At 42.7% G+C, this 288358-nt stretch overlaps 1 protein-coding gene across 1 annotated transcript; it reads left to right on the top strand.

Moving 5' to 3' along the window:
• The first annotated feature begins 80405 nt into the window (after positions 1–80405).
• On the top strand, positions 80406–264297 carry LOC120056279 (calsyntenin-2-like). Its single transcript, XM_039004526.1, has 17 exons — positions 80406–80418; positions 80519–80641; positions 173582–173777; positions 176363–176571; positions 188183–188332; positions 191866–192051; positions 193693–193950; positions 195393–195514; positions 246373–246535; positions 248750–248916; positions 251991–252139; positions 259178–259389; positions 259491–259664; positions 259871–260016; positions 260294–260414; positions 260973–261160; positions 261460–264297. The coding sequence occupies exons 1-17, from the start codon at positions 80406–80408 to the stop codon at positions 261655–261657; spliced, it is 2775 nt and encodes a 924-aa protein (XP_038860454.1). The 3' UTR covers positions 261658–264297.
• Positions 264298–288358: the final 24061 nt, after the last annotated feature.

The raw sequence follows: 288358 nt of genomic DNA, 5'->3' as shown, positions 1-288358 counted from the left end.
ACAGCGTGTTCATAGACGTCCAACAATCTGGTGTTAACGCCATTTTTGGGGTGTTTGAGAGCTCACATTTTGTACTCACAGAGCAATCATTGTACAATTTCTCCGTCAGGGGCGTCACAGTCTTTTGGCATGGCATCTTGTAGTCTGGTTCCAGATATGCCATTAGGGTATTGAAGCAGACATCCTCTACCGTTGACAATGGCTGCATATCAATGTACAATCATTTCTGTAATCAGCGCTGTGATTTTCTCACTCTGTTCCTCACCGTACTTCTTCCGTGCCACTGTAGCTCAATTCCACGTCGCCAAGTTTGCATTTTACCACCATCTCATTCAACTTCTCAAAGCATTGCCGTGCAGGACTTCGCTGCTGTCCCCTCCCTGTCTCACTTCCTGCCATTTTTTTCAACTGTTAACGATGACGACGTGCGGAGCGTTTTACATCTGTAGAAAATCATTTGAAATCATCTCCTCCTACTAACGATACAGCGTTGTTGCGTTAAGTATTCGTTTAATCTACATGTTTCTCTTTATGACGATGATCGGGACATGTTAGTGGTAGTTTTGTGATAACTGCACTGTGCTTTGAATTTTGTGAAGAAAAAACAAGAAAAAAACCCAACGTTTTTTCGTTAGGGATTTTTTGTAAATGTTAACGATCCAAATTATATTTAAACGTTCACACCCCTAGTGTGTGTGTGTGTGTGTGTGTGTGTGTGTGTGTGTGTGAGAGAGAGAGAAAGAGAGAACGTGTATGAATAGCCATTCGCCAATGGGCTCCCTCATCCCTCCCTCCTAACCCCCCTTCTCTCCCTTTATCCCTCAACCATCCCCTGCCAGTGTGGAAATCCAAATGAGGGGAGACAGAGAGGGTACAGGTGCAAGACTGGGCTCTCTTACCTTCTGTCTACTCTGCCAGCCTTTGGGCAGACTGACCAGGTGACTGACAGGCTCTTTGGCATTTGGTGTCCCTGGTCCCCCTTAATGCCTGTGGCCCTGACAGAGGCACCTCTTCCACAGCTTGTCACTTCCACTTCTCCAGAACTCCAGCCTGGGGCCAGAGGACGGCCCTGGAGGTTCCCCCGACTCAGAGGAGACCCAGGTTAAAAAGGGTTGTTTCAGGTGGGATGGTCGAAGACTTTTGTGAAAAGTTTTGATTACTATTCTATACTGTTCAACTGAAGCTTGCTATTTGCGGTATATTGACTTAGTCTTATGTTTGGATATACACTGAGTGTACAAAACATTAGGAACACCTTCCTAATATTGAGTTGCACCCCCCTTTGCCCTCAGAACAGCCTCAATTCTTCGGGGCATCGACTCTACAAGGTGTCGAAAACGTTCCACAGGGATGCTGGCCCATGTTGACTCCCATGCTTCCCACAGTTGTGTGAAGTTGGCTGGATGTCCTTTGGGTGGTGGACCATTCTTGATACACACAGGAAACTATTGAGCGTGAAAAACCCAGCAGCGTTGCAGTTCTTGACACACTCAAACCGTTGCACCTGGCACCTACTACCTCGTTCAAAGGCATTTGTGTCTTGTCCATTCACCCTATGAATGGCACACATACATAATCCATGTCTCAGTTGTCTCAAGGCTTAAAAATCCTTCTTTAACCTGTCTCCTCCTCTTTATCTACACTGATTTAAAGTGGATTTAACAAGAGACATCAATAAGGGACCATAGCTTTCACCTGGATTCACCTGGTCAGCCTATGTAGAAAGGGCAGTGTTTTGTAATGTTTTGTACACTCAGTGTATTTCAGGGATTCGTTGTCACTTGGCGGTGTATTGAATTTGAATGCACGTGTTAACTTCATTTGTGTCAAGTTCCTATTCAGTTTGCCGTTTAGTTAGTCCTCAGTGTTAGAAAAGCCTGTCTTTCTTTTTTTCCTCTTATTTGTTGTTTTGTTCTCATTTTCATATTTCCTGGTGGACTGCCCAAAATCACTGTTTTTATCAAATGAAGTATCGACGCTCAGGTGTGGTAAGAAGAGGTAAGACATTGACACTCTGATATATTTTTGGGATTTTATGGGGAGACATGATGGGGGTTTTGGGTGCCATTAAGACTATAGAACATATAAAAATAGGAATCTATGATTAGTAGAACATCTCTATGAACGTGGCCTTCTCTTCCAGTGCCCTGGGCCTCTGTCTTAGTCACTCTATAATGCATGTATGTTTGAGAGCTGTTTCGGGACTCGAGGATGGCAATTTGAAAGGGGGCGGGAGAGAGAATAGAGGGTATAGTTGCTTTTATAGTGAATCTATCTTGCAATCTGTGTGTGTGTGTGTGTGTGTGTGTGTGTGTGTGTGTGTGTGTGTGTGTGTGTGTGTGTGTGTGTGTGTTTGTGTTTGTGTTTGTGTGTGTGCGTTAGAGCTCGGCGATATGGACAAAAATCCAAATGACAATAAATTGGCTGAATTTATGTGACAACAATAAATATAATGTTACGTTGAGAACATTAATCAGCACCAATGTTTTTTTATGATCCTTTAACCCGTTAGATTCGTGGAAATTTGGATCGGACCAACTTGAAATGTTTCTAATTATGTTATGTTTGTGAAATTATGTTTAAAAATTATCAGACCAAAGTTGAGGACACAACAGTTCACCTGACACAAGACTGAATCCAAACTGTTGATTGTCTGTGCATTTGACATTTACTGTACTTTTCACAGCATGTGTCAACAAAGAAAGTCAGAAAATATGCTGGAGACATTCAGCAACATAATACGAATATCCGTTGAAATGATGCAGTAGGTGCACGATAAGAGAAAAAAAAACATGACGGGTTTGAGAGGTCTAGTGAGAGATCTAAACTGGAGTCTCCAAGGGGCCACACACCTCTCCAAACTGTTCCTAAGTAATTTCAATGCACTTAAGACTCAGGCTTCAACTATGCTTTTTGAGCTCTCCTAGCTTTGCCATTGAGGAACTGAATCAAGCACTCTTGTTTTTGTTTGGAACACAGTCCTCCATCAGACAGGTACTGTTCTTGTTTACGCAACTCAAAAACGTTCCATTATAAATTGCAATCTGGGTCAGGTGGGCATCGTTTGAAAGCTTATTATATTTCCATCATGGCTACCTCAGCTATAAAATACAATCTTACGGTGTTAGGCTTTCGAAAGGCACTTCAGACCAACCGATTTGTAATTTTGGTGCGCAAAGAATTGAGTCATGAGTGTGTTCAAGTGCGTGTTCTGCGGCAAATGTTCTTCACAATACGACAAACGGGCTCATTGTGTTCGGGACAAGCCAGGGTATAACGCATGTCATCTTTGGAACTCAAACATAGCGATCATAAACGTTGATATTGTAAATGACATGAGTTTTCAAATATGTAAATGTTAAGTGCACATTTGGACTCATGGGGGTGTAGTTTTTGTGTGTACGACATCAAAGTGGTGTTTATTATAATCTTCAATGACTCATCTTTCAGAACACATCGACTCCTTTCGATTCGCAGCATTTCCATCACTTGGACAACAACAAATGTGCAAAAGTAGCCCAATTAGCGGGAGTGATGGGGGGGGGTCTTCTTGTCGCGCACTGTGTTCAAGTTTATAACAGCTGTCAGTCAAAACCCATACAGCGCTCTGAAGCGGAGAACCTGAGATCTGACGTCATGTATATAACATGTTACTGTACAGCCACTGCGTTCCAATTTAGGCGCTTATCAATGACAAAATCTGCTGTTTTCAACACGTATAGGGGGCTCTGAGTGGGAAGGGCTACACTAGTACTGCTATTTTGGTGATTATAGCCACCAATTGTCCCATTAACAATCACCCATATTAGCAAACTTACTTCATTTCAAACTTCACATTTCTCTAGTGTAGGCTGCTTATCGTAATGAATAATAACAGCAAAATGCCTGGGATAAGTGATCGGTGTGGTCGGTGTAGATCATTTTAGGTTTATCATCCCAGCTCTAGTGTATGTGTGTGTGTGTGTGTGTGTGTGTGTGTGTGTGTGTGTGTGTGTGTGTGTGTGTGTGTGTGAAATGACAGCTCACAGCCCAGTGACTCCATCTCTCTAGTAATCCCTCCATATAAATTGGAGGCCTTCACAAATCCATGCTTTCTACTATGGCTGTTTTAGCCAGTCTCAGGGACAACAGGCAATCTGAACCGGTTTGCCCCCCTACTGTCATCCATCATGTATACATTATGCTGTTATTGCGCTCTCTCTCTCGCACCCTCGCACTCTCTCTCACAAACCCAAAAGTGAAATCCATCTTTGGTCGGCTGAGTGATTTTAGATTCGATTTTCTTATTGTGGATTGAGTTAGCAAAACAAAACAGCCGGTTAGAGAATAAATACGACGTCCCCGCGCTCCGAGGAGGAAGCTGCCAGATTAACGCTCCGACATCTTCCCGTTTGCTTCCTAGGTTTTAATACGTGGCGAGATGTTTTTTTCCCCTCCACTCAGGAAATAGTTTCCCCATTATCCTGTTAGGAGAAGATAACCACTGATTTTATCCCATTACAGAGAAAGAGTTCTGTCTGATGACGCCTCGTTTGGTGTGTGTGTGTGAGGGTTGTGTGAGGGTTGTGTGAGGGATGACGTGTGTGCGTGTTTGTGTGTTTGTGGGTCTGTGTCTCACCACCACCAGCCTGTATGGAGCTTCCAGGCTGACTGCACTTGTTGTTGTCGACTTGTGACAGTGAAATTGTGGGCTGTCAATCTCCTGTGAGGTTACCGTGACGATGAGAGAGACTTCTACTGTCACAAAACACATCACATGGGCATCAGTGGGATGCATCAGAGTTGAGGGATGTCGGACTCAAAGGCACAGGAAGTGTGTGTGTCTGTGTGTGTGTGAGAGAGAGAGGTGTGTATGCGATGTTATGTTAATCCATCTAATGGTCAATGGACCAATGCGTTCAGCGACTGATCTGTTTAACAATGCCTTCAATCTACCTCTCCCTCATCCCTCATCCCTCCATCAGTTACTCTACCTGACAGTCAGCCAATTGCTTTGTCAATATGTATTTGAATGAATGAATAAATCAGCCAACCAATCAATTAAAACACCAAGCATTTAACCGTAATCTCTCCTTCCCTGGTATTTCATCTATTGACTTTTCAAAAAGCATTACAGTTGCATTATTCATATTTCATGGTCACTATCAAATCTCTTCTTTGATCTCTATACCTGGGATATACTGGGTACTGCACAGGTTGAAGTTGTTGTGAATTAAATTGTCACAGATTAGATGAGAAATTAGCTTTCGAAATGAGTTTTCCATTAATGAGGGGCGATATGCGTGAAAGATGATGCAATGGGATTCAATGATTGGATCATCCTTTTCTTAGAAGGGCAAGAACATCTTCTCTGCTGACAAAAGGCTGTACAGTGCTGAATATTGTTCTATTATTCACATTAGATATGCTGTCTAGCTCAGCCAAAACACTTATTATTTGAGTATACTGTAAATATTGTCCTTCTGTTGAATAGCCAGTTTGACATTGGAAAACAGAATTGTTAACCCCGTGATGATTTTTGAGGAAGATGATTGGCCCCGGGCCATATTTTTACCAGGGATATCCCAACTCAATACAGAGTAAACAGAGTGAAATGAAAATGTCAGGCTGACACCCAGACTAATGGAAAATAAAGTCAAAACAAATAAATAGAATGTACTTCTCTGTGGAGAGACTGAGATTGTCTAGTGAAATTGATCTTCACGCTACTCGCTACTGATTGGACCCAACGAGACACTTCCTCGTTCCGCTCCGGTTTTATCATGGAGACACAGAATGTGAGAGAGAACTTGCTCATCCTTTCTTCGGGACAGTAAACATATCCCCACTGAGCCTCCGATAATGAATGTTTAAAATCCCAGGCTTGTTTAATTGAGATACTTTCTCAAAGTTGCGGGGAAAGAAAAGAAACAAAGAAAAGAAAGAAACATTAACAAGATTACGGGTAGGAGAGGAGGAGAGAGGAGAGGAGAGGGGAGGGAAGAGGGAGGAAGGAGGGAGGGAAGAGGGAAGAGGGAGGAGGGAGGAAGGAGGGAGGAAGGAGGGAGGAGAGAGGAGAGGAGGGAAGAGGGAGGAAGGAGACCATGGATCATTTCTGAGAGTTTCCATGAAATCAAGTGGCCCAGTGCATGAATAAATTATTCCTCGCTGGCAAATGAAAAATGCAACATTAACAGAGATAATCAAATTACTTGTCTTGAGATATATTTAGGGCTTCTCCCTGACTTGAATCGCCCACAGATTCTTTCTCTCCTCCCTCCCTCCCTCTCTCTTTCTTTTCTTTCACTCACTTTCTTTCTGCGTTGAGCAGAAAAGTCTCTTTCAGCACAAACATTTCATAATTATGCTGCGGAGGCATGCCAATTAAAGTTCCAAGGTTACCCTGGCTCTCTTAATAGGACTGTATTTCTCAATCCCCCATGATGCCTGGAGTGCTGACCTCCCAACTTCTTCCATTTTATTTGCCAAGGCACCAACCGAGGTGTGATATTTACTCTATGTAACCTATTATAGCCTCATCTGAAACTAACACCTCATCCCCATTCTATGCCCTTTTGCCTCTGAAGGACATAGATCATCCTTCAGAGTCAGAAGAAGAGGTGACTATTTCCCTGCGTAAAAGGTAGGAAGCCAAACAGCATGTCAAAAGTATACTCTGCTCACTGTGACGAGAACGTGTTTTATGCAGTACCCAGATGCTAGATCCTATCAAGTGGCCTATCAAATCCCCGTGAATACCGAAGAGTCCTCGCTTGACTTAAAGCGGCCTTATATACTTAGAAACCGGAATGGCTGTGGACCGTCCTCGAAGAAAACAATCTGACATGCGGAGTCGACGACATCAACATCCAACCTGAGTTGTGGCTGTCTTTGCTTTCTTTATTCCTTTCATCTCAAAGAACTAAAGGTCTATGATCTTATTTTTATATGCCTTGTTGTTGCCATATCCATATCCGGACATACTGGCCGATTCTGTTAGCCAGTGGCAATGACAAAACATCAGTTCATGCACAACAGAGGTGAGTCGATGATGACCCGGAAGCAATCGCGTCGTTTAAGTCCACTTGATAACCGAGGACGTTCTAAAATCAAGAGGAGTTAATTTAGTCTAGAGTGGATGCCACGACCCATGGTGCACATGTAAAAAACCCCAGAATGTAATCTCTTAGAAAATATGAAATGGCGCATGATCTCTTAGCAACGATAACGGCTCCACTCAAAATGACTGAATGGAAGAGAGAGGGAAGAAAATATCAAAGAAGAAGAAATGAAAGCACGGACCTCCTACTGCTCTAGTGATGATATTGTTCGGTGCAAATAGGGATAGATTTTTTATTTGATTATTTCTTCATCGTTCCACTCATCTTTTGGCTTGATTTCCTGCAGCCTATTAAGTATATTAGACCTTGGTTGGGGTCCCAGTCGCAGATTGCCTCATAACATGGCAGCCGGCTTGTAATCGCTGAAGTGGTGAACATACGTTCCCTTGTAGATGTTTATTATCTAGACCTACTGATGCCAAATGCTTGCCAATTTCATGGGTCACAGACTTGTGTGGGCTGGGCACGATTGGAAAAAGCAGAGCTGACATTTACATTAATTGCAAACAGGGCAAGCATTTGCATAATGTATGGTACATTGGGATTATTTGGTCCAAGAGGTTAGTTCATTAGAATAATTTTAGTCTCCCGGGATACATTAAAAAAATATATAATATCGCTCGCAAGAAGTGATATTCTGGTTTGATAACTTGGAGATATGAAGAATGTAACGGCTTTCGTTGGTGGAAGGAGAGGAGGACCAAAATGCAGCGTGGTACGTATCCATAATATCATTTAATCGAGAATGAATACAAAATAACAAGAGAACAAATGAAAACCGAAACAGTACCGTATGGTGCAAACACTAACACAGGAAACAATCACCCACAAAACACAATAGAAAACAGGCTACCTCAATATGGCTCCCAATCAGAGACAACGACTGACACCTGCATCTGATTGAGAACCATACTAGGCCAAACACATAGAAATATAAATACAGAACAAAACATAGAAAAAACAACATAGAATGCCCACCCCAACTCACGCCCTGACCAAACTAAAATAAAGACATACAAAAGGAACTAAGGTCAGAACGTGACAAAGAAATTCTTTACACAGTTGAATTGACAAGCTGTCTTTAGTGTGATTCTTCTTTTTAGTGTCTGTTAGAGTGTCATTATCTACACGTTTTTGCCAACATCAATGGCTTCTCCCAAAATCAACTGTTATCATACATTTTTCATTGAGCTGAACTCATTGTAAACACCTCAGCTATCTAGACCATTATTGTCTTCTGTACTGTAGAGACAGAACAGTACAAGCTTAGCACGCACAACCCAGAAACAATGTCACCATCACACACACACGTACTTGCACACCCGCACACACACGCATGCCCGCACACACACCAAAAACTGCAGTGTTAGTAGAAAATCTGCTCCCGGCTAGACACGGGTAACCCAGTCCGTCTGGCTCCCTGGCCAGGAATAGCTAGCCTCTATCTACTCTCACTGCTAAAGTACCTCTCCCCTCCGTTTCTTTACTCTCTGGTGCCCAAAGACTGCATCAACCTCCAGTCTCCAAGTCATCACTTGATTCAGTCTTAGTTTATATGTATTCATTCTGCAGCAGGAAAAATAGATGGTGTCCTGGTCTAGAATCAGAGGACAGAGAAGACCAGGTACTGGTCTACCCCAGGTCATTTACTAGCCTGGTCCCAGATCTGTTTGTGCTGGAAAGCCAACTCCTGTGATGGTTGCAATGAGTTGGCAAGAAACAGATCTGGGACCAGGTGCTTGAACTACTTGCTGTAGTATGGGATTATGCCTACTTTTATGCTATTATGCCTATTATGCCTATGCTATTTATGCTATTATGCCTATTATGCCTATTCAGGGCTCCAGACTAATGTTTTCTGCTGGTGACACTGGTGACACTAACTGTTTTATTTGGTGGCACCAGCCCATGATTTGGTCATACCCCCACAAACAGTTTTGCACCTGGATGCAATAGAACAATTGGTAATTATCTTATAAAGTCATTATAAAGTCATTCCCAATTATTTATAAACAAGTGCAATAGGCTACTGAAATGGTATTCAATGAATCAGTTATTATATTCTAACATGTCCAAACAGGAATGAATCATTCAAGATATTTTGATATGCAACCTAATCCAGTGATTGTCAACCCAAAACGTCATGACAATCAAGCTAGCATTGTTATATTTTACTGTTAAAATAGGGCTCCAGAATTTTCCGATGTATTTTGTCCAATAGAAATGAATTTGCTTTCATTTTTACGTGCACTAATATAACATAGGTCTAATTCAATTGGTGCTAATTCACCACAGAAATCTGAGACTCTCCTCTATTTAGCATGGACAACAGATTGATTGATATGATTTATTTGGATGTGGACGTACAAGACACTACAGAAACACTACATTTCTCCTTCTCCACCAGGCATTGTGAACAAACAGAGCAATTTCAAACACTCCTTGTCTGAAACAAAATTCAAGCCTCTGCTCGTCCCGTAACCCAGAGTCCTTCAGGGTTATCACCAACATGTCTCAGATGGTCACACAGAGGGCAAAAAAACACTAAATGGATTTCATTTTCGAATTTCCACAATATCACACAGTATGCAAATTCTTTCCTCTTCAGGCACTCTGTTAAAATCTACCTGTCTCTATAGCCAGAGGGAGGGTGCCGGATCTGAGTTATGCACAAACTGACTTTTGACTTTTTGTTGAGAGAGTGTATGTTCTAAGTTTAGGTTTAAACCAAATATCAGCTGCCCATTTTTCCTTGAGGATCAGAAAAAGCTTGTCCTTGATTTGGTTAACACCGTATGGTATTTTGGTTCTGATTATATACTGCAAATCCGTTTCACAAAAACAGATAACAATTCTCTAGCCCATGGGTAGTTAAAAAAAAAAAATTCTGTGTTGTGACGTATTTATCAGTCTGTTCCATAGACTGTTCCATACACCTTTTTGCCTAACCACACATGGTTCCCAACCAATGTTTGTGCACACCAAGAAAGCAGCGGATTACTCTGTTTTGAACATTGTTAAAATTAGTACCCAATTTGGATCCCCATACCCCAACAGCATAGTCCATCACTGGACACACACAAGATTTATACAGCTGAGAATATGCACAGTAACCAAGATCCTTAATATTTTCATTTTGTTTAACACTGACCCCCAAGGCTCTACCTGCAGAATATGCCAGTGATCTAATGCCATCTTCAAAGGTCATGTTTTCATCCAGAGGTAAACCAAGGTATTTATAGAGCCCAGTGTAGAATAATGGGGTTGTACCAAAACACAAGTTGTGTGCACTTCTCTGCACGCCCTTCTTTCTGAAATGAACAATCTGGGTCTTCTCTTGATTTATACCATTTAGTACACCATACATGAACAATATTCAGTCTCAGCAAGGAGAACTATGTCATCAGCATACAACAAGATGCCCAGGAATATATCCGCAACTTCCACACCAAGTTTAGAATGTTTGATTTGCAGGGCTAAATCAATAACATATAGTGCAAATCAAGTGGGCGAGAGTACGTCTCCCTGATTTACACCGTAAGGGGTTGGAAACCAGCCAGTCCTGAGGTCATTGACCTGAACACAGACAACTGGAGCCCAATAAAGAGCTTTGATGCGTCATGGAATCTTCTATCAATCCCCATTTTAATTAAGTCTAAAAGCAAGGAGATCTCTATGTACCCAAACGAAAGCCTTCTGAACATCAAAATCAGGCAAACGTTGGGTCTCTTTCTTGAATTCTAGCCCAGACCACTATGGAGACAGTGTGTATATATATATATATATATGTCTTTACATGCTCTGGCTTTCCAAAAAACATTCTGTTCATCAGCAAGGAGACCAGACACTTCTAGATAGTGGAAGAGCCTGTTATTTAAAATGCAGGAATACAATTCACATACAGTGCTAATGAGACTTATCCCTCTAAAGTTCAGTGTGATTTAGAGTCATTTTTTGCGGATTTGAAAATAGGTTTGATAATGGATTTGTACCATACAGATGGAGTAATGCCATTCTCAGAACAAGCCTGGAAGAGTTCAAATAGTATTTGGAACAATTTAGGTGACTTCAAAACTTCATTAGACAAATCATCAATTCCAGGAAATTTCTTTGGTTTAGCACGCTCAATCACCTTTCTGACCTCCTCTAGGGTAAGACTGGAATTCAGACACTGGTTTTATTTTTTATTTAATTGAACCTTTATTTAACTAGGCAAGTCAGTTAAGAACAAATTCTTATTTACAATGATGACCTACCTCGGCCAAACCCTAACCCGGACGACGCTGGGCCAATTGTGCGCCACCCTATAAGACGCCCAATCACAGCCGGTTGGGATACAGCCTGGAGTCGAACCAGGGTCTGTAATGACGCCTCTAGCACTGATATGCTGCGCCACTCTGGAGCCCTCAATGGTCATTTTAGGGTAGTATGACTCCCTCTGCATTCAGATACTGGTTAGGGGAGTATGACTCCCTCTGCATTCAGATACTGGTTAGGGGAGTATGACTCTCTCTGCATTCAGATACTGGTTAGGGGAGTATGACTCCCTCTGCATTCAGATACTGGTTAGGGGAGTATGACTCCCTCTGCATTCAGATACTGGTTAGGGGAGTATGACTCTCGCTGCATTCAGATACTGGTTAGGGGAGTATGACTCCCTCTGCATTCAGATACTGGTTAGGGGAGTATGACTCCCTCTGCATTCAGATACTGGTTAGGGGAGTATGACTCCCTCTGCATTCAGATACTGGTTAGGGGAGTATGACTCCCTCTGCATTCAGATACTGGTTAGGGGAGTATGACTCTCGCTGCATTCATATACTGGTTAGGGGAGTATGACTCCCTCTGCATACATAGAAGGGCTGTTAACGCCTGAAAATAAAAGTGCAAAATCTATTTTCCATTTCCCCAAAACAATATCAGTTTGATAGTGAAGTTCTCAATTTTCCAATGGAATTTTCATGTGAAATTTCTTAACCTTTTTGGGGCCCAACTTGTTTGTCTCACTCCAAAACTGTTGTGGGTTCTTGGTCTGTAGCTACTCCAGTTGTAATGCCTGCCCGCGACTAAACCTACGCTTTACAGACCTTAATCTTTTGACACGCGTTAAATGAATTTCTTAGCTCTTCCTTCAGCTTTTTATTTCCTTTACACTTTTATTTTTCAGGCAACCTCCTCTGTGACCTTAAGGCATCTAGTTCCTTATTCCAGAAGGGTTTACCCACTTTTGGGCCTTTATTTTTTTCTGGAAGCATTTACAGACTTACCCTTGACACGGTCATCCAATTCACTACATAGCACATCACAGAATCTGTCATACAAGGTGTCAATGCCATCTTGAGTTTTCTGTATTGCGTCCAAAGTATTTCCCCCAATTGCATTTTAAAATTTTATGTAAAAAGGAATGCATTTTTTGGGCCGCATGAGGGGAGAGAGAGATTGTGAAAGGCTCGCTCATTAGAGCGTTCAGCCCCAGCGAAACAGGCACAGCGGCAGGGTAGATACACTCCTTACAGGATATCATGAGCGTAATGCACTTTACTGTTTGACAAAATCATGGTTTTATCCACCTAAAAAAGAGGAAGGTTTGATTGAGGTGACCAGGTAGAAGGTGCAGCTCCAACCGATGTGACCACTTAAAAATAGACCTTGCAAGTCAAGGGGTCGCAAAATGCGATTCAATGGCCGCAGTCTGGAGTCCTGGTATTGCACATAGAAATAGAGGCCTAAATAATAGAATGGACTTACCCCCTTAGACCATGGGTTTGAATGTGCTTTCTAGGAGTTGTAGTTTGATGGTATTGGCATACTGACGTGTCGCATACCAAAATCTCCGATAACCAAGTACGTCTACAGCACGTAGTGTTTATCCTCAACAATTAATAGCTTTTTGAAGATTCTTAAAGGTCGAGATGGACTGTAATTTATCTATCTGCATTGCTCATTGGGAAACATTGCAGCCCAGCCATATTTTGACATCCTTTATTCAACTGTATCCTCTCTTCAAACAACCAAGGGCAACTGCCATGGACTTCCATGTACCGTACTGTCAGATCAGGCTGTTGAATTTATTGGGTGAAAATGAGCAGCCGATATGTATCCCCAACCGCATATATGCAACGCATATGCTAAAGCGCCGTTGTGTCCCCAAGTGCTATCTCTATCTGTACCCTCATCATTTGTTCAATATTGTCCTGATATTAGCTGGCGGAGCTGCTTGACAGGCCCGGCTGTGTATTGGTGGTGGTGCCTGTGGTGATAAGGGGGAAATGTCGGACGCCGAACAGTCAGGCTCGGAGAGATCAGACCTGTCAAGGGGTCTTTATATCGCGTTGTGTGCTTTTACATGCTGCACGTGGATGGCATGAGAACGGAGAGATCGAGAAAGAGGGAAATATCGGGTGTAGAGACGGGGCGGTGTGTGTCGAACACCATGCTCGTGCATAATCTGGGGAAAGCTTGCAAAAGCTGCAGGTTTTTGTCCAAAGGCAAGCCCTGTTAGTGTGTTGTTTTATTGTGTAGACAACACTTCATGTGTGGCTGTCTCCTTTCTCTTTTCATACGCTGTGCGGTACATTAAATATGAATACATGTTTTCAGATCTGCGAAAGTGTTTCCGGGTGAAACGATGCGTCTCGATGTACAGTGTCATCTGTTTTTTTTATGCGGTTTGGGATTTTCTAAGCCGCCCCGAGTACATTCTCATGCGGTTATGTCTCGATCAACTTATTTTTACCTCCACGGAGCATGTCTACTTCAATATTACGCCGGGAAAGGCATGTCTGCTTTAATATTAAGCCCGGCTCGTCATGGAAACAACAGATGGATGAAAGAAAACAGTCGAGAAGAAGAAGCGGAGGCCAGTACGGCCCTGAGGCAGTGATATACGAGAAGGAGCAATGGCATCTTTAAGATGGAGTCTCACAACATTAGCCTTTATTAGACATCACAGAGTCAGCCATCCCTACTGCTACTGGACCAGGCACTGTATCTGGGGGAGAGGGAGGGGAAAAAGAGAATAAGATGACTGGAGAGGGAGAGGGAAGGGAAAGAGAGAATAAGATGACTGGAGAGGGAGAGGGGAGGGAAAGAGAGAATCAGATGACTGGAGAGGGAGAGGGGAGGGAAAGAGAGAATAAGATGACTGGAGAGGGAGAGGGAAGGGAAAGAGAGAATAAGATGAATGGAGAGAGGGATGGCGAGTGAGAGAAAGAGAGAGGGAGAGGCAAGGGAAAGAGATCAAGACAAAGGTTAAATAGGGAGAGAGCACGATAGAAAGGGATGGATAAAGGGATGGTGGCGGAGGAGAAAAAGGGAGGGACGACGAGAGGGAAAGAACAGGGAGGAGTTGAGAAGAAGAAAGCCAGAGACAGAGAAAGATAAATGAAGTGAGAGAGAGCGAGAGACTCATCCTCAGCAATCACATCACTGCCTTTCCATAGGCAGACCAGCTGGCATTAAACGGCGTGTCTGTCTGACAACCCCAGGGTTTGTTTTAACTTCTCCATGGGAGAGAGCAGTGATGCACTGACAACAGTACACCAGTGTGGCCAACAGGGAATGAGTTACTGTGGCATCTTTGTTGACCCGTCATCATGTTGGACTTTGATCAACTGATCAGTCAATTGATGTGATTGAACAAATGCTTTTGTTAATGGGCATTTAATGGATCGAAAAAAATGAAAGTGGAGATTCATTTAACAGCATGCATATTACGCAAACAAGACACATTACTTCAATAGATTCAATAGAAGATATCAAATCAGAGAAGGCCAGGTGTTGATGTTTGGTGTAGGGATGAAGATATTGCATATAATCGTTATACAAAATAAACCGTAGGCTTAAGAATGTGCTTCAATGCTGTTACATTGTACTTGAGTAAGATAATGATAGAAAAGGGTGTAGGCTTTATGAATAACAATTTGTGTTCGCTTTCAATCCATGCTAAGCGCATACGGTTCCTACGATTTATTACACATAATAAGCCACTGTGGGCCCCGATTGTTCCTCTCAAGGTCTCTGTACTGCCGTTAGGTAATGATAGTGACTCAATGAAATATTTGTGAAATAACTACTTGTGTCCTCTTTCATTCCAGTGAACCTATGACTCGGTTAATAAGCGCCATAATTTGATAAGCACCATCATCAACTCGATTCGTGCCCAAAGCAGGAACTACGCCCTCTCTCTGACCCCGTTGAACGAAAACGCCAAACCATGAATGACTAGACGTTCTTATCGAAAGAGAAGTGTTTGAAGAAGAAAAAATCTCCACCTGTTCTTCTTTGCACCTTTCACTTTTTTTTTGTGTGCGTTGTGTCATAGTTGACGTTGAAAATGCGTCGCTCTCTCTTTTGGCAGCTGTTAGAGAGTGAAAGGGATGGAGTTTCTGTACCGTGTGATTCGGGTAGCCGAGTATTCCTTCAGTTCAAAAGGCTAGTTCAAATTAGCATAGCACCTGTGTGTTCGACATTATCTTAAGTGGAGGGTTTTAAAATAGCTTCTCCTTGGCTTACATAAAAGGAATATAATTTATATGTAAATGCATAGAAATTGAAAGATCATGTTCTTTCATGGAATTAGCTACCAGAAGTCAAAAGTCGACACAGACCTGGTTCTTGCCCTCCAGGTAAATCCAAATCATTACCATGTCATTATATTCTATTCATGGAGCATTCCTCTACAAAATATGCTTAGCTTGCCTTCAAGCAGTACAGTATAGTATATCATATAGTATAGTATATCAGCTTGCATTTCACAAGTGGTCTTTGTTTGAGATGAAACCCATTGCTTATTCATTGCCGAACTTAGTGAAGTTCTGTTATTTTCCTCCGTTTAGCTGGTTAGTTCAGCCCTTTTTAAATTTCCCCTCTTTTTGAGACAATATTTGTGAGTTTTGTGAGCTAACTCATCACACCAAAGAAGACTTCAGCGCACACAAGAAATATCTCACTTCACCTCATTGCAGAAGGTCAGGAGAGCATATACTGAGGAGAATTCTGGCCCTCTGCATTTTGAGCCAGCCCTCCATCCTTTGTCATTGCAATTGCATTCCTCTTTATTGCATTGCTGCTCCTTCGCAATCCTTCCCGAGACATCCCTGGGTTGACACGGCATTTTGAGACGGTTTCAATGTCCGCAATTATTCCGTCATTAGAGGGAGAGGCACTCTGTGTGGGCCTCGAACCCACCGTCCATCATTCCACCTGCTCCCCTGTCTCAGAGCTGAGGCAAAAATAGAACTCGCCAGAGATCTCAGCTTTTCCATGTTTTGCCAATGCCTCAAACGATTCCCATGAGAGCCCTTTTCAATATCCTTGTATCTATTTATTGTATCTGAACTCTTTTTGACCTCTGAGCCAACAGCTAAAATGGAATCTAATGTCCCTGGGTCCATGGTGACAGAGGCAGTACAGAGAAACAGTGCAGACTTTGAAATCACTGTCTTAGAGGTTATCCCTCGGCTTTTAAGAGAAAATGACAAATGTGTCAAGACAGGCAAATCTGGTTCAACGGCTGAAGCAAGAAAGTGGGAAGAGGAAGAGAGAGAATAAGTGAGTAATACAGGGAGAAAACGAGACATACGTGATAGAGGGGAGCAAAGAGAGAGAGAGAGAGAGAGAGAGAAGTGAGAAAAAGAGAGAGAGAGAGAGAGAGAGAGAGAGAGAGAGAGAGAGAGAGAGAGAGAGAGAGAGAGAGACAGACAGACAGAGACAGAGACAGAGACAGAGACAGAGACAGAGACAGAGAGAGACAGAGAGGTGGAGGATAATCTTGGCTGTGGCTCTTATTTGGATGGTAATGGGAAGGAGGTTTCAGCAGCAGCATCTGTTGACAACTGTGGGCCCTTGAGGGTTGGTTCTGTAATCTGACAGTGTTGCTGTTATGAAGTGGGAAGTAGAGCTGGGTACAGTGCTCCTATCTTAAAACATAATTCAGGCTTTATTTTACAGTCCTTTTTCGAATATTTACCCAAATATTCACCATCTGATCATACCAATGTATTTTTTCTGGTGCTTACAAATGTAACTACCTGGACCTACAAATAGTTGTGATTAGTTATTGTACAATTACCATGTTATAAGGCCAAGTAAATACAGTAGAGGGCAAAAATACTGTATTGCGTATTTTTGAAGTTCCTCCTCCGCTCGGTCTCACGAATCGACTGTGTCGATTTATGCTGGGAGAGACGCTCTCAGCTTCTTTCAGTGTAAATGAGATGTGTTGACGTGCGTTGGTCCCTGTAGGAGATGAGAACAAAGTACAGAAATTCTATTTAGGACACATTTCTTCAGCTACAGTCAACGCTCTTGTGTTCCTTCTCAACCTCGCTATTCTCTCAGCAGATCGCATGCTGACCACGAGATCTGGTTGTAGATACTGTACTGTAGAACTGTACGTAGAGCTATGCAAAACAGAGAGATACTTTGATATAGAATACATCGCTTGTTATGGAGACAGTGAATACAATAGAGGGGAAAGAGTAGCCAAATGTATGCATGGAAAAATGAAACAGGAGCAAAAAAGTATGTGTAGCATATACTCATTACACTAACAAGGTGAACGGTTAATAACAAAAAACTTCTTGATGAGTTTTGGACTTTTTCTCCCCATGTCCTTCTCAATAACAGTAGTTACATTCTCTCCGTTGATGTCCCAGGCCTCCTCACATCGCCTTCTGTCTACGTCCTCTTCTTCTAACTGTAAACAATCTTCACTCCACTCCGAACCAACGGAGTTTCCCAAGAAAGGCTTTGGCAGGTCTGCAGATGGCTGTAACACATGGTGGAGGATGCTAACAGCGGCATTAGCACCAGCCTGAGAAAGAGCACGACAACTCTCCCGCCTTCGATTGCGCTAACTCCTACTCTATTGCACTCCAAGTGTCTGTTATTCTAAAAGCATTTTTTTGTTCTTTGGAAATGTGCAACTGTTATTGGAGAGTCGTTGAACACTGCAAAACTACATTTGAACACAATTGTTTTACCCCAAAAACACGAGTCCGTTTTATTTGTAAAAGAACAACAAATTGTTGCGTCAGAGTAAAACCTGGCCAAAGTCTACGGACTTCATCCTCTTCCTACTGCTTTGACTCTGTCTCAAACCTCACGTCTCCTTCTCAGAGTTTCTCTTTTTCTCTCTCCGACAGTTCCCCTCCTGATCCCCCTGATCGGCTGGCCTCATCTTTATTCAGTTCATTAGAGTCAGCGCTCCCCCGAGGACGGCTCTGCTCAGTTTTCAGAGGCATATCCGATACTTAATTAACCAGATAATTAATGCGGAGCAAGGAGGGGGTGGATAGGAAGGGGTGGGGGGCACTGGTAGGAGCTGAGGGTTGTATTATTTGTATTTGTATTTATTAAGTATTTATTAAGGATCACCGTTAGTAACAGCAGCTACTCTTCCTGGGGTCCAGCAACATTAAGGCAGTTAGATACAATTGAAAATATTACATGACTTTACATTTCATAACACTTTTCACAACACATTACGTGTGTTCCCTCAGGCCACTACTCTACAGTGCCACATATCTACAGTATAAAAGAGTGTATATGTGTGTCTATGTCTGTGTGTGTGTGTCTCTTCACAGTCCCCGCTGTTCCATAAGGTGTATTTTTATTTGTTTTTTAAATCTGATTCTACTGCTTGCATCAGTTACCTGATGTGGAATAGAGTTCCATGTAGCCATGACTCTATGTATTACTGTGCACCTCCCATAGTCTGTTCTGGACTTGGGGACTGTGAAGAGACCTTTGGTGGTATTAGGGGGTTGAGAACTGCAGTGGAACTGGAAGGAATCTCAGGGAACACGGCCAAGACGGTGGGTGCTAATTGGCGCCCAGTCAGAGAGGCCCCTTTGTAGTGTTAGCGATAACGCTAACTGGATGTGATTGTGATGGTTGATTATCAGACTTCGTTTGCGCTAACTCCTACTCTATTGCACTCCAAGTGTCTGTTATTCTAAAAGCATTTTTTGTTCTTCGGAAATGTGCAACTGTTATTGGAGAGTCGTTGAACTGCAAAACTACTGTAGTCTACTCTGAAAGCTTCCTCCTTATGAAGTTAACAGCATATGGTGCTAGTAGTGTTATTAAAACCAGCAGAGAACGTACGTTTCTCATGATATTAAGCGATCTCCCAAACGGATGAGCTTTTAGATACAGTGGCATAGGAAACAAACTGTCACAGGAGGATTGTTATGTAAAGTTGTGTCTTAAAATGGCACCGTGGGTTTACTCTATTTAAGATAGAAATGTACATGAGGAGCTTCTATGACAGTTCTGAGCTGTAGTAGTTCTGCGCCGCTTTAGTTCAGATCGAGCACAGTGTTTTGTGGGTAAAATGCCATTTTCAGGATGTTGCTAGTAGATGCAACTCATATTGATGTAGTAGATGTAATAATATTATATAAAATGTGCTTAGTCGTGTAGAGACTAACATCTTGGTTGATGTTGTTTTCCAATGCCCTACACCTGTCTGTGTACCCTCCGTCCACCAGCCCTCAAACAGGTAATTGACACACACACACACACACACACACACACACACACACACACACACACACACTCCGGATATTAACATAGGCACACCACCGTGTTCCTGATAACAGATCCAGATTGTGATCTCGTGACCTTGCTGGGCTAACAGCTCGCCCGCTAGCCGCCTGCCTGCTGCTGTTTTTAGCTGCATGGAAAATGAGAAGAAGAGGGGGGGAAAGAGAAGACAAAAATGTCCTCTACCTGTTCCCCTGTTGTTCCCTGTTCTCCTAATGACCTAACCCAGCTCTGATAAGGATGAGAGCAATGGAGGAGAGGGGTATTTGAGGTTGTTATGCTAAATTATCCAGCTAGCCTTTATCGTATTGTCTCTGTTTTTCACAAGACTTCCATTCTCTAAGACCTGACACAGGGTATGGGATGTCTCATAGCATATACATAAAATGCACTCAATCACATGTGATTTTTCACCCCATATTAGTGAGTGCATTTTATATTTCACTCCAGATTAGACTGAAATAGTAATTAGTTCACTCCAGAGTAGAGTGAAATGCCTATTAGTTTACTTCAGTGTATTGTGAATTTCACACAGCCAATGTTAATTTTATACCTTGAATATTTCCCAGAGTGCCTTTCCTTTTTGAGTGAATTATAGCTACCACCCATGACTATATTTGTTAGTGACACAGTAATGGTTGTTGAATTATTTCCTTTAAAATGCCTGTGGCTTTCGTGAAGTGAGTTCCTAGGTGAATGTTATCATAAGGCCTTAAATTGATGGCCTAGTTTTATCCTAACTTAGTGGTGTTAGGAAACTCACATTAGGCCTGCAAGTCACATTACGCTGGCTTGCAAAGTGATGCGTTATTCCTATTGGAACCCAGACAGAGTTAGGATATCCAACAGTTGGAACTTTTATTCACCCACAACCTGCATTAAAATGACTGTCAGGATAATGGAAATTGATAAAGGAGATTACCTAAACCATTTAAACTGGAAGAACCATTTCATTAACGGGTGCAATAAATCTAACTAACTGATTGGATTAGTTTTGAAAAATGTATGCTATTTATCTCTGTGTAGCATAAGATCACTCAATCAATTGTCACGATCGTCTTTAGGTGAATGAGTGGACCAAGGCGCAGCGTGATACAAATACATCTTCTTTTATTAGAGAAGACAAAACACGAAACGAACACTTTTACAAATACTAAACAAAACAACCGTGAAGCTACAAACGAAAGTGCATACACAAGCTACAAACGTTTGTCACGTTCCTGACCGGTTTTCTGTTATTTTGTATGTGTTTGACGGTCAGGGCGTGAGTTTGGGTGGGTAGTCTATGTTATGTGTTTCTATGTTGGTTAAAGGGTGACCTGATATGGCTCTCAATTAGAGGCAGGTGGTTTTCATTTCCTCTAATTGAGAGCCATATTAAGGTAGGTGTTTTCACATTGATTGTTGTGGGTGGTTGTCTCCTGTGTCAGTGTCTGTGTATGTTACGCCACACGGGACTGTTTTCGGTTTTGTTTGTTCGTTCGTTTTATGTAGTCATTTTTCCTGTTCATGCGTTCTTCGTGTTTCATGTAAGTTCGTCGTCCAGGTCTGTCTACATCGTTTTGTAATTATTCAAGTGTTCGTCGTGTTTTCTGTTTTGTTTATTGAATATCATGTCTTATCACAACGCTGCGTCTTGGTTCAATCCATGCTCCTCCTCTTCGGATGAAGAGGAAGAGGAAAGCCGTTACAACGTTAGACATAGACAATTACCCACAATAGCCTACTGCCTATGGCTGCCTTAAATATGGCTCCCAATCAGAGACAATGAATGACAGCTGTCTCTGATTGAGAACCATTCAGGCAACCATAGACTTACCTAGACACCTACACTCAACACAAACCCATAACCTCTACCAAAACCCCCTATACCCTACCACCACCCAAGACGAGACAAATACACAAAAACATCCCCCCTGTCACACCCTGACCTAACCAAAATATTACAGAAAACAAAGATAACTAAGGCCAGGGCGTGACATCAATGTACATGCAACAACAGATATTACGTGTACACTGGGGGTTATTTTACACCACAGAGTTTTAATTTCACCCCTACAGAGTGAATTTAACTCCTGAATCAACACTAGAAATGTAACACTGAAAAATCAACACTGGACAGTTTTCTGTGTAGTATGTCATAGGACTACACTATGAGACTAGCGTACATGCATAGTTTAATAGAGAGAATGCATCTCTGAACCACCTTTCCATCTCCCTCACAGCAAGATCACCAGGAAGGACGGACAGACAACGTGACATAGGCTACAGCCAGAGAGGGTAATAAACACACAGTGAGACCAGTCAAACTGCACCATCACCTATATAATAGAAAACAGAATTGGTAGCATTTGGAGCTAGAGATGTCATTCAAAACCTTGCTCCTTTCCCTTCTCTCTCTCTTTCTCGTTTTCAGACTTTCTCTCTCATTGCCGTCATTTTCTGTCTCTCACTCCCTTTCGGAATCTCTGTCTGTTCTTTGTCTACATCTTTCCCGTCTTCTTCTGACTTACATTACTGGTCAGCCACCCCTTCCCTTCTCTTTCAGTCGCTCTTTCCAAAACCGGGAAAAACTAGAAAACAGGAACTAGAACAGACAGTAGGTTTCAAGAAACAAAATGAACTGGCATCAGACAAACAGAGAACACAAATACACTGGGCCAGTTTTGCTATTTAGTTAGTTTTTTTGTGTAACTTATTATTTTATTTATTATGTACATAATGTTGTTGCTACCGCCTCTTATGACCGAAAATAACTTCTGGACATAAGAACAGCGATTACTCATCTCGGACTGGAAGAAACGTTTTCCTTTAATGAGTCCGACGAGAAGGATATACTGCTTTCACTGGAACAGGCCCAGAATCCCGTCATTTGCTTGAAGAAAAGACGCAGGAAAAGGGGCCGCAGATTGGGCTGCCTTCTGAAAATCCGTAGGCGAGCGAGTAAACTCCCACTGCCATCTGTTCTTCTTGCTAACGTACAGTCATTGGAAAATAAAATTGATGACCTACGATTAAGATTATCCTACTAACGGGACATTAAAAACTGTAATATCTTATGTTTCACCGAGACGTGGCTGAACGATGATACGGATAATATAGAGCTGGCGGGATTTTCCATGCACCGGCAGGACAGAGAAGCTACATCTGGTAAGACGAGGGGTGGGGATGTGTGTCTATTTGTCAATAACAGCTGGTGCGCAATGTCTAATATTAAAGAAGTCCCGAGGTATTGCTCGCCTGAGGTAGAGTACCTTATGATAAGCTGTAGACCACACTATCTACCAAGAGAGTTCTCATCTATATTATTCGTAGCCGTCTATTTACCACCACAGAACGAAGCTGGCACTAAGACAGCTCTCAACCAACTCTATAAGGCCATAAGCAAAGAAGAAAAAGCTCACCCAGAAGCGGCGCTCCTAGTGGCCGTGGACTTTAATGCAGGCAAACTTTAATCAGTTTTACCAAATTTTTACCAGCATGTCACATGTGCAACCAGAGGAAAAAATATCCTAGACCACCTTTACTTCACACACAGAGATGCATACAAAGCTCTCCCCCACCCTCCATTTGGCATATCTGACCAAAGTTCTATCCTCCTGATTCCTGCTTACAAGCAAAAACTAAAGCAGGAAGTACCAATTATTCGCTCAATATGGAAGTGGTCAGATGACATGGATGCTACACTACAGGACTGTTTTGCTAGCACAGACTGAAATATGTTCCGGGATTCCTCCAACGGCATTGAGGAGTACACCACCTCAGTCATTGGCTTCATCAATAAGTGCAGTGACTGTACGTACATATCCCAACCATAAGCCATGGATTACAGGCAACATCCGCATCAAGCTAAAGGCTAAAGCTGCCGCTTTCAAGGAGCGGGACACTAATCCGGACACTAATAAGAAATCCCGCTATGCCCTCAGACGAACCATCAAACAAGCAAAGCGTCAATACAGGATTAAGATTGAATCCTACTACACCGGCTCTGACACTCGTCGGATGTGGCAGGGCTTGAAAACTATTACGGACTACAAAGGGAAACCCAGACGCGAGCTGCCCAGTGACGCAAGCCTACCAGACGAGCTAAATGCCTTTTATGCTCGCTTCGAGGCAAGCAACAGTGAAGCATGGACAAGAGCACCAGCTGTTCTGGATAACTGTGTGATAACGCTCTCGGTAGCCGATGTGAACAAAACCTTTAATCAGGTCAACATTCCCAAAGCCACTGGGCCAGACGGATTACCAGGACGTGTATTCAAAGCATGCACGGACCAGCTGTCAAGTGTCTTCACTGACATTTTCAACCTCTCCCTGACCGAGTCTGTAATACCTACATGTAATACACAATGCCAAGGACAATTCTTGGCATTGTGTTGCTCATACTCCATTTGGAGATGTTCTTATGCTCAACGCCTAGTTAAGGTGATGACTTGAATGAATTAGTAATACATGTTATATAAAATGTAAACCATTGGACATTGATTCCAATATCGTTTTCCCAGATAAGTTCGTTCTGTTATCTAGGTGGTCACTTCGACGAACCCAGTTTGTGCACAATACGATCTCTCTTGCCATAACCCCTGTGACATTTTCCTCTTGCGCTCCCACCTCACAGAGCCATGGTGTCATCACCTCCCTGATCAGTGCCTCTAAGGACCCTGGGTGGAGGACCGGCCCATTATATGTGATTATATGAGTGACTGCACAGGCCCTATATGTGTGATTTAGTAGTCTGGGCCTTTGCAGTTTAACACCCCTCACATAGAGAGCACATTAGGGAAACAGATGAGTAGCGAGTAGATGGGGAAGCCACCATGTCAAAGGGCAGCTCTAACGCTGTGGATAGAAATCTACCATAAGCACCGATCCAGGTCACCCTTCCTCAATTGTAACATTAGCCAGTTAAGGGGAATAACATGAAACTGGCCTTGAGTCAGTGTACAGGGCCGACGTCATGCTATTTCAACAAAGCATCCTATCAATGTGCTACCATGCTAGGTTGTCTCCACATGAGCAGTGCGAGTAATACTAGGAGAGAGGGATTTCTTCCAGAAGGGTTGAGACCTTACCGTGCCATTATTGCCTAACGAGCATAGAAAACAGGTTGGGGTGTTCCTGCATCCTGATTTGTTGAAACTTGATTAATGTCACGACTAGCAACCCCTTCACCCGTATGTTCGACCTTTAGATGAAAAGCATAGAAAAATGTCTGGTTAGGAATCATTCCAAGGTGTTAAAGTGCAGTACTTTGTTATAGGGCCAGTGTCCTGCAAGCCACTACCAGATTATGGAAGATCAACACCTGACCTCTTTAAATGCAGGTCAGCTATTGCCATGGGGAATTTACTCAAACTAGCATTCATTTGGTTCAGCCGGACTCACACTTCTCTAGTTAATAAACAAGTATAATGGCATGGTTTGAATATAATGTTAACAACCGTCATACAGTGATTTTCGTACAAAATTTCATCTAATCCCAAACCCAGCCTATACATTTCAGCATGGCCACCCACCTGGCCTTCCGACAGCGGCAGGTGTGACCTGCACCAAATTACAGTTGCCACGGCAATGCCATGTGTCAGAGCTCTGGGGGGAACGAATGTGAAAAAAAGAAGTTAGAAAACAGGAAGAAGGGAGCAATTATAGTGTCACCTCAGGGGGCACCTGTGTTTGTTTTCCACCTGGGGAAATTATTAGAGAGATTATTTTGTTGATATTTTCTCCAACTGTACCTATGCAAGTGTTCTGATGAACCACACATAAATTGCATATGTCAAGAGGGAGCAGAAAGTGTAATTTGTTTATGGTGTTCATCGTGAACTTACAGAATACAGACAGATTTAACTGATGTCCCGTAATATTGTGCTGAACGTGGCGAGGGAGGCGGCGTGACTGGGAGTCTGCAAGTGAACGTGGAAAAGCGTTCAGAGACCGTGGAGAGTAGGAAAACCAATTTGATGGTAATCTGATGTACACATTGGAGTGTTTGTGAGCGAAATTAGATTTCGATTTGTTTTCCTCCTCTTACAGTATGAGAGGAATAGGTTTTTGCGGAAAGATCTATGGTCAACTATGATAGAGGAATCATTCTGTGGGTGCAATAGAACAATGGTAATCTATTAGGATATTTTACATGTTTTGTGTGTGTCTTCTACCATATTTTTTCCTTATTATGAACAGATTAAAGCAATGCTTGTAAAGTGCTGGTGTTAAAGGGAAACAGCGAAGAATGTGACTTTTTTTAATGTATTTTTTTGTTGTTGAGCTCAACGTTGTGGAAAAATCATCAGCTTTTGACAGATACTTCCTCTGTGAGGTCAACGATCAATGCAGACAGCTTCACTTAGCCTTCCCTCTACTTTTATGCATCCTGACTCATTGTCTGTGTCCAAAATGGCATCCTATAGTGCACTACGGGCGCTGGTCAAAAGTAGCGTACTATATAAGGAATAGGGTGCCATTTTGGACGCGACCGTTCTCTTTCTCCTGTAAGAGAAAAGCAGTGGAGGAGAGAAGAGGAGAGCGAAAGAAGGTTGAGTAAATACGGCGATGATTGGAGACTAATAATTGTCCTCGCTGTTCCGTATTCTTCCCACTGACATCCTTGAGAATTTATTTTGTCCTGTGTTGTTCATTAACGCCGTTACTATGCGATAAATCTCATTTAGTTGTGCTGTTATGAGTGAGCTGTATTGAGCTGTATCCACTTTTAATATGATCTACATACTGTAAATTCCAATGCGTCTGCTGAGGCTGGGGAGATGAATGTTCAAATCTTGGCTTGGTCATATTATTATACATAGGATTGTTTTTCTCCATTAGACCCCCACCCTATACCGGTTGGGTGTTACATATCCACTGTTTCTAGTTCAGTGAGAAGTCACACACAACACACACAGAACTGTTTGCACAGCCTGGCCTTGTATACCCCTGTTTCATATCATTATTATGACTGCAGGGCTTAGCCAGGCCAGAAGCATGAATTCTTTACCCCTCGCTGGCTCCAAGGGTAGCTAGGACAAATCGCCCGCTGGAAACGCTCGCTGTTCCCCTCTCTGTACCTCCCTGTCTAAATTCAAATCAAGAGCCAGAGCAAGGTAAAATGGGTAAAGTGAGAATGGGATGGTATTTCATCAGGAAAAATGAAATATCTCTCTCGCTCTCTCTAGCTGTTTAGGACTTTCGCTTTTTTTCCTGATTGTTCTCTCGCTCCACTTCCCTGTTGTCAGCCTTATCAGACATGTCAGATGGTTTCATCACAGTATAACCGGATACTAAACCCTCAACGGTCTGGTGTTTTTATTTCAATGAGAACCTTGTATTTTGCACCATATCTGGTTTGAGGCTACACGGCTACAGCGATGCAGTATGAGTGAAGTGAAAGCTAGGGAAAAGTACTTCACTGGTACAGTATATGCTGTATGTATCTCAGCCTTTAATCACTTACTGAAGAAAGGAAATATAGCCCAATTAGTCAGTCGGTCAGTCAATTGATTTATAACAATAACTGCCGATCTTACAGACAGATCTGTCACACCCTGATCTGTTTCACCTGTCTTTGGGATTGCCTCCACCCCCCTCCAGGTGTTGCCCATCTTCCCCATTATCCCCAGTCAAATCAAATGATATTTGTCACATGCGCCGAGTACAACAGGTTACACCTTACAGTGAAATGCTTACTTACAAGCCCTTAACACGTATTTATCTACAAACTGCATTATTGGTTAAGTAATAAATAGATAAGTAAAAAAATAAATAAAAGTTACAAATAATTAAAGAGCAGCAGCTAAATAAGGGGGGGGGGAAATGTAAATAGTCTGGGTAGCCATTTGATTAGCTGTTCAGGATGTGGCTTGGGGGTAGAAGCTGTTGAGAAGCCTTTTGGTCCTAGACTTGGCGCTTCGGTACCGCTTGCCGTCCGGTAGCAGAGAGAAAAGTTTATGACTAGGGTGGCTGGAGTCTTTGACTATTTTTAGTGCCTTCCTCTGACACCGCCTGGTATAGAGGTCCTGGATGGCAAGAAGCTTGTTCCTAGTGATGTACTGGGCCGTTCGCACTTCCCTCTGTAGTGCCTTGCGGTCAGATGCCGAGCAGTTGCCATACCAGGGAGTGATGCAACCAGTCAGAATGCTGTCGATGGTGCAGCTGTAGAACCTTTTGAGGATCTGAGGACCCATGTCAAATATTTTCAGTCTCCTGATGGGGAATTGATTTTGTCATGCCCTCTTCACGACTGTCTTGGTGCGCTTGGACCACGATAGTTTGTTGGTAATGTGGACACCAAGGAACTTGAAGCTCTCAACCTGCTCCACCACAGCCCCGTCGATGAGAATGGGGGCATGCTCGGTCCTCCTTTTCCTGAGGCCCACAATCATCTCCTTTGTCTTGTTCACGTTGAGGGAGAAGTTGTTGTCCTGGCAACACACGGCCAGGCCTCGGACCTCCTCCCTGTAGGAGTCTTCAAACTAAACGAACGTAGAGGGCAGTATTTCTGTGTTCATATTTCAGAAGAAAATATGGATTCTTCAGACCTTTAGAATGGTGAAGAAAATGCCTGCTGAGGGCAATAGAGAGCCGCTCTACAAATGATCAATAACCTAAATAGGTCTATAATAAATATAAAGACCAGCAATTCAATGCAATTCTGACAAGCTCAACAAAGTTTGAGGATATTCATTTGAGTCCGCTGGTCTCGGGAAGAAATTACGAGTCCTCGTTGTCTGAGACCGAGTCAAGACCGAGTGAAAATGTATCCGACACCCTGAGACGAGACCAAAACACTCAATATGTGGTAGAAGTATCCAATTGTCATACTTGAGTAAAAGTAAAGATGCCTTAAAAGAAACACTCAATATGTGGGAAAAGTACCCAATTGTGATACTTGAGTAAAAGTAAAGATACCTTAATAGAAAATGACTTAAGTAAAAGTGAAAGTCACCCAGTAAAATGTTCCTTGAGTAAAGGTCTAAAAGTATCAAAAGTTAATGTAATTTAAAAATATACTTAAGTATCAAAAGTAAAAGTATAAATCATTTCAAATTCCTTATATTAGGCAAGCCAGAGGGCATATGAAGCATTTGTGTTTTGTGAGTCTGCCAAATCAGAGGCAGTAGGGATGAGCAGGGATGTTCTCTTCGTAAGTGTGTGAATTTGACCATTTTCCTGTCCTGCTAAGCATTCAAAATGTAATGAGTAATTTTGTGTGCCAGTGAAAATGTATGGAGTAAAAAGTACATTATTTTCTTTAGGAAGGTAGTGGAGTAAAAGTAAAAGTTGTCAAAAATATAAATAGTACAGATACCCCATAAAACGATTTAAGTAGTACTTTAAAGTATTTTTACTTAAGCACTTTACACCACTGGGTCTTGAGACCAGACTGGAGGTCTTGAGTACTACAACACTGGTTTTCCTCCATCCTCGCTTGGATGACTCCACAGAATTTGTATTTATTGCTCCACACACAGGAAAACGTGATTCTGCAATCACATAACTCAATGCATAATCAACCATTCATCATAATAATGTATCATATTGTTGCCTCAGGACCTGCATAGAGGAACACTGGACAAAGGGACTACCACAACGTGGCTAATGACTTACAGCAAAGAGTCGCTTGGTTCAGGAATGACTGAAAATGCATAACATTGATCTCAAATTGACACTAGAAATAGTACTGTTAGGAGAGCTGGAGAGATCTGGTCAGTCAATTACTAATATACTAATACTCTTAGTAAAAGTATTTATCTTCAACTCGCAATCTGTGGATTCTATTCGATGGATTGAAATTGGGTTGTGGGGGGGGGTCTTGGATGGTACTGTGGGAGGGGTCTTGGAGGGCTGGTGGCCTGGCGGTTGGGAGCTTGGGCCGATGGCTGGCGGATCGCTGGTTCGGGTCTGCACACCTGCCATTTAGCAGGGCGTTGTGGGTCGCTCTTGATGGGAGTCTGTTAAATTACTAATGTGATGTAGATGTTGAGCGGCTTCACTGCAAGTAGATTGTATGTTTTAAATATTCCATAATTTTTGATCGAGTCACTTGGTTAGGAATTCAGCACAAGGGTGTAACCAAAAAAGCTGCATAAACATCAGCACCAGTAAGTAGTAGTAAGTAAACCAAATTGGTGCTGAGACATTTTGTTTCCTCTCTCCTTAGGGTCTGCAATGCTTTGTGATGGTAATGACCGTTAGAGCAGTGAATATTTGTGATGGTAATGACTGTAAGAGCTGTGGATGGTCGTGGAGGTGATGACCGTTAGCGATATTTGGGACTGTGATGACTGTTATTTAATGGAGTAATCAGTTCTCCCGTCATTAGGCGACAGACCCTGATCTGGTGTAGCACTAGTGAGAGTCATCTTTAATGAGGCGCGTTCAGAATCGTCTCCCTGTTCTGTTCTGCTGCGGACTCATCTGCATCCTCAGGCCAGCAGGGTGGCTGGCTCAACTACATCACATGAGGTAATGAGGCAGCGTGTGTGTGTGTGTGTGTGTGTGTGGGGGCTATGTTGGTTAGCTAGTACCGCACAGTATGGCTATGTTGGTTAGCTAGTACCGCACAGTAGCTTACAGTGGTTGCTCCACTATAAGTTTTTGCGATTATGCTGCGTTAGAGGTAATTTGTGGTTTAGTAATGTACCCTGTGTCACTACTTCATTACTCCAGACCAGCGCAAGGGGGAGTTAGAGCCTTGATTACGCTTTTGGATCCCAAGGCGCTAATGTGTCTCTAACTGACAATGAACGGGCGACATAAACCTAAGTAGAAACTGATAATTGTGCACGACTTCAGTATTACTTACTAAAACTGTTGTTACTAAGGTTTTTATTCTAAGAGAAACTGAGACTACAATCATAGTGTGGAAATGTTAGGATTATTAGTAACAATGTCTCACCCCATGTTCAAGAATGGTCTTTTTCTCGCTCATTTTACGTTATTTGAAAACAAAATAATCTCCAAAATGTTGTTATTTTTTAAACAAAGGGATTATTATTATTGTTATTATTAATTTATAATGATATAAAAGCCCCTTGGATATTCTAACAGATATATTATTAACCCTGTTATTAGCAGGACGATATATAATGGTCATATCGGTCATGGCTCCCGAGTGGCGCACAATGGGATTGCCTTGCAGTTCTCCAGCTGTATCCACTGAAATTGCGGTGGGCGCTAATAATGGCGCTGACTAGGGAAACGTTTTCGCTGTTCTTAGTGCCAGTCTGCACGTTCAAACTAAAACGAAGTAACTAATAATGACGTGAAAATGCCCCTTAGATAGGAATTCGGAGGGCAGATATTATTAAATATGACTTTTTATTTACAGTAGTGATGGACAGCTGGTGGCATTTTGAAAACAGGTTTTCAACCACGTGTAGCCGATTAGCAGCATACTGTAATCAAAGTGAGGACAATCGGTGATCTGCTGTATATCTGCTGTATACCTTTTGTAACCTGAAAGTCACACCTTTCCAGTACTCCTCACCCCACCCCAATCTCCACCCTTAACACAGTTACCATTCAAAAACGAGCTGTTTATCTAAAAATGACATTGCGACCAAAGAGAACAGACGAAATGGACATCGTTTTCATCAAGCCAGCTTCTTTCTATAGTGCTACCCATTCCAGGGTTAGGACCGTAACCACGAGAGGACTTGAAAATGAGCCGGAGGCTGAGAGGATGACCAAAACGTAAGGTATTTTGATTTCAGTGCATTTTCTTAAAAAAAAAAATGTATGTAGCCTATCAATGTGTAGACATACTGTGTAATCGAATCGATAATTAAATAAAGGTTCAATAAAAAAATGGTTTTATTGTAAAAAGGTGAATGTGTTTTTGTACAGCATACAATCATGCCGACAACCATCCGTGGAGATCAGTGAACAAAGGCCTGGATAACGGGTCGCACCGAGAAAAAAAACACATGGTTGCCAAGAAATCGGCTAGTTCTGCTAGATTCTTAAAACGTGTTGTGTGTTGGAGTCACTTTTAATTATTAATTGATCTACCGTTTCTATCACAGGCCACTGTAATGGATGGGGGCTCAGGACGGTACCATTCTGCTCATCTGATGAAGGTGCACATGGATCAGATTCAAACTGTGAAGTCCGAGATCGAGACGTTGAAGGCAGACCAGCAGAAAGAGAAACATTATCTGAGGGCAGAGATACGGGCGACAGCTGATGCATTGGTCCAGAGCCAAGCGGCATTGGCGGAGAATGACGCGTTGAAGAGGGCGAGGAACGAGATGGAGTCACAATCCATGCCAGGCACACCTGTGAGTTCTGGAACTCCACCTCCGACATTCAGAGTCAACATACCTGGCGGGTTCGTCAGGGTGTCGGTTCACCCTGGCATTTCCATTCCTCTTCTGACAACAGAACTTGACCAAGGCAAATGTGGCTTACCAGTGAACCTTCGGATGTTCATCATTAATACTGTGTCTCAGAAGTTTCTGTCCATGACTGATGCAACCCGAAAAAGCATTTAAGACAGAGTTAATGAGTACTTGAAGTCATTGAGAAAGTCTGGACATGGCCTGCTCTACCTTATGTAAGGAATTAGGCACTTTCCATGTTTACTACAGTAAACAGCACAGTAGCCTAATGAACAAATGCAGGTGGCTTATATCTTCAAAATGCTTTAAATGCTTTATTATCCAAATGTAAACGCATATACTGTACAGTACTGTATTTCTTCATCAGCATCATTATTTGTATTTTTTTAATTTAATCTTTATTTAACCAGGTAGGCAAGTTGAAAACAAGTTCTCATTTACAATTGCGACCTGGCCAAGATAAAGCAAAGCAGTTCGACACATACAACAACACAGAGTTACACATGGAGTAAAACAAACATACAGGCAATAATAAGTCTATATACAATGTGAGCAAATGAGGTGAGATAAGGGAGGTAAAGGCAAAAAAAGGCCATGGTGGCGAAGTAAATACAATATAGCAAGTAAAACACTGGAATGGTAGATTTGTAGTGGAAGAATGTGCAAAGTAGAAATAGAAATAATGGGGTGCAAAGGAGCTAAATAAATACAGTAGGGGAAGAGGTAGTTGTTTGGGCTAAATTATAGATGGGCTATGTACAGGTGCAGTAATCTGTGAGCTGTTCTGACAGCTGGCGCTTAAAACTAGTGAGGGAGATAAGTGTTTCCAGTTTCAGAGATTATTGTAGTTTGTTCCAGTCATTGGCAGCAGAGAACTGGAAGGAGAGGCGGCCAAAGGAGGAATTGGCTTTGGGGGTGACCAGAGAGATATACCTGCTGGAGTGCGTGCTACAGGTGGATGCTGCTATGGTGACCAGCGAGCTAAGGGGGGACTTTACCTAGCAGGGTCTTGTAGATGACCTGGAGCCAGTGGGTTTGGCGACGAGTATGAAGCGAGGGCCAGCCAACGAGAGCGTACAGGTCGCAGTGGTGGGTAGTATATGGGGCTTTGGTGACAAAACGGATGGCACTGTGATAGACTGCATCAAATTTATTGAGTAGGGTATTGGAGGCTATTTTGTAAATTACATCGCCGAAGTCAGTTTTACGAGGGTATGTTTGGCAGCATGAGTGAAGGATGCTTTGTTGCGAAATAGGAATCCAATTCTAGATTTAACTTTGGATTGGAGATGTTTGATGTGAGTCTGGAAGGAGAGTTTAGTCTAACCAGACACCTAGCTATTTGTAGTTGTCCACATATTCTAAGTCAGAACCGTCCAGAGTAGTGATGCTGGACGGGCGGGCAGGTGCAGGCAGCGATCGGTTGAAGAGCATGCATTTAGTTTTACTTGTATTTAAGAGCAGTTGGAGGCCACGGAAGGAGAGTTGTATGGCATTGAAGCTCGTCTGGAGGGTTGTTAACACAGTGTCCAAAGAAGGGCCAGAAGTATACAGAAGTATTATGTGATTTCGTTAATAAAATAATGATAAAAATACTCTTTCAAAATGCAGATGTTTATTTAGATATGGATCCATAACGAATTACTATGGGAATAAATATCACTGAATTCCAGAAATATTGGAACAAAATTGTCTAATGAAGATAAACAAATTGTTGCTTACTGGAAAATACACTTTCAAACACACACGGTCACGTTGTACAGCGCCATTGTGGCTATTAGCAGGGCTATATTTTGACCTTTGTAAATATTATTTTGGCCTTTATTCAGATTACAATCGTTATATACAGTGGGGAGAACAAGTATTTGATACACTGCCGATTTTGCAGGTTTTCCTACTTACAAAGCATGTAGAGGTCAGTAATTTTTATCATAGGTACACTTCAACTGTGAGAGACGGAATCTAAAACAAAAATCCAGAAAATCACATTGTATGATTTTTAAGTAATTAATTTGCATTTTATTGCATGGCATAAGTATTTGATCACCTACCAACCAGTAAGAATTCCGGCTCTCACAGACCTGTTAGTTTTTCTTTAAGAAGCCCTCCTGTTCTCCACTCATTACCTGTATTAACTGCACCTGTTTGAACTCGTTACCTGTATAAAAGACACCTCTCCACACACTCAATCAAACAGACTCCAACCTCTCCACAATGGCCAAGACCAGAGAGCTGTGTAAGGACATCAGGGATAAAATTGTAGACCTGCACAAGGCTGGGATGGGCTACAGGACAATAGGCAAGCAGCTTGGTGAGAAGGCAACAACTGTTGGCGCAATTATTAGAAAATGGAAGAAGAGGGCCTCCCGGGTGGCGCAGTGGTCTAGGGCACTGCATCGCAGTGCTAGCTGTGCCACCAGAGTCTCTGGGTTCGCGCCCAGGCTCTGTCGCAGCCGGCCGCGACCGGGAGGTCCGTGGGGCGACGCACAATTGGGCTAGCGTCGTCCGGGTTAGGGAGGGTTTGGCCGGTAGGGATATCCTTGTCTCATCGCGCTCCAGCGACTCCTGTGGCGGGCCGGGCGCAGTGCGCGCTAACCAAGGGGGCCAGGTGCACGGTGTTTCCTCCGACACATTGGTGCGGCTGGCTTCCGGGTTGGAGGCGCGCTGTGTTAAGAAGCAGTTAAGAAGCAACCCAACCCTTGGTTGGGTTGTGCTTCGGAGGACGCGTGGCTTTCGACCTTCGTCTCTCCCGAGCCCGTACGGGAGTTGTAGCGATGAGACAAGATAGTAATTACTAGCGATTGGATACCACGAAAATTGGGGAGAAAAGGGGATAACATTTTTAAAAAGAAAAAAAAAAAGAAAAAAAATGGAAGTTCAAGATGACGGTCAATCACCCTCGGTCTGGGGCTCCATGCAAGATCTCACCTTGTGGGGCATCAATGATCATGAGGAAGGTGAGGGATCAGCCCAGAACTACACGGCAGGACCTGGTCAATGACCTGAAGAGAGCTGGGACAACAGTCTCAAAGAAAACCATTAGTAACACACTACGCCGTCATGGATTAAAATCCTGCAGCGCACGCAAGGTCCCCCTGCTCAAGCCAGCGCATGTCCAGGCCCATCTGAAGTTTGCCAATGACCATCTGGATGATCCAGAGGAGGAATGGGAGAAGGTCATGTGGTCTGATGAGACAAAAATTGAGCTTTTTGGTCTAAACTCCACTCGCCGTGTTTGGAGGAAGAAGAAGGATGAGTACAACCACAAGAACACCATCCCAACCGTGAAGCATGGAGGTGGAAACATCATTCTTTGGGGATGCTTTTCTGCAAAGGGGACAGGACGACTGCACCGTATTGAGGCGAGGATGGATGGGGCCATGTATCGCGAGATCTTGGCCAACAACCTCCTTCCCTCAGTAAGAGCATTGAAGATGGGTCGTGGCTGGGTCTTCCAGCATGACAACAACCCGAAACACACAGCCAGGGCAACTAAGAAGCATCTCAAGGTCCTGGAGTGGCCTAGCCAGTCTCCAGACCTGAACCCAATAGAAAATCTTTGGAGGGAGCTGAAAGTCCGTATTGCCCAGCGACAGCCCCGAAACCTGAAGGATCTGGAGGGTCTGTATGGAGGTCTGTATGGAGGAGTGGGCCAAAATCCCTGCTGCAGTGTGTGCAAACCTGGTCAAGAACTACAGGAAACGTATGATCTCTGTAATTGCAAACAAAGGTTTCTGTACCAAATATTAAGTTCTGCTTTTCTGATGTATCAAATACTTATGTCATGCAATAAAATGCAAATGAATTACTTAAAAATCATACATGTGATTTTCTGGATTTTTGTTTTAGATTCCGTCTCTCACAGTTGAAGTGTACCTATGATAAAAATTACAGACCTCTACATGCTTTGTAAGTTGGAAAACCTGCAAAATCGGCAGTGTATCAAATACTTGTTCTCCCCACTGTATAGCCTACCCGCTGTGTATAACTATTTCAGCACAGTTTCGCGCTGCTCTGAGACAAGCATGGAGAAACAAAAATGTTCAATTATATTCCATGATATTCTTAAGATATATGTGTTGACTGAATTTAACTTCTTATGGCTGCAATCCCGGTAACGGGATAATATAACACAACAGCCAGTGAAAGTGCAGGGCGCCAAATTCAAAACAACAGAAATCTCATAATTAAAATTCCTCAGACATACATGTTTCTTATACCATTTTAAAGGTAATCTTGTTGTTAATCCCACCAAAGTGTCCGATTTCAAATATGCTTTTCAGCGAAAGCACTACAAACGATTATGTTAGGTCACACCAAACCACAATAAGCACAGCCATTTTTCCAGCGAAAGATAGCAGTCACAAAAAGCAGAAATATAGCTAAAATTAATCACTAACCTTTGATGATCTCCATCAGATGACACATAGGACTTCATGTTAGACAAAACATGCATGTTTTGTTTGATAAAGTTCATATTTATATAAAAAAATCTGAGTTTACATTGGCGCGTTACAGTTCCAAAAACATCTAGTGATAGTGCATAGCCACATCGTTTCAACAGAAATACTCATCATAAATGTAGATGATAATACAAGTTATAAACATGGAATTATAGATATACCTCTCCTTAATGCAACCGCTGTGTCAGATTTCAAAACTTTACGGAAAAAGCAAACCATGCAATAATCTGAGACGGAGCTCAGAACAAGAGTCAAATTAGCCGCCATGTTGGAGTCAACAGAAACCAGAAATTACATGATAAATATTCCCTTACCTTTGATGATCTTTATCACAATGCACTCCCAGGAATCCCAGGTCCACAATAAATGCTTGATTTGTTCGATAATGTCCGTTATTTATGTCCAATTAGCTACTTTGGTTAGCGCGTTTGGTAAACAATTCCAAAGTCACAAAGCGCGTTCACTAAAACGTGACGAAATGCCCAAAAGTTCCGTAACAGTCAGTAGAAACATGTCAAACGATGTATTGAATCAATCTTTAGAATGTTGTTAACATACATCTTGAATAATGTTCCAACCGGAGAATTAGATTGACTTCAGTTGAGAGATGGAACGGAGCTGCCTCTCACGTGAACGTGCGTGGTCAAAGCGTGGTCACCTCATGGCAGTGGTTACTCATTCCTGTCTCCTTCGGCCCCCCTTCACAGTAGAGTCATCAGACAAAGTTCTATTGACTGTTGACATCTAGTGGAAGCCGTAGGAAGTGAAAACTCATCCATATCTCGCTGTAATTTCAATGGGAACTTGGTTGAAAATCTACCAGCCTCAGAAAAAATCCAAACAGGAAGTGGAACTTCTCAGGTTTTTGCCTGCCATATGAGTTCTGTTATAGTCACAGACATAATTCAAACAGTTTTAGAAACTTCAGAGTGTTTTCTATCCAATACTAATAATAATATGCATATATTAGCAACTATGACTGAGGAGCAGGCCATTTACTCTGGGCACCTCTGTGCACCTTTCATCCAAGCTACTCAATACTGCCCCTGCAGCCATAAGAAGATAAGCAAGTGATCTCTGCTAAATAATCAAGCTGATGGCGCAGTCATATAGCCTCGGCACCTACATAAAGCTGCGTGCGAGTGACCTCATGCAACCGCAAAATGTTGGATAAAGCAAATACTGTACAGTACTGTATTTCTTCGTCAGCATCTTTATGCTTTCATTAATAAAATAATGATAAAAATACTCTTTCAAAATGCAGATGTTTATTTAATTATGGGTCCATAATGAATTACTATGGGAATAAATATCACTGAATTACAGAAATATTGGAACAAAGTTTAATGAAGGTAAACAAATCGCTGCTTACTGGAAAACAAACACACACGGTCACGTTGTACAGCACCATTATGGTTATTAGCAGGTAGCTGGACAATAGATTTGCCTAGAAGGAGGGTAGGGGGAGAATTCTATTGTCAAATGTATTTCCTAGTTAGGTTGGCTGTATCACAACCGTCCGTGATTGGTTGCAATTTCAGTCTAATCCACCAGAAAAGACAAAACAAATAATAAAACAAAAAGTATTATTATTATTATGTATCACATCTGTGTGATTGGGAGTCCCATAGGGCGGTACACAACTGGCCCAGCGTTTCTCTCCCTCTAAAAACAGAAATAAATGTTTTGGCCTTTACAAATATTATTTTGGCCTTTATTCAGATGACAATCGCTCACTTAAAAAAATAAAAAATAATAACTTCCAAAATATCGTTATATATTATCAAGTTGATGGCACAGTCATATAGCCCGGCACCTACATAAATCTGAGTGACTCACTTATTCATGGCTTTGGATCAAAATAAATAAGTACCAACATTCTTTCTGATAGTCTTTAATAAAGAAATGTTTTGGTTATCCTGAGCTGGACATCATGTACAGTATTATAATAGCTTCCCGATTGGCACAGCGGTCTAAGACACTACACTGCGTTGCTACAGATACAGGTTCGATACCCATGCCGGCCACCACCGGGAGACCCATATGTAGTTATTGGCGGTCACGTCATATACTGTAGGTGACATGAGTCTCACTAGTGTTGAGTAATGAGGTGTAGGTCTTATTTATTGAAAAAGCATATTGAAGTTAGAAGCAATAGGATTTGAAGCATTAGCCTACCCGCTGTGGTCACTATTTTAGCACCGTTTCACGCTGCTCTGAAACAAGCATGGGGACTTGATAAATCAATGAGATTTTTATTTTCACTGAATCTCCGTTTGGGTATTGGTTAGACTACAATTAGGGTGTGGAAATGGTATGCTCTTTGTACTGTAGCCTACTCCCTCACTACCGTCACGTTTCCCTTCCATCCTAATGGAAACCCTGAGGGTGTTTTGATTTTCTTGGAATTGAAACACCATAATATTAATCAAATTAATTAAGCAACATTTCTTAAAATCAGTCCCATATACTATGTTCTTACAAAAAAAGGTTTTAAATTCTCTAGTACGGCCACTATTGAAGGCTATCAAATGATTCTCAAAGATGCCCTCTGGTGGTCCAACTAGCGTTAACTAGCTTTAATGGTTACAATGACTGACACTTAAGTAACGTGCCATTGAATTCTGCGACACCATGCAAGCTGTGCTGCAGTACGCTGCAACTAGTAAAGGACAAACTACTTTAGTTGTCCTTAACATGGATGCATCGAGGCATCTACCTTGAGTGTGTCTGTGTCGGTGTGTGTCTGTGTGTGCGTGCGTGTATCTTTGTCTCGCTCTGTGTGTGTGTGTGTGTGTGTGTGTGTGTATATGTGTAAGAGAGAGAGAGGGAGAGAGCGGGAGAGACAGAGAGAGAGAGAGAGAGAGTACACAAACGTGTGTAAAGTGAGAGACGGAGAGAGGGAAAGAGAGTGAATGAGTGAAAGAACGAGATATACGTGCATTCTTGAATACAGCTCTGGCATTGGACATGATGATGATGTATCTATGAAACCCGCCCACATTTTCAGCACAATAGAAATAGCAGTAGATGGTATTACACTACCTTGTTCTACACACTAGCTTCTTGATCAAGCTACATAGTGATAGAGAGAGTACGTTACACTCGTGGTTGCCTAGGTGAGCCCATCACCACAGAAATGATGATCGAGTCTCAGTTATTTTTGTGCTCCATAAACATACGGTACAACCCCACCTCTTTGTGACAAGCTCACTTGTCAATGTCTCATATCTGTCCCTGTGTTTATTGAGTTATTGTCTGCTGTAATTCATGTTGCCCTACAAAGGACTGGGCTCTGACGCGTGTGCTGACAGTCAAGCAGGCAGGCAGGGATGCAAGTAGACAAACAGACAGGCTGACAGACAGGGTAGACTGTTGACTGTGTCCCTGTAATGATGTAGTTTACAGTCCTACCTTTTTATACCACCCACGGATATAATGGCACCCTTGTTCCCCACCAGCAAATTTGTATGTAGACGCACACCCACACACACATGGATGCACACAGATATTCGCACAAAACTCAAAGAGCGACCCATTTAACCACGGCAAGGTGACTGGGAATATGGTTGAGGACAAACAGTCCAGTTATGCCCTTTGTAAGGCAATCAAACAGGCAAAATGACAGTACAGGATAACCCAGTGCCTCCGACGTGGGCCACCATTGCTCCCGTGGACTGTGAGCTCTCGTTCTCCGTAACCGACAGGAATAAGACATTTAAGCGTGTTAACCCTCGCAAGGCTACTGGCCTAGACGGTATACCTATCCGCGTCCGCAGAGCATACGCAGACAAGCTGGCTGGAGTGTTTATGGACACATTCAATATCTCCCTATCCTAGTCTGCTCTCCCCATTTGCTTCAAGATGTCCACCATTGTTCCTGTACCCAAGAAAGCGAAGGTAACTGAACTAAATGACTATTGCCCCATAGCACTCATTTCTGTCATCATGAAGTGCTTTGAAAGGCTAGTTAAGAATCATATCACCTCCACCTTACCCGACGCCCTAGACCCCACTGCAATTTGCATACCGCCCAAATAGATCCACGGATGACGCAATCGCCATCGCACTGCACACTGCCCTATCCCATCTGGAAAGAGGAATACCTATGTAAGAATGCTGTTAATTGAATACAGCTCAGCCTTCAACACCATAGTACCCTCCAATCTCATCATTAAGCTGGGCCCTGGGTCTGAACCAGGCCTGTGCAACAGATCCTGACTTCCTGAGGGGCTGCCCCCAGGTGTTGAAGGTAGGCAATAACACCTCCACTACACTGATCCTCAACACAGGAGCCCCACAAGGGTGTGTGCTCAGCCCCCTCCTGTACTCTCTGTTTACCCATGACTGCTGATTGTGCACTTCAGGAGACAGCAGAGGGAGCAAACCGCCATTCACATTGATGGTACTGCAGTGGAGAAGGTAAAGTGTCAGTGATGTGTAGGCCGTTCCTCGGCCTACACATCACTGACAATCTGAAATGGTCCACCCACACAGACATTGTGGTGAAGAAAGCGCAACAGTGCCTCTTCAACCTCAGGAGGCTGAATAAATTTGGCTTGGCCTTTAAGACCTTCACAAACATTTACAGATGCACCAGGACTCTCCAGAGGGTGGTGTGGTCTGCCCAATACATCACCAGGGGGCACCCTGCCTGCCCTCCAGGACATCTACAACACCCTGTGTTACAGGAAGACCAAGAAGATCATCAAGGACCTCAGCCACCTGAGCCACAGCCTGTTCACCCCACTACCATCCAGAAGGTGAGGTCAGTACAGGTGCATGAAAGCTTCTTTCTCAAGGCCATCAAAAAAAGAAAAACCCTTGAATGAGTAGGTGTTCTAAAACTTTTGACCGGTAGTGTAACTCACTAACTCCTACTAAATGTCACTAACTAACTCCTACTAACTCACTCCTACTAAATGTCACTAACTAACTCCTACTAACTCACTCCTACTAAATGTCACTAACTAACTCCTACTAACTCACTCCTACTAAATGTCACTAACTAACTCCTACTAACTCACTAACTCCTACTAAATCTTACGAACTAACTCCTACTAACTCTCACTAACTATCACTAACTGCTACTAACTAACATCCACTGAACCTCACCAACTAACTCCCACTAACAAGCTCAGTTTACAAGAACAAACCAGCATATCTAGGAAGGGTTGCTTTTGCCTGAGTTATAGAAAAACAGTCTGGTTGTTCTAGGAAAAGTGTTTTCTCTCTAAAGCTTTTGGAAATACATTTCCAGGGTCTTCGCTTTAGCTGTATTTGTACACAGATTGCTGTTCATGGAATGATTTCTCATTGGGCTTAGTATTTTGAGTTAGAAATACAAATACACACACACACATACACACGCAAGCGCGTCCACAGATACATACACAAACACAGATTGTTGCTCCTGGAATGGGTGTCTCTCTGAAGCCCTGCATGGATTAGCGTGGGAGTGTGTGTGCGTGTGTTTGTGAGTGAGTCTGATTAAGTGGAGTAGAAAATAACAAGTTTTATATCCGCCACCGCCGGCTTGTGGAGATTTAGCAGAGAGAAAAGACCCCCTAAATACAGGGCATCTGGGGGAAATGGGAAATAGAGCAAGCAAATCGCATCACTTATCTCTCTAGTGTGATAACACACTCACAGTAGCACTGAGAATGGGTCATCATGCTCCTCAGATCGATTGGGCAACAGGATGGGTGTTTCTGCAGTGGGGGGTTGATAGAATTCCAACCATGTAGATACATACTTTACTTTCCAGTCCACTATTTACCTTTTATCTACTTTCAGTAGCAAAGGTAAATAGACGTAATGCTTAAGTAAATGACTCTGATGCTCTGAAATAAATGGATTAATATCATATAATTTCTCAACAAATACCACTGAAATAGGACTGCAACTTAAATGTTACTATTTGATACCTGTTTCTACACCTTATTATTTAAATAACTAAAAGGGGCAGCAAGAGTAAAGTGGTACGGAGTTTCTTCTGCATGTAAGGGGCAGGTGTATCCCCAGGACTGCCACTTAGCAGCCTCCCTAAGGGTTGTATGTGGCTGGTTGAACAGCCAAACAGGCAGAGTGAGGTCAGACTGCTGCTCCCTCCTGGTTACTGTGTGTGTGTGTGTGTGTGTGTGTGTGTGTGTGTGTGTGTGTGTGTGTGTGTGTGTGTGTGTGTGTGTGTGTGTGTGTGTGTGTGTGTGTGTGTGTGTGTGTGTGTGTGTTGACTGGCATCTTACTCCCTGCAGGCCTGTTTTTGGCATAGTTTGGTTTGTGTAATACTGTAGTTCTGTGTGTGTGTGTGTGTGTGTGTGTGTGTGTGTGTGTGTGTGTGTGTGTGAGACGCGTCTCAATATGTGTGGGTGTGTCCATCTGTCTGTTTTGTTGTAGATGAGCTGAGCTAACAAGCCCAGTTGCCAGGTGTGTTTTAAGCATTGTGTGTGAATCCAGACGCATAATTAGACGATGGTGTTTATCCCCTGTACCAACAGCAGATCAAGCATACTGTTTTGTCGGTTTGTTTGCTTGTGTGTGATGGACCTTATTTATAACGACACACGGCGAGACCCAAATGCAGATGGTTTGAGCTCTGATATTTATTATAGTCCAAGGGGGTATGCAAAAGGCAGGTCGGGGACAGGCAAGAGTTCATAACCAGGTCAGAGTCCAAACGGTACAGGGCGGCAGGCAGGCTCGAGGTCAGGGACAGGCAGAATGGTCAGGCAGGCGGGCTCAGAGTCAGGCAAGGCAAGGGTCAGAACCAGGAGGACGAGAAAAACAGAGACTGGGGGGGGGGACCAGGCGCTAGGAGAAAACTGCTGGTTGACTTGGCAAACAAGACAAACTGGCACAAACAGAAAACACAGGTATAAATACACAGGGGATAATGGGGAAGATGGGCGACACCTAGAGGGGGGTGGAGACAATAACAAGGACAGGTGGAACAGATCAGGGTGTGACAGCATTTGTTTGTGTGTTTGTATGAGTGTTTGTGTGTGCGTCAGTTACTAAATATGTGAAATATAATTTTACAACTGTTTGAAGCTGTAGAAACAACATTTTTGTTATTGAAAAGATATTTCACAGCAATGTAGATGGTACAATGACTCCCTACACAGTGCAGGGTTTCTCACATAAACTGAAATTGAGCAAACAGTGTAGAATGTTACCAACAAAGCCAGAACAGCTTTCCCAGCTTGACAACAGATGCCACTCTGGCGGGAGAAATCATTAGGCGAATATCACAGACAATCACAACACTGGCGGTTAAGTACTACCGTGAAAGGCTATCATTCCGCCATTAGCACCAGATATATCACAGACTTTTTTCAGAAATGACAATGCAAAAATGTCATAAAAATCCTATGTGTAGCACCTTTAAGATGCCAGACCACACATAGTCAGTTTGTTAATTATGCCAACCATTTTTTAAACAATAGTAGCCTAACCATGAGCGTGGGGAAGGTTTTTTCTCTCTCTCGTTCCGCGCAACTGAGTCCAATAAGAGAGAACTCCTATTGGAATGCAGTCATTTATCTTTTCACCACGTGTCTGGCATTATGAGTAATGGTACTTTCACGCTTTTCAGCTCCCCTGATTACTTTTCTCCCCCTTTTCCCCGCCTTTTTAGTCCTATGACGTATTCCTTCAAATGGAATGCACCTTTCTAAAATGTAAAATGTAAACTTTCGAGTGATGAAGTCGTGGAAACGGCAATGACAAAGGGAAGGTTGTTTTGGGGATGGCTTGAATGGATGGATGGAGGAAATGAGCGACTTCCTGTGCTTGGATGTATGATTGTTCATATTGTTGCAGACAGGAGTTCAGACATTACAATGTCACCTGCAGTGCCTTCAGAAAGTATTCACGCCCCTTGACTTATTCCACATTTTGTGGTGTTACAGCCTGAATTCAAAATATTAAAACAATTCTTACCCATCTACACACATTACCCCATAATGACAAAGTGAAAACATGTTTTGTTAAGTACATAAATATTCATACCCCCGAGACAATACTTTGTAGAAGCAAAGCAGCTTTGGCAGAGATTACAGCTGTATTTTTGGGTAAGTCACTAAGAGCATTGCACACCTGGATTGTACAATATTTGCCCATTATTCTTTAAAAAATGATTCAATCTCTGTCAAGTTGATTGTTGATCATTGCTAAACAGCCATTTTCATTTCTTGCAATAGATTTTCAAGTTGATTTAAGTCAAAACTGTAAGACGGCCACTCAGGAACATTCAATGTCATCTTGGTAAGCAACTCAAGTGTAGATTTGGCCTTGTGTTTTAAGTTATTGCCCTGCTGAAAGGTGCATTTTGTCTCCCAGTATCTGTTGGAAAGCAGACTGAACCTGGTTTTCCCCTAGGATTTTGCCTGTGCTTATAGCGGTATTCTGTTTATTTTTATCCTCCCAAAAACTCCCTAGTCCTTGCCGATGACAAGCATACCCATAACATGATGCAGCCATCACAATACTTGAAAGTGGTACTCAGTGATATGTTGTGTTGGATTTGCCACAAACATAACACTTTGTATTCAGGACATTAAGTTAATGTCTTTGTGGCATATTTTACAGTTTTATTTTAGTGCCTTATTGCAAACAGGATGCATATTTTCACTCTGTCATTTAGGCTAGTATTGTGGAGTAACTTCAATGTTGTAGATCCATCCTCAGATTTCTATAATAATTTAAATTCCCTTCTCTCTGCATGCTGCGTGCTCCAAAGTGCCTCTCACTCACATGGCTCTCCGTCACGTGATTGGGTCTTTCTCACAGGCTACAAGTGAAGACAGACACATTGGGGATGCAACTGCGCAACTGCGCATATTGAAGATATTGGAAGATCTGTCCACGTTTACTTTTCGTCAGCCAACAAGAGGAGTAGGCCTAACGAACAGAAAAAGCACTAGCCTGTGTCAATCTACTATCCCCCATAGTACTAAAGTTTACCTATTTTAATCTGTGCGAGAAATAAATATTCCAAACGTAGTCTGGGCAGTTGTGGGATGCGATAAATCCCATATTAATGCAACCACTAGCATAAAAAAAACAGTTTTACGCAATGAGGCTGACGCAACAGATCAGAACGTTTAGCTTAAAATGTTGATAAACTATTAGGTTATTTCTTCACATTTTAAGCGCATCAGTGTGCATGTGGCAGTAGGCTTTAAGCACAAATGTTCCATTAGTGGAAAACACCATTCTCAAAAGTGACCGCAAATGCGATTATGCATGTAATGCTTTTATTATAAAGGCACATTTTTATGGTGAAAATTGTCTTCCCCAAACTTGAAACTCACGTTCTGTATATTTATGGCAGTTATTCTCTACACCCATTGTAAAGCAGATTAATGTGCTTAATTTTAAGAAGTTATTTGGCCCCTTTAGTTGTAATACAAACCTTATCAAAAGATATACGCCTATGGGCTAGACTACATGAGGTGTGGGACTATGATTTGAAGTGATAATATAAAATTCAGAAGTGATAGGCTAATATTGTCACCTACCATGTCTTTACATATACTAAATAATATGTGGGAATTTTTATTTGATTCAGAATGGACCATTATCATGCACCTGTCTCGACACAGGGGCAGATGAATAAAAATACATATTATCTATGCACTTAAATAGCAAATGGAGGGCGATTTTCCAGTGGTTAATTTTCATGCCAGCAAGGTAGGCTATACTCCTGTTGGAAAGACATGCAATGTGCTTAATATTAGGAAAGTTGAGATATAAATATAGTAGGCCTAGCCTATTGAATGCTGATGGGATCCTCCTCTTTTTAATAGAAGCCATCACTCTGTTTTCTCACACAACTGCATAACCTATAGAAATGTTGCGCAACATGAGCTCATGGGCTCTCATGAAGTGTTTGAATAGATTTTAGATTACATTATGTCAGAGTGATTAGAAGGACAATAGAGTGCTGAGTACCAGGCAGTTAACACATTTGTTAGGTTACTAATGACCATCAGCAGCATAAGATCTTGGAGAAGCCTAATTTGACTAAACGGTCATGTGGAATTTGACTACCTTCATGACTCGTGACCGCCGGTGTGGCGGTAATACGGTCACCATAACACCCCTAGTGTTCACATACTTTTGGTCATGTAGTGTACCTTAAAGAAGAAGGTAGGGGCGTGGATCAGAAAAAAACAATAAGTATCTGGTGTGACCATCATTTGCCTCATGCAGCACGACACAGCTCCTGCGCATAGAGTCAATCAGCCCGTTGGAGGCGGCTTATAGTAGAGAAATGCACATTCAATTATCTGGTAACAGCTCTGGTGGACATTCCTGCAATCAGCATGCCAATTACACGCTCCCTCAAAACTTGAGACATCTGTGGCATTGTTGTGTGTCAAAACTGCACATTTTAGTAGCCTTTTATTGTTCCCAGCACAAGGTGCACCTGTGTAATGACCATTCTGTTTAATCAGCTTCTTGGTATGCCACACCTGTCAGGTGGATGGATTGTCTTGGCAAATGAGAAATTCTCACTAAGAGGGATATAAACAAAATGTGAGAGAAATATGTTTTTTGTGCATATGGAACATTTCTGGGATCTTTTATTTCAGCTCATGAAACATGGGACACTTTACATGTTGTGTTTATATTTTTGTTTAGTGTATGTGTACCTGTATACCGTATGTAAATACTCTCCACATTTGTTTATATTTCTACTGTCTCAGCTCTCTCTTTTCTTCTTGCTCTACCCAGCACCTCCAGACTAGAGGTCGACCGATTATGATTTTTCAGCGCCAATACCGATTAATCTGTATTTTTATATATATATATATATATATATATATATATATATATATATATATATATATATATATATATCATACACACACACACATTTTTTTAATAATGACAATTGCAACTACTGAATGAACAATGAACACTTTTATTTTAACTTAATATAATACATAAATACACACACACACAGCTCTGAAGTGACAATGATACTGAAGAGTCTGCTTAGGAGACAAATACTCTCAACTGTTTGAATAGAAATAGAGTTTAAGTTACCTGTGATGAATGTTGAAAACAAAAACTTTAATTTCTATATGCAGGAAATCCTATTTTAATAATGGGCATGGTAAGAATTGACGACCAAAGTGCGAGTCATAATTCCCATGACACCTTCTAGCAAAATCTGAAAAGCGGTTCATTCATTTATTCCATAGGATATTTTTTAGAATCACTTAAAATAAGGTCTGTGTTTCGTGTAGGCTTACACCACCTTGCCAATTTTATAACTGTATAGATATCCATAGGACAAGATAACTCTGATCAATATTGGCTAAATATAAGCGAAGATACATTTTTTTGTAGAGTGGATTTATGAAAATATGCTGACAAACGTTACCTTATCCTAGTGAGATTTACACGGGTATCAAAACGTCGAGGCGGTTTAAGCCTGCACGAAACACAGACCTTATTTGAAGTAGATCAAGACATTCTCTATGGAAGACATGAACGGTAAAATAACGAAGGAACCCCTTTCAAGTTCAGCCGCAAGTTATTACAGGAATTATAACGCGTCGACTATTTCTCTCTAAACCATATACCTTTGACTAATCCGGAAACTATCACCTCGAAAACAAAACGTTTATTCCGTTCCGTATTTTATCTAACGGGTGGCATCCATGAGTCTAAATATTCCTGTTACATTGCACAACCTTCAATGTTATGTCATAATCACGTAAAATTCTGGCAAATTAGTTCGCAAAGAGCCAGGCGGCCCAAACTGTTGCATATACCCTGACTCTGCGTGCAATGAACGCAAGAGAAATGACACAATTTCACCTGGTTAACATTGCCTGCTAACCTGGATTTATTTTAGCTAAATATGCAGGTTTAAAAATACATACTTGTGTATTGATTTTAAGAAAGGCATTGATGTTAATGGTTAAGTACACATTGGAGCAATGACAGTCATTGATTGATTGTTTTTTATAAGATAAGTTTAATGCTAGCTAGCAATTTACCTTAGCTTACTGCATTCGCGTAACAGGCAGGCTCCTCGTGGAGTGCAATGTAATCAGGTGTTAGAGCATTGGACTAGTTAACTGTAAGGTTGCAAGATTGAATCCCCCGAGCTGACAAGGTTAAAAATCTGTCGTTCTGCCTCGTTCCTAGGCCGTCATTGAAAATAAGAATGTGTTCTTAACTGACTTGCCTAGTTAAATAAAGATTAAATAAAGGTGTAAAAAAAAAATAATAATAATAGGCAAATCGGCGCCCAAAAATACCGATTTCCGATTGTTATGAAAACTTGAAAATCGGCCCCGATTAATCGGTCGACCTCTACTCCAGACTGTAGTATAGTGTACCAGATCTGGGAAGGTACACTGTTATGGTATTGCATGTTGGGAGGAGCTATAGGAGGACGGGCTCATTAGAATTTAATCAATGTAACGGTATCAAACACATCAATCATATGGAAACCACGTTTGACTCCGTTCCATTTATTCCAGCCATTACAATGAGCCCGTCCTGCTATAGCTCCTCCCACCAGCCTCCACTGCAAAGTGACTCTATGGTTGTGTGGTTGCATCATGCTTGCAGAGTGGTTACAGTACCATGCAGTTTTACTGTGGTCGCCATGCGGTTGCCGTTGGTTAGCAATGCCCGCCCAACAGGCCCTTCCATGGTCCCGGTGCTGATCTGGTGATTAATGCCATGCTCGGGGACCCTGATAGTAACGGTGACAGCCCATGCATCTTAGCTGGCCAAGCCGAAGCCAAAGCCGCTTTCCTCTCCCCTCCCTCTGTCACACCCCTCGCTGTGCCCACCAGGGTACAATTTATAGTGCATCAGGATCGTCCTCTATCTCCTGTCCAACACTGCTTCTCCTGGGTGTGTGATTGTGTGTGTTGTGTTTGATTGTGTGTTTGATTGTGTGTGTACGTGTGAGTGAGTTATTACGTGTGTGTGTGTGTGAGTGAGTTATTACGTGTGTGTGTGTGTGTGCCATCACCCAGCACAGAGGTAAGGCTCTAATAGAGGTCTGTGCTTATCTAGGTTGGGCAAGATGGGAAGCAGGAACGGCGATGGGGGACCAGGGAAGAGTGGAATTGAGTGTTTGTGTGTTTATATGTCTGTGTGTGTTTATATGTGTGTGTGTGTGTGTGTGTGTGTGTGTGTGTGTGTGTGTGTGTGTGTGGTTAGGGGAGAGGTTCTGATGATGTAGCAGAACATGAGGGATACATTGAAAACCTCTCCTGATACTGCATGGTGATCCACACAGACACAGACGTCACAGACAGACACAGTGCTGGCTGTGTTTAGTCCCATGTCTCCTTGGCTACTGTTTTATCTTCACCTGTCAGGTTGGATCCCAGTCAGTCACAGAAGCTTATGGGGATTCCCTCAGCAAACAGCCAACATTCCCTCCCTATTTAGATACTGTAGTATGTCCAAGGCTACTGCTGCCTTTATAATGACTACCTACCGCCTGCGCTATATGGGCTGGGTTTTGGTACTGTCATTCAAAACAATGTGTATTACTACTGCACTCTGTAGTGGTCTGAGTATAGCCTGGGAGTGTGTGTGTGTGTGTGTGTGTGTGTGACTGATTGATGCAAATGAATTCCATGTGAATCATTATTGCTACAGACTTGTGGTCGGGGCAATAGTACGGCTTCTCAAATGTCTAAATGTGTTAGTAGTAGGGGAGAGGTTTAGAGGTAGGGAGTCCATCTGGATGTGGCAATAATGCTGTGCTCTGCCACAGAGAAGCACTGGGGTTGAGCTCCAATCTAGAAAGATCAAGGTGGTTGGTATACAGGGATGGGATGGTAAAGAAAAAGAGGTTTATAGTTCACAAGCAGTTTTATGGTTTTAGAACTGATATGATCTGATGAATGCTGTCTGTTTTTACGTCATCTTAAAGTGGAGGGAGTAATTGGGAGGGGAGGACGGTGAAAAAGGGTGGACTTTCACCATATTTCCCCCCTCTGATGGACTAGAGGAGGATGGGAGGAATGGAGGGAAAGAGGAAAGGATGGAGAGAGGAAAGGATGTCAATATACTTCTGGTCTTCCTTATTGGCTTTCTGCAAGAGTGATGGGCCTCTGAATGAGTGATGGGGTGTCTGTTAATACACTGATGATTGACATACACGAGCTGCCGAAAAGCTGTGTTTTAAGTGCTCTCTTTATGACTCAGAAAGCCTAAGTGACTGAGGAAATGGTGCTCACTACCGTGATTTACGGAGCAAAGATCCTCCCTGCTCAGAAAGGGAATTATCCCACTTTCAGTTTTTAAAGCAAAGTATGTTGGACTCACGGACGAATGCAGGCACGCGTACATGCTTGCGCCCAGGCTCTCACCCAAGCACGCCCACACGTACACACACATACACACTGTCTGCATCCTTGGTTTGATCCAATTTTCACCAGTCACATCTCCCCTAATCCCGTCACTCCATGCCGTGTGTGTGTGTGTGTGTGTCTGTGGGCCAATATGGAGAGAAAGGGAGGGATAAACCAGAACAGCTGTTTAGGGGATTAAAACAGGCGTTGGACTGACACTGATCTGCTACATGGCTACATATCTCCCAGAATTAACGTCAGCTCTGACATCTAAAGCCCCTTCAGCTCTCCTGTGGCGGTTATTGAAACGTCCTCTAGGCCAGAGCTGTACTACAGAGCGAACACGCAGTCAGATATATTTTGGGAGAGATGGACGTTTTTTTTCATTTTCTTTCTAGCTCAGCTTTTGTTTAGAATTTGTAGAGCCTCGAGGAAAGTCTTTTCCTTTTCGATTCCGTCCGACTGCAGTTAAGGAATGACGTTGTGATCCCATGACATTTGGTGTATGATTTGCCTCCCAGACGTCAAACTCTCTGCTGTGCACTCAGAATGTGTGTAAATGCGTGCGCGTGAGTGTTTGTGTGTAAAGCAGGAATGTCACAGTAGATCAAGCAGGTCAAAAGGATCACCATGGGCAGGATCTACTCTTTACCTCCACACTTATCCAGGGGCTTTGGGACTCCTCAACCATGACCAAGGCTACCTCTCGAAAATACCTTTGCATGCAAGTTAAGCTCCCGAGGGGTAATCTCTCAACTCTTCCTCTATCTCGGTACTACATACAGTATTGGTATGTAAGCCTAGCTAGAAGAAGTCCTATTTAGCCTGTGCCTATGGGGAAATATACTGTATATTCAAACAAAAATATAGTTCAGCTAAGGGCAGAGTATGTGGGTTTTCAGCGGTTTCGTCAAATGAAATGAAACACCCACAAACTGTATTCAGGTAGACCTTCATGGTTCAGTAATCAAAGTAGGAGTGGTGCGCAACAACAAAGACAGAAATCCACAAATAAGTCTTACCCAAGGAACACTTCCTTTGACAAGCAGACTCACTTCATTCTCACCTGCTGGGTGGCTTTTCTGGGAACTGTGAAAGGCACAGTGGAGATGTGCAAACTAAACCCCCTTCCACAGACCCCACTCCACCTGAGCCCTAAGACAGACAGGCGGACGGGCTCAGGTCTGAAGTGTGAACAGGGAGACGGAAGGGGGTGGGGTTATTGCTGAACGCATGACTGCAGGCATAGTGTCCCACTGGAGCGCAAGTGTTTCACAGAGTGTCAAAGCTGAATGACAACTCAGCAGCCACCTGGATTTCAGAGCGATTTTGACAAAAAGAACCGGAGATCACAAATGCGGAAAGCGTGTTCTTTTTGAAAATGTCATCTGGTCCGTAGAGATTGAGTGCATGGCGAGGTGGTGTTCACACTCCCTCGCGAGGGCTATAAAAGCCTCACTCTATCTGAACCGTAAGAAATCTTGCAGGTTCTTTTACAAGGTGAAAGAACTGATTATTGAATAAAGCAAGTCCCATTCAAAGCTGCCAGTTAAATGGTTTTGACCTCAATGACCGTTAAAAACGACACTACTGAAAGGTGACAGCCTTGGTCAGGTAAGGGTAGTGGATACTGTAACTCTTTCCCTGTACAATAAAATTCGTTTAAAGCCAATAAATTGGTAGCTGCTCAATTGGCTGCTGAGCTACTTGACTTTATGGACAACTCGCAGGAGAAGAGTCATATGTACTGTTAACAAATGGGCTCCCCCTTTCTTGAGTCTGTTCTTTCCCCTTGCCACTGTCTTCTATGCTTGCTCTTTGCTTGGTTTTTGCCCTTTAAGAACTGTTTGACAAATGTATTTGTAAAAATTGCTGTGCAAATAAAAAGGTGATTGGTTGATTAACTGAAAACAGTTGGTCTCGTCTGCATGGACACTGTCCATTCACTCTCAATATGTGTTGACATCCCATGGCTGGAGACATTGCCTTTCCCTCTACCTAGATTGGTTGGACGAGTGGATAATGGATTGAGACAGAAACTATTGGAAAGGGACATTACGGTCTCTCCACTGCTAAGGGAGAATGGGAGGAGGACCAAGTCCCAGCAACAATTTTAATTTGAAATGCCCAGAGATCCTGTGAGTTAGCAGACCAGCCCAGTGTCTCACAGATACAGAGGCCAGAGGATTCTCTGTGGCGAAACGCCTTTTAATTCAATTCAGCAGGCGACACACAGCAGGTCCTCGCTGACACTCAGAAGTGTCATGCCAATAGGGGCTCCTTCGGAAGGTATTCAGACTCCTTCACTTTTTCTTACGTTACAGCCTTATTCTAAAATTGATCAAATTGTTTTCCCTCATCAATCTACACACAATACCCCATAATGACAAAGCAAAAACAGGTTAGAAGTTTTTGCAAATGTATAAAAAAATAATAATAAATGGAATATCAAATTTACATAAGTATTCAGACCCTTTACTGAGTACTTTGTTGAAGCACCTTCTTGGAATGACGCTCCAAGCTTGGCACACCTGTATTTGGGTAGTTTCTCCCATTCTTCTCTGCAGATCCGCTCAAGCTCTGTCGGGTTGGATAGGGAGCGTCACTGCACAGATATTTTCAGGTCTCTCCAGTGTTGTTCGAACGGGTTCAAGTCCGGGCTCTGGCTGGGCCCCTCAAGGACATTCAGAGACTTGTCCCAAAGCCACTCATGCGTTGTCTTAGGTGTATTCTTAGGGTTGTTGTCATGTTGGAAGGTGAACCTTCGCCCCGGTCTGTGGTCCTGAGCGCTCTGGAGCAGGTTTTCATCAAGGATCTCTCTGTACTTTGCTCTGTTCATCTTTCCCTCAATCCTGACTAGTCTCCCAGTTCCTGCCTCTGAAAATCATTCTCACAGCATGATGCTGCCACCACCATGCTTCACCATAGGGATTGTGCCAGATTTCCTCCAGATGTAACTCTTGGCATATTGAGGCCAAAGATTTCAATCTGTTTTCATCAGACCAGAGAGTCTTGTTTCTCATGGTCTGAGAGTCTTTAGGTGCCTTTTGGCAAACTCCAAGCGGGCTGTCATGTGCCTTTTTAATGAGGAGTGTCTTCCGTCTGGCCACTCTACCATAGGCCTGATTGTTGGAGTGCTGCAGAGATGGTTGTCCTTCTGAAAGGTTCTCCCATCTCCACAGATGAACTCTGGCGCTCTGTCAGAGTGACCATCAGGTTCTTGGTCACCTCCCTGACCAAGGCCCTTCTCTCCCGATTGCTCAGTTTGGCCGGGCGGCCAGCTCTAGGAAGAGTCTTGTTGGTTCCAAGCTACTTCCATTTAAGAATGATGGAGGCCACTATGTTCTTGGGGACCTTCAATGCTGCAGAAATGTTTTGGTACCCTTCCCCAGATCTGTGCATCAACACAATCCTATCTCAGAACTCTATGGACAATTCCTTCGACCTCATGTCTTGGTTTTTGCTCTGACATGCACTGTCAACTGTGGGACCTTATATAGACTTATGTGTGCCTTTCCAAATCATGTCCAATCAATTGAATTTACCACATGTGGACTCCAATAAAGTTGTAGAAACATCTCAAGGATGATCGATGGAAACAGGATGCACCTCAGCTCAATTCCGAGTCTCATAGCAAAGGGTCTGAATACTTATGTAAATAAGGTACTTTTTAAAAAGTTTCTTTATACATTTGCAAAAATGTCTAAAACCTGTTTTTGCTTTGTCATTATGAGGTATTGTTTGTATATTGAGGGGAAAAAACAATTTAATCAATTTTAGAATAAAGCTGTAACGTAACAACATTTAGAAAAGTCAAGGGGTCTGAATACTTTCCGAATGCACTGTATTTATTTTTTTGGTTACATTTTTTGTTGTTGTTTCTTTGTAATACTACTTGCCACCTCCTGTAGCAATTTTATGAAATGGGCTTTAGCTAGACCAGATAGGTTCCCAATTTCCCAACCTCAAAACTAGCTACCAAGAAGCCATTTCAGGTTATCAATCAAGTTAGAGTAGCTAGCTTGTTTAACTATATATAGATTGAACAAAACACAACATGCAAAGTGTTGGTCCCATTTTCCATAAGCTGAAATAAAAGTTCCAATACATTTTCCATTGAAGCTTATTCCTCTCAAATTTGGTGAACAATTTTTTTTACACCCCTGTTAGTGAGCATTTCTCCTTTGCCAAGATAATCCATCCACCTGACAGGTGTGGCATATCAAAAAGCTGATTAAACAGCATGATCATTACACAGGTGCGCCTTGTGCTGGGGACAATAAAAGGCCACTCTAAAATGCCACAAATGTATCAAGTTATGCGGGCAAACAAATTTCTCTTTTAAGTAATTGCCTCTTAAATGTTTCTGGCACAGCTGGAATGAGTTGGTTATCTATCTTCGCTGGCAAGTAACAGCAAGCAATTACTAAATGTACTGAACTCACATTCTTTTCAATCTTTTACCCATTTGAGCAGAGAAGCATATTTAGTTTCTTTAAAGAAATAACCACCAGTCAGTAGGATACAGACAGCTCAAGTGTTATGCTTAGATATTCAGAAAAATAAACATATTGACATAGAATTAAGCATAATGATTATGGCTCAAGATTGCAGGAGAAAGCTGTTTCAGGTTGTTTAAAAAATTTGAAATTCTCCAACTTTCAGTTCGAAATATAGAGATATCACATTCTCCTTCCTCCCTTCTTCCCCTCCACGTTCCCCCTAGTTGTCATCTCTCTACTTTCATTCTACCCCTTCAAATCTCTCCATTCTCCCACTTGTCCCAAAGCCACTCATGCGTTGTCTTAGGTGTGTTCTTAGGGTTGTTGTCCTGTTGGAAAAACAACAAAGTCATAATTCGAGCTTGAGGACTTTTAATTATATATCAAGCCATGCTACATATCAGAACCGAGAACAATGCACTTATTATTGATCACAATTATGCAACATGGAGAGCCAATTTTTTTGGGATTCAATATCGCCCTCTCACATCAAATCAGAATGTGTGACCGTATGAGTTATGATGATCTAGTTATGATGATCTAGTTATGATCTTTTGACAACTTTATAAAGGGGAATGGTTACAGAGACAACTGACCAGCTATCTGCTTGTAAGTAAGCATTTCACGGTCAGGTTGTATTCGGCCATTGTGACAAATAACATTTGATTTGATACATTGTGTTTTATTAGCCTAAATTACACATCCTGATCTGTTCTTGCAATTTGTAGTCTATCATATCTAAATCTGAAATATATTAATGTAGATTTGATCACAGGAGGTTGGTGGCATCTTAATTGGGGAGAACGGGCTCATGGTAAAGACTTTAGTGGTATGGTATCAAATACATCAAACATGGTTTCCAGGTGTTTGCTGCCATTAGATTTTCTCCATTCCGGCCATTATTATGAGTAGTTCTCTCCTCAGCAGCCTCCACTGGATGGGATGTAGTGAACTACTTTTTCTAACTAACTTTAGTTAGGTAAACTATATTTTTCTTTAGGGTAGCTTTAGTGTAGTTTAACTTCTTCCAATGTGAAGTAATTGGTAGCTTGGTAAACTATATTTTCAGAGTAACTTCCACAATACTGACGAGGACCGGGTGTCTGGAATAGTGCATGAGAGTGAGTGACACCATCCAGTGCCAGGCTGGACTTTAAACAATCACTAACAGAAACCCCTAGGGAGAAGGAGTGAGGGAACAACACTCATACTGATTTACCACCTATCTCTTTGTGTATATTGCCTCAGCTCCACTCTAACCACCAGAGAGAGAGTGCATCAAGACCTGGCTGTTAACAGCTAGCTGAGCTCCATGCTGAGGACAATTGTTTGTTTGAGCTGGGATGTGTCAACAGTTTGGGATATCGTTGGGTGTGGTGGCAGAAGTGTCCCAAACAGGTTGCAGTTCCAATAATATTTTGGGGGAAAAAAACTTGCTGTCCATGTTAGGAACTCCCTCAGTGAACATCTACATGACACGTAATTTTTCCAACAATTGTTTACAGACAGATTATTTCACTCGATCACAATTCCATTGGGTCAGAAGTTATCATACACTAAGTTGACTGTGCTTGTAAACAGCTTGGAAAATTCCAGAAAATTATATTATGGCTTTAGAAGCTTCTGATCGGCTAATTGACATCATTTGAGTCAATTGGAGGTGTACCTGTGGATGTATTTCAAGGGCTACCTTCAAACTCAGTGCCTCTTTGCTTGACATCATGGGAAAATCTAAAGAAATCAGCCAAGACCGCAGAAAAAAAATTGTAGACCTCCACAAGTCTGGCTCATCCTTGGGAGCAATTTCTAAACGCCTGAAGGTACCACATTCATCTGTACAAACAATAGTACACAAGTATAAACACCATGGGACCACGCAGCCGTCATACCGCTCAGGAAGGAGACGCGTTCTGTCTCCTAGAGATGAATGTATTTTGGTGCGAAAAGTGCAAATCAATCCCAGAACAGCAAAGGACCTTGTGAAGATGCTGGAGGAAACAGGTACAAAAGTATCTATATCCACAGGAAAATGAGTCCTATATCGACATAACCTGAAAGGCTGCTCAGCAAGGAAGAAGCCACTGCTCCAAAACCGCCATAAAAAAGCCAGACTACAGCTTGCAACTTCACATGGGGACAAAGATCGTACTTTTTGGAGAAATGTCCTCTGGTCTGATGAAACAAAAATAGAACTGTTTGGCCATAATGACCATCATTATGTTTGGAGGAAAAAGGGGAAGGCTTGCAAGCCGAAGAACAACATCCCAACCGTGAAGCACGGGGGTGGCAGCATCATGTTGTGGGGGTGATTTGCTGCAGGAGGGGCTGGTGCACTTCACAAGTTAGATGACATCATGAGGGAGGACAATTATGTGGATATATTGAAGCAACATCAAGACATCAGTCAGGAAGTTTGGTCGCAATTGGGTCTTCCAAATGGACTATGACCCCAAGCATAACTCCAAAGTTGTGGCAAAATGGCTTAAGGACAACAAAGTCAAGGTATTGAAATGGCCATCACAAAGCCCTGACCTCAATCCTATAGAGAATTTGTGGGCAGAACTGAAAAGGCGTGTGCGAGCAAGGAGGCCTACAAACCTGACTCAGTTACACCAGCTCTGTCAGGAGGAATGGGCCGAAATTCACCCAACTTATTGTGGGAAGCTTGTGGAAGGCTACCCAAAACGTTTGACCCAAGTTAAACAATTTAAAGGCAATGCTACCAAATACTAATTGAGTACAGTATATGTAAACTTCTGACCCACTGGGAATGAGATGAAAGAAACAAAAGCTGAAATAAATCATTCTCTCTATTATTCTGACATTTCACACTCTTAAATAAAGTGGTGATCCTAACTGACCTAAGACAGGGCATTTTTACTAGGATTAAATGTCAGGAATTGGAAAAACGGAGTTTAAATATATTTGGCTAAGGTGTATGTAAACTTCCGACTTCAACTGTAGCTGCACATCTGCATGGCATTAAAGTACTTTATACTGAAAACACTACCAAGATTTGGCAAAATGTAGTTAAATTACTAGTTGAACTACATGTAGTTCATTACTCTCCACCGGTCCTCGTATACCAGTGTCCTCATATACCAGTGTCCTAGCCTGTGTCTCCAGTACAATATCTACTTGGTAGATATCAACTTATAACAATGTGATGGCTAAGGAAAGTCAATTAATTCAGAATCTCCTAGAGATAATTGTCTTCGCTGCGGGTTTTTATGACTCATATGATAAAAGACCAGAGTTTATGGCCTCTTTAATGAGTGTTTAAGAACACTGAGCACAGTTACAGTACATGCAAACAATAATACGATTGTGGATAGTCAGATTAATATTGTTTGTTTAAAAAGTTGACATGCTTGGCAAGAAGAACGATTTCCCTAATAACCCTGTTTACGTCGACACATCTGAAATCACACTACTGGTGGGACTTCTGATAAATGCAGATCAAAATAGAACGTCTATCACAGTTACCATGTTATTTTTGCAAAACATTTTTCATTCTGGGTTCGGACATATAAAGTACTCGAAGACATACTTTCAGTTTTGCAAAACTCACTTCACTCGTAGTAAGAGGGAGGCTCGCTTGGCTGGTGCTAGCGCAGATCAAATACACCGCCGGGACACCGATTTAAGCTGTTTACATTTCATAATTATTCCAAACATTGCTCAGAAAACCAGGTGTTTTAGTCGCTATGCTTACTTAGACGTTGACCTTATGCTGATTAAGATAAGCAGAGTAAGGTGTTTACATGTCTATTTCCACACTCGGCCTACTGCCATAATCAGCTTATTGAATTTTTTGTGTGCATGTTAACATACTCACTGGTGAATATTTTAAAACTGCATCAGACTATCATAGTTCATGTGGGATTCAATGACATTATGAAGGGCAGCTCAGTACAGCTGAAGATGGATTTTGAAGAACTGATTGGGTGTCCGCTTGACACCAACAAATGCCCCATAATATCTGTCCATGTGCCCTCCCTAAATTGTGGCATTGAACGTTTTAGCAGACTTTTAGCCCTCCATCCAGACGAGACTATTGCAGCTCTGATGGTGTAACATACACACTTGATACCTTCTGGAAACAAACCTGGTTTTATAAGGAGGATGGGATCCACCCAAATCATTTGGGTTCCTGGATCCTTTCACAGCATTATAAAAGGTACGTTGAGATAATGATTTATCAATGACCCAAGCCCAGCTAATGCCTACCATTGTGTCGCTGAGTTCTCAATGTTTCAGCAAATGCACATGATCAAATTTTATTAGTCACATGCACCGAACAGACCTTACAGTGAAATGCGAGCACCTAACCAAAAATGCAGTTTAAAAAAAATATGGATAAGAAATAAAAGTAACAAGTATTTACAGAGCAGCAGTAAACTAACAATAGCGAGACTATATACAGGGAGGTACTGAAACAGAGTCAATGTGCAGGGGCACCGGTTAGTTGAGGTAATATGTACATGTAGGTAGAGTTATTAAAGTGACTATGCATTGATAATAACAGAAAGTAGCATCGGTGTAAAAGAGGGGGGAGGCAATGCAAATAGAAACCTAGAGAGGAACCAGGCTATGAGGGGTGGCCAGTCCTCTTCTGGCTGTGCCGGGTGGAGATTATAACAGAACATAGCCAAGATGTTCAAATGTTCATAAATGACCAGCATGGTCAAATAATAATCACAGTAGTTGTCGAGGGTGCAACAGGTCAGCACCTCAGGAGTAAATGTCAGTTGGCTTTTCATAGCCGATCATTGAGAGTATCTCTACCGCTCCTGTTGTCTCTAGAGAGTTGAAAACAGCAGGTCTGAGACAGGTAGCACGTCCGGTGAATAGGTCAGGGTTCCATAGCCGCAGGCAGAACAGTTGAAACTGGAGCAGCAGCACGGCCAGGTGGACAACAAGGAGTCATCATGCCAGGTAGTCCCGAGGCATGGTCCTAGGGCTCAGGTCCTTCGAGAGAGAGAAAGGGAATTAGAGAGCATACTTAAATTCACAGGACACCGGATAAGACAGGAGAAATACTCCAGATATAACACTGACCATAGCCCCCCCCCGACACAAACTACTGCAGCATAAATACTGGAGGCTGAGACAGGAGGGGGTCAGGAAACACTGTGGCCCCAGCCGATGATACCCCCAGACAGGGCCAAACAGGCAGGATATAACCCCACCCACTTTGCCAAAGCACAGCCTCCACACCACTAGAGGGATATCTTCAACCACCAACTTACTATCCTGACACAAGGCCGAGTATAGCCCACAAAGAACTCCGCCACGGCACAACCCAAGGGGGGGCGCCAACCCAGACAGGAAGATCACGTCAGTGACTCAACCCACTCAAGTGACGCACCCCTCCTAGGGACGGCATGGAAGAGCACCAGTAAGCCAGTGACTCAACCCCTGTAACAGGATACCAGGCAGTGATGCAACCAGTCAGGATGCTCGCGACGGTGCAGCTGTAGAACTTTGAGGATCTGAGGACGCATGCCAAGTCTTTTCAGTCTCCTGCAGGGAAATGGGCTTTGTTGTGCCCTCTTCACAACTGTCTTGGTATGTTTGGACCATGATAGTTCGTTGGTGATGTGGACACCAAGGAACTTGAAACTCTCGACCTGCTCCACTACAGCCCTGTTGATGTTAATGGGGGCCTGTTCAGCCCTCCTTTTCCTGTAGTCCACGATCAGCTCCTTTGAGGGAGAGGGAGAGGTTGTTGTCCTGGCACCACACTGCCAGTTCTCTGACCTACTCCCTATAGGCCGTCTCATCGTTGTCGGTGATCAGGCCTACCACTGTTGTGTCGTCAGCAAACTTAATGGTGTTGGAGTTGTGCCTGGCCATGCAGTCGTGGGTGAACAGTCGTGGGTGTGTTTGGACCATGATAGTTTTTTGGGGATGTGGACACCAAGGACAAGAAGCTCGCAACCTGCGCCACTACAGCTCTCTCGATGAGGGGCGTGCTCGGTCATCCTTTTCCTGTTGTCCACAATCATCTCCTTTGTCTTGATCACATTGAGGGAGCTGTTGTCCTGACACCACGCTGCCACATCTGACCTCCTCCCTATAGTCGGTCTCATCGTTGTCGGTGATCAGGCCTACCACCGTTGTGTCATCGGCAAACTTAATGGTGTTGGAGTTGTGCCTGGCCATGCAGTCATGAGTGAACAGGGAGTACAGGAGGGGGATGAGCACGCACCCCTGAGGGGCCCCCGTGTTGAGGATCAGCGTGGCGGATGTGTTGTTACCTATCCTGCCCACCTGTGGGAAGGAAGTCCAGGATCCAGTTGCAGAGGGAGGTGTTTATTCCCAGGGTCCCTTGCTTAGTGATGAGCTTTGAGGGTACTATGGTGTTGAACACTGAGCTGTAGTCAATGAATAGCATTCTCGATAGGTGTTCATTTTGTCCAGGTGGGAACGGGCAGTGTGGAGTGCAATATAGATTGCATCATCTGTGGATCTGTTTCAAATTGGAGTGGGTCTAAGGCTTCTGGGATAATGGTGTTGATGTGAGCCATGACCAGCCTTTCAAAGCCCTTCATGTCTACAGATGCGAGTGCTATGGGTTGGTAGTCATTTAGGCAGGTTACCTTAGTGTTCTTGGGCACAGGGACTATGGTGGTCTGCTTGAAACATGTTGGTATTATGTTAATTTGTGCCTATTTGTATCTATGAACCGGAGTTAAACTTTTCATGGAGACAGTGTGCCCTAGTAGGAAGTCCACTGTGTGCAGCTCACCCTGCACTAACATAAATAACATGTCTACTTCTGCTAAGCACGAAAACAATCAAGCATCCCAGAAAAGTGCTAAAAATAGCCCACGTTAACATATGTAGCTTAAGAAACAAGATTCATGAAATCAATAATTTGCTAGTAACAGATGACATTCATATAAAAACGCTGCAACTCACTTCGATAATACAGTGGTAGCAATACATGGTTATAACATCTACAGAAAAGACAGAAATGCCAAAGGTGGAGGTTTTTCCGTTTATATCAGATCCACTTCTGTTGAGCTTAGAGGATTTCATGTTAAATACTGTTGAAGTTATGGCTACAGGTTCAGCTGCCTCACCTAAAGTCCATTCCGGTGGGAAGCTGCTATAGACCACCAAGTGCATCTGGATAACAATATGTGAAATGCTTGATAATGCATGTGATAAACAGAAATGTATATTTTCTGGGTGATTTCAATGTAACCCTCAACAGGCTTGAATTTGACTCTCACGATATTAACTTACGTAGAGTATCTCAACAGCATGGGATGTTAGGTGAGAAGGACATCGCCAATAAGAATCATTATTGTAAACTATCTAGGGTGATGACAAATAGGGTATTAACTTCAGATGGAATGAATATAGATTTGTTATTGTTTAAGGATATGCTTTCCTATGTATTAAATTGAAACAGTAAATGACTCCACCAAGGCAACATACATAAGGTTCAATGTGTATGATTACATTTTCAAAGCACCACATCAAAATAAATAAAAATAATAAACCCCAATGAGTCGTGCACAACCCATGTCCAAATGATTTCAAGCTTGCTTAATAACCCGTTGGCGCACGTTGGAGCTAAACAAATCCGACAAAGTCCAGAAGCACCTCACGTTGGGATTACTCACTACTTGTAGATATTCCCTCAGCGAAGTATGGCAGTTCCGTGCAGGTTTCCTCTCAAGATCCACAGCAAGCACAGCTATCAATGCAGGCAGTACTCTTTAGCAGTAACCGATATCCCATGGGAACATGAACTTTTTAGTCTTTCCCAAGCAATTCTCTCGGTGTCACACGATGCTAGGCTAACCTCAAGGCTGTCCAATACCTCCACGATGAGACGATAGCTTCAGTCTTTAATAACACAATTAGAACTTATAAAATAAAATATAAAATATAAAATAAATTTAAAAAAAATCGGTATTTCCCTTCAAAACTCAGTAGGTATGGGTTTTGCTCTTATTTTATCATTCTTCACCAACGGTCATAATGTAACATCATCCCTTTTCTCAACGTCTCTCTCCCTCTTTTTCCCCCCCAGGCCTCCCGTTAACCAGGTCAACTCTCCCATTGGCCACAGCTTAACAAGCGACCTTATTGGTCAAAACTTAAGTAAACCAACCTATTCACTTATACATTAAATAAATATTTATTCAAAAGAATTGCATTAACATTACAATTTGAGACAATTCAATCACCTTTTAAATCTAATACCATTTAATTATAACAAATAAACTCAATACTTGGTTCTAACAAGGGTACTACATAAATATGGACTGGCTTTCATCAAGCTGCATACTCAAGAAAAAACATCAAACTGTAACTAGTGCCTGCAACCTGGTTTAGGTTATCAGTCAACTTACCAGGGTAGTTACAAATATCACATGAATGAAATCAACATGTATTGATCACATCTTTACTAATGCTGCAGAAATGTGCTTTAAAGTAGTATCCAAATCCATATATAGGAAAACCAAAGGCTGTGCCTAATATAGTGGTGTATAAGAGGTCATACAATAAGTTCTGCAGGGATTCCTATGTTGTTAATGTAGATAATATTTGTTGGTCTATGGTGCCAAATGAGGAGCAATTAGACGCTACACTTGATACATTTATGAAATTGCTTATCCCAGTCACTAGTAAGCATACCCCCATTAAGGAAATGACTGTAAAAACTTAAATCCCTGTGGATTGATGAGGAATTGAAAAATAGTATGGTTTAGAGGGGTGAGGCAAAGGGAATGGCAAATAAGTCTGCTGCACAATCAATTTGCAAACTTCATGCAAATTGAGAAATCATGTGACTAAACTGAATATAAAGGGAAGAAACTATACAATGCAATTATATAAAGAATGATAGTCAAACGCTTTGGAGCACCTTCAATTACGTTTTGGGCAAAAAGACAAACTCAGCTCCATCATTCATTGAATCAGATTGATCATTCAGCACAAAACCCGCTGATATTGCCAATTACTTTAATGATTTTTTCATTAGCAAGGTTTGCAAACTTAGGCATGACATGCCAGCAACAAAATGCTGACACTAGACATTCAAGTATAACTGCTCAAATTCTGAAATACAAGCATTTTAATTCCGTAAAGTGAGTGTGGAAGAAGTGAACAAATTATTGTTGTATATCAACAATGACAAGCCAAGGGGGTCTGACAACTTGGATGGAAAATTACTGAGAATAATAGCGGACGATATTGCCACTCCTATTTGCCATATATTCAATCTAAGCCTACTAGAAAGTGTGTGCCCTCAGGCCTGGAGGGAATCAAAAGTAATTTCACTACCCCAGAATAGTAAACCCCCATTTACTGGCTCAAATAGCCAACCAATCAGCCTGTAATCTTTTGGAAAAAATTGTTTGACCAGATGTAATGCTATTTTATTCTTAACAAATTGACAGACTTTCAGCATGCTTATAGGGAAGGACATTCAACAAACATGGCACTTATACAGATGATTGGCTGAGAGAAATTGATGATTTAATGATTGTGTGAGCTGTACTGTTAAACTTCAGTGTGGCATTTGCTGATGAAAAAAGTGTGCGTTATGGCTTTACACCAGCTGCTATATTGCAGAAAAAGAGTTACCTGTCTAACAGAACAGAGGGTGTTCTTTAATGGAAGCCTCTCCAAAATAATCCAGGTAGAATCAGGAAGTCCCCAGGGTAACTGTCTAGGGCCCTTTTGTCAATCTTTACTGATGACATAACACTGGCCTTGAGTAAAGCCAGTGTGTCTATGTAGGATGAGGACTCAACACTATACACTTCAGCTACTACAGTGAGTGAAATCACTGCAACATTTAACAAAGACCTGCAGTTAGGTTCAGAACAGGTGGCAAGGAATAAGTTAGTCCTAAATATTTCAAAAATGAAAATGATTGTATTAGGGACAAATCATTCACTATTCCCTAAACCTCAACAAATCTTGTAATAAATCATGTGTAAATTGAGCAAGTTGAGGTGACTAAATTGCATTGTAAACTGTCATGGTCAAAACATGTTGATACAACTGCAGCTAAGATGGGGAGAAGTCTGTCCAAAATAAAGCGCTGCTCTGCTTTTATTAACAGCACTATCAACTATCAAGGCATGTCACAAAGAGCGACCTCGGGAAAAAATTACAATTGGCTCAGAACAGGGAAGCACGGCTGGCCCTTAAATGTACACGGAGAGCTGTATGCATGTACATCTCGCATGGCTCAAAGTGGAGGAGAGATTGACTTCATCACTACTTGTTTTTGTGAGAAGTGTTGACATGCTGAATGCACCGAGCTGTCTGTTTAAACTACTAGCACACAGCTCGGACACCCATGTACACCCTACAAGACATGCCACCCAAAGGTCTTCACAACCCACAAGTCAAGAACAGACTATGGGAAGCGCACGGTACTACATAGAGCCGTGGCTACATGGGACTCCATTCCACATCAGGTAACTTCTGCAAACAGTAGAATCATATTAAAAAACACACCTTATGGAACAGCCAGGACTGTGAAGACACAGGCACACATACACGGATGTTGTATTGTATGTATGTGATAGTGGAGTAGTGGCCTGAGGGAACACACTAAATGTATTGGGTGAAGTGTTATGAAATGTAATATTTTAAATTGTGTATATAACTTGCTTAATGTTGCTGGACCCCAGGAAGAGTAGTTGCTGTCTTGGCAGCAGATAATGGGGATCCTTAATAAATACAAATTGTAATGTGCCTGTAGATGTGCAGACACAGAGCACTGAAGTGCAGAGTGGGAAGCATCTTAACTACGTGCTCCTACCAACTCACTCAGTTCTGCTTAATGTGAAAGTATTGCTGCATCTCGAGTCAATATGCATAATTACTCTTTCTATTAGTCATTAGGTTTATTTTTTGCTTGACTGTATCTGAGTCGACATTCCCTCTGCTAAAGAACTGAGTAAGTGATTCGGTCCCTAATGATCCCCTTGGGAATAAGGTCAGACACCAGTCTGATTGGTTTATCTTAATGGCAGTTATAAGGAGCCATTGGACTAGAGGATAGTCGATTTGGTCAATGGGGATTTGCTTATCCTTACGTTCTGTGATTTACTTGTCAATCCTGCACTAGAGTTGGTATACTTGCGTATAGTTTGGGCTGGTACTTCCATCATTTACACTTTGTGTAGTACACTAAATATCTAGAAGGCCAGCATCCCGGAGTCGCCTTTTCACTGTTGACGTTGAGACTGGTGTTTTGCGGGTACTATTTAATGACTTCTACTTGGTCACAATCCCGGAGCACCCTCATCAGTAAAAAAGCTGACTAGCATAGCGCCACAAGTAAATACTAGCATCTAAATATCATGAAATCACAAGTCCAAGACACAAGATGAAAGATACACATCTTGTGAATCCAGCCATCATTTCTGATTTTTAAAATGTTTTACAGGGAAGACACAATATGTATTTCTATTAGCTAACCACGATAGCAAAAGACCCAACTTTTTTACTGCATAGGTAGCTATCACAAATTCGACCAAATAAAGATATAAATAGTCACTAACCAAGAAACAACTTCATCAGATGACAGTCTTATAACAGATTTATTGTATAGCATATGTTTTGTTGCAAAATGTGCATATTTCAGGTATAAATCATAGTTTTACATTGCAGCCACCATCACAACTCACCAAAGCAGCTAGAATAACTACAGAAACCAACATGAAATACCTAAATACTCATCATAAAACAATTATGATAAATACACGGTGTACAGCAAATTAAAGACAAACATCTTGTGAATCCAGACAATATTTCAGATTTTTTAAGTGTTTTACAGCGAAAACACAATATAGCATTATATTAGCTTACTACAATAGCCTACCACAGCCCCATTCATTCAACATAACGTTAGCGAAAGCGAATAAACCAGCAAAAGATATACATTTTTTCACTAACCTTCTCAAACTCCATCAGATGACAGTCCTCCTATAACATCATATTACACAATACATATATGGTTTGTTCGAAAATGTGCATATTTAGCGGCACAAATCGTGCTTTTACAATGTGAATAGTAGCCAAACTGCAAACAAAATGTCAGGAGAAATCTTGGAGGCACCTAATCTAATCAATAACTAATCATAAACTTGACTAAAAAACAGGTTGGACAGCAAATTAAAGATACACTAGTTCTTAATGCAACCGCTGTGTTAGATTTTTAAAATTAACGTTACTACGACATACAGCTTACGTTATAGCGAGCCCGCGCCAAAATTAATGGCGAAATATTAGTCTAAACAATTGACAGAAATACGAATTAACATAAATTGTTCCTACTATTTGATGAGCTTCCATCAGAATCTTTTACAAGTTGTCCTTTGTCCAGAATAATCGTTGTTTGGTTGTAGAAGGTTGTCTTCAACTGTGTAATTATCAGCAAACGTTAGCCATGTGGCGCAGATGTGTCCAACTCAGCATAACGCAGAACAAAGAAAATACCGAAAATCGCAATATACTGATATAACTCGGTTTAAAACTACATTATGATATTTTTAACACATATATCAAATTAAATCAGAGCCGGAGATATCTAACTTATAAAACGAAAGCTTTTCAGAGCGCAATGCAGACGTCCATCTTGCGTCAGGCCAGACGATGAAAAGACCAGTCCTTCCGTTCCAAGAAGTCTTGTTCGGCCTCAGATCTAGCTAGACACCCCATTCCAATTCTCACTGCTTACTGACATCTAGGGGAAGGTGTATGCAGTGCATGTAGACCCATAGATTCCATGCAAATGAATAAACTGACCCTGGAACAGAGCCCCCGATTTCAGATTTTTCAGTTCCTGACAGGAAGTTTGCTGCAAAATGAGTTCTGTTTTACTCACAGATATAATTCAAACGGTTTTAGAAACTAGAGAGTATTTTCTATCCAATAGTAATAATATGCATATTGTACGAGCAAGAATTGAGTACGAGGCAGTTTAAATTGGGGACGATTTTTTACAAAGTGGAAATAGCGCCCCCCTATTGAGAAAAGGTTTTAATGAAGCTGCCAGTTGAGGACTTGTGAGGTGTCTGCTTCTCAAACTAGACACTAGTGTACTTGTCCTCTTGCTCAGTAGTCCACTGGGGTCTCACTTCTCTTTCTATTCTGTTTATAGCCAGTTTACGCTTTCTGTGAAGGGAGTAATACACAGCGTTGTACGAGATCGTCAGTTTCTTGGTAATTTCTCGCACGGTATAGCATTCATTTCTCAGAACAAGAATAGACTGACGAGTTTCAGAAGAAAGTTCTTTGTTTCTGGACATTTTGAGCCTGTAATCGAAACCACAAATTCTGATGCTCCAGATACTCAACTAGTCTGAAGGCCAGTTTAATTGCTTCTTTAATCAGCACAATAGTTTTCAGCTGTGCTAATATAATTGCAAAAGGGTTTAAGGCTTTAGCCTTCTACAATGATAAACTTGGACTAGTTAACACAACATACCATTGGAACACAGGAGTGATGGTTGCTGATAAATGGGCCTCTATAGATATTCCATTTAAAATTAGCCATTTCCAGCTACAATCGTCATGTACAACATTAACAATGTCACTGTATTCCTGATCAATTTGATGTTATTTTAATTGACAAGTGTTTAAAAAACAGGGAAATTCTAAGTGACCCCAAACTTTGCAATGTTAGTTTATATTTGAGGGTGTAGTTCCCCTTTTTTCAATTGAGCAAAACAAATGCCCTCCCCATTGATAGAAATTATTCTGTCAGGTAGGCCTACTTTGCAGTCAACATTTAATCGGAGCGTTTTTTGGGGAAAGCCTTTAGAAATGTTCATGCAAACAGCACATGACTGGATGACACATCAAATAGCCTTCTTATCAAGACTAAGGACCAAACTCTTTCCAATAGCTGGTTTGCATACCCATTATTGCCTTATGATATCTACCAGTAAATCCTAAGTTGAAATGTCTTACCTACCGATGTCATTGTGTGAGCTGCACCATGCTACAACCATTTGAGATCTGCGTGCCCTTGTTGCCTGCAGATAATATTCCCGCAGGAACTAGGCGATGTATAATGATGCGGCGGTAAGTCGGAAGCAGGTGAAATGGTTTAATAAACCAACAAAACCAAGACCGCGCCAATAACATAAGACGGTACACCGATACACAAAAACAATATCAACTTGGGAGAGTGACATATAAAGGGGAGGAAATAATGAAGGTAATGGAGTCCAGGTGTGAATCATAATGATTCACAGGTGCACGTAATGATTAGTGCCAGGTGTGCGTAATGATGAATCCCAGGACCAGTGATTTAGTATTCTGGCGACGTCGTACGCTGGAGGGGAGGAGCAGGAGCAGACGTGACACTATGTGTGCTGAACGCATGTGAATATATTTCACATGCTTTGTGATTGTGTACACTACTTTGTGCATGATTTCTCTATTGTACTGCATAATTAATAAATTGTATAACTCCACTACACTACTTTGATACGCAACAAAAGGGATTAAGAAGTGAGTATATGCAATGCCCACTGAAAAAGTGGGTATAGCCTCCACTACACCATTGGCCCAGTGCGCTGGTACACTATATATACAAAAGTATGTGGACACCCCTTCAACTCGGGCTGACTCTTTTCTCTCTATATATATATATCAATGATGTTGCTCTTGCTGCGGGTGATTCTTTGATCCACCTCTACGCAGATGACACCATTCTGTATACATCTGGCCCTTCTTTGGACACTGTGTTAACAAACCTCCAAACTGCTCTTAAATACTAGTAAAACAAAATGCATGCTCTTCAGCCGATCGCTGCCTGCACCCGCCCGCCCGACTAGCATCACTACTCTGGACGGTTCTGACTTAGAATATGTGGACAACTATAAATACCTAGGTGTCTGGTTAGACTGTAAATTCTCCTTCCAGGCTCACATTAAGCATCTCCAATCCAAAATTAAATCTAGAATCGGCTTCCTATTTCGCAACAAAGCCTCCTTCACTCATGCTGCCAAACATACCCTCGTAAAACTGACTATCCTACCGATCCATGACTTTGGCGATGTCATTTACAAAATAGCCTCCAACACTCTACTCAGCAAATTGGATGCCGTCTATCACAGTGCCATCCGTTTTGTCACCAAAGCCCCATATACTACCCACCACTGCGACCTGTATGCTCTCGTTGGCTGGTCCTCGCTACATATTCGTCGACAAACCCATTGGCTCCAGGTCATTTATAAGTCCTTGCTAGGTAAAGCTCCGCCTTATCTCAGCTCACTGGTCACCATAGCAACACCCACCCGTAGCACGTACTCCAGCAGGTATATTTCACTGGTCATCCCCAAAGCCAACACCTACTTTGGCCGCCTTTCCTTCCACTTCTCTGCCGCCAATGACTGGAACGAATTTCAAAAGTCACTGAAGTTGGAGACATATCTCCCTCACTAACTTTAAGCGTTAGCTGTCAGAGCAGCTTACCGATCGCTGCAGCTGTACACAGCCCATCTGTAAATAACCCATCCAACCAACTACCTACCTCATCCCCATATTTGTTATTGTTTTTCTGCTCTTTTGCACACAAGTATTTCTACCTGCACATCCTCATCTGCACATATATCACTCCAGTGTAAATTGCTAAATTGTAATTACTTCGCCACTATTGGCCTATTTATTGCCTTACCTCCTTACTTCCTTTGCACACACTGTACACAGATTTTTCTATTGTGTTATTGACTGTACGATTGTTTATCCCATGTGTAACTCTGTGTTGTTTTTGTCGCACTGCTTTGCTTTATCTTGGCCAGGTCGCAGTTGTAAATGAGAACTTGTTCTCAACTGACCTACCTGGTTAAATAAAGGTGAAAATAAACAAATTAAAAGCTTAGTGGATTTGGCTATTTCAGCCACACCTGTTTCTGACAGTGCCTTCGGAAAGTATTCAAACCCCTTGACTTTTTCCACATTTTGTTAGGTTTCATCCTTATTCTAAGGATTTCCCTCATCAATCTATACACAATACCCCATAATGACAAAGCCAAAACTGTTTTTAGACATTTTTGCTAATTTATAAAAAATGTCAAACAGAAATATCACATTTAAATAAGTATCCAGACCCTTTACTCAGTACTTTGTTGAAGCACCTTTGGCAGCGATTACAGCCTCGAGTCTTCTTGGGTATGACGCTACAAGCTTGGCACACCTGTATTTGGGAAGTTTCTCCCATTCTTCTCTGCAGATCCTCTCAAACTCTGTCGGGTTGGATGGGGAGCGTCGCTGCACAGCTATTTTCAGGTCTCTCCAGATATGTTTGATCGGGTCCAAGTCCAGGCTTTGGCTGGGCCACTGAAGGACATTCAGAGACTTGTTCCAGAGCCACTCCTGCATTGTCTTGGCTGTGTGCTTAGGATCATTGTCCTGTTGGAAGGTGAACCTTCGCCCCAGTCTGAGGTCCTGAGCACTCTGGAGCAGGTTTTCATCAAGGATCTCTCTGTACTTTGCTCCGTTCATCTTTGCCTCGATCCTGACAAGTCTCCCAGTCCCTGCCGCTAAAAAACATCCCCACAGCATGATGGTGCCACCACCACGATTCACCACAGGGATGGTGCCAGGTTTCCTCCAGACATGACGCTTGGCCAGAAAATCTTATTTCTCATGGTCTGAGACTTAGGATATTTGAGGATATTTTTCAAAGAAAATACAGGACAGTAATTTTATGAGTAAAGTAGGAATCCCAGGATTCAATGGGCCATAAGATATTCATATTTTAAGAAAGGAGTGTATCTATTTGGCCTGGCTAAGAGCTTTTATGCACTGACTGAATGGAAGCTGGTAATTAGGAGTTAGGAGTAAATTAGGAGTAAATTTTTTAGTATTTTACCCCCTTTTTCTCCCCAATTTCGATCTCGTCTCATCGCTGCAACTCCTCAACTGGCTCGGGAGACAATGGTTGAGTCATGTGTTTTCCCGAAACATGACCCGCCAAACTGCGCTTCTTAACACCCGCCCTCATAACCTGGAAGCCAGTTGCACCAATGTGTAGGAGAAAACACCGTTCAACTGACAACCGGCGTCAGCCTGCAGGCACCCGGCCCACCAGAAGGCGTTGCTAGAGCGTGGGCTAATTGTGCGTTGCTCTATGGGACTCCCGATCACGGCCGGTTGGGATACAGACCAGGATGAAACCTGGGTCTGTGGTGACGCCTCTAGCACTGCGATGCAGTGCCTTAGACCGCTGCGCCATTCGGGAGGCCCCTAATTATGAGTTTTTTACTCCACTGGTCTCGGCTGGTCTCAGGAAGAAATTACAAGTCCTCACTGTCCCAGACCGAGTCAAGACCGAGTAAAAATGTATCTGACACTGACACCGAGACAAGACTGAGACACTCAATATGTGGTCTCGAGACCGGTCTCGAATACTACAACACTGGCATCTGACAAAAATCACACTTGGCAGTGGTTCTTTTAGGTGTTGTGAAAATGTTGAACATTTAAAAAGTGTTCCGACCCGAATCAAAGTTTTCTCATCATGAATTCTGCTTGAGTGACATTTCATAACTGTTCTAGTCCTGCAACGTAACACTCCAGGTTCTGACTAGGGCGTTACTGTATATGGGGGATTTTATGCCCTTAGGCGATCAGACTAAGTGTGTGATCTCACTCAGTGTAGCTAGCTAGGTAGCTCACATATACTAATGGGCACCCTGAGGCTAACAGCTTAATCGACAGTACCATAATCCGTGTTCCCTTATGCATATCACTGTGCAATGTGTTGCATTCAAGAGAAGATCCCCATTCCCAGTGGTTGGAGGTGAGATCAAGTGTGGAGTCATTTCGCTACAGCTCAGAATCATGCATCCCCAGAGTGAGATGAACCCATGGATACCATTTTTATGTATCTGACTGCAGTTTGAAGGAAGATGGTAGGTAGCGTTAGTGCAATTGCTAACTAGTGTTAACACAATGCTTGGAAATCTATGGGAACAGCTAGCATGCTAGCTGTTCCTGTAGACTTCCATTCATTGTGCTAACTCTAGTTAGCATTGTCTCACAAAACTACTTCTAACTTCCTTCATACTAGACACAGATACATAAAAATAGTATCAACAAGTTCATCTGACTCTGGGGAAGTAGATAATATGCTTCATTGCCAAAATCAGGAACTATTCCTTTAAACGTACCTGTAGCTGTGAGAGACCCAACGATTTAAATGGCATTGCCCATAGGCAATAATAAACACTGTTCCCTTCATAGCAGACTGCAATAAACCATTGATTTCTTTGTATTAAGTCTTAATTAGAGATTCATTGTTATACCCTGGAAAGGTTGCGTTTGTTGATCAGCATGATGCACAAAGTTTAAATAGTACGCAAAGGTGTAAGGGAAATGTAATTAGACAATGCAATTATCCCAAAACAAATCCTCTCTCCATCTTTCTGTTTCTCTCCATCTCTCTCGCTACTCCATCCATTTTCCCTCTTTCTCCATCCCTCTTCTCTCTGTCCTCACTGTCTTTCCCTCCATCCTTTCCCCCTGTCTCGTCCCCTCTCTCCTCCTTCTCTCTTATACTGCTGATACAGTATTTACATGTCCTGATCCCATGTTGCCAGGTTACAAAGCCCAACATTACAGCAGGGTGTCATCTGGTCACAGATTAATAGAGTGTTGCATCATTCCAGGGAAACACTGTAAAATTCTCCATCCATCCCGGCGATCTCGCGTTGTGTGTCTCCAGTTTTAATTACCGGTTGGAATGCTGACTGGAACTTTCATTATATGAGGGCACAGGGAGGTCGCAGCGCAGATTTGCACACGCTCTGTTCCCTTCCCCAATGCTTGACAGGGTTTTATTAGATACGCTTAAAACGTGGATATAATGACATTTTTTGGGTTGCTGGATAAATAATGAAGTCTACAAAAACAAGATACTGTTCCCAGCAGAATTCTGCGTGTCTATATTGCTCAGTCATTTTCTTCTCACTCTCTCTCTCTCTCTTTTCTTTCTCTGTTACTGGTAATGAGATTGTGAGGGAATTTTTGATGTTTTTGTGTGTTGTTTATGTTTTTATGCGGTTTAGTGGGGGGGGGGGGGGGGGGGGGGGGGGTTGAGGACGTTGAGTATTTTGTAACCATTAGTACTTATTGTTGGAGGAAAGAGCATCAAAAGTCTCTCTCACTACCTTCCCCCACACCTCTCTCTCTCTCTCTCTCTGGAGTGTTAGTGCGCTAAAATGCAATATGGGATATGATGAACATAAGAGGTTCAGCCACAAATTGAAATCGCCACCCATAGAACTTACTTTAGGACAGGCTGAAGATGCACTGCAGCGCTGTGTCAGTGCGGCTGTGGTGTGGATATGGTCTGCCAGAATAGGATGTTACTGTCTGAACCATGGTGGCTGTTGGGCATGCTCTTGACTGAAATATTTAAGCTTGCTACTTTTCACATCATACCCTTGAGTCATGCTGCAAGAATACTCCCATCAAAACCAGACACAAACCTTTTACTGTATATTTGGGAAACTTCACCCTTTTGTGGAACTAAATGACCCCAAACTTTCCACTGCCGTCCCAGTCTGAGATGAGCCATCCGCTCCGCTGCAGCACACTCTGACTATGTTGTGTCTGTCTGTACAGGACAAGTTCACGGTAACAGAGTGATCCCAGCTAACAACAAATGTTCCCACAACTTTAGAGAATGTTCCCTTAAGAGTCCCATTAGGTCATTACCTAACGTTTCCATAGGAATGTTCCAGTGACGTGGAAGGACTGTGTCTAAGAGAACATTCCCTTAATGTCAAACACAAACTATCCAGAAGGTGTTCTCAAAATATTCAACATTAACGGAGAATTCTGCCACTTTATAACCAGTTATTTTGATGATAGTATGTATGCACTACTGTAAGATTTGATACACATTTTGACATTTCATCTTTTTTGTTAGTAATACTGCACAATTCCTTTTTTTTCTCATTTTGAAGCTTCTGTATTGCCTTTGTCTACAGCAGCCTTTCTTAAAGTATGGGTCGCGACCCACTTCCCGTTAATGGTTGGTCGCGACGTATCAGAGTAAATGTATTATTATTTCATTAATATCTGGAATTGATTTGTCCAAGTGCAATTGCACTCTCTGTTTGATGCGCTGTCTGCTTAGTAGCAGTGTCTCCGATCAGTTTGACAGCTGCGCGAGTGGGTGGGAGATGCCCGTGTGCTTTGCAGTTTACCAGATCTATTTCTGCAGTTCTCTTAAAGAACCCTCCACGACCCACACACTGCAGTGCTGTTGTTCGGCAGCATATGATGTGCTGTCAGCCACTGACTTGTCATTCCCACTCGGCATTAATCCCTGCTGTCGTCGAATGGACTCAAGCTAGCCACAAGTTCTGACTGATTTCAATTAAAATGAAACGCAAATACAGCGACGGGTTTCTCTCACTTGGCTTAATACAAACTTTGAGAAATATTGAAGAGCGCCCACAATGTGTTTTGTGTGGGGAAGTGATTAGTAATGAGTCTCTCAAAGCGAACAAATTATAACGACACATCCGGACCAAACATCCACAGCATGACGGTAAACCCAGGGAGTTATTCAGAACAGGGCAGAATGCTTCAGGAAACAGTGCTTCGACGGTGGAAGTGGAAGTCAGCTAGCAAGGCATTGTTGTCATTTTAAGGAAAAGGGGAACGGGGATATGCATTCAACTGAAATGTGTCTTCCGCATTTAACCCAGGAACAGTAGGTTAACTGCCTTGCTGAGGGGCAGTACGACAGCTAACAGGTGATGATAAGCAGGAATAAGGGAGTACTGTCTCTCATAGTTGTCGATGTGAGTTTCTCTTTCAAACAATCCCCTTGTACACAGCTAATATGCTAGCTAACGTTAGCCAAAGCAAGCTAGCTAGCTACTGATAGTGCAACCCTAAGAACAGTAGAGATTAAGATTACAAATGATCAGGCCTACTGTACATCTTACTATAGAAATAGTTGACAACAAGTCTAGGTTGGAACTGTTGCTGTTAAAATACAAGTAATAATTTTTATTCTGAACTGGAATTAACTGATTGAAGCAAGATGCTTTTTGAGAGAAACACACTCACACAATTCTGTGTTGCTCATCTACAGCAGGAAGTGGTCTCCTGCCTGGCTGAGAAAGCAGTAGATGTTCTGATCCAGTTTGGCACCACATACCTATGCAAGTCAGGGGTCTCAACTCTGGCCTACTTAAAAAACAAGTACAGAAACAGACTCCATGCTGAGCATGACCTCAGTGTTGAACTGTCAAAACCTGAGCCCAGAATAGACCTGCTTGTTGAAAACTTCAACCAGTCACACACCTCTCATTAGGACTGTGTGTGTGTGTGTGTGTGTGTGTGTGTGTGTGTGTGTGTGTGTGTGTGTGTGTGTGTGTGTGTGTGTGTGTGTGTGTGTGTGTGTGTGTGTGTGTGTGTGTGTGTGTGTGTGTGTGTGTGTGTGTTCTGGTCTACATCGGTGCGATGTGATCAATCCGTTTGTTCCAGTTCAGAATATATATACAGCTCTGGAAAAAACTGCTAAATTATCAGTTTCTCTGGTTTTACTATTTATAGTTATGTGTTTGGGTAAAATGAAAATGTTAGTTTTATTCTATAAACTACTGACAAAATTTCTACCAAATTCCAAATAAAACTATTTGGCGGAAGTTTACATACACCTTAGCCAAATACATTAAAATTTTGTTTCTCACAATTCCTGACATTTAATCCTAGTAAAAATTCCCGGTTTTAGGTCAACTAGGATTACCACTTTCACCACCGCTGAGCGGCCTTTCAGGTTATGTCGATATAGGCCTCGTTTTACTGTGGATATAGATACTTTTGTTCCCATTTCCTCCAGCATCTTCACAAGGTCCTTTGCTGTTGTTCTGGGATTGATTTGCACTTTTCGCACCAAAGTACATTAATCTCTAGGAGACAGAACACGTCTCCTTCCTGAGCGGTATGACGGCTGCATGGTCCGATGGTGTTTATACTTGCGTACTATTGTTTGTACAGATGAACGTGGTACCTTCAGGCGTTTGGAAATGGCTCCCAAGGATGAACCAGACTTGTGGAGGTCTACACATTTTTTTCTGAAGTCTTGGCTGATTTTTTTAGATTTTCCCATGATGTCAAGCAAAGAGGCACTGAGTTTGAAGGTAGGCCTTGAAATACATCCACAGGTACATCTCCAATTGACTCAAATTATGTCAATTAGCCTATCAGAAGCTTCTAAAGCCATGACATAATTTTCTGGAATTTTCCAAGCTGTTTAAAGGCACAGTCAACTTAGTGTATGTAAACTTCTGACCCACTGGAATTGTGATACAGTGAATTACAAGTGAAATAATCTGTCTGTAAACAATTACAAAATGACTTGTATCATGCACAAAGTAGATGTCCTACCAACTTGCCAAACCTATAGTTTTTTAAAACCTCTTGGCGCACGGATCCCTTTAACGGGATTATTTACGTAAACAACCGCTGAATTGCAGAGCGCCAAATAAATAAAAAAATACTAAAAATATTTATTTTCATGAAATCACAAGTGAAATATACCAAAACACAGCTTAGCTTGTTGTTAATCCACCTATCGTGTCAGATTTTGAAAATATGCTTTACAGCGAAAGCAATCCAAGCGTTTGTGAGTTTATCGATCACTAGACAAAACATTACAAAGCAGCAATGTAGATTGGTCACAAAAGTCAGAAAAGCAATACAATTAATTGCTTACCTTTGATGATCTTCGGATGTTTGCACTCACGAGACTCCCAGTTACACAATAAATGTTCCTTTTGTTCGATAAATATTATTTTTATATCCAAAAACCTCCATTTGGTTGGTGCGTTATGTTCAGAAATCAACAGGCTTGAGCGGTCATGAAGGGCAGACGAAAATTCCAAATAGTATCCGTAAAGTTCGTAGAAACATGTCAAACGTTTTTTATAACCAATTCTCAGGTTGTTTTTAACATAAATAATCGCTAATATTTGTCGAGCTACAACTTTCGCGCGCATTAACTAATCGAAGGACATTCAGCTATCCACTGACGCGTTTTGATAAATCTCGCTAATTTTTCAGAATAAAAGCTTGAAACTATGTCTAAAGACTGTTCACACCCTGTGGAAGCCATTGCAAAAGGAATCTGGTTGATATCCCTTTAAATGGAGGAAAGGCAGGCAATGGAACAGGGTTTTTTCAAAATAAGAGGCACTTCCAGGTTGGATTTCCTCAGGTTTCGCCTGCAAAATCAGTTCTGTTATACTCACAGACAATATTTTGACAGTTTTGGAAACTTTAGAGTGTTTTCTATCCTAATCTGTCAATTATATGCATATTCTAGCATCTGGGCCTGAGAAATAGGCAGCTTACATTGGGAATGTTATTTTTTCCAAACATAGAAATTCTGCCCCCTAGCTTCAAGAGGTTTAACAAGAAATTTGTGGAGTGGTTGAAAAACAAGATTTAATGACTCCAATCTAAGTGTATGTAAACTTACGACTGTATTTATATGGGTATTTCATTGTTATTTGTCTATATTGCATTTGTTTTATGCATAAGGGCAATGACATTTACCAATGTTTTCATAAGCTTCGATCTCAAGAAAATACAGAATTTCTCATTTGGGTCCCAGGCTGAAAACGTTTAAGAACCCCTGGTCTACAGCATACTACGATTCACATTGTGCATTTCATATCCTATGATGCAGTGTCATCGAATTTCCATGCCACTATAGTGTCATTTCGACAAAACAGCCGTTAGCCCCCGTTCAGAATGACTGAGCAATAACCATCATTTGGACATCAATATGCTGTGGCATCTGTAGAACGTTGATAACAATTGCAATGACGCAACCAAGTGACAAGAGGTGCAACCCACGACTTAGGGGACTCCCCTCCCTATTGTTTAGCAACACATCAATTACCAACATGTTACTTGTGGCAAGTAGCCTAGTGGTTAGAGAAGCAGTTCAAATCCCAGCTCAGACTGGAAAATTTGGTGCGGAGTGAGCCGGCAACAGGAGGATTGCCGGCTCACTTGAACGCTGCACTGCGGCTGACCAATTGCTTCCAGCCCCTCGTGGTATGTATGTGTCTGTGTCTCGGTTGGGTTGGGTTGGGTTGTGAGCATAAAGACACATTTACAGAAACAGCAGGGGTTCAAATTGTAGACCCCAGTTCCTACATTTGAATATAACAATTTATTTTATCAAACAAACTATGCTACATTTTATCTCTGGGACCCTCCGGATGACACATCAGAACAAGATTACTGAATGTAAGTACATTATTTACCTTCAGAGGTGAATGTATCAAACCAGTTGCCGTGCTACGTTTTTTGTTGTTGTGCCCTCTCCTCAAACAATAGCATGGTATTTTTTCACTGTAATAGCTACTGTAAATTTGACAGTGCAGTTAGATGAACAAGAATTTAAGCTTGCTGCCCATATAAGATATGTCTATGCCCTGGGAAATGTTCTTGTTACTTACAACCTCATGCTAATCACATTAGTGCACATTAGCTCAACCATCCCAGTGTAGGGACACCAATCCCATAGAGGATAAGGCCACATCGAAATTGAGACCAGGATGTTTAGGAGTGGGGTGAAAAGTGCCAGCTGGACAGGGTGCTGGAGTACTGAAAACAGGGGTAATTTTCATCCCTATCTTTTTGAGATTGTTGTATTACTTGTTGAATTAAATCTCTTTCTCTGAGCAATTGTATTAGTATAAAATAATATTTTCAATTTTTTTGAGCATACAATACAGCTCAGTATTTGTATAATTTATTTTATACAGTCTTTTTTTCTCATCTTTATCAAGGATGACCTGACGGTATTTGCAAACTATATCGAAAGAGTCACCCCAAATGAGCTTTGCCTGTGGGCAATTTAAGTTGTACTTTAGTCTGTTTAGCTGTGAGCATTGATCAAGGGCTTGTAACAGCTTTTGTACCTGTGAGGCAAACAAAAGCAACGTCGCCAGGACCCAAAATCAGATAATTTAGTGTGTTTCTCATGAATACTGGTTGGGAGAGCGATATCATATGCCTCGGTATGTTAGAGAGAGAAATAGCGCTGTCTATGCATATTAGCTTCATGGTTATTGATAGTACTGTTTAGCTATTATTTTCATGGCCGGGCAAACCTCACAAAATCATCTGACAACGTCTTTCTCTTTATCTCCCCGTTCTCCTCTTTCTTCTCCACAGTGAACAAACACAAGCCGTGGATTGAGACGTCGTACCATGGGGTGATCACGGAGAACATGGACACCGTCCTGCTGGACCCTCCCTTGGTGGCCTTGGACAAGGACGCCCCTGTCCCTTACGCAGGTAGAGACACCACTTCCCTGTTTCCCCCTCCTAAACGTCCTTCAAGGAACCCGATGCTGTGGGCTCAGGGTCCTTCACTGACATGCTGCACAGTAATAGCTGTTCATGTGAGGCTGTGGTTGATTGGCATAACTGGGCTGACTTCTATGAGTGTCTCCCTACCCAGAATGCACTCATACTCTTTCCTCACTTTGAGAGGTACATCTCAACAGCCTGTTCTGTGCCTGAAAGGTAGTGTGTATTTATGAATACATTTCTTCATAAGGCACCGTTATCTACAACCATTCACACTTCCTTGATCTGACTGGCCAAAAAAGGGAAAAAAAGAAGAGTTATAACCTGAGCTGCTGGAGAGGAGAGAAACTTCTTGAGCTACCTTTAAATACTGATACCCCTTGAGCAACTATATTAGTCCCCTTTGACATGACATGGAAATAACCTGGACATCTTCCATGCTCCTTGAATGTCCATGATATGCTTGAGGCAGAAGTTGCCCTTATCCACTGATCTAGGATCAGCTTACCCTATCTCTTGTCCTAACCTTAACCTTTAGGGGGATGCAAAGTATCAGCAGAACAAGGGCATCCTACATTTGTGAGAAAGGGCAAATTTACTTTAAGTGTATTTCAGGGAATACAGTGTACAGTATTTACATGGCCTTTCCAGGTCATGTCATCTTAGATATGTGGTTATACAGTGCATTGGGAAAGTATTCAGACCCTTTGACTTTTTCCACATTTTGTTACATTACAGTCTTATTCTAAAAATGTATTTAAAAAATGTTCCTCATCAATCTACACACAATACCCCATAATGACATTTCTGCAAATGTATAAAAAATATAAAACTGAAATATTTCATTTACATAAGCATTTAGACTCTTTACTCAGTACTTTGTTGAAGCACCTTTGGCAGTGATTACAACCTCGACTCTTCTTGGGTATGACGATACAAGCTTGGCACACCTGTATTTGGAGATTCTCCCATTCTTCTCTACAGATCCTTTCAAGCTCTATCAGGTTGGATGGGGAGGGTTGCTGCACAACTGTTTCCATGTCTCTCCAGAGATGCTCGATCGGGTTCAAGCCCGGGCTCTGGCTGGGTCACTCTAGGACATTCAGAGACTTGTCCCGATGTCACGTTCGTCATAACGAGGAGACCAAGGCGCAGCGTGAGATGAATACATTCTTCTTTATTTAAACGAAGAACACTAAACAAACTAGCAAAATTAACAAAACGAACGTGACGCTATAAACACGAGTGCTGACATGCAACTACACATAGACAGAATAACCCACCAAACAAGGACCAAGCAGCGTGAAAAAGAGGAACAGCGCTTAATGGGGAAATGGACCTGGGAGGAGGTATTAGATGGAGCAGGACCCTGGACACAGCCAGGGGAGTATCGCCTTTCTGAAGAGGAGATAGAGGCAGCGAAAGCAGAACGCTGATACTACGAGGAGAAGTACCGGAGAATAGAGGAACGGCGACGCTATGAGGTAACACGGCTTGCACGGAAGCCCGAGAGGCAGCCCCAAGATTTTTTGGGGGGGGCACACGAGGAGATTGGCTGAGTCAGGTAGGAGACCTGAGCCAACTCCTCGTGCTTACCGTGGGGAGTGTTACTGGTCAGGCACCGTGTTATGCGGTGGAGCGCACGGTGTCTCCAGTGTACCTCCTTGGACCAGGAAATCCTGCGCCTGCTTTGCGTACTGTGTCTCCGGTGAGTCTGCACAGCCCAGTGCGTCCTGTGCCAGCGCCCTGCAATTGCAGGGCGAAAATAAACATCCAGCCAGGACGGGTTGTGTCAGCTCTACACTCCAGACCTCCAGTGCGCCTCCACAGTCCAGTACGTCCTGTGCCTGCTTCCCGCACTCGCCCTGAGGTGCGTGTCCCCAGCCCGGTACCACCAGCGACAGTACCCAGTCCAGAGCGTCTGGTGACAGTACCCAGTCCAGAGCGTCCGGCGACAGTACCCAGTCCGGAACCTCCAACGACGGGCCACAGTCCGGAACCTCCAACGACGGGCCACAGTCTGGAACCTCCAACGACGGGCCACAGTCCGGAACCTCCAACGGCGGGCCACAGTCCGGAACCTCCAACGGCGGGCCACAGTCCGGAGCCTCCAGCGACGATCTCCAGTCCGGAGTCTCCAGCGACGATCTCCAGTCCGGAGCCTCCAGCGACGATCTCCAGTCCGGAGCCTCCAGCGACGATCCCCAGTCCGGAGCCTCCAGCGACGATCCTCAGTCTGGAGCCTCCCGCGACGATCCACAGTCCGGAGCCTCCAGCGACGATCCACTGTCCGGAGCCACCAGCGTCGATCCACAGTCCGGGGCCTCCAGCGACGATCCACAGTCCGGGGCCTCCAGCGACGATCCACAGTCCGGGGCCTCCAGCGACGATCCACAGTCTGGGGTCTCCAGCGAAGGTCTCCAGTCCGGGGTCTCCAGCGAAGGTCCCCAGTCCGGGGTCTCCAGCGAAGGTCCCCAGTCCAGAACATCCGGCGATGATCCACGCAGCGAGGGTCCCCAGCCTGGGGACTACGGCGAGGATCCGCAGTCCAGAGCCTCCGACGATGATCCACGGGTCTGTGCTACAAGAGCGGACTCAGTGTAAAGAAGGGGGGCGGCGTCCAGAACCGGAGCCGCCACCGAGGTTAGATGCCCACCCAGACCCTCCCATATAGGTTTAGGTTTGCGGCCGGGAGTCCGCACCTTTGGGGGGGGGGGGGGGGGGGTACTGTCACGCCCTGGCCTTAGTTATCTTTGTTTTCTTTATTATTTTGGTTAGGTCAGGGTGTGACGAGGCTGGTATGGGTGTTTTTGTCTTGTCTAGGGTTTTTTGTATATCTATGGGGTTTTGGTATTGTCTAGGTAAATGTAGGTCTATGGTGGCCTGAATTGGTTCCCAATCAGAGACAGCTGTTTATCGTTGTCTCTGATTGGGGATCCTATTTAGGTTGCCATTTTTCCATTTTGGTTTTGTGGGTTCTTGTCTATGTGATGTTGCATGTCTGCACTCGTTATTATTAGCTTCACGTTCGTTTTGTTATTTTGTTAGTTTGTTTAGTGTTTATACGTTCATTAAAAGAAGAATGTATACATATCACGCTGCGCCTTGGTCTCATCGTTACGACAAACGTGACACCCGAAGCCACTCCTGCGTTATCTTGACTGTGTGCTTAGGGTCGTTGTCCTGTTGGAAGGTGAACCTTCGCACCAGTATGAGGACCTGAGCACTCTGGAGCAGGTTTTCATCAAGGATCTCTCTGTACTTTGCTCCATTCATCTTTCCCTCGATCCTCACTAGTGTCCCAGGCCCTGCCGCTGAAAAACATCCCCACAGCATGATGCTGCCACAACCATGCTTCACCGTAGGGATTATGCCAGGTTTCCCCCAGATGTTATACTTGGCATTCAGGCCAAAGAGTTCATTTTTTGTTTCATCATACCAGAGAATCTTGTTTCTCATGGTCTGAGAATCCTTTAGGGGCCTTTTGGCAAACTCCAAGTGGGCTGTCATGTACCTTTTAATGAGGAGTGGCTTCCATCTGGCCACTTTACCATAAAGGCCTGATTTATGGAGTGCTGCAGAGATGGTTGTCCTTCTGGAAGGTTCTCCCATCTCTACAGAGTAACTCTGGAACTCTGTCAGAGTGACCATTGGGTTCTTGATCACCTCCCTGACCAAGGCCCTTCTCCCCCGATTGCTCAGTTTGGCCGGGCGGCCAGCTCTAGGAAGAGACTTGGTAGTTCCCATCTTCTTTCATTTAAGAACAATGGAGGCCAGTGTTCTTGGGGACTTTCAATGCTGCAGACATTTTTTGGTACCCTTCCCTAGATCTGTGCCTTGACACAATCCTGTCTCAGAGCTCTACAGACAATTCCTTCGACCTCATGGCTTGGTTTTTGCTCTGACATGCACTGTCAGCTGTGGGACCTTATATAGACAGCTGTGTGCCTTTCCAAATCATGTCCAATCAATTAAATATACGACAGGTGGGTTACAATCAAGTTGTAGAAACATCTCAAGGATGATCAATGGAAACAGGATGCACCTGAGCTCAATTTTGACTTTCATAGCAAAGGGTCTGAATACTTATGTAAATAAGGTATTTCATTTTTTTTTTATTTTATACATTTGCAAAAAATTCTTTAAAACTGTTTTCGCTTTGTCATTATGGGGTATTTGGGGTAGATTGATGAGGGAAAAAAATAATTTAATACATTTTAGAATAACGATGTAAGCTAACAAAATGTGGAAAAAGTCAAGGGGTCTGAATACTTTCCAAATGCACTGTATGGGAAACATCTACCCACTCCCTAAATACATACACTAACAAATGATGATAGGCCTGCAGTTGAGTGCAGGGCTCTGGCTTGTGACTGAAGTTAAATCACAGTGTCACACAGGTAGGTGACAGTGACATGTGACTTATAATTAGACAATGTGTTTTTTTTTTCTCCCTGGAAAACGAGGAGGCTTTGTGATAGGTACTGCTTTACACGTTATTAAATTAAAATAGCTCTAATTAATTTTCACTCTTGACAGCTGTGGGGAACTGATGTTAGATGCCATTCTTTTTCTATTACAGTTTATTTTCAAAACATTGTAATGGTTTGAATCATAGAGTACAAGACTATACATTCGTAACTTTTTTTTAGAACACTTGTATGTACACTGAATTCGGAAGGTATTCAGACCCCTTGATTTTTCCCCTCACATTTTGTTACGTTACAGCCTTATTCTAAAATGAAATCAATTCATTTTCTCACTAACAGTATCTCCGCGTATTGGGCAGAGCTGGTTTAGGGACACATTTCAACACCCAGCAACCAACTCAGAGACCAAGCCAGTGAAATTCTAATGGTTAAGCAACAAAAGCGTCAACAAAAAACCCAATGGTTTGTGAATATTTCTCTCTGTGATTAACAATCTGCTCTGTGACTCCAGAAGGTCACCACTGGTAAAATATCAACGGGAGGGAAAGTGGTGTTGTGCTATTTTTTGGTGACTTGTGATATTTCTCCCTGGCTTTTCCGTGGCGCCTAGCTAATGAATGAAACCCATAAAATGGCTACGAAGGAGATTTTCGAAAAAACGCTTGCAGAAAAGACACTCTGTCCTAATCTATCTTTCTCGGGTTTTGTTCTCTCAATCTCCTCAATTCTCCATGTCTCACTCTTGCCCTTTCCAACTCTGTTTGTCTAGGGTTCTCCTTTGCATTTTTCTCATTCCATCTCTATTTCTCCACCCATCTCTCTCTCTCTCTCTCTCTCTCTCTCTCTCTCTCTCTCTCTCTCTCTCTCTCTCTCTCTCTCTCTCTCTCTCTCTCTCTCTCTCTCTCTCTCTCTCTCTCTCTCTCTCTCTTATTGCCGTTCTTCTTCACTCTCTATCATTGTCTTTCTCCTTTCCTCTCATTACCCCATTCCCTCTCTCCTCTTTTCTTCTCTCTTTCTCACATCCCCCCTGATTCTCTCTCTCCATCCCAGCCATTCTCTCTCTCCTTTCTTTCTCTTTCCCTCAATGCCCAGCCAGCCCATGCAGTCGCAGCAGGCAGTGACTTATGCAGCTTTGCTCTCCCTCATCCATCCTGGTTTTGTTTCTGTGGAGAAAGGAGTGGGCCGTCGTTCTGGCACCACATTAATTGCTCTGTGGGAACATGGACGGGGATTGTTAAGTGCTTTGCCTTCCCTCCATTCCTCCATCCCTCCCTCCTTCCTCCTCCCCCTATCCTCCCCCTATCCTCCTCTCACAGCAGCTCCGCTTTGATGTAAAAGAATGATGAGCCTAAAGTCGATGATATATGGTGAGACAGGAACGAGAGGAGATGAATGGTTATTTGGGTGAGCCGTGACCATGCCCCTGCGGAGAGGAGGAGCGTGGGTCTTGTGTATGCACAGAGCGTTCTCAATCAAATCAGTGTGAGGGATGTGACGGGGGACTAGGGGGGACCGCAGGAAAAGAGGCAGTGTCATTGGCTAATTATTTATTGGGGGATCGCAGTTACGCCAGTCCTCTCGTCCATTCATCTCTCCTACAGGATGACGCTCATTCTGTATTGTTCCCCCGGTAAAGCTAGTTCCCCCTCCACACACGCACACATGCAAGGTTACAGAACCAAAAAGAGTATAGGGAGCGGTTTAGAGAAAGAGGATGGTTTCATGTGTGTGTGTGTGTGTGTGTGTGTGTGTGTGTGTGTGTGTGTGTGTGTGTGTGTGTGTGTGTGTGTGTGTGTGTGTGTGTGTGTGTGTGTGTGTGTGTGTGTGTGTGTGTGTGTGAGTGAGAGAGAGAGAGAACAAGAGAGAGAATGAGAGGGAAATGAGCAAAAGAAAGAAATGGTAATTAGTGAGTGAAAGTGAACGTGAGGAATAGAGTGAGGAGAGAAACTCGTCTTGTTATCATGAAAGAACCGTGACAGTGGCTATGGATGACAAGTTGTGCATTTGTAAGGGGAATGCACACTGAAATGAAGTTTGTCAAATGCACACAGTTCCAGACTTTCTACCCTCCCAAAAAACGACTTATTTATAAACCATGAGGCAAAATGAATGGGGTGGAAATTAATTTGTTTGACATTTTTGGAGGCTACATTTTTACACTGCTCATAAGTGTCACTGTTTTCAAACCACACCATGCCACTTCAAATGTTCAGCTTGGCAGCTCAGGCTATTTGTGCCAAGTGTTTGTCATGCAACAGTTAATGTATCATATTCCCACATGGTTTGATTATGAAGACAGCATGATTAAACACCACCTTTCAATAAAATCCTTATCTGCGTGTTTGTCGGTTAATAGACTGTGTTGATGAGTCTTATGGGCTCCATCCAAAGTGGCACCGTATTCCCTATTTAGTGCACTACTTTTGTCCTGAGCCCTACGGGTGCACTACGTAGTCAATATAGCCATTTCAGACACAGCCATGATGTTTTTCATGTTTTAATGCCTGTGGCACATGGTCCCATGAGGCATATAATGTCAATCATTTAAGGTGGAGGATGTTAATGTCTGCGAATCACATTAGCACGTTTCACATGCATAAGTACGTGCGCACACACACACACACTTGTGGGTGCAAATGTATGTGCTTGCAAACACACACACACACACACAGACACACACACACACACACGCACATGCACACACAGACACACACACACACACACACAGACGCACACACTGTAACAGCTACGATAAATGTGCAGTGGGGAATCTATAGATTTCCAGACTTTACACATGTACACATATATCAAACACATGTACACATATATCAAACACATGTACACATATATCAAACACATGTACACATGTATCAAACAGATGTACACATGTATCAAACACATGTACACATGTATCAAACACATGTACACATGTATCAAACAGATGTACACATGTATCAAACACATGTACACATGCATCAAACACATGTACACATGTATCAAACAGATGTACACATGTATCAAAAACATGTACACATGTATCAAACACATGTGCACATGTATCAAACAGATGTATCAAACAGATGTACACATATATCAAACAGATGCTTAGACTGATACTTGTTATTGTTGACAAGATGTTCAAAGGATTTTTGAACGATCATATAATAATCCTGAGTAATGATCGGGATTATGTGGATTATGTGGGCAGTAACAGCAGTAAAATACACAAACTACACTATAGGATTTCATAACAACAGTTGAAGTATCTCTCTTATAAAATATAATAATTCTGTCAGCTGACATTTTATTATATATATTTTTGAGGAGATTTACTGTCTGCTGGCAGAATTATTCCCTTTCAATAATAATAAAGTAGTTTATTCAACATTGGATGTCTCGATTGGACGTCTGAACTTCCAATTAGATATTGGATATTGCTCAGCTCAGCATTCAACACCATAGTACCCTCAAAGCTCATCACTAAGCTAAGGAACCTGGGACTAAACACCTCCCTCTGCAACTGGATCCTGGACTTCCTGACGGGCCGCCCCCAGGTGGTGAGGGTAGGTAGCAACACATCTGCCACGCTGATCCTCAACACTGGAGCTCCCCAGGGGTGTGTGCTCAGTCTCCTCCTGTACTCCCTGTTCACCCATGACTGCATGGCCAGGCACGACTCCAACACCATCATTAAGTTTGCTGATGACACAACAGTGGTAGGCCTGATCACCGACAACGACGAGACAACCTATAGGGAGGAGGTCAGAGACCTGGCCGGGTGTGCCAGAATAACAACCTATCCCTCAACGTAACCAAGACTAAGGAGATGATTGTGGACTACAGGAAAAGGAGCACCGAGCACGTCCCCATTCTCATCGACGGGGCTGTAGTGGAGCAGGTTGAGAGCTTCAAATTCCTTGGGGTCCACATCACCAACAAACTAGAATGGTCCAAACACACCAAGACAGTCGTGAAGAGGGCACGACAAAGCCTATTCCTCCTCAGGAAACTAAAAAGATTTGGCATGGGTCCTGAGATCCTCAAAAGGTTCTCCAGCTGCAACATCGAGAGTATCCTGACTGGTTGCATCACTGCCTGGTACGGCAATTGCTCAGCCTCCGACCGCAAGGCACTTCAGAGGGTAGTGCGTACGGCCCAGTACATCACTGGGGCAAAGCTGCCTGCCATCCAGGACCTCTACACCAGGCGGTGTCAGAGGAAGGCAATGAAAATTGTCAAATACCCCAACCACCCCAGTTATAGACTGTTCTCTCTGCTACCGCATGGCAAGCGGTACCGGAATGCCAAGTCGAGGACAAAAGGCTTCTCAACAGTTTTTACCCCCAAGCCATAAGACTCCTGAACAGGTAACCAAATGGTTACCCGGACTATTTGCATTGTGTGCGCCACCCAACCCCTCTTTTACGCTGCTGCTACTCTCTGTTTGTCTTATATGCATAGTCACTTTAACTATACATTCATGTACATACTACCTCAATTGGACCGACCAACCAGTGCTCCCGCACATTGGCTAACCGGGCTATCTGCATTGTGTCCCACCACCCACCAACCCCTCTTTTACGCTACTGCTACTCTCTGTTCATCATATATGCATAGTCACTTTAACCTTTTGTCAATAGGGGGAGCAGTTAGCATTTTTTTTTTCTGGGTGTTGCCAAATTAAACTGCCTCGTACTCAATTCTTGCTCGTACAATATGCATATTATTAATTCTATTGGATAGAAAACACTCTCTAGTTTCATAAACCGTTGGAATTATGTCTGTGGGTGACCCAGAACTCTTTCTACAGCGAAATCCATGACAGGTACTGCGAAGGTCTGAGAGCGAAGCTCTGGTCTCAGATCAGTTTTAAAGGTCTGTGTGTATCCTATGGAACGACATGAACTGCACCCGCCTTCCCCTGGATGTCAGTAACCAATGAGAAGTGGAATGGGCTTTCTACGTAGCTCTCAGAGTTTATAAAAGGCCAAGGAGTGAGGTGCGCCTTCTTTTCGACGCTGACCATTACGCAGAGAAGGACCTCAGGATGCCATTTTCAAACGCTCAGTTATCAACCTTAGATGTATCCGTCTGTAATTTAATTCGATATAGGTGTTAGAAACATCATAACGAAGCTATTTTAAACCGAGTTATATCAGATTATGCGAGTATATTGCTATTTTTCGGAATTTCCTCAGTATTGCGTCTTGAGGATTTGGACACGTTGGGGCAAAATAGCTATTGTTAGCTATTGTTAGCTGCTATATCAGAAGTTGAATGCAACGTTTTACAACCAAGCAACGATTCTTTTGGACAAAGGACCACTTGGCCAAGATTCTGATGGAAGCTCGTCGAAAAGTAAGAGCTATTTATGATGTTATTCCGTTTTTATGTGGAAAAATGTAAACTCAATAATGGCGACTAGTGACGCCATTATTGCGGCACTAGTCTGGCTGTAACGCACACTGTATGTCTAGTAACGTTAATTTTAAAAATCTAACTCAGCGGTTGCATTAATAACTAATGCATCTTTCATTTCATGTCCAACCTGTATTTTTTTAGTCAAGTTTATGAATAGTTTTCGATAAAAATAGTTGTATTTTCAAGATGGCGCCGGGCAGATTGCTTGAGTAGTTGGACACTATTTCCATTGTGTAAGCACGATTTGTGCCGCTAAATATGCACATTTTCGATCAAACTCTATATGGATTGTGTAATATGATGTTACAGGAGTGTCATCGGAAGAATTCTGAGAAGGTTAGTGAAAAAATTAATGTATTTTGGTGATGATAACGCTATAGCTCATTTTGCCTTGAATCAATGCTCGGGTAACGTTTGCAAATGTGGTATGCTAATATAACGATTTATTGTGTTTTCGCTGTAAGACACTTTGAAAATCTGAAATATTGTCTGAATTCACAAGATCTGTGTCTTTCCATTGCTGTGAGCTGTGTATTTTTAAGAAATGTTTTATGATGAGTAAATTGGTAATACACGTTGCTCTCTGTAGTAATTCTAGTCGCTTTGGGGAGATTTGTGATGGTGGCTGCAATTGCAAACTATGATTTATACCTGAAATATGCACATTTTTCTAACAAAACCTATGCTATACAATAAATATGTTATCAGACTGTCATCTGATGAGGTTTTTTCTTGGTTAGTGGCTATTTATTTCTTTATTTGGTCGAATTGGTGATAGCTGGTGATGGAGTGGAAAAATAGTGGAGTAAAAAAAATGGTGTCTTTTGCTAACGTGGTTAGCTAATAGATTTACATATTGTGTCTTCCCTGTAAAACATTTTAAAAATCAGAAATGGTGGCTAGATTCACAAGAAGTGTATCTTTCATCTGGTGTCTTGGACTTGTGATTTAATGATATTTAGAAGCTACAATTTACTTGTGACGCTATGCTAGCTATGCTAGTCAGTGGGGGGGGGGGGGGGTGGGGGGTGCTCCCGGATCCGGGTTTCTGAGGCGGTAAAAGTTAACCATACCCACATGTACATACTACCTCAATAAGCCTGACTAACCGGTGTCTGTATATAGCCTTGCTACTGTTTTTTTTCCAAATGTCTTTCTACTGTTGTTTTATTTCTTTACTTACCTACACACACACACACACACACACACACACACACACACACACACACACACACACACACACGCACACGCACACGCACACGCACACACACACATTTTTGCACTATTGGTTAGAGCCTGTAAGTAAGCATTTCACTGTAAGGTCTACATCTGTTGTATTCGGCGCACGTGACAAATACACTTTGATTTGATTTGATTTGTTTAGCACGGAATAATCAATGATTTGCCCCCGAGGCAGCCTGGCTGGCTAATTACTCCAGTTTCTTAAGTAGACTGGTGTGATTGAAATTCTGGACACTTCAAATGCCTCTTTCGCTTTCCCATGGGTTACAGTGCATTCGGGAAGGATTCAGACCCTTTCACTTTTTCCACATTTTGTTATGTTACAGCGTTATTCTAAAATATATTAAATATTGTTTTTCCTCATCAATCTACACACAATACCCCATAATGACAAGGCAAAAACTTTTTCTTTTTTTTAACAAATACCTTATTTAAATAAGTAGTCAGACCTTTTGGCATTCCTCATGATGCCATCTATTTTGTGAAGTGCACCAGGCCCTCCTGCAGCAAATCACCCCCACAACATGATGCTGCCACCCCCGTGCTTCACGGTTGGGATGGTGTTCTTCGGCTTGCAAGCCTCCCCCTGTTTCCTTCAAACATAACAATGGTCGATATGGCCAAACAGTTCTATTGTTGTTTCATCAGACCAGAAGACATTTCTCCAAAAAGTATGATCTTTGTCCCCATGTGAAGTTGCAAACCGTAGTCTGGATTTTTTATGCCAGTTTTGGAGCAGTGACTTCTTCTTTGCTGAGCGGCCTTTCAGGCTATGTCGATATAGGACTCGTTTTACTGTGGACATAGATACTTTTGTACCTGTTTCCTCCAGCATCTTCACAAGGTCCTTTGCTGTTGTTCTAGGATGAATTTGCACTGCACCAAAGTACGTTCATCTCTAGGAGACAGAACGCGTCTCCTTCCTGAGCGGTATGACGGCTGCGTGGTCCCATGATGTTTATACTTGCGTACTATTGTTTGTACAGATGAACGTGGTTCCTTCAGGCATTTGGAAATTGCTCCCAAGGATGAACCAAACTTGTGGAAGTCTAGTTATTTTTCTGAGGTCTTGGCTGATTTCTTTAGATTTTCCCATGATGTCAAGCAAAGAGGCGCTGAGTTTGAAGGTAGGTCTTGAAATACATCCACAGGTACACCTCCAATTAACTCAAATGATGTCAATTAGCCTATCAGAAGCTTCTAAAGCCATAACATAATTTTCTGGAATTTCCCAAGCTGTTTAAAAGCACAGTTAACTTAGTGTATGTAAGCTTCTGGCCCACTGGAATTGTGATACAGTGAATTATAAGTGAAATAATCTGTCTGTAAACAATTGTTGGAAAAATTACTTGTGTCATGCACAAAGTAGATGTCCTAACCGACTTTCCAGAACTATAGTTTGTTAACAAGAAATTTGGAGTGGTTGAAAAACGAGTTTTAATGACTCAAACCTAAGTGTATGTAAACTTCTGACTTCAACTGTATGTTGTAACTTGTCACTCTGAACGTAAAGGATAGTGCAAGATTTCCTACTTACCCAGAGTCTGATGAACTCATGGATACAATTTGTATGTCTGCGTGCAGTTTGAAGGAATGACTGGCATGCTAGCTGTTTCTGTCACATTTCTGACCTGTTTTCCCTTGTTTTTGTATTTATTTAGTATGGTCAGGGCGTGAGTTGGGTGGGTTGTCGATGTGTGATTTTCATGTTGGGATTTTGTGTGTTCAGCCTGGTATGATTCTCAATCAGAGGCAGCTGTCAATCGTTGTCCCTGATTGAGAATCATACTTAGGCAGCCGGGGTTTCACGTGTGTTTTGTGGGGTGTTTGTCTTTCGTGTTAGTATTCGTGCCACACGGGACTTTTTTCGGTTGTATTCTATTTGTTATTTTGTTTCATGTTAGTGTTCAGTTTATCCATAATAAATCATGGACACTTTCCACTCTGCGTCTTGGTCCGATCCCTACACCTCCTCTTCAGGCGGAGAGGAGGAAATCAGCCATTACAGTTTCCATAGACTGCTAAATTACTGAGTGCAAAGTTGATTGCATGTGCCACTCTTTTTGAAGCCTCCCCCAGACTACAGCTTTTCAAACTCTATCGGAAAAGAGGAAATGGGTGAGAGGACAATCTCTATTTTTACGAATGCTCTCACCTGTAAGCACATTTCATTTGGCGACTTTGGGTCTTTAGAACATCATGCTATACTGTTTAAATGTCAGCCACCAGTCCTGGCTCTGTATAGGCCACCAAAGCAATGCCCCACTTTCTTTACAGATTTTTCGGAACTATTGTCTATTGTCCTTGAGAACTATGATAAAATCATTGTGTTGGGCGATTTTAATATTCATGTTGAATATTCATGTTGAAGAGACTGACTCCAAGGCGATTTTTACTGGGCTATCGTACCTCTGAAGTTGCTACAGATTTTATTTTGTGTATGAACAATACACCATCACCTATTCTGTCTTCCTCTTGTGATGATTTAGTTGATAACTTTAATAGCAAATTAATAGCTATGTTGAAAAGGCCACATCCAAACAGAGAGCCCCTTGGTTGAGTGAGGATTTTCTGAGAAAGCAACTTGGCATATACAGTACCAGTCAAAAGTTTGGACACACCTACAGTACTCATTCCAGGGTTTTTCTTTATTTTTACTATTTTCTACATTGTAGAATAATAGTGAAGACATCTAAACTATGAAATAACACACATGGAATCATGTAGTAACCAAGAAAATGTAACACAAAACAAAATATATTTTAGATTCTTCAAAGTAGCCACCCTTTGCCTTGATGACAGCTTTGAACACTCTTGGCATTCTCTCAACCAGCTTCATGAGGTAATCACCTGGAATGCATTTCAATTAACAGTTGTGCCTTGTTAAAAGTTAATTTGTGGAATTTCTTTCCTTCTTAATGCGTTTGAGCCAATCAGTTGTGTTGTGACAAGGTATGGGTGGTATACAGAAGATAGCCCTATTTGGTAAAAGACCCAAGTCCATATTATGGCAAGAACAGCTCAAATAAGAAAAGAGAAACGACAGTCCATCATTACTTTAAGACATGAAGGTCAGTCAAGAACTTTGAAAGTTTCTTCAAGTGCAGTCGCAAAAACCATCAAGCGCTATGATGAAACTGGCTCTCATGAGGACCGCCACAGGAAGGGAAGACCCTGAGAGGATAAGTTAGAGTTAACAGCACCTCAGATTGGAGCCCAAATAAATGCTTCACAGATTTCAAGTAACAGACACATCTCAGCATCAACTGTTCAGAGAGGACTGCATGAATCAGGCCTTCATTGTCGAATTGCTGCAAAGAAACCACTATTAAAGGACACCAATAAGAAAAATAGACTTTCTTGGGCCAAGAAACACGAGCAATGGACATTAGACCGGTGGAAATCTGTCCTTTGGTCTGATGAGTCCAAATGTGAGATTTTTGGTTCCAACCGCCGTGTCTTCATGAGACGCAGAGTAGGTGAACGGATGATTTACACATGTGTGGTTCCCACCGTGAAGCATGCTTTATCTTGGCCATGTCGCAGTTGTAAATGAGAACTTCTTCTCAACTGGCCTACCTGGTTAAATAAAGGTGAAATAAAAATGTTAAATAAAAAGAGGTGTGATGATGTGGGGGTGCTTTGCTGGTGACACTGTCTGTGATTTATTTAGAATTCAAGGCACGCTTAATGTGCATCCAATAAGTATTCTGTGCAATTATTGAAGAAGCACGTTAATGACAGTAGTCCTACAGTATATGCCTATAGATTTTGGTGTTATGAATCAAGTTAAGCTGACTCTTTCGATTAAATGATTTTTAATTAGAATGCTTTTTGACGGCGTAACATAGTGAGACACGAAATGTTATGTGGTTATAGTGCATTTCCGAGATCTCTGTAAAAAAAACTGTACAACTAGGGCTGTAATGATGATATTTTGGGTAACGATTAATTGTCATGTTTTTTTTGCGCTGTGTAATGTATCATAATGAATATTAAAAAAATTATACAAAATACTTAATGAATACAACACAGCTTTGGTGACACCCGCAATTCAAAAAAGAAGATTCTCCTCTTGACCATCATGCAGTTCTGCTCGTGAAATTATGACCAACTTTACCCTCCTCATGTAAAAATGAAAATCTGATATTGGGTGAACTAGCCTATATCTACACCCCCCCCCCCCCCCCCCCCGTCTCTCCCCTAAAATGAATGTTTTGTTCATGGTTTTTGTCGGTCATAGGATTATATACGATTATTGTGCCAGCCCTAATATTATTGTGCCAGTCCTAATATTATTGTGCCAGTCCTAATATTATTGTGCCAGTCCTAATATTATTGTGCCAGCCCTAATATTATTGTGCCAGTCCTAATATTATTGTGCCAGCCCTAATATTATTGTGCCAGTCCTAATATTATTGTGCCAGCCCTATGTACAATAGATACAGAATTATTAAAGTGTTCAAGTTCAACGTCTAATTTCATTGATATGTGCTTATTATATTGAGATAAAATGACAAACAACACAGCCATTAAGACAAGGAATGAAAAGTTGTGTTGTATGTCACACGATTTTGGACAAATCTTCACAGTAAGAACCATTACCTGACAGAGTTACTAAATTGTTATTAAAATGTATTAAAATGTTACATTCACATTTTGGCCTTCAGCCTTAATATCAGCCTTCATATAGTGAGTTTCCCCACTGAGCCAACAGTCGTTTCCCAGCCAATGTGTTTGCACACACAGTGGTGAGAGAGCGCCCACGTGAGCACTCGCGCAGGAGTAAGAGTGCACTGCAGTGGACTTCGGTCTCAAACATGTCAGTGGTTTTGACGTTCAAAAGAAAACCCACTGACACCAACACTTAGTCTCGACTCAAAAGGGTCGAGTACTGCACACCGTGGAAGTTATCAAAAAAGGCAATGAAAAGTCAAATTAATGTAAGTTAATGTCATCAAGTAGGGAGAAAATATCTTCATTTCTTCACCTGGCAAGCTGTAGCCCTCCCAGTGAAAACTATTTTCTTGTAAAAATGTTCCGTTTGAAAAGGGAATTGACCCATTCCAACGCTCGACGTCGCAGAGTGGCTGTAAGTATATGTTTGCCAGGTCTCTGACTTCATTTTGCTGAGCCCTGACTGATAGCGCCTGACGTCCTCATCCATTGCTCTGTCAGTCTGACATTGCCTTTCAAACGCACTTTGGCACATTTAGTCTTTGCTCTTTTCTGTTCGCCCGCCCCCTGAAAATAAGGGATGGTTGGTGAGGTGTGGCAAAGGGCTTTTAAAACATGCTTCAGAAATGGGCATAGATTTTCTTTGAAAGGATGTAGAATGTGAGTTTGTGGATTTTTAGCTTTTGTCCACGGAGTCATATAGTGTCATTAGTATTGCGTATAATACATTGACTGTAGGCAAGGGGTTGAATACAGTTAACTTGCCAAGTAAACATACTAAGCAATTCAATCTCTATACATAGCAGTTGTTCTGAGTCACTGGACATACAGTATTACTATTTACTGATTGGTCCTGATAGCCTACTTACCTTTTCAGACTCAAAGCACTTTGGGTAACCTAGTATTTAAACCCCAGTCCTAGACCACTCAGCCCTTGAAACCTTGTGGCAAGGGCACTACCATGAAGGTACTTATTCTACTCCTGCTGCCGCCTTGCTTTGACACAGTGATGTGACAGCACCTTCCTGGGCCAGAATTAATGAGAGAGACCTCTGTCTGCATCGTCGCGTCATTCATCACTATGATCCAATGATCATTGGCTCATCAAATTACTGAACGTTAAGCAGGACATAAAGAAGGGTAATGGCCCGGAAATTTGTCAATTAGAAGCATTACAGCGCCATAATTGACCCCAGGTCTTCTCTGTCCACAAGGGCTCCTCCCTTAAGGGTGTAGACTACTGTTACTGTACAGAACAAGAGAGAAGAGATAGTCCCTAAATGGTGTCCTTTGTGTGTGTGTGTGTGTGTGTGTGTGTGTGTGTGTGTGTGTGTGTGTGTGTGTGTGTGTGTGTGTGTGTGTGTGTGTGTGTGTGTGTGTGTGTGTGTGTGTGTGTGTGTGTGTGTGAATTCATTTTTTTGCTAAGGTTTTTTAATTGGCCATGGGTTGGCCCACAAGGAGGGAATCTAATCGTTTGACCATTTCTCAGTTTCCGCTCAGCGTAAATGGTCTCCAGAGAGAGAGAGAGAGCAAAAGAGTGTCGTCGTACGCCATGTACGCTTGCTGCATGACGACAAAACCTTAGTCCGAGTGTGAGCTGAACACTGCTTTACAGTTGTCACTAAGCAACATGGTTCAAAACGCTACAGAATATATATTTATAGGTTAAATAGGGTCAGGAAAAACACAAAGCCCTTACAATGAATCTTAGTTGAGCCGTGGTTGCTTCACATGTGGCTCCTTCTGCCCCGGTGTCTCTGTTGACACATGTTCATCTCAAAGTCTTCCAGGTTGAAGAAACTTTGAGTGAAAACGCGTTTTGCCTTTTCCACCTCGACGGGAGCCGCAACAGGAGGTTAAACATCCATTAAGCCAATTGGATCTCTCTCTTCCAGTCGTTAAAGCACCAGAAAGAGGTTGGTACAAAACCCCTAATAAATCTAATAAGCCACCAAAGAATGTTTCCTCAAGCACCCATAACGTGCAAACGAACGTCATACAAACGTTAGTCAAACGTCAGAGAAACTGCATGTCGTGTCTCAATATGCCAACCAAGTGATTCAAGGCCCACAACTCAGGACCAGATGTCTGGTCCAACTGCTGTGACTCTGCCTCCACTGGTGTGGTACATATTCCATCATTACCCATCCCATTCAGGACTTCAATCTCCTTCCTCTCTGTACCCTGACACCACCAGCAGCACCAGTTATTACCCAGAAATGTTATTACCATTCACTTCCACATGTCACACCCCAAAGACCTTCCTGGAAAAGCAATATGCTTTACGATAATACTAGAGCGAAATAAAATAAAAATGACATTTTCCCTCCAATTTGGGTTCAGTGTGGATTTGGTGGAGATGTGAGGTGACTTGGATGCAAGGATGATGAAGAGCTGAGGGAGGAGAGGAGGAGGAGGTGGTGGGATATCGGAGGATAAAGTTGTGCTGAACATAGGTCCTACAGCGTTATTAGCCCATTTTACACTCCTGTGAACAAGGAAAATGGGCCAAGGGAGATATGCAAATATGCATCTAATAGGCCTGTCAGAGAGGTGGAACAGGGGGAAGAGCACAGTCAAAACCATGACAGCGAGAGAGAGAGAGAGAGAGAGAGAGAGAGAGAGAGAGAGAGAGACAGACAGAGAGAGAGAGACAGACAGACAGAGAGAGACAGACACAGAGAGAGAGAGAGAGACAAACAGACAGACAGAGACAGACAGAGAGAGCGAGAGAGAGAGAGAGAGAGAGAGAGAGAGAGAGAGAGAGAGCGAGCACAGATTGGATTGGATTCGGCTGCCACCCTTGCACAGTTCATTAAGTCATTCGCCACACATTATGCCTATGGGTCACTGCACTATCCTTGAGCAGGTCTTTTCAACCTTCAATGGAAATTAAGTCTTCTGCACTTCCTTCTCCCAGTATCGTGTTACTGTCTCAATTCTGTTGTGTGACACTGATATAGAGAATGGCCCTCTTCCCCAGCCTTCCTTTACACATTTTCTGTAGAGTAGTACTGTGTTGCAGCCTTAGGCCTTCATCCATGTATGCATGCATGCACACGAACGCACGCACGCACGCACACACGCACACACACACACACACACACACACAGTGTCTTGATGTTAAAGCTGATTTCTGACGATTTCTCTATGATAGACAACACTATATCTCACTGCTTTGAAGCAAATAACTTCCCCAAAATCTAGCCGGTGGTTCAAAAATACGATGCATGGTGCCTTGTCTGTGCTACTGCATAGAATGAATATACAGTATATGTAGACCACATTTTTAAATGGCTAATGTGATCGGCTAGGGGAGAAAAGGTGCTTCATGTGCTGAAAATGGGAGCCGACCTCATCCTGGTGTTTCAGAGATGTTCATGAAGAACCTGCTAGAGGAGCAGACAACCTCATAAGAGACCAATCAGCAAGCACGCACTCGCATACACACACACACATTGTTATGCACGCTCATGCACACACACACACACACACACACCACTTATAGCTGGCCCCAACTTAACAGTGGTGGACAGGAAAATCGATGAAGAGCGAAAAATGATAACCTCTCTCAAATTGAAAATCATCAAAGGCAAAAAACTTGCAGAGAAAGGGTGGGTGGAGAAAGAGACGAAGCAGAGTCCCACCATAAAATCATTAGGAAACTCACAAGGTCTGTGACACTGTAAGCGACGTGATGCGGTTGTGATGACAGAACTGCAGCAAGCATTACTAGGATGGTAATTACCTTGGCCCTTCTTATAAATCTGAGTTGGACTCTCACTATCAATGGCACAGGCTAATGTTGATCAAATGTCATGGCAGTCATAAATCCAACTTTAGCCGTATTCACTGCTTATTGGACGGTATGCTGGTGTTACCGGGCCCACTTCTTGTCTAGCTAACTAACTAACTAACCAGAGATGGTACTGTAGGTCAAGTTGAACCAGAGAAACCTGGTACCCTCACAGTACTAAGGCTTAGGGGGGCTGCTCAAAACAACACAACTGTGCTAACGCACTAAAGCTAACTAAAGAAAACTCCTACCCCATGATTTCCCCATGGTATCCTACATGTTAGTCCTAGAGGGTTGCTACAGTCAGGGCTCTAAAGTGCGATGGATTTGCTCGCATATGCTATGAAATATTTTGCTGTGTGACCAGGAGTTTTATTTTGGGAGCACTGTGCGACTTTGAAAAAAATCTCCCAGATAATGATTGTTGTAATGATAAGGCTTCGCTGTACCGTTGTTTCAGAGTGCTCTAGGGAGATAAGCGATTGCAGATCTGTTAGCATCATGGTGTAATGAACACGAGGGAGACAGAGAGATGGTTTCAAGCGCAGAGTGCATCAGGTATTTAATGAAAGGGACCATAGGAGGAGGCAGGTAGCTGGGTCCAGGGGCAGGCAGAAGGTCATACACGGTAGGTTCAAAATGGCAACAGTACAGGCAGGGAATAGGCAAAAGGCACTGTGGGTGAGGCAGGCAAAAACTATCATCCACGGGTGGAGAAAAACAAACAATACCTCACAGTGATGGGGTGCAAGGAACTGAACGAAATAGTGCGGGATGATAACATGCAGGTGTGTGAAGAGATTATTAGAATTCCGGTGATTGGGATCTGGAGAGTGAGCTGGAAAGTGGGCTGCATTCCCGGGGATCTAAGTGTTTGGGAGTGAGAGATGTTACAGTACCCCCCCCCCCTCCACGGGCAGCTCTTGACAGCCTAGGAAGCTGAGCAGGGGGCCTCCCCCGGGGTGTGGAGCTGGGCGGTCAGGACGGTTATGGTGGAAAGCTAGGATCATGGCTGGGACGCAGACGTTGGACGCAGACGTCACACTTGGTTGCACCATTACTACAGGGAAAACATCTTACTTCTAGCTCAACCAGGTCAAAAGATCTGACCAATATTACCGGCGCAATATTTTTATCTTCCGGATCGACGGGACCGCAATTTACAAACAACAAACCATGTCTTGGGCTGTTCTAAAACTACTCGTGCGTTGACGTCATTAGCCATTTGTTTACACTTTCTTCAGTCATGTTACCTCATTGGCTAGCTAGCTAACAACCTGGTAACTTTACCAGTATATCCAAACATTTGGGGGCATAGAAAGAAAGAAAAAGGGATAGCTTTGTCAGGAGATTAATGATAATACTAACACAGAGTTCGTACTGTCTTTGGTAGAAATTAATTCAATGAATAAGTTGGGAGCACCACCTCAAACGCTAATCTAAAAAAGACCTTATAAAAATGCTTTCTATTACCTCAAAGAGGATGAGCTGGCCAATCAGCGGTCTACTCACATGAATATTTTTAACACTAGAACCGCCATAGGCCAACGTCCACTGACGTTTGATTTTGTAGATAAAATAAATTCCCCCCCCAAAAAAGCAACATTCTACTCCTTCCCTGACTTTTCCTAAATGTTTGTATTTTACATTGCTCTTTTGTCAGATGTTTTTATTCACAAACAGATAAGTATTTGGAGCCTTTTTTACCTGTTTTTTTTTCACAACTTTTCCCGACTTAACCCGTCAAGACAATGCGTTGTAAGACATTGGTACCCAGCCAGGCGCTAATGTGTCTCTCTCTCCTCACTGAATGAATGACAAATGGATGAATGGGCGTTTATTGTTGCACATTACTTCAGAATCAAATTTAAATTAGGCCTAACTGAATGATAAGGAAGGTGAAGAGGTTGATTTTAATTTAGAACAACAATTGTGTAGTAATGAGTTTGTGTTATGCCTATTTATCAACGTTGGTGCTCATGTTAATAATTTGACCGCACGCCTTGTGGGTTGATACCATTTGCTTTTACATTTTACTTTGTAAAAATAAGCTGTTACGGGACTGTTTATTTACTCTAACTCTAGTACTAATCAAATGTATTGTAAGGGAAACGACAACATGCTATGTGTTGCAGTAGGCCTTCAGAATAACGCTAAACATATCCTTGACTCCAAGTTGATGAGCAGGAAACAAACGATGCCAGACAGCCTGCACAGCCGGCCCATCTAAACTACACCTAAACTATACCTAAACTAATTTCACACATCATAAGAGTTAGCCTATAGACAAGATTAAATTGACAATAGCCTGATGAGTGACAATATTATCAGTTGGCAAATTGTACATAAAGAGATGGGAGCATAATTGACAGATGCAGGGAAAGGAGCATCCCTTTACCAAATCCTCCATCACAGTCACATGCAGGTAAAACATATTTATTTCTATATACTGTAGTATCAGAAATATCATATTCTGCAGTTTCTATGACACTTACCTTTGTCAAATAACTCTCAAAATTCAAGAGGTGCAGCTCTATTTCCACATTTCTATATCTGCGCTGTCCATGCATTCAGCACATGATCACTTGCGCTGCAGCATTGCTCTGGCTACTAAGCAAAGACAACATAATAAACTTAAAATATGCTGCTCTGTTTTCTTTTTTTTTCTCTTCATTTTACCCCCTTTTCTCCCCAATTTTCGTGGTATCCAATCGCTAGTAATTACTATCTTGTCTCATCGCTACAACTCCCGTACGGGCTCGGGAGAGACGAAGGTCGAAAGCCATGCGTCCTCCAAAGCACAACCCAACCAAGCCGCACTGCTTCTTAACACAGCGCGCCTCCAACCCGGAAGCCAGCCGCACCAATGTGTCGGAGGAAACACAGTGCACCTGGCCCCCTTGGTTAGCACGCACTGCGCCCGGCCCGCCACAGGAGTCGCTGGAGCGCGATGAGACAAGGATATCCCTACCGGCCAAACCCTCCCTAACCCGGACGACGCTAGGCCAATTGTGCGTCGCCCCACAGACCTCCCGGTCGCGGCCGGCTGCGACAGAGTCTGGGCGCGAACCCAGAGACTCTGGTGGCGCAGCTAGCGCTGCGATGCAGTGCCCTAGACCACTGTGCCACCCGGGAGGCCCTATTCTGTTTTCTTTTAAATACATTTTCTTAATTCCACAATGTTTCTTAAAAGGTTCTGCATGGTCAATCCAATATCTGCAGTGGCCGTACAGCATTTAAAGTGATAGGGCCTGCAGAAGGCTGGGCATTCATACTTCTTGCACTTTGTGTAGCAGAGCAGCGCAGTTGAGCAGAGCTGCTGTGAATGGAGTTGTCAAGGAAGTGAGTTTGTGTTTATACAGGACCTCCCTCACCAAACCTACTGTCAACCAATGTGGAGCAATACGAAGTTATACGGAGCCCTCCACATTATTACAACATTTGGGAGGCGATGCGGTATGGAGCTCAATTTAGCCTCTGCATACCTACAGAGGTGCCTCAATTGCATCACACCCTCCATATGGAGCCTCCGACTACATTTGTGGATCAAGCATAAATTGGCTTTTAGACCTGCCAAAACCAAATTATCATGGACTTCTTTGTGATGGACTTGAACTAGTGGTTTTTCATTTTTACTTGTAGCCTAGAGTAACATAAACAAATGAAAATGCTATTATGTTCTTTGAAATAACTGTTTTTGAGTATTCTAATGTTACCTAAGACCTTTATAAACACAACCAAATGATTATTCTTCAGATAGCATATGAAATGTATTTATTAGACTGTTGGAATGTTGGTGGGTCATTGGTTGGAAGTATCGAAAATTGGCTTTAGGCCTAAGTTTTTCACTAGGATTTTGTAGAATTATACAAAACATATCCTTGACTCTAAACAAATAACTATTGTTATATTTTTACATGGATATATTTCCATGAATATTTCTTCATGCAAGTCAAGCTTTACAATTGTTTATGCACTATTTACAAGCGTTGGTGTTTATGTTTGTGCACCTTGCGGGTTGATTTGCATCTGATGTGTATAAAAGGGGACGCCCGGCAACGTTCACTAGCGGGTAGTTTTAGGCTGAAAGGACAGGCAGTTCAAGTGTTAATGACTGATACATGGCCACCGGACTATTTACATTGACACCCCCCCCTCCATTTATTTTGTACATTGCTGCTACCCGCTGTTTATTATCTATGCAGTCACTTCACCCCTACCTACATGTACAAATTACCTCAACTGACTTGGTACCGGTACTGTAAGGAGTGCGCTGAGAGTCGGGAAGCAATTTCAGGGAGTGAGTGTTTTAATAAATAAACAAAACAAAAATACGAAACACAAACAATGCACCGACATGAAAACAGAGTCATTAACACCTGAGGAAAGAACCAAGGGGAGTGACAGATATAGGGAAGATAATCAAGGAGGTGATGGAGTCCAGGTGAGTGTCATGAGGTGCAGCTGCGCGAGACAATGGTGACAGGTGTGCGGGATAATCAGCAGCCTGATGACCTAGAGGCCGGAGAGGGAGTATACAGTTGAAGTCGGAAGTTTAAATACACTTAGGTTGGAGTCATTAAAACTAGTTTTTCAACCACTCCACAAATGTCTTGTTAACAAACTATAGTTTTGGCAAGTTGGTTAGAACATCTACTTTGTGCATGACACAAGTCATTTTTCCAACAATTGCTTACAGACAGATTATTTACTTATAATTCACTGTATCACAATTCCAGTGGGTCAGACGTTCACATACACTAAGTTGACCGTGCCTTTAAACAGCTTGGAAAATTCCAGAAAATGATATCATGGCTTTAGAAGCTTCTGATAGGCTACTTGACATAATTTGAGGCCTACCTTCAAACTCAGGGTCTCTTTGCTTGACATCATGGGGAAATCAAAAGAAATCAGCCAAGACAGCCAAAATTGTAGCCCTCCACAAGTCTGGTTCATCCTTGGGAGCAATTTCCAAACGCCTGAAAGTACCACGTTCATTTGTACAAACAATAGTACACAAGTATAAACACCATGGAACCACGCAGCCATCATACCGCTCAGGAAGGAGACGAGTTCTTTCTCCTAGTGATGAGCATACTTTGGTGCAAAAAATGCAAATCAATCCCAGAACAGCAAAGGACCTTGTGAAGATGCTGGAGGAAACAGGTACAAAGGTACCTATATCCACAGTAAAACGAGTCCTATATCGACATAACCTGAAAGGCCGCTCAGCAAGGAAGAAGCCACTGCTCCAAAACCGCCATAAAAAAGCCAGACTACGGTTTGCAACTGCACATGGGGACAAAGATCATACTTTTTGGAGAAATGTCCTCTGGTCTGATGAAACAAAATTAGAACTGTTTGGCCATAATGACCATCGATATGTTTGGAGGAAAAAGGGGGAGGCTTGCAAGCCGAAGAACACCATCCCAACCGTGAAGCACGGGGGTACCAGCATCATGTTGTGAAGGTGCTTTGCTGCAGGAGGGACTGGTGCACTTCACAAAATAGATGGCATCATGAGGAAGGACAATTATGTGGATGGACAATTATGTGGATATATTGAAACAACATCTCAAGACATCAGTCAGGAAGTTAAAGCTTGGTCGCAAATGGGTCTTCCAAATGGACTATGACCCCAAGCATTCGGGCAAGGCCCCTTTTTTCTCAATTTCCGCCTGAATGACGTGTCCAAAGTAAATTGCCTGTTGCTCAGGACCTGAAGCCAGGATATACATATAATTGGTACCATTGGGAAGGAATTTGTAGAAATGTTAAAATCATGTAGGAGCATATAACACAATAGATATGGTATGAGAAAATCCAAAGAAAAAACAACCTGATTTTTTGTTGTTGAGAGACCATGGTCTTACAATGGAAAGTATAGGGGCATACTGAATTCTAGCTCCCAGGATGCAATTCCTATGGCTTCCCCAGGGTGTGAGCAGTCTATGTTCAAGGTTTCAGGCGTGTAACTTCCAAAACGAAAAAAGAAAAATCAGTTGCACGATGAAGACAGAACGGTTTCCTGTTGAACATACTTATTTTATAGTTTGATTACATTTTAGGGTATCTGAGGAGTAAATAGAAATGTATTTTGACTTGTTGAAAACAAGTTTAGGGGTAGATTTTCAGATTCCTTTCTCTGCATGTTGAACTAGTGGATTACTCAAATCGATGGCGCCTTTTTGACTTTTTGGGATATAAAGAAGGATTTTATCTAACAAAACAATACATGTTATAGCTGGGACCCTTTGGATGACAAATCAGAGGAAGATTTTCAAAAAGTAAGTGAATATTGAATCGCTATTTGTGAATTTATGAAACCTATGCCAGTGGAAAAATATTTTGATTTGGGGCGCCGTCCTCAAATGGCTACTGTAAATCGGAAAGTGCAGTTAGATGAACAAGAATTTAAGCTTTCAACCGATATAAGACACTTGTATGTACCTAAATGTTTAATATCCATAATTTTTATGATTATTTATTTGAATTGCGCACCCTCCAGTTTCACCGGAATTTGTCCCGTTAGTGGGACGTCCAGCCCTAAGTTAAGGACAACAAAGTCAAGGTATTGGAGTGGCCATCACAAAGCCCTGACCTCAATCCTATAGAAAATTTGTGGCAGAACTGAAAAAGCATGTGCGAGCAAAGAGGCCTACAAACCTGAAACTGTTACACCAGCTCTGTTAGGAGGAATGGGCCAAAATTCACCCAACTTATTGTGGGGAGCAGGTGGAAGGCTACCCAAAACGTTTGACCCAAGTTAAACAATTTAAAAGCAATGCTACCAAATACTAATTGAGTGTATGTAAACTTCAGACCCACTGGGAATGTGATGAAAGAAATAAAAGCTGAAATAAATAATTCTCTCTACTATTATTCTGACATTTCACATAATACACATACACTAAGACAGGGCATTTGTACTAGGATTAAATGTCAGGAATTGTGAAAAACTGAGTTTAAATGTATTTGGCTAAGGTGTATGTAAACTTCCGACTTCAACTGTACGTGACAGGTACACCCTGTATATAGCCTCGTTATTGTTATTTTATTGTGTTACTTTTTTATAATTTTTTACTTTAGTTTATTTGGTAAATATTTTCTTAACTCTTATTGAACTGCACTGTTGGTTCAGGGCTTGTAAGTAAGTATTTCACTGTAAGGTCTACACATGTTTCTACAAATGTGTAGACTACAGGTAGCCTAGTGGTTAGAGCGTTGGACTAGCAACCGTAAAGGTTGCAAGATCAAATCCCTGAGTTGACAAAGTAAAAATCTGTCGTTCTTCCCCTGAACAAGGCAGTTAATCCACAGTTCCTAGGCTGTCATTGAAAATAAGAATTTGTTCTTAAAACTTCTTATGGCTGGGGGCAGTATTGAGTAGCTTGGATGAATAAGGTGCCCAGAGTAAACTGCCTGCTACTCAGTCCCAGAAGCTAAGAGATGCATATTATTAGTAGATTTGGATGAAAAACACTCTGAAGTTTGTAAAACTGTTTGAATGATGTCTGTTAGTATAACAGAACTCATATACTCTCAAGCTACTCAATATGGCTGGCAAAAACCTGAGAATAAATCCAACCAGGAAGTGGGAAATCTGAGGTTTGTAGATTTGCCTATCCAATATACAGTGTCTATGGGGTCATATTGCACTTCCTAAGGCTTCCACTAGATGTCAAAAGTCTTTAGAACCTTGTTTGATGCTTCTACTGTGAAGGATGAGGGACTCTGGCAGAGTGCCACGAGCTCACTCCGGCGCGCCCCCGTAAGATTTAGCTGTGTTCCATTGCATTTCTACAGACAAAGGAATTCTCTGGTTGAAACATTATTGAAGATTTATGTTAAAAACATCCTAAAGATTGATTCTATACATCGTTTGACATGTTTCTATGAACTGTAATGGAATTTTTTGACTTTTCGTCTGGCCTGCGCGTCATCAATTTGGATTTTGGAACTAAACGCGCAAACAAAAAGGAGGTATTCGGACATAAATTATGGACATTATCGAACAAAACATACATTTATTGTGGAACTGGGATTACGGGGAATGCATTCTGATGAAGATCATCAAAGGTAAGTGAATATTTATAATTCTATTTCTGACTTCTGTTGACTCCACAACATGGCGGATATCTGTATGGCTTGTTTTGGTCTCTGAGCGCTGTACTCAGATTATAGCATGGTGTGCTTTTTCTGTAAAGTTTTTTTGAAATCTGACACAGCGGTTGCATTAACCTGTTTGGCGTGCAAGCCCGACACCGGTACACTTATGACAACAGCCAGCTCAAAGTGCAGGGCGCGAAATTCAAAATATATATTTTTTAAATATTTAACTTTCACACATTAACAAGTCCAATACAGCATATGAAAGGTACACATCTTGTGAATCCAGCCAACATGTCCGATTTTTAAAATGTTTTACAGGGAAGACAAAATATGTAAATCTATTAGCTAACCACGTTAGCAAAAGACACCATTGTTTTTACTCCACCAGTTTTTTACTGCATCAGTAGCTATCACAAATTCGACCAAATAAAGATATAAATAGCCACTAACCAAGAAACAACCTCATCAGATGACAGTCTGATAACATATTTATTGTATAGCATAGGTTTTGTTAGAAAAATGTGCATATTTCAGGTATAAATCATAGTTTACCATTGCAGCCACCATCACAACTCGACTAGAATAACTACAGAGAGCAACGTGTATTACCTAATTACTCATCATAAAACATTTCTTAAAAATACACAGCGTACAGCAATTGAAAGACACAGATCTTGTGAATCCAGACAATATTTCAGATTTTCTAAGTGTTTTACAGCGAAAACACAATATAGCGTTATATTAGCTTAGCACAGTAGCAAACCACACAACAGCATTGATTCCAGCCAAACATAGCGATAACGTATTCACCACCAAAAATATTAATTTTCACTAACCTTCTCAGAATTCTTCAGATGACAGTCCTGTAACATCATATTACACAATGCATATAGAGTTTTTTCGAAAATGTGCATATTTAGCGGCACAAATCATGCTTATACAATGAGAAAAGTTGCCAAGCTGCCCAGAAAATGTCGGGCGCCATCTTGGAGAGTCACCTAGTCTAATCAATAAATAATCATAAACTTGACTAAAAAATACAGGGTGGACAGCAATTGAAAGACAAATTAGTTCTTAATGCAATCGCTGAATTACATTTTTAAAATTAACCTTACTGCGCAATACAGGGTGCAATACAGGGTGCGATAACGCAAGGCTACACTGCAAATAATGGCGTCTTATGCATTTTACTTTTTTCAACAGAACAACGAATTATCAGCATAAATAGTTCTTACTTTTAGCTGAGCTTCCATCAGAATCTTGGGATGGGTGTCCTTGTCCAAAAGAATCGTTGCTGGGTTGGAGAACGTCCTCTTCCATGTTGTTCCATAGCAGTAAACAATGGCATGCGAAAGAGAGATACCCAATTTTCTACAACGTCACAAAATGAAATACCTGAAAATCGCAATAGACTGACATAAACTGATATAAATCGGTTTAAAATAACAAGATTATGATGTCTTTAAAGCCTATATCGAATAAAAACAGAGCCGGATATATAGGAGCTAAAACCAGAGCTTCTAAAAAGACATGCCAAGACCCTCTCTGCGTCAGCGCGAGGATCCAAAAGGGTGGACACCTCGATTCCAACCAATTTATAGACTTTCTGAACTGCGTAGAAACTCCATTTCAAGTCTCCCTATTCGCTAACAACCAGGGGAAGGCGTATGCAGTGCATCTCAACCAATAGAGGACAGGCAAATTAATACACAGGTCTCAGAACAGCCAGTAAAATTCTGCATTATTACATACACATAGGAAAATTGCTCTAAGTCGAGTTCTGTTTCACCCACAGATATAATTCAAACGGTTTTAGAAACTAGAGAGTGTTTTCTATCCAATAGTAATAATAATATGCATATTGTACGAGCAAGAATTGAGTACGAGGCCTTTTTGAAATGGGCACCTTTTACCTGGCTACTCAATACTGCCCCTTGAGCCCAAAGAGGTTATTAAGGAGAAGTTTATCTAAAATTCCATGTATAATACTTCCATGTATCTTTTATCAATGTTTATTGATTGATATTTCTGTAAATTGATGTGGCTCTCTGCAAAATCACCGGATGTTTTGGAGGTTAAACATTACTGAACATAACGCGCCAATGTAAGATTTTTGGATATAGATATGAACTTTATCGAACAAAACATACATGTATTATGTAACATGAAGTCCTATGAGTGTCATCTGATGAAGATCATCAAAGGTTATCTCTATTTCAGTTTTTTGTGACTCCTCTCTTTGGCTGGAAAAATGGCTGTGTTTTTCTGTGACTAGGTACTGACCTAACATAATCAAATGGTGTGCTTTCGTCGTAAAGCCTTTTTGAAATCGGACACTGTGGTGGGATTACCAACAAGTTTATCTTTAAAATGGTGTAAAATACTTGTATGTTTGAGGAATTTTAATTATGAGATTTCTGGTGCCCTGCACTTTCACTGGCTGTTGTCAAGTCGATCCCGTTAACGGGATCTCAGCCGATCTCAGCCGTAAGAAGTTAACTGACTTGCCAAGGTAAAAAAATAAAACATGTTTGATTTCATTTTAACATACGCAATTACCATGTTCACTTATATTGTAATTAATTATAGGTCATATTTCATAGAAATCTGGAAACACTGGACAGTTACTTTAAGAACATTCTAACAAAAAAAAGGCCGCCATAGTGGTGCCCCAAAGGCTAATGGTGCCCAGTCATTCTGAGCGGGGGCTATTGACTGTTTCACCTAAATTACACTGCTAAATTACACAAATCATCTGTAGAAAACAACTTTGCAATCATTATGATGCTGTCAAATTTGCTTTAGAGAGATGGCAAAGTTGCCATTAGCTAGCAAAGTGAGTCAGAAACAGCAAACAATAGTAACATTAGCTAGCTACTGTAATATCTGGTGCAGTCTCCTCAATCTTAGCTAGACAAAAGTATACTGCATCTAAAGTTAAGAGAAAGTTCAAAACAGTGTTGCGACAAAGCGTGCAACCCATGAATAGTGTGATCATGTGCTTTGAATGGGGAGCATCCAAAGCAAAATGGCTGCTATGATTTATTGATTTACATGCTACGAGTAGAAGTTACCTGCCTAGTGCCTCTAGGCACAGACCTAGGGTCAGCTTACCCTCCCGCAATCCTAACCTTAGCCATTGGTAAGAAAACACAGAACTGACCTTAGATCCCTATTAGATAACAGATTATATCAGGAGTAACCTACTTTGGTGATACATCAGTGATGGATGAAGCGAGATGCCCCCACACAATGAAAAGAACATTAAGACTTGATGAAAAACAGTACATGGGCCAAATGCAATCCATTGTAGTCAGTGCGAACCTGAGCAAGCCATTGTCCTTATGACAAATCATCACCACTTACACTGAAAACACATACTCAGATAAAGGGACACACACACTGCAAAATGCACACATGCACACACACGTGTGTGCTGCACATACACACTCATGCACCTTTACAACTACAAAAACTGCAGTGTGCACAGAATCATGCACCTTGAAACATTGCGTAAAGGCTACTGCATGAACACAGTCCTTCTGTTCAACTTCCAATTCTAACTCTACAAAGTTACGACAGTACCTCTGTGAATGAGCTCTTTCAACACTGACAATAGTAATTTAGTGATTTGACCATGGAAGATGGAACAGACCCACACAGGGGTGGGAAAACATTCTGTCTCGAAGGCCACATCGGGATTTTGAAATTCAACGGAGTGCTGCATAGATTTTTTTGGGACCGATTTGTTTGTCAAAATCTATTTGTGTCCAATAAAAGGCAAGTTATTTGAAAAAATATAGGTCCATTATAATTATTTACATATTTATATATAGTTTTAGACATTCAACTGTGGCCTGGAGTGTTTTTTAACCCCCAAAAATAATTTCTCTCCTCCCCCAAAAAACTCAAACCTCCGGATTAAATGGACTCACGGACCGTATTCTGCCCACAGGCCTTAGTTTCCCGCCCTAAAGACTAGACAGATATACTTATTTTTGGTCTCTTTGTCAAACAAATATAGGCTATACTGTCTGTCTGGGTGAAATGAGCCAGAATCTATTCAGTAGGGGATAAAATTTTGCAAGCCTTTCTAAGGATGACATCACCGTCTAAAAGCCGACTACAGTACCTCCAGGTAGCCAACTGGTCTTAGATCCAGCTTGACTTTGAACCCTGAGCCTCTCTAAGAAACACAGAAGTCTCATTAGACCTAATGCTCTAACCTTTGATCTAATTTATTACAACCAGCTCTGATAAATTCCTTTCAAAGGATCAGATATTTAAGACATTATTTAATACATAATCTGACATAGCATTTCAATCTAGGGAATGTGATTTTATGATTTAATCAACTCTTGTCTTGACTTGCTAAGCGAGATACAGTCACCTCCAAAAAAGACTGTATAAAATAAATTATACAGATACTGAGCTATATTGTAGGGCGGCAGGTAGCCTAGAGGTTAAGGTTGTTATTCCAGTAACTGAAAGGTGCTGGCTCGAATCCCTGAGCTGAATAGGTCACAAATCTGTTGATGTGCCCTTGAGCAAGGCACTTAACCTTAAGTCCTGTAAGTTGCTCTGGATAAGAGCATCTGTTAAATGACTAATAAAAAAGTGAAGTTGTATGTGCAAAAAAAATGGGACAATTATTTTATACTAATACAAGTCATTTTTGTTATTCATCAAAGTTCAACTTTGAGTTCAACTTTGAGTTCAATTTTGAGTTCAATTTTGAGTTCAATTTTGAGTTCAAGTTCAACTCAGCTTAAGGACATGTATTGTGGCCTTCAATGTCCTCCTGTTTCACTGGGTCCCATGTTGCTCAGTTTGGGTTCAATACCCACAGGGGGCCAGAATGAAAATGTATGCACTCACTACTGTAAGTTGCTCTGGATAAGAGTGTCTGTTAAATAACTAAAATATGAACGTAATAAAAATGAAGTAAAATCAGTTTATCACCATGGGGAAAGGCAAAACACTCACAGATGAAAAGAGAAAAATGGTTGTTGACCTCCATAAAAGCAGGCTATGTGTAGAAAACAAGAGCAAAAAAATGAAATGTTTCACTATTAGGGCAATAATTAAGAAGTTTAAAACCACTGTAACAGTGGTGAACTTGCCTTGTCGTGAGGATGATGGTTTTGGAGGCAAAGAGAAGTCCAAAAGCCACAGTTGGTAAAATCAGAATTTGGTCGCATCTTGGGTTTACCAAGTCTCAGAATCTACAATCAGATGCGGAGGTGGCGGAAAAAAAGCCTTTATTGAGAGCGACCAACAAATATAAACACCTGGAGCGTGTTAAATGGTGTTGGCAACCGGTGGTGGGTTTGGCCTCGAAAGAAAGATGCAGAAAATAACCTCATACATACTATTGTATACGGTGGTGGATCTTTGATGTTATGGCACTGTTTTGCTTTGTTAAGGTCTACGACATTATGAACTCTACCAAGTACCAGCCCAGCTAACACATACTGTAACGTTCTGAGAACCATATGCTTCTTGGAGCTTGGTAAGAGCGTGGTTGTCCTATGGTTATTTTTGCATACAACCTTCCCACAACTTTCTGGTGATGCTGCAGGATAGTTGCTTGGCTTTGGAACATTCTCAGCAGATGGTATTTCATTACTTTAACAGAATGTTTCCTAAAAGTTCAAACATGGTTACATTTCATTTACGTTTTGGTATTGGCCTAGGAACGTTCTCCAACTGGTTTGACATTGGGAATGTTCTCAACTAGTTCATAGAATGTTCATAGAATGTTAAGTTCTGTGGGAATTTCAGTACTTAAGCTAACATTTTCTACGGGTTTCCTCACAGTTCAATTTAAAGTCATGTTTTCATATTGTTACGAGAACGTTAAGAAACAACTTTCTTCTGTGGGAATTTCAGTACTTCATCATAACGTTTCCTCAAGGTTATATTTAAAACCATGTTTTCATAAAAACCACAAGGAAAATCTTGTAACATTCAGAGAACGTTCAAAGAACGTTATTTATAAACAGCTTTGTATGCGTAAAACACATGATATGCTCACTCCATCCTGGTGCCATAGTGGACTAATTCCATGGATAGAGAACAGAAGATCATACGTAGATTTGAATCTCACTGACACCATGCCACAATACAAAAAAGTGTTTGGATGATTAATGCCTAAGCAAATTAATTTCCATGTGTCCTATCTGTGGTTGGAGTTCAAAACAGTTAACCCAAAGTATGCTGGCAGTGTTATTAAAAGTCTTATTGTCTTAATTTCCGTTCTCAGAACATTAATAAAACCTTGAAGGAAAACGTTCAGGGAACCATAGTAAAACCTCCCTTCAACCTAAAAATGTATGTTCCCAGAACAGGTAAAATGTTCCCTTCCGTTCTCAGAACTTTTAAAAGAAAATCAGTTTTACCGGTCAGGAAACGTATGGCTTCGTTCCCAGAACCAATGGGAAACCAAAAACGTACTTTCCCACAACTTCCAAGGAAACAAATGTGCTAGCTGGGAGAACATTTAAGCCAAAAACCAGTGGTTGCCTCTGCCAGGAAGCAGTCTTCCAACAAGACAATGACACCAAGCAAACATCAAAATCTACAAAGAAATGTTTTATTAATCACAAAATCAACTATTGCAATGGCCATCTCAGTCTCTGGACATCACTGAAAACCTGTGGTTTGAATTGAAGAGGGCAATCCATGAGTCCAGACTGAAGGATATCAAGATTCTGTACGGAGGAATGGTATAAGATCCATCCCATTGTGTTCTCCAATCTCATAAAACAAAGAAAAAGGCTCAGTGCCATTTTCCATGCAAGGGAATGGTGCACAAAGTATTGAAAACAGGGGTGCCAATAAAACATTTTTACAAACAAAATCTCCTTTCTGAGCAAATGTATTAGTATAAAATAATAAAATGTTCAATTTTTTTGTAGCATACAATATACCTCAGTATCTGCATAATGTATTTTATACAGTCTTTTTTGCTCATCTTTATCAAAGGTGTCAATAATTTGAGTTTACTATATATAAGGGAATGGGAAAGATGGATACCTAGTCAGTTGTACAACTGAATGCATTCAACTGAAATGTGTCTTCCGCATTTAACCCAACCCCTCTGATTCAGAGAGGTGCGGGGGGCTGCCTTAATCGACATCCACAACAGTGGTTGGTATTTTTAATGGGGACAAGAGGAAAATCACTCTGAAAGTTTTGCTACGCTGCCTGAAAGAACCACAACTTATACCATTATCAACATATTATTCAGTGCTGTTTATATGCATTAGCACAGTATAGCTAAATGTCACCTATTTTCTACCAGCGGGTGGGTACTTGATGCTATTGCCGTAACTTGTGGAAGTACCTTTGAGAAGGAGGAACAACTGCAAACACATGAACCACACATGAACAATCAGTTGCTACACGACTGCAAAACCACTACAGCTATGACCGTAGAAGATTCACAACACATGATTGGAATTAAGACAGGGTCAAGCTCCAACCTTATTGACCCTTTACACTCATACCCGTATACAAGTTGCAGTGGAGGCTGCTGAGGAGAGGATGGCTTATAATAATGGCTGTAACGATATGGCATTAAGCACATGGAAACCAATTAAGGTGCCACCAACCTCTAGTGACGGGTTGAACATTTTAGATTTGGGCACTGATAAATGCCTAAATTGGAATGCAGCGGCTGTACAGTAACATGCTACACATGAAGTAAGAGCTCAGGCTCTGTGCTTCCCAGCGCTGTATGGGTTTTGACTGACAGCCGTTCTGAACTTGAGCACCTCGCGCGACAAGAAGTTGCTCCCATCCCTCCCGCACATTTTTTGATGTCTGAATGAGGGAAATGCTGTAAATTAAGAGGACTCTATGCATTTTGAAAGATGAGACGTTGACGATTATAATAAATACTGCCTTGATGTCATACAAGCAAGCCAAACACCCGTCCAAATGTGCATTTCAAATTTCCATATCATAAAACTCATGTCATATACAGCGTCTTATCACTATGTTTGATGTAGCCTACAGTTACAAGATGACATGGTGTCATACCTTTGGTTGTTCTGAACAGAATGAGTCTATGTTTGTCTATTGTGAAGAAAATTTGCCTCAGCTCACACACCTGAATGCACTCAGGACTCCTTTCTATAGGCACCAACATTATGATCGGTTTCCCTGAATTGCATTGTGTAAACCGAACAGTATTTTATAACTTAGATAGTCATGTTGGCAATAGAACAGGTTTTCAAATAATGCCCACCTGACGCAGAATTTAAAATGGACCGGTTTTGGATTGCGTAAACAACATTAATTGCAGTGCCTTCGGAAAGTATTCAGACCACTTGACTTCTTCCACATTTTGTTACCTTACAGCCTTATTCTAAAATGTATAAAATAGTTTTTTCCCCTTGTCAACACACAAAAAAACATCATGACAAAGAAAAAACTTCTTTAAATGTATAAAAAAAAAATGAAATATCACATTTACATTACATTTAGCAGACGCTCTTATCCAGAGCGACTTACATTTTTAACCTTTATTTAACTAGGCAAGTCAGTTAAGAACAAACTCTTATTTTCAATGACGGCCTAGGAACAGTGGGTTAACTGCCTTGTTCAGGGGCAGAACGACAGATTTGTACCTTGTCAGCTCGGGGATTTGAACTTGCAACCTTTCGGTTACTAGCCCAACGCTCTAACCACTAGGCTACCCTGCCGCCCCATCACATTTACATAAGTATTCAAACCCTTTACTGAGTACTTTGTTGAAGCACCTTTGGCAGCGATTACAGCCTCGAGTCTTTTTGGGTATGACGCTACAAGCTTGGCACACCTGTATTTGAGGAGTTTCTCCCATTCTTCTTTGCAGATCCTTTCAAGCTCTGTCAGGTTGGATGGAGAGCATTGCTGCACAGCTATTCTCAGGTGTCTTCAGAGATATTCGAACAGGTTCAAGTCCGGGCTCTGGCTGGGACACTCAATGACATTGAGACTTGTCCCGAAGCCACCCTGCGTTGTCTTGGCTGTGTGCTTAGGGTCGTTGTCCCCTTCGCCCCAGTCTGAGGTCCTGAGCGCTCTGGAGCAGGTTTTCATCAAGAATCTCTCTGTACTTTGCTCCGTTCATCTTTGCCTTGACCCTGAGTAGTCTCCCAGTGCCTGAAAAACATCCCCACAGCATGATGCTGCCTCCACCATGCTTCACCGTAGGGATGGTGCCAGGTTTCCTCTAGACGTGACACTTGGCATTCAGGCCAAAGAGTTCAATCTTGGTTTCATCAGACCAGAGAATCTTGTTTCTCATGCACTGAGAGTCTTTAGGTGCCTTTTAGCAAAATCCAAGGGGGCTGTGATGTGGCTTTTACTGAAGAGTGGCTTTTGTCTGGCCACTCTACCATAAAGTCCTGATTGGTGGAGTGCTGCAGAGATGGTTGTCCTTCTCGAAGGTTCACCCATCTCCACAAAGGAACTCTAGAGCTCTATCAGAGTGACTATCGGGTTCTTGGTCAACTACCTGACCAAGTCCCTTCTCCCCCGATTGCTCAGTTTGACCTTGCAGCAGGAAGAGTCTTGGTGGTTCCAAACTTCTTCCATTTAAGAAAGATGGAGGCCACTGCGTTCTTGGTGGACCTTCAATGCTGCAGACACTTTTTCGAGGCCAAACATTCCCATATCTGTACCTCGACACAATCCTGTCTCGGCGCTCTACAGACAATTCCTTTGACCTCATGGTTTGGTTTTTGCACTGACATGCGCTGTGAACTGTGGGACCTTATATACAGTAAATAGGTGTGTGCCTTTCCAAATCATGTCCAATCAATTTGATTTACCACAGGTGGACTGCTGTATATATACAGTTGAAGTCGGAAGTTTGCATACACTTAGGTTGGAGTCATTAAAACTCGTTTTTCAACCACTCCACAAATTTCTTGTTAACAAACTATAGTTTTGGCAAGGCGCTTAGGACTTCTACTTTGTGCATGACACAAGTCATTGTTCCAACAATTGTTTACAGAAAGATTATTTCACTTATAATTCAAATATCACAATTCTAGTGGGTCAGAAGTTTACATACACTAAGTTGACTGTGCCTTTAAACAGCTTGGAAAATTCCAGAAAATTATGTCATGGCTTTAGAAGCTTCTGATAGGCTAATTGACATCATTTGAGTCAATTGGAGGTGTACCTGTGGATGTATTTCAAGGCCTACCTTCAAACTCAGTGCCTCTTTGCTTCACTTCATGGAAAAATCAAAAGAAATCAGCCAAGATCTCAGAAAAAAATAGACCTCCATCAATTTCCAAGCGCCTGTAGGTACCACATTCATCTGTACAAACAATAGTACGCAACTATAAACACCATGGGACCACACAGCCGTCATACTGCTCAGGAAGGAGACGCCTTCTGTCTCCTGGAGATGCATGTACTTTGGTGCGAAAAGTGCAAATCAATCCCAGAACAACAACAAAGGACCTTGTGAAGATGCTGGAGGAAACAGGTAAAAAGGTATCTATATCCACAGTAAAACGAGTCCTATATCAACACAACCTGAAAGGCCGCTCAGCAAGGAAGAAGCCACTGCTCCAAAACCACCATAGAAAAGCCAGACTACGGTTTGCAACTGCACATGGGGACAAAGACCATACTTTTAGGAGAAATGTCCTCTGGTCTGATGAAACAAAAATATAACTGTTTGGCCATAATGACCATCGTTATGTTTGGAGGAAAAAGGGGGAGGCTTGCAAGCCGAAGAACACCATCCCAACCGTGAAGGACGGGGGTGGCAGCATCATGTCGTGGGATTGCTTTGCTGCAGGAAGGACTGGTGCACTTCACAAAATAGATGGCTTCATGAGGAAGGACAATCATAAGGATATATTGAAGCAACATCTCAAGACATCAGTCAGGAAGTAAAGCTTGGTCGCAAATGGGTCTTCCAAATGGACAATGACCCCAAGCATACTTCCAAAGTTGTGGCAAAATGGCTTAAGAACAACAAAGTCAAGGTATTGGAGTGGCCATCACAAAGCCCTGACCTCAATCCTATAGAAAATATGTGGGCAGAACTGAAAAGGCGTGTGCGAACAAGGAGGTCTACAAACCTGACTCAGTTACACCAGCTCTGTCAGGAGGAATGGGCCAAAATTCACCCAACTTATTGTGGGAAGCTTGTGGAAGGCTACCCAAAATGTTTGACCCAAGTTAAACAATTTAAAGGCAATGTTACCAAATACTAATTGAGTGTATGTAAACTTCTGACCCACTGGGAATGTGATGAAAGAAATAAAAGCTGAAATAAATCATTCTCTCAACTATTATTCTGACATTTCACATTCTTAAATAAAGAGGTGATCCTAACGACCTAAGACAGGGAATTGTCACTAGGATTAAATGTCAGGAATTCTGAAAAACTGAGTTTAAATGTATTTGGCTAAGGTGTATGTAAACTTCCGACTTCAACTGTATATGACGTGAGACAAATACTCTGGTTAATTCCTTTTATTTCTGCTACAATGCCTCACATGAACTCATAGCACACTCTATCTCTTAAAAAATGCCTGTAAAAACCTGAAAAATGTGGAGAAAAACTCGCATAAAGAAGGTCTGCGAATAATTCAAGGCCGAATAACCCTGTAGTAGGAGCTGTGAATCACATATCCGAAGACGGTGTGGAGATATTAATACCGTCTCCTTTCACTTCATAAGGAATTTCTAAAGTTCTATTGCTACTGACCCCTGGAAATAGTGATTCACAGAGATCGATGTTCTCTGAAGCACTCCTCTTATGAGACGGTGCAATGTAAAAGGCCTAGCTCGCCCAATGAAAACAATAGTCATGTTTTGTTTTTGATGATCTAGCCCAAGGGTTCCCAACCCCAACCCCACCCCCCCAAGGGTTCCCAACCCCACCCCCTTTTTATCAATGTTTATTAAAGGCTGTATTAAATACACAACCAGCTTGGTTTTGTTTAATTTGAGGGACCTACGCCCCCCAAAATATTTTACCTGCATTTCTACATAGTTTAAACAACACTCATGACATATTTTAGATAGGCTAGTTAATGATAATGATTATTTAAAAAATAAAAATGTATAATAATAATAGATAGTGAAAATAAAGTCTATACCCGATTTCCCCAAATGTTATTCCGCTACCAATTATGTTTTATTATGATTTTTTTCGAACGCTCAATTTAATTATTTTTTACAGAAAGTAAATAGATCAATTGATAGCGACAGAGTCACACATTGTAAAATATTACATCCCAAGGATAGTCCCATTCATTTTACTCCTCAACTTTAGAAGGTCGTAGCTCAGCTTCTGATGTTCATAGTGGCAAACCAAAAATATTCCCCTGTGCATCAGAGTCGTGTCTTCCTACGGCATTGTACTTCTTGTTTCTAAAGCATAACAGATTTGTTCATCCCTTTAGATCAGTATAAATAATTGTGAATTGTTAAAAAAATAATAAAGAATAATAAACGAAACGTTGGCATTACACCCATATGAGGGTTGCTCCCCCTAGGTTGGGAACCCCTGACATACTGTGGATTCGGAAAGTATTCAGACCCCTTCCCTTTTTCCACATTTTGTTACAGCCTTATTTTAAAATGAATTAAAACTACAAACAATCTACAAACAATACATCATAATGACAAAGCGAAAACAGGTTTTTAGAAATGATAGCAAATGTATAAACAAAAAAAACAGTAATACCTTGAAAATTTACTCGAAATTGAGCTCAGGTGCATCCTGTTTCCATTGATCATCGTTGAGATGTTTTTACAACTTGATTGGAGTCCACCTGTGGTAAATTCAATTGATTGGACATGATTTGGAAAGGCTCACACCTGTCTATATAAAAAGTAAAAGTAAAGATACCTTCATAGAAAATGACTCAAGTAAAAGTGAAAGTCACCCAGAAAAATACTACTTTAGTAAAAGTCTAAAAGTATTTGGTTTTAAATATACTTAAGTATCAAAGTAAAATTATAAATAATTTCAAATTGCTTATAATAAGAAAATCAGACGGCACAATTTTGTTGTTGTTTTTTATTTACGGATAGCCAGGGGCACACTACAACATGCAGACATCATTTACAAACTAAGCATTTGTGTTTAGTGAGTCCTACAGATCAGAGGCTGTAGGGATGACCAAGGATGTTCTCTTGATAAGTGAGTAAATTGAAACCACTTTCCTGTCCTGATAAGCATTGAAAATGTAAAAAGTAAAAAGTACATTATTTTGGGGGGGGGGGGGATGTAGTGAAGTAAAAGTCAAAGTTGTCAAAAATATAAATAGTAAAGTAAAGTAAAAATAAAGTCGGAAGTTTACATACACTGAGGTTGGAGTCATTAAAACTCGTTTTTTAATTAACCACTCCAAATTTCATGTTAACAAACTATAGTTTTGGCAAGTCGGGTAGGACATCTACATGACACAAGTAATTTTTCAGAAAATTGTTTACAGACAGATTATTTCACTTACAATTCACTGTATCACAATTCCAGTGGGTCAGAAGTTTACATACACTAAGTTAACTGTGCTTTTAAACAGCTTGGAAAATTCAAAAAATGATGTCATGGCTTTAGAAGCTTCTGATAGGCTAATTGACATAATTTGAGTCAACTAGAGGTGTACTTGTGGATGTATTTCAATGCCTACCTTCAAACTGAGTGCCTCTTTGCTTGACATCATGGGAAAATCTAAAGAAATCAGCCAAGACCTCAGAAGAAAAATTGTAGACCTCCACAAGTCTAGTTCATCCTTGGGAACAATTTCTAAACGCCTGAAGGAACCAAGTTCATCTGTACAAACAATAGTACGCAACTATAAACACCTTCGGACCAAGCAGCCGTCACACCGCTCAGGTAGGAGACGCGTTCTGTCTCCTAGAGATGAATGTACTTTGGTGCGAAAAGTGCAAATCAATCCCAGAACAACAGCAAAGGACCTTGTGAAGATGCTGAAGAAAATAGGTACAAAAGTACCTATATCCACAGTAAAACGAGTCCTATATCGACATAACCTGAAAGGCCGCTCAACAAGGAAGAAGCCACTGCTCCAAAACCGTCATAAAAAAGCCAGACTACGGTTTGCAACTGCACATTGGGACAAAGATCGTACTTTTGGGGGAAATGTCCTCTGGTCTGATGAAACAAAAATAGAACTGTTTGGCCATAATGACCATCATTATGTTTGGAGGAAAAAGGGGGGGTTTGCAAGCCAAAGAACATCATCCCAACCGTGAAGCACGGGGGTGGCAGCATCATGTTGTGGGGGTGATTTGCTGCAGGAGGGACTGGTGCACTTCACAAAATAGATGGCATCATGAGGAAAGACAATTATGTGGATATATTGAAGCAACATCTCAAGACATCAGTCAGGAAGTTAAAGCTTGGTCGCAAATGGGTCTTCCAAATGGACAATGACCACAACCATACTTCCAAAGTTGTAGCAAAATGGCTTAAGGACAACAAAATCAAGGTATTGGAGTGGCCATCACAAAGCCCTGACCTCAATCCTATAGAAAATTTGTGGGCAGAACTGAAAAAGCATGTGCGAGCAAGGAGGCCTACAAACCTGACTCAGTTACACCAGCTCTGTCAGGAGGAATGGGCCAAAATTCACCCAACTTATTGTGGGAAGCTTGTGGAAGGCTACCTGAAATGTTTGACCCAAGTTAAACAATTTAAAGACAATGCTGCCAAATACTAATTGAGTGTATGTAAACTTCTGACCCACTGGGAATGTGATGAAAGAAATAAAAGCTGAAATAAATCATTCTCTCAACTATTATTCTGACATTTCACATTCTTAAATAAAGAGGTGATCCTAACTGACCTAAGACAGGGAATTCCTACTAGGATTAAATGTCAGGAATTGTGAAAAACTGAGTTTAAATGTATTTGGCTAAGGTGTATGTAAACTTCCGACTTCAACTGTACCTTTCAAAAAACGACTTAAGTAGTACTTTAAAGTATTTTCACATTGCTTTTTGCACTTTAAATCTCTACAGAAAACTGAAATCCAGCAATTGTCCTCTTATTAATGCTCATAGCGAGTCTTGAAATCACTATTCTGGAAATCCACGCTGAATCACTTGAAACTAACTTGAAACAGAGCTGAATTCAGTCTGGATTTAAATCAGGGGGATGAAAACCAAAATAACAGTCAAAAGGTCTCTGTTACTGTGTTCCTCTCCGTTTGAATGGCTTACGTGGGATGAGAGTTGAGTTGGTGTCAGAATCAGACGCAGGCCCCTGAAGACAGAGCCGTCCTTTTGAAGTACATCACCTGTGTTTCATGTCCAGGGCCTGCCTCACTTCACAGGCAGCGAGTGGGGAGATTAAATAACAGAACACAAAAGGAAAGAGAGCGGGAAGGATGGATAAATGGCGGAACAGAGGGATCTTTTCCTCCTCTGACAGGCTCAGGCAGAGGGAGGGAGGGAGAGAAAGAGAGAGAGAGCCACGTACCTGAGGGGTTTGATCACTACCCCTTCAACCTTCGCTCACATGAGAAACAAAACTTGTGATCCCTCCCTTCACAGCGGGAGATACAGGAGAGGTCCGTCTCTCCTCTACTTTGTGTGCAGTGTTTACCCTATATATATATTTTTTTTTTAAATCAAGCTTTATTTTTAATGCACATTTTAGACATGAATGCAACGCAAAACATGAATAAAAAACAATGAAAATAAAAACAGAAATATTTATTACACAAACATAAGAGGATGAAAAACAAAATAATAACAATAAAACTGAATGACAAAAAAAATCACCTTAAGGAAAAGCAAAGCTAAAAGGTGTGTTTTAAGATCTCTTTTAAATATGTCCTCAGTTTCTCTTGCAGTCCATTCCAGAGGCTGGGGGCATAGTAACTAAAAGCTGCCTCTTCATGTCTCTTGGTCCTAGGCTTTGGGATAGTTAAAAGGCCAGTGCCAGAGGACCTGAAGGACTTACTGGGTACATAACTCAAAAGCATGTCTGACATGTACTGTACTAGGGTGCACAATTGTGGATTGATTTAAAAACCAAATCATCTTAAAATGAATTCTGAAACTCACAGGCAACCAGTGCAGACTTTAAAACCAGTGTAATGTGTGCTCTCCATCTGGTCTTGGTCAGTACCCGTGCTGCAGCATTTTGTATGCTTTGCAGTTGACCAATCAATGGCTTTTTTGACATGAGAGCATTACTTCAACCAAGCCCGCTTGTAATAAAAGCATTGATGAGTCTCTCTGTATCAGCCTGAGATAGAAACGGCCACACCTTCGCAATGTTCCTCAGGTGTAGTGTGATTCGAAGTTGAGTTCAGAATCTAAAATGACACCGAGGTTTTTTACCTGGTGTTTTATCTTTATTGCCCGTAAATGAAAATGTGAGGCCAGATTCTCTCTCTGTCCTTTGGCTCCAATAATAATTACCTCAGTCTTGTCTTGATTTAGCTGGAAGAAGTTGTGAGCCATCCAATTATTTCAATCACTAATATAGTCTAATAATTTATCTGTGGAGCTCAAATCCTGTGGTGACACAGAAATGTAAAGTTATACACTGCTCAAAAAAATAAAGGGAACACTTAAACAGCACAATGTAACTCCAAGTCAATCACACTTCTGTGAAATCAAACTGTCCACTTAGGAAGCAACACTGATTGACAATACATTTCACATGCTGTTGTGCAAATGGAATAGACAAAAGGTGGAAATTATAGGCAATTAGCAAGACACCCCCAATAAAGGAGTGATTCTGCAGGTGGTGACCACATACCACTTCTCAGTTCCTATGCTTCCTGGCTGATGTTTTGGTCACTTTTGAATGCTGGCGGTGCTCTCACTCTAGTGGTAGCATGAGACAGAGTCTACAACCCACACAAGTGGCTCAGGTAGTGCAGCTCATCCAGGATGGCACATCAATGCGAGCTGTGGCAAGAAGGTTTGCTGTGTCTGTCAGCGTAGTGTCCAGAGCATGGAGGCGCTACCAGGAGACAGGCCAGTACATCAGGAGATGTGGAGGAGGCCGTAGGAGGGCAACAACCCAGCAGCAGGACCGCTACCTCCGCCTTTGTGCAAGGCGGAGCACTGCCAGAGCCCTGCAAAATGACCTCCAGCAGGCCACAAATGTGCATGTGTCTGCTCAAACGGTCAGAAACAGACTCCATGAGGGTGGTATGAGGGCCCGACGTCCACAGGTGGGGGTTGTGCTTACAGCCCAACACCGTGCAGGACGTTTGGCATTTGCCAGAGAACAACAAGATTGGCAAATTCGCCACTGGCGCCCTGTGCTCTTCACAGATGAAAGCAGGTTCACACTGAGCACATGTGGCAGACGTGACAGAGTCTGGAGACGCCGTGGAGAACGTTCTGCTGCCTGCAACATCCTCCAGCATGACCGGTTTGGCGGTGGGTCAGTCATGGTGTGGGGTGGCATTTCTTTGTGGGGCCGCACAGCCCTCCATGTGCTCGCCAGAGGTAGCCTGACTGCCATTAGGTACCGAGATGAGATCCTCAGAGCCCTTGTGAGACCATATGCTGACACATGCACATTTGTGGCCTGCTGGAGGTCATTTTGCAGGGCTCTGGCAGTGCTCCGCCTTGCACAAAGGCGGAGGTAGCGGTCCTGCTGCTGGGTTGTTGCCCTCCTACGGCCTCCTCCACATCTCCTGATGTACTGGCCTGTCTCCTGGTAGCGCCTCCATGCTCTGGACACTACGCTGACAGACACAGCAAACCTTCTTGCCACAGCTCGCATTGATGTGCCATCCTGGATGAGCTGCACTACCTGAGCCACTTGTGTGGGTTGTAGACTCCGTCTCATGCTACCACTAGAGTGAGAGCACCGCCAGCATTCAAAAGTGACCAAAACATCAGCCAGGAAGCATAGGAACTGAGAAGTGGTATGTGGTCACCACCTGCAGAATCACTCCTTTATTGGGGGTGTCTTGCTAATTGCCTATAATTTCCACCTTTTGTCTATTCCATTTGCACAACAGCATGTGAAATGTATTGTCAATCAGTGTTGCTTCCTAAGTGGACAGTTTGATTTCACAGAAGTGTGATTGATTTGGAATTACATTGTGTTGTTTAAGTGTTCCCTTTATTTTTTTGAGCAGTGTATATCGTCTGCGGAGCAGTGGAAATACTGTGATTTCTTATAACGCTGCCAAGGGGTAACATACAGAGCATTCGGAAAGTATTCAGACCCCTTCACTTTTTCCACATTTTGTTTCAGCCTTATTCTAAAACGGATTACATTTGAACAAATTCTCATCAATCTACACACAATGGAACATAATGACGACGCAAAAACAGGATTTTATAATTTTGTGCAATTTTATTAGAAATACAAAACAGAAATATCTTATTTACATAAGTATTCAGACCCTTTGCTATGACACTCGAAATTGAGCTCAGGTCCATCCTGTTTCCATTGATCATCCTTGAGATGTTTCTACAACTTGATTGGAGTCCACCTGTGGTAAATTCATTTGATTGGACATGATTTGGAAAGGCACACATCTGTCTATATAAGGTCCCACAGTTGACAGTGCATGTCAGAGCAAAAACCAAATCATGAGGTCAAAGGAATTGTCTGTAGAGCTCCGAGACAGGATTGTGTTGATGCACAGATCTGGAGAAAGGTACCAAAAACGCCTGCAGCATTGAAGGTCCCCAAGAACACAGTGGCCTCCATCATTCTTAAATGGAAGAAGTTTGTAACCACCAAGACTCTTCCTAGAGCTGTCCGCCCGGCCAAACTGAGCAATCGGGGGAGAAGGGCCTTGGTCAGGGAGGTGACCACGAACCCGATGGTCACTCTGACAGAGCTCCAGAGTGGGAGAAATTACCCAGATACAGGTGTGCCAAGCTTGTAGCGTCATACCCAAAAAGACTCGACGCTGTAATCGCTGCTAAAGGTGCTTCAACAAGGTACTGAGTAAAGGGTCTGAAAACGTATGTAAATGTGACATTTCAGTTGTTTATTTTGAATACATTTACCAAAATGTATAAAGACCTTTAAATAGGTCCTCAACCAATTTAGAACCGGAAAAGCCAACCCACCTCTCTAGTCTGTCTAGAAGGACATCATTGTCAACAGTGTCGAATGCAGCACTTAAATCCAAAAGTACAAGGACAGAGAGCTGTTTGGCATCTGTGTTAGCGCTAAGATCATTTACCACTTCAGTTAAGGCTGTCTCTGTGCTGTGGTGGGCACGTAAACCAGATTGCAACTTTTCTTTAAAAACAGCACGTAAAAAATAATTTAGCTGTTTGAAAAACCATTTCTCCAGAATTTTGCTTCACCTCTTAAGGATCTTTTTCCCCCCAATTTTCGCCTAGAATGACATACCCAAATCTAACTGCCTGTAGCTCAGGCCCGGAAGCAAGGATATGCATATTCTTGGTACCATTTGAAAGGAAACACTGACATTTGTGGAAATGTGAAAGGAATGTAGGAGAATATAACACAATAGATCTGGTTAAAGATAATACAAAGAAAAAACAAACCATTCTTTTGTATTTTTTTTTGTACCATCATCTTTGAAATGCAAGAGAAAGGCTATAATGTATTATTCCAGCCTAGGTACAATTTAGATTTTGGCCACTAGATGACAGCAGTGTATGTGCAACGTTTTAGACTGATCCAATGAACCATTGCATTTCTGTTTAAAATGTTGTATCAAGACAGCCCAAATGTGCCTAATTTGTTAATTAATAACTTTTCATGTTCAAAATTGTGCACTCTCCTCAAACAATAGCATAGTATTCTTTCACTGTAATAGCTACTGTAAATTGGACAGTGCAGTTAGATTAACAAGAATTGAAGCTTTCTGACAATATCAGATATGTCTATGTCCTGGGAAATGTTCTTATTACTTACAACCTCATGCTTATCGCATTAGCCTACATTAGCTCAACCATCCCTTGGAAGGGACACCGATCCCAAAGAAGTTTTAAGAACGGAAGGTTGGAGATTGGCCGAAAATTGCTAAGAGCTGAAGAATCTAGATTACTTTTCTTCAGAAGGGGTTTCACCATACCAGTGGGGAATGTGCCTGTGAACACTTCAGATATGCAAATAAAAACAGTTTTGAAGAAGGTAGTGGGGATAGGATCGAGAAGGCAGGTACAGTAAAAGGCTTAAGTTGTGTTTTCACTTTCCTGAACATGTCTTATGCAACCAGGAAAAATAACTCCATAATGCCTTGGCGTGGTAGACTAGGGCACATATCATCAAACTTCTCATCAGGTCTTGCTTGATTGATACCCAGCCTAATATTTGTTATCTTATCTCTGAAATAGTCCGCAAACTCATGACATTTAGATGTAAAGGAAAGTTCACATAGGTTTGCGGGGGAATTTATCAGGATTTGCGGGGGAATTTATCAGGATTTATCAGGCCATCAATGGTTGAGAAGAGCACTCTCAAATTATTCAGAATATTAGTGATCATGTTCGAAAAATTAGCCCGTATGGCATTTTTAATTGCCTTGTTATACAGTACCAGTCAAAAGTTTGACACATCTACTCATTCAAGGGTTTTTGTTTATTTTTACCATTTTATACATTGTCAAAAATTAGTGAAGACATCTAAACTATGAAATACCACATATGGAATCATGTAGTAACCAAAGAAGAGTTAAACAAATCCAAATATATTTTAGATTCTTCAAAGTAGCCACTGTTTGCCTTGACAGCTTTGCACCCTCTTAGCCTTCTCTCAACCAGCTCCACCTGGAATGCTTCTCCAACATTCTTGAAGGAGTACCCACATACGCTGAACACTTGTTGGCTGCTTTTCCTTCACTCTGCGGTCCAACTCATCCCAAACCATCTAATTTGGGTTGAGGTCGGGTGATTGTGGAGGCCAGGATATCTGATGTAGCACTCCAAACAAATGATAGTCCCACTAAGCCCAAACCAGATGGGACGGCGTATCGCTGCAGAATGCTGTGGTAGCCATGCTGGTTAACCTCTCTGGCGCAGGTGTTCCGCTAGCGACCCACCTCGACAACATCCGGTGAAATTGCAGAGCGCCAAATAAAAAATACAGAAATAGTCATAATAAACATTCATAAAAAATACAAGTTTTGTACATCGGCTTAAAGTTTAACTTCTTGTTAATCCAGCCGCTTTGTCAGATTTCAAAAAGGCTTTACGGCGAAAGCATACCATGCGATTATCTGAGGACAGCGCCCCGCTTACAAAAGCATACAAACATTTTACAAACAAGTAAAGGAATTACAAAAGTCAGAAATAGCGATACAATTAATTACTTACCTTTGAAGATCTTCATATGGTTGCAGTCACAAGAGTCTCAGCTACACAATAAATGTTTGTTTTGTTTGATAAATTTCCTCTTTATATCCCAAAAACTCAGTTTTGTTGGCGCATTTTGTTCAATAATCCACTGGCTCAAAGGTGGTCAAAACATGCAGACAAATACATCCTAATAGTACCGGTAAAGTTCGTCGAAACATGTCAAACGATGTTTATAATTAATCCTCAGGTTGTCAATTGTCTAAAAAATGTATAATATTTCAACCGGACAATAGCGTATTCAATAGAAAGGAAAAACAATGAAGGGCGCGCACATGGTCACCCGCGCAAACTAGCTCTGCATTCTTCCCCAGTCTACTGACAAAAAGGGTCTCATTCTTCTTCATTTTTCAGAAAACAAGCCTGAAACAATTTTTAAAGACTGTTGACATCTAGTGGAAGCCATATGAACTGCAATCTGGGTCCTAACCCATTAGATACTCTATAGGCATTCAATTGAAAATACCCACATCAAAAAACTCCCACTTCCTGGATGGACTTTCCTCAGGTTTTCGCCTGCCATATCAGTTCTGTTATACTTACAGACATTATTCTGAGTGTTTTCTATCCAAATCTATCAATTATATGCATATCCTAGCTTCTGAGCCTGAGTAACAGGCAGTTTACTTTGGGAACGATTCTCATCCAGACGTTGAAATACTGCCCCCAAGTTAAAACCTCTACGGGATCGGTGTCCCTATACCGGGACGGTTGTAGCTAACGTGCGCTAATGTGACTAGAATGACATTGTAAGTAACATCCAACTTTCCAGGACATAGACATGTCTTCTATGTACAGAACGTGTAAATTCTTGTTAATCTAACTGCACTGTCCAATTTACAGTAGCAGTAGCAAAAAACTTTTAGCACAACACTTGGTTTGATACATCCACATCTGAAGGTAAATAATGTACTTAAATTCAGTGATCTTGCTCTGACTTGTCATCCTGAGGGTCGCAGAGATAAAATGTAGCATAGTTTTGTTTGATAAAATCCATTTTTATAATCATATGTAGGAACTGGGTTCAAAAGTTTGAACCCCTGCTGTTTCTGGATTGTGCATCTGTAAAAAGTGCATCTGTAAAAATTTGTGAGGATTTTAGGTGACAAGCCAATTTTTTTCAGCCTCCTCAGGTTGAAGAGGTGCTTTTGCGCCTTCTTCACCACACTGTCTGTGTGGGTGGACCATTTCAGTTTGTCCGTGATGTGTTGCATAAAATGCAACTTCTGGAGAAGTGTGAATGTGATCTGTAAAATGGTTCCAATATGTTTCTAAATCATTATATTTCTGAGCAGTATAACATTGAGTGGACATTCCCCATTTCTCTTTATATTGGATCTTTATCCAGCTCCTGTGAAAAGTGTATATGCGTTTAAACCCTCCATAGTCTATGTTGCCATGTCTGCATTATACTCCCACGGGGAGAAATTATGGTGCCTGTAACTGTATTTAGACATAGCCTTTTAAAACAAGTTGTTGTTTAGTTTTTAGTAGAATTTGATTCGAAATATACGCTGTCTTTTTGGTTAATTTAATCTTATTTACTACAATTTACCGTAGGCCTAGCCCGTATATCAGCGTGAATGGTATAGCTTATAGTTTAACAATGTATTTCTATATTGAAGCAATGCATTTAGAACAATGTGGACTGCAAACATGTTCAACATATTTTGCAAATATTGGGCAGGCTATTTAACAAGCTAGATTATAATGGACTAACAATCAAATTGGAGTTGATGACAACGCAATACATGAAAGACCAACCGTAAATACACAACTTGAAGCAACTACATATTTAGCAATGGAGCACGCTCTGATTGGCCAGTGAGGGGCCTTGAAACACCCACAACTTGTTTATTCTTAAAACCCAGCCCTTTCGCGCCACCGCCCGGAACTGCGCCCATAATTATGGTTTTGAAAATAGCAACAATATTAATGACACACCCCGGAACCTAAAGTGCTTCCGCCAGCGGTTAGATTACCATTGCTTTAGGTTTTTTTAAATAGGGCCCTTGGACAGTGAACAACAGGACAGTAGGACAGTAAACAACAGAAACCACTGCTCTCAGGACTTTGCACAAAAAGGGAACAGTAATTCACATCAATTCCCTCTCTCCTCTTTTTCTTTGTTGCTATTAGACCACTATCCTCCCAGGATTGGAAACAGACTGCAAACCTTTGCCCGCTCTTTCAGCCTCATACATCTCTTTTTCCATCTCCTGCAGTCTCTCACTAATGAGAGCTCTCTTCTTATCTCACTTTCTCTCTATTTTTCTCTCTTCTCTCAATTTTTACTCTCCCTCTGACTTTATAACCCACTTTTCTCCCTTCAGCTCTTTCTCCCCCATACATCTCTTTCCCTATCTCATGAACTCGACGTTTCTCTTTATTCTTCTCGATTTCTCTCTCTCTCTTTATCGTTCCTATCGCGAGGGGCTTTATGGGGCGATCGAGACAGATGGTTCCTCATCAGCAGTCGCTCCGGCAGAGGTCGAGGGGATAAGATTTAGCGCTTTTAGTTCTAATTAGACTGCAGTGAAGGGGCCACATAGGGGCTCAGGAACTGGACAGGGATAGAACACGGAGCCATTGAGCCAAGCTCCACTTGAGAGAGATGAATTGATGAAGCGACGGCACAGATGTGCAAAGTCATAACGAGCCTGAGCATTGACGTGTCGTCTCTTAATTTGCATGTGTTGACACAGAAAAAGAACGTTAGCTAGGCTAATGTGTGAGTTAGTGTAAAACAGGGATATTCAACTACAGTTGAAGTCGAAAGTTTACATACACTTAGGTTGGAGTCATTAAAACTCGTTTTTCAAAGACTCTTCTTGTTAACAAACTATAGCTTTGGCAAGTCGGTTAGGACATCTACTTTGTGCATGACACAAGTCATTTTTCCAACAATTGTTTACAGACAGATTATTTCACTTATAATTCACTGCATCACAATTCCAGTGGGTCAGAAGTTTACATACAGTAAGTTGACTGTGCCTTTAAACAGCTTGGAAAATTCCAGAAAATTATGTCATGGCTTTAGAAGCTTCTGATAGGCTAATTGACATAATTTTTATACAATTGGAGGTGTACCTGTGGATGTATTTCAAGGCCTACCTTCAAACTCAGTGCCTCTTTGCTTGACATCATGAGAAAATCTAAAGAAATCAGCCAAGACCTCAGAAAAAGTTGTAGACCTCCACAAGTCTGGTTCATCCTTGGGAGCAATTTCCAAATGCCTGAAGGTACCACGTTCATCTGTACAAACAATAGCACGCAAGTATTAACACCATGGGACCACGCAGCCGTCATACCGCTCAGGAAGAAGACGCGTTCTGTCTCCTAGAGATGAACGTACTTTGGTGCGAAAAGTGAAAATCAATCCCAGAACAACAGCAAAGGACCTTGTGAAGATGCTGGAGGAAACAGGTACAAAAGTATCTATATCCACAGTAAAACAAGTCCAAAATTGACATAACCTGAAAGGCCGCTCAGCAAGGAAGAAGCCACTGCTCCAAAACCGCCATAAAAAAGCCAGACTACGGGTTACAACTGCACATGGGGACAAAGATCGTACTTTTTTGGAGAAATGTCCTCTGGTCTGATGAAACAAAAATAGAACTGTTTGGCCATAATGACCATTGTTATGTTTGAAGGAAAAAGGGGATGCTTGCAAGCCAAAGAACACCATCCCAACCGTGAAGCACGGGGGTGGCAGCATCATGTTGCGGGGGTGCTTTGCTGCAGTGGGGACTGGTTCACGTCACAAAATAGATGGCATCATGAGGAGGTACAATTATGTGGATATATTGAAGCAACATCTCAAGACATCAATCAGGAAGTTAAAGCTTGGTCGCAAATGGGTCTTCCAAATGGACAATGACCCCAAGCATACTTCCAAAGTTGTGGCAAAATGGCTTAAGGACAACAAAGTCAAGGTATTGGAGTGTCCATCCCAAAGCCCTGACCTCAATCCCATAGAATATTTGTGGGCAGAATTAAAAAAGTGTGTGTGAGCAAGGAGGTCTACAAACCTGACTCAGTTACACCAGCTCTGTCAGGAGGAATGGGCCAAAATTCACCCAACTTATTGTGGGAAGCTTGTGGAAGGCTACCCAAAATGTTTGACCCAAGTTAAACAATTTAAAGGCAATGCTACCAAATACTAATTGAGTTTATGTAAACTTCTGACCCACTGGGAATGTGATGAAAGAAATAAAAGCTGAAATAAATCCTTAATAAATAAACTATTATTCTGAAATTTCACATTCTTAAAATAAAGTGATGATCCTAACTGACCTAAGACAGAGAATTTTTTAAAGGATTAAATATCAGGAATTGTGAAAAACTGAGTTTAAATGTATTTGGCTAAGGTGTATGTAAACTTCCTACTTCAACTGTATATTCTTATGGTGGCCCAAGTTAATACCAGAGGGGCCAGACATTTTCGACATTGCGATTATTCTTCAGGAGATCTTTATCAAAATCAAGCCACACCCTATAAAGCACTTAAATGTTGCTAAAAGTAATTAGGCTTGGGTTATTTTAAAGTTCTATGAACACAAAGCATTTTCTTATTACTGCCCTAACACACAGATAGTGATAACATGGACCAGCAAGCTATTTGTTTCTCTATTTTAGGACACACGTGTACAAATAATTTAAAGAAACGTTTGAACCTGGGCTTATTGCCATTATCTCAATTAAAGCTATAAAATATATGGCAATCACATAGCCTTCCAAATTACCCAAAATTAAACAAATGTCAGTATGCTTTGAATTCATTTCCCCCAGTTATTAGGTGTTTTTTCTCACACTGCCTTTCACATGTCTTGCGATCGTCATAAAGAGAAACAGAAGGAACGTATGTGTTCCTGAGGAATCTTAGCGTTCAGGGATGGGGCCATCATAGCTCATAGCCCAAACTGTTCAAATGCTAGAGCCAAATTTATAGGAAGAAAAGAAATCAACATGACACATTAGTGCAGAAAATCACTAAAACTGCTAGCAGCGTATATGGGGCCTTAAAACTGGGCACAGTATATGGGGCCTTAAAACTGGGCACAGTATGTGGGGCCTTAAAACTGGACACAGTATATGGGGCCTTAAAACTGGGCACAGTATATGGGGCCTTAAAACTGGGCACAGTATATGGGGCCTTAAAACTGGGCACAGTATATGGGGCCTTAAAACTGGGCACAGTATATGGGGCCTTAAAACTGGGCACAGTATATGGGGCCTTATGAAGATTGGTGAGGGGTGCAATGGGTGCTGTTTTGAGGCGCTAATGCCTACTGTCTCGCACATCCCTTGGCTCCATCTCCAGTCGACACTGCATTTTAAAAAGCATTGGCGCTCTATAAGTACCACTGCATTATTGATGGACAAGCAGAGGTAGGCTTTATAAAGACAGAGGGAGAGAGAAAGAGAGAGGGACTTACAACAAAGCAAGATGGAGTAACAGCTACCTGTTACTCCATCTTGCTTTGTTGTAAGTCCCTCTCTCTTTCTCTCTCCTCATTCCTTCTCCCTCTCTCCTCTCTTGCTGTGGCTTTGTTTCGTCTTGCTCTGTCTCTACCTGTTACTCCATCTTGTTTTGTTATAAGACAGAGCAAGACGAAACACAGGCACAGCAAGAGAGGAGAGAAGGGGATGGAGAGGGGATGAGGAGAGAGAAGGGTAGAAGAAAGAGAGAGAGAGAGAGAGAACGCATGAGATGGGTAAAAATATGTGTGAGGGGAAAATACTGTAGCTTGCACAGCTTTGCAGTGGGATTCCTCTCATGGGATTGTGTGCCAAGTGACAGGCTCAATGTTAGGTGAATGCACATCTGTGCACACTCCCACACACAGGAATACATTTTCAGTGTTCATGCATTGTTAGCTAAGAAACACAGTACTCTTGCTTTGTCAGTCCTGCCCACCCTCGAGCAAACTATCAACCTTGACACATGCGCATACTGTAATGATCTTGTAATTGGAAAAGTTTGAAAAACATGTCTCGCTCACTCACGCACACCCTTATAGAAAAAAAACACATGATTTCCCATGTGGAAAATCACATGATTTCACATGTGACATTTCCACATGTTTTGCATGTGAAATCCATGTGATGGAACACTTCTCATGTGATGATGTGGATTTTCACCTGTGAACCGTTAGTTTTTTTGAACACTTCGCATGTGATTAAATTTCACATGGAGTTTGTGATTGCGTAACTTTTCACATGAGATTTTACAGGTGATGCCCTGCAAACAAAAAAATAGTGTTTATGATACACACACAGCCCTTTTAACATAGTGTTTTCAACTTGTATATTTGACCACATTGAGTGTTTATTTATACAGTAATTATTTTTCAACATGTCCTTCCCTGGGATTTGAACTCACATCCTCTTGGTTCACTGCATTCCAATCTTCCTGCTACTCCACCATATCTGTGTCGGTAATTGATTTTGCCTGTGTTCCTACACTTTGGACTTCAAAGGAAATCTCAGCTTTGTTAAAAAATACACTCAAGAAAAATAATTATATTTATCCTAGCAATTCAGGAGTAACATTTAAACAGAATATTATGCCACACCAATTTTAGACAACTATACAGAAAACCCTCAAATTGCTGAAATAAGTAAATTAAATCAATCTTTGAATAGTCAGAATAACTGATAGCACTAAAATAGCAGTGCAGATGGCACTCTTTTGCTAAGTGGTAATGAATATGTGTGGTAACGCTATAGACTTTGTGGCTCAGCAGAAAGGTCAAGATAACGTTAATCCGGAGGTTGTGAGTTCAAATCCCAGGTTGCGTCATATGTTAACTGAGTAGCAATAACACATGAAATTGTAAACGTGGTCGTGATCCCATGTCATCTGTCAGCTGAACAGCAAAAACACATGTTTTCACACGTTCACACAAGTGTTCCAAAAAACACGTTTTCACACAAGTGTTCCAAAAAACACGTTTTCACACGTTCACACAAGTGTTCCAAAAAACACGTTTTCACACGTGAAGTGTTCCAAAAAACACATGCACTACATATACAAAAGTATGTGGACACCCCTTCAAATTAGTGGATTCAGCTGTTTCAGCCAAACCTGTTGCTGACAGGTGTATACAATCAAGCACATATCCATGCAATCTCCATAGACAAACACTGGCAGTAGAATGGCCTTACTGAAGAGCTCAGTGACTTTCAACGTGGCACCATCATAGGATGCCACCTTTCCAACAAGTCAGTTAGTCAAATTTCTGCCCTGCTAGAGCTGCCCCGATCAACTGTAAGTCCTGTTATTGTGAAGTGGAAACGTCTAGAAGCAACAAAGGCTCAGCCGCGAAGTGGTAGGCCACACAAGCTGACAGAACGGGACCGCTGAAGTGCGTAAAAATCCTCTGTCCTCGGTCACAACACTCACTACTGAGTTCCATACTGCCTCTGGAAGCAACTTCAGCGCAAGTACTGTTCGTTGGGAGCTTCATGAAGCCTCACACAAGCCTAAGATTACCATGCACAATGTCCAACCCCCATACCCTTTCACAACCACTGTGGAGTAAGTGTCAGTACTATGTATCTATGTGTAGTCAACTAGTATAATTAGTGTTTGTGAAGTAAATAAGGTGAATATTATTAAGGCTCTGGTCTTCTAAGATACAAACGGGTATACAACAAAAAAGATAACTACACAATTAATTAAGTATAGTGTAGATAATCATTGTACCATCTAAACTGCTGCAAAATATATTTACCATAGCCAAAAAATATTGTATTTTCAGCTGTTTGAAGCTGGTATACAAAACCAAAAGTAAAAGACACAAAAACGAAACTTAAGAACGGAAGCTTAGAAATAGTGCTCATAGAACAGATCTACCACTTCTTAGACTTGCTTTCAATGAGAATGACAGATCTATAACACACATAGTCGGGTCGCCCAAAAAGTTACATTTTACAGTTTTAAGATGTTGCTAGTTGTAGATTTACCGTATTCTCACCACAACTAGACAAAAAACTCCAGGGGACCATGACACAACAATCTGAGGACGTCCTAAAAACGGGAACTTTACTAAACCTGGAGGGGACCATGACTGTTTAAATTTAATTCATGTAAATTGTGCCTTTTGTAAAGTATTCTAAATGACATTTGACATCTCGGCTTTCAAATATTGCCACGTGTAGTTTCATGTTCTCACATGTTGACATTTTGCATCCGCATGTTGACACATTTATTTCACATGAGATCGTGTTCTAACGTTGCTTCACATGTTATCACATTAATGTCACATTAAATCACATGTGATCACAAGATCACATGTGATTACAATGCTACATTTCTGTGGTTATTCCCGTAAGGGCACACAACAACAGCCTGCTACCAAGAGGTATGTGTCAAAGGCAAACTTTTCAATCTATTTTGATATCACACACTTGCAGGTGAAGTACAGTCAATTGAAAAGGGCATTGTGTGGGAACAGTTTGTGGAAATGTATCAAATCCAGCCATATCTCATATTATAATAAATGGTGAAACTGTTTGGTGTGGAGTTTGTCTATGATTGTGAGTTTGTCTGCTTCTCCAATATCTGTGACACAATTACCGTATAGAGAGGGTCTCCAAATACCAGGCATCTGAAATAGTTCACTCTGAAAACCATCTTCAAACTATATACTCCATGTTTATCAAATACCAGACAACTGTTTGGTCCATGTGAAAGTCATCTCACAGGTGACATCTTTCAGAAATTCAGCCAGATAACCCATAACTCAACGGTGAAGCTTAGAACAGGGCCTCGGATAGTGATATTATTTGAAGGTGGCTTCTGTTTCTGTCAGAGACATAAATAAACAAAGGAAGACAGACGATCCCCCATATTGGCACTGAATATTCCACAACAATAACATTCATGTTTTTCTCCCGACTCAATAAACTCTGTAGCTATATCTCTCTGGCTGTAGTTGGTGTGAGTGTGTTGGGAACTAGACACACCTGGCCACATATTTTTTTATTTGTATATATTTGTTTTATATTTTGGATCCCCATTACAGCTACTCTTCATGGGGTCCAATCACAGATTGGACAGTTACATACAATAAAACAGTACAGAACACAGCACATTATTACACACTACTCTACCATAGCATAATCTACTATACAAAATCAATAATACGGCAGATATAACAATATCAAATGTTTGTGTGTCAGCATGTACGTGCGAATTTGTGTGCGTCTGTCTCTGTGTCTCTTCATAGTCCACGCTGTTCCATAAGGTGTAGTTCTATCTGTTTTTTAAAATCTGATTTTACTGCTTGACTGAGTTACATGATGTGGAATAGAGTTCCATGTAGTCATGGCTCTATGTAGTACTGTGCGTTCCCGTAGTCTGTTCTGGACTTGGGGACTGTGAAGAGACCTCTGGTGGCATGACATGTGGGATATGTATGGGGCATCTGAGCTGTGCGATGTCAAAAACAGACAGCTCTGCGATGTCAAAAAAGCAGACCTCTCCGCATCTTAGCTACCGTTGCATCAATATGTTTTGACCATGACAGTTTACAATCCAGGGTTACATCAAGCAGTTTAGTCCTACACTTGCTCAATTTCCAAATTACTCATTACAAGATTTAGTTGACTTTTAGGGTTTAGTGAATGATTTGTCCCAAATACAATGCTTTTAGTTTTATAAATACTTAGGACTAGCTTATTTCTTGCACTGGAAATCCAAAGAGCAAATAGATAATAGGTACAACATACTGATGTCTATGATTGACAGACTGACTTGAAAGCACCTTAGTATCTTGGACCTTTATCACTGTTTCCTCAATCAGCAGTTGTAGCACAGTAGAGCTAATTTCCTCTCATTATGAATGTTACTAGTATTCTGTAGTTGGTATTGTAGTGTTTTCCACAAGTACATAGAGTAGCTAGTCAAATATAAAAATAGCCAGCAACGTGCCCTAGGGCTGAAACACACAACAAAATGATTGAGTACTTTATTGACTCCCAGATTAGAAACATTTGTTGCAGAAAGATAGGATTTTACAATAAAAATGACTGAAAATGTATGAATTCAGTGTATTGTTAGATGTTTCGGATATCGTCTAGGTCCCGCCCTATATGATCAGGTCTATTTTCTAAGTAAGAGAACATTAAACCTTTTCTCACCTTTCTCTTGAGATGAATGTCTTATTTACAGTTTTACTACAAGACATGGATTGTCACAATGATGTTTGTTCTTCAAATGTAAATAGTCCACATTATCATGAAAAAATATATTAAAGGTTGAATTGAAAAAATAAACGGTCGGAAGTATTATATCTTTCTGATTTGACATTAAATTAATTAGAAATTAACATCAAGGGGCCTCCCGGGTGGCGCAGTGGTCTAGGGCACTGCATCGCAGTGCTAACTGCGCCACCAGAGTCTCTGGGTTCGCGCCCAGGCTCTGTCGCAGCCGGCCGCGACCGGGAGGTCCGTGGGGCGACGCACAATTGGCATAGCGTCGTCCGGGTTAGGGAGGGTTTGGCCGGTAGGGATATCCTTGTCTCATCGCGCTCCAGCGACTCCTGTGGCGGGCTGGGCGCAGTGCGCGCTAACCAAGGGGGCCAGGTACACGGTGTTTCCTCTGACACATTGGTGCGGCTGGCTTCCGGGTTGGAGGCGCGCTGTGTTAAGAAGCAGTGCGGCTTGATTGGGTTGTGCTTCGGAGGACGCATGGCTTTCAACCTTCGTCTCTCCCGAGCCCGTACGGGAGTTGTAGCGATGAGACAAGATAGTAATTACTAGCGATTGGATACCACGAAAATTGGGGAGAAAATGGGATAAAAATGTAAAAAAATAAAAAAAATAAAAAAAATAAAAAAATTAACATCAAGTAGGGCCCTATAAATTCTGTAAAAAAAATAGCCTGATTTTGTTTTGTTCTTTCCTAAATTCCATTTTCTTTGTTTTGTTTTTCCAGTTTTTTGTTTTGTCCTTTTTTAATTGAAAAACAACAGGCCTCCTGGGTGGCACAGTGGTCTACGGCACTGCATCGCAATGCTAGCTGTGCCACTAGAGATCCTTGTTCGAGTCCAGGCTCTGTCGCAGCCAGCCACGACCGGGAGACCCATGGGGTGGCGCACAATTGGCCCAGTCCGGGTTAGGAGGAGGGTTTGACCGACAGGGATGTTCTTGTCCCGTCGCGCACTAGTGACTCCTGTGGTGGGCTGGGCGCAGTGCACGGTGTTTCCTCCGACACATTGGTACAGCTGGCTTCCAGGTTAAGTGGGCTTGGCTGGGTTGTGTTTTGGAGGACTCTCGACCTTTGCCCCTCCCGAGTCTGTACGGGAGTTGCAGCGATGGGACAAGACTGTAACTACCAATTGGACACCACGAAATTGGGTAGAAAAAGGGAAGAAAAAAAATCTAAAATAAAAAATAGAAAAACAACCAAGTCCACAACAATGCTTAACAGGAGACCACTTTTGAGGTCTAGAAAAAATCGGAGAAATGTACAATTGATGTTTGTGTGTAGTTACCCTGTAATTCAAGTGAGCACCTAGCAAGATTCTGTTGTTTAGCTGTGTTTTTGTAGCGCACATGTGATGTGAGAGTTTGCAAAACAAATACCTACTGGATTGATGAAAATAATCATGATATCATTCTGTCAGGTACAGTAAGCGTACAGTAGGTTACTTTGTTAATTGAAAAGGTTTTAGAGAAAAGCCTTTTCCATCTACCAGAAGACTTTTCATTATCGTCATCGCTAACGGCGATGTGATAGTGGTAGACGCTAAGTGGTGGACGCGCAAACACACAGACAGAGGCATTCTTGTTGCCTCTTCAAAAACTTGAAGGAAATACAAATCTATGATGCATTCTGTTCATGTCTTTTGATTTACCTGGGCAAGTTAATACATTTTCAATACATTTAGTCGATTTCCTACAAATTCAATACATTTTAGAAAATTCTGGAATTACATTTTAATGCCTGTATTCCGTGAGGGCCCTATTTATCATATTTGGACCAGAATGCTTCTCTCCACTACCTATTGTTCCTGCAGTGATGATTCACCATCTTCATCACATGTTTTCATAATTTATCTGCAGATAATCGCCAAAAAGACTAAGCCTACCAGTAGCCTATGCAAATTAGGGAGCCAAATGAACGGCTCACTCATCGATGCGATTCGGTAGGCTACAACACTGACATCCTAGGAAAGGAAACCTAGGAAATCCTTTGGTTTACTTGTTTGCGATACCATGGACATTTAACAACGCTGCATGATTTATATATGGCAAGAGATATAGGAGATCAACGTCATTCAGTCTGTTTGACATGTTTTATAAACTAATCAACACGACTCTGCGTGGCTGGCTATGTGAAAGAAAATAAATTGATGTGGCAGAAAACAATACAGTGCCTTCAGAAAGTATTCAGACCCCTTGACTTTTTCCAGAAATTTTGTTACGTTACACTCTTATTCTAAAATTGATTGAATCGTTTTTTTCCCTCATCAATCTACACACAATAGCCCATAATGGCCAAGCAAAAACAGTAAAAAAATGATTTGCTGATTTAAAATAAAAATAATACTGAAATATCACATTTACATAAGTATTCAGACCCTTTACTCAGTACTTTGTTGAAACACCTTTGGCAGAAACTACAGCCTCGAGTCTTCTTGTGTATAACGCAACAAGCTTGGCACAACTGTATTTGAGGAGTTTCTCCCATTCTTCTCTACATATCCTCTCAAGCGCTGTCAGGTTGGATGGGGAGCGTTGCTGCACAACTATTTCCATGTTTCCCCAGAGATGTTGGACCGGGTTCAAGTCCGGGCTCTGGCTAGGCCACTCTAGGACATTCAGAGACTTGTCCCGAGGCCACTCCTCCGTTGTCTTGGCTGTGTGCTTGGTGTCGTTGTCATGTTGGTAGACGACAACGATGTAACAATGTTGGTAGACCTTTGCCCCAGTCTGAGGTCCTGAGCACTCTGGAGCAGGTTTTCATCAAGGATCTCTCTGTACTTCGCTCCATTCATCTTTGCCTTGATCCTGACTGGTCTCCCAGTCCCTGCTGCTGAAAAACATCCCCACAGCATGATGCTGCCACCACCATGCTTCACCGTAGGTATGGTGCCAGGTTTCCTCCAGACGTGATGCTTGGCATTCAGGCCAAAGGGTTCAATTTTGGTTTCAGCAGACCAGAGAATCTTGTTTCTCATGGAGTTTTTCAGTGCCTTTTGGCAAACTCTATGCAAGATGGCGCCGACAGAGATGGTCGCCTTGCTTCAGGTCCTTAGGAGACTATAAAGTAATTCGTTTTGTTCATGTATTATTTCTTACATTGTTAGCCCAGAAAATCTCAAGTGTTATTACATAGAGCCGGGAAGAAATATTGGATATAAAAGCGACGTCACCTCACCAACAACCAACATTACGACCAGGAATACAACTTTCCTGAAGCGGATCCTTTGTTTGGACCTCCACCCTGGATATGGGATCTTATCCCAGAGGCCGACCCAAAACAACGCAGTCGCCGCAGGAGAGGCAGACGGAGCGGCCTACTGGTCAGACTTAGAAGGCGAGCACACCAATCCCACGCTTCCAAGCATATTACTCACCAATGTCCAATCTCTAGACAACAAGGTGGATGAAATTAGGGCACGAGTTGCCTTCCAGAGAGACATCAGAGATTGTAACATTCTCTGTTTCACAAAACATGGCTCACTCGGGATATGTTTCTTCATGCATCGCGCCGACAGAAACAAACATCTCTCTAGTAAGAAGAAGGGCAGGGGTGTATGCCTTATGATTAACGACTCAAGGTGTAATCATAACAACATACAGGAACTCAAGTCCTTTTGTTCACCTGACCTAGAATTCCTTACAATCAAATACAATCGATTATAGTCACAGCCATGTATATCCCCCCCAAGCAGATACCTCGACGGCCCTGAAAGAACTTCACTGGACTCTATGTAAACTGGAAACCATATATCCTGAGGCTGCATTTATTGTAGCTGGGGATTTTAACACATCTAATCTGAGAACAAGGCTTCCTAAATTCTATCAGCATATCGAATGTGCGACACGAGCTGGTAGCATTCTGGACCATTGCTACTCTAACTTCCGTGATGCATACAAAGCCGAATCTGACCATGACTCCATTTTGTTGCTCCCATCCTATAGGCAGAAACTAAAACAGGAAACACCCGTGCTCAGGTCAATCCAACTCTGATCTGACCAATCAGATTCCACGCCTCAAGATTGCTTCGATCATGTGGACTGGGATATGTTCTGGGTAGCCTCAGACAATAACATTGACATATACTCCGACTCTGATGAGTAAGTTTATTAGCAAGTGCATCGGAGATGTTGTACCCCCCCTATGACTATTAAAATCTTCTCTAACCAGAAACCGTGGATTGATGGCAGCATTCGTGCAAAACTGAAAGCGTGAACCACTGCTTTTTATCATGGCAAGGTGACTGGAAACATGACCGAATACAAAACGTTGTAGTTATTCCCTCCGCAAGACAATCAAACAAGCAAAGCGCAAGTATAGAGACAAAGTGGAGTCGCAAGTCAACGGCTCAAACACGAGACGTACAGTTGAAGTCAGAAGTTAACATACACCTTAGCCAAATACATTTAAACTCAGTTTTTCACATTTCCTGACATTTAATCCTAGCAAAAAGTCTCTGTCTTAGGTCAGTTAGGATCACCACTTCATTTTAAGAATGTGAAATGTCAGAATAATAGTAGAGAGAATTATTGTATTTATTTCATCACATTCCCAGTGGGTCAGAAGTTTACATACACTCAATTAGTATTTGGTAGCATTGCCTTTAAATTGTTTAACTTGGGTCAAAAGTTTTGGGTAGCCTTCCACAAGCTTCCCACAATAAGTTGGTTGAATTTTGGCCCATTCCTCCTGACAGAGCTGGTGTAACTGAGGCAGGTTTGTAGGCCTCCTTGCTTGCACACACTTTTTTCAGTACTGCCCACAAATTTTCTATAGGATTGAGGTCAGGGCTTTGTGATGGCCACTCCAATACCTTGACTTTGTTAACCTTAAGCCATTTTGCCACAAATTTGGAAGTATGCTTGGGGTCATTGTCCGTTTGGAAGACCCATTTGCGACCAAGCTTTAACTTCCTGACTGATGTCTTGAGATGTTGCTTCAATATATCCACATAATTGTACCTCCTCATGATGCCATCTTTTTTGTAAAGTGCACCAGTCCCTCCTGCAGCAAAGCACTCCCACAACATGATACTGCCACCCCCGTGCTTCACGGTTGGGATGGTGTTCTTTGGCTTGCAAGCCTCCCCCTTTTTCCTCCAAACATAACGATTGTCATTATGGCCAAACAGTTATATTTTTGTTTCATCAGACCAGAGGACATTTCTCCAAAAAGTATGATCTTTGTCCCCATGTGCAGTTGCAAACCGTAGTCTGTTTTTTTTATGGCGGTTTTGGAGCAGTGGCTTCTTCCTTGCTGAGCGACCTTTCAGGTTATGTCGATATAGAAGTTGTTTTACTGTGGATATAGATACTTTTGTACCTGTTTTCTCCAGCATCTTCACAAGGTCCTTTGCTGTTGTTCTGGGATTCATTTTCACTTTTTGCACCAAAGTACGTTCATCTCTAGGAGACAGAACACGTCTCCTTCCTGAGCGGTATGACGGCTGCGTGGTCCCATGGTGTTTATACTTGCGTACTATTGTTTGTACAGATGAATGTGGTACCTTCAGTTATTTTGAAATTGCTCCCAAAGATGAACCAGACTTTTGGAGGTCTACAATTTTTTCTGAGGTCTTGGCTGATTTCTTTTGATTTTCCCATAATGTCATGAAGGTAGGCCTTGGAATACATCCACAGGTACACCTCCAATTGACTCAAATGATGTCAATTAGCCTATCAGAAGCTTCTAAAGCCATGACATCATTTTCTGGAATTTTCCAAGCTGTTTAAAGGCACAGTCAACTTAGTGTATGTAAACTTCTGACCCACTGGAATTGTGATACAGTGAAATATAAGTGAAATAATCTGTCTGCAAACAATTGTTGGAAAAATGACTTGTATCATGCACAAAGTAGATGTCCTAACCGACTTGCCAAAACTATAGTTTGTTAACAAGAAATGTGTGGAGTGGTAGAAAAACGAGTTTTAATGACTCCAACCTAAGTGTACGTAAACTTCCGACTTCAACTGAATGTGGCAGGGTCTACTGTCAATCACGGATTACAAAAAGAAAATCATCCCTGTCGCGGACATCATTGTCTTGCTCCCAGACAAATTAAACAACTTCTTTGCTCGCTTTGAGGACAATACAGTGCCACTGATACAGCCCGCTACCAAAGCCTGTGTGCTCTCCTTCTCCATGGCCAACATGAGTAAAACATTTAAATGTATTAACCCTCGCAAGGCTGGCGGCCCAGACGGCATCCCTAGCCGCGTCTTCAGAGCATACGCAGACCAGCTGGCTGGTGTGTTTAAGGACATATTCAATCAATCTCTATCACAGTCTGCTGCCCCAACATGCTTCAAGATGGCCACCATTTTTCCTGTTCTCAAGAAAGCTAAGGTAACTGAACTAAATGACTTCTGTCGTCATGAAGTGCTTTGAGAGATGAGTCAAGGATCATATCACCTCCACCCTACCTGATACCCTAGACTCACTTCAATTTGCTTACCGCCCCATTAGGTCCACAGACGACACAATCGCCATCACACTGCACACTGCCCTATCCCATCTGGACAAGAGAAATACCTATGTAAGAATGCTCAGCATTTCACACCATAGTACCCTCCAAACTCATCATTAAGCTTGAGTCCCTGGGTCTCAACCCCGCACTGTGCAACTTGGTCCTGGACTTGCACGCCTCCAACTCAATCATCAAGTCTGCAGACGACACTACAGTGGTAGGCTTGATTACCAACAACGATGAGGCGGCCTACATGGAGGAGGTGAGGGCCCTCGGAGTGTGGTGTCACAAAATAACCTCTTACTCAACGTTAACAAAACAAAGGAGATGATTGTGGACTTCAGGAAACAGCACAGGGAGCACCCTCCCCATCCACATCGACGGGACAGGAGTGGATGAGGTAGAAAGTTTTAAGTTCCTCAGTGTACACATCACAAACAAACTGAAATTGTTCACCCACACAGACAGTGTGGTGAACAAGGAGCAACAGCGCCTCTTCAACCTCGGGAGGCTGAAGAAATTTGGCTTGTCACCTAAACACTCACAAACTTGTATAGATGCACAATCGAGAGCATCCTGTCGGGCTGTATCGCAACCTGGTACGGCAACTGCACCGCCCTCAACCGCACGGCTCTTCAGGTGGTAGTGCGGTCTGCACAATGCATCACCGGGGGCAAACTGCCTGCCCTCCAGGACACCTACAGCACCCGATGTCACAGGAAGGCCAAAAAGATCATCAAGGACACCCGAGCCACTGCCTGTTCACCTCGCTATCATCCAGAAGGCGAGGTCAGTACAGGTGCATCAAAGCTGGGACCGAGAGACTGAAAAACAGCTTCTATCTCAAGGCCAGCAGACTGTTAAACAGCCATCACTAACATAGAGAGGCTGCTGCCAATATACAGACTCAAATATCTGGCCACTTTAATAAATGGATTTGATAAAGGTATCACTAGTCACTTTAAATAACACCACTTTAATAATGTTCACATATCCTACATTACTCAAGTCATCTGTATTCTATACCAACTACCGCATCTTGCCTATGCCGCACGGCCAACGCTCATCCATATATTTATATGTACATATTCTTATTCATCCCTTTACATTTGTGTGTATAAGGTAGTCGTTGTGAATCTGTTAATTACTTGTTAGATATTACTGCATTTTCGGAACTAGAAGCATAAGCATTTCGCTACACTCGCATTAACATCTGCTAACCACGTGAATGTGAGTAATAAAATGTGATTTGATTTGAGGAGTGGCATCCATCAGGGCACTCGACCATAAAGGTCTGATTGGTGGAGTGCTGCAGAGTGGTTGTCCTTCTGGAAGGTTATCCCATCTCCACAGAGGAACTCTAGAGCTCTGTCAGAGTGACCATTGTCACCTCCTTGACCAAGGCCCTTCTCCCCCAATTGCTCAGTTTGGCCGGGCGGCCAGCTCTAGGAAGAGTCTGGTGGTTTCAAACTTCTTCCATTTAAGAATGCTGCAGAAATGTTTTGGTACCCTTCCCCGGATCTGTGCCTCGACACAATCTTGTCTCGGAGCTCTACGGATAATTACTTTGACCTCATGTCTTGGTTTTTGCTGTGACATGCACTGTCAACTGTGGGACCATTTTATAGACAGTTGTGTGCCTTTCCAAATCATGTCCAATCAATTTAATTTACCACAGATGGACTCCAATCAAGTTGTAGAAACATCTCAGGGATGATTGATGGAAACAGGATGCACCTGAGCTCGATTTCGAGTCTCATAGCAAAAGGTCTGAATACTTATGTAAATAAGATATTTTTGTGTTTTATTTTTGATGCATTTGCTACAATTTCTAAAAACCTGTTTTCGCTTTGTCATTATTGTGTGTAGATTGCAGAATTTTTTAATGTTATTTAACCCATTTTAGAATAACAAAATTTGGAAAAAGTCAAGGGGTCTGAATAGTTTCCGGAGGTACTGTAAATAGGCTGGATTTCGGGTCATCCTTACCACATTACATGGGACGTGCAAATTCACAAGTAGAAATTTGACTGCAACCAACCACAGCGCACACACATTTCCCTGTCTTTGCTCGCCTATCCTACCAATATATCGTTTACAGATGCATATTGTTCATTTTAGCAGGAGAGGACTAGCAAATTGAAACTTTTAAATGAAAAGCAACCTAGTTAATATGAAGTGGAAAAAGTAGCAGGCTGAAAATTATTCCTTAACCGTCTGATTAGCCGACGGTCGGCTCTAATGGAAAACACTGGGATTGGCTGTGGTGTAATTCTCCCATGATACCCTATTAGTCCCCGCTGAGTGAGACTCATGAAGACAATCAAATGAGTCACCGGCTGACCTTCAATGATTTTTGGCTGACCTTTTGTCTGTCCTTTACCTCTGTGACAAGGGAGACCCCACAATGAAGTTGTTGTAATGGTCCAAATTGGTTGTATATTGCTGCAAAGGGACTGCAGATAGATTGCTTGATAGTTAACACTGGTTCGACATAGAGGAGTTGCATGGCCGGTGAAATACAATCAAATAATATAATTATATGTATCAAATGACATGTGATGTAGGGAATGGTAAAGGTGATGCCCATAATGTGAGGCTCTGGTAAGGAGCAGACTGAGGCGGTGCCTTCAGAATGTATTCACACCCCTTTCGTTTTTCCACATTTTGTTGTGTTACAGCCTGAATTTAAGATTGATAACATTTTCCAGTTTGTGTCACTGGCCTACACACAATACCCATAATGCCAAAGTGGAATTATGTTTTTAGAAATGTTTACAAATTAATATAAAATGTAAAGCTGAAATGTCTTGAGTCAGTAAATATTCAGCCCCTTTGTTATGGAAAGCCTAAATAAGTTCAGGAGTAAAAATGTGCTTAACAAGTTACATAAGAAGTTTCATGGACTCACTCTGTGTGCAATAATAGTGTTTAACATGATTTCTGAATGACTACATCATCTCTGTACTCCACACATACAATGATCTGTAAGGTCCTTAACTCGAGCAGTGAATTTCAAAGCCAGATTCAACCACAAAGACCATGGAGGTTTTCCAATGCCTCGCAAAGAAGGGAACCTATTGATAATAAAAAAAAGACATTGAATATCCCTTTGAGCATAGTGAAGTTATTAATTACAGTACACTTTGGATGGTGTATCAATACACCCAGTCACTACAAAGATACAGGTATCCTTCCTAACTCAGTTGCCGGAGAGGAAGGAAACCGCTCAGCGATTTCACAATGAGGCTAATGGTAACTTTAAAACAGTTACAGAGTTTAATGGCTGTGATAGGAGAAAACTGAGGATGGATCAACAACATTGTAGTTACTCCACAATACTAACCTAAATGACAGTGTGAAAAGAAGGAAGCCTGTACAGAATAAAAAATATTCCAAAACATGCGTCCTGTTTGCAATAAGGCACTAAAGAAAAACTGCAAAAAATGTGGCAAAGAAATTAACTTCATAGCCGTAATGCAAAGCATTATGTTTGGGGCAAAACCATCACTGAGTACCACTCTTCATATTTTCAAGCAGAGTGGTGGCTGCATCATGCTATGAGTATGCTTGTCATCGGCAATGACTAAGGAGTTTTTTTGCAGAAAAAGAAACGGAATAGAGCTAAGCACAGGCAAAATCCTAGAGGAAAACCTGGTTTATTCTGCTAAACAGACACTGGGAGACAAATTCAACTTTCAGCAGGACAATAACCTAAAACTCAAGGCCAAATGTACACTGGAGTTTCTTACCAAGCCGACATTGAATGTTCCTGAGTGGCCTAGTTACAGTTTTGACTTAAATCGTCTTGAAAATCTATGGCAAGATTTGAAAATGGCTGTCTAGCAATGATCAGCAATACATTTGACAGAGCTTGAAGAATTTTATAAAGAATAATCTGCACAATCTTGTACAATCCATGTGTGCAAAGCTCTTCGAGACTTACCCAGAAAGAGTCACAGTTGTAATCTCTGCCAAAGATGATTCTAACATGTATTGACTCAAATCAATACATCCTTAACGTGAATTTTTTACTTACGAGCCCTTAACCAACCATGCAGAGTTTTAAAAAAGTTTTAAAAATGTGCTAAATAAATATAGTAACACAATAAAATAACAATAATAGGGGGTACCGGTACCGAGTCAATGTGCATGGGTTGTCAAGGTAATTGAGGTTATATGTACATGTAGGTAGGGGTAAAGTTACTATGCATAGATAATAAACAGAGTAGCAGCAGTGTATGTAAAGAGTGTGAAGGAATGTGAATGTATGTGTGTGGGTGTGTGTGTATGTGTGTGGACGTGTTTAACTATACTTAACTATACAAGCATAGTAAACAAACAAACATTTGACCAACTGGGGACATGTTGTTGTTCGCCTCAAGGTCAAATGCTATTTCTAGGGGGTTTAGGGTTAAGGTTAGAATTAGTGTTAGGGTTAGAATTAGGTTTAGGGTTAGGAGCTAGGGTTAGGGTTAGGAGCTAGGGTTAGGTTTTGGGTTAGTGTTAAGGTTAGGAATAGGGTTAGGGAAATTTGCAAATAAATTCATTAAAAATCCTACAATGTGATTTTCTGGATTTCTTTTCTCATTTTGTCTGTCATAGTTGAAGTGTACCTATGATGAAAATTATAGGCCTCTCTCATCTTTTTAAGTGGGAGAACTTGCACAATTGGTGGCTGACTAAATACTTTTTTGCCCCACTGTACTTTAAGGATACAATAGTAAAGTTCCTTTTTGGACTTCCGTCTTTGAATTTATGGATACCATTTTTCTGTTGACAGGCAGGCCTTTGCTTTTGCCTGACAACTGACGACTTCCAAATATGGATGCCACTACTTTTGACTCTAAACTATTCTATATGTCTGTGTTGACCTTTGTCAAATTACCTTTGACCTACTCCAATGAAAATACATGTTGTTCGTGAAACTTTGCTGTATGATTATTACCCAGCTAGCGCATAACGTTCTGAGAACCATATGTTTCTAAGAGCTTGGTGAGAGCGTGGTTGTCCGATGGTTATTTTGCATACAACCTTCCCACAACATTCTGAGAATGGTGCAGGATAGTTGATTGGCTTTGGAACGTTCTCAGCAGATTTAAGGAACTTGACCGCCAAAATAGTTAAAACATGGTTACATTTCATTTCAATTTTGATAATGTTCTACAACTAGTTTGACATTGGGAATGTTCTCAAATTGTTCCAAGAATGTTAAGAAATTATGTTCTTCTGTAGGAATTTCAGTACTTCAGCATAACGTTTCCTACAGGTTTTCTCATGGTTCTATTTAAAAGGATACTTCGGGATTTTGGCAATAAAGCCCTTGTCAACTTCCCCAAAGTCAAATGAACTTATGGATACCATTTTTATGTGTCTGTGTCCAGTATGAAGGAAGTTGGAGGTAGTTTTGTGAGCTAATGCTAACTAGCATTAGCGCAATGACTAACCCACATGTTCTCAAATTGTTCCAAGAACGTTAAGAAACAACTTTCTTCTGTGGGAATTTCAGTACTTCAGCATAACGTTTTCTACAGGTTTCCTCATGGTTCAATTTAAAGTCATGTTCTCAAATTGTTCTGAGAATGTTATGAAAACTTTCCATAAAAACCATAAGAAAACTTTAATAATGTTCAGAGAATGTTCTAAGAATGTTATTTAATAAAAATTATATTGAATAAAAAATACATTCTGTTATTAGCATCAACAAGACTCTCCCTATCCTCTATTTTGTTCAAGTTTGTTGGCCACGCCTACTAAATGGCCACATTATGCCACCAAGGGTCTTTTCACAGTCTCCAAATCCAGAACAAATTCAAGAAAGCACACAGTATTATATAGAGCCATTATTCCATGGAACTCCGTTCCATCTCATATTGCTCATATAAACAGCAAACCTGCTTTCAAAAAACAGATAAAGCAACACCTCGCGGCACAACGCCTCTCCCTTATTTGACCTACATAGTTTGTGTGTATGTATTGATATGTAGGCTACGTGTGCCTTTTCTAAATGTATGTAGTTCTGTCCTTGAGCTGTTCTTGTCTATTAATGTTCTGTATTATGTCATGTTTCATGTTTTGTGTAGACCCCAGGAAGAGTAGCTGCTGCTTTTGCAACAGCTAATGGGGATCCTAATAAAATACCAAATACCAAATCTGATCTTAATGAGTGCTTGTTTCCTTTGAAATGGGGTCTGTTTGAATAGACTAAAATGAACAGCTTTGTATGCGTAAAAAAACATAGCATGCTAGCTCCTTCCTGGTGGCGCAGTGGACTAATTCCATGGATAGAGAACAGAAGATTATAGGTTTGAATCTCACTGATGCTGTGTCACAGTAAAACAAATGAAATGTGTTTGCATGATTAATGCCTAAGGAATTTCTATCTATCCTTGGAATTCAAAAATATTTTCCCAAAATAAGCTAGGACTGTTATTACAAGTCTTATTGAAATATTCAGTGAAAGTTTTAAGGAAGTTATTCGAAAACCTCAAAATACCCTATAATTTCCATTCTCAGAGTTAATAAAACCGTCCAGGAAAACTTTAAAGGAACCGGAAAAAAACCTCAGAAAGCTCAGAACTTCCCTGCAACCTAAAAATAAACGTTCCCAGAAAAGGCCAAATGTTCACTTCTGTTCTCAGAACGTTTAAAAAACGTTCAGTTTTACCGGTCAGGAAACCTATGGCTTCGTTCCCACAACCAATGTGAAACCAAAAGCATGCGTTCCCACAACTTCCAAGGAACCAAATGTGCTAGCTGGGTATCCACTTGTACCATAAGAAGGTATCATGGCTAACAGCTCCAAGCTATAATTTTAACTGCGAAATCGCTGATGAGAAAGGCCTTCATGGCTATTGTTTGGAGTTAATTGCTACAGGAATTGTTTTATTAACTCTAGATCAGGCTGCTGTGAAAATTACGGCTTCATCAGATGTGATTTCCACTTCAGTGGGAGAAATGAACTTTTGGCAGATCTCCAGGAGTGGAGTCAGATAGTAGAACGCAATGGGGTGTGCGTGTGTGTGTGTGTGTATGTGTATTGTGGAGATTAGAAGTCTATGTGTGACTGCACGTGTATGCTTGGTGTGTGTGTGCTTGGTGTGTGTGTGTGTGTGGTCCCGTGTGGCTCAGTTGGTAGAGCATGGCGCTTGCAACGCCAGGGTTGTGGGTTCATTCCCCACGGGGGGACCAGGATGAATATGTATGAACTTTCCAATTTGTAAGTCGCTCTGGATAAGAGCGTCTGCTAAATGACGTAAATGTGTGTGCTTGGTGTGTGATGGCCCATCCACTGACTCGTATGTGTCTTTTGTCATTTAGCGATTGTCACTTCCTCTCACAACTTTCCCTGTTGTGGTCGAGTGAGCTAGACCTCTAGTCGTGATCGCTGGCCTGGTGTGTGTGTGTGTGTGTGCATGTGCGTGGGTACTTGTGTTTGTGTGTCCTCGTGTGTGTGCGCGTGTATCTCCCTACTGAACCCAGTGGCCCATATCCTCTTCTCTCTCACTCTGTACTGCGGGAGCTGACAGAGGTCAGGGCCCTCAGCCACTCAGACATTTAGACTAAGAAGCTTGAGAAGGACTCCCTCTCAGAATGGCCAGGCTGTGATACAATGGAAGGGGACTTAGAAACATGGCAGGGACATGGAGATAGAGTCTTTAATTTCACCCTGGAGTGATTGGCTTAGAACTCATGATCAGAATTGGAATTTCTTCCTCATGCTGAACTGCTCTAAGGGACAGTTTCCTAGTGGGGCAGTTTCCTAGACTTAGATTAAGCCTTGTCCTCAATGGAGAATTGCCATTAAAGGTGCTTTTTAGTCCAGGATTTGGCTTAATCTGTGCCTGGGTGTCTGGCCCTGAATGTCTACTTACTGTATAATCAAACACAAGCTTATTCTAACCCACAATATGCCATGGTTTCCCTTTAGTCCTCTTCAAATCTAGCCTGGCTAAACCAGACTGAATGTATTGTTCGGTCTGGTTAAACCAGGCTATTCCAAATCTCCCCTTGAGGTACAAAGATAGAGGGTGTGTACTGTACTGTACTGTATATTACACTTAAACTGACATCTTTACTGAAAGTCAATGGAGAGATAGAGAGGGTTACTTTATGTCATGATGAGATTCATATAAAACAAGGCAACAGTAAACATGTCGTCCCCCACGAAGGATGCAGCGTCCCCCCCATGTGCCAATTGAGATATGGTGGGTGACTAACACATTTCAGTTAATTACTTTGACTAGCCTTGGGCCAATCAGTGTCATTTAGTAAATGCCGGATCTCAATTGCAAGACGCATCATTCACCCAACTTTCGTCAAAATCGGGCCAGTGCTTTCTGAGAAATCCTGTGTGACTAACATACGAACATACTAACGGATCCACAGTCCCTTCCCTACTTTCATCGTTGGGGACAACAAGATGATTGAGTGAATAAAGGATTCGGGGTGTGAGCGATGCATTTGTTTCAGTGTTCTCTGACCACGTTTACATCCACACTATATTCCCATTATTATTCGGGATTACTCAAGTATTCTGTTTTTGAGTTGACATCATATCCCATTTACAATAACCCGAAAAAGCTTGTATCCCGGATAAGATGCTTGGGATATACTGATCTTAGACAGGATACTGTGGCATGTAAACATTTGATCCCGTTTACTGTTGTTTTTGCTGTATGTACAGGCTCAGTTTCGCATGTCATGGGTGTTGTGTGATGATGTTTTCATGTGATTGTCAAACAAATCACTCCTGTGCAGTTTGACCCACCATAATATTTCCATAACAATACATTTTGCTGATACGCCGTACTGGACCGTAGAGCTTACTGGCTACTTTCACCCATAATTTAGACCAAGTCTCTGCTTATAATTTAGACATTTGGTAGGTCATATTATAATTTCAGACATTTGGTAGGTCATATTATAATTTCAGACATTTGTTAGGTCATATTATAATTTCAGACATTTGGTAGGTCATATTATAATTTCAGACATTTGGTAGGTCATATTATAATTTCAGACATTTGGTAGGTCATATTATAATTTCAGACATTTGGTAGGTCATATTATAATTTCAGACATTTGGTGGGCCATTTGTTTTTCAACTATAGCAGTGTCACGATCGTCTTGCGGTGAGAGAGAGGACCAAAACGCAGCGTGTGAAAAAGACATTCTCTTTTATTAGAGAAGAGTGAAAACACGAAACGAACACTTATAACCAAACTAAACAAAACAACCGTGAAGCTACAAACGTAAGTGCAAATACAACCGCTACAAACGTTCTACATAGACAATTACCCACAAAACCCAAATGCCTATGGCTGCCTTAAATATGGCTCTCAATCAGAGCCAATGAACCACAGCTGCCTCTAATTGAGAACCAATCTAGGCAGCCATAGACATACAAACACCTAGACAAGACACTGACCCATTAAACGTACAAAACCCCTAGACAATCCAAAAAACACATACATTCCCCCTGTTACACCCTGACCTAACTAAAATAATAAAGAAAACAAAGATAACTAAGGCCAGGGCGTGACAAGCAGCTTCTATTCTGTCATAAATTGTTGCCCCAGAAGACTAAATGAAGTAGTGCTTACCAGAACAATGTCTTAAATCGATAGAATGAATGTGTTAGTAATCTAGTTAACGCCGGTAAAGTTGTCTGTTTCATTTAGGGACCAGGGAAAAAACAACTCCACAACAGTGGAAAGATTAGTTAGGTGCAAAATGTCCAAATGTCAACAGTTTGACCGGTTGAAAGGAAATGAAAAGCTGAGAAAACAATAAAAGACGTTTCTGATAAGACTTCAGGTGGTCTGGTGAGCATATTTTTTTGTGGTTGAAATACTGTCTGCTTGCTTAACAGTGTCAAAGATAACCGATTACACCCACATTCACATTTTCTCAAGAGATGCTGATAGAAAGAAATCATATTTCTCCACTACTGTTCCTGAGACAAAATTAACATTTGTTGTATCATTTTAGTGCAAGAAATGCATAATTCTGCAGTAGTTCATTATATACAGTTTCTTAAGAAAGTACGTAGTCACACCCCTTGACTTTTTACACATTTTGCTGTGTAACAGTCTGAATTTAAAATGGATTAAATTTAGATTTTCTGTCACTGATCTAGACACAATACCCCATAATGTCAAAGTGGATAAAAAAAATAAAGTTGAAATGTGTCAATAAGTATTCAACCCCTTTGTTATGGCAAGCCTAAATAAATGTATGAGTAAACATTTGCTTAACAAGTCACGTAATACCTTGCATGGACTTACTCTGTGTGCAATAATAGAGTTTAACATGATTTTTGAATGACTACCCCATCTATGCACAATTATCTGTAAGTTCCCTCAGCCGAGAAGTGAATTTCATGCACAGATTCAACCACAAAGATCAGGGATGTTTCCCAATGTCTCACAAAGATGGGCCGGAGCAGAAGGCAGACGTTTTACGTGCCCCCAACCGATTGTGTTTTTTTGTTTGTTTATCTGCGTTGTTTGCAACTTATTTTTTTTCTAATTTTGTACATAATGTTGCCGCTACCATCTCTTATGACCGAAAATAACTTCTAGACATCAAGACTGCGAATACTCACCACGGACTAGCAGAATCCTTTTTCTTCTTTCACGACTCTGATGAGCCCGAGGCGGAGGATATACGGCTCCTTCGGGAACAGGCCCCGAACAACATGATCTGGGTGAAGAGGAGGTGGAGAAAGAGAGGCCGGAGAGCGGGCTGCCTTCGGGGGAATTCGAAGGCGATCGAATAAACCCCCACTTCCCTCAATTCTGCTAGCAAACGTGCAATCTTTGGACAATAAAGTCAATGAGTTACGGGGAAGATTAAACTACCAACGGGATATTAAAAACTGTAACATCTCATGCTTCACTGAGTCGTGGCTGAACGACGACAATATCAACATACAGCTGGCTGGTTATACGATGTACCGGCAGGATAGAAGAGCGGCGTCTAGTAAGACAAGGGGCGGCGGACTATATATTTTTGTAAATAACAGCTGGTGCATGATATCTAACGAAGTCTCAAGCTATTGCTCGCCTGAGGTTAAGCATATCATGATAAGCTGCAGACCACAGTACCTACCGAGAGAGTTCTCATCTGTATTCTTCGTAGCTGTTTTACATACCACCTCAGTCAGAGGTTGGCACTAAGAAGGCATTGAATGAGCTGTATTCTGCCATAAGCAAACAAGAAAATGCTTACCCAGAGGTGGCACTCCTAATAGCCAGGGACTTTAATGCAGGGAAACTTCTATCAGTTTTACCAAATTTCTATCAGCATGTTAAATGTGCAACCTTAGGGAAAATAACTCTGGACCACCTATACTCCACACACAGAGACGCATACAAAGCTCTCCCTCGCCCTCCATTTGGCAAATCTGACCATAATTCCATCATCCTGATTCCTGCTTATAAGCTAAAATTAAAGCAGGAAGCACCAGTGAATAGATCTATAAAAAAGTGGTCAGATGAAGCAGATGTTAAGCTACAGGACTGTTTTGCTAGCACAGACTGGGAAAAGTTCCAGGATTCCTCCAATGGCATTGAGGAGTACACCACATCTGTCACTGGCTTCATCAATAAGTCGTCCCCACAGTGACCGTACGTACATACCCCAACCAGAAGCCATGGATTACAGGCAGCATCCGCACTGAGCTAAAGGCTAGAGCTGCCGCTTTCAAGGAGCGGGACTCTAACCCTGGACTTCCTGACGGGCCACCCCCAGGTGGTAAAGGTTGGTAACAACACATCCGCCACGCTGATCCTCAACACAGGGGCTCCTCAGGGGTGCGTGCTCAGCCCCCTCCTGTACTCCCTGTTCACTCATGACTGCACGGCCAGGCACGACTCCAACGCCATCATTACATTTGCAGATGACACAAGAGTGGTAGGCCTGATCACCACCAACAACAAGACAGCCTATAGGGAGGAGGTCAGAGACCAGGCCGTGTGGTGCCAGGACAACAACCTCTCCCTCAACATGATCAAGACAAAGGAGATGATTGTTGACGACAGGAAAAAGAGGACCGAGCACGCCCCATTCTCATCGACAGGGCTGCAGTGGAGCAGGTTGAGAGCTTCAGGTTCCTTGGTGTCCACATCACCAACAAACTAACACGGTCCAAGCACAACAAGACAGTCGTGAAGCAGGCACGACAAAACCTATTCTCCCTCAGGAGACTGAAAAGATTTGGCATGGGTCCTCAGATACTCAAAAGGTTCTACAGCTGCACCATCGAGAGCATCCTGACTGGTTTCATCACTGCCTGGTACGGCAACTGCTCAGCCTCCGACCATAAGGCACTACAGAGGGTAGTGCGAACGGCCCAGTACATCACTGGGGCCAAGCTTCCTGCCATCCAGGACCTCTATACCAGGCGGTGTCAGAAGATGGCCCTAAAAATTGGGAAAGACTCCAGCCACCCTAGTCATAGACTGTTCTCTCTGCTACCGCACGGCAAGCGGTACCAGAGCGCCAAGTCTAGGTCCAAGAGGCGTCTAAACAGTTTCTACCCTAAAAGCCATAAGACTCCTGAACATCTAGTCAAAATGGCTACCCAGACTATTTGTGTTGCCCGCCCTCCCCCTCCACACCACTGCCACTCTCTGTTGTCATCTATGCATAGTCACTTTAATAACTCTACCTACATGTACATACTACCTCAACTAACCGGTGCCACCACACATTGACTCTGTACCAGCACCCCCCTGTATATATTGTTATTTTTTACTGCTGCTCTTTAATTACTTGTTACTTTTATCTCTTATTCTTATCCGTATTTTTTTGAAACTTTACTGTTGGTTAGGGGCTCGGAAGTAGGCATTTCACTGTAAGATCTACACCCGTTGTATTCGGCTCATGTGACTAATACAATTTGATTTGATTTGACATATTGGTGGATTAGTACAAATAAAAAAAGCAGACACTGAATACTCCGTTGAGCATGGTGAAGTTATCAGTTGCGCTTCGGAGGGTGTATCAATACACCTAGTCACTACTAAGATATAGGCGTCCGTCCTAACTCAGTTGCCGGAGAGGAAGGAAAAAGTTCAGGGGTTTCACCATGAGGCCAATGGTGATTTTAACAGTTAATGGAAGTGATATGAGAAAACTGAGGACGGATCAAATGACAGAGTGAAAAGAAAGAAGCCTGTACAGAATAACATGTTCTAAAACATACATCTTCTTTGCAAAAAGGCACTAATGTGATACTGCAAAAAACGTGGCAAAGATATTTACTTTTTTTCCTAAATACAAAGTGTTATGTTTGGGGCAAATCCAACATAATGCATTACTGACTACCACTCTTAATATTTTCAAGCATGTTGGTGGCTGTATCATGTTATGGCTATGCTTGTCATCATCAAGGACTAGGAAGTTAGTTAGGACAAAATGAATGGAATAGAGCTAAGCACAGGCAAAATCCTGGAGGAAAACCTGGTTCAGTCTGCTTTTCAACAGACACTGGGAGACAAATTCACCTTTCAGCAGGACAATAACCTAAAACACAAGGTCAAATATACACTGGAGTTGCTTACCAAGACGACATTGAATGTTCCTGAGTGACCTAGTTACAGATTTGACTTAGATTGGCTTGAAAATCTATGGCAAGATTTGAAAATGGCTGTCTAGCAATGATCAACAACCAACTTGACCGAGCTTGAAGAATTAAAAAAAATTATATTGGGCAAATAGTGAATCAAAGCTCTTAGATATTTACCCCAAAACACTCACAACTGTAATCATTGCCAAAGGTGATTCTAACATGTATTGACTCAGGGGTTGAAATACTTATCTAATCACGATATATTAGTGTTTTCTTTTTCACATGTATTTTTTAATTCATATAGTTTTTCTTTCACTTTGACATTACAGTGTATTATGTGTGGATCGTTGACATAAAAGGACAGTACAGTCAATGTGAATCCCACTTTGTAACATAACACGATGTGTAAAAAGTAAAGTGCTGTATTACGCTACATGTGAGAGGTTACAGGCCTACAGTCAGTGTCCATATTTCAGTTACTATTCCATTTAACCCATAAAAATTCAAAGGAGGAATATACCGTTTATTCATGGTTCAGGGATACTCGTGAGCGGGATATCAAAGTTTCATGTAAACAGCTTATCCCGAATAAGACCTTTAAGCGCGATATGATCTACTATCCGGAATACTGTGCGCACGTAAACGTGGTCATTGATGTGCAGGTGACAACAATAGGTACTTAGTCTATACCTCAACAGTATAGGTTATTGCATTCAGTGTACCAGTGGTCATCTCTCAGCATGATTGCTGAAATCTGTTTTGTCAAAGGCAACCATGGGTACCCATAAGGGACAGCCATTGCACAATTGTATCAACCCAAGTCACAGTAAATTACACAAACCTAAACCTACACAAGCGTACACTGTACATGGCACTGCTGTCATGAGAGACTCAAAAGCTCAGTGCTCACATTCTGTCTCTGCCTCTGTTCTAATCTAATCGCTGTTGGCTTTGTACCTCTACTCAGCAGAGGTACAAAGTCCCGGCTAATGGGCATCCCTGAGCGAGGGGCTCCTGGCGTTCAGGAAACCCTGTCTTGGTGACACTGTGACCCCCGGAGATGTGGGAGCTGTCAGTGTGTAGCCGCCAAGGGGAAAGCGGCTGTGGGGGGCAGCAGGTTCAGTTGGGGCGGAAATGGAGAGAGGAGGGATAGTAGAGAACAGGCAAAAAGAGAGGGCGATGAGGTAGAGAAGAGATGAGGAGGGAAGGAGGTAGAGAGGAGATGGGGAGGGAAGGAGGTAGAGAGGAGATGTGGAGGGAAGGAGGTAGAGAGGAGATGTGGAAGGCATTAAAGAGGAGATGGGGAGGAGGTAGAGAGGAGATGGGGAGGGAAGGAAGTGGAGAGGAGATGTGGAGGGAAGGAGGTAGAGAGGAGATGGGGAGGGAAGGAGGTAGACAGGAGATGGGGAGGGAAGGAGGTAGAGAGAAAGAAAGAAAGAAAGAAAGAAAGAAAGAAAGAAAGAAAGAAAGAAAGAAAGAAAGAGCAGAGGAGGATGTAGAGAAAAAAAATAGAAAAGAAAGGAAGTAGATGATTAGAGAGGAGGATGCAGAGAGAGGAGAGGAATGTAGAAAGCAGAGGGTAGAGAGGGAGGGGGACAGGACGGGAAGGGATGAGATGAGATGAGCGGAGCACCTGGATGCCAACTTTGAGAGCTAAATAATTGATGCCCCCTGACCAGAGGTCATCCGGAGAGGGAGGAGGAGAGGCAAACAGGGGGACAGACTCAGGGGGGGCATGCCTGGTAGAGCTATTTATAGCTGCATTAGCTCTCCCTCTCACTCTCTCTCTCTCCATATACAGTACCAGTCAAAAGTTTGGACACACCTACTCATTCAAGGGTTTTCTTTATTTGTACTATTTTCTACATTGTAGAATAATAGTGAAGACATCAAAACTATGCAATAAAATATGTAGTAACCAAAAAATTGTTTTTAGATTTTAGATTCTTCAAAGTAGCCACCCTTTGCCTTGATGACTGCTTTGCACACTCTTGGCATTCTCTCAACCAGCTTCATGAGGAATGCTTTTCCAACAGTCTTGAAGGAGTTCCCACATATGCTGAGCACTTGTTGATTGCTTTTCCTTCACTCTGCGGTCCAACTCATCCCTAACCATCTCAATTGTGTTGAGGTCGGTGATTGTGGAGGCCAGGTCATCTGATGCAGCACTCCATCACTCTCTGTCTTTGTCAAATAGCCCTTACGCAGCCTGGAGGTGTGTTGGGTCATTGTTGTGTTGAAAAACCAATGATAGTCCCACTAAGCGCAAACCGTATGGGATGGCGTATCGCTGCAGAATGCTTTGGTAGCCATGCTGGTTAAGTGTGCCTTGAATTCTAAATAAATCACTGACAGTGTCACCAGCAAACACTCCCACACCATTACACCTCCTCCTCCATGCTTCATGGTGGGAACCACACAAGCGTAGATCATCCGTTCACCTACTCTGCGTCTCACAAAGACACGGCGGTTGGAAACAAAAATCTCAAATTTGGACTAATCAGACCAAAGGACAGATTTCCACCGGTTTAATGTCCACTGCTCATGTTTCTTGACCCAAGCAAGTCTCTTCTTCTTATTAGTGTCCTTTAGTAATGGTTTCTTTGTAGCAATTCGACCATGAAGTCCTGATTCACGCAGACTTCTATGAACAGTTGTGTTGAGATGTGTCTGTTACTTGAACTCCGTGAAGCATTTATTTGGGCTGCAATTTCGTAGGCTGGTAACTCTAATGAACTTATTCTCTGCAGCAGAGGTAACTCTGGGTCTTCCTTTCCTGTGGCGGTCCTCATGAGAGCCAGTTTCATCATAGCGCTTGATGGTTTTTGCAACTGCACTTGAAGATACTTTCAAAGTTCTTGAAATGTTCCGTATTGACTGACATTCATGTCTTAAAGTAATGATGGACTGTCATTTCTCTTTGCTTATTTGAGCTGTTCTTGCCATAATATGGACTTGGTATTTTACCAAGTAGGGCTATCTTCTGTATACCACCCCTAACTTGTCACAACACAACTGATTGACTCAAACGGATTAAGAAATTCCACAAATGAACTTTTAACAAGGCAGACCTGTTATTTGAAATGCATTCCAAGTGACTACCTCATGAAGCTGGTTGAGGGAATGCCAAGAGTGTGCAAAGCTGTCATCAAGGCAAAGGGTTTGAATGTTCTCAAATATGAAATATATTTTGATTTGTTTAAACGTTTTTGGTTACTACATAATTCCATATGTGTTATTTCATAGTTTTGATGTCTTCACTATTATTCTATGTGTATAAAATAGTCAAAATAAAGAAAAACCCTTGAATGAGTAGGTGTGTCCAAACCTTTGACTGGTACTATATATATATATATCTCCATATGCATGTTTATATTATATATTTATTAACTTCTCTCTTATCCCCTCCATCTTTCTTTCCCTGTCTCTCTCACCCTACCTGATTTTCCCTCTCTTCATGCTGTAAATCAATGAGTTAGGTACCCAGGGCTCAGGCTCTCTCTCTCTCTATCTCCCCCCCCCCCTCTCTCTCTCTCTATCCCTCTCCCTCTCGCTTTCTTTCTTTCTCTCTCTCTCTTTCACCCGCTCTCTCTTTCTCTCTCTCTCTGTCTCTCTGCTCCAACTCCTGATGCATCTGATTCACGCCCACTACCTCATTCTCTGTGGTCCATTGGGACACTCACAGAGATGGAAACTGGCTCAGGCCCCGGCGAAACTCGGACAAATCTTAATCATCAAAACCGTTTGTAATTTCCAATCATTTCGTTTTGCTCGATGTCTTTGTCTTTCAAGTGATCCAATAGGCTAAAACAGATTCTAATAAACAATAAAAACACATAATTACCTAATTTAAAAAAATGACCATTATTTTCCACAGTCTTCACACCTGAATTGTTTGGTAAACAAACATGTCAGTTCTTTGTGTTGAAGTATTATACTACTATACCTGATTCCACTGTTAAAATCATACTTGTCCTACAGTTGCTATCATCCCAAGGCTTTCGATTTGATGCGATTCAATTAACATCCAACATCCAACATCCATTGAAATGTGTGTCTCAGTGTGTGTTTGTGTGTGTGTGTGTGTGTGTGTGTGTGTGTGTGTGTGTGTGTGTGTGTGTGTGTGTGTGTGTGTGTGTGTGTGTGTGTGTGTGTGTGTGTGTGTGTGTGTGTGTGTGTGTGTTAGGGTGTGCGTGTGTATTACTGAGCTGTTTATAAGTGGCACGGGTCACACTGTTGCCTTTGCTATCTCCCAAATGCAATTAGGAGGTCCCCCCTATCTTAATGAAAGAGCCTAATGGGATTCTAATAAATTGTCCACCGTGACTGGCAACAGACACTGCCCATGGTCTTCTGGTGAAGCCAATTCCTCATGATAGTATGGATGACTGAAGGGGTTCTGCAGAAATGGTGGGTTGTTATTGTGAGAAAGGAAAGGACGAGGTGCCGCCTAAGAAATGTTTTTGTTAGATGAGACATTTTATAAGGTCATAGACTGTTTGAGTCATGGCGTTGCCTTCGGGCAGTGTGTGTGTGTGTGTGTGTGTGTGTGTGTGTGTGTGTGTGTGTGTGTGTGTGTGTGTGTGTGTGTGTGTGTGTGTGTGTGTGTGTGTGTGTGTGTGTGTGTGTGTGTGTGTGTGTGATCCCTTTAATAGGCTGTTGGGGGGTAGCCTATCTTCTAAACCATTCTCCTCCGAAGTCGGGTGTCTTACCTCACATAGCAATGTAATGTACATATATAAGTTTGACCTGTTCACTAGCAGCAGTCCGTACTTCCTTAGACCACTTATTATCCAGACGCAGAGTGGAAGAAATACAGAACAAATCAACAGAATGAACTAAATTAGAAGAGCTCCGAGAAAATGTGGCGAGGCGCAAACACCTGAACCGCATCATCTTCCTCTTCCTCCTGCCTCCGTGTTAGATCCCAGGTTTGGGAGTGTGTGAGCGCTAGCAGCAGGTCATTAGCGACTAGAAGCGTAATCCAGCAAGTAATTAAAGAAGGGGACGTGGGTTCGTCTGAGAGTGTTAGATGACTAGCTGAGAGGCGAGAGAATGAGCGAAATCAAGACTTTAAGCCTATGGGGCCGCCAAGAGAGACCCGCATTTTAATCAGCCTCCCAGCCACACCCACCCACTCCACACCCACACACTCCACACACACACACACTACACTACACACAGTAAGCCATCTTCGCAATGAGACAAAACACACACCACGAGAGCGAATCTAATATGATATTTGATTAAAAGTAGGAGAATTAACATGGTGGATGAAGTAGTCTGTTTCTCAGTAGGAGGGAATTGGACATAGGGATGATTTTGCGAGGTCACTGTGCTAGATAGACACCCTAGGCCGGACCAGATGGGCAAGCTCAGTATTTGCACCAATTATTTCACCAAGACTGCACCAATTACTTTGAAGTATTAAACAGAAAACTTCCAATAAAGTCCAAAGAGGAGGAACAAGACTTGAATTCAAAACGTAAATAAAGACAGATTCAGAGTTTTGTGTGTCAATGTCCTATATCAGAATGACAGATGCAAACTTTGCACAGCCTGCTGCAAATGTTGAGTTCTCGTCTTCCGTAGATGGTGACATAGGGGGAGAGATTTTTTTTGAAAGAACATCCAATGCACCTTTGCTAAACACATTTCTGTGGAGTACGACTTGGTTTTAATATTTCAGACGCTCAATTAGAGGTGAGCTTGGATGCCACCTGGCATTCTAAAAGCAATGCTCTTTTCTAACTCAGAATGTTCAATATTAAACAGGCTCAATTTGATTGACTTTTCTCGGAATCATTTCTGCTGACTCCAACACGTCCCACTCCCAAACTACAGCACTTCTCAAACACCTTGGCACTCTATCAAATCCCCTGACAAATCTTTATATTTTCACATTTACTGTGAAAACAGCCACTTCCCATAAGATATATACCAAAGAGTTCCGGCCCAAAACGGTACGATTCAGTGTCAATAGTAGACTACTAGAGCACATCTCTTAGCAGTGCTTTTGAGAGGCAATCTAAGTGGTGGTCAAGAGAGATGCAAAGTGCACTTCTGCTGACACGATAGGAATCTTCTTCCCTGAAATCTCTTCGTCTGTGTCACGATCGTCGTAATGAGGCAGAGTGGACCAAGGCGCAGCGTGAGAGAAATACATCTTCCTTTTATTAGACGAAGACGAAACACGAAAACGAACACTTTTACAAAACAAAACAACAAACGACCGTGAAGCTACAACCGTTAGTGCATACACAAGCTACAAACGTTAAACATAGACAATTACCCACAAAAGCCTACTGCCTATGGCTGCCTTAAATATGGCTCCCAATCAGAGACAATGAATGACAGCTGTCTCTGATTGAGAACCATTCAGGCAACCATAGACTTACCTAGACACCTACACTCAACACAAACCCATAAACTCTACCAAAACCCCCTATACCATATAACCACCCCAGACGAGACAACTATACACAAACATCCCCCCTGTCACACCCTGACCTAACCAAAATATTACAGAAAACAAAGATAACTAAGGCCAGGGCGTGACAGTACCCCCCCCCCCCCCCCCCCCCCCCCCCAAAGGTGCGGACTCCGGCCGCAAAACCTGACACAGAAGGGGAGGGTCCGGGTGGGCCTTCCTACGGCGGCGGCTCGGGTGCGGGACGTGGCCCCCACTCCACCATAGTTAATACCCGCTTTGGTGGCTCTGGCAGATCCTGGCTGATTGGCGGCTCTGGCAGATCCTGGCTGATTGGCGGCTCTGGCAGATCCTGGCTGATTGGCGGCTCTGGCAGATCCTGGCTGATTGGCGGCTCTGACAGATCCTGGCTGGCGGACGGCTCTGGCTGGTCATGGCTGGCGGACGGCTCTGGCTGATCCTGTCTGGCGGACGGCTCTGGCTGCTCCTGTCTGGCGGACGGCTCTGGCTGCTCCTGTCTGGCGGGCGGCTCTGGCTGCTCCTGTCTGGCGGGCGGCTCTGGCTGCTCCTGTCTGGCGGGCGGCTCTGGCTGCTCCTGTCTGGCGGGCGGCTCTGGCTGCTCCTGTCTGGCGGGCGGCTCTGGCTGCTCCTGTCTGGCGGGCGGCTCTGACGGTTCGGGACAGACGGGCAGCTCTGACGGCTCGGGACAGACGGGCAGCTCTGACGGCTCGGGACAGACGGGCAGCTCTGACGGCTCGGGACAGACGGGCAACTCTGACGGCTCGGGACAGACAGGCAGCTCTGACGGCTCGGGACAGACGGGCAGCTCTGACGGCTCGGGACAGACGGGCAGCTCTGACGGCTCTGGGCAGACGGACAGTGCGGGCGGCACTGGGCAGACGGCAGACTCTGGCCGGCTGAGGCGCACAGTAGGCCTGGTGCGTGGTACCGGAACTGGAGGTACCGGGGTAAGGACACGCACCTTAAGGCTAGTGCGGGGAGGAGCAACAGGACGCACAGGACTCTAGAGACGCACAGGAGGCTTGGTGCGTGGTACCGGAACTGGTGGTACCGGGCTGGAGACACGCACCACAGGGCTAGTGCGTGGAGGAGGAACAGGGCTCTGGAGATGCACATGAAGCCTGGTGCGTGGTGTAGGCACTGGTGGTACTGGGCTGGGGCGGGGAGGTGGCGCCGGATATACCGGACCGTGCAGGCGTACTGGCTCCCTTGAGCACTGAGCCTGCCCAACCTTACCTGGTTGAATGCTCCCCGTAGCCCGACCAGTGCGGGGAGGTGGAATAACCCGCACTGGGCTGTGTTGGCGAACCGGGGACACCATGCGTAAGGCTGGTGCCATGTATGCCGGCCCGAGGAGACGCACTGGAGACCAGACGCGTTGAGCCGGCTTCATGGCACCTGGCTCAATGCTCAATCTAGCCCGGCCGATACGTGGAGCTGGAATGTACCGAACCGGGCTATGCACACGTACAGGAGACACCGTGCGCTCTACCGCATAACACGGTGTCTGCCCGTACTCTCGCTCTCCACGGTAAGATCGGGAAGTTGGCGCAGGTCTCCTAACTGACTTCGCCACACTACCCTTTAGCCGCCCCCAAAGACATTTTTGGGCTTGATTTACAGGCTTCCTACCGCTTCGTCGTGCTGCCTCCATTCGCCGGTATCCCTCCGCACATTGCTCCATCAAATCCCAGGCGGGCTCCGGCACTCTCCTTGGGTCGATCGCCCACCTGTCGATCTCCTCCCAGGTTGTATAGCCCAGATCCTTCTCCTGCTTCCGTGCTGCCTCCTCATACCGCCGCCTCTCTGCTTTCGCTGCCTCCAGCTCAGCTTTGGGGCGGCGATATTCTCCCGGTTGTGCCCAGGGTCCTCCGCTGTCCAGAATTTCCTCCCAATTCCTATAATCGTGCGTTCGCTGCTGCTGCCTTGATTCACGCTGCTTGGTCCTGGTATGGTGGGTAATTCTGTCACGAACGTCGTAATGAGGCAGAGTGGACCAAGGCGCAGCGTGAGAGAAATACATCTTCCTTTTATTAGACGAAGACGAAACACGAAAACGAACACTTTTACAAAACAAAACAACAAACGACCGTGAAGCTACAAACGTTAAACATAGACAATTACCCACAAAAGCCTACTGCCTATGGCTGCCTTAAATATGGCTCCCAATCAGAGACAATGAATGACAGCTGTCTCTGATTGAGAACCATTCAGGCAACCATAGACTTACCTAGACACCTACACTCAACACAAACCCATAAACTCTACCAAAACCCCCTATACCATACAACCACCCCAGACGAGACAACTATACACAAACATCCCCCCTGTCACACCCTGACCTAACCAAAATATTACAGAAAACAAAGATAACTAAGGCCAGGGCGTGACAGTCTGTCTGTCATTATCATTTACACATACAGGTAACTGCTAAAATAAGGAAAGACTTGAGTTAATGAGGGATACAAGGAATATTGAAAACAGGTGCTTCCACACAGGTGTGGTTCCTGAGTTAATTAAGCAATTAACATCCCATCATGCTAAGGCTAAGTCATGTATAAAAATGCCCATTATGCCTCCCGGGTGGCGCAGTGGTCTAGGGCACTGCATCGCAGCGCTAGCTGTGCCACCAGAGTCTCTGGGTTCGCGCCCAGGCTCTGTCGCAGCCGGCCGCGACCGGGAGGTCCGTGGGGCGACGCACAATTGGCCTAGCGTCGTCCGGGTTAGGGAGGGTTTGGCCGGTAGGGATATCCTTGTCTCATCGCGCTCCAGCGACTCCTGTGGCGGTCCGGGCGCAGTGCGCGCTAACCAAGGGGGCCAGGTGCACGGTGTTTCCTCCGACACATTGGTGCGGCTGGCTTCCGGGTTGGAGGCGCGCTGTGTTAAGAAGCAGTGCGGCTTGGTTGGGTTGTGGTTCGGAGGACGCATGGCTTTCAACCTTCGTCTCTCCCGAGCCCGTACGGGAGTTGTAGCGATGAGACAAGATAGTAATTACTAGCGATTGGATACCACGAAATTGGGGAGAAAAGGGGAAAAAAAGAAAAGAAAAAAAAAGCCCATTATTTTGGCTACCATGGCTACAAGAAGAGATCTCAGTGACTATGAAAGAGGGGTCTCAAAGGAGCATAGGGGATATAAAGGGTGTGTGTCTGTCTGTCTCAGTCACAGGTTGACATTTATTTTCATGAGTCTTGCCCTGGAGGCAGAACTGAGCAGTTTCCGACTAGATGGACCAGCTGCAAAGTCAAAATTGGTTATATCGTATAAATTCATGAAAACAAAAATTTGCTTTTTTGGTCTTAATTTAAGGTTAGGGGTAGGCATTAGCATTAGCAGTGTGATTAGGGTTGGTTTTAAAATCCTTTTTTATGACTTCGTGGCTGTGCCAGCTAGTGACCACTCTGCGGAGCTGCCTCCAGGGCAAGACTCATGACAATAAATGCCAACCTGCATCTCAGTCACCAGATTCCAACCCAACTGAACACTTATGGGAGATTCTAGAGTGGCGCCTGAGACAGCGTTTTCCACCACCATCAACAAAACACCAAATTATGGAATTTCTTGTGGAAGAATGGTGTCGCATCCAGACACTTGTAGAATCTATGCTAAGGAAGCTGTTCTGGTGGCTCATGGTGGCCCAATGCCCTATTAACAGTGGAACCACCATAGGCCAATGGCCACTAATGTTTGATTTTGTTAAAAAAAAAAGAAAAACTGTCATGCTCCTTCCCTGACTTTTCCTGAATGTTTGTATTTTACACTGCTCATTTGTCAGAATTTTAAAATCACAAACAGAAAAGTATTTAGAGCCTTTTTACCTGTTTTTTTCACACCTATTCCTAACTTAACCCACCAAACAGTGTGCTGTAGGACGTTGGTACCCAGCCAGGCACTAATACGTCTCTCTCTCCTCACTGAATGAGTGACAAATGGAAGAATGGGCGATAATTGTGCGCCTTACTTTACAATTGAATTTAAATTCGGCCTAACTGAATGATAAGGAAGGTGAAGAGGTTGATTTAATTTAGAAAGACAATCGTGAAATGATGATTTTGTGTTATGACTTTTTATCAGCAGCAAATAATTTGATGCGTCTTGGGGGTTGATACCGTTCTCTTTTACGTTTTACTATGTAAACAGATTGCTTTTACAGGACTGTTTTATTTACTCTAACTCTAGTACTAATCAAATGTATTGTAAGGGAAACGACAACATGCTATGTGTTGCAGTAGTCCTTCAGAATAACGCTAAACATATCCTTGACTCCAAGTTGATGAGCAGGAAACAAACGATGCCAGACAGCCTGCACAGCCGGCCCATCTAAACTACACCTAAACTATACCTAAACTAATTTCACACATCATAAGAGTTAGCCTATAGACAAGATTAAATTGACAATGAATCTGATGAGTGACAATATTAGGCCTATCAGTTGTCAAATTGTACATGAAGAGATGGGTGCATCTTGTAAATGACAGATCCAAGGAAAGGATCATCACTTTATCAAATCCTCCTTCAGAGTCACATGCAGGTAAAACATTTAGATTTCTCTATAGTATCAGAATGAGCATATTCTGCAGTTTCTATGACACTTACCTTTGTCAAATAACTCTCAAAATTCAAGAGGTGCAGCTCTATTTCCACATTTCTGTGCTGTCCATGCATTCAGCACATGGGCAGCAGCATTGCTCTGGCTACTAAGAAAAAACTAGTAAGATAATAAACTCAAAATAAAAACATGTTATTTACTTATGCAATTCATCCTTTACAACTGTTCATGCACTGATGCTTTTGTTTAGGAATACAGAAAATAATTTCACCTGTGACCTGGCTGGTTATATTATTATTAAATTTTTGGTTTCTACTTTGTCAAAAGACTCTGTAACTGGACTTTATGAATTACTATAACTCTATTACTAATCGAATCTACAAATAAAGTTGATCAATTGGATTACACGGTAATGTTTTTATTGTAAGGGAAACGAAAATAGGCTATAGGCCTACGTTTTGCTAAGACTATGTAGAATTATACAAAACATATCCTTGACTCAATCTGAGCAAATAACTTTGTTAATTTATTGATATATTTCCACAAAAATGTCTTCATGCAAGGAATCCTTTATAATAGTTTATGCAATATTTATCAAGCGTTGGTGCTTATGTTTGCTGCACCTTGTAGGTTGATATCTGATGCATATACTAAAGGGGACCATCAGCAAAGTTCTCTAGCTGGTATTTATAGGCTGAAAGACCAGGCGGTTCTAGTGTTAATACACTTTACGTTGGTGTTTCCATTATTTTTCCAGTTACCTGTACATTGCATGTCTCCTTCACTGCACTCGTTGATAGTTTCCTGACCCCTCCATCCTCTCTCTAAACGTAATCCAGAAAAATGCATTTGCTGTCAAGCAGATGGAGCCTAAAATGGCTTTGCATCAGACCCAAACTACTAAATGGAAATGTTTGCATTTTATTCCCAGTATTCTGTATGTTTGTGTATTTTATATGTAGTGTATGATTGTGTTTGTTATTTTCATATTTCATATTGGCTTCGCCTCCCTTTCCTCCCTCGCCATCTAACAGAATATTTGGAAGGCGCTGGATGCTCAGAGCCACGCTGGGTTTATCATTGCCCTCGCACGCCACCCGCTGTGTTTGGATTATTATTTTCTCCCTCCGCACACCTTGCCGCTCCGCGCCCATTGTGGTGGTCGTTTAATTTCGATAAGGCATTGTGGGGCCTAATATAGAGGGGAAATGTAAACTACAAGCCCAGGCAGCAGCGAGGACGGATGGACCGCGAAGGGTAAATTGTTATTTCACCATTACGAATGGAGTTGTGATGATTTGAGCGGGTGGAATGGGTTCTAAAAAATAAAAAAAACGCAGACAAAGAGCGAGGGATGAAAAATGCAGGGGAGTTGAGGCGGAGAAACAGAGAGAAAGTTTGGTTTATCAGAGTTTGGCAGTGGCGCTTGTGCACACGAGGGATAGCCTTGGCACTTTTTGTTCCTGACGTCCTACTAAGGTTTTAGTAATATCGGCTGTCGGGGGTGCGAGTGTATTCCCTAAGGCTATTTCCCCAAATCCCTGAAAGAACAGAAATACAGTGTTGGGTCCAGAATCGGAAACGTCAATAAAAAATCTAAAGTGAAAAAAGGATGTATGTTATTGAGTTGGTGTAGTCAGCGGGATATCTGTAGTTATTTTCTTCTTGACTACACACCACAAGTCTGGTGTCAGGCCCGTATTTAATTTATGTCAGCGAGAGATGCTGACAAAGATCATTGTGTTCAGAACTGTGACTCTGTGTTGGCCACTATATTGCATTACTTCTAAACAAGTTGAGGATATTGTAGGGAGGATTGGAGGGGGATTTGTGAACCTACTACATCAAAATGTTTGGATGTCTTACAAGATCCCCAAGTGTAATTACAATGGACGTGGTGTACTACCCTACCCCATTCACCAAGAAAGTGTTCCCCAGTGTTACTCTATAAAAAGACTCACACAATTCTTGCTGTCCCTCCAATGGCAGGAAACCGGTTATCCATCCCACTTCTGACACCAGTGTAGTGAAGGTGGGAGATAGTCACTAGCAGGGCTTGAACCAGAGACCCTTACAAGGCAAAGACACTACACTCTGTGTCATTAGGAAGGTCGTGCTTACATTCGGGAGGACTGAGCATTACAATTTCAATCTGACTCATTCAACAAGTTAAAGAGAAAGAGGATTTTTTTAAAGCAAATTATTCTATCATCATATCCAGCAGACAATTAAACATACCTCAATTTAATTTGATTGTCATACCACTTGTGCTATTAAAAACCGAGATCGCAAACCAGCGTCTCTCTCCTTTTGGACCATTAGACTTAAAAACGTAATTTTTCTGAAAGGTGGCCTGGAGAGAGGAATATTGCAAACGCAAATTGCATTTCTTCCTCCCTGTCTGGCCTGGCACAACATGATGCCACCGAGGTCGATTACAACCGCAGAACGCTCTTTCAGTCTCTTAGCAGCTCAACTGTGTTTTGCCACCATCTCTAAAAACACATACATGTCCTCGATAACAGTGTTCAGAGTGGTGGCATGCCGAGACACATTTCCAGCTCTGAAAAACAAGGTGACACACCATGTCCATTATCTCTCTATTAATTCTCTCTCTCCCCCTCATTTCCTCCCCACCTTCTCCTCCTCCTCCTCCTCATTTTCCTTGCAGGGGAGATCTGTGCGTTTATGATCCACGGGCAGGAGGCCCCGTTCGAGGCGGTGGTCCTAAACAAGACGTCAGGGGAGGGGGTCCTGAGGGCCAAGGGCCTGGTGGACTGTGAGACCCAAAAGGAGTACACCTTCGTCATCCAGGCCTACGACTGCGGGGCTGGGGCCAACGGGGTCGGCTGGAAGAAGTCACACAAGTAAGGAAGGAGTGTTTGTCAGGGAGGGGGGTTGGTCTGTGTGATGGGGGGTTGGTGTGTGTGTGTGTGTGTGTGTGTGTGTGTGTGTGTGTGTGTGTGTGTGTGTGTGTGTGTGTGTGTGTGTGTCTGTGTGTGTGTGTGTGTGTGTGTGTGTCTGTGTGTGTGTGTGTGTGTGTGTGTGTGTGTGTGTGTGTGTGTGTGTGTGTGTGTGTGTGTGTGTGTGTAGAATTAGGGTTAAGGGTCAGGGTTAGGTTAAGGGTTAGGATTAGGTTTAGGAGTTAGGGAAAATAGGATTTTGAATGGGAATCAATTGTTTGGTCCCTACAAGGATAGTAAAACAAATGTGTGTGTGTGTGTGTGTGTGTGTGTGTGTGTGTGTGTGTGTGTGTGTGTGTGTGTGTCTGTGTGTGTGTGTGTGTGTGTGTGTGTGTGTGTGTGTGTGTGTAGAATTAGGGTTAAGGGTCAGGGTTAGGTTAAGGGTTAGGATTAGGTTTAGGAGTTAGGGAAAATAGGATTTTGAATGGGAACCAATTGTTTGGTCCCTACAAGGATAGTAAAACAAACGTGTGTGTGTGTGTGTGTGTGTGTCTGTGTGTGTGTGTGTGTGTGTGTGTGTGTGTGTGTGTGTGTGTGTGTAGAATTAGGGTTAAGGGTCAGGGTTAGGTTAAGGGTTAGGATTAGGTTTAGGAGTTAGGGAAAATAGGATTTTGAATGGGAACCAATTGTTTGGTCCCTACAAGGATAGTAAAACAAACGTGCGTGTGTGTGTGTGTGTGTGTGTGTGTGTGTGTGTGTGTGTGTGTGTGTGTGTGGATGTGTGTGTGTGTGTGTGTGTGTGTGTGTGTGTGTGTGTGTGTGTGTGTGTGTGTGTGTGTGTTTGTGTGTGGCTGTATCTTTTTTGTGTGAGATCGATTTTTGTGAAAATGTTGGTTTGTGTCAAGAACTGCAACGCAGCTGGGTTTTTCACACTCAATGGTTTCCCGTGTGTATCAAGAATGGTCCACCACCCGAAGGACATCCAGCCAACTTGACACAACTGTGGGAAGCATTGGAGTCAACACGGGCCAGAGTCCCGGTGGAACGCTTTCAACACCTTGTAGAGTCCATGCCCCGACAAATTGAGGCTGTTCTGAGGGCAAAAGGGTGGGGTGGGGGTGCAACTCAATATTAGGAAGGTGTTCTTAATGTTTGGTATGCTCAGTGTAGCTCTACATGCCAAGCGTCCAGTATGTGGGTCTTTAGTTGTCCTCAATACTATAATCACAGACAGTGACTGAGCACATCCGCCATGCAATAGCAGCCTTCTGTAGTCCTAGTAACAGCTGAGACTTGCTCAATGTTTAGCTCCGGGTATGATTTTCATCAATGAGGGCCCGAAGGCTCCTTATGAGTCAGACAGTCTCACATAAAGCCTTATAGCCCTGCTCTGATGAAGTGCTACTGAAGGCTGTGCTCTAGTTCACTGACTAAGGCTGATATTGTCGCACAGAGAGAGAGAGAGATATGGGCATGAGAGAGTGGGAGTGATTTCACAGCTTGGTCATCTTTGATGAATGTCTCCGAGTGAAATAGGGCACCTGTCAAAACCAGTGTGTGTGCATCTGTTTGATTTTCATCAAAATCAAATTCACGTGCGCCGAATACAACAGGTGTAGACTTTACCATGAAATGCTTACTTACGAGCTATTTCCCAACAATGCAGAGTTAAAAAGTAAGAAAATTAGCGAATAGGAAATAGTACCACAATAAATAACAATAACGAGGCTATATACAAGGAGTACCGGTAACAAGCCAATGTGCATGTGCATGCGTGTGCGTGTGTGTGCCTCAGTTAAGCAGCATCACTGCAGGACATTCTAAGTAGGTGTCATTAAGTTAATGTCTTTAATTATGAAGGCATGTTGCAGCATCACTTCTTGTCACAAGGTCATTGTCAGCAGAATTATAGGTAGAGTTTGAGAAACTGGATTAAAAAGAAATAATACTGAGATATTTCAAATATTACTTATGTTCAGCCCTGTGGTTGTTTTAACTAAATACAAAGGGAGAGGCCCGGAACCAACCTAGATTTGGCGAGGATATCTCTCAATGGCTTCGGTGCGAAAACATTGCATCACTACCTTAATTCTTTTACAGTACAACTATCAGTGAAAAACAGTGAAGGATTTTACTTTTACGTATTGTATGCCCCCTTGCTCTGGTGTTTCTCTTTCTCATGTTCCCTGAGCTGGTAATGAGTTTGTGTGTTGTTGTTTATGTTTGTCATTTGTTGTCTCTGTTTTTATGCGGATTTGGGGGGGGGGGGGGGGGGGGGGGGGGTTGAGGACGTAGAATATTTTGTAACCATTAGTACTTATTGTTGGAAGAAAGAGCACCAAAAGTATCTCTCACTACCTTCCCTCACACCTTTTGCGCTCTCTCTCTCTCTCTCTCTCTCTCTCTCTCTCTCTCTCTCTCTCTCTCTCTCTCTCTCTCTCTCTCTCTCTCTCTCTCTCTCTCTCTCTCTCTCTCTCTCACACTCACACTCACACTCACACTCACTCCTCTCTCCCTCTCTCCCTCTCTCCCTCTCTCCCTCTATCCAGGGCGGTGGTTCACATCCAGGTGGATGACGTGAATGAGTTCTCTCCTGTGTTCCGGGAGGCCGTATACCACGCTGCGGTAACGGAGGGGAAGATCTACGACAGCATCCTGCAGGTGGAGGCCTGGGACCAGGACTGTTCCCCGCAGTACAGCCAGATCTGCAACTACGACATCGTCACCTCCGACACGCCCTTCGCCATTGACCGCAATGGTCAGTGAACTCTAACCTCATCCCCTGACCTCAGAACCTGCAGGTCAAATGACACGAGCATAGGCTACTCTGACTGACTTTGCGTTAGGTCAAACTTTTGTACTTTGCCTCTCTCTACACATTGTTAACTCCGCGGTCAGAAGACGGCCCTGTAAATTCCTTCAACTTGGTTACACTTTACTTTCCATGACAGTAATGACACAAACTGTTCCTCAGGCCATCAAATTGGCTCGGCATAATTTGAATACATTCATTACCAGAAGTTCGTATCTAGATCGACGTACAGTGCATTCATAGTCAGTACACGTGGCCCATGCGGGAATTGAACCTGCAAATTTGATTTGCTGTTGCCAGAATCTTCTCCAACCAACTGAACTTGGTTAATTATATTCATAGCACATCTCTCACACCATTTGTCAGCGTGCTGTATTCATGGACTCTCCAAGTGCTTCCCCATTCATCTTCTGATCACAGTACAGTGTTATACAGAGTGATGTGAAACTGGATCCAGCTTTGTGTGATCAGCGGGAACACAAGGACGAGTGGAGCCCGCGGATCAGACGGGCAAAATGACAACAGATGCTCCACAGCCTGCCATCTCTGCTAGCCTTTCTCCTCCCTCTTCCCTCTCTCCCTTTGTCTCTCTCTCACTCTTTTTGTGTTTCTCTCTCTCTTGATTCACTTTCTCTCTTTCTCTCTCCTTCCCTGCTTCCCTTCCTTTCTCCCCCTTTGTCTTTTTTGTCTTCTCTCTCTCTCTCTCTCTCTCTCTCTACTCTCTCTTTCCCTCCCTCTCTCTCTTATTTTCTTCCTCCCTGTCTGGTAACTCTGATGTCCTCTGGCACGGCTCAGGCCCCTCTGTGACTTTTATGGGTTCCTGTCCGCCACTCCAGCTTTGCGGCTGCCAGTCGCCTCGCCTCCTATAGCCCTCCCACTGTCTGCAGTGCGACTGGCGCTCGTGGTGCTCAATTAGAACTGAGCGGAGTGATGCATGGGGGCCGCCAGAGTGTGTTTTGTACTGAGGGGGCTTCTGGCTCCATCATTAACCGTGGATCAGAGGCCTGAGTGAGTTATTAAATAAAGCAGGCCTGCCAGCCCTCTGCAACTCAGGGAGAAAGGGAGTAAGATAGAGGGAATGAGGAAAGGAGAGAGACAGAAAGAAATAGAGCGAGGGAGAGAGGAAGCGAGAGAGGATGTGTGAGAGAGAAGGACAGAGAGGGAGAGGCCAGAAGAAAGAATCAACAGAGAAAAGAAGAGAGACAGGGAAGTAGAATGAGTAAGAAGGAGAAACAGCCAAACAGTAGAGAAAGAAAGATAGCGGTACTGTAGTTCCAGGTCTTTCAGAGTTTTGTCTGAATATTTCTTCTCTCCCTCGTCGATCCTGAACAACCCATTATATTCTGTACTAGAGAGAAATCTTATCTACTTTAGACATACAAATGATGGTGAACTTGAGAATCGGGTCCTAGAGAGCTGTAGTGTATGCTAGTTTTCATGGTTGCGGATGTATACTGTAGTCATACTGTAAATTCCCCAGCAGTCAAAAGACACACACGTATTGACAGGTTTCCTATTTCACTCAGATCTTACACATGGGGACAGTAATGGGTGCAACACAATCTCACACTCAATTTGCGCAAATATGTACAAGTATTTGCGTTTTTGTGGTTTTGTGTGGCTTAATTCTTGTGAAAATAAACACATTTTTGTGTGACTTAATTCGTATTAAAAGAATTAAAACTTCATTTACAAGAAAATACATTTTTGGGGGGCAAACTTTGTAACAATCTTTTGAAAGTTATTGGAGCAAAGCATTTTGGGTAATGGTGTTCTACACAGCCTTTTTTTTGTGTCCCACATTTATTTATATGAAAAAATAACCCAATATTGTTAATCAACCAGGTTGTCACCGAAATACTTCTAATATAATAGTAGCCTTACACTTTTTATTTTTATTAATGCTAATGCTGTTTTCTATGCTGTTTTTTCGCTTCATACTTTGGGATACTGGTGCAATGTCGGATTTTATGAGGGTTGCCAGATTGGAGTAAAACGCTGCATTGTCAGATTTTTTTTGCGGTATCGATGAAGGTATTTGATTGGGGAATAGAGATACATTTTCATGATGCAAAATTAATTAATAAATAAATGTGGGGAAACAGAAGACCTGCAAAAAAAAAATCTGTTTGGTTTCTCTGGTGCAACTATAGTATTTGCATTTATAACGAGTCTGGACTATGATCAATTAAGCCATATCAATGGATGTAACAGGTTAATGTAAAATAATGAATTATGTTGGCTTACACTTATGGAACTTCCAAGGCCGTTTCATGATGATTATTACAGTCGTGTCAATCATGTTACATGTTATATAGGTTATTCTAACAAGGCATATGCCAGCATTGTAGGCCTAGTTCCTCTGCCCAGAGGCTTGCTCGGCTTTCATGGCAACGGCTATTAGAATTCACGTTGCCATGTATGAACCCTGGTTAGATTGAACTTTCTTCCGCTACATTGGTGGCAGCGATTGGGATCACGTCCGGCTCACGTCTAGTTTGGTGATCTAGTGGTGGGAAGCATTCTGTTCTTCAACATTGTGTTGGGTGTAATTACATTGATATATCTAGTGTACAATGGATAAGCAACAATGGGTGTGACAGATAGAAGCAGTCTCTACAGTTGTGATCAAGCCTTACAGTACATCAAAGTTGCCTGAAGCTGAATGAAAAAGTGTGATGCCCTGACCAGTTATTCAGAAGAAAATCCTCTGTGACTGTGTAATTTACATAAGTTAACTTACCAGTGTGGACCCAAAACAAACACATTCTACACATTTACAAACGACCTGTTTAAAGTGTTATTATAACCATGGTGTTCTTTTGTTTCTAAAGCTTATACATCTAATAACCTGACAATGATCCACATCATATGTGTAGACAAATCATGTGTGTTATGCAGCAAACACAACTATCCTTTTTTTAGGATGCAAACCAGTGATATGAATCACTGTTGATCCGTCCTGTATCACGTTTCAGGAGAAGACCCAGATGCAGACAGTGTCGAAGTAACAAAAGTTTATTACTAGAACAGGGGGCAGGCCAAACGACAGGTCAAGGGCAGGCAGAGGTCAGTAATCCAGATCAGAGTCCATAAGGTACAGAACGGCAGGCAGTCTCGGGGTCAGGGCAGGCAGAATGGTCAAAACCGGGAAAACTAGAAAACAGAAACTAGAAAAGACAGGAGCATGGGGGAAAACGCTGGTAGGCTTGACGAACAAAACGAACTGGCAACAGAGAACACAGGTATAAATACACTGGGGATAATGGGGAAGATGAGCGACACCTGGAGGGGAGTGGAGAAAAGCACAAAGACAGGTGAAACAGATCAGGGTGTGACATCCTGTTCCGATCTAATGAGATGGATATAGGATTTCCTACGACCTAGAATCGAGGCCTTTCCCAGTCATGAAGGACAAAGCTAGGCCCCTCTTGGTTCTCATTGGCGAAGACTGAACCCAAGTTAGGGGTTATATGTCAAACTCTCCTATACCACTTTGCCCAACATTTTATACCCCAGACGTTGTAAATAAACCCTTTTTAAGGTGCTATAACTTGTATCATTATTATAGGGATGTGAAACCCATAGTCGAATGGCTTCGGACTGAGAATTTTTCACTGCCAACGGAAAAGAGGTATTCGGAGTAGACTTTACCATCCTACGCTTCCGAATATATTACTCGCTAATGTTCAATAAAGTAGACGAGCTCAGGGCAAAAATCTCCTTCCAGAGAGACATCAGGGACTGTAACATACTCTGTTTCACGGAATCATGGCTCTCTCCAGATATACTGTCCCTGTCCATACAGCCAGCTGGGTTCTCAGTAATTTGCGCAGACAGGAATAAAGACCTCTCCGGGAAGAAGAAGGGCGTGGTGTATGTTTCATGATTAACCACCCATGGTTTGATTGTGATAGCGTACAGAAACTCAAGTTCTTTTGTTCACCCGACCTCATAATCAAATGCTGACCATATTACCTCCCAAGAGAATTCTCTTCGGTTATAGTCACAGCCGTGTATATTCCCCCTCAAGCCGATACCACGACGGCCCTCAAGGAACTACACTGGACTTTATGCAAACTGGAAACCACATATCCTGAGGCCGCATTTATTGTAGCTGGGGATTTTAACAACGCAAATTTGAGGAAAACGCTACCAAAGTTCTGCCAACACATTGACTGTAGTACTAGCGCTGGGAAAACATTCGACCACTGCTATTCTCTCTTCCGGGATGCCTACAAGGCCATCCCCCGCCCTCCCTTCGGCAAATCAGATCACGACCACTTCCGCAGTGGCGACGATCAGTGGACGAGGCCATCCACTGCTTTCCACTCCTGTGAGTATTGCTGGCTCAGTGATGTTAGGCCCAGGGTTGAGTTGCACATCCCCGGATAGCAGGAAGGTAGTGAACAGGTAGTTTAACAGTTTCCGATAAATGTTGGACTTGTGCTTATTACGCCTAAGCGGTTCAGTGGAATAGGGAGCGAGGTAGACTTGGCCATTATTCAGAACATTATGGTATGCTGTGTACTGTCCGCTCCCGTGGAACGGTGAACCAAAGTGTTTGGTGTTGGTATTCTCTGGCAGTAGATTGATTGTGTCATCCCAGCAAGGACGCACTGAGACTATCAGTAGAGCAGCTACATAACTGACAATCGTGGCAATGCACTGGAGATAAAACGCATAATTGCGCTTTAAATCTTTGCATGAGTTAATTAGCTGGGGTCGGCTTACACCTGATGTTTTAGATAAAATAACAGCATCTGTAGGAGAAGCGGCACCTGTCGCACCACCCTCCCTTCCGTCTGCCATCTTCCACATCATGTAACAAGGTAACTATCAATCTGTGGCTGGAACTAGATCAGCATCCGTTACCAAAAATGCAGGATTTGTTCATAAAGCTGAACGTCTCCATTGGGTTGAGGTCAGGTGATTGCGGAGACCAGGTAATCTGATGCAGCACCCCATCACTCTCCTTTATGGTCAAATAGCCCTTACACTTCCTGTGTTTGGGTCATTGTCCTGTTGAAAAACAAATGATAGTCCCACAAAGTGCAAACCTGATGGGATGGGATCGCTGCAGAATGCTTTGGTAGCCATGCTGGGGAAGTGTGCCTTGAATTCTAAGTAAATCACTGACAGTGGTCACCAGCAAAGCACCCCCACACCATCACACCTCATCCTCCATGCTTCACGGTGAGAACCACACATGTGGAGATCATCCCTTCACCTACTTTGCGTCTCACAAAGGCACGGCGGTTGGAACCAAAAATCTCAAATTTCCACTGGTTTAATGTCCATTGCTCGTGTTTCTTGACCCAAGCAAGTCTCTCTTCTTCTTATTGGAGTACTTCTAGTGGTTTCTTTGCAGAAATTCGACCATGAATGCCTGATTCACGCAATCTCCTCTGAACAGTTGATGTTGAGATGTGTCTGTAACTCTGTGAAGTATTTATTTTGGGCTGAAATCTGAGGTGCAGTTAGTTGCTGGTTTCTGAAGGCTGGTAACTCTAATGAATTTATCCTCTGCGGCAGAGGTAACTCTGGATCTTCCCTTCCTGTGGCGGTCCTCGAGAGAGCCAGCTTCATCATAGCGATTGATGGTTTTTGCGACTGCACTTGATGAAACTTTCAAAGTTCTTGACATTTTCCATGTTGACTGACCTTCATGTCTTAAAGTAATGATGGACTGTCGTTTCTCTTTGCTTATTTGAGGTGTTCTTGCCATAATATGGACTTGGTCTTTTACCAAATAGAGCTATCTTCTGTATACCAACCCTACCTTGTCATAACACAATTGATTGGCTCAAACGCATTTAAGAAGGAAAGAAATTCCACAAATTAACTTTTAACAAGGCACACCTGTTAATTGAAATGCATTCCAGGTGACTAACTCAGCTGGAGCTGATTGAGAAGCTGATTGAGAGAATGCCAAGAGTGTGTAAAGCTGTCATCGAGGCAAAGGGTGGCTACTTTGAAGAATCTCAAATAAAAAATATGTTTTGATTTGTTTAACATTTTTTGGGTTACTACATGATTCCATATGTGTTATTTCCTAGTTTTGATGTCTTCACTATTATTCTACAATGTAGAAGATAGTAAAAATAAAGAAAAACCCTTGAATGAGTAGGTGTGTCCAAACTTTTGACTGGTACTGTAACTTGGATCATTGTTATAGGGCTGTGAAACCCTGAGCATTTCTCACTGGAAATTGCTGCTGACATTGAACATAGCTTAGGGTTAGGGTATTTAATTAATGTCAGACTTTCCTATGCCACTGTTCCCAACCTCTTGTACCCCATAGGTTGTAAATAAACCCTTTTTAAGCTGATATAACTTCTATCATTATTATTGGGCTGTGAAACCCATAGCCGAATGGCTTCTCACCATTTATTCACAGAGAGCAATTTCCGTTTTTTTAACAGGTAGTGTCCATTTATTTACAGTAGTGTGTTGATAAATTTTGCATTCTTCACTGGAAATACAGAATATGTATAAAAATGCCAAATATACCAAAAGCTAAATCAAGCAGAGATTTATGACTATTTAACCATGTTAATCATTACTGAAACATGCAACCTACAAACATTTAACCAGTTAAAGATAATGAATACATGTCAACTAGATACAAATATTTTATAAAAACATAATTCATACAAAAAGTCAAGAGTTGGCTATAACATGAGTACAAACAAAGTGAGTGTGTGTATATGTGTGTAAGTGTTTGTGTGCGTGTGTGTGTATTCTGGAAAAAGTGAAGCCTTGTATTAAATGCATTATGAAGAAAATTGTGTAAATATGAAATGCGTTATGAAAATTGTGTTGGCCTACTCTTGCCTACACGACAAAAGGGCCTTTCTGACTACAAGTGCACCAGTATCCCAAATGATTAATTGAAAACAAGCAAAGAAAACAGTTTTGGAATTAATAAAACATTTTTTTTAAACATAAGGCTACTATTTTATTATAATTATTTCGGTGACAACCTGGTTTATTAACAATATTGGGTTGTTAACGTGTTTTCTTTTTTTATAAATAAAAAAGGCAGTGTTGAACAACATTACCCGTCATGCATTGCTCTAATAACTTTCAAAAGATTGTTCTGAAGTTTGCTCCCAAAAAATATATTTTCCTATGAATGGAATTGCACAAATGTGTGTGTTTTCACATTAATTAAGCCACACAAAACACACACAAATTCACAAAATCTGCTGAGATACTTTTTGTACATACAGAAGCTTGCGAAAGTATTCACCCCCCTTGGCATTTTTCCTATTTTGTTGCCTTACAAACTGGAATTAAAGTAGATTTTGGGGGGGTTGGTATCATTTAATTTACACAACATACCTACCACTTTTAAGATGCTAAATATTTTTTATTGTGAAACAAACAAGAAATAAGACAAAAAAAACTGAAAACTTGAGCGTGCATAACTATTCACCCCCCACCCGAAAGTCAATACTTTGTAGAGCCACCTTTTGCAGCAATTACATCTGCAAGCCTCTTGGGGTATATCTCTGTAAGCTTGGCACTTCTAGCCACTTGGATTTTTGCCCATTCTTCAAGGCAAAACTGCTCCAGCACCTTCAAGTTGGAAGAGTTCCGCTGGTGTACAGCAATCTTTAAGTCATACCACAGATTCTCAATTGGATTGAGGTCTGGGCTTTGACTAGGCCATTCCAAGACATTTAAATGTTTCCCCTTAAACCACTCGAGTGTTGCTTTGGCAGTATGCTTAGGGTCATTGTAATGCTGGAAGGTGAACCTCCATCCCAGTCTCAAATCTCCGGAAGACTGAAACAGGTTTCCCTCAAGAATTTCTCAGTATTTAGCGCCATCCATCATTCCTTCAATTCTGACCAGTTTCCCAGTCCCTGCTGATGAAAAACATCCCCACAGCATGATGCTGCCACCACCATGCTTCACTGTGGGGATGGTGTTCTCGGGGTGATGAAGTTGTTGGGTTTGCACCAGACACAGGGTTTTCCTTGATGGCCAAAAAGCTCAATTTTAGTCTCATCTGACCAGAGTACCTTCTTCCATATGTTTGGGGAGTCTCCCACATGCCTTTTGGTGAACACCAAATGTGTTTGCTTATTTTTTTCTTTAACTTCTTATGGCTGCAGCCCGGCGTCGGTACACTTATGACAACAGCCACTTCAAGTGCAGGGCGCGAAATTCAAAAGATATTTTTTTTAAATATTTAACTTTCACACATTAACAAGTCCAATACAGCATATGAAAGGTACACATCTTGTGAATCCAGCCAACATGTCCGATTTTTAAAATGTTTTACAGGGAAGACACAATATGTAAATCTATTAGCTAACCACGTTAGCAAAAGACACCACTTTTTTTACTCCACCAGTTTTTTACTCCATCAGTAGCTATCACAAATTCGACCAAATAAAGATATAAATAGCCACTAACCAAGAAACAACTTCATCAGATGACAGTCTGATAACATATTTATTGTATAGCATATGTTTTGTTAGAAAAATGTGCATATTTCAGGTATAAATCATAGTTTACATTGCAGCTACAATCAGAAATTGCACCGAAAGCAGCCATAATAATTACAGACACCAACGTCAAATACCTAATTACTCATCATAAAACATTTCTGAAAAATACATAGTGTACAGCAAATGAAAGACAGGCATCTTGTGATTCCAGCCAATATTTCCGATTTATTAAGTGTTTTACAGCGAAAACAAAATGTAGCGTTATATTAGCTTACCACAATAGCCAGAAACACTTGGGCGCCGACGACTAGTTCACATCTACGACAGATATATGAAATAGCATCATAAAATGTTTCTTACTTTTGCTGATCTTCCATCAGAATGTTGGACAAGGTGTCCTTTGTCCAGAACAATCGTTGTTTGGATTTAGAACGGCAACTTTCCCTCTTCATTTAGCAAGCACACTAGCCAAGTGGCACGACGCTCTCCATGTCAACAAACGGAAGAGAACGGAACACGGCAAAACTCCCGAAAATTTTTCAATAATCTGATGAAACTATATTGAAAAAACATACTTTACGATGATATGGTGACATGTATCAAATAAAATCAAAGCCGGAGATAGTAGTCCCCTATAACGGCAGCTAAACAAAAGGCAATCCCACTGTCCACCTCGCGCTCTTCAGAGTACCGAAAATGGTGGACACGTCATTCCAAGATGATGTGTTCCATCTCAGACCAAGATAATCACCTCATTTCTTCTCTCACAGCCTCTTGACACCCAGGGGAAGGTGTATGACGTGCATGTATACTAATAGGTCTCGTGCCCATTTATAGGCAGGAAGAAGAACAGAGCCTCGATTTCAGACTTTCCACTTCCTGGTCAGGAAGTGTGCTGCAGAATGAGTTCTGTTTCACTCAGAGAAATAATTCAAACGGTTTTAGAAACTAGAGAGTGTTTTCTATCCAATAGTAATAATAATATGCATATTGTACGAGCAAGAATTGAGTACGAGGCCGTTTGAAATGGGCACCTTTTATCTGGCTACTCAATACTGCCCCTTGCAGCCCAAACAGGTTAAGCAATGGCTTTTTTTCGGGCCACTCATCCGTAAAGCCCAACTCTGTGGAGTGTACGGCTTAAAGTGGTTCTATGGACAGATACTCCAATCTCCGCTGTCGAGCTTTTCAGCTCCTTCAGGGTTATCTTTGGTCTCTTTGTTGCCTCTCTGATTAATGCCCTCCTTGCCTGTTCCGTGAGTTTTGGTGGGCGGCCCTCTCTTGGCAGGTTTGTTGTGGTGCCATATTCTTTAAAAAAATATATAATGGATTTAATGGTGCTCCGTGGGATGTTCAAAGTTTCTGATATTTTTTATAACCCAACCCTGATCTGTTCTTCTCCACAACTTTGTCCCTGACCTGTTTGGAGAGCTCCTTGGTCTTCATAGTGCCACTTGCTTGGTGGTGCCCCTTGCTTAATGGTGTTGCAGACTCTGAGGCCTTTCAGAACAGGTGTAAATATACTGAGATCATGTGACAGACCATGTGACACTTAGATTGCACACAGGTGGACTTTATTTAACTAATTATGTTACTTCTGAAGGTAATTGGTTGCACCAGATCTTATTTAGGGGCTTCATAGCAAAGGGGGTGAATACATAAGCACCCACCACTTTTCCGTTTTTATTTTTTTGAATTTTTTGAAACAAGTAATTTGGACTATTTTGTGTATGTCCATTACATGAAATCCAAATAAAAATCCATTTAAATTACAGGTTGTAATGCAACAAAATAGGAAAAACGCCAAGGGGGGTGAATACTTTTGCAAGGCACTGTATTTGCACGAATTGAGTGTGAGATTGTGTTGCAATGGGAGATGAGGCTGGGACTGGAGCTCCATCATGTAAGTGGGGACTCGGGGACTGAGTCCTGCTAGCTGTCACTGGTGATGTCTCATTTGTAACTTACCATAGCTGGGTTAGGTTCTATCATGGTGTGAGATGTATCACAGCTACAGTAAATGTATCGCGTTTAATCAAAGACAAACAATGCCACCCCTCAGAGCCTGTTTCCTCTCTAGGTTTTCCTAGGGAGTTTTTCCTAGCCACCATGCTTCTACATCTGCGTTGTTTGCTATTTAGCATTTTAGGATGGGTTTCTGTATAAGCACTTTGTGATTGCTGATGTAAAAAGGGTTTTATAAATACATTTGATTGATTGAGCTCTCCCTAAGGTGTCATTTAGGGTAGAATCCACACAACTCAATTTTTTTGCCTTAATCATGCGTTGTTGTCAATGGGAGATTTCCGCAAAATAATGAGTTATGCCTGCTCATCTTAAGTTAGGGTTCAGCCCGTAGAGACCAGTGTAACCACCACAGCCATTGCAGTCTTCATCGAAACCTTTAGCACTCTGATTGCTTGTATGGAACTACATCTGAATAAAGGCGTCCTTTTGCTTCACTGCATGGCATTAATCTCCACAATCAGCACTAACAACGTACCACTCCACTAACTCTCCGACCCAGATTCACAGAAGTAAGTGAGAGACTGAGATATCCTCCTTTTTGAGGGTACATCATCTTCATAGGGTCCATCTGGGAGTGGAGCTGTCCAGGTTTGAGGGCTCACACCGCTCCTGACCTCCTCTCCTCTCCTTGACAGCTGCAGAGCTGCCTCCAGGGCAAGATTCATGAATAAATGCCAACCAGCATCAGCATCAGGACCATAGAGATACAACTATAGAGAGGCTGATGTCATAGGACCTCGAACCATAGTTCCTCTCTAGTGCTCTATCTCTATGATCCGGACACTGACATACTCTCAGACAACCAAACTGTCTGTAGAGGTTGCCAGCTAGTTGAGCAAAATAGCCTTCGTTTAGGGAAGGTGGGAAAACAAAGGCTAACACACTTAGATGTTAGAGTGTGATGAGGATATTCATTTGGATAGGAGAGGAACTCACTGAAATCGATGAACATTACATTAACTAAATTTATTTACAGACGATAGCAGTGAGTTGAATTGTCTTGAGTGCATCCCTCACGCTTGTGATGGGTTTTTTTAACCTTCATTTCTCCTCTCCCTCATTAGGCAACATCAGAAACACGGAGCGTCTGAGCTACGACAAGCAGCTGCGCTACAAGATCATGGTGACCGCCTTCGACTGCGGCCAGAAGAGGGCGACGGAGAGTGTGGCGGTGCACATCGATGTCAAGCCCGTCTGCAAACCTGGCTGGCAAGGTCAGTGGCATCACAGAGGAAGACTCTGTTCACACTGCAAAGACCTAAGTTGCAGATCGCAAAAGTTACTAACAGGTTGCTAATCATTCAATAAGTAGTTTGGCTTCCCCAAAGTTAGAGGCTACCACACTGTAGCAGAAATCAATTTACTCCTCACAAAATGGCCACCAGCATGACTCAGGGTACTTGCTTGCAGCACTATCAGTGTCTCTGCGTTTCGCCTTGCACTGTTCTTTTCTCCCTCTGCACCCATGACCCAGTAGTGTTCTAAGAGAAAGAGGAGCTCTCATCCTCCCTGTGAGGGCTTATAACTACACTATCACACTCCTTGCTCTGGATCTTACAGTCCTCCTCGATTCTGTTTACCCAAGCAATCCAGGTCAAGGGCCCCTGTGGAGAAGGGAAGAGGGGAATACAGCATATCCCGTTTTAGAATAAAGCCCCAAGAGGGAAGAAAACATTGTTTAAGGAAAGCCGGTGGAACTTGACTGGATCTTGTCTCGTACTACTGTAGCAGTCACACAGTTAAAGCCTTCACAAGCGGACAGGGTCCCCCACTGCTTCCCTGTCAAAGACGTCATTAGGCCACGTCATGAGAAGAAAGGCTGGGAAGACGCCTTCATCTAATTACAAGAAATCCCTCCTTTCCTTAAAGATCGAGTCCGCATTGCCACGGTTCTCCGCAGCGCCTTTGTTATTGTTTTGGTATTGTTGATGAAACGAAGGTTGAGGAGCGTCAGGCAGTGTAGTTAAAATCATTTTTTCAACGGTACATATTCTGTTGTTCTGTCACGCATGCATTGATGTCCGAGGGGATAAAAACTGTTAGTTGTTTGCAGTTTGTTGTTGTAATATCCCAAACGGACGTGACAGTTACACCAATTAAGGATTTCAGATTTAAAGACAGTGTGTGATTCCTCTTGCTGGAAATGTAGCTTGAAATGGGGCCAGAGTTTTTCCATTACCTGAATGAAGGCTCACGCAGTAGTGGGGGGTAGCTTGATACTAAAGGGCAGCTCTCCATGAGACACTCACTGTAAATGTCACCAACAAATAGAGCTATATCTAATAGTCCTCAAAGTCATGGCAACAGATGGTACATACAGCTGCAAAGTACTGTACAGAAAAGTGTGGCAATCCCACAATCTTTTTGTTTTAAGAGAGACATTGGTCGTGCCCTTCAGACCAATAAGAAACATGAACACGTTATACTCACAAGAAGCTCATAAATGTTGCATAATGGGCCGTAATGTGTAATAATTCCAGCCATAATCCCACATAGGCTAGTAGCCATTAATCTTGGCATATATAATCATAAATACAAGATGTAATAAGGCGTTAACATATTATGCCCATGACTTACATGGCTATATATTTCATCAAGTCATTTATTTGACCTTGTAACCGGATAATGAAATGTGTTGGAGTATGATTTGTGTCATTGAACAGAAAAGCCTTGTGTAATTGAATAGAAAGTCTATTGAAATTATAGCTCTATTTGAAATCGTGCATGCAAGATAAAACGTCATTTTAGAAAATTTGGCAATCCGTCCAACCGACCTCACAACTGCAGACTACGTCAGCCTAGGACCTCCACATCCGGTTTCTTCACCTGCGGGTGAAGAAAAAACGAATTCTGATTGATTGGGCCTGGTTCCCAAATGGGTGGGCCTATGCCCTCCCAGGCCATCCATGGCTGTGCCCATTGCCCAGTGAAATCCATAAATTAAGGCCTCATTTATTTGTTTCAATCGACTGATTTCCTTCTATGAACTGTTATTCGGTAGAATCTTTGAAATTGTTGCATGTTGCGTTTATATTTTTGTTCAGTATACAACATGAGTATAACTCTTAATTAAAATCACAGGTGAAATACTGTACCTTTTCTGTGCTAGCCTTCTAACAACATAATTTCTCTGTCTGCCTCTCCCTGGTCATGTCATTTCTCTCTCTGAGTGTTTGGCCTTGAATATATGATGGAATAGACTCGACAGCTGTCAACTCTCCGCTCTACACACAGCAATAAAATGGCTATAACTGCCCCTTAGACTATAAAGAAGGCCTGGTGTGGCCCACAGATACATATGGAGGGTAATCGAAATGTAAAACGGGTGACAAAGATGACAGACGAAGCCGAGGGGAGGTGAGGCCTTCCTGCACTGGAGCTGTCAGGATCCTTGAGCTTCTAATTCGCCTCTTGCGCTCTCCGTTTTCCGCAATCCCTCTCATCCTTTATCTACCTTTCTCTCGCCCTCTCTGTTCCGTTCTCCCCATCTCTCTGGTCATATGCCACCTATCGTGGCAGATCCTTCTAGCCACCCATCCCATTTTTGCATTTTCATGCCATTTCCTGGCAATCTGGCGTATCACTTTGGTCTGGTATAGAACCATCAACATCCCTCTAGACTTCTTCTGACGATTGCCTCAGCACTTAAAGCGTCTTATTTTTTCATTTTACTTCCCCACTCTTCTTATTCTACTGTTTCACTTATTTTCGTATTCTATTCCCCCCAGTTCTTATACTCTCATATTGCTGTGTGAAAAGGTCTGGGGGCTCCCTACCTGGTCTATGCATCCTTTTGATACAGACACTCTCTGATTTAAAATAGTTTACCTGGAGTTAGCTGATCTTGTTCTGCCACTCAATAATATTGTTGTAGAGATACCTGTAAACACAATATTGTTTGTGACATAATTGGGCAGTGATTCATGTCAAATTAATCCCTTTGTGGTGACGTGCTAGCATGTTCATTAGCATTGATAGCAAAGTTGATCATTGTAGCATTATAGCATTAGCTACAGGAGAAACATTCCACTGAGTAGCCTAACACCTGATTTCATTTAAACTCAGAATGGTCAGCCTTTCTTTTTGTGTCAGATAAGGTTTATTGATTTGATATGGAAGACCATGAAAGCAGACCCCGTTCATACGTGTTGCCAACACTCAATTGTGTGACATGGATTAGCAAGCACAGTGGGTTAGCAGTTAGCATAGCGTAGCCTCCTGTGTCAGAACCTCACTTCTCCTTAAGCTTCTTGGTGTGTGAAGTCATCTGTCACCTGTTTAGCTTTAGTGAGGAGTGCTCCGTGATGCCTTCAATTCAGAGGCTTGCTCTGGTATTCAGTGGAACCGTTTTCCTCTGTAGCATTGGCTCTGTGCTGGAGCTAGCCTGGCTATAGTAGAGCTAGTGAAAGATACTGTAGGATAAAATATGCTGAGCTGAAAACAGGCTAAGGGTCTGACCTTCACCCAAAGTGAATACCAAACATGCAAATGGTGAATAATACAACCTGGCCAGTGGCTGGATCCATTTATCGTTTCTAGGTGATTATTTTTATTTCTTAGTACTGTTTCAGAAGTAATTAAATGTTCTATTTAGAAATGTTTGTGTCTACAGTAGCACAATAGTGATACAATAGTTCAGTACAGATATGCCCTATCGAGCCAGTTTTGGCATCTGAATTACTAAGCATTAGGAAAAATACATTTTCTATTGGGAATAATAAACAATATACTTCTCTTGTTCTCCCAGGCTGGAACAAACGAATGGACTATGAGCCCGGAACAGGAAGCAAGCAACTGTTTCCCAAGATGCACCTGGAGACTTGTGACGGCCCGCTGTCGGCGGTGAGAGCCATGGTGGAGCTGCAGACCAGCCACATTGGGAAGGGTTGCGACCGAGAGACCTACTCTGAGAAGTCCCTACAGAAACTCTGTGGTAAGCCACAAAGGGAAAGAGAGAAGATAAAATCATCAAATGTTCTAATAATATTTCATCCTGTGTGCAGTTGCACATTGTGTAATGCGTTAATTACACTTATGACTAGTGAATTCATAGAGACAATTGGGTGTGTTGTTTCTATTTTACTCAACTCATTAATGGTTTCCAATTACTGTAACTACTCTAATTTCTAATGTTTTGTCACGTTGAGTCATTTCATTGTAATTTGTAAATCTACAGGTAGGTGGCAGGTAGCCTAGCGGTTAAGAGCGTTGAGCCAGTAACTGAAAGGTCGCTGGTTTGAATCCCTGTGCTGACTAAGCAAGGCACTTAAGCAAGGCACTTAACCCTAACTTCTCTCTCCTCACGATCACAGTGAAAGTCCTGCTCTTTAAGAGCATATGCTAAATTAAATGTCTATATTTGATCAACCTGATGAATCATTGTTATTAATAATTCTGGGGAGAAATCTGCTCAAGTGAACATTTTCATTGTGAAGAGTTGAAAATGTGAACTGTCTCCGATTTTCTATATATTTCTTTCTTGGATTTATTTTCCTGTTGTGAAATACTGAAGTGTGATATGGTTGGTTTAAAAAATGTATATGCAGCAATAACAGTTTATTGTTCGACTCGAGCCTAAGTCTTTATGTGGTTGAGCAATGGCTACACATGCATACTTGATATGCTCATTTGGATGCAGAAGTCTTTCCCTACTTCTTTAGTATGCAAAGTTTGCAAGCCAGGAGCTTTTCCAAAGCTCCATAATCGTTATCTAATATGCAATAAAACAAATTGTAATAGCAACATTGATTTCTGTGAGAGTACAAATATCGGTACACATAAATAGAGAACGCACAGAGATTGCTCAAGAGGGCCACCATATTTTTTTTTAGAGCCACTTTAAAGATAATTGAATTTGGTCAACAACATCCCAACAAAAAAAAGGTAAAAAAATCAGGACTTACTTTATTTCCTAAGCAGAGATTGGTTGGAAGTGTGATGTATTCATAGCTTTCATGGTCAGACGTGGGCTGGTCAATACAGAAATAATATGAATAGAAGGCAGGGGTCACGGATTTGACAAGGCCTTCTGAAAACTGTGCAGAGTGAGAGTACGAGACTGAATCTCATCAACTTCTCTCTCCTCCTGATCACAGTGAAAGTCCTGACACAGTTTAAAGAGGTCTGGGCGTGGATTTATGCGTCCCTATCGATTGACGAGCTTGAATGTTGCATAGTTTTAAAGAGCTGGCCTGTTTCTTCAAAGGGGTGGCCGGGATGTGGATTTCGGGGACAGAAACATACAGGGTCATTCATCGCTCATTAGATTCATACTGTCAACTCTTGTGTGACATGGAGAAGGTGATGCTGTGGTGAGAATAGACAGATGTCAAATACCTTTCCCAACGAAGACTGTTCTGCAACAGTTCAGCATCTTATCTCCCGTACTGTTACATTCTACGCCCACATAATTATCCCCATGACGACACCCTGCATGAACATCGTGGGATTAGAGGTTTTTAGATAACGTCCAACTCAAACGTTACAAGTATCAGTCTCCTTTTAACCTTTGTGCCACTTTTCGTGTGTCAAAATGTCACCCACTGACTGTTCTCATCTTTAATTGGTCCTCCAGGTGCGGCGTCCGGCAGCACGGACCTCCTCCCCGCCCCCAGCGCTTCCACCAATTGGACGGTCTCGCTGCTGACAGACAGTGGGCGGGATAGCGACCTCATCTTCCGCTTCGACGGGCGGCAGGCCTCCAACGTGCCGGAGCGGGTGGTTCCACAGAACCTGACTGACCATTTCACCATCGCCACGTGGATGAAGCATGGGCCCAGCCCCGGTCTGAGAGCTGAGAAGGAGACCTTGCTCTGCAACTCTGACAAGACCGGTGAGACCAGGAAGGGGTTCATTTGTGGGATTTGATCCATCCTAGTTCATTGTTAATGTCACGGCCGTCAAAAGGAGGAGACCAAGGCGCAGCGTAGTATGCGTACATTCTTCTTTATTACTAGAAAGAACACTGAACAAAACTAACAAAATAACAAAACGAACCGTGAAGCTATACAAAATGAGTGCTGACAGACAACTACACATAGACAAGAACCCACAAATACCCAAGGGAAAATGACAACCTAAATATGATCCCCAATCAGAGACAACGATAAACAGCTGCCTCTGATTGGGAACCAATTCAGGCCACCATAAACCTACATATGCCTAGACTTACAAACACCCCGAGACATACAAAAACCCTAGACAATACAAAACAAGCATACCCACCCTCGTCACACCCTGACCTAACCAAAATAATAAAGAAAACATAGATAACTAAGGTCAGGGTGTGACAGTTAATCAAAGCATGATTTTATGGTGGTGAGGTGGTGGAACTATTGCCCAAATTGAGGCTATTTATCTTCTGTCACAAGATTTTAAGAGAGAATCAAAGCAATAGCCACCATTCCAGCTACTATTTATTGTTCAATGTAAGGTGTAAGAAAGGAGCTTCCAATGTGAAGATAGTTGGCGCCCAACGTGGAACATAGGAACATTTTTGTGCCCAATCTGGAGTGGAGGTGGCGTAGTCGCGTAAATGCAGAGGTTGTTTTGCCATCTGTCGACCACTTCTAGTTTCAGAGTCAGACTAAGTGGAGCTGTGAAGGTGTGACTGGAGACAGGCGGCCTGACAGGCTCTTATTGATTCCATCGAGCACTCCGCTCACACGGAGCGAAAAGGAGAGTCCATCAATATGCACGGCCAAAACAGCCCTGTGTGTAACCCCAGCGGCTCCAAGGAAAAGCACAGAGGGGGGGGGGGGGTTATGATGAAAAGTGCCACCATGAGAGAAAAGCTGTGAAGTCATACACCTCATTAGCGTCCCACAGGGCCTTTCACAATGTCACAATGGCACACGGAGCATGTGACATTTATTGAGCTGCCTCGTGAAGTGGCAGGGTTTAATTCAAAGTGACACACGTCAATAGCATTTACAGGACATTTTGCACCAATAAGCTCCTTTGTCCATAATGACAGATATAATTTCAGATACCACTTTCGCAGAGCATTTGTATAACACCATTTATTTTCCCTCTTAACTGTGGAAAATAGCTTTTTTGGTTGGATAAGGTATAATATCTATATAATATCGTGAAATATTTATTTTATTTTATGCAGTGTACCGTCTAGAATGTCTATGTTTTTCTGTGAATGAGAATAGAGGATATCTCTATTCTGTTCTGGCTAGAAAAGGAAGTTAACATAACTCAAACGTTTATGAATGTTATAAGCCTGTAATTGGCAGTTTTCTGTAACATACCCATATCCTTCTACAGAGATGAACCGGCACCACTACTCCCTGTACGTCCACAACTGCCGTCTGGTTTTCCTGCTCAGGAGAGACTTCACCCAGGTTGACACCTTCCGCCCTGCAGAGTTCCACTGGAAACTGGAGCAGGTGAGCTGACCTATAACCTCTGACTTTTGACCCAGGAGAACAGGAGAACCTCTACTGTTCCATTGTCTATACTAGCATACTACTTAGAATTAGGGCCGGCGCCAGAACGAACCGGTTGGAGGGGTATTTGATTTTCATAGGGGGCAGGTTTTTTCCACTGGACCTCCTATGTGGATATATTGAACACTTTAATTAGTTTATATATATTGTTACTATGAAACAGAAAGCATTGGTGTTGGAACCATCAAGACGCACGGTCAGCAAGATGTATGGTCAAATGGTGACAACATGTGTGCTTGATAATAGTGAAAATCATTGCAAAAGAAATAATGGCATAATGAATAGAAGTGTTGATATGCCAGCAGACAAAAAGTCCATTATCAGTTGGAGCATGTCCATGTCACATAGCTTAAACAACGAAAGCTGTTGAGTGCGTTGCCTATTTTGTTTCTTGCTTGAGATGTAGGGCCTACTCTCTCAGTGAGGACATTTTGTGCAGATAATAGCCCGTGGAATTCTCACCAGCTTGTTCTATTCCAAACGGTGCCGTCCTCTCTACTGTCTCACCGTTTCATTTGGTGGTGGCGTGGGCACCTGCTCACTGCTCACAGTTCTGTCTTTTTTGCACTTAGGCCTCGGAGGTGTAGGATCAGGTTGAGGCTCAGAATCAGAAGAATACTCATCGGCGATGTCATCATGATTCAATTTCTTCCCCACCATCTGAGTCGTTTTCATTCAGATTTTGTAGCAACACGAAAGCAGCATCCATTCGTCTTGGTCTTCTTGCCATTGTAAATGACGCACGCTCTCACTGTGTACTACAAGTAGGCCAGAGTAGACTGATAACAGAGTACATCATATTTTGACATTAGAATTAGAATCAATCAATGCAATAGAATGGCCCGCCCTGTTCTTGATTCGCAATTGGTGATTACATAATTATGCATCATTCGTTTCCCCTTGCTCATCAACTCATCCATTCTCCCTCATCATACTGTATTTAATCTGTTATTGTATGTGTGAAATTAGTTTCGGTATAGTTTAGGTTCACTTTCGAGGCAATTATCAGGGTGTTTATGAACTGGGCACGGCATCTATCGTCAACTATCGGGAGGAGGGGAGCAGGCCCTGCTGTCGAGAGAAGGAAGGGCAATGGGGAAAACCATATAAAAAAATGACCTGCCCTCCTATAAGCTAAACAAGCTAAACACCTTCTTCGCCCGCTTTGAGGATAACACAGTGCAACCGACGCGGCCCGACCTGCCGGCCCAGATGACATCCCTAGCCGCGTCCTCAGAGCATGCGCAGACCAGCTGGCTGGTATGTTTACGGACATGTTCAATCTCTCCCTATCCCAGTCTGCTGTCCCCACATGCATCAAGATGACCACCATTGTTCCTATACCCAAGAAAGCAAAGGTAACTGAACTAAATGACCCCGTAGCACTCACTTCTATCATCATGAAGTGCTTTGAGAGACTAGTCAAGGATCATATCACCTCCACCTTACCTGTCACCCTAGACCCACTTCAATTTGCTTACCGCCCCAATAGATCGACAGACGATGCAATCGCCATCGCACTGCATACTGCCCTATCCCATCTGGACAAGAGGAATACCTATGTAAGAATGCTGTTGATTGACTATAGCTCAGCATTCAACACCATAGTACCCTCCAAGCTCATCATTAAGCTTGAGGCCCTGGGTCTGAACTCCACCCTGTGCACCTGGGTCATTGGCGTCCTGACGGGCCGCCCCCAGGTGGTGAAGGTCAGTGACAAACTGAAATGGTCCACCCACACAGACAATGTGATGATGAAAGCACAACAATGCTTCTTCAACTTCATGATGCGGAAGAAATTTGGCTTGGCACCTACAACCCTCACAAACTTTTACAGATGCACAATTGAGATGGGCTTTCCTCAATTTTATGGGCTTTTCCTCTGACACCGCCTATTATATAGGTCCTGGATGGCAGGAAGTTTGGCTCCAGTAATGTACTGGGCCATACGCACTACCCTCTGTAGCGCCTTACTGTCAGATGCCGAGCAGTTGCCATACCAGGTGGTGATGCAACCGGTCAGGATGGTCTCGATGGTGCAGCTGTAGAACCTTTTGAGGATCTGGGGACCAATGCCAAATCTTTTCAGTCTCCTGAGGGGGAAAAGGTTTTGTCTTTCCCTCTTCATGACTGTCTTGGTATGTTTGGATTATGATAGTTCGTTGGTGATGTGGACACCAAGGAACTTGTAACTCTCGACCTGCTCAACTACAGCCCCGTTGATGTTAATGGGGGTCTGTTCAGCCCGCCTTTTCCAGTAGTCCAAAATCATCTCCTTTGTCTTGCTCACATTGAGGGAGAGGTTGTTGTCCTGGCACCACACTGCCAGTTGTCTGACCTCCTCCCTATAGGCCTACCATCGTTGTTGGTGATCAGGCCTACCACTGTTGTGTGGTCATCAAACTTAATGATGGTGTTGGAGTCGTGTTTGGCCACGCAGTCATGGGTAAACAGGGAGTACAGGATGGGACTAAGAACACACCCCTGAGGAGCGCCCGTATTAAGGATCAGCGTGGCAGATGTGTTGTTGCCTATTCTTACCACCTGGGGGCGTTCCGTCAGGAAGTCCAGGATCCAGTTCCAGAGTGAGGTGTTTAGTCCCAGGATCCTTAGCTTATTGATGAGCTTTGATGGCACTGTTGTGTTAAACGCTGAGCTGTAGTCAATGAACAGCATTTTCACATAGGTGTTCCTTTAGTCCAGGTGTGAAAGGGCAGTGTGGAGTGCGATTGAGATTGCATCATCTGTGGATCTGTTGGGGCGGTATGCGAATTGGAGTGGGTCTAGGGTGTCCGGGAGGATGCTGTTGATGTGAGCCATGACCAGCCTTTCAAAGCACTTCATGGCTACCGATGTGAGTGCTACGGGGCGGTAATCATTTAGGCAGGTTACCTTCGCTTCCTTGGCCACAGGGACTATGATGGTCTGCTTGAAACATGTAGGTATTACAGACTCGGTCAGGGAGAGGTTGAAAATGTCCGTAAAGTCACTTGACAGTTTGTCCGCGCATGCTTTGAGTACACGTCCTGGTAATCCGTCTGGCTCTGCGGCTTAGTGAATGTTGACCTGTTTAAAGGTTTTGTTCACATCAGCTACCGAGAGGATTATCACACAGTCATCCAGAACAGCTGGTGCTCTCGTGTATGCTTCAGTGTTGCTTGCCTCGAAGCGAGCATAAAAGGCATTTAGCTCATCTGGTAGGCTCGTGTCACTGGGCAGCTCGCTTCTGGGTTTCCCTTTGTAGTCCGTAATAGTTTTTAAGCCCTGCCACATCCGACGAGCTTCAGAGCCGGTGTAGTAGGATTCAATCTTAATCCTGTATTGCCGCTTTGCTTGGGTAGGCCTGATGGTTAGTCTGAGGGCATAACGGGATTTCTTATTAGTGTTCGGATTAGTATCCCGCTCCTTGAAAGAGGCAGCTCGGGCCTTTAGCTCGATGTGGATGTTGCCTGTAATCCATGGCTTCTGGTTGGGATATGTACGTACGGTCGCTGTGGGGACGACGTCATCGATGCACTTATTGATGAAGCAGATGACTGAGGTGGTGTACTCCTCAATGCCATTGGATGAATCCCGGGACATATTCCAGTCTGTGCTAGCAAAACAGTCCTGTAGTGTAACATCCACGTCATCTGACCACTTCCGTATTGAGCGAATCACTGGTACTTCCTGCTTTCGTTTTTGCTTGTAAGCAGGAATCAGGAGGATATAATTATGGCCAGATTTGCCAAATGGAGTGCGGAGGAGAGCTTTGTATGCATCTCTGTGTGTGGAGTAAAGGTGGTCTAGGATTTTTTTCCCTCTGGTTGCACATGTGACATGCTGGTAAAAATTTGGTAAAACTGATTTAAGTTTGCCTGCATTAAAGTCCCTGGCCACTAGGAGCGCCTTTTCTTGGTGAGCATTTTCTTCTTTGCTTATGGCCTTATAGAGTTGGTTGAGAGCGGTCTTAGTGCCAGCTTTGTTCTGTGGTGGTAAATAGACAGCTACGAAAAATATTGATGAAAACTCTCTTGGTAGATAGTGGGGTCTACAGCTTATCTAAAGGTACTCTACCTCATTCAAACAATACCTTGAGAATTATTTAATATTAGACATTGCTCACCAGCTTATTGACAATTAGACACACAACCTCACCCCTCGTCTTACCAGACGTAGCTTCTCTGTCCTGCCGGTGCATGGAAAATCCCGCCAGCTCTATATTATCTGTATCATCGTTCAGCCACGTCTCGGTGAAATATAAGATATTACAGTTTTTAATGTCCCGTTAGTAGGATAATCTTAATCGTAGGTCATCAATTTTATTTTCCAAAGATTGTACGTTAGCAAGAAGAACAGATCGCAGTGGGAGTTTACTTGCTCGCCTACGGATTCTCAGAAGGCAGCCCAATCTGCGTCCTCTTTTCCTGCGTCTTTTCTTCAAGCAAATCACAGGGATCTGTGCCTGTTCCAGTGAAAGCAGTAGTTTCTTCCAGTCCGCGGTGAGTAATCGCTGTTCTGATGTCCAGAAGTTATTTTCGGTCATAAGAGACGGTAGCAGCAACATTATGTACAAAATAAGTTTTTAAAAAAGTTACACAAAAAGCAAAAATACTAACAAAATAGCACAATTGGTTGGGAGAATGTAAAACGTCAGCCATGTTCTTCGGCGCCACTGCCTGTTCACCCCGCTATCATCCAGAAGATGAGGTCAGTAAAGGTGGATCAAAGCTGGGACCGAGAGACTGAAAAACAGCTTTTATCTCAAGGCAATCAGATTGTTAAATAGCCATCACTAGCACATTAGAGGCTGCTGCCTATGTACATTTCTACTGTATCTTAGTTTATGCCGCTCTGACATTGCTTGTCCATATATTTATATATTTTTAATTCCATAATTTTTCTTAGATTTGTGTGTATTGGGTATATGTTGTGAAATTGATAGATATTATTTGTTAGATATTGCTGCACTGTCAGAGCTAGAAACATAAGCATTTCTCTACACCCACAATAACATCTGCTAAATACGTGTATGTGACCAATACAATTTGATTTGATTTGACTACCAGTTCTGTATGTGATATTAAGATTCTAACAACGCCAGTGTGCATTATACACTTATTTAGGAAAAGTCAAGGACGGAGGGGTGCTTGACTTTAAAAATGGCAGGGTAATAAATGTTTTTCATTCATGAGTAGTCCAAATGACTGCTTTAGGGGTTCTATTGTGGGATTTATAGTAACAACTTTGAGCATGTATTAGACTACCTTTTAATGTGACATGAACACAACCAGTCATGATGTTTTCATCTGATTGCAAAACAAATCACTTCAAAAAGTAGGTTATCTTCGCACGTTAGTCGAAAATAGCATCCGGTCGACCGAAACAGCGCCCTTCTGTCATACAATATGTAGCCCCACGTATCTGATGCGGTCTGGCAAAAAAAGAGAATGTCATACTCTTTTAGTCCAGACAGCATGAGCTACATTGGCTACACGTACTGAGACAGTGATGTTTTGTTTGCTCGGATGCTTTATCTGACAATGATGGGTCTTTCTGTCGGCGCGCGTCTCGGTTAAATAAATTATCAATAGGCCTCCCGAGTGGCACAATGGTCTAAAGAACTGCATCGCCGTGCTGAGGCACCACTACAGCCTGGGGTTCGATCCCATAACCAGGAGTCCCATAGGGCGGTGCATAAATTACCCAGAGTTCTCTGGCTTAGGGGAGGGTTTGGCCAGGTCATCGTGTTCTAGAGACTCCTTGTGGCGGTCTGGACGCCTGCAAGCTGCCTTCGGTTGTTAGTCGAACGGTGTTTCCTCCGACACAATGGTGTGGCTGGCTTCTGAGTTAAGCCAGCATTATGTTATGAAGCAGCGCGGCCTGGCGGGTCATATTTCAGAGGACGCATGTCTCGACCTTCGCGAGCCCGTTGCGGAGTTGCAGCGATGAGACAAGATTGCAACTACAAATTTGGGAGAAGAATTGTGTAAAATTACCCCAAACATTTGTATTTATTGAAATAGTTATATTTATTATAATGATCCATTTTTTATTTTTTTGGGGACAGGCAAGGAGGTACAAGTAGGGCGGGCCAGGCCCTCTAAGGCCCACCCATAACGTTGGCTCTTCTTAGACTATATGCCTTTTATTATGGTACAGGGCTAGGGGAAGAAATTTGTATTTTTGTTAAACAGTCAATATGTTACCCATTAGACAATGCTGCTTTCTTGCTAATTTAACTTAAGATTTGAAAGTGAGCAGCTATTATTTTGCTGCTTGGGCAGTGTTGTGTTGCTAAATGACTATTCCAGTCATGTCTGTCTCACTGAGTTTTTTCTCAGGTAGACAAACAGCAGTAGACCACTAGCTTTTCTTTGAGAGCCATCTCTCATTGTTTGTATGTACTGTGTTATAATACCGCCTCTTATCTCCTGCAGTTGTTAGCTCTCTCGCTCTCTGTGTGTGTGTGTGTGTGTGTGTGTCCGATGGGGCTTGGTTCGGGGTGTTTTTCTCCAGGTGATGGACTATGATTACTGCTGCAGTAAGAGGTCATTGCAGTGGCTCTTCATATCTCGTCATCCTGATTACCTGCGTCCCACTACCTCCACTCCTCTCCCCACAGCAGGAGATAAGAGGATAGGAGATACCACACACACACACACACACACACACACACACACACACACACACACACACACACACACACACACACACACACACACACACACTGGATATTCTATCCAGAGTAATGGCTCACCTAGTCTTTCTTCTGCGTTTATGTTTCAGAAAGTCATTGAACTAAATTACTGTGAAAGCCATTATTTCAGTACAACACAGCCTATCTGTGTGAAAATGTCAATATGACAGATAACTAACAGAGTCTTTGATATAGAAAACTAGGTGTAATTTTCTTCAAAATGAATATACTGTAAATGAATAATAAACAATTATTTGGCCGTGCTTTGTTGCTGAGGAACCTAAGGTAGGATAATTTACTTGTCTACTTTGGTCAGCCATGATAAAAATGTGTCAGGCAAAATTATTGTAGTGGTAGTTTTTGTTCATTTATTCATTGTGTCCTTTTTTGTCTCTGAAGCGCAGAGGTGTACTCTCTCAAAACATAGGTTGCATCCCAATATTCTCTCATTCCTTCTGAAGTGTCCACTCGTTCACTACTCCCCCAACATATCAAAATATTGGAATTGTTTAGACATGGGCTAGAGAGAGTTTCCATATACCATTCATTTCCTTTCAAATCCATGAAGGTAAGTGAACAAGTGCATATATTGGGACGCAACCATAACCTTCAACTACTTTGTATAGACCATATACTAGTGTATTTAAAATGTGTAAGAACGTACACTCTTTACTCCATGACTATACAATTACAGAACAATGAAATGAATAATTTCACAACATGGTCATACAGTATTGTCCTTATGTCCTTAATTACAGTGTTACTGCACAGGTATAAAACCATCTGAAGCAAACAAATAGCTTACTAGAATATCAGGCTGGTCTAAAATCAAGTTCTGTAGAATGCCCACTATGTAGTATTAACAGATCAAGTCTTCACCTAACATAAACTACTGTTAGGATGATTCAAGGTAAGCCAATGGAATATCTTGTATCGGTATCGCTCCACCTCCACTCTCCGACTCCCTAATTGTGTAGATATGTATCTCTTCTAATCTTATAGCTGTGGGACCTGCTGTACAATAATGTATGTGCATACAGAAACGATTAAGAAAAACACTGTAATTAAGTCAAGGTCTCTGGAGTTACTGCGCACTAGGTAGATTATGATTGTGGAAGGTGTGTGGGATGTGTGCGTGTGCGTGTGTGTGTGCGTGTGTGTGTGCGTGCGTGCGTGCGTGCGTGCGTGCGTGCGTGCGTGCGTGCGTGCGTGCGTGCGTGCGTGCGTGCGTGCGTGCGTGCGTGCGTGCGTGCGTGCGTGCGTGTGTCTGCCTGTGGGTCTGTGTGTAGTTTTCCGAGGTTGTTCAAGAAACTGAACATCCCACTATCAGTTCTCTATGCAGCACTGTGTCTATGATGGCTAGGCGCCATTGAATTTTGCTATAGGTTAAAGGAGGGCAATTTTTCTCCAACCCAATGCTCTTTTCTCCTGTGAGGCTGCTATAACTAAGACAAGGCCATCCAGGTGGAAGACTCAGCTGCTTTGGTAAACAACCTCTCAAGTCAACACAAGACTCCACAAAACATCTGCCAGGCAAACGGGAGACAGGAGACAAACTGAGGGATCATGGGGAGAAGGCTACATGCTACATCACTATGCTAACTTTATCTTAAACTAATTCAATATTTCTGTTTAGGATGATAGTAAATTAAGATTTACTACAATTACATATATTTCTTACTACTTTAACCATGGAGAGACTTTAAAAATGCTCCTTAACCTGTTAAAAGAGGGATTTGGATGATATTAGCTCCTGGTTTTAGATGTTCAGAACTTAAAGCGCCAACTTTCAACACTTCAACACTATCAAATCGAGCTTTATTTCAGACATGGAATGCAACACAATGTGCTTCACAGGAAAAAACGAATAAATCAATGAAAATAAAAACGGAAAGATTTACTACACAACAAACATAAGAGGATAAAAAACAACTTTCTAGGCTTGTGTGTTTTAGCTATGCGATCCAACACTTTTTATTCTCTCTGTGCCTGCCATGTAAGTGTGTATGTTTTCCTATGATATCTCTGTCTTTCTTTTTGCCGACAGTAAACAGAATATGGGGCCCTTGATCATGTGGTACACAGTATAGTGCTGTGTCACCATGGGAAGTCTCCATTCCCTTTCTTCTCTCCAAAATGGCCGACAGGATATATATCTTCCATGGGAGTTATTTTTAACATGTTTTAGTCCCATAGTTGAGTTGTTTGGAGTGTAATACTAGGGACATCAAACATTCAGCCTGCTGCACAGTCCCTATGGAAGCTCTAGTCTAGAGCACCTGGTTAAATTGTGTTAACCCGTCTAGCCCCGGGGTTCCGCTAGCGGAACTCCTCCCACATTCCACTGAAAAGGCAGAGCGCGAAATTCAAAAAATATTTTTGAGAAATATTTAACTTTCACACATTAACAAGTCCAATACAGCAAATGAAAGATAAACATCTTGTGGATCCAGTCAACATGTCCGATTTTTAAAATGTTTTACAGCGAAAACACCACGTATATTTATGTTAGCTCACCACCAAATACAAAAAAGCACAGACATTTTTCACAGCACAGATAGCATGCACAAAACCAACCAAACTAACCAAGAACCAACCAAACTAACCAAGAAACAACTTCATCAGATGACAGTCTTATAACATGTTACACAATAAATCTATGTTTTGTTCGAAAAATGTGCATATTTGAGCTATAAATCAGTTTTAAATTGCAGCTACCATCACAGCTACGTCACAAATAGCACCGAAGCAGCCAGAGTAATTACAGACACCAACGTGAAATACCTAAATACTCATCATAAAACATTTCTGAAAAATACATGGTGTACAGCAAATGAAAGACAAGCATCTTGTGAATCCAGCCAATATTTCCGATTTCTTAAGTGTTTTACAGCGAAAACACAATATAGCATTATATTAGCTTACCACAATAGCCAGAAACACAAGCCATTTACCAGCAGCAAAAGTTAGCGATCGTAACAAACCAGCAAAAGATATATAATTTTTGACTAACCTTGATAAGCTTCATCAGATGACAGTCCTATAACATCAGGTTATACATACACTTATGTTTTGTTCGAAAATGTGCATATTTAGAGCTGAAATCAGTGGTTATACATTGTGCTAACGTAGCATCTTTTTCCCACAACATCCGGATATTTTTCTGACACTCACATATTCTGACCAAATAACTATTCATAAACATTACTAAAAAATACATGTTGTATAGGAAATGATAGATACACTAGTTCTTAATGCAATCGCCGTGTTAGAATTCTAAAAAATAACTTCATTACGACATGCAGTTTACGTTATGGCGAGAGAGTGCCCAAAATCTGGGCGCAAACTATTAGTAAACATGTTCCGACAGATATATGAAATAGCACCATAAATGGGTTCTACTTTTGTTGAGCTTCCATCAGAATGTTGTACAAGGGGTCCTTTGTCGGGAACAATCGTTGTTTGGTTTTAGAATGGCATTTTTCCCTCTCGAATGAGCAAGCAAAACTAGCTAAGTGGCGCTAAGCTCTCCTTCGTCACCAAACGCAAAGAACGCAACACGTCTAAACTCCTGAAAAAATTTCAATAATCTAATAAAACTATATTGAAAAAACATACTTTACGATTATATTTTCACATTTATCAAATAAAATCAAAGCCGGAGATATAAGACGTCTATAACGATTGCTTTTCAGAAGCCAATACTGGTGACCTTTATGCGCTTCCTGAACAAACGAATTCTGGGGTCATGTCATTCCAAGCTGTCTCTTTTGCCCATAGAAAGAGATTGAGACCCCATTTCACCTCTCACAGCCTATTGACATCTAGTGGAAGGCGTATGAAGTGCATGTATAGTCATAAATCTCAAGCAAAATGATAGGGAGGCCTGGAACAGAGCCTCGATTTGAGATTTTTCACTTTCTGACAGGAAGTTTGCTGCAAAATGAGTTCTGTTTTACTCAAAGATATAATTCAAACGGTTTTAGAAACTTGAGAGTGTTTTCTATCCAATAGTAATAATAATATGCATATTGTACGAGCAAGAATAGAGTACGAGGCCGTTTAAATTGGGCACGATTTTCCCCCAAAGTGTAAATAGCGCCCTCTATCCTCAACAGGTTAACCCCTTAAGCTGACAGTCCCCAGGACTGGGCACTAGAATTACTTTACTTTAGTAATGTTTACATGACTTATTTTATTGATTTAGTAAGTCAGAAGACAGCAATCGAGACCTTCCTAGGACCATGTAAACACCCTCTGTCGAATAAACTTGTATTTGCTACCCTCTGGTGGTTGGCTGCATCATTACATCGATTTATGTCACTTCACTGCAATGTTACGTTTTTATTTATTTTTTATTTCACCTTTATTTAACTAGATAGGCCAGTTGAGAACAAGTTCTCATTTACAACTGCGACCTGGCCAAGATAAAGCAAAGCAGTGCTACACAAACAACACAGTTACACATGGAATAAACAAACATACAGTCAATAACACAATAAAAAAGTCTATATACAGTGTTTGCAAGTGAAATAAAATTAGGGATATTCTGCCCTTGAGTTGCGTTCCCATGCAAAACTAGACAGATAGCTAACAACTAAGTCTTCAATAAAACTCCCAAGGCGTGACTTTTCTTGAATGAATATATTGAAAACGTTTATGTTGTAAAACTGCAAAATACAGAAAAGAATATACTTTAGTATTCAATTCAGACCGACATACTGTAGCTGTACATTATACATTTGAAGTTGCATGAATACAAAGCACGTGCTAAGGTACCATGCATCTGGCATGATGCCAAACCATATAGCTAATTGTTACTCATATGGTAATTGACTAACTCCTTTCATTACTCTAATAATGTACAACCATCTATGTAGAATAACAAAGCATATTACACTAGAATCGGTAACAAAACTACAGTATTGTATATTTTACAATTCGTTTGCATGACGCACGAGCAAAGTAATACAGCTAACGGCATACATGAAAGGCATTGCAATTTGTGTGAGTAAATGCAACCAACCAACATTGATATGTAAGCAACTCTATCAATAACAAGATTATCATCACTAGCTAAATGCTTGAATCGAACTTACAAACAAATATTTTCCAAGGCTGAAGCGTGACAAGAAATAACTACACTGAAAGACCTGCACCGTAGCGTTGTTTTTAGCTGCTTCTATGCGTGCAGAACGAATTCTCGACTTCCTGTTTGCGTACAGTCTAAGTACCAGAAAGCTCCACTAGGGGGCAAATAACACCATGGAACACAATGAAAATCCATCTTAACCATTTGTAATAAAATAATCTGTTACCTTCTAACAGGATGGCAGCACACTCCCCGCCTGGTATAATGAAATTGTGCCACTATGAAATAAAACATATCAAGAAACAAATAATGTCCTTTCTATTTGTATCTTTTGTCTCTAGGATGCTTCAGAAAGAAGAACAACAATCTCTGAGATTGGTCTCAGAAACACCTTAGCAGCTCCTTGCTTGACAATTTTTAGCTCTACTTTCCTAACCTTTTTGTCAGTACTGGGAAAGGTTTTGACCACAAGCCCGACTGGCCAGTCATTTCTGTGTGCCTGACTGTCTTTCAATAAGACAACGTCTCCCACTTTTACATTTGGCTTTTCTGCTGTCCATTTTCTGCGTCTCTGCAGCGTTGTCAGGTACTCCTGTCTCCACCTTTTCCAAAAGGTGTCAGCGAGACACTGGACTTTCTTCCACTGTTTTCCATGAAGGTCGTTCATGCTGAAGTATCCAGAAGGGGCTGAGGTGGCTCTGGTCTTTTGTGTCAGTAACATTGAGGGTGTGAGAATGGCAGGCATGTCAGGGTCGGTTGACACTGACACTAGGGGTCTCGCATTGATTATTGCCATAACTTCAGACATAAGAGTGCTCAAGACCTCATGTGTGAGACGAGTGGAGCCCGTCTGAAACAGCATAGCATCAAGGATACGTCTGGCAACCCCAATGAGTCTCTCCCAAGAACCACCCATATGAGACGAGTGGAGGATTAAATATCCAAGTACATCCCTTATCTGAGAGGTATTTAGTCAGTTCTGAGTCATTTGTGTCGATACCCAGTTCCCTGCAGGCACCTATAAAGTTTGTACCTCGATCAGAGCGTAGCACTTTTGCTGGACCACGGATAGAGAAAAAACGCCTCAGCGCATTGATGAAGCTTGATGTGGACATGGATTCGATGAGCTCGATATGGACTGCTCTAGTAGACATACATGTAAAGAGCACCGCCCAGCGCTTGGAGTCTGCACTACCACCTCTAGTGCGACGAGTTATGACATTCCATGGTCCAAACACATCAAGTCCAACGCTGGTGAATGGTGGTTCAGATGAGAGTCTGTCTGCAGGCAAGTCAGCCATCTTTTGGTCAACTAACCTTCCTCTAACCTTGCGGCAGGTGACACACTTGTGAATGATACCAGAGACCAGACGTTTGCTCCCAATAATCCAGAAGCCTGCTGCTCGAATAGCTCCATCTGAAAAATGACGGCCCTGGTGAGCCACTTGCTCGTGATAATGTCTTACCAGCAGGGTGGCGACATGATGTGTCCGTGGGATGATGAGAGGATGTTTTTCGTCTTGTGACATGTCGGCGGAGGATAAGCGGCCTCCCACCCTCAGCAACCCATCCTCATCAATCACTGGGTTCAGTTTTTTGAGTGTACTTTGTTTAGGGAACTCTTTTCCTTTTTCAAGGCATTTGAATTCCTCTCTGAAGGCTTCATGTTGCACACAGTGAATGATCGCTGTTGTGGCTTGTGACAACTCACTTGTACCGCATAGTTTATTACAGTCATGCCAGCCTCTGCAGCTGGTGTTGTCTGCACCTTCATGGAAGGATCTGGCAACATGAATGAGTCGTGCTGTGGCTCGATTGAGAGCTTTCCAGCTTGAGAACCTCTCAAAGCGATGAGAGCCGAGTTGAGCTCCAGAAACCTTAGAGGCGAAGACAGTGACGTCTGGTCGAATCTCTGCGTCTGCGTGAGGCTCTACAAGGTCAAATGTTATGTTCTCAGGCTCACTTGAGTTTGTTTGGGTCAGGAAAGGTGGACCTGAGAACCAACTGGTGTACTTTAAGAGCGCAGCAAGTATAGGCCTGGTTGCATGGTCTGCTGGATTGCTGTCAGTGTTTACATAACACCACTGATCTGGATGGGTAGACTTCCTGATGCGAGTTACCCTATTGGCAACATACACATAGAATCTTTTGGTGACATTGTGGATGTAACCGAGAACTATCTTACTGTCTGTGTAGAACTTGGCCGCATTTACATCAATGTCAATTTCGTCTCTGATCAGTTCATACATCTCAACAGCTAGCAAAGCCGCACACAGTTCTAGGCGTGGGATAGTGTGGGCCGGACGAGGGGCCAATTTTGATTTCCCCATGACAAATCCAACATGGCATTGACCTTCCGAGTCAATAACTCTCAGGTAGGCTACCGCTCCTATGGCTACTGTAGAGGCATCCGAGAAGATGTGTAGCTCTCTTCTTTGAGTGGTAGACAAGGAGACTGGGATGTAGGTCCGCTGAATATACATATGTTCCAACTCCATCAAAGATTCCTTCCACATGTTCCATTTCTCTTCTTTTTCTGGGGGAAGAGGGGCATCCCACTCACTCTGATCAGAAGAGAGTTCTCTGATTAAGGCTTTACCCTGCATTGTTATTGGAGCCACGAACCCAAGGGGGTCATAAAGACTATTCACTGTGGACAGGATGCCTCTCCGCGTAAAAGGCTTCTCATTGTGGGACACCTGGAATGAGAAGCTGTCTGTTTCCAGGTTCCAGGAAAGTCCTAGACTCCGTTGAAAGGGGAGAGGATCCACTCCTAGATCCAGATCTTTTAAGTCTTTTGCACGGTCCTCCATAGGGAAGGCTTCCATAACTGTTTTGCTATTGGATGCAATCTTGTGTAGTTTCATGTTGGACTCCGCCAACATTGCTTGTGTTTTTCTTAGAATGTTGATAGCTTCTTCTGTAGTAGCTACTGATGTCAGCCCATCATCGACGTAGAAGTTCCTCACTACATATTGCTTGGGTTCTGATCCGTGTTCCTTCTCACCCTGTAGCGCTGCTCGTCTCATGCAGTAGATGGCTACGGCTGGTGAAGGGCTGTTCCCAAATACATGGACTTTCATCCTGTACTCAGTTATGTTTCTATCTGGATTGTTGTCTTCATACCAGAGAAACCTTAAGTAATCTCTGTGATCCTCACGTACACCAAAACAGTAAAACATTTGTTGCACATCTGCTGTTAGTGCAATGCAATCCTTGCGGAAGCGCATTAGGACACCCAAGAGTGTGTTGTTTAAGTCTGGACCACTGAGCAGAACATCGTTAAGTGACACGCCTTGACACTTAGCACTGGAGTCAAATACTACTCTTATTTGATCAGGCTTTTGTGGATGGTAAACACCAAATATGGGTAGATACCAACATTCTTTGTCTCCCTCTAGTGGCGGTGAAGGTTCGGCTTGGTCGTTATCCAGCATCTTTTGCATGAAGTCAATAAAATGACGCTTCATGTCAGGCTTTTTGTCTAAAGTCCTGCGAAGTGATGTGAGACGGTTTATGGCCTGCTCCCTGTTATTAGGAAGGCGACGTCGAGTGGGGCGAAAGGGTAGTGGAGCCACCCAGTTGTTTCCATCATCCTGGAAAACCTGTTTGTCCATAATGTCCAAAAAGGCTTTGTCCTCCACTGATGGTGCTGGTTTATCATCGTCTTGTGTTTTGTCGAACACGGAACATCCCAGGCTGTCTGTGTTCACAGTTGTGCTCGGATCTCTCGAGTGCACTGTAAAGGGAGAGATGTGTTTCTGAGCTACGCTGTTGTAGTTCTCTTTTACCTGGATGATGTCAGGGCAAGGACTCAGATAGGATGTGCGACCATTTTGAAGTATGTTTGTCCTGAACACGTTAACATTGGCTGGTCGGTGAGCTGTTCCCAGACAGACCTCACCCACGATTACCCACCCGAGGTCGAGTCGCTGTGCATAAGGAGTGTCGTGGGGCCCATTGATTTGCTCTCGTACCTTGTGTACCCTTAAGATGTCTCGTCCTAAGAGCAGGAGGATGGGAGCGTCTGGGTCCACAGCTGGAATTTTGTCCATAACTGGTTGCAGATGGGGATGATGATACGCAATGTCGGGGGAGGGACTCTCCGTCCTATCGTCTGGCATCATATCACACTCTATCAGAGTAGGGAGAGATAGCTGCATGTGTCCGTCTATAGACTCCACCATGAAGTTGGCGGCTCTCCTGCCTGAAGTCTCTGTTACCCCAGAACAGGTCTTCATGGTGTATGGAGCAGAGTTGTCATTGATGTTGAAGAGATTGAAAAACTCTGTCTTGGCCAGAGATTTGTTACTCTGTTCATCAAGCACTACATACATTTTGACAGCTTTCTCTCTTTTCCCAGCCGGATAAGCTTTAACTAGGCATATTTTTGAACATGATCTTGGATTAACTGCCTCACCACAGATCTCCGTACACTTTGAGGTGACAGATAGAAGAGCATCGTCACCTTGCTTCCCGCCATGCTCTTTCTCTGCTGTAGCAGTGTCTGTATTTGAAGGGGCTGGGCCTGGATGCAGAGCAGCAAGATGTCTGTCGCTGTCGCACTCAGAGCACTTGATTGACACCTTACAGTCTTTAGCTCTGTGCTGAGTTGACCCACAACATCGGAAACAAATTCCATTCTCTTTGAGATATGATTTGCGCTCATCTAGAGTTTTGTATCTAAACCCACGACACTTTTTAAGAGGATGAGGTTTGTTATGTATCGGGCAGTGATGGTCAGGGTTTTCAATCTTTGTCTTACTGGGTTTGGTTTGGTGGTCTGAGGGCTCAGATGACACATCGGTTTTGTATACAGTCACAGGTGTCTTGCTGCTGTACCTGGCAGGTTTCTCACTTTTCATAGACACCTGGTTGGTTGAGGTGTAGAGGGTGAAACTGGGGTCGTTTCTAGTTTTCGCCTGGTTCCTGATGAATCTCGAGAAGAACGAGAATGGTGGGAATGCTACCCGATAGTCCTCCTTGTATTTGGATCCCTGTGCAATCCATTTTTCTTGTAAACTGAATGGAAGTTTCTCTACTATAGGGTTTACCCCCCGAGATGTGTCCAGATAAGCGAGGCCTGGAAGGTACCCTTCTACTTTAGCACACTCCAGTTCGAGAAGAATGTCACCTAGTTCTCTTAGTTTGTGATTGTCTTTGTTAGCCAGTTTTGGAAAATCATCAATTTTCTTCAACAGTGCATTCTCGATCACTTCGGGTGTACCATAGCACTCTTCTAGTCGTTGCCAGACCATGTTAAGCCCTGCTGTTGCGTTGAAAATATGGACAGATCTAATTCTGTTTGCTTGCTCAGACGACTCTGCCCCTAGCCACTTGGTAATTAGATCTAACTCTTCCCTGGCTGATAAATTCAAGTCTCTGGTCGCATTGAGAAAGGATGCTTTCCATGCCCAATAATTTTCAGGGCGATCATCAAACTTCAGGAGTCCGGAACTCACCATCTCACGGCGTAGGAGGTACTTGATGAGGTCTGGTGCCACTTGTGACTCAGGGACGCTTTGTGTGTGTGACTGGAAGTGGGCTTGTTTTCCATTTACACCATGCTGCTGTTCATTTCTTTTGAACGGAGAGTCTCTGCTCATGCTCTGTTGTTTGCTACTTTCTGGATTATGGCATGTAGCTGGGTCAACACTAAGCTCTTGTTTCTCCACTTCAAATGGAAGTTCAGCAAAGTAGGGCCTAGCATGTTGTTGCACATACTCACAGGTACGCTGGACTGGACTTAAGGGCTGTGTCCCTGTGTCTAGTTCTTTGTGAAGTTCTCTGCGTTCTGATCCTACAGCTTCTTCAAAGGCTGCAGCTTCAGCCAACGCAGCAGCAGCTGTTCTCTCAACTTGGAGAACATATAAACTTGCCTCGAGGTCAGCTTTTTGCTTCAACAAGCTGGCCTCTATTTCTGCCTTTTGTTTCATCACAGAAGCTTCCTTCTCTGCATAGGAGACTTGTGCACGCGCTGCGTCTGCCTTGGCGCGTGCTTTGATGGCTGCAGAACTCGCCGTTGAGGATCTGCTTGACTGTTTTGATGACCTTGATCTTGTAGATTGAGACTTGGTCCCAATGTGCTGAAGAGGCTCCTCCATCTCTCTCTGTCGAACTCCTGGCTCTGGTTGTTGTACCGTAGACTGCTGGTCTTCCACAGGAACAGAGGCTTTGTTGGCTGATGAATGTAGAAACAAAACCACCCTGTGTGGTTATTCTTGAGCCTGCCGTGATGATGTTTTTTTACTATTCTGCCCTTGAGTTGCGTTCCCATGCAAAACTAGACAGATAGCTAACAACTAAGTCTTCAATAAAACTCCCAAGGCGTGACTTTTCTTGAATGAATATATTGAAAACGTTTATGTTGTAAAACTGCAAAATACAGAAAAGAATATACTTTAGTATTCAATTCAGACCGACATACTGTAGCTGTACATTATACATTTGAAGTTGCATGAATACAAAGCACGTGCTAAGGTACCATGCATCTGGCATGATGCCAAACCATATAGCTAATTGTTACTCATATGGTAATTGACTAACTCCTTTCATTACTCTAATAATGTACAACCATCTATGTAGAATAACAAAGCATATTACACTAGAATCGGTAACAAAACTACAGTATTGTATATTTTACAATTCGTTTGCATGACGCACGAGCAAAGTAATACAGCTAACGGCATACATGAAAGGCATTGCAATTTGTGTGAGTAAATGCAACCAACCAACATTGATATGTAAGCAACTCTATCAATAACAAGATTATCATCACTAGCTAAATGCTTGAATCGAACTTACAAACAAATATTTTCCAAGGCTGAAGCGTGACAAGAAATAACTACACTGAAAGACCTGCACCGTAGCGTTGTTTTTAGCTGCTTCTATGCGTGCAGAACGAATTCTCGACTTCCTGTTTGCGTACAGTCTAAGTACCAGAAAGCTCCACTAGGGGGCAAATAACACCATGGAACACAATGAAAATCCATCTTAACCATTTGTAATAAAATAATCTGTTACCTTCTAACAGGATGGCAGCACAAGGGAGGTAAGGCAATAAATAGGCCATAGTGGCGAAATAATTACAATTTAGCATTAAACACTGGAGTGATAGATGTGCAGAAGATGAATGTGCACGTAGAGATACTGGGGTGCAAAAGAGCAAAAAATAATAATAATAATAATATGGGGATGAGGTAGTTGGGTGGGCTATTCACAGATGGGCTATGTACAGGTGCAATGATCTGTAAGCTGCTCTGACAGCTGATGCTTAAAGTTAGTGAGGGAGATATGAGTCTCCAGCTTCAGTGATTTTTGAAATTCGTTCCAGTCATTGGCAGCAGAGAAACTGGAAGGAAAGGCGGCCAAAGGAGGAATTGGCTTTGGGGGTGACCAGTGAAATATACCTGCTGGACCGCGCGCTACGGGTGGGTGCTGCTATGGTAACCAGTGAGCTGAGATAAGGCGGGGCTTTACCTAGCAAAGACTTATAGATGGCCTGGAGCCTGTGGGTTTGGCAACGAATATGAAGCGAGGGCCAGCCAACGAGAGCATACAGGTCGCAGTGGTGGGTAGTATATGGGGCTTTGGTGACAAAACGGATGGCACTGTGATAGACTTCATCCAATTTGCTGAGTAGAGTGTTGGAGGCTATTTTTGAAATTACATCGCTGAAGTCAAGGATCGGTAGGATAGTCAGTTTTATGAGGGTATGTTTGACAGCACGAGTGAAGGATGCTTTGTTGCGAAATAGGAAGCCGATTCTAGATTTTAATTTTGGATTGAAGATGCTTAATGTGAGTCTGGAAGGAGAGTTTACAGTCTAACCAGACACCAAGGTATTTGTAGTTGTCCACATATTCTAAGTCAGAACCGTCCAGAGAAGTGATGCTAGTGTGGGCAGCGATCGGTTGAAGAGCATGCATTTAGTTTCACTTGCAGTTGGAGGCAACAGAAGGAGAGTTGTATGGCATTGAAGCTCGTCTGGCGGTTTGTTAACACAGTGTCCATAGAAGGGCCAGAAGTATACAGAAAGGTGTCATCTGCGTAGAGGTGGATCAGAGAATCACCAGCAGCAAGAGTGACATCATTGATGTATACAGAGAAAAGAGTCGGCCCGAGAATTGAACCCTGTGGCACCACCATAGAGACTGCCAGAGGTCCAGACAACAGGCCCTCCGATTTGACACATTGAACTCTGTCTGAGAAGTAGTTGGTGAACCAGGCGAGGCAGTCATTTGAGAAACCAAGGCTGTTGAGTCTGCCGATAAGAATGTGGTGATTGACAGTCGAAAGCCTTGGCCATGTCGATGAAAACGGCTGCACAGTATTGTCTTTAATTGATGGCGGTTATGATATCGTTTAGGACCTTGAGCGTGGCTGAGGTGCACCCATGACCAGCTCGGAAACCAGATTGCATAGCAGAGAAGGTATGGTCTGATTCGAAATGGTCGGTGATCTGTTTGTTAACTTGGCTTTCAAAGACCTTAGAAAGGCAGGGTAGGATAGATATAGGTCTGTAACAGTTTGGGTCTAGAGTTTCTCCCCCTTTGAAGAGAGGGATGACCTTGGCAGCTTTCCAATCTTTGGGGATCTCAGACGATACGAAAGAGAGGTTGAACAGGCTAGTAATAGGGGTTGCAACAATTGCGGCGGATAATTTTAGAAAGAGAGGGTCCAGATTGTCTAGCCCAGCTGATTTGTAGGGTCCAGATTTTTGCAGCTCTTTCAGAACATCAGCTATCTGGATTTGGGTGAAGGAGAAATGGGGGAGGCTTGGGCAAGTTGCTGTGGGGGGTGCAGAGCTGTTGACCGGGGTAGGGGTAGCCAGGTGGAAAGCATGGCCAGCCGTAGAAAAATGCTTATTGAAATTCTTGATTAGCGTGGATTTATCGGTGGTGACAGTGTTCCCTAGCTTCAGTGCATTGGGCAGCTGGGATGAGGTGCTCTTATTCTCCATGTTCTTTACAGTGTTCCAGAACTTTTTTGAGTTTGTGTTGCAGGATGCAAATTTCTGCTTGAAAAAGCTAGCCTTTGCTTTCCTAACTGCCTGTGTATATTGGTTCCTAACTCGCGGTGGCTGTTTGATGCAGAACGCCACATTATGTTTTTGTGCTGGTCAAGGGCAGTCAGGTCTGGAGTGAACCAGGGGCTATATCTGTTCTTAGTTCAACATTTTTTGAACGTCAAAGGGCAGTCCTTAGAAAAACATTTATCCAGCTCGATTGATTCACGGCACAGACGTGGCGTAGCAATCGCTGGACAAGCTGTTTAAATGGCCCAAATGTTGACTTAGACATTCACAAATTTAACATCACTAATGTCTTGATATGTTTGGTAAAGTAATAAAGAAGGTGAAATATTCTCGGTAGATGTTCCTAAAACAAATTATAACTATATATGGACATATTATAAAGTATGAAAATGATTATTCAGTCACAATTTACCATAGACATTTCCCCACAGGGATTTTTATTTATTTTTATTTTAGTAAAACTTTTTACCCCTTTTTCTCCCCAATTTCGTGGTATCCAATTGGTAGTTACAGTATTATCTCATCGCTGCAACTCCCATACGGACTCGGAAGAGGTGAAGATCGAGAGCCATGCGTCCTCCGAAACACAACCCAACCAAGCCGCACTGCTTCTTGACACAATGCCCACTTAACCTGGAAGCCAGCTGCACCAATGTGTCAAAGGAAACACTGTGCACCTGGTGACCATGTCAGAGAGCACTGTGCCTGGCCCACCACAGGAGTCACTAGTGCGCGATGGGACAAGGACATTCTTGCCGGCCAAACCCTCCCCTAACCCTGACGACGCTGGGCCAATTGTGCGCCGCCCCCTGTCTCGGCCGGCTGCGACAGAGCCTGGACTCGAACCCAGAAACTCTAGTGGCACAGCTAGCATTGAGATGCAGTGCCTTAGACCACTGCGCTACTCGGGAGGCTCCCCACAGAGATTTTACTGGATAAATGGCTACTTCAGGTTCTCATCTCATCTATCGACTGGTATATGACTTCAATACAATATCGATGTGAGTGATTAATTTACGAGCGCTATTGATTACAGTAGAACAAGCTATTCAGTTTCAGTCTAGAGTGGCCACTTGGTAAATACTGATGCGTGTGCAGTTTAGAAGGTACTAATTTAGCAAAATACAAGTAATTTGAACACAAGTGTGACACGTGTGTGTAGGGATACATTTGTATGTCTTCAACATATCACAACTTAGTTCAGCATTGATTATAAACATGGACATTTAAAACCGGTGTTTTGAGCCATGACAACAGGAAGCAACAGCATCATTTTCAATGTATGTTTTGGTAATATAATATAAATGGTACTTAACATAATTATTCAACAGGGTTCTACTTTATAGCGTAAAAACTACTGAATGAGCCCAAATACGTGCTATGATTTATTGATTTTGATGATATTTTTATTTATTTATTTTATTTCACCTTTATTTAACCAGGTAGGCAAGTTGAGAACACATTCTCATTTACAATTGCGACCTGGCCAAGATAAAGCAAAGCAGTTCGACACATACAACAACACAGAGTTACACATGGAATAAAACAAACATACAGTCAATAATACAGTAGAAAAATAAGTCTATATACAATGTGAGCAAGTGAGGTGAGATAAGGGAGGTGAAGGCAAAAAAAAAGGCCATGGTGGCGAAGTAAATACAATATAGCAAGAAAAACACTGGAATGGTTGATTTGCAGTGGAAGAAAGTGCAAAGTAGAGATATAAATAATGGGTGCAAAGGAGCAAAATAAATAAATACAGTGGGGAAAGAGGTAGTTGTTTGGGCTAAATTATAGATGGGCTATGTACAGGTGCAGTAATCTATGAGCTGCTCTGACAGCTGGTGCTTAAAGCTAGTGAGGGAGATAAGTGTTTCCAGTTTCAGAGATTTTTGTAGTTCGTTCCAGTCATTGGCAGCAGAGAACTGGAAGGAGAGGTGAAATTAGTGAAAATTCGTTTATTTTGCCTAGTAATTGTAAGAGAAGATGGCAGACGTTTTACGCCGGAGAAGATGGCAGACGTTTTACGTGCCCCTGGCCGATTGTGTTTTTTTGTTCGTTTATTTGAGTGGTTTGTAACTTATTTTTGTACTTATTTTGTACATAATGTTGCCGCTACCGTCTCTTATGACCGAAAATAACTTCTAGACATCAGGACTGCGATTACTCACCACGGACTAGCAGAATCCTTTTTTTCATTTCACCACTCTGACGAGCCCGACTGAGAATTCGTAGGCGATTGAATAAACCCCCACTTCCCTCCATTCTGCTAGCAAACATGCAATCTTTGGACAATAAAATCGACGAGTTACGCGGAAGATTAAACTACCAACGTGACATTAAAAACTGTGACATCTTATGCTTCCGGGAGTGAAACAGCTGGTGCACGATATCTAAGGAAGTCTTGAGCTATTGCTCGCCTGAGGTAGACTATCTCATGATAAGCTATAGACCACCCTACCTACCGAGAGAGTTTCCATCTGTATTCTTTGTAGCTGTATACATACCACCGCAGTCAGAGGCTGGCACTAAGACAGCATTGAATGAGCTGTATTCCGCAATAAGCAAACAAGAAAACACTCACCCAGAGGCGGCGCTCCTAGTAGCCGACTTTAATGCAGGGAAACTTAAATCCGTTTTACCAAATTTCTATCAGCATGTTAAATGTGCAACCAGTAGAAAAATAACTCTGGACCACCTATACTCCACACACAGACACGCATGCAAAGCTCTTCCTCACCCTCCATTTGGCAAATCTGACCATAATTCTATCCTCCTGATTCCTGCTTACAAGCAAAAATTAAAGCAGGAAGCACCAGTGACTAGATCAATAAAAAAGTGGCCAGAGGAAACAGATGCTAAGCTACAGGACTGTTTTGCTAGCACAGACTGACTGGAATAAGTTCTGGGATTCCTCCGATGGCATTGAGGAGTATACCACATCAGTCATTGGCTTCATCAAAAAGTGCATCGATGACTTCGTCCCCACAGTGACTGTACGTACATACCCCAACCAGAAGCCATGGATTACAGGCAGCATCCGCACTGAGCTTAAGGCTAGAGCTGCCGCTGTCAAGGAGCGGGACTCTAACCCAGAAGCTTATAAGAAATCCCGCTATGCCCTCCGACGAACCATCAAACAGGCAAAGCATCAATACAGGACTAAGATCGAATTGTACTACACTGGCTCTGACGCTCGTCGGATGTGGCAGGGCTTGCAAACCATTACAGACTACAAGGGGAAGCACAACAGAGAGCTTCCCAGTGACTCGAACCTACCAGACGAGCTAAACTACTTCTATGCTCGCTTCGAAGCAAATAACACTGAAACATGCATGAGAGCACCAGCTGTTCCGGAGACTGTGTGATCATGCTCTCCACAGCCGATGTGAGTAAGACCTTTAAACAGGTCAATATTCACAAGGCCACAGGGCCAGACAGATTACAGGACATGTACTGTGAGCATGCGCTGACCAACTGTCAAGTGTCACTGACATTTTCAACCTCTCCCTGTCGGAGTCTGTAATACCAACATGTTTTAAGCAGACGACCATAGTCCCTGTGCCCAAGAACACTAAGATAAACTGCCTAAATGACTACTGACCCGTAGCACTCACATCTTTAGCCATGAAGTGCTTTGAAAGGCTGGTCATGGCTCACATCAACACCATCATCCCAGAATCCCCAGATCCACTCCAATTTGCATACCGCCCCAATAGATCCACAGATGATGCAATCTCTATTGCACTCCACACTGCCCTTTCCCACCTGGACTAAAGGAACACCTATGTGAAAATGCTATTAATTTACTACAGCTCAGCGTTCAACACCATAGTGCCCTCCAAGTTCATCAATAAGCTAAGGACCCTGGGACTAAACACCTCCCTCTGCAACTGGATCCTTGACTTCCTGACGGGCCGCCACCAGGTGGTAAGGGTAGGTAACAACACATCCGCCACGCTGATCCTCAACACGGGGCCCCTCAGGGGTGCGTGCTCAGTCCCCTCCTGTACTCCCTGTTCACTCATGACTGCACTGCCAGGCACAACTCCAACGCCATCATTAAATTTGCCAATGACACAAGAGTGGTAGGCCTGATCACCGACAATGATGAGACAGCCTATAGGGAGGAGGTCAGAGACCTGGCCATGTGGTGCCAGGACAACAACCTCTCCCTCAATGTGATCTAGACAAAGGAGATGATTGTGGACGACAGGAAAAAGAGGACCGATCACAACCACATTCTCATCGATGGGGCTGCAGTGGAGCAGGTTGAGAGCTTCAAGTTCCTTGGTGTCCAAATCACCAACGAACTAACATGGCCCGAGCACACCAAGACAGCCATGAAGAGGGCACGACAAAACCTATTCCCCCTCAGGTGACTGAAAAGATTTGGCATGGGTCCTCAGATCTGTAAAAGGTTCTACAGCTGCACCATCAAGAGCATCCTGACTGGTTGCATCACTGCCTGGTATGGCAACTGCTCGGCCTGCGACCGCAAGGCACTACAGATCGGTAGTGCGAACGGCCCAGTACATCACTGGGGCCAAGCTTCCTGCCATCCAGGACCTCTATACCAGGCGGTGTCAGAGGAAGACCCTAAAAATTGTCAAAGACTACAGTTACCCTAGTCATAGACTGTTCTCTCTGCTAACTCACGGCAGGCGGTACCGGAGCACCAAGTCTAGGTCCAAGAGGCTTCTAAACAGCTTCGACCCCCAAGCCATAAGACTCCTGAACATCTAGTCAAATGGCTACCCAGACTATTTGCAGTGCCCCCCTCCCTCCTTACACCACTGCTACTCTCTGTTGTCATCTCTCTGTTGTCATCTATGCATAGGTAATAGGTAGGTAATGTACTTACTACCTCAACTACCCTCACATTGACTCTGTATCGGTACCCCCCTGTATATTGTCTCGCTATTGTTATTTTTCTGCTGCTCTTTAATTACTTGTTACTTTTATCTCTTATTCTTATCCGCATTTTTTTGAAACGGCATTGTTGGTTAGGGGCTCGTAAGTAATCATTTCAAGGTAAGGTCTACCTGCGCATGTGACTAATAAAATTTGATTGGATTTGATTTGATAATCCAGTACAATTGTAATGCAGTGCTGTATTGCAGTCTAATGTGTATAAGTCATGTTCACAATTCACACAGAGCCATAACTTTGAATGTGACTGTGATGCAGACTATTGTATAAGGGCAGCGCAGACTACTGAATCAGTGCAGACCATTGTATAAGTGTCAAGGCCATGTCTATGACAGACTGACAGCAGGCCAGTGTTCCACAAAGTGACAGGCTGTACTTACTGGTTGAAGGGTAGCTGCTGCAGTGTGTTAGATGCCACAATGACAGCGTGTGTGTGTGTGTGCGTGTGTGCGTATGCGTGTGCGTGTGTGTGTGTGTGTGCACAGGCGCATGCATGCGTGTGTACGGGTGTGTGTTTGTGAGCGTGGTTGTGAGCCAATCAGCCCAGTCAGCTCCCATTAGGTCAAAGGCATTGATCCAGTAAAATGAGAGTTCAGTTTGTGTGTGTGTGTGTGTGTGTGTGTGTGTGTGTGTGTGTGTGTGTGTGTGTGTGTGTGTGTGTGTGTGTGTGTGTGTCTGTGTCTGTGTGTGTGTGTGTGTGTGTGTGTGTGTGTGTGTGTGTGTGTGTGTGTGTGTGTGTGTGTGTGTGTGTGTGTGTGTGTGTAACACCCTTTTACTGTTGAGTAGACATTAAAGAAGAGGAGAGAAAAGCCTCTTTAGGTAGATAATAAGGTAGCAACAGCACTCCATATTGTTAAAAGTTTATTTGTAATTATTTTTAATCGATGCGAGTGAAGACACTCCAACCGTTTTGCATTTTTTAATCAGATATTGACTGAATTATAGCACATGAAAGATAGTACTGGCGTGGACAAATAATATGGAATTCAGGCATTTTGGTTGGATTTCAGGCATTCAATTTATTGTAACATTTCACCTTTTTTTTTTATAATGCACTCATATATATACTGTACATTGTGTTATTATATCAGGTATATTTTAAATACTTTGTGATAAAATAAAGAAATGTGCCCTCATTTGCATATATACACTTGGGGATTTTGCACACATTAATAAATTCATATAAAGGGGAGTACCAGGGCTGCAACCACCAACAGCTCTAATTCTAGGCCTACCTGTGCCCACCTGCGCTGTCTAGACAGCCTCATTAATGATTCAATGTTGTTTGTTGTCACGTTTTCTTGCGTAATTCAACGTGTGTCAAGAGAAGGATACCCGTGCGATTTAAAATCAACATGCTTGGCTCTAGATTACACCAACCTGTACATACTTTACATTGTGCGTGGAATCAGACATAATATCCTTATAATCCGAGTTTTCCTTTACGGAAGTTGCTACCATTTCAGCGCATCTAATTTGTAAACATTTAAACTGTATTAAATCATATATATTTTTGAAATTCCACAAAAAATGAACAACTTCCTTCCCTTTCTTGCAATGTCCCTGTCGAGTGTGTCAGATCCCTGATGAAGCGTTCTTGTAGATGCAATGGAAAGCCAATGTATTCCATTTCAGCCATTACCGGACTGGTCATTACAAACATGTCTGCCTGTCGTTACATTAACGGGGCACAAGCAAGAGTGGGAAAGAATCGCCAGAGTAAAATGAAAGCAATTAATCCAGCGAGATCCAAGTGACAAGTGGATTTTGCACCCCTCAGACACAGGAAATAGATGCCTGAAAAGACAGATCCTCAGGGGGGCGGGGCAAGCACACATAATAAGGCACATAATAAGGTGCGAGAGGGAGGGAGAGATGGAGGCATGGAAGAGGAGTAAAGCTATTGTGATGACTTTTTAGGTGGATAATAAGGATATATTTAGAAAGAGAGAGAGAGAGGGAGAGACAGAGAGAGACAAAGAAAGAAAGAATGTCAAAGCTGAATCCTGCCCTCCATGTTCCATCAGCACCCTGAAAGGACACTAGATGGCTTCTGCTGCAACTCCATTTAGCACTATTGATTTTGCAATCTTCCCCCATTAGTTTCTCAGAGCGAGAGAGGGAGAGGGAGAGAGCTAAAGGAAGAAAGAGTGCTTCTATGCCTGCGTCGATGGAATAGAGTGAGTGCGTTCAAGACCTGACAAGCATACACGCAAACACACGAGTGGCAGTACATACACACACACACACACACAAACTTATCTCTTTCTCTCCCTCCCTCCCTCCCATTAATGGACTTAGCGATTGATCACTGCCATCTAAGCGTCTATTATTCAATACACACTCCACTCCACAGGGCCAGCAGCAGCCTGTCCTTTAGTCCTCACTGAACAGAAACTAACACGCTGCCCACAAAGCCACACCACAAACTGCCACAAAGCCCCAGCTAAAGCCCCAGCTGATTTTTTTTTTTTTTAAACCAAACCCCTTAAACCCACTTTTCATGTGGGGACATCTTTTATCCCAGCCCTATTTGAATGGTTATGAGGCCCTATCAACACTGTATCAACACTGCCCAATAAGATCAAGAATAAGAGCCTTGGCGGGGTGACATTGATTTAAACCCATACAAATAAGGTATTATGTATTCTCAGCAGTCGCCCCATCGACAGAGGGAGGAAATCTATAAAAAACTAGGAGCTGTGTGCCGATATTAATCTCATAGAGTCCTGAGATGCCGCACAAGGTCGATGGCCAAATATTTGTTTGCGTTGGAAGGACAACACATCAATCGGCGTCCCGGAGGAATGGTGCGTACATTTGACTATACCCGATCATCTCAGGACACATCAGTGAAAGGGGGGTCATGATTGTTCCTGTGTCTCCTGATCCGACCAATCACATCGGGCAATGCTGAGAGGCTCTCTTGGCGCCATTTATTGTTGATCGCAGGCAAGGGCGGCAGTAGTCAGCGCTTGTCGATACAACATTCATTGTGTACTTATCTGCTTACAATTACCAGGCTGGTTTCCTCCGCACACCCACAATGTTTAGAGGCTGCATTGTTTTGGATGAGATTGATTGGGCTCGGTGCTCTGTGTTTGGCGTAGATAGAGAATGGATCGAAGGGAATCGGTTCCACTCAATGTGTGATTTAGAGCCTATCTGGTCAAGGCTGCCTAATTGAATTGATTCCTGGTCGCACACTGAGCCATTTGTAAGCCACGGAACACTTAGAAGTGTGGCGCTCTATCGCGGCGAGCCAGGGGGAAGAGTTGGAAAGGTCGAAAAAACACTCACACAAAATGGTGTGAACATTGCAATTGAGCAATGCTTTATATGTCCAGTGTCGTTTCTACTGTCTATTTGCTATATTTCTACTCTAGTTTTTCTGACTCGCAAGAGAGCAATTCATGAGTAACATGAAACTGTATATTACCTTTATCTGTGTCTTTTGTCAGACCCTTTCATGCAAATACGGATGATTTCTGTATTTATTTATAAAAATATATATATATTTAACCAGGCAAGTCAGTTAAGAACAAATTCTTATTTACAATGACGGCCTACACCGGCCAAACCCGGGCCAATTGTGCGCCGCTCAATGGGACACCCAATTACGGCCAGTTGTGGATTCGAACCAGGCTGTCTGTAGTGACACCTCTAGCACTGAGATGCAGTGCCTTAGACCACTGCGCCACTCAGGAGCCCCATTTTGAAAGTTACATGTTTTGAAAATGTGATTGCTGACACGCAAAACATTTTGGGACTATGTCAACAATGGACTAATGAAACAAATACCAAATTATAGTTTTTGGGTGGAGTTTTCCTTTAAGGTTCTAGAGAGCACGTTTTTTTTCTAAGAGTGTACAGTACACATAACAAAACCTACAACAGAGTTTAGTTCCCACTCAATAGGGCCAGCCAAACTTTTTGAAGTTTCTGTTTCTTCAAAGCCATGGAATAAGGTGTATTTGATGTCACCTTCTCCAAGCTCGCTGACAAGTACATCCAACAAAATGAGAGTATAGAAAAGAGAAAAACCTCTCAGCTCTCTGTCTTCAGCTGGCAGACGTATTGACTCTCTCTCTCTTCCTCCTTCTCTTCCTCCTTCTCTTCCTCCCTCTCTTCCTCCCTCTCTTCTCAGTGATAAAGGCCCATTCCTGATGCACCTAAAGGGCTGCTTAAAGCTGTGAAATAATCATGAATACTAAATTATTCAGACCGACTACAGCTCTATCTCCACATTAACAGGACAAATTCCATTCATCTGCCAATGAGAGGGAGAGGAGAGAGAGAGAGAGGGAGATGGAAAGAGAAGGGGAGAGAGAGGGAAGGAAGGAGGAGGCAGATAGAGTTAGAGAGGGGAAGAGAGTGGGAGAGAGAAAAGGAGAGTGTGTGTGTGAGAGAGAAAATAAGAGAGCTTTCATTTCAAAGGTTCCAACAAAAACAATTGTATCAAAGAGCCTCTAAAATCTATCAGATGATCAGTTTGTCAGTAATTAGTAGTGTTTGGAGTGGGGCGATTATTTCTTTGGGTGGATATCTTAGCTCTCACCAACCAAAACCTTACTTCTGGAATAATGGGTGCTCGTGAGCCAAAAAGGAGCCCCAAAATGGACCTCATTTGGGCAAAAAGTGTCTGGTCCACAAGTTTACAAGTCCGCCAACTATGAGCTAAGTATATTCTTTACCTGGGACTTTCTCTGAAAATAAACTCCTACCTGTATATCAAAAGTACAGTACATGTCATATTTTCCAGTCAGCTCTTTTATTAACCGAGACATGCATCTTTACAGTTCCTCCCTCCACCTACAGTGTTTCGTGCTACCATGGTTCCGTAGTGTATTGAGAAACATCATTCAGTACGTCTGCACAGCCTAGAACTGAATCACCTTTGTGCCATTGCTCTGCTTTGTAATGAGCTGGCATTAATAATGCAGGGGTACAACAGTGGGTCGCGTCCGGGGAGGGGAGGGAAGGAACACCCCTATAGTACAGTCTCTCTGCCACACACAGCCTCTTACACAGTTAGACAGGGACCAGGAACACAGCACAGGATTGTGTGAAAAGTGTGTATGTCAGTTAGTCTGCTGGTGTTTATCTGGTCCTCTGGAGCTATGTTGGTAGAGCATGGAGCTTGCAATGCCAGGATAGTGGATTCGATTCCTGTGAACATTCGTATGCAGACATGACTGTAAGTCGTTTTCGGGAAAAGGCGTCTGCTGAATGACATGTATTATATTATCCGTCTGTCTTTCAGTTAGCGATTAGAGAACACAAAGACTAGAGAATTAGAGAATACAAAGACAAAACACAGGTCAGTAGTATCTCTGACAATTGAGATGCACAAACTATGGCATAAGGGAACGATGAGCGAATAAGAGGCAATCTGTCATCTCGAGTAAGACATTAATGAGCGAGCTAAGACGGACGTAGTCAACATTACAACATTTATGCAGCAGCATACAAGACATTTTTGGACTTACCTTGTTGTGCTGTGCTCACTTGAACAGGAAGGTGGCGCTGCGGTCCTTTTTTGTGGGCAAACTTTATCATCAAAGTCTGGCATTCTCTGGATTTATGGTGCTTTCGAGACAACTGTGAACCCCGGAGAAAAAAGCAAGGTCAAATCATGATGTTGGTGATATTCAGGTTGGCGCTCTCGAAAGAGGCCCGAGTTCCCTAATTGTAATTCCGAGTTGGATGACTGTTCAAAACTTATTTTCCCAGTCAGAGGTCATTTTTTTTCCCCAGTTCCCAGTTGCCTTGAACTCACTGAAGTCTGAGATTTCCCAGTTGTTTTGAACTTGGCAGAAGTTAAGCTGGATTGACAGCATGGCCAATGTATTCAACCTTTTCTGGCCCATGGTGTTGCATGTGAATGTTAATCCTTTTAAGCTTGGAAAAAGAGACCCTTAAACCCAGACTTGGACCACACACCCTCTCCACTGATTCCTTCCAAAACACTCATTGTTTAATTTCTTGAACTTGTGTAATGAGCACCGATACGTTTTATCTATAAGTTATATTCATATAACAAGGATTGAAAAGGATCTGCCAGTAGATTGTCGACTTGATTCATGATGATGACCGCTTGTCTAGCTTGCTAGCTAAGATTTTGAAAGTATGATGCTGACATGGTCAGTCTAATCAAAGCTATGGTCGATGTAACGTGATTTGATGTCATTTTATCTTTGGCCAATGACCTTGAGCCTTATATGATGTATGGCAGCACCCAAGGGGCTTGAACTTCCTAGCTCTCCGTGTAGATTTTGCGGTGACTTAGTGTCCCCATGAGTGACAGAACACTGAGGCGATCATGGCGCAACTAGAGAAGATTATCTTACGCTCTGTATTTTCCGCTGGCTGTCCCACCACCACTGAAAGCACTGAGCTAGCCTGAAACACCTGCATTTTGGAGCTGCCTTACTCAAGAAAGCAAAAAAGACACCATGTTTTTATGCGGCTTTATTAACTCAATTATTTATTTATTTATTTATTTTTTACATTGTTTGCAAAAGGATATTCAGAGACTTGTCCCGAATCCACTCCTGCGGTGTCTTGGCTGTGTGCTTAGGGTCATGAACCTTCGCCTCGGTCTGAGGTCCTGAGCCCTCTGGAGCAGGTTTTTATGAAGGATCTCTCTGTACTTTGCTCTGATCACCTTTCCCTCGACCCTGACTAGTCTCCCTGCCGCTGAAAAATATCCCCACAGCATGATGCTGCCACCAAAATTCTTCACCGTAGGGATGGTATTGGCCAGTTGATGAGCGGTGCCTGGTTTCCTCCAGACGTGACGCTTGGCATTCAGGCCAAAGAGTTCAATCTTGGTTTCATCAGACCAGAGAATATTGTTGCTCATGGTCTGAGAGTCTTTAGGTGCCTTTTGGCAAACTACAAGCGGGCTGTCATGTGCCTTTTACTGAGGAGTGGCTTCCGTAAAAGCCTGATTGGTGGAGTGCTGCAAAGATGGTTGCCATTCTGGAATGTTCTCCCATCTCCACAGAGGAACTCTGGAGCTCTGTCAGAGTGACAGAGCTCCAGAGTTTGCTCAGTTTGGCCGGGCGGCCAGCTCTAGGAAGAGTGTTGGTGGTTCCAAACTTCTTCCATTTAAGAATGATGGAGGCCACCTTGTTCTTGGGGACCTTCAATGCTGCAGAAATGTTTTGGTACCCTTCTCCAGATCTGTACCGCGACACAAACCTGTCTCGGAGCGCTACGGACAATTCCCTCGACCTCATGGCTTGGTTTTTGCTGTTACATGCACTGTCAATTGTGGGACCTTATATAGACAAAATAATGTCCAATCAATTGAATTTACCCGAGGTGGATTCCAATCAAGTTGTAGAAACATCTCTTGGATGATCAATGGAAACAGGTGTCACGGCCGTTGTAACGAGGAGACCAAGGCAATGTATGCGTACATTCTTCTTTATTTAAGAATGAACACTGAACAAGTGAACAAAATAACAAAACGAACCGTGAAGCTAATATGAGTAGTGCATACAGGCGACTAAACATAGAACAAGAACCCACGAACACCAAAAGGAAAATGTCTACCTAAATATGATCCCCAATCAGAGACAATGATAAACAGCTGCCTCTGATTGGGAACCATATCAGGCCACAATAGACATACAAATACCTAGACCTACAAAAACCCTAGACTTACAGAAAACCCTAGACAATACAAAAACTAACGTACCCACCCTAGTCACACCCTGACCTAAACAAAATATAAAGAAAACAGAGATATCTCAGGTCAGGGCATGACAGTACCCCCCCCCCCCCCCCCCCCTCCCAAAGGTGCGGACTCCCGGCCGCATACCTGAACCTATAGGGGAGGGTCCGGGTGGGCATCTACCCTCGGTGGCGGCTCCGGTTCTGGACGCAGGCCCCCCTCTTTATGCTGATCCCTCTGCCTTTGTAGACCCGGACCGCGGATCATCGCCGGAGGCTCTGGACTGCGGATCATCCCTGGAGGCCCCGGACTGGGAACCATTGCCGGAGGCCCCGGACTGGGAACCGTCGCCGGAGACCCCGGACTGGGGACCGTCGCCGGAGACCGGAGACCCCGGACTGGGGACCGTCGCCGGAGGAGGTTCCGGACTGGGGACCGTCGTCGGAGGTACCGGACTGTGGCCCGTCGTCGGAGGTTCCGGACTGTGAAACGTCGCCGGAAGCTCTGGACTGGGAACTGTCGCCAGAAGCTCTGGACTGGGAACTGTTGCCCAAAGCTCTGGACTGGGAACTGTTGCTGGAGACCCCGGACTGGGGACCGTCGCTGGAGGTTCCGGACTGTGGACCATCGTTGAAGGTTCCGGACTGTGGACCGTCGTTGGAGGTTCCGGACTGGGCATCGCCGCTGGAGACCCCGGACTGGGGACCTTCGTCGGAAACCCCGGACTGGGGACCGTCGCCGGAAACCCCGGACTGGGGACCGTCGCCGGAGGCTCCGGACTGGGGACCGTCGTTGGAGGTTCCGGACTGTGGCCCGTCGTTGGAGGTTCCGAACTGTGGCCCGTCGTTGGAGGTTCCGGACTGTGGCCCGTCGTTGGAGGTTCCGGACTGGGCATCGCCGCTGGAGACCCCGGACTGGGGACCTTCGCTGGAGACCCCGGACTGGGGACCGTCGCTGGAGGTTCCGGACTGTGGACCATCGTTGGAGGTTCCGGACTGGGCATCGCCGCTGGAGACCCTGGACTGGGGACCTTCGCTGGAGACCCCGGACTGGGGACCGTCGCTGGAGGTTCCGGACTGTGGACCGTCGTTGGAGGTTCCGGACTGTGGACCGTCGTTGGAGGTTCCGGACTGGGCATCGCCGCCGGAGACCCCGGACTGGGGACCTTTGCCGGAAACCCCGGACTGGGGACCGTCGCCGGAAACCCCGGACTGGGGACCGTCGCCGGAGGCTCCGGACTGGGGACCGTCGTTGGAGGTTCCGGACTGTGGCCCGTCATAGGAGGTTCCGAACTGTGGCCCGTCGTAGGAGGTTCCGAACTGTGGCCCGTCGTTGGAGGTTCCGGACTGTGGCCCGTCGTTGGAGGTTCCGGACTGGGCATCGCCGCTGGAGACCCCGGACTGGGGACCTTCGCTGGAGACCCCGGACTGGGGACCGTCGATGGAGGTTCCGGACTGTGGACCGTCGTTGGAGGTTCCGGACTGTGGACCGTCGTTGGAGGTTCCGGACTGGGCATCGCCGCTGGAGACCCCGGATTGGGGACCTTCGCTGGAGACCCCGGACTGGGGACCGTCACTGGAGGTTCCGGACTGTGGACCGTCGTTGGAGGTTCCGGACTGTGGACCGTCGTTGGAGGTTCCGGACTGGGCACAGGCCGCCGGAGACCCCGGACTGGGGACCGTCGCCGGAAACCCCGGACTGGGGACCGTCGCCGGAGGCTCCGGACTGGGGACCGTCGTTGGAGGTTCCGGACTGTGGCCCGTCATAGGAGGTTCCGAACTGTGGCCCGTCGTTGGAGGTTCCGGACTGTGGCCCGTCGTTGGAGGTTCCGGACTGTGAAACGTCGCCGGAAGCTCTGGACTGGGAACTGTCGCCGGAAGCTCTGGACTGGGTACTGTCGCCGGAAGCTCTGGACTGGGTACAGTCGCCGGAAGCTCTGAACTGGGTACTGTCGCCGGAAGTTCTGGACTGGGTACTGTCGCCGGAAGCTCTGGACTGGGAACTGTCGCCGGAAGCTCTGGACTGGGAACTGTCGCCGGAAGCTCTGGACTGTGGAAGCGCACTGGAAGCCTGATGCGTGGTGCCGGAACTGGTGGTACCGGGCTGAGGACACGCACCTCAGGGCGAGTGCGGGGAAGAGGCACAGGCCGTACTGGACTGTGGAAGCGCACTGGAGGCTTGATGCGTGGTGCCGGAACTGGTGGTACCGGGCTGATGACACGCATCTCAGGGCGAGTGCGGAGAGGAGGCACAGGACGTACTGGACTGTGGAAGCGCACTGGAGATCTGGAGCGTAGAGCTGGCACAATGCGTCCTGGCTGGATGCTCACTTGAGACAGGCAAGTGCGGGGCGCTAGCACAGGACACACTGGGCTGTGCAGACGCACCGGAGACACAGTACGCAGAGCCGGCGCAGGATATCCTGGTCCAAGGAGGTATACTGGAGACCAGGAGCGCTGGCTGGATGCCCATTCTAGCCCGGCAAATGCGAGGAGCTGGAATAGAGCGCACCTGAGCTCAATTTCAAGTCTCATAGTAAAGGGTCTGAATACTTATGTAAATAAGGTATTTCTGTTTTATATTTGTAATAAATTTGCAAACATTTCTAAAAACCTGTTTTCTGATTTAACGTTATTGGGTATTGTGTGTAGAATGATGATGAAATAAAAAGTATTTAATCCATTTTAGAATAAGGCTGTAACGTAACAAAATGTGGAAAAAGTCAAGGGGTCTGAATACTTTCCGAATCCACTGTACAGTATGTTATTACTCACAAACACACACACACACACACAAGTAAACAATCTCTGTATTTCTTACACACGTAGGCGCACACATATGTACATTTTATGGGGGGGTTCAGATGTTTTCGGTAAATGTACAGAGACTCTGCTGTCCTAGCTTCAGGGGGAAGCTGGTTCCACCATTGTGGTGCCAGGGACACACACACACACACACACACACACACACACACACACACACACACACACACACACACACACACACACACAAACACACTTAGGCGCACACACACTTAGGCGCACACCCCTAAGGAATGCCGCGGAGCCTCAGACTGCTGGCTGCGATTATTGACATACTAATGGCTCTGCAGTGAAATGTTAATGCTGCTGCTTCCCACACTGATGTAGTTCAATAGTGTGTGCTGAGGATGTGAACTACCATATTAACTGGCCCAGTGGAGAAAGATAGGGAGAGATGCCTCTGGACTTATCCTGGCTCCGTCGAACACCGTATGAGTAACATGTGTTTTGTGTATCTTTGGGAAAGGATATATCGCAAGCATCACATGGACAGTCAACGCAACAAGAATGAATATATTTTTGTTGACAGGATATATCACTTTTGACAGGATATTGTACTTTACACATTGTGAGGCGAGCTACTTCAGTGGAGATTATTCCATGTTTAGTGCACGTTTGATGTACAATACATGTACGATAAAGCGTTCAGTCATGTTTTGGCTCCTGTTAACTCAAGTCAGTGGCTCACAATTACAACTATAATAATTGAATGTGTCAGGTGATCTTTTATAGTCCTGTTGAGCTGTATGGAAGCCCCATCCCACTAGAATAAAATGTACACTATCCCCTGATATCCGATCCCAGTCAAATGTACCTTTGCCCTAAAACTCATTTTTTTTTATATCACATTCCCTGCTGCACGCCACTTCAGAAATGTAACAACCCGGGAATGAAAATTGGACTCTAGAATGCCATCATTTGACACGATAGTCCACCATCTTGTATTTTACACTCCAGTCACCATCTTGTATTTTACACTCCAGTCTACCATGTTGTATTTTATACTCCAGTCCACCATCTTGTATTTTACACTCCATGCGCTATCATTCGCCATACCGGAGGGAGAGGAAATGACTTAAGAGACTGTTACGCCATTTTCCGCTCCCCACGAGGACCTGATCATTTATGAGATGATGATGTTTGTTTTTATTATCACATACACATAGTGGCCCGGTAGAGAGTGTGACAGTGGAGGCTGCCCTGGCCCCTGAATTCTACTCGACACCATCAGCCACTTCCGACAGTCTCATGCTTCAGTAGACTGTGTCGCTGTGTATGGAGCATAGACTCCTTATCAGGGAAAGGAAAGAGGGAGAGCTGTCACCTAATTTCATCCTCTTCTCCCTCCTCTATTGTGTCAGAGTCCAGTGTCGTATTCATCCAGAAATGCAGCTTTCACAGGAAGTGGGTGTGTCGTTTAAGACGAGAATCACTTTCCGCCAGTGCGTCGGAAATAAAATGGGTTGAATGGGTAGAACGGGCATTCTGATTTGTCATGATTTTTTTAACAGTCCATACTCTATGGTGGCACAGCACAATTTTCTATTGTTTTCAATGGGACACAACCCAATATATGCCTGATGAGTGAAAACAGCTCTCCGATAAAACTTAAAGGTGTTGAGGCAGACAATGATTTTCACTCCAACCTGCTCTTTATTTTCACGCTTGTCTTTTGTTAGCTCTGAAGGTCAAGATGCAATATGATGACACCAGAGATTAAAAGTGAAACCAGAGCTGGAGAGAAAACAGATGTCAAATGTCTCTATGTCTCTATTGATACTTATACAGTGCCTACCCTACGTGCCTGTGTAAGGTTCTGTATTTATTTTCTTAGTCAACCTTGTGTTCTGTTTCGTTGTGTTCTTGAATGTAGCCCTGTCTTTCATTTTTGTTCATTGATTTCACCTGTGTTAGTTACTCACCTGGTCTCATCAGCTCCTTATTTACTTCAGTTCATTCTGTTTGTGCCTTTGTGAGGTATTGTTAGTTTTGACTCTACTAAGCCTTTTCCTAGCTCGTTTATAAGAACCAGTTATAGCCTTCAGTCCTAGTTTTGATTCACCTGCCTGTTAAACACCTGCCGCGCCCTGCGTGTGAATCTACACCTTTTTCTCCCTGAGGATTCATTACAGCGTGTGTGCGTGTGCGTGGCTTGTACACCTCACTCACGTAACGCCAGCTAAACGAAAGTGCCATCTTATTCTGTCGGGTTTAGTTAAGTCGAGCATGGATCACAGACATGAGGTGATTACATATTCTGTCTTTGTTGTTGTCCTATGGATAATATCCTAGCTTTTGAGTTCTCAATCCGTGTATAGGAGATGCTTTCATTTATAGAGTTATCAAGGGAAGGATCTGTACTTCAACAAGTCATTCCAACAAGGACCACCATCAGTACATGTAACTGAGTCTCTGAGATTTGTTATTTATTTGACCTTTATTTAATTCGGCAAGTCAGATGACTGTGACACATAGGGCCGGATTTGTTTTTCTCCAGACACATCTGTTTTTCCTATAGGATATGAACTATAGAGACCAGAACAAAAAGTCTAAATAAGGGCTAAGATAAGAGGGAATGTAAATTAATAGTTTTCTGTCCTTTAGCTTTCTGTTTGGTGTTTTATGCCTGACAAACTTTGCACCTAGTGCCAATTGCTTGGTGAACCTGTCCTATAGAGAGACGTTCAAAGGCCGGTAGAGAGACGGTAGTATTCTGAGACGGGGAGCTCAGAAGAGGGTGTGTGCAGTGAGGAGTGGCGTGGTATCTCCCTGGAGAGAGTAGTCACGGAGAGGAGCAACTGAGGATGGTGGTTCCCAGGAGACACCAGTCAGTTACACAGCGTGACAGCGACACTTGTTTGTGTGTGTGTGCGTCCGTGAACATGTAGGCATCTCTACAGATGTCGGATCTTAATTGAAAATCAGGGTATTTGATCCGTGAAAAGTAATTGAAGTTATGGTAGCCGATTTTAAAAGTTCTACCGCTCCAATATAATTATTCTGTGATTTCATTTCTGATCAGTTTTTATGAGAGATGTAGCCGCTTTTGTTTGTTTCCCTTCGTTTCAATTGATGGGTGTTGCGATAGTCTGTCGCGTTTATTATGAGCTAGACAACATTGAATTTTGGCTTTAACCTGGTTTTCCATTGGTCAATGGAACATAGATTGGCGCACATTCTCAACCAATCTAATCTAACAATGTGGATATTCGTCAAATCCGTCATGATTGATGTATTGTAACGGGCCCACAATGTGGTTACTAATGTCCGATTTGGCTTTTTTTCGCTGCATAACATTTAGAAGTAGTCCCTTTTTAGGTTTAGAATAAGTGACTGCTAAATGCTAACTCCTGTTCATATAAGCTGGTAGCATTGCTAGCATAGAGAAATTAGTGGCGGTAGTCGTTTTGAACTGTAATGCAGTTGATTGGTGACAATGGCTTGAACATGTACAGTATTGGGGTTGACATCCAAACAAGCATTGTACTCAGATTTTTACCTCAACCTAGTGTGAAATACACATATAAACAATAGCCTAAATGTATGCTAATTTCACTGGGGTGCAATGAGGAGATCCGGGATATTTTCCATGGCTTTTCCATTGTTTTCGTCAAGTTCCATTGACCTCTTTACCGCATCTATACAAAAAGGGAACACCGTTTTTGGTCGATTTCTCATTTTAAAACCTGACACAATAACCCCTCGATCATTCTTCAACATCTCAAATGGTGAGACTGACTAGCTACCACATGGACAGACTCCATTAGTGTGTTTGTGTTGGGAGCATGCTGTCCATTTAGTCAGGCAATGCCCATATTATTCTGATATATTTTAGAATGTAAAAATAATGTGAATGTTAATGCATAATGCCAATGGGTAGGCCTATTAAAAAATGCAAGTGGTAATGCTTACTTTTTGTCTATAAGCTATTACAACAATTAACTATAAAATGTAGGTCCTTACAAATTACAATTAATTGCTGGAAAAAGTACTTGAAAGTACTTGAATTTGACTGTATGAACCCTGTATAGCAGGGCTCTCCAACCCTGTTCCTGGAGAGCTACTGTCCTGTAGATTTTCACTACAACCTTAATCGAGCACACCTGAATCTAATAATTAGCTAGTTGATAAACTGAATCAAGTTAGTCACAACTGGGGTTAGAGTGAAAACCTACAGGAGGGTAGCTCTCCTGGAACAGGGTTGGAGAGCCCTGCTGTATAGGCTACCTACTCAGCCCCGAAATGAAAGATAAAATCACCTGCTATTGAAATTATGCACATCATTCGCCTGTACAGAATATAAAGGTCATTCCAGAATTGGAGTACATTTTCTGTCCCACCCATGAAATTAGAAATAATCCATGCCCAAAATACTAAAACATGCACTTGTGTAAATTATACTTGTCTTGAGACAAAAATGTAAATACAGTTGTAGAAAAAAAGTAGTTCCAAAATTATTTAAAATACCAAATTTCTCTCGAGCACCCCCTAAAATGGCATTTTTCTCTTGTCTCACCTTCTTGATGACCAACTTACACATCAAATATAACAGTTCAAATACGTTTTAAATCTACTTTCTTTGGTATGATTTTGTTGATATATGTCTCTTGTAAGTGTTAAAACAATTTGCTTAATCATCAACGTATTTTAAATGATATTAATGATGCACTGAAGTTGTGTCCCACAACATGCACTCAGTCCTGTTACCAAAACCTATTTAGCCTGGCAGAGGAAGAGAAAAAACAGTGAGTCACATGACAGAGAGGAAATGACATCATCAAGCCATTTGCTAACACCATGGGTAGACCAAAGGTAAGTCCTCTCTTCTATTTTTCCAATCTTTTCAGCCTTGACTGAGTGTCACTCTAACCAACACAACCCTGTTACTCATTATCAGAATAAGACAAATTAATTTCAAAGTTTTCTGTTTTTATTTATATAACTAAGTTTGTCCTTGACAGTAACACTACATTCCACAGCTAGCATCTATTCCTGAGAAAAAGCTAACATTAGCATTGATTTACAACCCTGTCACTTGAAACCCTGTTACTATAATTCAAGTAACATGCTGATGACAGAGGAGACAGCAGTACTTAGAAAAGGAGAAAGAGAAGTGGAGGAAAGACGTAGAAACAGAGAAGAAGAAAAGGCAAAAAGACTGCGGTGTTAGAGCACTCGTGCCCAGCGAAAAAAGTGGAGAGAGGCTCATAAGAGGAGTAATGCCAGGAAAAAGATACTTGAAGGATTAAACACCCCTCCAGTCAGCCCTGATCCTCCAGTCAGCCCTGATCCTCCAGTCAGCCCTGATCCTCCAGTCAGACCAGAATATCCAGTTTGCTCTCAACCTGGGACTTCAAGGTCAGAACAGAAGTTAAGGTTATTGAGGAATGCAAGTTAGTGTAAACACAGATCATGAGGATATATTTAAGTAAAGGAACTGTATCTGTACAATGAACAGTGAAATAGGCATCACTTTTACTTGATAGGTATAATATGTAATAATTACAAGGGTAACACTTTATAATAACCGTCATTAGTAAATCATTTATATCTATGAATTACTGGGTAACTACCCTCAAATAAGTTGCTACTGTGAAATCAATAATGAAAGTATCCATATGGTTAGAGTTAATGGCTGGCGATGTCTATTTTGCTGTAGGTGAAATGGTTAAGTGACAATATATTTATGTTTATATGTTTCTTTTAGGCAACGTGATCTTGGGAGAAGAAAAAGGACATCGGCCAAAGCAAAATGAAACAGGGAGCTGCAGAAACTACAAGATCAGTTGAGGAAAGTTGAACAGCGAGCAGAAAAATACAGAAAGCGGTTCCAATGATCGAAAAAGGACCACCCACCTCCAAGATCCAACAAGTTGGTTTGGCAAATCTCGGGCACATCCCTAAGGAGAACCCTGTTGTTTCATACAGCAGTAGCTGAGGAATTACGCAACAAGTACACACATTCAAAGAGAGAGAGAGTGACGGACAAGTCATTGCAGGAATAGTCACCAGCAAAATCCTGAAGAAGTACAGGTTGCAGAGGTTGGCAGAGGAGGTTTATGGATTTTCAAGGAGGAGATGGACAAAACTGGCAAATGAAAACGTCTACAGGGACCAGAGGAAGAAGCACGAGGGGATTGCTGCCACGCTAAGATCAACTGTGATTATTTTTACGTGACGATGTCAGCAGGATCACAACTGGGAAAAAAGCAAACAGTGACAGAAGAAAATGCAAAAAAGATTAGTGGTGGATTCAATGAAGAACCGCCATTTGAAGTTCCTGAATGAGCATACCAATCTCCGTCTATCATACTCACTGTTCTGCACACTTCGCCCCTACTGGGTTGTGCATCTAACATTGGCAGATCGTGACACATGCATGTGCAAACAACATGAAGATCTAGGCTTTATTGCCAAAAAGCTACACCAGGTGCACATCATCTACACATCCAATTTGGAGAGCCTGACACATGCTATCACGTGTGACACCACAAGCAAGCAATGTACGTATGGAGAATGTGAGCAATGCAGCAGTAATACCTATACACTCAAAAGCCACTACAGAGCCACAGATTGTGTCTCCTACCTTCAGTGGGCCACTGTGGACAAAGAGCACAAAAATTATCCTGGAGCAGCCTCAAAGATCACTATGAAAAAATAATTTGAATGCCCAGAAGAGCTGGTGGGAACTTTTTAACATTTTGCTCCAGAAGTTCAGGTGCCATCTCTATAACATCAGACAGCAATATGCTTTCTCACGGGCCCTGAAGCTGAACCTCCCTGCAAATGAATGTGTAGTCCATACTGACTTCGCTGAGAGCTACGGCTGCAAGTACAGCCCTCAAGTACAAGCTGTCCATTTTGGTGCATCACACCATTAGGCCACTTTGCACACTGGGGTTTACTATTTGGGGGGGGCGGGCATCTGCCCCTACCTCCTTCTGCACTGTGTCGGCATCCAGATTGAAGGGACCACCTGCCATATGGCAACACCTCGAGCCCATCCTGAGGGAAATCCAAGAGAGATGCCCAGATGTGACAACCATCCATTTGGTCCCACCTGTACAAGCAGCGTGGTCATTTTGACCTCTTTTGTACTGACATTTTCAAGAAGGAGTTTACAAGAGGAACCTGGAACTACTTTGAAGCCAGTCATGGCAAAGGTGCCCCAGATGGTGTGGGTGGCACATTGAAGAGGAGGGCCGACAGGCTTGTCGGCCAAGGAGTTGATATCCCCACGGCATTGTCCCTGTACCAAGCTCTGAGTGAGGGACAATCGAAGGTGAAATTGTTTTACAAGCTGTGTAGGATTCAGTGAAAGAAAAGCCAGCTGACCTTCCAGCCGTGCCATCCACAATGAGGCTCCACCAGGTGGTCACTCTTTCACCTGGGAAAATTCTCTACCGTGACATCAGCTGCATGTGTTCTGCAACAGGGAATCTGGAGTGTGATTGCCAAAAAACAAAGTGCTTCAGCTTTAATCTCACAGACGACCACACAAGACTCCATACACAGCACTCCAGAAGAAGTGCAGTGACACAGTCCAGAGGTTGTGGGGAAATGGTGTGCCCTGGTGTACGACCACACCATTTACCCAGGGATCATCCAAGAGGTGAATAAGACCCCCTGCCAGGTGAAATGTATGCATAGAGTGGGGGTAAACCCTTTTTTTTCTGGCCGTTGAGGGACGATCTCCTTTGGTATCCCTTTGAGGATGTGCTGACCCTCATTCCTCCCCCAAAGAACGTTGCCTCACGCCACATGGGCATCGCAAGTGAGGTATGGGTTACTCTGGCCAGCCACTAAAATTAAATCTGAACATTATAACATCAGCTTTCTAAAATATTGATCAGTTCATGACTCTTTTTGATATGCTCATTCATTTTAATGCCAGGTTGTCGGCCTACTGTGATATGATAATTTTTTTTATGTTTGTCCATTGAATATTTGATCAGATCCAGTTTGTGGTCTTGTTGACATGTTTATTTTTAATCATTCCTACTCATCCTGTTGATCCTTTTTCAAAAAGATATATAAAATATTATTACACAACATTCCTGTGGTCCTGGGTATTTATTTGTCACATTTATGTCATGATCTACAATCAAATGTAATGTCATCTGTTCAACCCTGTTTACTTTGCGCTATCCTGTTACTCTAATTTCAACCCTGTTACCATATCATCTTTATAAAAATAATCTTGAATGATTTTCTCAGCTCACGAGGGTTTAACCTATTGTCCTTTTAATAGTTTGAATGATTATATGCATGACGTATGAGGAAATATTTGAAAATAAATTCTGAAATTAGTAGAAAATAAAACGTGTGGCTATTGAAAAGTTGGCCAAGATATATTTCAAAAGTTTCTGAAATGAAATGAGTATTCAATGTGAATGTGACTTTCTTTACTTAATGGTAAAGGATTTATTAAACAATATTTTAAAATATACTTTTTTCAGGTTCCTGAGTATTCGTAACAGGGTTGCGCCAAGCATAGCACGCAACAAATCAACCATCACTTAAAAAGTACTTTTGATGCCTGAGCCTGACGAATCAAATTATTTGATGGTTTATTACCTGTTTTTCTTAAATACATAACAGAAAATTATAAAATAAAGGGTACATTTTTCAAAAGTGTTTTACTTTAATGCCTAAATTATCCTCCAATTCTGGAATGACCCAAAAATATTCCAGAACATTCATCCTGTTTACAATAAGGCACTAAAGTAAAACTGCAAAGAGATTGGCAAAGAAATTTACTTTATGTCCTGAATACAAAGTGTTATGTTTGGGGCAAATCTAACACAACACATCACTGAGTACAACTCTTCATATTTTCAAGCATGATGGTGACTGCATCATGTTATGGGTATGTTTGTCACCGGCAAGGTTCACCAAGAACGGTTCAGAGTTGAAAGCTTAACAAACATAGTCGGGTCTCTGCTTTTATAGAAAAAGTACAACCTCTTTTGTCTATGTGGCAGTGTAGCGGATAACAAGGGCTGAACATAGTGTAAAAGGCGATTGGTTTGTCTGTGCAGAATAAAATAACCTGAGGTTGATTGCACGAGGGCACAAACGTATACCTGCGTTTTGTCACAGTTCACACTATAATGTGCTCCTTCCTGCAAGGTTCCACACAGCTGACTTTCTGCAGATAGTAAACTCAGGGGATGTCTCACATGCTGCGGTCGCACCTAACGGATCTTAGCTATACGCCCAGTCTTATGACTAAGTCACACAAAGACAAGTTTGTATCAGGTTAGAAAAAACAATAGCATATAACAAGATACTTTTTTAAGCAGGTAAACACGGGATAGCATGACCAATTATGTAATTTTCCAAATATACACTGTGTACAAAACATTAAGAACACCTTCCTAATATTGAGTTGCTCAGAACAGCCTCAATTCGTCTGGGCATGGACTCTACAAGGTGTCAAAAGCGTTCCACAGAGATGCTAGCCCATGTTGACTCCAATGCTTCCCACATTTGTGTCAAGTTGGCTGGATGTCCTTTGGGTGATGGACCATTCTTGATTCACACAGGAAACTGTTGAGCATGAATAACCCAGCAGCGTTACAGTTCTTGACACACTCAAATGTTGCACCTGGCACCTTCTACCATACCCCATTCAATGGCAGTTAAATATTTTGAATGACACACGTCTCAATTGTCTCAAGACTTAAAAATCCTTCTTTAACCTGTCTCCTCCCCTTCATCTACTCTGATTGAAGTGGATTTAACAAGGGACATCATTAAGGGATCATAGCTTTCACCTGGGTTCCCCTGGTCAGTCTGTGTCATGGAACGAGCAGGTGTTCTTAATGTTTTGTCCACTCAGTGTACACTGGAGTTGCTTACCAAGATGACATTGAATGTTCCTGAGTGGCCTAGTGACAGTTTTGACTGGCTGTCTAGCAATGATCAACAACCAACTTGACAAAGCTTGAAGAATTTTTTCAAGAATACTATGCAAATGTTGTACAATCCAGGTGTGCAAAGCTCTTAGAGACTTACCCAGAAAGACTCACAGCTATAATCACTGCCAAAGGTGATTCTAACATGTATTGCCTCAGGAGTGTGTATACTTATGTAAATGAGATATTTCTGTATTTTTCAAGAAATGTGCAAACATTTCTAAAAACATGTTTTCACTTTGTCATTGTGGGGTATTGTATGTAGATGGAAATGGAAAATAAAAAAAATAATAATGTATTCAGGTTGTAACACAACAAAATGTGGAATTAGTCAAGGGGAATGAATACTTTTTGAAGGCACTGTACATTATCCATTAAACATAACTGTCTTTAAAAACAAATGATGTGTCTGGTATGGCCATTTATCAACATCGGGAGTAAAATATCCCTGGACTGTCCATATTTGCAATATGTAACTAAATCAAGTCAATCGGGGGGATTGAGTTATTTGTGCCAGAAGGGCATGGACCGGAATCGAACCCACGCCGACACAATATGGCCTATATGTGCATGCTGAAGGCAGCAGCCCTGACCACCCCAGTTCACGATTGCACTCAATTTGAACAGTTGATTTGTAACCGTAGGTTTACTGGAAATCTTAAGATGTCCTCTTTTTCAATAATATAGTTTATACTGTAGATCAAAAAAATCATGGGCAGTGTTTTTTGCGTGGTTTTCTACCTCGCTATTGTCCTTTTCATCTTGTCTTTACATCTGATTATTATAGGCAATTAATGTTCATAGGCCACAGTAGGCTATAGTTTAGGTGTTGATGTGTATGGCTGCAATCCAGATAGATTTTTGTACATTTGAATGTTGCAGTAATAGGACCTAGGCCTAGCGTTTGAGCAAGCGAGAGAGAAAATTATTTTGATAGCATGCCTGATCCCAATGACTCGACTGCCCCCACATGGAGAGAGAAATAACTGCTCATTTTCAGAGAATTTATCTAAATCACGAAGCTCATTCGAATTTCCTGATGCAGCAGGAAAACTCTCTGCGATTAAAGAGTGATCAAGTTAAGGTCCGACATCTGTATGTAGGCATACGAGCACACCTATGGCCACGTGGATTATGTATCATTGTTTAACGACAGCGAGGAACCTCATACGGTATTACTCACCCTGATTTAAAAAATACAAAAAAACATTTAAAATTATGCCTCAAGTTTGTGAGCATGAAAGGCTTCCTGAGTGTGCGAGGCATCAGGGAAGGAGTTAGCCATTCCTGCCTGCATTGTGCACTGAGGGGAGAGGTTGTTCATGGCTCACTGGTAATCAGTAGCAGCATGAGAGTGCATTACTTGAATGATAAACCCCTCAGAGCACTAGGGAGACATCTACAAACACACTGTTAGACTGTTTGACAGCAATCTCCCTCCGTATAGTTCATATAATAGAAGGAAGTTACCCCTCAACTTCTGATCTAAGGCAATGTCTGTGTTGTACTTCCTAATGATAATGGGTTGATCCTAGCTTTGTGCTTGGGGGCTTCTATCCAGAGCAGTCTGACCTACTAGACATTTCCAATCATATAGTACTGTACTACTGCTATTTGACAGTTATCTCCCTCCACAATAGAGCTCAGCCATGTAACTCAATCTCCCTTTAACCTCTAATCCAAGGTCAGTTTTGCGATGTACCCCCTGACAGTTACATCTCCCAGTTGGGGAGTTGAAAGCTGATCCAAGATCAGCGATCTAGGCCAACTTCTCCCTGGAACTGTCTCAGCACTAGATACTCACCAGGGGGGAACAGAACACTATTATAAGAGCTGAGCTGGGTCAATTTTCTTTCGATTGGCTGGCGCTTGACGGACTGCTGGGCTGGATTTGACAAGCTTTGATTCTGCTCCTGGGGAGACTGAACCACCAAAGGTGAGCGAGTGTTTTAGGCTTGATGAAAAAGTTTTGTGACGGTCCCCTGACTCGACGCTCGTAAATCCATGTTCCCTTAATGAGCGACTCATTAAAGTTATACTTAATTAATTACCCTGAAACAGACAACAAATGATCAAGAGGGGAGCGGGATGAATCTGAATTAAGTTTAATATGTTTTTCATTACCGAGGGTGGGAGGGAGACTGCCAAACAAGCGTTATTGGATTTGGGCTTCATGATAACCGCAAGTAGTTAATTCATGAAATATTGTCCACAGCGATATGAAAGATAGTAAAGTGTGAAACCCAGGTGCATTATTATGATATTACAATGAATTTGTGGGGCTAAACTAAGGACTCACAAACATCAGTTCCCAAGGCAAGTGCACTAACCACAGTCCCCATAGATGTGACCAACTTTGAAGTGCTTGCACCATGTCTATTGGCTTGTTTGTTACAGTATTATATATTATTGAATCCAATGAAGTATAAGTGTGTGAATGTGATTATCATTCACACAAGCCAAATAAATCGGGCCAAATCAATGGGTGATGTTCCCCTTTAAAATGGCTTCCCAGTATCTGGGTAATTTTCACCCTGTTACAGCTACTTCTAGTAAAACATCCACCCAAATCAATTGTGTTCCTGGATCCTTTCACAGCATTATACGGCTGCGTTGAGACAATGACTTATCAACGACCCAAGCCCAGCTCAGTTAATCCCTACCGTTGTGTCGCTGAGTTGTCATAATGCCTCAGCAAATGTACATTACACCAGGGGCGTTGGAAGACACAATGTTAGTAACTTAATGTATGTCCCTCTTACTGCCCTGGATGCCTCTGCTGATCCCACAGCTATTGTATGCAGTAATCATGTGCCTATGGACCAGAGTTATACTGTTAGCACTGAGGCGGTGTGCCCTAGTAGGAAATCCAATGTGTGCAGCTCACCCTGCACTAACATAAATAACATGAACATGTCTATGTCTAAGCTTCCCAGTAAACCAATGAAAACAATCAAGCATCCCAGAAAAGTGCTAAAAACAGCCCACATTAACATATGTAGCTTAAGAAACAAGGTTCATGAAATCAATCATTTGCTAGTAACAGATGACATTCACGTAGATAAACTCACTTAGATAATACCTTTGATAATACAGTGGTAGCAATAAATGGTTATAACATCTACAGAAAAGACAGAAATGCCAAAGGTGGAGGTGTTGCCGTTTATATTCAGATCCACATTTCTGTTGAGCTTAGAGAGGATCTCATGTTAAATACTGTTGAAGTAATATGGCTACAGGTTCAGCTGCCTCACCTAAAGCCCATTCTGGTGGGAAGCTGCAATAGACCACCAAGTGCTGACAGTCGGTTTCTGGATAACATGTGTGAAATGCTTGATAATGTATGCGATATCAACAGCGAGGTATATTTTCTGGGTGATTTAAATATTGACTGGTTTTCATGAGTCTGCCCACTCAAGAGAAAGCTTACAACTGTAACTAGTGCCTGCAACCTGGTTCAGGTTATCAGTCAACCTACCAAGGTAGTTACAAACAGCACAGGAATGAAATCATCAACATGTATTGATCACAGTTTTACTAATGTTGCAGAAATGTAGCGATCACAATACAGTAGCCATTTCTAGGAAAACCAAAGTTCCAGAGACTGGGCCTAAAATAGGGAATAAGAGGTCTTACAATACATTTTGTAGTGATTCCTATGTTGTTGATGTAAAGAATATTTGTTGGTTCGTGGTGTGTAACGAAGAGCAACCAGACGCTGCACTTGACACATTTATGAAATTGCTTATCCCAGTCACTAACTTAAGAAAAGTCAGCTCCGTCATTCATTGTAGCAAGATTGTGGCAACATTAGCAAACTTTCCAGCAACAAACGCTGACACTAGACATTCAAGTATACAGAGCATTCAGAAAGTATTCAGACCCCTTGACTTTTCCACATTTTGTTACGGTTACAGCCTTATTCTAAAATTGATCAAATCGTTTTTTCCCCTCATCAATCTACACATAATACCCCATTATGACAAAGCGAAAACAGGTTTTTAGACATTTTGGCGTAACCCTGGATTGTAAACTGTCATCGTCAAAACATATTGATACAACATTAGCTAATGGGGAGAAGTCTGTAAAGAATACAGGGCTGCTCTGCCTTCATAACAGCACTATCAACAAGGCAGGTCCATCAGGCCCTAGTATTGACGCACCTGGACTACTGTTCAGTCAGAGTTAGGAAAATTGCAATTGGCTCAGAACAGGGCAGCACGGCGGCTCATGCAAGCCATACATTTGATAATTTTTTTTAGCAGATATAAATACACCTTATGGAACAGCGGGGACTGTGAAGAGACACACACACACACACATACTATATGCACTATACACACACGTACACATGGATTTTGTGTTGTAGATATGTGGTAGTAGAGTAGTGGCCTGAGGGCACACACTTAATGTGTTGTGAAATCTGTTGTGAATGTATTGTAATGTTTTTTTAAATTGTATAACTGTCTTAACTTTGCTGGACCCCAGGAAGAGTAGCTGCTGCCTTGGCTGCAGCTAATGGGGATCCATAATAAACACAAATACTGTGCTTAATTAACTTCTCAACAAACCCAGAGCTACACAGCTCATTGGTTTAACTCAATGCTAACAGCATGTCCCTATGTCTTACAGATCTGTGATAAGGAGTGGCACTACTACGTGATCAACGTGGAGTTCCCTGCCGTGATGCTCTTCGTAGATGGCGTAACCTACGAACCCTACCTGGTGACCGACGATTGGCCCATCCATCCCTCATCAATTGACACCCAGCTGACTGTGGGTGCCTGCTGGCAAGGTCATTATAGACTCCTGTATAGGGTCCGGTGTCCATACCCACTCTTTGTGACTCTGAGGCTGTCCTAAAATGCACAGCGTACCTATAGAATTTCTGTATTTTTTACTGTAAAATAAGGGGAGGGAAGGAACAGGGGGGAGGAGTCACATAATTTTCCTTTGATTTAGACATGTTTCCTCACAGCCCAAGAATAAATAATGTGGTTTTCCGTATCCCAGAAACAACTGCTTATTGGTTTCAGTTGACTCGGACTTTAGGTAGTCACGTAGTATTTTATGTTTCAGAATGCCTTGCCTGTTACCATAGGGATGAGTCAGTTTCCCTTATCCAGTCCAGGACAGTGATTAAACACTCCCAAACTTAAGACTAAGAATGCTTGTAGCAGGAGCACAGACAGAGAGAGAGAGAGAGAGAGAGATACAGAGAGAGAGATACAGAGCGAGAGAGAGAGAGAGAGAGAGAGAGAGAGAGAGAGAGGCTCAAGAGGCTCAAGCTTGGAGACATCAAACAGGAAACACAGGCTGTCAATTCCAGCCGCTTGAAAAGAGGAGACTAATGGTTCCATTTGAATGAAGAAGCACTACTTAACATCGCTTTTATGATCAAAATAATAATTATATAAATGTGTTAGCTGGGGGACAGATGGATACAGCTAAATCGCATGAGCCACACTCGAGGTCCAACGTCAACTGTATTTCGGTGTCATTTTAATTTATTTTCATCCGGCTCCTGGTTGCAGTTCTCTTTTTTTTCTCTTGTCCCTCTCTCTTTCCATGAATCTGTGATTGTGTGAGAAAGCCCTGAAGAAGGGATTAAGCCAGCCTGAATGGAGTACAAGTTCTCTGGCTATTACATCCCAATGAAGCTGCTCTAAGCTTCACTAAGCTGCAACTGATAACTTTGCAGACCATTAGTGAACAGGATTGCCTTTCTCTCATCCCCCCCCCCCCCCCCCCCCCCCCCAACCACCCTGCACGCAATCAACAACGTAATAAAGAGACACAAGGAATGAAAGGCACCAGACCTGACCTTAGCTCGTCCAAAGCAAAACAAGACGTGTGACAGAATATGGTTTGTTTTGTCCATTTTCATGAGGAAACCATTTATTGAGATTCCATAAGAAGAGCACCGTTCAGAGCAGAGTAGACAAGCAGTTTTTCTGTGTAATGTCACTACTGGGGAAGTTTAGGGCAGACCGACTCTGGCTGGCCTCAGGCCTACTGCGATAGGAGCCTCTTAACCATAAACAAAATCCTGAACCTTCTCTAATTTCCTAATACAACTCGTTCAAACAATCCATTTGAACTTAATTGCTATCTTTCTTACTGTAGGTGTAAATATTATGCAGCCAGGTGTGTAAAAATAGCATATGTTAGCACTGAAGCCTAAACGCTAAATGTCTTCTTGTTCAAATTCTCCTCTTTGAGACCGAAATAAGCCTGAAAACACACTCTCTCACTCTGTGCTTCGGTGCCACAACACTTAATTGATAACATCTGTCTGGGAAAATATAAAATAACTAAAAAATCATGCTGGTGCAGGCGGCGGCGAGAACACTTGAGTATGTCAGCAAGAGACACGGCTCGGGGACCGTTAACGACTAGCAAACTGCCAGCACCATCTGCCAGTGAATCAAAGAAGAAAAACACACACTTGCCTCAAAAAGACGACGCTAGTTTTTTTTATTGAAGGCCTAGTGTCCCTCTGCTCTGAGCTCAAATCTACCTCAGATTGGACATTTTATTTTGTTGTTTTGAAAGTCACTTTTAAAAAAGAGTGGGGAGAGCAGATGGAAGCTGATAAACAAAACGGGCTATCATTTCCATAGTCACGCTACTGTCTTTATTTCACAATCCTGTTTCAGTTGGTATTTACTTGATGTTTCGGCCTACTAGTAAGTGATGCGAAAACAAAGGTAACTGTGTTAGCCATTGTGTAAATAGCTTAGTCTTGTTGAAAGGTAAGTTATATAGGTTCATCTCTTTTACTATAGTGTTATTTCTAGCTTCATCTAAGTAAATAAAGTAAAATACTGTAAAATTAAGAATTACCAAAGCATGTTCCTACTATTATAATAGAGGCATGCTCCATATTGCTTTCATTGCACTGTGCTTTCAGAACAGATTAAGGAGAAGACAATCATTGTCCACCACTTGACTGTACAATATTGCACCTTTGAACTGAACAAAAAAACCTTCCTCTTGTCCTCCCTAGGTGGTGAGGTGTCCACCCCGCGGTTCACCCAGTACTTCCGGGGAAGTCTGACAGGTCTGACCATCCGGCCAGGCAAGATAGAGACCCAGAAGGTCATCTCTTGTCTACAGGCCTGTAAGGAAGGACTGGACATCAACTCACTGGAGAGCCTGGGCAAGGATATCAAGGTGACTCACTGGGGCAAACACACGCAGATACACTATACAGTACCAGTCAAAAGTTTGGACACACCTACACATTCAAGGGTTTTTCTTTATTTGAGTATTTTCTACATTGTAGAATAATAGGGAAGATATCAAAACTATGAAATAACACATATGGAATAACCAAAAAAGGGTTAAACAAATCCAAATATATTTTAGATTTTAGATTCTTCAAAGTAGCCACCCTTTGCCTTGATGACAGCTTTGCACACTCTTGGCTCTCTTATAAAGGTGCATTTTTATGGTGAAAATTATCTTCTTCAAACTTCATGCGCTGCTTATGTGTGCCAGTTAGGCTCTACACCGGTTATAAAGCGGATTAATGTGCTTCATTTTAAGAAGTTATTTGGCCACTTTAGTTGTGATACAAAGCTTATCAAAACAAATAGGCCTATGGGCTGGGAAGGATACATGAGGTGTGCAACTATGATTTGAAAAAGTCGTCAAAAAAAGTGGTGTGCGCTGTTTCTTACCTTAATGCTCAAACTGGGCGACATTCACAAGTGGTAATAAATCATTCACAAGTGATAGGCTAATATTGTCACTCATCAAACTATTCTTAATTTACTATTGTCTTTATATATACTCAATAATATATGTGTGGTATTAGTTTTGATTTATAAATTGACCATTATCATGCGACTGTCTCGGAACATGGGCATGCGGGGAAAAAAACATGTAATCTATGCACTTAAATAGCGAATGGAGGATGCTTTTCCCATGGTTCATTTTCATGCCAGCCAGGTAGGCTACACTCCTGTTGAAAGTGAAGCAAAATGTTCATGTTCGGAAAGTTGATGAATAAATATAGTAGGCCTAGCCTATAGAAAGCTGATGGGATCCTCCTGTTTTTATTAGAGGCCATCAAAACTCTGTTTTCTCTGCATTTGCATAGCCAATGTCACGGATCCCTCTGGAACTTTCATTGCGCACACCTGGTCCCTATTCCCACTGATTGTATTTGTATATATGTGCCCTTTGTTCCCCATGGTGCTGTCGATTATTGTTACTATTTCCGTTGGTGCGTGTGAATACCTGTGCTGTGTGTTTTGGGCTTTTGTGCCCTTGTGGATTGCACAGATGATTACGGGTCTCTTCCCGTGTGTTAATCATTGTGCGCGTGTGTTACTTATTCAAGGTACCCCTCGCTCTTTTGTTTGGGTTTCAACCCTGTGTTTTTGTTACGTGTTTGTTTGGTCTTCATCCCCGTGCCTTTACATGGCACGCCGTAATTTGGGCAAAATAAAAAAAACGATTACACATTCCTGCGTCTGTCTCCCGATCCTTCATGCCAATGTGACAGCCTATAGAAATGTTGCACAACATGAGCTCATGGTGTGGCAGAAAAATTATGTATTCACCTTATTTGTTGGATATGTAACAATTATTTACAGAGAGATATTTCTGTCCTGCTAATTCTGAGTTTTATGGCGTCCACTCTAGCTTCCTGGTGATAAAACCTACAGCTGGCGTTCCAGTGACAGGATTCCAGTGACAGGTGGTTGTAACTGGGATAGAGAGGAGTAGAACAATGCCTCATCGTCTCATCTTCCTGGTATCTGGGATACTAAGTAAAACACCATGCTGTGTAGATAACCAAGGTGGCTTATGGGAAGATTAGAAATGACTGACTAAGCAATCTTGGTATCAGCTATATAAACTGTGAATTGTCTGTAAAGGGTAGGCTCTCAGCCTAACAGTCAGAACAAGACTGTTGGGCTGACGGTTTCATTATGGCGATAATTAATCGATATTAAATAAAGATGATTGATTGAAGAAATTACCAAGTCTCTCTCAGTACCGAATTTCCATGACAATGGGCCCTCATGAAGTGTTTGATTAGATTTTCGATTAAATTTGCATTGACGTCAGAGTGATTAGAGGGACAAGAGTGCTGAGTACCAGGCAGTTAGCACGTTCGGTAGGCTACTAACGACAATCAGCAGCATCAGAGCTTGGTTACCGTGACTAAGTGGTCACGTGGAATTTGACTGCCGTCATGACCGCCGGTGTGATAATAATACGGTCACTGTAACAGCCCTAGGAGCAACAACGGCTCAGCCTCGAAGCAGTAGGCCACACAAGCTCACAGAACAGGACCGCCGAGTGCTGAAGTGCATAGCACGTTGCAACATTCACTAAAGAGTTCCAAACTGCCTATGGAAGCAACAACAGGACAATAACTGTTCGTCTGGAGCTTCATGAAATGGGTTTCCATGGCCGAGCAGCTGCACACAAGCCTAAGATCACCATGCGCAATGCCAAGCGTGGGCTGGAGGGGGGTAAAGCTCGGCACCATTGGAATCTGGAGCAGCGGAAACTCGTTCTCTGGAGTGATGAATCACACTTCACCATCTGGCAGTCCAACAGACAAATCTGGGTTTGGCAGATGCCAGGAGAACGCTACCTGTCCGAATGCATATTGCGAAGTGTAAAGTTTGGTGGAGGAGGAATTATGGTCTGGAGCTGTTTTTCATGCTTCGGTCTAGGCCCCTTAGTTCCAGTGAAGCGAAATCTTAACACTACAGCATACAATGACATTCTAGCTGATTCTGTGCTTTCAACTTTGTGGCAACAGTTTGGGGAAGGCCCTTTCCTGTTTCAGCATGACAATGCCCCCGAGCACGAAGCGAGGTCCATACAGAAATGGTTTGTCAAGATCGGTATGGAAGAACTTGACTGGCCTGCACAGAACCATGACCTCAACCCCATCGAACACCTTTGGGATGAATTGGAACTCCGACTGTGAACCAGGCCTAATCGCCCAACATCAGTGCCCGACATGACTAATGCTCTTGTGGCTGAATGGAAGCAAGTCCCCGCAGCAATATTCCAACATCTAGTGGAAAGCCTTCCCGGAACAGTGCAGGCTGTTATAGCAGCAAAGGTGGGACCAACTTCATATTAATGCCCATGATTTTGGATTGAAATGTTCGACGAGCAGGTGTCCACATATTTGGTCACGTATTGTGTGTTTGAAACACTCAGACACTTACCATCTTGTATCAGTTGATTCATGTGTTCTTCTGTGTGTGCAGTTTCACTTTAACCCGGCCCAGTCGGTGCTGGTGATGGAGGGAGAGGACCTGGAGAGTGTCAACACAGCCATGGGCAAGGTCTCCTACATCAACTCACGCCAGTTCCCCACAGCAGGCCTCAGACGGCTACACATCACCACCACCGTACAGTGAGTATGGAATCCAACAATGTGTATGCGGGCGCACGCACGCGCACACACTTAATCTGTCTCACACACACACACACATGTTCACACTCCTCAACCTCTCTCTCTCTCTGTCTCTCTCGGTCTAGGCTACAGAAACATTTATTGCACCCAACCATACATTTAAACCCCTTTGAAATATAGGACCGCAAGGTCACGGAGACACATGCAAGTATCATTTGTGTAAAGGCTCCTTAGAGGAGGAAGGGGAGGACCATCCTCCTCAGTGAATTTCATAAAAAATAAAAATGGTGGAACATTCAAAAAGTTATCATTTTTTAAGGCGGCACAACCAGTAATTGAGTATAAGGGGGCAGTTACTTTTTCACACAGGGGAATTGTTAATTTTGGTAATTAAATAAATTAAATAAGTATACATTTTTTGTGTTCTTTGTAAACTCAGGTTCCCTTTATCTAATATTAGGTTTTGGCTAAAGATCGGATAACATTCAGTATCAAACATATGCAAAATTTGAGAAAATCAGAAAGTGGGCTGTCAGAGCTCTTGCAGCATGAACTGACATGTTGTCCACCCAATTAAAGGACCAGAGAATGAATCTAGTACTGAAAGCATAAGCTACAGCTATCTAGCACTGCAGTGCATAAAATGTGGTGATTAGTTGACAATACAGTAGGTGAATAGATTTGAACTTGAATTTAATTTCTTCAAAAATTAAGGAGAAGCAAGAGAGAGCAAGAGAGAGAGCTAGCTATATATTTTTTTCGCTTTCACTTGAAGGTGCATTATATAAAACATTTCAGTTTGTGACAAAACAAGCAAGTATAGTGTGGAGAATCATTGTACCATCTAAACTGCTGTGAAATATATTTTCCATAACCAAAAATATTGTGTTGTCAACTGTTTGGAGCTGGTGTACAAAACCGAAAGAAAAAGACGCAAAAACGAAACGTAAGAAGGAGAAGCATAGAAATAGCGCACATAGAACAGATCTAACACTACCTAAACTTGCTTTCAATGATAATGACAGATCTATAACACATACTTCTATGTGAGCTTGGTCAGGTCGCCCAAAAAGTTAAATATTGCATCTAGTTTAGCTTACTCAAACACCCGGCTCAAACAGAGAGGGATGCTATGTTAGATAGCTGGCTATGGCTATCCAACACTGGAAATCTTCCAAGTCAAGGTAAGCTTTTGGTTTTATTAATTTATTGCCACTGGGGGCCTGACGGTGTAACTGCTTAACTGCTTGCTGTACATTGTACTGCATGATTGTAGCGTGTTTACTAACGCATTAGTTTTAGTTGCTATGTTGACTATGACGTTAGCTATTATGGTGGCAACGATGTAGGCTGTGTGTAGTTAGCGGTTAGTTAGCAGTTAGCGGTTAGTTAGCGGTTAGTTAGCAGTTAGCGGTTATGGTATGAAGGTTTGGCTTGGAAAGGTTTTTTCACCTGGTCACAGAATAGTGCGTAGATGTGAGAAGAAATTCTACAAAGAGCAAAGAGATCATGCTGTTAGTATATGGCTGCTATGAAAGTGAACTGTGTTTGGGGTGATTAGGGGTGTATTCATTCTGCCGATTCTGTTAAAACGTTTCTTAAAGTAAACTTGAAGCAAACGGAACTAATTGGGGATACACATACATGAATTAGTCCAATAGAAACTATTGTTTGCAACTGTTTTCACTGGACTAATGATTACACCTTAGATCAGCTAGATGCAGGCAAGAGTGTGCAAGGCGGTATTGAATGTGTCACTGTCTGTCACCTTGATGACTCAAATTTCTCTCTCGACCTGTGCACCTACATTGTAAACTTTCATTCACTGGCTAGGTTGGGTATAGGGGAAATTCCAGCATCATGTAGTAGCTTAAAACTATCAATGATTCACACAAACAAAAACATCAGAGGTGAACAAATGCTCTTATCTGTGTGTGTGTGTGTGTGTGTGTGTGTGTGTGTGTGTGTGTGTGTGTGTGTGTGTGTGTGTGTGTGTGTGTGTGTGTGTGTGTGTGTGTGTGTGTGTGTGTGTGTGTGTGTGTGTGTGTGTGTGTGTGTGTGTGTGTGTGTGTGTGTGTAATACGGTCCATGGTGTTTGCGCATTCCGAGGCTCTACTTTTTCTCTGTATGTGTCATCAGGGTCAGTGTGTGTGTACGTCTGGCGTGGCGTCGATATCAGTGTCTTGTGTGTTCCAGACTGTGTGTGTGCCCGTCGAAGCCTGTGCTCTCTCCGTGTCTGATATGCTAATCAGCGTCGCTTCCCTCTCTTTATCTCTCCCCTCGTTAATGGCTGAGAGGACAGCCGGGTTGCCGTGGCGCCCCGGTTGCCTTGGAGCTGTGCTAGCCTGGGCCGACGTGGCAATTGCTGATGATGAGGATATGAATGACGGCCATGAAAGGCAATCTGCTGTGTCAGGGTTCCTCACGTAGAGAGCACTACGAGAAGGAAGGTTGATCATTAGAGGAATATAGTGCTGTTAAGAATGACTGGGTGGGTGACTGGCTGGCTTGTTTTCTTTCTACCTCTCGCTCAATATCCTTCTCTCTCCCGTTACCCTCTCTCTGTGTTTCTCTCCCTCTCCTCTAGTCACCATTTCAAGAACAAAGAATTCGATTGTAATACTTCCTTTTGGTGTGAGGGCGCTTAGTTGAGAAAGGAAAACTTAGCATCATACAGTGTTTTTAACAGCTCATGTGTTTGCGCCATTACCTAATGAGAAAGGTAAAGGAAGAGATGGTATGCTGAGATTGAGCAGTCTTATAGGAGTTAATGAAATGTATTGGTAAAGAAATACAGGCCCAATACAAGAGAGGAAGTGACAGTGGAAGAGAAAGAACAAGGTTGAGCGTGTGATATAATTTTTGTTCCCCTTATTTTACCAGGTAAGTTGACTGAGAACACATTCTCATTTTATGGCAACGACCTGGGGAATAGCTACAGGGGAGACGAAGGGGGGGGGGGGGTGAAGGAGCCAATTGGAAGCTATAGGGGAATGAAATTAACTGCTAAACAAAGGTAGGCCCAAATAAGAGAGAGAATGAGAAAGGATGGAGAGAAAAGGTGAAAAAGGTGTGTGTGTGTGTGTGTGTGTGTGTGTGTGTGTGTGTGTGTGTGTGTGTGTGTGTGTGTGTGTGTGTGTGTGTGTGTGTGTGTGTGTGTGTGTGTGTGTGTGTGTGTGTGTGTGTGTGTGTGTGTGTGTGTGTGTATTCTGTTCACAGTTAAGCAGTATGGGGGGACGGCCAAATCAAATTGGACTTGTGTGGTGGATAGCGGACTCCTGCCACAGGAGCTGTAATAGGTTTAGTCTAACTAACCGCCTCGTATAAAGAGAGATGGCCTGTCCTATTCAGCAGGCACTTTAATGCTCCATACGACAAGAGGCAAAATCACCGACTGCATCCCAAACGACACCTTATTCTCTAGCCTCTTGTCAAAAGTAGTGCACTATGTAGGGAATGTGGTGTAATTTGGGACACAACCCCTTGCTGGTCAGATGGCATTTATTTAGCGAGGGCCTTAGTTTAGTAGGGTGCATGCTACTCCTCACAAACTTTGTTCAGCAGTTAAACTGATGTTGTTCCGGGGTAATTGTTTGTGGAGTTACAGCCATTTGTGCTAATCAAAAGAAACACACACACACGATTGCAGGTGCACACTGTACGCATGCATGCACACACACTTCCCAATGAGTTTGTTTGGTAGTTACATAGATCAGCTAATCACACACGACACACACACACACTTCCTAGCCATACAAATACAGACATCCCATTACAAGCCAGTCTGGTATGTAGTTAAGAAGAACAACGTGTCTTAATACGTGCTTCATTTAGGCCTAGTCTTAATGCAAGGAATTGCCATGGGAAAGCAGCTTAAACAGACCACGAATGTGACAAATGTATTTTCACTAGTAAACCAGAGGCAGCAGACAGTTATCATATAAACAAAAGACCATTCTTAATTACCGCGGGAAAGTAAATGAATTAATAAGTGAGTGAAGAGCACTTTTCACCAACCATTGAAAAGCGTAATTACTCAAGGCGTTAGGTGCCGGCGTTGGCATTAATCCTGAGAGACTTCACTCTGCTCTTCTCAAAGTGTAATGAACCTGGATGATGGCCAGCTTGTTTTACCCAGACTGCCTGGGTGGCAGGACAGCTCCTCGCTCTGGGTAGAAGGTGCCCTGCTCTGGGTAGAAGGTGCCCTTAGGATCTACTGAACAAAAATATAAATGCAACATGCAAGGATTTTAAAGATTTTACTGAGTTAGAGTTCATATAAGGAAATCAGTCGATTGAAATAAATTAATTTGGTCCTAATCTATGGACTTCACATGAAATCCCCATGCAGCCCCACGTACTTGCAAGCCAGACCCACCCACTGGAGAGCCAGGCCCAGCCAATCAGAATCATTTTTCCCCACAAAAGGCCTTTATTACAGACAGAAATACTCCTCAGTTTCATCAGCCGTCCGGTTAACTGGTCTTAGACGATCCCGCAGGTGACGAATCCCGGATGTAGAGGTCCTGGGCTGGCGTGGTTACACGTGTTTTGTGGTTGTGAGGCTGGTTGGACGTACTGCCAAATTCTCTTAAACGACGTTGGAGGCGGCTTATGGTACATTCAATTCTCTGGCAACAGCTCTGATGGACATTCCTGCAGTCGGCATGCTAATTGCACAATTTAAGACACCTGTGGAATTGTGTTGTGTGACAAAACTGCACATTTTAGAGTGGCTTTTATTATCCCCAGCACAAGGTGCACTTGTGTAATGATCATGCTGTTTAATCAGCTTCTTGATATGCCAAACCTATCAGGATTATCTTGAAAAAGGAGAAATGCTCACTAACAGGGATGTAAAAACAATTTTACCCAAAGTTTGAGAGAAATTAGGTTTTTGTGCATATAAAAAATGTCTGTGATCTTTAATTTCAGCTCATGAAACATGGGACCAAGACTTTAAATGTTGCGTTTATATTGTTTGTGCAGTGCATTCGGATAGTATTCAGACCCCTTGACTTTTTCCACATTTTGTTCAATTACAGCCTAATTCTAAAATTGATTAAATTGTTTTTTTTCCTCTTCAATCTACACACAATGACAAAGTAAAACAGGATTTTTGAAATTTTTGCAAACGTATTATTATTTATTTTTTAATAATCACATTTACATAAGTATTCAGACCCTTTACGCTGTACTTTGTTGAAGCACCTTTAGCAGCGATTACAGACTTGAGTCCTCTTGGGTATAACGCTACAAGCTTGGCACAATTGTATTTGGGGAGTTTCTCCCATTCTTCTCTGCAGATCCTCTCAAGCTCTGTCAGGTTGGAAGGGGAGCATCGCTGCACAGCTATTTTCTGGTCTCTCCAGTGTTGTTTGAACGGGTTCAAGTCCGGGCTCTGGCTGGGCCACTCAAGGACATTCAGAGACATGAGACATGTACCGAAGCCACTCCTGCGTTGTCTTGGCTGTGTGTTTAAGATTGTTGTCCTGTTGGAAGGTGAACCTTCACCCCAGTCTGAGCGCTCTGGAGCAGGTTTTCATCAAGGATCTCTCTGTACTTTGCTCCGTTCATCTTTCCCTCGATATTGACTGGTCTCCCAGTCCCTGCTGCTGAAAAACATCCCCACAGCATGATGCTGCCACCACCATGCTTCACTGTATGGATGCTGCCAGATTTCCTCCAGACCTGACGCTTGGCATTCAGGCCAACGAGTAAAATCTTGGTTTCATCACACCAGAGAAACTTGTTTCTCATGGTCTGAGAGTCTGGTTCTCCCATCTCCACAGAGGTTACTCTGGAGCTCTGTCAGAGTGACCATCGGGTTCTTGGTCACCTGCTTGACCAAGGCTCTTCTCCCCCAATTGCTCAGTTTGGCCAGGTGGCCAACTCTAGGAAGAGTCTTGGTGTTAACTAAAATCTCCCATTTAAGAATGATGGATGCCACTGTGTTCTTGGGGACCTTCAATGCTGCAGTCATTTTTTGGTACCCTTCCCCAGATCTGTGCCTCGACACAATCCTGTCTCAGAGCTCTACAGACAAATCTTTCGAACTCATGGCTTGGTTTTTAGCTCTGACATCATTGTCAACTGTGGGACCTTATATAGACAGGTGTGTGCCTTTCCAAATCATGTCCAATCAATTTAATTTACCACAGGTGGACTCCAATCAAGTTGTATAAACATCTCAAGGATGATCAATGGAAACAGGATGCACCTGAGCTAAATGTTGAGTCTCATGGCAAAGGGTCTGAATAGAACTAGTAGATTGAAAGTTATTTTACTACATTCACTGAATTAAAAAAGTAATAACTCCTTAAATTTTCTTTGTTTGGGGTTACGCTTCATGTCAACCGTGGGCTTAGAAGGTGTTAAATTGTGTTGATGAGAAAATGTGATAATTAGTGTGTGTTTACATTATATTAGGCCATTTATAGGATAAACAGAGAGAGTGTGCCTCCGTGGGTGGGTGCCACTCCAAGCGTGCCTACCATTGTGTACGTGTGCGTGTGTGTTATTGGAAATGGCCAACTTGGGGCCATCTGTCTGAAAATAGCATCACTCCCCCAAAGAATCTGAAAAGCTGCAGCGTTCTATGCCAACAGAGACAACTTGCGATCACAATTGGACAAACATTGGAAGTCCACTTTCACAGTTGCCTCCGTCACAATCTGTCCCTACATTATGTGTCTCTCATCTCTGAAATGAAAATGAAAAGTGCCCAGTCATTCATTGCTAGGACCAGAAAGAGTATGTAGTCAGTAATTAATAGTGACACACAATGCAATTTATGCCATTTTCAATTCCAATATGATTAGTATCAGATGGCAGTGATGTTCCCCTAGTCTTTCTTACCCGGTTACTCCTTATCTGTAGGCCAATTATTTACAAAAACTGCCCTGGCCAGAACAATTATGACCTGAGGAAAAGAAAGTGCTCTTTCTACATTATCTGCGTTCTCTGTCGATCTCCATGTTCTTCTCCTTATCCCTTCTTCTCCACCCTCCCTCTCTCCTGTTGTTTTTGGGTGCTCAGGTGTTTCGGGGAGGACATATGCATCTCCATCCCAGACATAAAGGCAGTAGTAATAGTCCTGCCACCCAGCGAGCCACGGATCACCATCGCTGGTTCAGATCGACTCGTCAAGCCTTCCGCCGACCTGCGTGGAGCCACGGGCGTGGCACCGTTCAAGGAGCTGCGCATCACCAGCACTGTAACCAAGAGTGACGGTGTGCCGTTCAGCGCAGGTGGGTGGGGTGGTTACCATGGATACGTGTTGATATAGCGCGGCGTTGAAAAACTGTGTGTGTGAGCATTCATGTCTGTGTGTGTGTGTGTGTGTGTGTAGGTACAGTCCACAGGCCTGGTGTTCTGGAGGTTATGCACAACCTGGATTACTGTGATGTCCTGGTGATCGGAGAGGAGCTCAATCCAGAGCATGAGAGTCTGGAGATTCACCACAGCTCCCTAATAGGGAAACACCTGGACGCCACAAACTCCACCTCAGGCATCTCCATATATGGTATGCACTTCAATTTATGAAGCATTATTCATATCACACTTTTCATACCTGAACATAAATTCCTTATCGTGTGTCACCTGCTTGGTAATGGTACGAGAAGCTCTTGAAGTTATTAGAGCTGGGCCCGGCGTTGAGCCCTGAGGGACACCATCTATATATGGCTGGGAACACCAGGGACACCTTTGGTAATAATGCATTTTCCCCAGGTGTGGACTCCATGGCCCACTATGAGGAGGCCCTCAGGCAGGTGCGCTATAGGAACTGGCGCCCGGAGACCCTGACTAACAGGAGGTTCAGGCTCACCTGCTCCGAGCTCAACGGCCGCTACACCAGCAACGAGTTCAATCTGGAGGTCAGGAAAGAAGCTTTATCCATCTTTCCTTTTCTATTTCACCCCTTTCCCACTCACACTCTCTATTATCCCATCTCCACCACTGCCACTCCTCTTCCTGCCTCTTTCTACACCCCCCTCTCTCTGTTTCTCTCACCCTTCACCACTCAGTCTCTTCTCATTTCTGCACCTTCACTCATCATCCAGACCCATTTACCCTTTATCTCATCGATCTATCTTTCTCTACATCATTGCCATCTCTATAATGACTGATATATGTACTTTGTTCCGCCCTCAGATTAGTGTCCTCCACAATTCAGCACCAGTAGAGCATGTCAATCACATGGCTGTCCAATCCCAGTACATGCGGCCTGTGCATCATCCACTGATTGTGCACACTCTCAATTCCCACATCTCAGGTAAGGCAACCAGAAGTGTTCACCCACATAGACACACAAATGTACACACGCACCCACACACACGGTGAGCACATGTCCCTGCTACTATCAGAGGCTTGAGAGTGTGTTTTGTTGAACTGGAGAGGGATCCAGATTAGGCTAAGCCAGGGATCCTTTCTTGAGCGGATGGTCAGGGGGCCGGAACATAATTATAAATCATTTTTAGGCTGCAAATTGACTGCAAGAAGCCCAAACAGATGCATGGGAATACTTTGGAACAGATTTCTAAAAGTAAAAGAACTGGGTGGGGGCAAATCAAATCACTCATGGGTCTAATTTGGCCTGCGGCCCGCCAGTTGGGGAACCCCGGGCTACGCCTTCAGATCACACACACACACACACACACACACACACACACACACACACACACACACACACACACACACACACACACACACACACACACACACACACACACACACACACACACACACACAGGACTGAGTGATCTCCCAAAGGTAGGGAGGACACAGCACATTTCTTGTAATTCAGGTGAATTTAAACATTTCTCCCCCACAGGCACCCCTCCAGCTGCCACGGTGGTGATAGTGATCTGTATCGCCGCCCTGGTGGTCATAGTGGTGCTGGGAATCTACAGGCTCCACAGTACCCACCAGGACGGCTCCAAGAGGGAGGAGGACGGGGCCAAGGACCCAAAGACGGACTGGGACGACTCCACCCTCACCATCACAGTCAACCCTATGGAGGTGAGAGAACATTATACAAAGAATGTCCCAAAGAAGGCACTGCAAACTATATCAACTCGATGGCACTTGAAATGATTGAATATGTCTAGGTGTAGTTGAATGGCTAGGAGTTGATTTGTGGTTGAGGTTTTATTACATGCATTACATTGACTCTGTTTGGGTATTAGATTTAGGTTTTGGGTTTTGTAGCAAGGCCAGACATCACCTACAGGGATCTTTTCTGATCAATAGCTTTGAAGTGTCTTCTACAGTAATTCAGTGTTTCATTTTATCCTGTCCTGCACATCGGAGGGCCTCAGGCGGTGGAGGAGGTGGTAAGAGACGAAGAGGAAGATGATGATGAAGAAGAAGAGGACGATGAGCAGGCAGGCGACATGAGTGCAGAGTCAGGCGACAGTGATGAAACAGAGGAGGAAGAGGAGGAGGATGAGAGGGAAGTGAAGGAGGGAAAGCAGAAGAGCAAGCTGGAGTGGGATAGCTCCTCGATAACGTATTGATCTGTCACACATGAACACACACCTACATATTATACAGAATCTGCAGTCACAATCATTTGTGAAAACGGCACATTTTTTTATGAAATGTTGCTCTCTTCTGGTCAAACTAAGGCATTACAACCAAAAAGGTTGACTAGCCATAAGCAATTGTCCACTTCGCTTGACAGTGGAGCTGATTTCTCCCATTTTGGTGTAACTACTCAATCCTATTTAAGACTGCCATTGACAACACAATAGGGCCAATTGAAAATTTGCACGAGCACATTTCCACCTTATATCCAATGGCTTGTTCATCTGTGTTGAATTATTTCTGGGTTTGGACACAAAAGATTGGACACCACATTTTCCCCGTTATCTATCTCAATTGCTCAGTTACTAATACAAAAAGATCTTGGAAAATTGTTCATTGTAAATTGTATGTCCGCTCTTTAGCATTAATACAACTTGCTGAATTTTTTTGCAATTTAATACTGTAGTTTAAAGTATTTTTTTTGCATTAGATTATGAGATTATATTTTATTCATTTTAAATCTTGGAAATGTTTATTTTACGTCTTCTGAAAGACAGACTAACAAATTGTCATTAACAGAGGTATAAGAGAGGATGTATTTACAAAACAAATTTTGAACATTTTGATAGATTCTCCTTTTTTTCTGTCTGCCTGGGTCTTTTTCTTGAACATATGAAAAAGAGAGAAAAGTTCCTGTATGTTTTTATAAATCCCTCGTGACGTGTATATAGCAGGTAGCATAGCTGAACTATAATTCACCTTGTCTCCCACCTACCTTTCCTCAAACTGTATGTCCAAATTTGCTTGCATCAGGGTCATTTTGAGTAGTCAAGTTGCCCCTGACCACATATTTAGAATCAAATGACCTTCCATCAATCCTAACTTTAAACATTTGGAGGGAAAATGGACAACTGACCCTAGATTAGTGCTTGAGGGTGACTTTAGCGCTCATGGTCATTTCTATCTCTGTGTTTGCTGTTGACTTGTGTCCCTGCGTGTGTCCACCTACTTCTGAGGCTGAGATGAGGGTATGAGAGTAGACACTTAAAGGGATAGTTCACCCAATAATCACACTTTCATACATGAAAAATGATCTCAAATCCATGCCATATGTTGTTTAAATCACGTAATATGCACATGTAAGCGTCTGACAAACAAATGTTGGGGTAAACTCCCTTTAGTCACCACCAGAGGGGAACATCAGTCAAAATGTCTATTATTGGCTTGACAGGTTAGCATTTTCAGCCTGGGCACAGAGACAACTTGTCACATTGGGTGCGTTCGAGCGGATCACTTTTGTCAAGTCGGTGCGTTGGTCACCGCCTTTCAAAGTGTGTTGCATTATGAGAATAAAAATTGTCTGACTTGCGCCTACACTTCGCCTGCATTAACTTTACAAAGATCATGTGATCAAAAGGTAATGAAGTTTAGACTGCAGTCGCCTGCAAGTTTCTGCAGTTGCTCTTCATCAACTTCCTCCTGCAGCCGTCGCCTGCATTGTGGGAGGCTCTATTGTCAACCAATCATTAGGTTGTTTTTGTTTAACCCACGAGAAAGTCACTCAAACAAGATATATACAAATGAGTGCGATATTTTAGGCTCTCATTCACTAATTGATTGTAGCCTACAATGTACACACATATGATTTCAGTTTGATTGATATGGGGGTTGGAGATGTTTATTTTGACATTATGAAGAAAAACTTTTATTAACAATGGCAACACTGTCATGTTAATCTGAGCTTTGCTGTTTGAAAACTACATTAGTGTCCGACTTTCGGCTGTCGCAGTTTCTCCTCCCACGACTTCAGTCCTCGACTTTAGTCTACAGTCGGTTGCTTTAGCCTTACCACTCAAACACACCCATTCTCTTTGGTCACATCTCAATGGGTTAAAGTGGCTTCCTCTCCTTGTTTTCTTTCCTTCACCTGCCATCAAAAACACAGGTAAGGTGAAAGCAAACTGGTGGGTGCCATTGCCTACCAGAATTCTGCTTCTATGACAGGCCACCTCTGTCAGAAATCCCACTGTAAAAAAACTGAAACTATTGATCCTCTCGCTCCTTTTCTGGTCGCCTATAACATGTCTGCTCTAGCTGAATCTAGCCAACTCCTTGTTTCTGACCCCTTGTATTTCCCAGAATGCCACTCTAAACACTGCATCCGTTACATGTTTATGTCTGTAGCAGTGGTTAGAACTCTTCCCCCTGTCAGCCTTAATGCCTGTGGTTGTAATGTTATCATTGTGAGACGCGTCTACCATTGCCTTGTTTCACCCCATCTTTATACCATGGGAGAATCTCAATTGCACACTCCTCACATCCTCTGTCCTCGCCTCCTTCTTAAAACCCATTGGATGAGAAAGCCAGAGGTCCTGCCCCTCTGACCTTCTCCTCCAATGGGTTTTGAGGAGGTGGCTAGCGAGAACGTGAGAAGTAGGCAATTGAAATACTCACCATGTGTGTCATAGAGGAGTACAAATAAACTGTTTTGCATATAAACCCTTTAAAAACAGTTATTTTATATATGATTATTTTTGTTTTGTTTTGTAAATGTTTGGGGTTTCTTTCTCTTTGGTGGTAATGGCAGCACTTTCTGTACATTGACCAATAAAGACTTGTTTTAGAATCTACGGCAAGTGTCTCTTCTCTTTATGTGTGTGAGGACAAGAATGTGTGATGTCCCTCTGACCACAGACTTTCCTGAAGCAATCAGGATGGAGAGCACCACAGATCTCCTCAGAGGGAGCTTCAATAGATTTATTTTTTCTTTCCCCTAATTGTCATCTGACCCTTTTTGTTGAAGAACTGTATAGGGAATTTGATAGGCTACATTTTACATTAGGTGTGAGTAAATTGAGAGTGAGTGACTGTGAATACAAATAAAAACAAGTACAATAGGCCTAAAAGCAAGATAACTATTGTTTAGTATGTGGGTCCATAACTGTACTTGATGGGCCACCTAAAATAATTGGCAGCGCTGGCAAAACACATTTTATGAGGATAGGATTCATTCATCTTTGAACAACAATTATAGAACGCTTTGAGAGTGGATATTAGGTCTACTTCTTCCTGCATGAGTCCATAAAATTTCCTTGCAAAGGTCAACGTTCTCCATCACCAATATGACTCCGCCAAAGCCCCGTTTATACCTCATTCTAACATGAGTATTTTGTCGTGATCCGGGTCCACATTCTGATTGTGCCCACATTTTTAGACAGGTGTAGACGATTGAAAGACGCATTTTGATCAGATCTTCCTGACCACCCCTGGAGGTAGTCAGAGACCCATGGTATCTGGATATCAAGCAAGTGTAAACAGATCTGGATGGTCAAACCATTTCAATCATAATTATATCAGTCTCTAAAATCATTGACGGGTAACACAATTGACTTGTGGCATCAATAATAGTCTTAAAATAAATAAATATGATTTTAAAAGAATATCTTTTAAATAATCTGCATACAGGGAGGCATCAGAACATCTGCTTACAATGTGAACACAGTGTACAGATAAAGATGCATTTTTCTATCATGTCTAGATGCAATGGCTACAATGCGGGCACAATCAGAATGTGGATAAGATCCGTACAAAGGGTGCATGTTAGCACCAGGTATAAATGACGCTCGTGACAGTGTTTTTTTTACGTCACTAGTGTAACAGTTTAACTTTATGTCGTTCCCTCGCCCTGACCCGGGCGCAAACCAGGGACCCTCTGCACACATCATCAACAACAGTCACCCACGAAGCGTCGTTACCCATCACTCCACGGCCCTTGCAGAGCAAGGGGAACCACTACTTCAAGGTCTCAGAGCAAGTGGCGTCACCGATTGAAAGGCCATTAGCGCGCACCACCGCTAACTAGCTAGCCATTTCACATCCGTTACACTCACCTCCCTTTCGACCTCCTCCTTTTTCCGCAGCAATCAGTGATCCGGGTCAAGAGCATCAATGTAACAGTATAACTTTAGTCCGTCCCCTCGCCCAGGGCGCGAACCAGGGACCCTCTGCACACATCAACAACAGTCACCCACGAAGCATCGTTACCCATCGCTCCACAAAAGCCGCGGCTCTTGCAGAGCAAGGGGAACCACTACTTCAAGGTCTCAGAGCAAGTGGCGTCACCGATTGAAAGGCCATTAGCGCGCACCACCGCTAACTAGCTAGCCATTTCACATCCGTTACACTAGCCCCGTTTATACCTGGTTCTAACATGCTTCTGTTGTCCTGCTCTTGTCCACATTTTGATTGTTCCCACATTTGTCGACAGGTGTAGACAGTCGAAAGGCGCATTGTGATGGGCGGCAGGTAGCCTAGCGGTTAAGAGCGTTGGGCCAGTAACTCCGTTGCATTATTGATATAAATGATAATGGGATTGGGGAGAGAAAAAAACATGGGATATTTATATATGGGCACCATTCTGCATGGAGAGCTCCCAGCTCTGTTTTGTAAGCCGTGCACTCATGATACACTCTTCTCTATTCAGTTGTGGGGGTTGGACACGTGCACTGTTGTATGAGACAGTTTAGTTTCAGTAGTCGGGTCTCTCTCTTCCTCTCTGTCCCTCTTCCCTCTCCCACAGGCTGCACGTGAATTTCATGTTTGGGGAAGCTAATTTTTACCTTAAAATTCACCTTTAGAATAAAGCATTCCATGCATCTATCATCGCATTTTCAGACTTATGTAAGATAGCCTACTATTCATAATGTGATAAGTAGATTGGATAGTCATAATTTAGGCTGATAATATAACTGAAAAACAGCCCTCAAAAAAGACTGCAGTTTTCAATGCATGGCAGAGCGCATAGGCACGTAGAGTAGGCCTAGGCTATAGACGTCATCAGATAAGTTTCTTCTTTCTTTTTTGTGTCTATAAACACATTTCATGCAATTCTACTACACTTGATGACTGGAGACAAAAATGAGAGGGTAGTATAGTACTATAGGCTACTGTTGACACTGACAGAAACAGAACAATTAAAACTACCTCGTCTGCAACCATCGAATGGTCCTGAAGCAGTTTATTTTTAGTGCTCAGTTTTATTAGCCACAATCTGGCGTTTACTAATTTAGTTACAGCACCTCTCTCACTTTCTCTCTCTCTCCCACACAAACCCCTTGTAGCAGCCTACAAAGAAATGTCTACGCTGTTAACATGCTTTTTTGCAGTCTTTTGTTGTTGTTGCAAACAGCCATGAGTTAAATTAACTTGGGCAGCAGTGATACTGTTACCGAAACTTGTCCTATGCTTAGGCTGCTCATCCCATTAGGAATTTGATTTTATTGTTAGTCTGCATAAATGCATGTAATGCTTTATTATTCAGAACCCCCTACTCAAAACAACTTCCCTGCAGCTATGTCCCTCGCTGTATGCAAATGAATCCAACTGGCCTTACGGACCTCCCCTGATGACACAATCTGTATAAATTGACGTGTGTACAAAATACAGCTATTGCACAGTGTAAATAAAATGACACCCCCGAACGCACACAGTAAAAACAGAAACAGATTAAGTTACAGAATAGGCTACAACGTGCATCTCCGAATGGTGCAAAGCATTATTCAGACAGGTCTGTACAAGGTTGTTCTTAATGCATGGAGATTTGAATATGTTGCTTTAAACTGTATTATTGTCATCTTGAATTGTTAATAACTTTTAGTACAGGCTTTAACAGTGCCAAAAGGGGGGGAAAAAGTCACATGCTTGGAGAAGTTTCCTCCAAATCATTGGTCAGTGATAATTTGCTAGCTGAACCTCAATATGATAGGGGATCGGTCAAAATGTACACAATTGTTACCCGGAGGGAAATGAGAGAGGGTCATGCTTTTTTTACATTTCAGTTAGGGGGAGGGTCATGCAATTTGTAATCAATGAAATGCCATATTGCTCAGTGTTTGAGAATTAGTTGCTTCTTATATTTGGATGTGTGCCCGATGCTGCCCCAGATTCTTTGCTGGGCGCGCAATATCAAGTGTGCCTACTGTCGTCTCAATGAAATAATCCATAGGCCTAGGCTATACGAAGAGCGTGCACAAGTTTTTGCGTTGCTGTGGTGGTGTATATAAAACTAGGCTACACTGCATTATACAGTGGCAAGAAAAAGTATGTGAACCCTTTGGAATTACCTGGATTTCTGCATAAATTGGTCCTAACATTTGATCTGGTCTTCTAAGTCACAACAATAGACAAACACAGCCTGCTTAAACGAATAAGAAACAATTTTACGTTTTCATGTCTTTATTGAACACACCGTGTAAACATTCACAGTGTAGGGTAGAAAAAGTATATGACCATGTGCATTTTATAACAGGTTGACCCTCCTTTGGCAGTAATAAACTCAACCAAACATTGTCTGTAGTTGCGGATCAGACCTGTAGTTGCAGATCAAAATTCTGGACCATTCATCTTTACAAAACCGTTTCAGTTGAGCAATATTCTGAGGATGTTTGTTGTGAACCGCTCTCGAGGTCATGCCACAGCATTTTAAAATCGGGTTGAGGTCAGGTCTCTGACTGGGCTACTCTAGAAGGCGTATTTTCTTCTGTTGAAGCAATTCTGTTGTTGATTTACTTCTGTGTTTTGGGTCGTTGTCCTGTTGCGTCACCCAACTTCTGTTGAGCTTCAATTGGCGGACAAATAGCCTTACATTCTCCTGCAAAATGTCTTGATGAACTTGGGAATTCATTTTTCCGTCGATGATAGCGAGCTGTCCAGGCCCTGAGGCAGCAAAGTAGCCCCAAACCATGATGCCCCGTCTCCACCATACTTTACAGTTGGGATGAGGTTTTGATGTTGGTGTGCTGTGCCTTTTTTTCTCCACACATAGTGTTGTGTGTTCCTTTCAAACAACTCAACTGTAGTTTCATCTGTCCACAGAATATTTTGCCAGAAGCGCTGTGGAAAATCCAGGTGCTCTTTGGCAAACTTCAGACATGCAGCAATGTTTTTTTGGACAGCAGTGGCTTCTTCTGTGGTGTCCTCCCATGACCACCATTCTTGTTTAGTGTATGTCACGTAGAGTAGGCCAGAAGGCTAAACTGAAAAACCTAACCTCTATTAAAAATAAAAAGATGGCGGAGCCTCAAAGGTACTTCTGTGCAAGGGTGTTTATTTATATAGTGAATCCGGAAGAAAAACAGTACTGCCTTCCAAAGTATACATTATGGGAACAGCTTAAAACCAATCAACAGCTCAATCCAAAATGGTCCCCCCCCTTGAAATTAAAGAGGCTCTTTTTGTAGGGGAAGCCCCTCCCATCAGAACATACCCAGCACTAATTAATTAAGCAATTATCTTCATCAAAGCCTACATTTTCCACTCAACCGATTTTCTCCGGGTATCCTTCATTATAAATAACTATGTTTGTTCAATTTATAAAAATGCATAAAAGCAGCAATCGATAAAAAGTGCAAAGGAGCTTGTATGTAAAACAAATGGCTTTATAAAGGAATGTGGTGTAAATCTAAAAGTAGCCTAAAGAGTATTTTGTATTGAAGCCTACATTATATCTGACAGTGGCCTCGCTAATGCTTACATAAAGTTATGCGCCTTTACGAATCCGTTTGGACATCTTCTGCACTTTATTGATAGCTGTGAAAATCAAAGGTCAAAGATTCACAGAATATGATATGTTTTATCGAAGAGGATGCCATTATGTATTATTTTCATATCTGTATGACAACTGAACTAGATGATTCACCACCTGCTCACCGTTCATTCTGGCTAGATCTAAAGGTAGGCTACAAGTGGAAAATTAGGCCTATACACATTATACCTTGCCATACACTTCATGAACTGACTTCTTCTGCTGTGACTTCATCATAGTCTGTCCCATGCATCCCCAATACATTTGTAGTTCAACATAATTACAATCAGAATGTGGACAAGATCAGGACAAAGGACACATGTTAGAACCAGGTAGGCTATAAACGGTGCTAGTGGTGGAGTCGCAGCAGAAGAGCGAAGTGCATGACAAGTGTATGGCAAGGTATGTGTAGGCCTAATTTCCCACCTGTTGCCTACCTTTAGAGCCCGAATGAACGGTGTGGTGAATAGTCTATTTCAGTTGCTATATCAGATATTTAAAAAATACATCATACAATCCTTTTCGATGTTATTATATTACGTTCTGTGAATCTTTGGGCATTTTCGGGCTAGCAATGAAGTACATATGTCCAAACTGATGCATAAAAATGCATAGCTTTCTGTAAGCATGAGCGAGGCCACTGTCCAATAATGTAGGCTTCAATACAAAGGACTCGAGGCTACTTTTAGATTTACACTTTACTCGTTTATAAGTCCATTTGCTTTACATGCCTGCTCCTTGGCATTTTTTAACGATTGCCGCTTTTATCCATGCTTTTTTATAATGACTACGCGTCTTGTTATGTATTTTTTCATATTGAAGGTCCGTTAGCGAATTATCGCTGATCAATGATTTGGAGGAAACTAAACCACGGTCGTTCTTCCAGCATGTCGGTTTTTCCCCCTTTTGCTAGCCTACTGTTTCGTTCTATAGTAAAGCCGGTTAATATGTATGTAAACAGCCATGCATAAAGAACAACCCTGTCCAGACCTGTTTTGATAATGCGTTGCGCCATTCAGAGATACACTTTGTAGCCTACTCTGTAACTTAATCTGTTTGTTTTCACTGTGTGTATTAGGGGCTAAGTGTAATTTGTATTAATATTGTTAAATAATTGTATTTTGTACACATCCAGATACTCAGCTCGTTTGTGTGGTGACTTTTTTAGGAATGGGAGAGGTACTCTGAATATTTTTTTGTACAGTTGTGGACAGGTCGAGGTTATCGGAACAGTAGCCTATTAGGCACAGTCTTAAATCATTGGATAACAAAAGTAGGTCGTAATGAGAGTATAAAACTATTGACTATAAAAGTGTGCTGTCAATTTATATAGATTGTATCATAATTGGAGGTCCAAGGCAGGTTGGATTCATTTGCACATGATCACACAGTCGCCCAGAACAGCTGGTGCTCTCAAGCATGCTTCAGTGCTGCTTCCCTTGAAGTGAGCATAAAAGGCATTTAGACCATCTGGTATGCACAAGTCACTGGGTAGCTCACGGCTGGGTTTCCCTTTGTAGTCCGTAATAGTTTGCAAGCCCTGCCACATGTAGGGCTCCAGAGTGGCGCAGCGGTCTAAGGCATTGCATCTCAGCGCTAGAGGCGTCACTACAGACCCTGGTTCTATTCCAGGCTGTATCACAACCGGCCGTGATTGGGAGTCCCATAGGGCGGCACACAATTGGCCCAGCATCGTCCGGGTTTGGCCGGCGTAGGCCATCATTGTAAATAAGAATTTGTTCTTAACTGACTTGCCTAGTTAAATAAAGGTTAAATAAAGCTTTTTTTTTTTAAACATCCAACAAACCTCAGAGCTGGTGTAGTAGGATTCAATCTTAGTCCTGTATTGACGCTTTGCCTGTTTGATGGTTTGTCTGAGGGCAAAGCGGGATTTCTTATAAGAGTCCGGATTAGTGTCCCGCTCCTTGAAACTCCAGCTCTAGCCTTTAGCTCGGTACAGATGTTGCCTGTAATCCATGGCTTCTGGTTGGGATATGTACGTACAGTCACTGTGGGGACGACGTCGTCGATGCACTTATTGATGAAGCCGATGACTGAGGTGGTGTACTCCTCAATGCCATTGGATGAATCCCGGAACATATTCCAGCCTGTGCTAGCAAAACAGTCCTGTCGCATAACATCCACGTCATCTGACCACTTCCTTATTGAGCGAGTCACTGGTACTTCCTGCTTAAATTTTTGCTTGTAAGCAGGAATCAGGAGGATAGAATTATGGTCAGCTTGCCGAATGGAGGGCGATGGAGAGCTTTGTATGTCTCTGTGTGTGGAGTAAAGGTGGTCTAGAGTTTTTTTTCCTTCTTCTGGTTGCACATGTGACATGCTGGTAGAAATGAGGTAACGGATTTAAGTTTGCCTGCATTAAAGTCCCCGGCCACTAGGAGCGCCGCTTCTGGATGAGCATTTTCTTGTTTGCTTTTGGCCTTATACAGCTCGTTGAGTGCAGTCTTAATGCCAGCATCGGTTTGTGGTGGTAAATAGACAGCTACGAAAAATATTGATGAAACCTCTCTTGGTAGATAGTGTGGTCTACAGCTGAGTATTACACCGAGCTAGGGTTTATTGAAGATAAGAACTTTTAAGTCATGATAGTCTTGAACAGCATATCATATACATTGGTAAGATGTTCTTAGAACCATAACTAAAACAACATGAATTCCTTTTTCACAGCTCAGCACCAATGGCCTTGGTGAGGAGAACGTGGCGGTTTATAACAAGGTGACTGGACTGAAAATTACTTCTCATCTGCTCCAATGGTCTATTTTCTATGCGTCTTTTTTAATGACATTTTCATAAAGATTTTTCATTTTCATATACATTATGGAAAAATAAAGAAAATTAAAATGCATTACAATGCTGCCTTGTTTGCCTATATAAGTATACAGATGTCCACAGTAGAGCATCATTTCTGCCCAAATCATTATAGTCATAATAGTTGAACAAGTATTCTGTATTCAAGTATTCTCTACTAGCAAGCACAATGAGGCAGACTGAAGTTTATCGCTTGTTATAGCACTTAACACACCCCAAGAAGGAATGATGAGTTCTCAGCCTAGCCTCATCAATGTCCATTGCAGGCTACACCTCAAAAATAATGACATTACAGCTTCTCTGTTGTTTTCATTGTGCCGGGAGCCACAGCCTGGTCGCATCATTACTGATAATGTTAATTAGAAACTCCAAAACATTGGCCAGACAGTTAGCATAGTCAATTACTGTATCCCCTTGATGGTCATTGATGTTAATTGAATTTGTATTAGTTGGTTGTTAAAGCCCAATGATGAGGCACAACCAGTGTTTTTATGAAGCACGGCTTCTCTGCATGGTTTAGGCTTTGTACTTGCTTTCCCATTTCTAGCTAATAACACATCAATGTTGATAAACATAGATGAGAGGATAAACCAGTACGAAACATCATACTCTACCTTCTGGCAGTCACCAAATGCTTGTTCCTTATCAAAATGTGCACTTGTCGGGCTCACCTTGAGGTTTACCAACAGGTGCGGGCCGGAGCTCCCTGAGGAACTGAGATGTGCTCCGCTACAACCGGTGTTGAGCAACTCCTGCTAAGGCGCACTGAGAATGGGGAGAGTGAGTGTTTTCCAGACATACCGGACTATATTAAAAAGGACTGAGAAACCGAAACGCAAATGAGGTAAGAATGGCGGAGTAAGGCAGCGGTCAGAGCCAGCGAAAGCCACCCACCTCTCCCCGTAACTAACATACGGCCCCTGTCAAAGCATCATGATGACCTCGGCAGCCAGTGTCAGTTACCTCAATGAATATAGAGAGAGTTGAAGACAGAAAGTCATGAGGGAGAGGTGTTTGCATATATTCATGACACGTGGCGTAAGGATTATAAGGGAATCATTTTGCGGTGGGGATGTGGAAGTCTGGTCTTTATCTCTTCGGCCTTTCGACCTGCCCAAGCAGTTTGGACAAATACACTACATGGCCGACACCTGCTCGTCGAACATCTCATTCCAAAATCATGGGCATTAATATGGAGTTGGTCCCCCCTTTGCTGCTATAACAGCCTCCACTCTTCTGGGATGGCTTTCTGCTAAATGTTGGAACATTGTTGAGGAGACTTGCTTCCATTCAGCCACAAGCGCATTAGAGGTCGGGCACTGATGTTGGGCGATTAGGCCTGGGCTCGCAGTCAGTGTTCCAAATCATCCCAAATGTGTTCACTGGGTTGAGGTCAGGGCTCTGTGCAGGCCAGTCAAGTTCTTCCACACCGATCGACAAACCATTTCTGTGTGGACCTTGCTTTGTTTTTTTATTTTTATTTATTTAACCCTTATTTTACCAGGTAAGTTGACTGAGAACACATTCTCATTTACAGCAACAACCTGGGGAATAGCTACAGGGGAGAGGAGGGGGGATGAATGAGCCAATTGTAAGCTGGGGATGATTAGGTGACCGGGATGGTATGAGGTCCAGATTGGGAATTTAGCCAGGACACCAGGGTTAACACCCCTACTCTTACAATAAGTGCCATGGGATCTTTAGTGACCACAGAGAGTCAGGACACCCATTTTACATCCCATCCAAAAGACAGCACCCTACACAGGGCAATGTCCCCAATCACTGCCGTGGGGCATTGGGATTTTTTTTTTTTGACCAGGTGAAAGGGTGCCTCCTACTGGCCCTCCAACACCACTTCCAGCAGCATCTGGTCTCCCATCTAGGGACCGACCAGGACCAACCCTGCTAAGATTCAGAAGCAAGCCAGCAGTGGGATGAAGGGTGGTATGTGCACAGGGGTATTGTCATGCTGAAACAGGAAATGGCCTTCCCCAAACTGTTGCCACAAAGTTGGAAGCACAGGATTGTCTAGAGTGCCATTGTATGCTGTAGCAATAAGATTTCCCTTCACTGGAACTAAGGGCCCTAGCCCGAACCATGAAACAGCCCCAGACCATTTTAGTGCAATGTCCTGGGACACCTTCTCCTGCACACAGAGAGCCTATACTGGACCCATTCTAGTTCCCATATAAACCAGGCCATGGAGTCGAAGATGCCCTGCTCTTCCTTCTTCATGAAATGTACACGCACCTGGATAAACCACGTTCATATGCTAGAACACTTTTTTTATAGATTTTTTTCATCTGCCTTTGACACACTACACCCTGGTATTCTGGTTTACAAACTTACGACCATGGGCGTCAAACATGAGTCTCAGCAACTGGATCCGGTGTTTTCTCACCAGTCGGGTCAGAAGAGTGAGGGTCAATGCGAATACAGGGGACCCACTAACCCCCAATATAGGGGTACTCCCCAGGGCAGTGTCCTTTCGCCGGTTCTGTTCAACCTGTACACGATTGTACCCAAATAACATCAGAAGGTTCAACAGTAAAGTATGCAAATGATCCACAATCGTTGGTTCAATAGAGGGGTCTGGAGATGACTAGAGGATAGAAATAACTAACTTCACCCAATGGTGCAAGGGAAACCGACTCATTCGTAATGTTAAAAAAAAAAAATCAACAAGGAAATGACCATAAACTTCAGAACTATAAAATAAGACACCGGGCTCATTCACATTGACTCAGAACAAATAGAATCAGTTGAGCAATATAAATATCTTGGCACTATAATTTACTCAAAACTCTCCTGGACTGCAAACACACAATGGATATACAAAAAGGGCCAACAACGACTGTATTTCACGAGAAGATAAATATCAGGTCAGTAAAAGAATAACAGCCATATTCTACACATCCTTTGTTCAGAGGTGTTCTCACTTTCTGTTTCCAAGCCTGGTGCAATCAGCTATCCATCGCAAATGAAAACCAACTACATACATCTGTCAAGCCAAATCAGTGGAGTTCGTCTCAAGAACATGGAAGCGCTGTTCTTGGACAGAATAGTGAGGCCAGGAGCGAGAATTGCCACCGACCTAACACACCCACTCAGCCAGGAGTACCAGCTCCTACCATCAGGCCGCCCATACAGAGTCCATCTTTACAAAACCGCCACCAGCATAAATCAATTGAATAAACAACCGTTCAACTTCCCCCTCCCCCCTCCTAGAATTTACGAACTGAATGATGTTTTGTCTGCTGTAGCCTTTGCTTGTGATTTATGTATTTATGCACCTATTTGTAATGCTGTGCAGTTGTTTGTTGAGATACAAGACAAATGACACACAATATAGAATGATTAGGTAGTATAAAGTGAACAATCTTGACGTCATGAGTTGAAGGCCTACCAAGACCACAGTTTAGCCAAGTTTCCTTAACCAATGCAAGTGCTGCTACAATATTCAGCGATATCCCCTCTTCAACTCAATTTGTTCATGGTTAATTTCCCACCCTGAAAATGGGTTGGATCTAACCTTTTTATTTCCCATTCTTACAGCGCCCATGTGTGGCGGCAGGTTCTTGGCTTCACAGCTCCTGATATACTGTAATGCCGACTCACCATTCCTTCACTACAGTTTTCCCTAGGGTGGTGAGAACCTATCTTGTAATTAAATATAAATAATGTATGTTTTATAGATTACCACCACTACCCGATTCGATGGTAATGGGCCCGTGCTAAACGGGTGCCAGTGCTGGATTGCATTTCAAGGATACAATTAATCACCGTGATTTTTTGCCTAATCCACGCATTGGCATTTTGATTATAGTTTGTTACATAATACAAAGGGAAGGGGGGGGGGGGTCTTTAAGAGTCCACGCAAGCACACACATTTCTCCCTTGCTCCAATAGGAAAGTAATTTGGAAAGTAACACTGGAAAGAACAAATTACTGTTTATAAAAAAACAAAGTTAAGTGGGTTGAGTTCAGTCCAAAGCACTGTCCCAAGGCGATCGTATTTCAGAAATCCAAGGTCCGCATGCATAGACTATAAAGATGTATTTACCAAAGAAGGCCAGAAGAGGGCGAGCACAAGTTTTCTTGGCTGGGAGATTTATACTGATTTATACTGTTATATAAGGCATCCAGTTCGGTCTCTCTCTTCCAGTTTAAGGTCACTATATCAGAGGACCAGTGACAACTTCTAATCCACATCTACATAGGTTCCCTGATTACTTGTATCTGTCTGTCTGTCTGTCTGTCTGACAACCCATCAAATAAAATGTAAATAATATGTACTGGTCAGGTACACATATTTTGCAGATGTTATCGCAGGTGCAGCTAAATACCCCAAAAATATAATTTATGAAATATCAGAATGAGCTATGTCAGAGTACGAAATACAAATATATCTATATATACACATATAAAAAAAATATATATATATACATGTATATAATAGTGCGTATGTATAGACAGTGTGAACAGTATATGAATAGGAAATGTGTGTACAGCCGTAGTGATGAGCCTTGACGAGAATAAAGTATATACATATGAAGTGGGTAAAACAATATGTAAACATTATTAATGTGACCCGTGTTCAATGACTATGTACATACACTAGGGCAGCGGTCTCTAAGATGCAGGTTAGAGTAGCGGCTGGTTGCCAGCTAGTAACAGTGTCTAAGGTTAAGGGCAGGGTACTGGGCGGATGCCGGCTAGTATTAACTATTTAACAGTCTGATGGCCTGGAGATAGAAGCTGTTTGTCAGTCTCTCGGTCCCATCTTTGATGCAGCTGTACGGTCTCCGCCTTCTAGGTGGTAGCGGGGTGAACAGGTCGTGGCTCGGGTGGCTTGATGATCTTTTTTGCTTTCCTGTGACACCGGGTGTTGTAGATGTCCTGGAGGACGGGCACTGTGCCCCGGGTGCTGCATTGGAGCAATTGCCATACCAGGCGGTGATACAGCCCGACAGGACGCTCTCAATGGTGCATCTGTAGAAGTTTGTGAGAGCCGAATTTCTTCAGACTCCACAGTCCATCCATCTGTGCGTGTGTCCTGTCTGATCTGTCCTGTCTTATGCAGGTCCCGTTAGCTGCCGTTTATGAACCACAATTTTATTACACTATTAACGTTTATCACCATTCCTGCACCGCCTTCTTCCATCCACCATCACACACAGGTCTTGAGCCCACAGATAGACTCTAAATGGGTGCTGGATGGACACACATGTACGGGCAGGCACGCACAAACACTCCCACGTACACAAAAACCCATACACATCTATGCACAAAAGCCCACACACACACGTTCACTTACAGATACTGCAGACACACAGCGTCTCGCCCATCGCCCGATCTGTCTGAGGTCGTAAAAACAGGGATCTATCACTGATCTTTTAGTGGCCACGTGTGTCATCTACCAGAGCCATATGGGACATGTCACGCACCATCACACACACCTACTATTCACCGCTAAGGGTACTGTAAACATCAGCACTGAGCTGTGTCGAGAGAGAGAGAGGGAGAGAGCGAGAGAGAGGAGAGTAAATGTCATGTTGATGATTACTTACTTCAATAGGCAAAGTGGCCCTTGGTGTATTTTAAGTGTGGTCCCGTTAAAATACACAGATTAAATGGATTGATGTAATAGTTCAATTTATATCATTAAATGTAACATTAAATGTAACTCCAAACTAAGGTGACTTGTATTCTGGAGTGCTGGCACAAGAACGTTGTTGGTGTGTGACAACAAGCCGAGTGAACACTTGGCACTGGAACACCAATAAAACTGGTATTGAAGTTTTGAAACACAGCCCCATATTTAAATACGATGAGGACAGTAGCTGCAAAACCGTTCTATTTTCTGACTGTTCTTTTTATCTGTCTGACAAACACACATCCACAATCTATCAATCGATAGCACATCCACAATCTATCAATCGATAGCACATCCACAATCTATCAATCGATAGCACATCCACAATCTATCAATCGATAGCACAAACACACATCCACAATCTATAGCACAAACACACATCCACAATCAATCAACCGATAGCACAAACACATCCACAATCTATCAATAGCACACACATACATCCACTATCTCTCAATCTATAGCACAAACACGCATCCGCAATCAATCCATCAATCGATAGCACATCCACAATCTATAGCACAAACACGCATCCGCAATCAATCAATCAATCGATAGCACATCCACAATCTATAGCACAAACACACATCCGCAATCAATCAACCGATAGCAAACACATCCACAATCAATCAATAGCACACACATACATCCACAATCTCTCAATCGATAGCACAAACACACATCCACAATCAATCAATAGCACACACAAACATCCACAATCTCTCAATCGATAGGACAAATACACATCCGCAATCAATCAACCGATAGCACAAACACACATCCACAATCTATAGCACAAACACACATCCGCAATCAATCGATACCACAAACACACAATCAATAAATCGATAGCACAATCAATCAGTCGATAGCACACACATACATCATACATCCACAATCAATCGATAGCACAAACACACATCCACATTTAATCAATCGATAGCACACACATTCGCAATCAATCAACCAATAGCACAAACACACGTCCACAATCTATAGCACAAACACACATCCACAATCAATCGATAGCACAAACACACATCCAATCTATAGTACAAATACACATCCGCAATCAATCAACCGATAGCACAAATACACATCCACAATCAATCAATCGATAGCACAAACACACATCCACAATCAATCAGTCGATAGCACACACATAGATCCACAATCAATCGATAGCACAAACACACATTCGCAATCAATCAACTGATAGGACAAACACACGTCCACAATCTATAGCACAAACACACATCCACAATCAATCGATAGCACAAACATACATCCACAATCAATCAATCGATAGCACAAACACACATCCACAATCAATCAATCAATAGCACAAACACACATCCACAATCAATCAATCGATAGCACAAACACACATCCACAATCAATCGATAGCAAACACACATCCACAATCAATCGATAGCACAAACACACATCCAATCTATAGTACAAATACACATCCGCAATCAATCAACCAATAGCACAAACACACATCCACAATCAATCTATCGATAGCACAAACACACATCCACAATCAATCGCTAGCACAAACACACATCCACAATCTCTCAATTGATAGCACAAACGCACATCCACAATCTATTAATCGATAGCACACACATAGATCCACAATCAATCGATAGCACAAACACACATCCACAATCAATCAATCGATAGCACACACATTCGCAATCAATCAACCGATAGCACAAACACACGTCCACAATCTATAGCACAAACACACATCCACAATCAATCGATAGCACAAACATACATCCACAATCAATCAATCGATAGCACAAACACACATCCACAATTAATCAATCGATAGCACAAACACACATCCACAATCAATCGATAGCAAACAAACATCCACAATCAATCGATAGCACAAACACACATCCAATCTATAGTACAAATACACATCCGCAATCAATCAACCAATAGCACAAACACACATCCACAATCAATCAATTGATAGCACAAACACACATCCACAATCGATAGCACAAACACACATCCACTCTCTCAATTGATAGCACAAACACACATCCACAATCTCTCAATTGATAGCACAAACGCACATCCACAATCTATTAATCGATAGCACAAACGCACATCCACAATCGATAGCACAAACACACATCCACAATCTATAGCACAAACACACATCCACAATCGATAGCACAAACACACATCCACAATCTATAGCACAAACGCACATCCACAATCTATAGCACAAACACACATTCAATCTATAGCACAAACACATATCCGCAATCTCTCAATCGATAGCACAAATACACATCCACAATCGATAGCACAAACACACATCCACAATCAATAGCAAACACATACACAACACACCCTTATAATAATAAGAACTATAAGGCGTAATAGCAATGCTGTCTTTGTTTCCTTGTCATCCTATTTATTGCCCGTCTCTTACGTGCAACACCGTTTCCTTGTCAATCTGCCTCCTCTCCGGTTTGGGGAAGCTGTGTTTTGTGAAGATGTCTGGTGGTTAATTGTAAGACTTGAGACGTTGGGTATAGTAACACATCCCTGATTGGCCGGGAAGATTCAACTCAGTCCTGATCCTACTCAATAATTGTCCCCTTGAGAATATAAAAAGTTTATTGAATTGAACATGTGTCACAATTGGCCCCTGCTGCAAACACCACTGAGAGGACTTGTAGCTGGTCTTCTGAACTTCAGTGTGGACAGGGGGAATAGCCAGAGGCCCCAGTGTTTCCTGACAAAATGTGTGGTCCAGATGGTACACAGCCTCCTTTTAATGACAACAGCTCAGCCACTGTAAACTGGATATGAATGGTGTTCAATAACCTTTGGCATGTTACTGGAGTTGTTGAGGCCTGTACGCACCTGTTTGTTTGCTTGGCTACCAGACTCCTTGCTACGGCCAAACGCTATGCCACGCCCACGGAAGTCCGTTTCTTCTTCGCAATGAGTCTGGACAGCTAGGAAGAGGTGAAGCGAGAGAGATAACTGGGCCCAAAATCAGTCTTCTCCAACAGGTGGTGTTTAAAAAATAATAATTGTACGGCTGTCAGTGACTGTCGAATTACAGTTGAAGTCGAAAGTTTACATACACTTAGGTTGGAGTCATTAAAACTTGTTTTTCAAGTTTTAACAAACTATAGTTTTAGCAAGTCGGTTTGGACATCTACTTTGTGCATGACACAAGTAATTTTTACAACAATTGTTAACAGACCGATTATTTCACTTATAATTCACTGTATCACATTTCCAGTGGGTCAGAAGTTTACATACACTAAGTTGACTGTGCCTTTAAACACCTTGGAAAATTCCAGAAAATGATTTCATGGCTTTAGAAGCTTCTGATAGGCTATTTGACATAATTTGAGTCTATTGGAGGTGTACCTGTGGATGTATTTCAAGGCCTACCTTCAAACTCACTGCCTCTGCTTGACATCATGGGAAAATCAAAAGAAATCAGCCCAAAACTCAAAATTGTAGACCCCCACAAGTCTGGTTCATCCTTGGGAGCAATTTCCAAACACCTGAAGGTATCACGTTCATCTGTACAAACAATAGTATGCAAGTACAAACACCATGGGACCACGCAGCTGTCATATCACTCAGGAAGGAGACGTGTTCTGTCTCCTAGAGATGAACGTACTTTGGTGCAAAAAGTGCAAATCAATCCCAGAACAGCAGCAAAGGACCTTGTGAAGATGCTGGAGGAAACGGGTACAAAAGCATCTATATCCACAGTAAAATGAGTCCTATATCGACATAACCTGAAAGGCCGCTCAGCAAGGATGAAGCCACTGCTCCAAAACCGCCATAAAAAAGCCAGACTATGCTTTGCAACTGCACATGGGGACAAAGATCGTACTTTTTGGAGAAATGTCCTCTCGTCTGATGAAACAAAAATAGAACTGTTAAATTGACCATCGTTATGTTTTGAGGAAAAAGGGGGAAGCTTGCAAGCCGAAGGACACCATCCCAACGTGAAGCACGGTGTCACGGCTGTTGAAAGGAGAGGACCAAGGTGCAGCGTAGTGAGCGTACATTTTCTTTTATTAAATCAAAATGACGCCGAACAAAACAATAAACACTACAAAAACAAACCGTGAAGCTCAAAGGCTATGTGCCCTAAACAAAGTCAACTTCCCACAAAACCAGGTGGGAAAAAGGGCTACCTAAGTATGGTTCCCAATCAGAGACAATGATAGACAGCTACCAAATACTAATTGAGTGTATGTAAACTTCTGACTCACTGGGAATGTGATGAGATTTCTTTTTTTTTATAAATCAGTACTATTATTCTGACATTTCACATTCTCAAAATAAAGTGGTGATCCTAACTGACCTAAAACAGATAATCTTTACTTGGATTAAATGTCAGGAATTGTGAAAAACTGAGTTTGAACATATTTGGCTAAGGTGTATGTAAACTTCCGACTTCAACTGTAGGTTAACACATTTTTTTATGCCGTATTTGCTACGTGTGGTTTATCTGATCGAGTAGGAGTTTCGTAATGCTTAGGTTGTTACATGAGTTACACTGACATAAATAGGACACGTGACATCCCGGCAACTTTGAGAAAAACACTTTATATTGGAGTTGTGTCTGTTGTTCACACACGTATATGCCCTCTCATTGGCTAGAATAGTCCCACCTGATATTGCCTTCTCCTGACTGCCTTCTATTTTTGAAGAGATTTATTTTCATTGTTAGAGCAGCCACTTGAGTATCTGGTCAATATAATGTATAATCTGTGGTCTGGATCTCAGAACCTCCCTGACTCTTCACCAAATGCTGACACATTTAGGATCCGCTTTAACCGACATCTGCAGAGCGGTTGTTTTAGCGGTGTCGGAGGTGGAACTGCGTTAGAGCTGTCAAATCCACAAGCGGCTCCTGGCATTATCCTTAAAGCGGACATTGCCATTGGCTGCACGGCGTCGAATTAAGAGAAATTTCATTTTTTTTTTTTTTTACCTTTATTTAACCAGGTAGGCTAGTTGAGAACAAGTTCTCATTTGCAACTGCGACCTGGCCAAGATAAAGCATAGCAATTCGACACATACAACAACACAGAGTTACACATGGAATAAACAAAACATAGTCAATAATACAGTAGAAAAAAAAGAAAACAAAAAGTCTATATACAGTGAGTGCAAATGAGGTAAGATAAGGGAGTTAAGGCAATAAATAGGCCATGGTGGCGAAGTAATTACAATATAGCAATTAAACACTGGAATGGTATATGTGCAGAAGATGAATGTGCAAGTAGAGATACTGGGGTGCAAAGGAGCAAGATAAATAAATAAATAAATACAGTATGGGGATGAGGTAGATAGATGGGCTGTTTACAGATGGGCTATGTACTGGTGCAGTGATCTGTGAGCTGCTCTGACAGCTGGTGCTTAAAGGGAGGGAGATATGAGTCTCCAGCTTCAGTGATTTTTGCAGTTCGTTCCAGTCATTGGCAGCAGAGAACTGGAAGGAAAGGCGACCAAAGGAGGAATTGGCTTTGGGGGTGACCAATGAGATATACCTGCTGGAGCGCGTGCTACAAGTGGGTGCTGCTATGGTGACCGGGTGAGCTGAGATAAGGCGGGGCTTTACCTAGCAGAGACTTGTAGATAACCTGTAGCCAGTGGGTTTGGTGACGAGTATGAAGCGAGGGCCAACCAACGAGAGCGTACAGGTCGCAGTGGTGGGTAGTGTGTGGGGCTTTGGTGACAAAACGGATGGCACTGTGATAGACTGCATCCAATTTGTTGAGTAGAGTGTTTGAGGCAATTTTATAGATGACATCGCCGAAGTCGAGGATCGGTAGGATGGTCAGTTTTACGAGGGTATGTTTGGCAGCATGAGTGAAGGATGCTTTGTTGCGATATAGGAAGCCGATTCTAGATTTAATTTTGGATTGGAGATGCTTAATGTGAGTCTGGAAGGAGAGTTTACAGTCTAACCAGACACCTAGGTATTTGTAGTTGTCCACGTATTCTAAGTCAGAGCCGTCCAGAGTAGTGATGCTGGACGGGCGGGCAGGTGCGGGCAGTGATTGATTGAATAGCATGCATTTCGTTTTACTTGCATTTAAGAGCAGTTGGAGGCCACGGAAGGAGAGTTGTATGGCATTGAAGCTCGTCTGGAGGTTAGTTAACACAGTGTCCAAAGAGGGGCCAGAAGTTTACAGAATGGTGTTGTCTGCGTAGAGGTGGATCAGAGAATCACCAGCAGCAAGAGCGACATCATTGATGTATACAGAGAAGAGAGTCGGCCCGAGAATTGAACCCTGTGGCACCCCCATAGAGACTGCCAGAGATCCGGACAACAGGCCCTCCGATTTGACACACTGAACTCTATCAGAGAAGTAGTTGGTAAACCAGGCGAGGCAATCATTTGAGAAACCAAGGCTGTTGAGTCTGCCAATAAGAATGTGGTGATTGACAGAGTCGAAAGCCTTGGCCAGGTCAATGAATAAGGCTGCGCAGTAATGTCTCTTATTGATGGCGGTTATGATGTTGTTTAGGACCTTGAGCATGGCTGAGGTGCACCCATGACCAGCTCTGAAACCAGATTGCATAGCGGAGAACGTACGGTGGGATTCGAAATGGTCGGTAATCTGTTTGTTAACTTGGCTTTCGAAGACCTTAGAAAGACAGGGTAGGATAGATATAGGTCTGTAGCAGTTTGGGTCTAGAGTGTCACCCCCTTTGAAGAGAGGGATGACCGCGGCAGCTTTCCAATCTTTGGGAATCTCAGACGATACGAAAGAGGTTGAACAGGCTAGTAATAGGGGTATAGCTAGCAGTTAGCAGACCGGGGCTAACAAGTTAGCAGAAGGGCCTTTGGGGGACGTCGCGATGAAGGTAAGTCTATTTTTGCCTCTTCGTGCGGTGACGTTGATAGACCAGTCGTGGATTAGTAGGGTTCCAAGTAGCTCTAGGTAGCTAGCAGGCCGCGGTTAGCAGAATGGGCCTTCAGCGGACATCGCGCCTGATCGCGCCTGTTGGAATCCTCAGGCAGATTATGTCGGTATTCCAGTCGTAGAGGATCGGCGGGGTTCCGTGCCTCGTACCGGCAGTAGAAGGGGTCCGGATATTGTAGCCCAGGAGTGGGCTTCGGTGGTAGCACAGGAGCCCTAGCCGGGCTAGCTTCAAGCTAATTGGTGCTTGCTCTGGGATGGAAACGCTAGCCAGGAGTAGTCACCCGGGATTGCGGTTAGCTAGTTGCGAAGATCCAGATGAAAATGTTCAGAGTTTGCGGTAGGAATCCGGGGATATGGAGAGAAAAAAAATAGGTCCGTTATGCTCTGGTTTGAGTCACGTTGTGCGAACTGGCGAGAGCTTTCCGAGCTAAAGGTTAGCTGATGACCGCTAGCAGTGGTTTGCTGGTAGGTAGTTAGCTGGCTAGCTTCAGTTAAGGGATTCCAGATCCGAAGTAAATAGAAATACTTTAGAAAAAAAACAGATTCACGCCACATTGGGTGAGGCGGGTTGCAGGAGAGTATTTAGAAGGTGAGGTTTAGGAAAATATTTTTAAAAGATATGCGAAGAAAAAGATATATACAAGGGACACGACAGGAAAAAGACAAAGACGTCTGACTGCTACGCCATCTTGGATTATCTGATGCAGCTTGGTTTACAAGTTCGAACACAGGAATATGAGATGTAATCACCTCGATTAGGATGATAGTAATCTTCATTATTTAGGTTAATGATTCTTCAATTTGAGTGTAATTATTTCTATATAGCCTACACTTCCTCGTTCTGAACTTCATATGAGTGGGGTGGGTGTGGCCTTGTGACAATGATCTTAAGAGCAGCTGCTCACCAATTTGACGGCTCCAACGCAGTTCCACCTCCAAAACATCCGCTATGCGGGTGTCTGCTATCGCCGGTAAACGTTTGATCTGATTGGATCTAGGCCTAAAGTACGTACGTAGCAAATGACAGAGCAGCAGAAGAATTCAGTGCGAGTCATCAGGCTACCTGTGATGTAAGTCAGGGATGGACAACTTTGATGTGGGTGGGAGCCCCCCAAAAAATCTGAACTCATCATGAGGGGCCACAGTGGTTTGCGGGTCAGCACACCCACATCCATACACACACATGCAGTCAGAGCCAGCAATCGCCTTTTGGGGGCCCTAAGCAAAATGTTTTTAATATGATATCTGAGTGAGAGTGACTAACAAAATCAAATGGGACCCCCCCGGGCGGTAATTTGACTGATTACAAGTTTAGATAGCTGGCCGCTAGACTAATTTATCAATCTACATCTGTTTTGCTGACATGGGCTAATTCAGCGACATAAAAAGAGAAAAACAGCTGATGCACAACCATATTTCTAGACTGCACCTTGTGTATTCTAACAGTATGTTGAGACCCCGAATGAGTTCCTAAAACACTTTTTGGATATTTCATTTTTTTGTTGGGGGGGGGGGGGGGGGGGAATTGATCCGCGGGCCTACAAAATGGCAGGTGATGTAACACAACCAATAACAACCCAGGTCTGTTTCCATGACTAAGGCTGGGATAAACATCCTATTTACTCAATTCCCATCATCCCCAAAGAAAGTCACACTCTAGAAAGGTTACGCATCAATGCACTGCGTTTCACGCCTAGGCTGCTTTATTGCCGCTTTACCACTTAAGAGGTCATTGGAGATTTGGTTTGAGGAAATGGATGCTGGATAATGTCCACCAAGAATATGAGAGGAGAGATGGAGTAGCCTAACCTTTCCCAAGGTTATTCTCGTTTTATTCCGTCGGTAACAATTTGTCTTTTAAGGCTTTACAGTTGATATCATCCACTAGCGCTGTGCCTGAGAACCTTTCAAGTTATGAACAAGCTTTGAATACGTTTTTAACCTCAGTAGACCTACTGTTAAAGTTTGGGAATTAATATTTGTATTGCCTGTATTCGGATGCCTTATGAATATCTTTGAAAGTTAATGCAAAGTAGTTCCGAATAGCACCATTTCGATCCTTCGTCTTTACAACACGCCGTAGCAAAAATACATTTCTACACCTTCCTGCATTTACGTGGATTATTGTGGCGGCAAAAACCTGCAAACTGTGGATCCACAGGACCAGGATTAAAGAACACGGTTTTAAAGAGAAGAGTAAGTTTGAAGCGGGATCGATGGACAAGCCTATCCTCCTTGTCCTCATGCAGAACAATGCTAACAGACCCTTGATCAAACCTCAGCTACTCCATGTAGTCTTGTTTTCCGATGACATTTGAGATGCCTCCAAAAAGATGAGCCGGGGATCAAAGAAAAAAAAGCCAAACCTATTTCAAGGCCGGCACGGAAGGACAGTGTCACACTGTCTGGCATTGATTTCCAATACAGCAATCCCTTACACATCGCTATAGGGAGACTGGAGACTCAGACGGATTGTGTGAAACTCTGATATACACTACATGACCAAAAGTATGTGGACACCTGCTCGTTGAACATCTCATTCCAAAATCATGGGCATTAATATGGAGTTGGTTCCCCCTATTGCTGACATAACAGCCCCCACTCTTCTGGGAAAGCTTTCCACTAGACGTTGGAACATTGCTGCGGGGACTTGCTTACATTCAGCCCCACACGAGCATTAGTGAGGTCGGGCACTGATGTTGGGCGATTAGGCCTGGCTCGCAGTCGGCGTTCCAAATCATCCCAAAGGTGTTCGGTGGGGTTGAGGTCAGGGTTCTATGCAGGCCAGTCATGTTCTTCCACACCGATCTCAACAAACCATTTCTGTATGGACTTCGTTTTGTGCACGGGGGCATTGTCATGCTGAAACAGGCACGGAATCGGAAGCACAGAACCATCTAGAATGTCATTGTATGCTGTAGCGTTAAGATTTCCCTTCACTGGAACTAAGGGGCCTACCCCGGACCATGAAAAACAGCCTTGTTGGCAAAACAAAAAGCTAACTTGTTGGCACTATGTATTCGGGCAGGTAGAGTTCTCCTGGCATCTGCGAAACTCAGATTCGTCCATTGGACGGCCAGATGGTGAAGTATGATTCATCACTCCAGAAAACGTGTCTTCACTGCTCCAGAGTCCAATGGAGGCAAACTTTACACTACTCCAGCTTGACATTGCGCATGGTGATTTTAGGCTTGTGTGTAGCTACTCGGTCATGGAAACTTTTCACGAAGCTCCCAACGACCAGTTCTTGTGGCGATGTTGCTTACAAAGGCAGTTTGCAACACTCATTACAGAGTTCCAAACGAGGACAGATGATTTTTATGCACTTCAGCACTAGGTAGTCCCGTTATGTGAGCTTGTGTGGCCAGCCACCTCACGGCTGAGCCATTGTTGCTTCTAGACATTTCCACTTCACAATAACAGCACTTACAGTTGACCGGGTCAGCACTAGCAAGTCATAAATTTGACAAACTGACTTGTTGGAAAGGTGGCCACGTTGAAAGTCACTGAGCTCTTCAGTAAGGCCATTCTATTGCCAATGTTTGTCTACGGAGATTGCATGGCTGTGTGCTCAATCCTATACACCTGTCAGCAACGGGTGTGGCTGAAATAGCCGAATCCACTCATTTGAAGGGGTATCCACATACACTATATTTATAAGAGTAACATTGTTCAGC

The sequence above is a fragment of the Salvelinus namaycush genome, chromosome 11, assembly GCF_016432855.1.
Source record: "Salvelinus namaycush isolate Seneca chromosome 11, SaNama_1.0, whole genome shotgun sequence".
In the NCBI taxonomy this organism is placed as follows: Eukaryota; Metazoa; Chordata; class Actinopteri; order Salmoniformes; family Salmonidae; genus Salvelinus; species Salvelinus namaycush.
The sequence above is the reverse complement of the archived record's forward strand: the minus strand, read 5'-3'. Positions and strand labels throughout refer to the sequence as shown.

Excerpts from the sequence above, each read along its gene's own strand:
- LOC120056279 (XM_039004526.1), top strand. Across the intron at positions 80,642-173,581 it reads CGCCCCTGTCCCTTACGCAG|GGGAGATCTGTGCGTTTATG; the intron begins GTAGAGACACCA and ends TTTTCCTTGCAG. Across the intron at positions 195,515-246,372 it reads TCCACTGGAAACTGGAGCAG|ATCTGTGATAAGGAGTGGCA; the intron begins GTGAGCTGACCT and ends TATGTCTTACAG.